The sequence below is a fragment of the Vicugna pacos genome, chromosome 16 (genome assembly GCF_048564905.1).
Source record: "Vicugna pacos chromosome 16, VicPac4, whole genome shotgun sequence".
Taxonomy (NCBI): domain Eukaryota; kingdom Metazoa; phylum Chordata; class Mammalia; order Artiodactyla; family Camelidae; genus Vicugna; species Vicugna pacos.
The window spans coordinates 41,328,528-41,616,885 of NC_133002.1; the positions used below are offsets into that span (position 1 = coordinate 41,328,528).

The 288,358-nt window shown below is 40.6% G+C and overlaps 10 protein-coding genes and 1 pseudogene across 16 annotated transcripts; 5 read left to right on the plus strand and 6 right to left on the minus strand.

Moving 5' to 3' along the window:
• The first annotated feature begins 43,123 nt into the window (after positions 1-43,123).
• On the plus strand, positions 43,124-174,484 carry NLK (nemo like kinase). 5 transcript variants are annotated; one of them, XR_012059678.1, is made up of 12 exons: positions 43,125-44,594; positions 114,586-114,715; positions 122,992-123,047; positions 149,046-149,152; positions 150,671-150,756; positions 154,493-154,702; positions 157,717-157,818; positions 163,586-163,672; positions 169,354-169,552; positions 170,501-170,594; positions 172,691-172,817; positions 174,284-174,484. XR_012059678.1 is itself a non-coding variant. In XM_015245851.3 (11 exons), the coding sequence occupies exons 1-11, from the start codon at positions 44,137-44,139 to the stop codon at positions 172,743-172,745; spliced, it is 1,584 nt and encodes a 527-aa protein (XP_015101337.2). In that variant the 5' UTR covers positions 43,125-44,136; the 3' UTR covers positions 172,746-172,870. The 5 variants fall into 5 exon arrangements, 2 of the variants coding, with proteins under 2 accessions (XP_031541169.1, XP_015101337.2); XR_012059679.1 differs by lacking the exon at positions 169,354-169,552 and having other exon boundaries at positions 43,124-44,594; positions 173,928-174,484; XR_012059680.1 differs by lacking the exon at positions 169,354-169,552 and having other exon boundaries at positions 43,124-44,594.
• Positions 174,485-196,236: 21,752 nt separating this feature from the next.
• Positions 196,237-204,176, plus strand: TMEM97 (transmembrane protein 97). The gene is made up of 3 exons (XM_006211968.4): positions 196,237-196,454; positions 201,113-201,257; positions 202,142-204,176. The coding sequence occupies exons 1-3, from the start codon at positions 196,329-196,331 to the stop codon at positions 202,393-202,395; spliced, it is 525 nt and encodes a 174-aa protein (XP_006212030.3). The 5' UTR covers positions 196,237-196,328; the 3' UTR covers positions 202,396-204,176.
• On the minus strand, positions 202,980-203,687 carry LOC116283667 (barrier-to-autointegration factor pseudogene; annotated as a pseudogene).
• On the minus strand, positions 203,049-211,058 carry IFT20 (intraflagellar transport 20). Of its 2 annotated transcripts, XM_006211966.4 has the most exons (6): positions 210,917-211,058; positions 207,969-208,198; positions 207,681-207,809; positions 206,403-206,488; positions 205,128-205,231; positions 203,049-204,690 (listed from the first exon to the last, which is right to left on the minus strand). In XM_006211966.4, the coding sequence occupies exons 3-6, from the start codon at positions 207,805-207,807 to the stop codon at positions 204,609-204,611; spliced, it is 399 nt and encodes a 132-aa protein (XP_006212028.1). In that variant the 5' UTR covers positions 207,808-207,809; positions 207,969-208,198; positions 210,917-211,058; the 3' UTR covers positions 203,049-204,608. The 2 variants fall into 2 exon arrangements, with proteins under 2 accessions (XP_006212028.1, XP_015101335.1); XM_015245849.3 differs by lacking the exon at positions 207,969-208,198.
• A 137-nt stretch (positions 211,059-211,195) lies between these two features.
• Positions 211,196-220,939, plus strand: TNFAIP1 (TNF alpha induced protein 1). The gene is made up of 7 exons (XM_006211965.4): positions 211,196-211,409; positions 214,373-214,690; positions 215,265-215,434; positions 215,865-215,954; positions 216,047-216,099; positions 216,879-217,074; positions 218,217-220,939. The coding sequence occupies exons 2-7, from the start codon at positions 214,486-214,488 to the stop codon at positions 218,451-218,453; spliced, it is 951 nt and encodes a 316-aa protein (XP_006212027.1). The 5' UTR covers positions 211,196-211,409; positions 214,373-214,485; the 3' UTR covers positions 218,454-220,939.
• Positions 220,940-221,118: 179 nt separating this feature from the next.
• Positions 221,119-229,590, minus strand: POLDIP2 (DNA polymerase delta interacting protein 2). The gene is made up of 11 exons (XM_006220486.4): positions 229,340-229,590; positions 227,869-227,950; positions 226,957-227,054; positions 226,161-226,257; positions 225,909-225,984; positions 225,572-225,679; positions 224,997-225,133; positions 224,165-224,191; positions 223,862-223,987; positions 222,754-222,833; positions 221,119-222,171 (listed from the first exon to the last, which is right to left on the minus strand). The coding sequence occupies exons 1-11, from the start codon at positions 229,498-229,500 to the stop codon at positions 222,057-222,059; spliced, it is 1,107 nt and encodes a 368-aa protein (XP_006220548.3). The 5' UTR covers positions 229,501-229,590; the 3' UTR covers positions 221,119-222,056.
• Positions 229,591-229,630: 40 nt separating this feature from the next.
• On the plus strand, positions 229,631-233,018 carry VMA12 (vacuolar ATPase assembly factor VMA12). 2 transcript variants are annotated; one of them, XM_015245815.3, is made up of 6 exons: positions 229,631-229,907; positions 230,013-230,086; positions 230,391-230,480; positions 230,993-231,035; positions 231,233-231,345; positions 232,096-233,018. In XM_015245815.3, the coding sequence occupies exons 1-6, from the start codon at positions 229,700-229,702 to the stop codon at positions 232,144-232,146; spliced, it is 579 nt and encodes a 192-aa protein (XP_015101301.1). In that variant the 5' UTR covers positions 229,631-229,699; the 3' UTR covers positions 232,147-233,018. The 2 variants fall into 2 exon arrangements, with proteins under 2 accessions (XP_015101301.1, XP_015101300.1); XM_015245814.3 differs by having other exon boundaries at positions 229,634-229,907; positions 231,645-233,018.
• Positions 233,019-235,507: 2,489 nt separating this feature from the next.
• Positions 235,508-236,849, minus strand: SEBOX (SEBOX homeobox; the record flags this gene model as incomplete). Its single annotated transcript, XM_031685312.2, has 2 exons — positions 235,508-236,499; positions 236,679-236,849. Coding segments are annotated over 2 exons (552 nt in total), but the record flags the coding sequence as incomplete, so codon positions are not given.
• Positions 236,850-237,022: 173 nt separating this feature from the next.
• VTN (vitronectin) lies at positions 237,023-250,824 on the minus strand. The gene is made up of 11 exons (XM_015245813.3): positions 250,640-250,824; positions 241,965-242,046; positions 241,072-241,195; positions 240,859-240,978; positions 240,468-240,782; positions 240,254-240,393; positions 239,839-239,995; positions 239,520-239,672; positions 238,778-239,125; positions 238,310-238,562; positions 237,023-237,501 (listed from the first exon to the last, which is right to left on the minus strand). The coding sequence occupies exons 2-10, from the start codon at positions 241,998-242,000 to the stop codon at positions 238,450-238,452; spliced, it is 1,506 nt and encodes a 501-aa protein (XP_015101299.2). The 5' UTR covers positions 242,001-242,046; positions 250,640-250,824; the 3' UTR covers positions 237,023-237,501; positions 238,310-238,449.
• Positions 242,094-260,689, plus strand: SARM1 (sterile alpha and TIR motif containing 1). Its single transcript, XM_015245811.3, has 9 exons — positions 242,094-243,293; positions 248,179-248,797; positions 250,819-251,031; positions 251,338-251,429; positions 251,542-251,777; positions 253,656-253,758; positions 253,840-254,029; positions 258,598-258,719; positions 258,807-260,689. Exons 1-9 carry the CDS (start codon positions 242,824-242,826, stop codon positions 258,934-258,936), a joined length of 2,175 nt encoding a protein of 724 aa, XP_015101297.2. The 5' UTR covers positions 242,094-242,823; the 3' UTR covers positions 258,937-260,689.
• On the minus strand, positions 255,962-268,096 carry SLC46A1 (solute carrier family 46 member 1). The gene is made up of 6 exons (XM_006211962.4): positions 267,821-268,096; positions 266,052-266,904; positions 264,840-264,923; positions 263,392-263,548; positions 258,486-262,839; positions 255,962-256,305 (listed from the first exon to the last, which is right to left on the minus strand). The coding sequence occupies exons 1-5, from the start codon at positions 268,046-268,048 to the stop codon at positions 262,782-262,784; spliced, it is 1,380 nt and encodes a 459-aa protein (XP_006212024.2). The 5' UTR covers positions 268,049-268,096; the 3' UTR covers positions 255,962-256,305; positions 258,486-262,781.
• Between the last annotated feature and the right edge of the window lie 20,262 nt (positions 268,097-288,358).

Genomic DNA, 288,358 nt, shown 5'->3' on the forward strand with positions numbered 1-288,358 from the left:
AAACCCATCTCAGAAGGGAGATGACTCAGCCAAAGAGGTCACATGGTGAGTCGCAGTCCAGTGCTAAGGATATATCTCTGACTGTTTCATCCAGCCCCTGCTCTAGGCAAGATTTCTTCTTTAAATAAGCAGAGAAAGCATCAGCTCCTGCCATAGAAATACACAGAGCCAGCTGGCGTGTCTGTGAATCAGCATTCATGCTTCTCCCAAACCATTTACAAATTCTGGGGAGGAGAGTGTAGCGTGAGAATGCTCCGGAAAGACCTGCCCCCAGTTTTAACACCACAGCCAAGCTGTCCCCTGTTGGCTCATCATCCACCTGTTTCTTTGCCTCTGTCTAGCACCCCAACTACAGTGCAAGTTCCTGGAGCAGGGAACATGATATACATGGATCTGGGGCCAGAACTGGGTTCAAATATTGATGTTGCCACCTACTACTAGCTGTGACATTGGGCAAGTCCATTAAATGGAAGAAGGAAAGGAACAAAAATTTATCAAGTGCCTTGATAAATTAGTATATTTTTAGTTGTAAGTGACTGAAATATAACTCAAACAGGATTTAACAAAAAGGGAATTTATTAGCTCAGTAAGCAAATTGTCCTGGAACAGATCATGTTGGCTTCAGGTGTGGCTTGACTCAGGGGAATGATAACTTCAGGACCCATTTTCATTCTCGCCATCTGTAGACTCCACATTCTCTTGTTGGCTCCATTATCAACATTTTTTTTTAACTTATTTTGTTGGCTCCATTGTCAAATGGGCTCTCTATTTAGAGAAGAAGGATGGCTACCCAAACTCCAGCCATACATGTGGTCAAACTCAAGCCTTAGAAGTAAGGAGAACAAGTCTCATTTTAATAATGCCTACACAAATCCTAGGATTCACTTTGATTGGACCAATCTGAGTCACATGGTGTACCCCTAAACCAATTACTGTGGTTAGGTAAATTCAGAGCACTGATTGGCCACACTTGAGTCACATGCTCCTCCCCTGGAGTGGGAGATCCAGCCTGACCTAGAGCACGTGAACTACAAATGTAGTAGGGAGTAGAATTTCCCAAAAAGAAATAAAAGGACAACTGCTGAAAGAAAGGAAAATGGATTCCAGGTACTGAAAAGACATCAAATGCCTGCTGTACCTACTATCTGCCAGGCTCTTGGTTCATTATTTTCATTAAACTCTCACAACAACGTAATTTAACCTTTCAGAACTACAGTGTCCTCTTTTAAAATGAAAATAATGATGCCTAATAAGAAGAATAGCTACCATTTATTTAGTACTTACTGTACCAGGCACTGGGCTAAGTGCTTTGTGTATTCCAACTCATTTAATTATTTCTGTCATAAGATTGCTGTTGGACATAAATTAAAACAGATGACATAAAAGGTCCCAGGCATAGTACCTGGTATATAATGAGTGATAAATGTTTAAATGTATTTTATTTGTATCAGCCATTCATCTACTACAATATTAAGCATCTAACAGGTGTGTATTTTAAAAGTTGAATTAATGAGTGAGAGTGTGAATTATTTCCACTTTCTAAAAAAAATTATTTTACTTTATTATTATTATTTTAATGAAATTACTGAGGGGTGAACCCAGGACCTCATTCATGTTAAGCATGTGCTCTACCTCTGAGCTATAGCCACCCCCTCTACTTTTAATTATTTATACTCTACCTAGTTGTACAAAGGATTTGATATAACATACAGGATATACATTCAACAATATAGTACAATATAAACAGAAAAACAAAATCAAGGTAAAGGAAATATGTAAATTAGAATAGAATGACAAGATAGGTGGAAAAACAAAAGGCATTCATGGAGACCGTGAAATTAGTTTGTGATTTGACTCCGAGCTTCCTGGCAAACAAAAAGAAAAAGGAAACCCCTTTAATTGCAATCCTACAGTTCAAGAGTGCAGGGGGAAAAACATTCCTCAGGGAAAAGAATTTAATGCATTGGCTTTTGAGATAAAGGAAGGATTGCTGGGGGTGGGGCAGGGAACAGGGACAGATACCTATAGATTTGTTTGGGGAAAGAACTATAGCATCTCTAGCACAGAAAGTAATTGGCAAGGCAGCACTCCATCTTTTGTGGGGCAAGTGCTTGACGGACTTTTGATAACAGGATGAGGCACCACTTTTGGCTTCAGATTAGAACTCAATCTCTTGGGGCACAAAGCCTCCCACAGCCTTGGGAGGGACTTCCTCTGACAGAGTCCATCTTCAGAGGAGAAGTAGGAGCCTTGTCTCTAGGAAGAGGCTGACCCTGAGGGCTACAAGATGACCTACAAGATGATCTCCATGAGAACTAGGAAGAAGAAACCCAGGAGTTTTCACCTAGCATCTCCCCTGGGCAGGACACCTCCTCTTGGCTCCAAATCTCCAGCCTCCAGCCCTGAAAGAGTTAATTGTGGTGACCTAAATCTGCAGTCCCATTTTCAGCATGCTGAAAATTACTTTTTAATCCTGGCTTTCAAGGCTTGCCTGGGGAGCCATCTGCTGTGCCCTCCCCCACCTCGGGCACATGGGATTACTCCCACCTGCCCTGCCTAACTTGCTTTTGTGGGGCTTCATTCTGTTCCTGCCTATCCAGATAACAATGATTTGGAGGGTGACAGTTTTATTTGTGGGGTGGGAACAGAGCCTAGATTTTAAAAGCAACAAAACTCAAGGTCTTCCACCTCAGATTAAATAGGAAACAATTTGAAAGCTCAGAATCCATAAACAATTTGTAGGTCTAGGATAATCAGATCTCCTAGCCTCAGTGATGCAATGCCATCTGTTACAGATTCCTGGGGCTGGGCAATGTGGACTTTGGGGTTTTTGGGGGGCTTCAATACTTGGATGCCAGAGGGTTTACAAAAGTGGATGATGCACCCATGACTCTGGGTTTGCTCCACCCAAGGACACAGCAGAAGTCCCTGAACTCCCACTGGAATAAGACCCAGTGATGATACTCTGACCTCTCAGTCATTCAGCAGCTCTGTGGACCGATTCACATAGGCCACCTACTGCATGCTTTGGTCTACACCCTTAAGAACCTCACTAACGAATGGAGGAGAAGATGAGTCAACAAAGAGGATACAGTATGAAGTACGGTGTGTGCTGTGAAAAAGGGGTCTCCAGGAGCACTGAGGGAGCACAAACCCAAAACCCGGGTGGGGGGCTTAGCTGAGCCTTAAAGAATGGGAGCTTTGGACAGATGGACAGAGTGAGACAGAACATTCCAGGGAGAGCAAACCACACAGACGGAGGCCTGAGAGGGAATGGTGCTTCTGAGGAGGAGGCAGAGGAAGTGTTCTCACCCACACGACTGGTGGAAGCTTCCACTGCTTGGGCACCACCTCTGTGAAGGACAATCTAACAATAATCTTTGAAATTACAAATACATCTAACTACTATATAAAAAATAGATAAACAAGTTTATACTGTGTAGCACAGGGAACTGTATTTGATATCTTGCAGTAACCTATAATGAAAAAGAATATGAAAAGGAATATATGTATGTATAAATATGACTGAACTATTATGCTGTACACCAGAAATTGACACAACAATGTAAACTGACTATTCTTCAGTTAAAAAAAAAAAACATATCTCCTTTCACCCAGAAATTCCACTTCCAAGAATTTATCTTGCCAACACACTCCCACATGTGCAAAGTGACGTACTTAGAAGGTTATTCAATGAAGCATTGTTTATAATAGCGAAAGGTTTGGAATGCCGTAAATGTCCACCAACAGGAGACTGGTTAAATGAATTGTAGTACAGCCCTACAAAGAAGGCTCAGCAATGGAAAAAAGAATGAAGCGGTTCTTTATGTTCTGGTATGAAATGATCTCCAAGATTGTTCGGTGATAAAAAAAAAAAGCAAGGCATCAACCAAATACAATGTGTGGACCCTGTTTGAATTTCGATTTGAACAAAACAGCATCTGTTAACCAGAAAGAGAGAGAAAGAAAGAGAGACCATCAAGAAAATCTGAATGCAGACTGGATAGTTTATGATATATATATATATTTTTTACATATAGATGTTGTAGTTATAGATGTTGTAGTGATAGATGTTGTAGTTACGTCTTTTTAAGTTATTTTCTTTTAGTGATCTATGCTGAAGGATTTATAGATGAAATTAGATGACGTCTAAGATTAATTTTAAAATAATCGGGGGAGGAGGGAGGGCTGAGGGTACAGATAAAACAAGACTGCCCATGTGTGATCATTGTTGAAGTGAGCTGATGGCTATATGGGGGTTCATACTATTTTCTCTACTTTTGTATGTGTGTGAAATTTTTCTATAAGAAAAAGTTTTTAGAAAGCAAGAAACAGAACAGTGTATTCAATATGCTGCCATTTAAAGTAAAAAGAGCAGAACCTCATCCCCTCAAAATGTATGTATACAGATAGATAGATGAATATTCTCCCAGGACATATTAGGCTATTTGGGAATACAACTAATTTAATATAATTATAATATAGTGCAGAAAATGGGAGGGTAAAAGGAAATGAATAAACGTAAGTGGAGAGAGGGGTTAGTTAAGGAAGGTTTCCCACCAGATCACACCTGTGCTGCATCCTGAAAGATGCCCAGGAGCTTCCCCGGTGAGGAGTGTGAGTGAGGAATCATATATTTTGAATTGAGAGGAAAAGCAGGAACAGAAGCAGGGAAATGGAAAGAATAAAATGTGTTTAACTAAAAATACTACTTTGTATTAATATGACCAAAATCAATACTCTACTGTTGTCTTACACATGTAGAACTTTAACAATAGCTCTTCAGTTAAAAAAAAAAAAAAAGAACAGAAACACATGAAGCTGGTAAATTTGGCTGCCTCCAGGAAGGTGGACCTACTTGCTGGAGGAAAGGGCAGGAAAGAGACTTTTTAAGTTTTGGGGGGGGGGGGGTTCGTATCTTTTGAAATTTTGAGCCCAGTGAAAGCATTATCTATTTTTTAAAGTTAAATTAAAATACATATACACAAGTTTGGAATCAGAGAGCAAGTCTGTGTAGCTTGGGTAAGTTATTTAGCCTCTGCCTCTATAAATCTATTTTCCTATCATTGGGATGGGGACAATAATGTTAGAATCTGCCTCATGGCAGTGTTGTGAGATTAGTAAAAGAATGTATCAAATGAAATAATGTAATAAATTAAGTTCCACTGAGAGGGCACCTTTATGAACGCCGGCTGATACTGATGGCAAGCCTAGGATTCAACCCATGACTGTTTGAGTCCATGGTCCCTCTTCTTTCCACTACAAAAGTTAATCACCATGTCAAGTTGAAGAGGGGCTGGCCATAGAGGAGACTGGTCTCCAGGCTGAAGGATGGAATGCTGTCAGTGGGATCTCTCTGAAGCTTAGATGCTAGGGCCTCTTGGGTCTTTGTTATCCGAGATCAGCTCTGCCAGGAAGCATACACAAATGCTTACCATCTGCCCTTGGATATTTTCACTGCCCTCGTCTCCTCCATGAAGGGTCACCGAAGGTCAAATGGATGAAAGATGTAGTCTTGTCTGTATGACCGGGAGCAAGTCTTCCCCTGTGAAAGAAGTGGCTCTTCTCAGAGCTGCTTACAGAAAGCTGGGAACAACAGCAGAGATCCCTGGGCAGGAAGTCCAGGAGATTTGAGGTCCAGAGCTGGGAGTCAAGGGTCTGGTACGCTATTGACAAAGCCTGTAAGCTAAATCATGTTCCTTAACCTCACTGAGCCTCTGTTTCCTCATCTGTAAAATGGGGATAAAAACACTTGCCCTAGCCAAGTCTCGGGGTTGCTGTGAATAGTTAATGAAAAGAGATATGAGAAATCACATCTTCTAACTCAGATTCTGGACTGTTAGAATCTTCTTCAATCCACTTTCCCCAGGCTTATTCTTTGGCTCCACAGATATGTCCAATATAAGTTAAAAATATGATAAAAGGAAAGTTGAAAAAGCTGACCCTTCATTAACAAGCCAGAGCTGTCACCTTGAAGTTCCCCAAACTGTCCTCCCCTCCTCTGTCAGAGAGATTACAACATGCACACAGGTGGGTGGGATGGATACTATTCCCCATAAATATACATAGGCAATATTCATCTATTTGAAATATTTGTCCTTGGTGAGAGCTGCAGCTGTCTTAATGTGGCTAAATGGTGTCAGGGAAAATCAGAAAATGCAAATGAGATTCTTATTTTAGGCAAATCAATCTCAGCAATGCTCATATCTGATCAAGTTTATCTTTAAGACGATCATTAGGATAATAGATTAATGCAAAAGTTTATTTTTGCCCTGTCTACTCTCACCCCTTCAAAAGCCTTCAAAGCACATATTGATTCTGCCAGACACCCACAGACCCCAGATGAGTCAGTTTGGGAACAGTATCTCCAGCATTAGTGCTGGAGGGGACCCTGGCAATCAAGGTTCCAGCTTACCACAAGATCACCAGTACCACACTGCACCCCGCCTCTTATCACATGACACAAGCCACCTGCAGCCATCCTTGCACTGCAGGCGTTTCCCTTAGGAATCCCCAGAAAGGGATGAGGAAGATACTTGGGACATTTTTTGAGAGACAGTGCCGTGAGGAGGTTAAAAGCATGAACTCTGAAGTCAGGCAGTCCTAGTTGAACCCGAGCTCTCTCACTTGCATACTTTGTGACCCTAACTTCCACAAGCCTCAGTTTCCTCAACTGTAAAGTGAGGATTTAGCAGGATCTAAGTAGCTGGCTCAAGGATTCAAGGCTAATCCAACATCCTTCCTATCCTTTTCTTAACCTTTCTGACAATTTGCATCCTTCCTCCTCCTCCCACACAAACTCTCTGTCAAACTAAAGGACTATGGATTCCCCCCAGACAAAACCTGATTATAGGAAGGAGATGTCGGAGAAGAGATGAGTGGAAAAAGAAAGGAGAGGAGGAAGATGGGGGGGTGAGATGAAGGCACGTGAGCTCTCTTTGTTACTGAGACCAGAGTTGCCTCATCAAGGCTAGGAGCTTGCACCTGCCCACTCTGCCTGCCCCGCCCCCAGCCTTGTCTCTGCCCACGCTTTCCTGTCTGGTCTCCCAAGGGCTGCAGTGCTGCCCCAAATGTTCCCCCTACTGCGAGGTCCCTGGGCTCCTGGGTTCTGGCCCCCTGGCCCCCTGAAGTGCCTCTGTCCCATCCTGTTGCTGGCTCCCTGTGCACCTGCCTGCTTCAGTGGTCCAGGAGGGGAGGAGCCTGCTAGACGGCTCACCTTGGCGGGCTCTGGCAGCACCTCCCTCTGCTGTATCCGCAGAACTTTTGGCACTCAGTGTCGTCTGTTCATCAAGGCGCCACTGATGGGTTTGATTTTCTACCTGAGGGAATGGGTAGAAACTGCACTCTGACAGTGAAAGCAAAAGTGAAGACACTGGAAAGGAAGGGTCAGTGGGAGGATTCTCTGAAATTGGGCCGCAAAGGGCCCAGCACAGCGCCTGGCACACTGTAGGACCTGGCAGGAGAGGACTGTCCTCCCTGACCCCAGGAGCTCTCGGAGGGCCCCCCTGCCCGCCAAAGCTGCATTTCAATTCGGCTCCTCCACTCATGCTTCACACCATTATGCATGGAAATTTGGCTTCATTGATATGAAAGGGCTAATAACTACCTGAGACGTATTTACAAGGCAGGAAATGGATTTATAGACACTGTCAGTGGGAGGGGAAGCTTTTGCAGCTCTTCTGGGCTCCTCCAGGGAGAAGCTGCCTTGAGCAAATTCGGCGTCTTGCCCTGGGAGTACTGGCTTTCCTGAGAAATGTACTCCTAGAGATTTCTGGAAATCAAATCCAGTTTTCCCTCAGAATTTATTCCACAATTGGCGTAGGCTCCCACGGGATCCCTTGACATAATAAAAATCAAACTTAAAATGTAGTTAGTCTTAAAGGAAATGTGTAAAGGGAAAAATGACAGGAAATGATAGATCTTAAAACCAGCAAAAAAGAGAGAAGCTGTATAGAAGCCATCAGGGGACTAATGCCTGCTTTTCTTTGGGGTTGGACGAATCCTGAGAAACAGCTATATGTCTAGTGGGCTGCCTGATAAATATGCCCTTTTAGAGTCCCTTATGGCTTAGTTTCTTCCAATCTAAAATAATATATCTTAATTCATAAACATGCACATATATACACAAACACAGAAATATAAACAGATAATAAGCATAAGTGGAAAGGTCCACCCTTGTTGATAATCAAAGGTAAACAAATTAATTGTAGCTGATTTATGGAGCACACGCTATGCCAAGTACTGGGCTTTCCATGTATTACTTGTTCATCTTCACAATAGCCCATGAATAGGATACGATCGTCCCTAATTTACAGCTGAGAAATCGAGACTTTGGTGCCCAAGTTCACACCGGTAAATGCCAGAGCAAGGATTTGCGCTCAGCCTGTCTGAATCCAGAGACTGGATTCTCAAAAACACTGAGAAAATCCTCCAAATTAGCGATGATATAGATTCAAGAATCTCAAGAGTCTCAAGAATCTCTCCGGTATCTAGCATTCAACTCCTGATGGCCTAGCTTTAGGAAATAATCTTAAATATGGAATAAGTTTAATGCACAAAGACCTTTTTTGCAGAATCACTTATAATGGGAAAAATTGGAAATGAAATGATCAACAATAGAGCAAAGTTGCATAAATCCTGGTACATCCATTAAATGGAGTATTATTCAACCACTAAAACTGACATTTATAGAGTTTATAACAGTACCAGGAAATGCTTGCGTTACATAGAATAAAAAATAGCAAGATTCAAAAAATAAATATGCATTACAATCTCTCCAAGAAAGAAATATGCAAAGAAAGATAACAGGGAGGAAACACACCAAAATGTTAGTTGGGTTTTTTTTAATTATAATTATGACTATAAGAAACAATTTTCTGTTTTTTGTGACAGTCCTGCATTGTTTGTATTCTTAACAGCCTTTCCCAGGCTCTGCCCATAATTGTAAGGCCTTTATGTGAGATCTTGCTTATCTTTCCTCACAGATGTCTGTTTAAAAGACCCACCAGCATCATAATTTATTATCCCCATAACTGTAAGTTTTCACACAATGGGCTTCCCTTAAGCAGAAGACATCTGTGCCAAAGTTGCCTCTTTCGTCCTGGCTGATGACATCAGGTGCAGAGTAAGGGGATTTTTTAGGACCAGAGAGGGGGATGCTTAAGGGAGCAGAACTGCGGGTACCTTTAAGTCTCCTCCACACCCAGACAGTCCTTGGTTCATTCATTTACACAATCAACAAACTTTTGCTGGATGCCCATTGTGTGTCAGGCACTACACTGGGTTCTGGGAACATGGAAATAAAACATGAGTCCAAAAGTTTATGTCATGTTGGCTTGATGGGTATCCCTGCTGATCACACAAGAAAATGGGAGGAAGCTAAGGCCAAAACAAGTAACAGAATATAGCAAGTCGCTGTCTGGAGAAAGAACTAGAAATCAAGTCACCCAGCACTTTGCATTTACTTCTTTCTTAGTAGAAGGAGAAGGCAGAGCTGTGGAATATGAATTCTCCTTGCTGACCTGGGACAGCAGCTTCTTTGTAATATAATCAGTTCAGTTGGTAGTTTCTTGTGCTTGCTGGAATGAATGACTTGTCTTCTACAGGCCAGACGTGTGGCTGGGTGCTCACAGACTGGGACAACTTATGCCCTGGTCTTCCTAAGATAGATGCCTGTTGTCCATCCAAGGTGGTTGATAAGCTTGGTCTCACTAGAAGCACCACGCTGCTCTTGTACTTTCAATTCAGTAAGACACTTCATACCTGATCTATGCAAGGGTTTTCATGCTAAAGTGAGGACCAGACAGACCTGGGTACTGCTCCCTGCTGCATCACTTACTAGATGTGTGACCTTGAGCAAGTTGCCTTTTTTGCAATTCAGCATATTTAAGATTAGATTGGAGGAAAGTTCAGCCTGCCTATGGGTTCTAGGGCTTTTGCCTAGGCCTAGTGAATCAGATCTCCAGGGAGGGGCTGAGAATCTGTATATTTAATGAGCATCCCAGGTGGTTCTTACGACCTCATGGTAAGTATTCAATAAATGGTAGCTTTATAGAGCTGTAATTTACATTATCAATCTCTACAGTCAGTTTAACAATGATGTCTCCATTGCCTTCAAGAGTAATGATTAAGTACAACATTTTACATCTGGATAATTAAAGGGCTATTCTGAGATTTTTCTTAAAGCAGCAGTCTTCCCCAAAGGTGAATTAAGGTTTCCAAATCGAGATACATAAAATGATGATCTGTAAATTTTAAATGATTTAAAATGAATGAGCACTTTCTCTGCTTCTACCTACTAATGTTACAAAAACTTTAGAGCCTAATCATATATGAGCAACTTTATCATGTCATGTGCTCTGTAGAGGGCCTCCTATATAATATTTCTTCTTCAGAATTATGCTAAATTCACATATGCAACTTCAATGCATGTATAATTTTCTAAATGTAGCAGACTCAGGAACATAACCCTTGCAGATCTTGGGAAGTGGTAATATATGTTCTTATTACTCAATTTATTCATCCTTTTAAATCTTTATATTCAATTGTGATCAATCGCATTTATTTTATAATTATGGATTTTCTGTAATCTTTTTTACAAACACTTTGGTGTCATTTCTGAAGTATCGCTTCTCTTCTAATATTATCTGGTTTTCCAACTCGTTAGATTGATTCTTTCTCCTTAGTGTAAAATCACTGACATCAGTGAGGTGTGAATACATCCTCCTGAGTTTCGCTGCTGTATGAATTCTATGGAGAACCATGAGTCATGACTTCTAGATGAGAAACTTTGCCTATTTTTGTTCATTGATGTCTTAGAACAAGCTGTCCATAAGATTCCTCTCTGTCAAATGAGGGTTGAGCACTATCTGAAGGCTTATCCCATGTTCAGTAGACTACTGGGCTTTTCCATATGAATTGTCTAATTTACTTTTTTTTACATTTTTTATTGAGTTATAGTCATTTTACAACGTTGTGTCAATTTCCAGTGTAGAGCACAATTTTTCAGTTATACATGAACATGCATATATTCATTGTCACATTTTTTTTTTTGCTGTGAGCTACCACACGATCTTGTATGTATTTCCCTGTGCTATTCAGTATAATCTTGTTTATCTATTCTACATATGCCTATCAGTAGCTACAAATTTCGAACTCCCAGTCTGTCCCTTCCTACCCCCTGAATTGTCTTATGTTTTGATTCCTTTTGACGTGGACTCTTGGTCTCTTCATTGGCCTTTTACTCGTGCATCAATTTTTCAGTTAGAGACTCATCAAATTGCCCTCCACAACCCTGCTTTGGAAGACCCTGCTCATCCCTACCACCTGCCCAGACTCCAGCAGAGACAATCTAGGCAGGACTCCTAAACTGGGCTCCTTCCAAAGGAATAATGGTAATATCAACTATTTACCTGCATTCTGCTAAAAGCTGTACAGTATCCTATTTAATCTTCAAGATAATCCATCAAAGTGGATATTATTATAATTTCTATTTTAAACATTTGGTTCAGAGAGGTTAAGCAATTTGTTCAAGGTCACACAGCTGGTAAGCAGGAGATCCTGGTCCTTTGGACTCTAAGGACAGTTCTTCCAATCTCTGTACTGCTGCCTCAGTTCCCTCTCACTTTTCATCTTGTTCCTTGTGACCTGGTGGGAACCCCAACCTTGCCACAGGGAAGTCCACAGTCTTTAACACTTTCAAGCCCAGGCCAGCTGGACTTGTTCCAGCTTTATTCTCTAGCTTCTGGGTTCCACCACAACCATTCTCTGAAGGATGAGATCATCATGAAATTACTTTTCTGCTGCTCCAGGCACTCTTCTGCAACTCCAGTGCCCTCAACACACTTCAGTCTCCCAGTTCTAATTATCTGTATGCTTGGGCCCTTGGAGAAGCCCCAAGGCAGAAGATAACTAAATTAAAAGCCCAAGATGCTGTATTATGTCTCTGTATAATAAATTATGCCCCAAACTTAGCAGTTTAAAACAAAAACATTTATTATACCACAATTTCTGTGGGTCAGGAATCTGAATGTGGATTATCTGAGGGCCTGTAATTTAAGTCCACTTGTGAGGTTGCAGTCAAGCTGTTGGCCAGGGATGTGGTCTCATCTGATAGCTTAACTAAGACTGAAATGTTCATAAGAGGCTCCTTCCAAGTCTTTCACTCATGTGGTTGTTTGACTAGGGATCTTAGTTTTTTGTTCTGCCACCTGGGTCCCTCCATAGGGCTGCTAACATACCATGACAATTTGCATCCCCCAGCACAAGTGATCGAAGCAAAATAACAATAGACAGCACACCCAATGTGCAAGCCACAGTCTTTTTATAACCTGATCTTAGAAGGGCCACCCCATCATTTCTGTGAATTTTATTTACTAGATGTGAGTCACTAGTCACTCAAAGGGAGGCGATTACACAAGGGCATGAATATCAGGAGATAGAGGTCAATGGGGGCCATCTTAGAGGTGTATGAGACAGAATCAGTGGGACTAATTCTTTACTTCCATCAGCCTCCATAGAACGATACACACTAACTTTGTTCTTCTCTTCCTGAGGTTTAATTTCTTTTCTGGACAATAGCTTTCACTAAATCTCCTGCTTGATTTTTAGAGTCCCCTACCAATAGAATGGTATAATTGTTGACACTTGTCATTTTCTTAACCTCTTGTAAATGCTGAGTCATTCTAGTTTCTCTTCATATTGAATAAATCTTTTGTCTTTTACTAAATGCTGAGTCAGACACTTCATAAAACTTGAAAGATACAGAAACTGAGGCTTAAAGAGGTGAGGTAACTTGCCCAAAATCACATAACTAGTAACAAGCAGGGATATAATTTAAGCCAGAATTATCTGACTCCAGAACCTTGTTTTCTTTATCATGCTGGCCCTTGCACACCCCTTATTGTTGTCTCTGCTGGGTCCCATTTTGCAGTGACTGTGATTCCTATGATTTTGGAGAAGTGGGTAATGCTTTAGACAGAAGGAAGATATGTTTCATTTTAGGGATCCTCTCAACCTGCCTGTGAAAGGCAGAGGAGAGACACTATTTGGGGACTAGATAAATCGGTGCTTAGATTGGCATGAAGTCCCACAGCAATCCTAAATATAACCACAAGCTGAAGATGGAAAAGAAAATAGTCTTACTGGAATCCCTTGCTTCCTCACTCCATTCCTAGCCAGATGTGGTCAGGCTCACTTACCTTCCAGGCTCCGGAGCTATGATTCCGCAAGCTAGATCCACCTTGATCCCAGGCAATGCTGAATGAATTGCTGATTGATTGCTCCCTGTATCTCAGACGCCATGCAAAAACTTTACCTACACTGAGTTATTTAATTCCTACAAAGATTTCTGCCAATGTGCGCACATCATCTCAAGGTGGCTCAGCTGGAAATGATCACTATAACAAGGGCAATGTGGCTCCAGGAGTGACCCTGGTATAAGGTAGAGGATCCCATCCTGCTCTCCCAGGAAACACACACACACTTGATCACAGGCAAAATAGGATAAATGGGTCAGGGAACCTTATTCAAGTGGGCTCAGCCATACAGTGAGCTGGGACCACATTCATGTGACTGGCGAGGAGCTGATGGAAGTGTGAAGAGGCAGGGACCAAACTGGGGAAGCTGAATCCCTGGAGCATCTCCCATGACAATCACATGGCTGGATGCAAACTGATCAACTCATGCTCACCTGTGGTTTATTTAGCTGTCATAGACACTAAGACTTTCCAGTCTGTTGATTAGGGTATGGCAGAAGGAATTCAAGTGGGCTCAGGCTTCAGATAACCTGACTTTTCACAGCAAAACTCAGGCCAGAAAGACTTAATATCCCTTTCACCAACCCAGAAGAAGAGCTAAATAGCTGCTAAGAATTAAGAAGGGTGTTAGGACCCCAATCACATAAGCTGGATTTAGGGCAGGGCTTGTATTCATGCAGAGAGCTAGAGTCCTCTGCAGATCCCCCAGGCAGAATCCTAGTCATCAGAACAGTGCCAGCCTAGTGGGGTTGATGGCGGGAGGATGGAACAGGAAGGAAGAGAAAAGAAAGAACGGGAAAGAAAAAGAAGAGAAGGAAAGGGAATTGAAAACTTGTCTTGCTGAGAATCCCATTTCACCCCAAGTACACTATATCCAGGTATAGAGAAGTGAGACTAATTCCAGACTCCACTGGTCAGTGGACTGAGATCATAGATGGAGGAAACCGTCGACCAGAAGGTTTGGTTTGAAAGTTTGGAGGAAATAGGATTCCACATAGAAAGCATCAGTGAGTCTAATTCAGAGGAGCAAGGGTGGAGAGGAGTGGTCAGGATCTCCTGGTGACTCCACTGCAGGAAAAGCCCTTGCTCCTGTATTTGTATCTCAAGATACCAAGATAAGAGATCATGATCTCAGTAACCAATTCCTGTAGAGAAAAAAAAAAGAATGTAGATCTTGGTTTCCAGTTATGGTTTTGTCATTACTTGCTTTAGAACTCTTGACAGGTCACCTGGCTTCTCTGATTCTTGGTTCCTCTGTGAGGAACAAGCCCCTAGACTGTAGGCTCCATGGGGACAAGGATCTTGTCTGATGTACTCACTTCTGTATATGGCAAAGACCTAGCAGAGCACTTGGCACACAGTTAAGAGCTTAAAGAGTATTTGCTGAATTAATTAATTAATTACACTATGTGGAAAGGTTGTGAGAATCAAACATGAGAATGTGTTGTAGGTCACAGAGACCTTGAGAATGCTACAAAAGCTTAACCACATGGAGGTCTGATCTGCAAACAGAAATGGACTAGAGCATGCCAGCAGCAGAAAGCTACCATCCTCTCTTCTCTCTGTGCCTGAAGCAAAGATCTCATCTTCCTTCCTCAAGATGCGAATGGCCCTGAACTGGCCCTGTTGTTTCCACATTGGCTTTCTAATTTCTTTTGTTTCATACTAAGTCTACTACAACTTAATTTTTCTTTACCTCAGTTGCTTTGTGGCCCCTGACAGAACCTAAGTTGTCCTGTCTGATACTTAGAATGTAAGTAACTTGAGGGTCTTCAAAGCATAGTGGTGGGCTTAAGGACTGTGAAAACCTCTGGAATTGAGGGCAAGATGAATGGTGCTATCCATTGTGGTGAAGCTAAAGAAACATAAGGGCCAGAAAGGCAACCACTGGATGTCTTTTCTCTTACTCTTTATCATGAAATAGGGATTTCTGTGGGGCAGAAAAGACTGAAAGGGAAGAGGTGGGAAAGATAATAGTAGCAAAATCTTATCTATAGTATCTTTGTAAAATCTCTTTACCAATGAACCTGAGGTATCATATCTCTTGCTCTTGTGGGGCTTCTTGGCTTCCTGAGGATAATAAATTTCCCAAGCCTCTACAAACTGAGTTAATTCCCCTATATGACCTAAAAGTCCATGTCTAAAGAGAAAAGGATCCTTGTACAAGTAATGGAGGTAAAGAAGAGTCCGTTCATGGAAGCTGCAAAGTAGTTGCGTCTGAATGCTGGATCCATAGACCACATGCACCAGATCACCTAAGGAACTCATTAAAATTTAGATGCTCAGACTTCACTCCAGCCATACTGAATCAGACTTTCTGAGAAGAGGAAGAAGGAAGAGTAGGAAAGCTGTTCAGTGCCCCCTTAGTAGGAAGGTGGGAAAAGTGTCAGGAAAGACCTGTGCATAATGAAGTTCCAGCCAGGTAGAGTGTTATCCAAAGCAGACTAACTGGAGATGCAAGACACTCTTGAGCCCTTAAAGATCAAGTAGTGATGCTGAAGGTCATCTTTAATTCCAATGAAAGAGCAGGGCTGAAAGCAAGAGACAAAATTAATGGGTCAGAAACTCAAAAGAGTCATCAGTCAAGAGCAGGAGCAGGTAGAAGGTCTGGACGAACGCTGATAACAGAAAAGGGCTTCTTACTTACCATGTTGATGTGGTCCATGGGTGGATCTGCCTAGACTAAAGGTTTTTCTTCAATCGCTATAAATCCAACAAGAGTGCTGCTCTGGGCCGCCTTTTCCCCTGCTGTCACCTTCCGTGACTCTACTCAGATTTTCTGAGATTGACAGAGCTGCCAGAGGAGCCAGCCCAGCTGTCTGGTATGTGCAGTTAAAAATAATCTTTAGAGTTTTCTAAGCTGGATTCTGAATATCTATGGCTCTAATTGATGGGTGATCTTCATGTTGTTATATGAATTTGAAAATTACTGCTTCCAGAATGCATTATTGCCCTGGCTGCTGTCTGCTAAGCCTCCTCAGATTGTCTCTGTCACCTGCTGGCCCCAGCCCACCCTATCTGTCACCTCCAGGGGCCATAGCCTACCTGTACTTTGAGCCACTGGGTCCCAAGTCTTCACCTGCTTCCCAAAGGATACCCTGAAAAACAACTTGAACCTGGAGGATAAGGAAGGAGCTTCGTCACAGTTTATTATTTTATTTATTCCTTTTTCTCGGGGATTTCTCTGCTTCAGCCACTTCAGGGGGCAGATACAACAAAATGACAGAAATGAAAACATTGAGCCACATTAAAATACTCTACCAGCAACTGCCAAATCCTAAGCCTTTGGAGAATAAACTGACAGAAAGTACAGCTGTCCCTCTGCTAGTGACAGGGAATGCAGGCTCAGATTGATGGTTTTGGGCTTAAGCCCAGGAGTTTAATGATAATGATAATGGTGATGATAATTATTATAATAATATCTAACTTTTATTGAGGGATTTCTGTGTCCAAGGAACAGTACTATGCACGGTGCGTGTATATCTATACCTAAAAAAATATCATTTAATTCTTACCAAAGTCCTATGAAGTGGGTAATATTATTACTCTTGCTTTACAGAGGAAACTGAGGAACAGAGGGTTTCAATAACTTGAACAGAAACCCATCTCAAACTAGCTTAATCCAAGGAGATTTGTTGGCTCCTGTAACTCAGAAGGATGGAGTTGGGTGGCATTAGAGATAGTTTCAAGCACATCTGGAATCAGGGGCTCAGATGATGTCTCTGAGGGATTTTTTTGTCACTCCCTCTGTCTCTCAGCTCTGCTTCCCTGTCTGTATTTGACCTCATTCTTTGTTGCTACAGTTGGGCTTCCAGATAACTATACGCAACTCCAAGCTTACCTACATCTAGCACCCGTGAGGCTATGATTATCAGTAGGCAAGAAACTGACAGACTTAGGAGGTCTTGCCCCTTTAATCCTTCCTCTCATGGCAGCCAGACCCACAAGTCCAACCATGTCACTCCCTTCCTTAAAACTCATCCTGCCTCTCCATCGTCACCTACAGGATAGTCGAATCTCTTTAGCAAGGCCCTCAAGGCCCCCATGATCTGGCCTTGGGGATTGGTCCGTCTCTGACTTCATCTCTTCATCTCCTATGATCCTCCTGAAGATGCTCTGTGCTCCCCTCAGGCCGCAGTACTGACGCCTCCTAGATGTTCTTTCTCCCCTCCGTGCCTTTGCTCCTGTTGTTTCCTTGGCCTTCGATACCTTATCCTTACTTCTAATTCCTCCTGGAAAATGTTTATTCATCCTTCAAGATTCAAATCAAGTCTTTCTTCCTCAATAAACCCTTTCCTGGAGCCTGAGGTGTAGATGACCCCTTCCTTCAAAGCTCCCCCATTGCCCCCTGTTACCACCACTTTATAGCTGGACTTAACCTAATTGTGTTGAAATTGGTCTCTTGTTTCTTTGCCAGACTAAAGCCTCTTCAAGGCAGGAAGAGAGAGAGGAATGGGATTAGGGGTGCAGAGGGAAAGAAGCAAAGGGGAAGCAGAAAAGAGGAGAGAGAGCACGGCTCCAACTGTGCTGTGTGAGTCTCTCCCGTTGAGTCTCTCTCCATCGCACACTATAACCGTGTAAATGTTGACGTGAGAAGTTGTAGCTGTGAAAATGGAAGAAGTATCTTGAATTTCAGGCCTGGAATGATCTGGTACAAAAGGAAGGCCAAACAGGAGGACAGAGGAGCCTGAAGGCAGTTTGACCTTGGGAGCACAATCTCCAGACACAGAAATCTTCCTGAGTGCAGACTTCCATAGGCTGCAGAGTAGGCCGGGTGGGGAGCAGACAATTTTATTTAATCTTGAGGAGCAGGAAGGCCCTGGGTTGGCATCTGTCTGATATACAGTAGTGCTAAAAACACTCATTATTAATATTATTAGGCTAATGCTCAGATCCCTTCTTAAGGAGTGCTGCTTCTTAGCTATCAGCCCAACCTGAAAAAGCAGATTCTGTGATTAGTTAGGGACTCCACTTCTGAGTCAGGATCCTCCTCTTAACATCACCCACTGGAGACTTCATGCAGAACACAATGGATTCCCTAACAAGAGAGCCCACTCCATGGATTGAACCATGCCCAGGTTACTGACAGTGACAATCAGGGTAACTTGTGGGTCCCGAGGGCCCAGCAACAGCAGGGAGGATGAGCAAGTGATGGGGCCAGGGTAACAAGAAGCATGAAAAGGACCACAAAACCTGTGGTTCTGAACTCCCACAGTAAAATCCTGGGTTCCCCTGCCTTCTCTCTCCTCCCAAAAGCCTTCCTCTTCCTCCCTGTCCCCTCCCCTGCCCCAGGCCCATCCCCAGGAGAGTCCCTGAAAGACTCCCTGGCTCTTTTCACTACAGAGATGTGAGGACTGATGCAGAGGACCCTGCCTGCGAGACCAGCATCAGAGATGCTATTCCAAGAACAGGAACTAAGACAACCAGCTCGAGGTCAGTCATTCTTTTTCTTTCAATGAACTGAACAGTATTTTGAGCACCATGTAGACCTTTGCATGTCTAAAGTGCTTTGCATCCACCATTCCAAGAGATGTGTAGGGTGTGCCCATTTTACAGATGAAAAAGCTGTGCCTCAGAAGGGTAAGGGATTGCCTGGAGGTTGCCCAACTAACTGTGAAGAATTCAGGACCAGAAGCTGGTCTCCCTCTTGTGGACCTGGGTGCCTCTGTTAGCTGCCATCACCCATGGTTCCCCAGCAACAGTGATTCCCAGTATTGTGGTGGAGGGCAGAGGAGCTCAGAATCAGAATATAGAGAGTTTCCCAAATGTCAACATTTTAGCTTTAACAAATTTATTTGAAAACATCTCTTCAAAATAATTTATTCCTAAACAGTTAAAGCAAAGGAGGGGTTGGGGGAGACAGTTGTCAAAGTATGAATTGAACAGATGGGATAACAGACAGGTTAACGGGAATAATTAGAGGCTTTTTTTCTTGTTATTCAACAGCTTCTTTTTCACGCCTGTCAGTCACTGCTTATCACACTTGAACCAAAACAATGACTTTTTTTCCCCCTCTCTGAGGCCAGGAGGACCTACTGGGGAGATAGTCACTAACACTGAGGCAAGACCAGCATGATATACAGGCTGGAGCCAGGGCAGTTTAAAAGTGTTCACAGCAGTATGGAAACCAGGAGACCTATGCCAGTGGAAATGGCCCATGCCGGTTGCTAATAATACACCTGGCAGAAGGGGAAGCAGACATTTTCCAAGCTCTTACTATGGGCTGGTATTCTTTATTTAAACTTCTCAACAACCCTGCCAGATAGACACTCTTATTCCCATTTCACAGGTGAAGATGCTGAGGCTCAGAGATGTTAAGGAGCACACATGTAAAATAAAATGCACAAAGTGAAGTGCAAGAAAATGCAATGCCAAATGGAACTGCATCATGGATCCAAAAGAAATGACCATCTCTGCAACTGAGATGAGTGTCAGAATCCCAGTAGGAGGCTATGGGTTCAAGCATGTTCCTGTCCTACAGGGACCCTGGGGACTAAGGCAGAGCAATCAACCTGGCTCCAGATAAGGCATGAGGCAGAGGAAGAGCAACTACACAAAGCAGTGGCCAAGGGGCTGGAAAGAGGGCTTACTCTTGGCAAAATATGTACTTAAACTGGTTGGCAACACAGCCACATCCAAACCCTGCCAAATGAAGCCCTGGACCTTTGGATGGAGTTCAGTCATTGACACACCATGGAAGAGCTGAGCCTGATAGAGGAAGAGAATGGCGAGTATTAAAGGAGCACAGAGGGGAGAATGTGACCCAGGGCAAGCAGAGAAGACTCCCTAGAGGAAAGGATCACTGAGTTGAGCACTTGCCATGCATGTGAAAGTGGAGGAGAAGAAAAGAGAATTCCCAGCAGAGAAGACACTAAGCACACGTGCTAGAACCATCATGAGGTGGAGAGAAAACTATAGCTGGGTATAATTTGAGTGTTAAACTTGAAGAAATAAGTCACCTCTAATAAGGCAATAGCTGATAATGGCGAACATCTATTGAATGCTTACCACATGCCAGGTACTTCTAAAAGCTTTACTTATATTATTCATTCATTCATTCTACAAACATTTATTGAACACTACAGGGCTGACTATATGGTGTTTGGGGCTCAGTATAGTATGAACATGTTGGGGCCCTTGTTCAAAAGCAAGAAAAAGCTCTTTACTTTCTTCTGTAGTCGCTCTCCTCACCAGTTGTGGTATTTTTTATTTGCTACTTAATGTTGCATTCCTGGAGCACAGAGAGACTGACAGGGCAGATACAGATCATTATAGGTGCCCAGTGCCCCACCCTGCAACTTGGACCATAGATATACATATACCTGACTCTGACCTTCCCCATGTCCACACTGAAAGCTCCTCTTTGGTATAGGATGGCAGTGGTTGCTGGGTAGGGACAGAGGTGAGAATTCATCCCAACAGCAGGATCACATGTCACACAACTAGGGTTCCAAACTCCCAGAACATGCTCCATTGTCCCATCAGACTTCACTTATAAAATGTAGGTTCAAAGATAAAATTACGAAACATTTCAAGATGGTGACCACAGAGCATTAAACTCCAAGCGTAGGCTTCCCTTCTGAGTGGGGCCTGTGCAACCATATCGGTTTTTGCACATGAAGCCATCTTTGGAATACTACCATATGTTACTTCTGTTCTTGACTCTGGGGCATAGCAGTGGACAGAATAAAACAGATAAAAATCCCACTGTCTTGCAGCTCACACTCAAGATTGGGGGTGGGGGTTAGCAAACCAACAAAATAAAAGACGCAAATAGATTGTATGTTCAGTGGTGATAAGTACAACGGAGGAAAATGATGCAGGAAGAGGGCGTAATGGTACTGGGGAAGGTGCAGTTTTTAAAAGGGAAGTCAGGAATAGACTAATTATGAAGGTGACTTTTGAGCAAAGATTTGAAGGAAGTAAGAGAATAAAGCAAGAGCATAGGAAGCAGATCATTCCAAGTAGACAAAACTGCAAATACAGATACCTTGAAGCAAGAGTTTTCTTGGCTTGTTCAGGGAGGCCAGTGTGGTTAGAATGGGGCAAATGAGGGGAATCTGGTAGGAGATGAGATCAGAGAAGCAAGTGGTGCAGATTGTACAGGGTCTTGTAGACTATTGTATGGAATTTGGCTTTTGCTTTGAGTATAATGGAAGCCTTTGGAGGATTTCAAGGAGAGAAGAGGTATGATCTAATGCATTTTAAAACAATCACTCTGGCTGCTATATGAAGAAGGGATGACTGTGTTGACTGAGTTGAGCCTCATATTTTGAGTGGTAACAATGCAAGGGGAAGAGAAAGATAAGGACTAGAAAGACAGCATGAACCAGAGACTATTGCAAGAATTCAGGCGAAAGATGATGGTATCTTGGATCACAGTGGTAGCAGTGAAGGACATGAGATATTATATGATCCTGGATATATTTTGAAAGTAAAATCAACATATTTCCTCACAAATTAGAGATAGAATATCAGAGAAACTAGGACTCAAAAACTACTCCAAGAATTTTGACCAGAGCAGTTAAAAGAATGTTGCCATTAACTGAGATGGGGAAGAATGTGGGTAAAGCTGGTTTTAGGAGAAAATTGGGAGTTCAGTTTCAGACAGGCTAAGTTGGAGATACCTATTTGACTTCTATGTAGAGATATCAAGTAGACAATTGTATGTGAATCTGGAGTTTGGGGGTGAAGTATGAATTGGAGATATAAATATAGGAGGAGTTAGCATATAAATGGTATCTTAAAATAATGAAACTGGATGAGATCTCCAAGGGAGTTGAGTATACACAGAGATATGAGGTTTAAAGACAGATGTGAGGTACAGCAACATAAAAGTTTAGGAGACTGAGGAGAGATGGCCAATGAGATGAGAAGAAAACTAGGTGAGTGTGATGTCCTCAAAACCAAGTGAAGACAGTGCTTCAAGAAAGAGAGGTTAATCCTCAGTGTTAAATGCTGCTAATGGATCAATATGAGGAATGAGACCTGACCACTGAATTTATCAACATAAAGTTCATTGGTGACTTCAGCAAGAGTAGATTTAACAGTGTGGTGGGGGTGAAATCCTGATTAGAGTGTGTCCCAAAGAAAATGGAAATGAACCAATTCATTATTTGAAAATTAGTAAATTAAGGAGAAAATTAAATATTTATCCTCTTTTCCCTCTGGGTAACCAAATAGTTGATGAGGAGAAGTTTCTTCTCATAGAAATATTCAGCTAGCAAATAAGGAAGAAATGACAGAATATCATCATTTTGCAGCCCCTGATGAATGACTGGATCTCAACAATGGTCACCATTGGCATTATGAAAAGATGTGCTCTTGAATAAAAAGGAACTTGAATCTGATTAAGCCTCTAGATCTAACTATCAATTTACAAAAACCACAGGGAGAGAGGAACACATTTTGCAACACCACAGGGAGGCAATCAGGAAAATCCAGTCTATGGGAAACTCTGCAGGAAAAATGGCTGGTTTCATGAACAAAAATGTTGCAAAAATGAAAAAAAAAAGGATGAAGGATGAAAATTATAGATTAGAAGAGAGTTAAAGGTAAATCAAAAAATTACAATGAATGATCCTTATTTAGATCTTAATTCAAACAAACTGGGGGAGAAAGCATGACATTTGAAATAATTGAAAAATTGAACCCTGGTTAGATATATGAATATATTTTTAAATTATTGTTAACTTTTTTGGATTTGATATAGTATTGAAGTTTTTGGTAAAGAGTACCTCTTTTAGAGGTACATGTTGAAATCTTTACAGGTGAAGTAATATGTCTGGGATTTGCTGCAAAATAATCCAGGAGAATGAGTGGGAGAGAAAGTAAGATTGGCCATAAATTGATAATTATTGAAAATTAGGTGATAGGCACATGAGAATATATTAAACCACTTTCTATTCTGTGTATTTTAGAAATTTTCTATTACAAAAACTTTTTTAAAAAACCCAGAAAGATAAAAATGAAAGAAAGAAATTGGTGACAGTGAGTAAAGTTAATTCTTTCAAGAAGCTTTGCTGTAAAGGGGATCAGAAAAATAAGGCAATGGTCAGAACCATTTGATGTAATCCTCAAGATAACTTTTTGAAGTTGAAGTAACAACTTTGGTTTACTTTGCATTACTTTACCAGGTTAGTGGGAGACAAAATTAGAGGCAAGGAAAAAAGTTCAGAAGCTACTGCAATAGCCTAGGCAGGAGATAATGGTGACCTGAACTAGGGCAGTGGCAGTAGAAATGAGAGAAATGGAAGAATGGCAAAGATACATGGAGGCAACAACAACCAATAGATTTCGATGAGGTCAGGAGAACAAGTGTGAGGTTGGCATGAATATGGATCTCAGAATTGCAGCTTTGTTCAGTGAAATACCTGAGACAGAGAAGACAAGAGGAAAAGTAGCATGTGAGGAATTAGTTCATTTGGAACATATTAAATGCCCCAGTGCTTTCTATAGGGGGAAGGATATCAGAATTGAGATCATCTCCATTTATTGGCAGAGTTGTTCTTACCAATAAACCACTTGTTAGTAACTGCAAGTGATGGGTTTCTAGTTGACGGAGAAAATGAACATCATTTTCACCAGATGTTCCTATCAGACAAGAAAGAGGCAATGGAGTTAACATGGTGCCTTCAGATTCTGGCCTGAATGCCTGCCTCCTAATTTTGATTTCCCAGGGTCACCTTCCTTTCCAACCAATAGGCATGATTCCACTCAGTCTTGACTTCAGCCATAGGTAAATTTCATGTGATAAAAGGATACAAGCTTGGAAGTTAGACAAATCTCATATATTGGGCTGAATTTTGAGGAGAGGGACATACCACTTGCTAGCTATGTGACATTGGGTAAATTTATGTAGCCTTTCTGAATCTTGGTTTCCCTAGTTGAAAATGAGGGTAATGATACTTGTCTCTTAAAATTAAAATGAGTAATTGGAAATAAAGAAGAGAGGCAGTTAGGTTCTCAATAAATGTCAGTTTCATTACTATTTCCCTTTATGAGATTCTTGGGATATGATATCCCCATGGCCTTGGTGATATTTATCAGTCATTTTCTGTCTAGGAAGAGCAATGGCATCAGGCTTTGACAGCTTTACCTGATTCAAGTGCACCTCATCCTGATTTAGGAATACTCCCACCCCAATTTGAGGTGCATAAATTCACCAGGTAAGGCTCTCCTAGGACTGCAGGATTGACTCATACACTGCTTCTGCCTGTAGGTTCACAATGGGTTCTCTGCAGGGGGTATCAGCACCAAGTACGTGGACAGCTCCTTCCCAGGACTTCTTTAATTCTAGAACCTGGCCTCTGCCCATGGTTCTGATCAGGATTACCCTGCCTTTTTGCTCTTTTGGCCACAGCTTTGAGCACTTGAGTTAGAATCTGTAGATTTGGCATTCAGTAAACCAGGAAGTACCTGATTCCAAAATAAACCAGATTAGACAATATCTTTAAAAACTTGCTCATATAAATAAACTTTCTGTACCTGTATCACTGTCTCCAACTTTTTTTTAATGGAGATCCTGGGGATTGAACTGAGGACCTTGTTCATGCTAAGCATGTGCCCTACCAGTGACTACAACCCCATCCACACCACTGCCTCTAATTTTTTAGAAAATGTTGCATAGTTATCTATGGAGGCTAATTCTAACATAAAGTTTATGCTTTGAAAACAGTGCAACTTTTAAAAGATTTTTGATGATCTCCTACCAGGTTGAAATTAATGTCTTTTATAGTTTCATTCTCTCTAGCTTTGTTTTCCATGTCTCAGGAAAGTGCTTGTGTAGCTGTCTTAGCTTTCCATTAATTATCAAGGGATTAAGGGCATATTTGGGGGAGTTGGTCTCCTAGATTTACATTGAGAATATATAGCTTAAATAATTATCTCTCTTTTCCTCTAGAAAGGGGCATGGACTATAGAAGGAAAAGAATAGTAACTGTTGCCATAGGGAATAGTTTGTTTTATTTAAGAGAACTGAACTGAACCATACATATATTAACAAAGAGAATAGATTCTTAAATGTTGACATATAAAGCCAAAATGTTAAAAGCTGCATGTTACCTTCAGGCTTCCTTAAGTTGGGGGCTTTCATCTCTTTACCTGGATCTTAGGCTGACATCAGCACATTAGGATGCCTGGAGGAAGAGTCCAGATTAAGACTTCCAAAAAGTATTGAGCTGACCCTATTTCTGGAAAGTGGGCCCATGTTTACTTTATATATACCATATACCTAGGTTTCAGTAAGATATTTTACACATGTTATCTCAATAAATCCTTATAGTAACCCTGGGAGATAGGTGTTAGTATCCACTTCACAGATGCAAATGGAAGCTAAAACTTGAGGGATCATAACTTACTCAAGACCACTCAAGGAGAGCAAGTCTTAACAACAGACTATGCCATCTATCTGTGGCTTCAGATACGCCAATAAGACAAAAGGCTCTGATGGTATAACAGGGGCTGAGTGTGGGGCACAGGGTTGCTGGTTCTAGGATGAAGTTGGGAGGTTCAGGCGCATTCTCTGCCTCTGTACACCACTGCCTCTCAAAGTTTGTCTTAGAAGCATAAGCTGGTGCTAGAATGGCTGGATCAGAATTACCTAGTGGACATGTTAAAAATGCAAATACATAGACCCCTATTCCCAAAGATTCTGATTCATTACCTGTAGAATCTGAAAATTTTTAAAGATTTCTAGAGGATTCTGATGTACAAATTTGGGAACCACCACTCTTGGCAACCTTTATAAGCCTCAGGCTTCCCTCTTCTGCATTTAGTTATAAAACAATTCTCAGGAATTCAGAGCCAAGACACAATTCTGAAGAAGAAACTATGATGCCCATAGAGGTGATCACATAACAATTAGAGACTGGTTAAGACAGTGGTTCTCAATCAGAAGGCATGTGTCAATACCAGGAACACTTTCTCAACCCCAACACACTCACTTCAGTTGAGAACTACTGCATAGCCAGTGAGCCTAGAATGAATTCATTGGAGGTAAGAGATTATTGTTTGCTTGAGGATTAACGCTAACCTCCTCAGCATTATTACAGAGCAGCCACTACATTCTCCACCATCTGATATGTCTTCCAGGAGGACTTCTAATTTATCTCCAGAGAACTTCCCATGTGTTTCCCCCATTACAACTTGAGAGGATTTGCACTTACTTGGAGATTCTTTTTGGGTTTTTCTAGATAGAAGACTGACGCTTCTTCCTTTTGGTTTTAAGTGTTCTGGAACATGTTGGCTGCTACCCACCCACATACTGAAAGAGGTCTAAGATCAAATGGGTAAAATAGCATATCCATGTGCTGCAAGAGTAGCAGGTGCTAAGGTAAACTGTTCAAATGAAGGTGCTTCTTCTTAGTTCCAGTCAATCCTAGTCATGCAAAAATGCAGTATTACCAGAGTTTCTGATTTTTAAAAAGCCAGAAATCAATATTTCTAAATATTGGTTCAAATTAAATATTTCTGTAGGCCACACCTGGCCAGTTTACAAACCAAACTCAGCAGAAAACAACCCCTTCCTGATTTTTGGTTGTCTTGAGAGCAGACTCCCACACCTCGCCACGACTGCCAAAGGAATCGGTTCCATTTTGGAAGCTGAACTTCTAAAGCACTTCTAAAGTCAGCTCATGCTGTGTTGATTTGGCCACCTGTCAAGGTGAAGTTCTTAGTGTGTACTCTTAGTTTTAGGGAGAGAAATTGAGGGAGAAGGGCTGGGACAGAGCCAGTTTTTGCTATCACTAAACATGTTCTGGTAGACTGTGACTTAGCATCTTACTGATATGCTGATAGACAAAATACCACTGCTAAAAACCACTGGCATATTACTGTTGTCCAGATCCAAAAAATCAAATGGGCAATTCAGTGCTATTATAATTCCAGCAGTCATACTGGTTTCCTTTCCTCTTGCATATACTCCAAAACTCTCATGGAAAAGAACCATCTCCACCGACAAGCACAATCCTCTGCAATTGGAACAGCTTGGAGCTGGCATTGCACTCTCCTTATCTCACCAACCCAGATTCCAAGTGAGTTGGGGTATTTAACCACTTGTAAAGAAGATTCAACTTGCATCTTTAATCTCCACCATCACAAAAGTGATTGTGAACTCATTCACTTTCCTTCACTTTCTAAAATCATTTAGTCAGTCTTACCAGTTGCAAAGAAGTATTTGCAGGGGCTGGGGGGTGGGGGGAGGAATCAGTCATAGGGGAACAAATATTCTTTTTGCCTTGCATCTCCCACTTCCACCAGTCCTCATCTTTCCCACTTTCTTGTGGGTGAGAACTCGGCTGGGTAAATGCCTTTCCTGAGAAAGAAAGCCTCAACTAGGTGGGTGGTTCTGAAACAAAAATAATGACAAAGACCTGGCTGATGGAGAAGTATCCAAAGAAGTCTTGTGGGATTGTCCTGTCTCTTCAAAAGCAGCTGGGCTCCAGATTTACAGATTAAAGGCACAGTTCCTTTGATACAAGGGTCTTTGTGTCTCAAGTTCCCAGCCACAATCAGTGGCTCTCTTGAGGTGTATGAAAGTTCTCACAAGGATAGGGGAGGAGGAGAAAGATTTTCAGGATCCCCTGAGGAGCTTATCCAAAATGCTCATGCTTGTCCTCTCCACCACTCCAAACCTCTGGTCTATTAGAGTTGGCAGTGTGGTACAGTGGCATGGAGTCAACCATGTACAGTTCAGAAAAGCTCCCTAGGTGATTTCGATTCACTGCCCTTTCCACTCCCCTAGTACCCTCACTTCTAGTCCTGATTGAGAATTACCTAGCCACTTGGGTTACTTTGAAAGTATTGTGGCTACATAGACTCTTTAAATGTAGTGCCACACATTAACACACACACACACTCAATTTGGACCTTAAATAAGATAATGGATTGGATTATACATATGCATAATCATCTGAAGGATACAGGGGGTGGCTCCTTTGCGTAATTGAAGATATTAACAATCCTAAAGAATAGGTCAAATTGAATGAGTGTGTAGTGCAGAAGAAAGGGTTAACTGGTCAGTCAAGAGAACACAGACCAAAAAAAGCTGCTGAAGTAAGCATTGATAGTGCCCATCCGCAGGGGAGTCTCAGCAGTCAGACCTGGAGCATCATGGGCCATTGGCAAAACCATCTCTGTCATGAATATAAATCAGACCATCGAAGGCTGGTGTCAGTAGTAACCCATCAGTCTTTTATCACCAAGGCTAATTCCTTGTTCTTCAAGCAACTTTCTGACTTCCTCTTTTATAGGGAGAGAAAGGTCCCCAAGACAGTGGTCTTTCATGGTAAATAGCTTTTGATTGATCATGATTTGGCATCCATGAAGCTTGACTGTACATTGCACATACACACCACAATTTGTTTACCCATTCATCCACTCATGGACATTTGTATTGTTTCCACCTTTGGCTATTGTGAATAGTGCTGCTAAGAACATGCTTGTGAGTGTATTTATTTGAGTACTAGTTTTCAATTGATTTGGGTATATACTTAGGGGTGGAATTATTGGGTCTTATAATAGTTCTATGTTTAACTTTTTGAGGAACTGCCAAACTATTTTCCAAAGCAGCTGAGACATTTTACATTCCTATTAGCAATGTAAGAGGGTTCTAATTTCTCCACATCCTTGTCAACACTTGTTATATGTCTTTTTTTTTTAATTATAGCTATCCTAGTAAGTGTAAAGTGATACCTCATTGTGGTTTTGATTTGCACTTCCCTAATGCCTAATGATGTTGAGCATATTTTCATGTGCTTCTTGGCCACTTGTGTATCTTCATTCAAGTCTTTTGCCCATGTTTAAATTGGGTTGTCTTTCTGTTGTTGAGTTGTAAAAGTTCTTTATATATTGTGGATATCACACCCTTATCAGAGATGTAATTTGCAAATAATTTCACCTGTTCTATAGATTGTCTTTCACTTTTTAATAATGTTTTTTGATGCACAAGTTTTTAATTTTGATGATGTTTTATCTAGTTTTCTTTTTGTTGCTAATGCTTGTGGTATTATATCTAAGAATCCATTGCCAAATCCATGATCATAAAGATTTATCCCTGTTTTCTTTTAAGAGTTTTATGACTTTAACACCTATATTTAGGTCATTTATTCATTTTGAGTTAATTTTTATTTGTGGTGTGAGGTGGGGGTCCAACTTCATTTTTTTGCATGTAATTATCTAGTTTTTCCAGCACCATAGATGAAACTCTTTTTTCCCTGTTGGATGGACTTGGCACCCTTGTCAAATAATCAATTGACCCTAAATCTATTTCTGGACTCTCAATTGTCTTTCATTGGTCTGTATGTCTATCCTTATGCCAGCACCAAACAATTTTGATGACTGTACATTCGTAGTAAGTTTTGAGATTAGGAAGTATAAGCTTTCTTAATTTTTTCTTCTTTTTCAATATTGTTTTAGCTATTCAGAGCCCTTTCAATTTCATATGAATTCAAGGATTGGAATTTCTGCAAAAAAATTTATTAGAATTATGATAGAGATTGCATTGAATGCGTAGATGACTTTGGATAGGATTGGCATCTTAACAATATTATCTCTAATCCATGAACATGGGATGTCATTCATTTAAGTCTTCTTTAATTTTTTTCAGCAGTGTGCTATAGTTTTCAGTGTGCACCTCTTTCACCTCCCTGGCTACTGTTTATTCCTGGATATTATATTTTTGTGGAGGGATGCTAAGATGAGCATTTTAAGTCCTAAGATGACTATTGTTACTGCTGTGTGGAGAAGACACCTTACAGAAGAAAGGGTAGAAGCAGGGAGATGTATTGGATATTCCTGATAAGAGATGATGGTGGAATGGACAATGGGTAGTCTTGGGAATGGCAAGGAGAGATTGGTTTCAAGATACATTTTGAAGGTAAAGATAAAAGACAAATTGGCTAGGATATAAGAAAGAGCTAAGTCAAGGATCATGTTAAGGTTTTTGATCTGAATAACTGGTGAAAGATGGTGCCATTTACAGAGGTGGAGAACACTAGACAAGGTGCAAAGGGAAAACAAACAATTCAGTTTGGATATGTTGAGTTTGAGTTGTCTATTAGACATGAGTAGCAATTATCACAATTTTTAATTACATGTTTATCTCTTTACTTCTTTATTAACTGGTGTCTCAGTTAAGAGTAAACAGTGGACAGTAAACTCCATGAGGGCAAGAACCAAATCTTTCTCATCCAATGTTGTATTCCCAACACCTAACACAGTGCTTGGCACTTAGTAGATTATCATTAAGTGTTTCTTCATAAATAAATAAAAATGCAAGGTCAAAAAAATGCAAGGTCAGGTCCACCTGATCTTTCCTATATACCCAGCTTGTAACACTGCTTTTTTATACTTATTGCTGCATTTTAAGCACTTTTTCTATTTCTGTAAGAAGCGAGGTTCTTGTATTCATAATTTAATAAATCATGAAATGCCTCTCACCCCATCTCCTTCCTCTCTTTTTACCTTTCCATTCATGAAATCTCTGGCACAGTAGAATAACTTAACAAATGCCAAGAAAAATAAGAAGAAGAAAGATCTGGTACTTTCAATATCAGTAGTAATATTTATTGAGTGCAAACTATGTGCCAGGTACTGTGTAAAATGCTTTACATCATCTCGTTTAATGCTCACAACATATGTATCAGCATATAGCCTGGAGGGTTTTTGTTGTTGTTGTTGTTTCAGAATTAGAGTCACATGTTTTGAATGTAAGTTTGTCCATGTATACAAAAAAAAGTTGAGATGGATACATTAATTTATTTAAGTGAATATATATCAATGTCTTTTTTTTTTTAAGGGTGCTGACTTGTGCCAGCATAAATAAAGCCTTGGAAAACCTTACAGTTGGGCAAATGAGCAGCTTAAGTTAAAAAATCCATCAAGCAACAAACATTTACTGACCCCTACTATATAGATATTGGTGGAAAGAAAACACAAGATAGAGGACATGAGCTTTGCTGGGAGAACTGGATCTAAAATGGTAACAAGCCATCAGCAAGCTCTGGAAATCTGCCCATTGGTAGCCTCTCTCCCCAACTATTAATCTCGGGATGGGGGTCAGGGGAGTCAAAAAAGACCCTCTACATCTGAATATGGTTTTTAAAGGCTTCTAAATAGCACCTTCATAAAAAATTCCATTAGCCAACTCACAGTGACCTGTCTTAGAATGGAGGCTACAAAAGTGAATGCTGTTCTGAGGTGAGGAACCTTGCTAGGGAAGGCAGGAGGCTGTGTCAAAAGGACACAGATAATCCTCTTCCATCCTGAGTGTGTGCTGTGCTTAATGACTTGCTCCCAAATGGAAGAAGATGGATGGGGAGTCCCTTTACCATAGAGAAATCTGGAAAGCATGACCTCAGCCAGGTGACCAAGGTTAATATCATATGTCATCTTATAGCATGTGCCCTTGATATGATGTGATGAGAATGACATTTCATCTCTGTGGCCTTCCTACCAAAAATCCATAGCCCCAGTCTAACCCTGAGAAAAACAGCAGACAAACACAAGTGAGGGACATTCTGCAAAATACTTACCACTACTCCTCAAAATCTTCAAGGTGACCAAGAACAAGAAAAGTCTGAGAAAATGTCACAGACCAGAGGGGGCTAAGGAGTCACAACACCTAAATATTTCCTCAGAGAGTTAATTCTTCTCTGTGGTTCAAGTGTTTACACTTCCTTAGTGGGAGGTTCTATATTATAGTGGTTAAGAGTAAGAGATATAGCGTTAGCTGGTCCTGGGTTTGAATACCAGCTCTCCATGCTTATTAACTGACAATTTGATCAACGTAAACTCTTCGAGCCTTAAGGGATTATTCATCTGAAAACAGAAATAAAATGAATGGTACTAATCTCATAGCATTGTCATGACGCTCAAATTAGTTAATGCTTATGACATGCTTGGTATCAGATCTGACACGTAGTAAACAATAATGTGAGTTATTATTGAATTCATCTTTATTTATTTTAGTAAATGTTATAGAAATTTGTCTTCTTTACACCCCAGATCTTTAACCACCTTGTTTCAGCACTTTCTAAATGATCCATCATTTCCTAATTAATTGGAAAATGCCACCGTCACAAAATAATACCTATACATACTTCTATTTGTTAGGGGCTTTCTGTTCTGTTTCGTTGATTTGCCTGTTTATTCTTGCACAATTGGCACACTACTTTACTTTGTAGCTTTGTATATGTTTGTAACATGTTTTATAACTACAAGTAGTCTAAGTACTCCCATAGCATTATGCTTTATATTTTTATGGTTATTTTTATTCAAAATGTATTGAGCAACTTCCATGTGGCGAACTTTTGTAAGTTTGGTGAAAGAGGTACTGGAACCAGAGGACATTGTCCCTGCACAAGGCTGTGTGTGTGTGTGTGTGGAGAGAAAGAGAGACAAAGACACTGGTTCTTCCGTTAGCCATTCAAAAACATTTCATGAGTCTTATTCTCATGCCAGGCACAGTGTTTGGTTCTGGAAATACAGACTGAGTAAGACATGGACCAAGCTCTCAAGGAGCCTTCAGTGTAGGGCCAGAGACAAGTAAAACCATTACTCTAAAACTGAGCTATTTTAGAGGGTGATATGGGAGCACAGAGGTGGGTCATCTCAATGAGGAAGTGACAGCTGATACGAGTTTTGAAGGATAAGACTGAGGTGGAAAAGAAGAGGCGAAGTGAGGGCAGGAGAGGGTACAGTGGGAGGGCCCTGTAGGATAGGGAACAGAATGTATGAAAGTATGCCAATTTATGGAAAAGGACAATCCACTCAGTATGACTGCAGGGGATTAGGGAGGTTGGGAGGTGGACTGGAGTGTATATGTACATACACATAAAAAACTCCAGGATATTTAGAGGGCAACTTCACTGCCTAAGTTCTAACTGATACCCTTTCTTCTCCCTGAAGATTTATAGCACACCCCATGCCACAAAGATCTTAGCAGTCCAGATCACCAAGGAAGAATCATGTGACATTGTGTAACACCTCTTACTCATTTTTACTTAATTTTTACTCCTATGCCTTGAAGGTAGTTTCTAAGTATATTTACTTGCCAGGCAATTCCTCTAGATACTGGGATACAGCAGTGAACAAGACAAAACCCCTACCCTCATGGAGTTTATAGTTTTAGTAGAGGGAGACAGATAATAAATAGACAGGTAAATATGTCATTTGTTAGACGGCAGTAAGGAATGCTTTGGAGGGAAATAAATCAGGGGAGAGGGATAAGTATGTCTATTGCAGTACTTACTACCTTGTGTTAAATTATTCATACCTCCTTCTTTTCCACTAGGTTGAGTGTTTTTGAGGGCACGGATTTGGTTTTTTAATCCCTGTAGCTTACTGGTCCAGTGTCTGGAATAGAGCACATGTTTAATAAAAATAGAGGAGTAGTGTATGTTAAATCTGGGGAGAGATTGCCTTGTCCAAATCCAATTTCCCTTCACAAAGCATGACCTTGGGTAAGGTACTTAGTTCTCTATGTCTAAGTTTCCTCATCTCGAAAATGGAGATAATGATAGTACCTTCCTCATAAGGTTGTTGGGAGAATTAGATGAAAATATATTAAAGAATTTAAAAGAGCCCCCTCCCACATAGGTAGCACTTAATAAATGATAACTGTTATTATTAAAGAACTAACTATGATCTGAATATATTCCAATAGCATGGGCTTTAGCACAATTAAAATAATTTATTGTTGTTTGAAAAATCTGCGCATGCTAGGTTAGGTCTTTGAAATGTCTTCTGAATTTACATCATCATATCATTGTAGCCCAAATGTGGGTCTGAGAAATTTACCCAGAATATGGAGGCATGAGCAGCTGACACAGACCCTGGCTGTCCTTTTGTGAACCTCAGACCCCGGGTTGCATCCAGCATCTCAGCAGAGCCAAGCCTCTCTGCCTAGTTACTAGGTTTGGGAGCATGGCATTAAAAATACAATTGTCCAGATTTATTTGGTGATAACATGTTCTGACAGTATTTAGCCCACAGGCCATGTACATTTCCATCATCTCTTCTCAGTAAAGAGATTGCCTAGAGCTATGTCATATGTCTAGAAATATTGCCTTCTCAATTGTCAACAAAGCAAAAGAGAGTCATTTCTTAAATTTGTCTGGGATGTTGTAGTTTGCAAAGCACTCTCCCATCCATTATCATTCAATCCCCAAGCAAACACTCCAGAGAGACAAGGCAGGGTGATCATTTCCACTTAGCGGCTATGGAAACGGAGGCTTACAAGGTTAAGCTTCAGCCAAGTTGGCTGAGCTTCTTCTCACTCGTGATTCTGTCTCCTCTGCCCTACAGCAGTCTTCCCACAAACCCTGGGTTCCCGCGAAATATTCAACACGTTGATGTGGGCCCTTTCTCTTGGCATTTGTTTATCTTTATATATATTTTTTCAACTTGTCCAAATATAGGCCCCTGTTTAGAGCCACAGAATTGATAGTTACATTTCTTTCAGGTCAGGTGAGGCTGATTTCAATCCACTAGAACATCACAGGTCCTCTGCATCCACATTTTCACACCAAAAAGGTAGGAGAGATAGAATCTCAGAATAAGGGACAGTACATTTAGCTTTATGAAGCACTCACAAATCATCCTTATATTTCTTGTCTTACCGAGGTCTGTGTGAAACACTTCATCAGGCACTTGCTCTGGGACTGGCATTTGGAATCACTGCTCTGGGAGTTATAACACTTTGCCCTAGTCTCCTTGACTCCTGCTGTGTTTAGAGCAGAAGAATTCCAGAACTAAGAAGACATATGTATGGACTAACAATAAAGTTTCTCTGTACATCTGAATTGGAGCCAAGACTTGTGAATCATCCTTTTTGGATATACTATTAAAAGAAGTGAATGTGATATAATTAGGTATCATTTGGAACAGTGTATTTGTTTTTGTAGTGGTTGGGACAACATGTTAATCCCAGAAACTCTTAGCTTGGGAATAATTATGGAATCCATAGTCAGCAGAGGGAAGCACCCAATTCGACGTCACATGTTACAGTGAACCATGGGGTTGTCATCCACTGATGAGATCTTGACCTTCCTATGTGACCAATACTCATTTTAAAAAATCCTACTATGAAATTTAGGCAGACATCATAAATGTCATTATAAAGTTAAAAGCATATTACTAAGAGAAGATAACAATATTTTGAGTGTCTACTTTGTGTCAGATACATACAAAGAAACTAAGTATTATTCCCAATAAACTTTAAAAACTAGTCATTTTTATTTTACAAGCGAGGAAATTGAGGTGGAAGATAGAGAACTTGAATAAGGTCGTATAACTGGAAAGTGGCAGAGTTCAAGTCTATTTGATGCCAAAACCATGCTTTCTACATAATATTACCAGAGCAGACAGAACCAAGACCTAGAGTTCCAACATCTTTTAGCATGGTGAGATGTAAACAATGAAACTGAAAATACTTGCAGGTTAAAACTGGAGGGAAACTCCTTGAGCATGACAAAGAGCATTTATGAAAAACCTACTGATAACATCATACTTAATGCTGAAAGACTGAATGTTAGAAGATTGTTTCCTGAGACTGGGAACAAGGAAAGACCATATGTTTCTTTTTTTTTTTTAATTAATTAATTTTATTTTTTGGTGGGGAGAAGGAAGCAATTAGGTTGATTTATTTACTTATTTTTAGAGACGGTACCAGAGACTGAACCCAGGACCTTGTGCATGCTAAACACGCGCTCTACCACTTGAGCTACACCCTCCCCCTAAGCCATATATTTCTAATTGTGCATGTGTACGTGTGTGTATGTGTATGTGTATGTAAAGGTGCATAAAATAGTCCAGTTGGGAGGCATACTTAACTGAGAATAGCGGTTATCTCTGAGGAGAGTAGGACTGGATGAGAGGGTCAAGGAAAATTTTTGCTTAAATAGAAAACCTTAAAAATTTTGAAACAAGAATCTGTGAATTATTTGTGTTTTTTGAAGTAAGTTAAAAATACTTTGTAATGTGTTGGATGGACTCATTTTACATCAGCTTAAGAACCAACCCTGGGGATGCAGAGAAAAATGGGAACACGGTCTCCGCCCTTAGGGAGTTCTCAGAGCATCAGAAAAGTAAACATCTGTAATGCTGTGTTATAAGCACCATGACAGAAATAAGCAGCAGGGGCTATGGGAACCTAGAGGTGAGGCCCAGTCGGCCATCTATAGAAAAAAATGCCATTCCTCCCGCACCTCCCCTGTGGAGAGTTAGGTGCACTTCAACCAAAATGACTAGGGTTCGATCACCACAGCTGAAGGTGTAACAATTAAGAATTAAGCAAATCAAGTGCTTGCCACACAGTTGGAATAAAGATAGTTTTAATAGAAGACTCGTGACATCCCTGGAGGGGTGTCATGGAGTGGGAATTTATCAGTGTTTCCAAACAGACAATTACATTGGTAAAATGACCCTGGCTCTTCAGATGTCCCACCAGCCTCCCCTCCGTGCCTCCCCTCCACCCACCCTGTGCCCTGAGACCATGCCCACTGAGCGACCTTCTGCCGATGATTTAGTTTCCCATGGAGGCTTGCCTAGCGGGAGAAAATGTCCTGACACAAGGAGGCAAATATTACAATCTAGTTATCAGTTATATTTTTCAGTGAAAGACAATCAAGTGGCCTATTTCTTGTTTCTGGGCCTTTGTTATGAGGCCCCTTAGCACAGTGGTTCCAAGCTTGCTATAGACATTAGGATCTCCTGGGAAGCTTTTAAAAATACTGATGGCCAGGTCAGACCCCGTACCATTTAAATAGGATGGATGCCAGGCAGTGGTCAGTTGCCCTTGCCTTGGGAGACCCTATTGTGTCTATCTCTTCCCAGTTCCACCTTCAGTCAAGTCATACTTATAGCTTGAAATCAACTATGGTGGAAGTTTTTATACCACAGAAGTGGGCTACAAATCAGGATTTTTTTTCCCTTCCTTTCTAAAGAGCTGATTGTTAAACATTTACCAGCACCCCACTGAAGCCAGGCATCAGCAATTTTGGAAGACCCCCAGGTGATTCCAGTTTGCAGCAAGGCATGGGAACCAGTCTTAGACTTTGCCTACACAGTGCTCAGTGTGGTCTTGGAGAACTCAGTTTCACCTACTAATCTAGGAATAGCTATTTAAAGCCATAGCTCTCTTTCTAACCTGGGACCCCTGTCTTTGATGGCTTTTAGGGAGGGTAAACTTTATTCTTTTCTAGAGGCTGAGCTCCACAACTTCATGTATTAGAAGTGGGGAGGTGGAAGTTTTGTAGGAGGCTCATTATTACCCTTTTAATGAAAAGTATCTTGTCACATTTGAAGTCCATGCTGAAGATGCATCCACAGGACATTTCCACTATAACATTATGAAACATGCCTTATTTTATTGTGTGTCCAATGCATATATTTCATTTATTGACTTAAGTAGTTAAAATAACAAATGTTATTTTATTATATTTTATACATTTTATAACATTATTATAAATGTTAATTTCATTACACAGTTTAAAACTTAAAAAAAAATAAAACTAACTTTAAGATAAAATGTTCATCACTGATTCACCTGGGAAGTGGGAAAATGTTGGATGTTGTCTGGCTCTCCGGACCAAGGACATGGGTCAGGGCTAATGTTTGGTACTGGGGTTTGAAGTTGAGACAAATATTCCACCCAGGGGCTGAAAAATGGAGAAGGGTAAGGTGAGAAAAAAGTCCTCAGATACGTATAAAGGGAATTCTTGTGGAGCTTAAGCTGTGTTGTTGAGTGGAGTAGAGTAGAGGCCCAGCTCTGGGGAAAGAAGGTCCAGGGCTTCAGAAGAACACATGAACCTGGATTTGTCTGGACTTACCCAGTCCCAGCCTCTCACCATGTCCTGTCTGTCTTAACGGCTACTGACTCCTGACCTTGCATTGCCCCCAGACCCATTCTTCCATTGTTTTCTCTGGCTTCCGCCGTTATGCACGCCTGTAGCTGATCATGGACATGTCCTTCATCCCAAAGTACTACCAAATCCCCAAAGGTTTGCAGCTTTGCTCACACTCTCTTTTATCAAGCCTCCAGCTTTACTTTGGCACTGACAGCTTTATACCCTGGCACAAGGTTAACAGAGGGCCTGAAGGGGCACAGGGAAATACATGGGGGCAAAGGGGAGAACCAGTTTACAACTTATCAAGAATTTAGTATCACATCTTATCCCCCAACTCCTCAAACTGAAAAGCGTTGGAAATGGAGACACCAGGGAAAAAACTGATCAGTAACCAGTACATAGAAGTGGGAAGGAAGCCACCTGAATTGAGTGGCTGATCTGAGTCAGGCACTGCGCTTTATCTTTCATATATTAACATATGACTTTACTTAATCCTCTCAAATGCCCTTCAAATTAGCTATTACTTTCTACTTCAAAACAGGCAGAGAAACTAAAGCTCAGAAGTGTTAAGTGCCCAAAGTCACGTAGCTAGAAAGTTTTTCACAGCATCACCTGTTTCAAATAAAAGTTACAGCCATTGAGTGTCTAAGTCCTCCGGGGAAGGGAGACATTCAGAGAGCCTAGTATCAGAGAAAGGCTTCACAAAAGATCTGAGGTTCCAAGAGCAGAGCCTTCAAAAGTGAGTAGACCTCAGTTAGAATAAGATGTCAAAGAATAGTCCAGGCCTGCAGGGAGGAGTCAGGCATGGAGGAAGCATGACCCAGTAGAGTGGGTATGCTAAAGGGCCAGAGGTGGTCCTACCTGCCTGCCACTGAGGGTTTGGATAAAAAATCTTGAAAAGGTATCATGGACCAGTGAGAACAGCTTTTGGCTGCCAGACATAAAGATGGAAGAATTCTCTGCCCAGTCTTTCCTGCACTCCATAGCATCACTTCCTTGGCCATTCCCTCCAGATATGTAGTGCAGTAGGAAAACTGTGCCAGCCACTCCCTAGCTTTGTGGGGTTCCATAAGTTACTTTGCTTTTCTTCATTTACAAAATGGAATGTAGTGATGATTTATCACATGAGATAACATGCGTGGAGCACCCAGCACTGTTGAATGTGAGTTGCTCCCTTTGTGGTCCTTTAATCCCCCCTGGCTTGACCCAAGTTCTAGAAAGTCTTCGCAGACAATTCATGGAGGGGAGCCAGTTCTTGGAAGAAAGGGAGATCACCTCCCACTTCCTGCACATTCTATTCCTGCTTATGCATTCTGATGTCCTGCTTGCTTTTTTAGGCTTTAAGTGCTATCCTGCTGAGTCACTTCCGACTTCTCGTTCATCATGCTCAGCTTCTGAAAATGGAACGGAATGGAAAGGGCCGGATATTGTACTGTCTGGTGATGTGTTTAAGGGGAACTGAGTGTCTATCAAGCCAGGCCCACGTGGATGCGATGCTGGGGACAAGAACTGAGCAGTGCCCAAAGTGTAGTTCTCATCTGGCAGGTAGGACACTTTGCCTTGGATTGTAATACTAATAATAACCATTCCACTTACTGCCGCTGATGAGGAGCTGGGCAGGCCCTGGGCTATGTGCTTTTCATGACTGTCTATTTGAATTATCACAACAACTGAAGAAGTCAAGGATCCTCTCTATTTTGTGGACAAGGAAATTCAGACTAAGACAGGTTAAGGAAATTGCCCAAGATCATACAGCTAATAAGGGACAGAGTAGGGATTCAAACCCATAATCTAGATCTGTGCTATCTAATATAAGAGCAACTAGCCAGATGAGACTATGGAGCACTTGAAATGTCACTGCTATGATGGAGGAAATTTAATTTTTAATTCAATTGAGATGTGCTGTAAAGGCAAAATATACACCAGATTTCAAAGACTTAGTATCAAAATGTATATACATATATATATAATCTTTTTTTCATTGATAATATGTTTAAAATGACAAATTTTGTATATATTGGGTTAGAGAAAATATATTAAAAATAATGCTACTTGTTTCTTTTACTTTTTAACATTACTATTAGAACATTTAAAAATTCTTTTATTACTCTCTTCATATTTCTATCAGATAGAGCTAATTTAAACCATGGACATTAAATTGTCACTAGACCAGTGATTTCCCAATATTTTTGATAAATTTTTTGGAGCATAAATCCCCAATTTACATATTTTATTTATTTATAAATAATATACATGTATACTACTCTGTATTAGGTAGGTTATAAAACACTGACAAAATGGACGTTTTAAAACAATGAAATAAAAAACAAGCAGAATTAGAAGTTGTACTAATTTCTCTCTGGAGCCCAGTAGCTGACTTTGTGCACCACTTGGAGTGTGCAGACACCATTTTAGAAACTCTTGCACCAGACAGAGCTGCTGAAGGGGAGAAACTGTTAATTTGTATCTCTCCTCCCCTATTGTTGAAATTAGCACCATGCTGAGATGTAGTTGGTTCTCAATAAATGTTTATGGCAGGAATAAATGCTCTTAATAAGCAATGATTTTCTGATGGGTTGCATGTGTTTTTTCACATGTATTGAGCACTTTCTAGGTGCTAGGTGCTTTGCTAGATACTGAAAAGTAAACAAAGTTTAAGAAGACTCAGCCCCTTTCTCGTAGGTATGCTTCTCAAACGTTAGTGTGTATAAGAATCACCTGGAGCTTATTAAACAGGGTCTTGCCCACCACCCCCAAGATTCTGATTCAGTGGATTTCATTTCTAAGAAGCTTCCAGGAAACCACACTTTGGAGGAGACTGATATGCACTGGGAAATTATAATGGCATCCCAAATATTTTGTGAGGGTGAGGTAAGGGAAAGAGAATGAATATATATTGAACTTTTACTATTTGCCAGGAACTTCAAAATACGTATTATACCTTATTTAATCCCCAATTACACTTGATGAGGCATATATTATTACCTTCATTTTCAGCTGAGGCAACCGAGGCTCAGAAAATTTAGTTGAATTGCCTAAGTCATACAGCTGGTGAACTGCAGAGATTGAATGGGTACCCACTTCTCCTGCTGTCAATAGTGCATGCAAATCTTTATTGCCTTCACCTTTTAGATGCTGCCCTAGAAACCAGGCATGCAATGTTTTGTGGGACAGACAAGCTTTCTGTCCTGGCCAAACTAATAAACAATTAAAATATAGAGTTCTCAGTGCTATGAAGGAGGCAAGGCCATGGAGATATATAAGAGACATGCACTTTACAACAGGATTAGGGAAAGCTTTCCAGAAAAAAAAGTGAAGATATGACCTATAAGTTAGAGGAGTGGAGTGGAGAGTATTTGGAACCAAAGATATGCATGAAGGCTGGGGGCAACAAACTATGTGAGGAACTGAAAGAAATTCAGAATGTCTGAAGTATGGTGGGTGGAGGTAAGCAATAAGGCAGCTGAGGAAGGTGGGAACCAGATCTAGCTGGACTATTCAGACATTGACTTTTTTCAAGGAGAGAGGCATGGTCAGACATGTATTTTTAAAAGATTGCAATGCTCTCAATGGAGGACAGATTAGAGGAGAGCTAGCCTGTAGGCAGTGAAATGTGTTAATTAAAGAAGCTAGTGGCAAACATTTGGGTAATACCGTGGTGAATAGGGAGAATAGTGTGCGTGTGTTTAGAAGTGTTCAAAAGCATTTGACTTGCTTGATTAAAAAGGGAGGAGTGGGCAGGCAAAAGATGAATAAAGATGATCTCCAGAGTTCTGTGTGCACAATTTTACTCAGGGTAAGGTTCTGTAAGCTTATTCTTTCATATTTTAAAGGAAAAATAAATTCAGATAAACGAGGTTATGTGAAAGTGAAAAATGTTATTTTAGTAAGATTTCAATAACTAAAACTTATTGACTTAGAAAATATGGGAGAAAATTACAATCTTATGGTCAAGTTTATTATTTTTGTTGTTTTAATTTGTATCAATGGCCTTACCACCCAATGAGTGTGTAGTTGTGAAAACTGGAAATAACTCGTCTTTTTGCCACTATGAGGATTAGGCGTAGAGGACCAGCCATAGGCTACGAATTATCAGTCTACTGAGCTGCTTTTGTGACTGTCTTGCTGCATAACCATGGACCTTGAGTTTCTGAAGCTCCTCATCCCTTTTTACTGTCTCTATTACTCCATCCTGAAGTCTTTGAAGGGATGGTGGATGGCTCCCATCAAGGGACCATCGATGATTTGGACTCCGCCTTCTTCCTCTCGGTCCCGCCCCTTTCCCTTAGACCACACCCCTTTCACTTGGCCCCGCCTTTTGAGAATCTCTGGTATGACAGCAAATTCTCCACAATCCTGACCTATAGGAGACCTGAAGGGTGGGACCGAGATCAATCTTTTTTTCCATTTGTTAAATCAAGTGTCTATCTGGCCCCAGTTTCATCCCACTCCCTCTTCAAGCTAAGGATTGGTTGCTCTGTTCTCGGTCCCCAGCTCATGATTGGTTCTCTCATTCCACCCCTCTCTTCCAGTTTTTGCAGGCGGGATTAGCACGCAGCTTCCTGCTCCTGCCAAAAAAAAAAAAAATAAAAGAAGAAAAAGAAAAGAGGAGAGAGGCGAAAGAAAATGTCACGGAGATCTTTGGTGTTCAATTCGCTTTTGGCCCTGTCGGTCAGGTCAAACTCTGTCTTTTGATTGGTCTTTCGATCTGCCCATCCTGGGTTGGGGGCGGGATTTCCCCAGGAGTCCCACACCTTGTCGCCACTGGCCGAACAGTGCGCCTGTCTGAAGCTCCCGGCCAAGGATTGGAGGCGGACGCGGACAGGTGGGCGTGGATTGGCTAGGGTAGCCGGTCAGTGTGAGGCGGGGGCGGGGCCTCGGCGGCTGGTTGCGCGTGTCCGCCGCTGGCTCCGCTCTATCCGGCTTTGCTAGGGGAGGTGAGTCCGGCCGCGGCGGCACCAGCGGCTGAGGAGGCGGCGGCTGAGGAGAAAGCGGCCGCAGCGGCTGAGGAGAAAGCGGCCGCGGGGACGGAAGCCGGGTGGGGGGGAGGGGGGGAGACGGAGCAGCCTTGAGCCCTGCGGGGGCCGTCGCGCGGGGGGACCCACCCGCTCTCCCCCCCAACCCTCCTCAGCAGAAGCAGCCGGCGGCGGGGGCAGGAGTCAGCTCGCTTCCGACTGCACCCCGCCCGCCTCCCGGGGCTCCCATTCTTTGGCCCCGGGACCCTAACCTCCTCCCGGGGCGGATCCCTGTCTGGGCGTCCGAGCGCTGCCCACCTCTCTTTCATTCCTCCCTGCACCTCCTTACCTTCACTTTGCCCCGGTTCTCTTTCTCCTCTCTGTCCTGCCCTGTCGCCTCCTCTGTGCTCACTCTATTCCTCCTGCCTCCTTCCCTGGCTCTTTTCTGTTCTGCAAAGTTTGGTACCCCCCCTCCAATCAGGTCAACCTGAGGGGAAGGCGGGGGAGATGTAGGAAGGCCTGAGAGTTCGAGGGGGGAAGCAGGTTTCCCCGAGAATTTCCCCCTATCTTTTTAATTTGGGGTGGTTGGAATTTTTTTCAGTTGTATTTTTGAGGAGGTGGTAGGTGTTTAGAAAAGGATGTGGGAATGGAAGGGGTAGATGAGTCAAGCCTCTTACAAGATTCCAAGGGTGGCGTGTTACCTGATCCTTTTCGTGTGTGGAGTTCAGGGGGTCGGGAGGTTTGGCCTTTATTCCCACATTCAAAGTTGGAACCTCCCCCGAATTAAGGATGGAGTTTTAGTACCCACTTGTGGCAGGAAACCTGGGGGGAAGGGGTCCCTTTTTCCTTTTCCTTTTTCTTTTCTTTAATTTTTTTGGGCAACCCACACCCTTCCACACACGCTCACCCCCAAATTCAACACCAAGATCCACTAAGTTGTCTGGATTGACTGATGAAGACATAAAGCCAGTTCCGCTCCATGTTTTTAGAGGTGGAGTGAGTGGTTTTTCTTCATTTTTAAATGGCCAAATGACAGCTTGACCCAGTTTGCTTTCCAATCAAAGGGCATTTTTTTGAATGTCTCTTTGTGGCGCAAGAGCCAACGCAAAAATGATGGCGGCTTACAATGGCGGTACATCTGCAGCAGCAGCAGGTCACCACCACCACCATCACCACCACCTTCCACACCTCCCTCCTCCTCACCTGCACCACCACCACCACCCTCAGCACCATCTTCATCCCGGGTCGGCTGCTGCCGTACACCCCGTACAGCAGCATACCTCTTCGGCAGCTGCGGCAGCCGCAGCAGCGGCCGCAGCTGCAGCCATGCTAAACCCTGGGCAACAACAGCCATATTTCCCATCACCGGCACCGGGTCAGGCTCCTGGACCAGCTGCGGCAGCCCCAGCTCAGGTACAGGCTGCCGCAGCTGCCACAGTTAAGGCGCACCATCATCAGCACTCGCATCATCCGCAACAGCAGCTGGATATTGAGCCGGATAGACCTATTGGATATGGAGCCTTTGGTGTTGTCTGGTGAGTATCAAAAGGAAAACACAACTTCACCTGGTATCTTCTCATGGTTGTGGTTGGGCGAGTTTCATTTCTCACCGTTTTCTCCATGTTGACCTAGTGGAACAAGCTTCTCAACTCAACTGTAGGAAGCCACCCTGCCTTACCTGGTAAAGAGGCCTAATGCATTGGCCGTCTAGGCTTATGCTTTAGAGTCATGGCCAGTTTTGGTGGGGCACCCTCTGTTGAGTAATGCACATAAGTTTGTTGTCTACCAAACTTACTGGGTAGAACCTAGGCAAGCCACTGAACAGAGGATCAATAAATAGATGAATGCGTGAAAAGCTTATTCCTACACAGAGCTTGGCCATCACTCATGTTTGATTTAGTTTGAATCAGTTGCCCAAATTGTAGCAAATGTCACAACTGACCCAAACTCGATTCCTTATAACAGTCTTGTCATTGGGATATACTTTGTTATTCTTTTGGTCTTTTCTTTCCTTAATTTGTGATCTTGATCCCCAGAAGGAAGATAGGGTTCATAGTTGAACCAGTTAAGTTGTTGCATGAGTGATTTATTTTAAACCGTAAAGCTACAGTTGGAAAGTATGTAGCTTTAGCCTTTTGATAAGAATGCATTAAATATAGCATCACACATGAGTACCACAATTGAGGTCAGTAGACTGTAACTATGCAGTGGCCCACATTCAGTGTGATGTTTTAGTGTCATTTTGTGGCTTGTAAGTTGCTGTTACCCCTTGGTTGGTTGCTGTAGTAGGAAGTATACTTTTTAAACATGAAACTGCTCTACTTTTGCTAGTGCTAGGACATTTTTAAAAGTCCAAGGGCTTCTTAAATGCAACATTTTGTGTACTTGTCCTTCTTAGGAAGATTAGTAGTTTATAATAAAATACGTTTATCATTGTAGGGTCCTATTCCTATCAAAACTAGAGTGAACTGAGGTCCCCGCCCCCGCCAAGGATTAAGCATTCTGGTGTGGATAGATGAATTGATGTTTTCAGTGCTTCAAAAATAGATTCCTTCAACTATATCTCAATTAAAAAACAATTCTTGTTAATGTCTAGAAAAACCCCTATCACCACAGGAAAATGAACTGTTTGGAACTAGCCTGGTAAATGTCTCCTTTCGTCATTGCTTTTCAGGCTGTAATTGATTTGAGTTTTATTTTTGCATTATATCTGGCCATCTTTATTTATGTTTCGGATTTTATAAAGTAAGCTACTAAGTGATCTGTTCTGGTTTTTGTTTGTTTTTAAAAAGAGTCCAATTTTGTCCCAGCTAGCTCTCCAAGGAGCTTGCTGCTGCTGCAGTGCTGCCTTCTCCAAGGTGTGTGAGATTCCTGGTGGGAAAGCGTGTAGCCGCTAATGGTGCCTCTTGTCTCTGCTCAGGGACCTGCCTGTTCTTGCCTTCCTCTCTTCCCTTCCATAGCCTATCCTCAGGGATTGCACCATGAACTGTCGTTCCTTGCCTAACCCTTGAGGATTTAATAGCTGGGGGGTGAGGGCAAAGGGGTGGGGCCGGAAAAAGATTGTTCCTTGCTTTAAATTGTGACAGTGACTTACTGAGAATTTGGATTTTCTTAGACCTGGATGCTTGCTTTCATTTTAGTGCTTTGCATACAATGCTAAGAACTAGAGATACTGAAAGGGTAATGGGTTGCAGCATTCTTGACTCTGTTCTAAAGGTATTATTGGCTTACATTTCTATCAGATGGTGATGTGACTTGTAGAAGTTTTAACTTCAAGTTGGTGCTAAGGGAAAAAAAAATTTTTTTTTTTAAAGAGGGAGGTGAGAAACTGGAGTGCTGAAAATACCCCAGAGCAAACATTCTGGTAGTGGGTGTCCTGAATTAGTGATATATGAAAATTTGAATGTGTTTGATTTGAATTCATTCCAAATTCTTTCATTGATTGACACCTTCTACCACCTATGGAATTCTTTGCATGCACTTGAAGTACCTCCATCTGTATGTAGCATCGTCTACAACTGTAGACCAGTTGTTTGGGGTTTGCTGTCTCACTGACTGCTTTTGTAAGTCCCTTGAGGATAATGACTATGTCTGCTAGAGTACTTCTTTTCCTTCCCATCACCTAGCACAGTACTCTGGCATCTTTGCTGCTTGGTTACTTGATATCCTGGTCAGGTCCTTCTTTGTTCTTTAACCAAGTTTTTCTACTTAGCTGCATTGACTATTTTTGTCAGCTGTTACAGGTGAAATACAATTTGGCATGAAAAAAGGGAAGAGTTCCAGGTGTGTGTTTTAGTATGCAAATACTTTTCTATTTTTATATTTACATATGATGACTTGCTGTCTGAATTTCCTATTATATTTGGAATTTAACTGCTATCTGTCCTGAGTCAGATTGTTAAAACTGGAGATTTGAACATGAAACCAGTGTGAATTGCACTAGTATTCTGAAACCCAAGCTAAAGATATTAGAGAGGTTTTTTTACTTTTTCACTAAATGAGAATTTTTCTTTTTAATTTAGAAGGCGCCTAATGAATGTGAAACAACAATCTAAAGTGATTAAAATGGAATGTAGAAATATTCTACCAATGATACATCATTTAATTCAAAGCGCCATATAGCTACTTGGGCATTATAAGAGTCACTTAGACCCAAATATGTTTAATGCATTGTGCTAGTATTTTTCTTCTGGTGTAGCATATGAAAGGAAACTATATCTGCTCTCGTTTCTTTTTCTGGACATGTACCCAGTAGTACTAACTGATGGCTAAAAATGTTGCATATAATTTTGGGGGATATTGTTGTTCCTCCATGTAGACAGGGAGAGATATTTGTAGAAGTGATGCAGCGTTTTACCATTCAGATTTATCACTGAACAATTTAGTCTACTAGGCTTGATTTATCTTTCTGCTGAGTTTAAGTATTGGAATAACTTATCAGTATTGGACAGTTGTGTAAAAGTAGTGAATTACCTATTAGCTTGCTGGTAAAGGTGGTGCTTTGACAGTTCAATTAAGGTTTCATTAACAACTGTCTGCTGTGTTTTATCTCAAAGTAAAGGTTCCAGCTTACCTGGTAATATGATCATAGGGTAGCTGGAGATACATTCATTGCCAATGATAGAATGTTGTTCATGGGTTACCAAAGCATCATATATAATTTGACCTTTATCAGATGTCAAGGCTTCCAGATGCCCATATGGACATTTTCATAATGCAAAACCAAAACACAAAACAACACACAAACAGAAACCTCAGTCCTTTGGTGAGGATAATATAAATACCTTTTCGCCTGTAGTTCATACCTGCCAAAGGAAAGTTAAGTTTTGCTGTTCTTAAAGATATGACAACATTGGGATGAAAAGTATTGGAACATAAGGCTTCAGGGGCTCATGAAGCCTGTACCTTTGAACACTGAAGGAAGTTGACTACATGAGAGAGGTTTGAGGACTGCTAAACCCAGGCAATTTTGATATTGGCATTCTGAAATATCAGACTGAATTAATGGTACATATTGCCACCTTGATAGAAGTGAGTCTGGGAGAAGCTTCCACTTTATAAAATCAGTGTTTTTGGTTTTTTTACTTACCTGATTAATTGGAAGAGCAAAGATCCTGGGATTCATTCAGTCTGTTGCCTTTGTTCTCCAAGTAAAGTTGGAGAACTTTGAATTTTATTATTCTAATACCTTCAGCAGGTTACTTTAAGTAGTTTGAAACTTAAGCATCACTGTAGTGATACTTAGTTATTTACTAGCTGTGTGATCTTGATATATTGTTTAACCTCTCTGTTTCTCATCCATAAAATGAGGATAATAATAGTACCTATCTTATAGGATTGGTAAAAGGATTAAATGAGGTAATCCTTGTAAACCAATGAGTATACTGTCTAGCACACCGTAAGGACTCAATAAATGTTAGTTGTTTTTATTGTAGTTATTATTGATAGGAAATTCAAACTTATGTAAATGTGTGTAGAAGTGGCTTCACATATGGTCAGATTTATCAGGTGAAATCAACATGCAGACTGTTTTTGGAGGCATGACTTTAAATACCATAAAGTGTCCCTGTAGTTGTGCTGTGATGCCAGGGAGGTAAGGAGGGCTGAATTATGAGTTGGGGTAAAATATTCTGTTCTATTTTATTAGAAACAAACATATGAAAAGTAAAAAATACTCATGTTTGTATGGACTTGGTAGATGTTCTAGTCAGATCATCTGCACTATTTTAGAAAGTATTATGGATTTACATACCTGAAAGGAAATTAAAAATTTTTTTCTTCTTAGAATGTAACAAATGAAGGACATCCTTATTTTGAAAGTTCAGTGTTAGTGGAAATTCATTTTACTTGTGTTTGGATGAAAAGGTGTGAATTGTTAAAGAAAATCCCAGTGAGGTGAGGGAAATGTGTGATTTAATGAAAAATTATTCAGTGTAAATCCTTATGCATGGCAGAGATGTCTAGCTTGCTCATCTTGTGAAGATTAGAGGCATCATTTTTTTTCCCACGGATGTTTCCTCTGGTCCATCTTACTCCTCAAATAGCAAACCATAATTTGGAAAAATGGGGAATGCTTTTGGGATAATTTTGGGAAAATGCTGGAGTTAGCTGCATCAGAAAGAGTAGTATCCTAAAGTGTATTTTGTTATTAATTGTGGTTTACAAGTTAAGAATATGTAGTATTGAGAAGTTTCTGTATCAGCCAAGATTAACAGCCACAGCTGGATTCTTTGGGGGGTCTGCTTTGTGAAAAGAGCTTTGAAGAAGCAGAGCCTGCACCATAAAAAGGAAACGGTTACTCTTCTAGACATAACAAAGCATCCGTGTGAAACTAGAAATGTGGAAATCTATATTGTTTGCTTTAACTACAAACAAACTCACTTTTAGAAACTGCAGGTTCATAGTCCTAAAGTAGAGAGGCAAAGAGAGAGAATAAAAGTAACACAGTCTAATGACACTGAACTGGTTTCTTGGTGATAGAAATTCCATCGCCTGTAACATTGGAAGTCATTTTGTACTTAGACTTCTGGACAAGATTATGCAAATTTTATTCAAAAACTAAAAATAAAACAAAACCACAACACAACAAAAGAAACTTGTTTTATTCTTGGGGAGAAATTTCATGTAATGTTATTGAATATCAGCTCAGAAGGAAAAAGGATGATTTTTCTTTTTTACTAAAAACATAAATTTCAGAAAGAATTGCCTTTTCGAACAAGCTAAAGCCACTGTATCACTTAAAATTGCACGCAACTTTTTAAGCTGTCAGTTAGCACCACTGGTGCATGTCCTGAAAAAGAAATAGAGGCAGATATAGTTCCCTTTCATATGTTATGCTAGAAGAATATTTGCAAAATACTGAATATTTATTTGAATCTAAGTTCTGGGATTTATCCCTCAAAGCATAGGCAACTGTAGAGTTGTTGTTCCTTCATATAAAAGACCATCTTCTATTGGAGCACTGGAATATTTCATTATCTTCACAACTTGGAGCAGTGTAGTTTTATTGTGTAGAATTGTGTATCTATTCTTGGTGGTTTTTCTTACGTTTGTTGATGTCCTAGCAGTTAAGAATCAACTGTTTGTGTACTGTATGTTTCCTTAATATGCTGATTTGATTTCTTTGGTGGAAATTGTCAAGGCCAAAGAAACTTTTGTCATCAAAAACTATCATTTGTCATCCAACCAAATAGAAAGAAAAGTCATTGGGTGAAAACTCTTTCATTATAAGATTATATTAGGGTTTTACTTATGATTCCCTGTGCTTCCATAATACTCTAGTGAATTATTTCTTGATCAGGCCATCTAATGCAGATCAACAATGATTTCCTAACTAAAATAGCTTGTCAGTTTGATCTTTTTGTTGCTTGGGGGTAACACAGAGAGTGCCTTAGGCAGGAGTTGTAATAGTGTCAATAAGCACGTGGTAAGTCATCGTAGACTTAGTTCGTAGTTCTAAGGTACTTAGCCAAAAGAGATTAGAAAAAATTCTGGCACTCTGGCATTATGAAAAGATGACTTCTAAGGAAACTATGTTGAGTTCAACTTTAATAGTTAATTGTAATGGTGTTAGTATAGGGAGTGTGTATAGGCTGTATGCCTTTGATGATGATTAGTGCTCTTTACTTAAACCCAGCTTCACATCGGTGTTTTGAATTAGTTTGGCTAATTGAATCATATCTGCTATCAGACAGTAGGTTTTGACATTGTTGGAACTCACTAATCAATGTATTTTTATTGTCTACCCACCACAGCCCAGCACTATTGTACACACTAATGAGGATTCTTAGCTCTATAAATGATTTAGCAAACCTCTTTCAAGTTTCTATTATCTGTACTGTGCTTGGTACTGGGATATAAAGATGTTTAAGTCATGTTATTGCCCTGAAGGAGCTTACAGTTAAATAAACAGTATGAAAAGTGATACATCCTTGCTCTCAGGGAGCCTTGATGGAGAGTTGAAACTAATTTTGAAACTGTTAAATAAAAAACATAAGGACCTACTATTTTCACTTGTTCTTGTAATACTCATGTACTCTGTGTCGACTGTTTGCCAGGCACTGTGCTGGCTGATAAGGATTTAAAGGAGATTATGATCTAGTGGGGAGAGAGATTCGTAAATGCCATAAATGCAGCAGTAGAGATACTCCCTGGGAATACAGAGAAGGATTTCTGTGGGAGGTGTGGATGCTTCCAAGAAGAGGTAGTACCTCAACTGAGTTTTAAGAGTGAAAGAGTCAACTAATTGGGAAGGGCATTATAGGTGGACAGGCCCATACCCAGAGACTTACAGGGCTGGAGTTTTTTAACGTAAAGTGTATTTGAAGATGATAGGATAAGGGTGGAGATGCAAGCTTGAGCTAGATCCTCAGGAGGCTGGTGTGTCCTACTGAAGAGTAGAGACACCATTGGTACTTGGGAGAGGGACAAAAAAACCTTACTCTTTTTATGAATAAAGCACACATATACATATAGTACATAAACAGATATACAGCATATCTATGGTATTAAAATTTCATGAGGGGGTGTTTGGGGGGAAAATGTCTAAAAATGCTACTGGGAGGGCAATAATGAAAAAGGTTGAAACATTGGGAATGGCAGCCATTGGAAGTTTTTAAGAGAGTGACTTATTCAGAATATTGTTTTTTCAAGATATGTAAATGGAAAAGTAGAGGTAGCTGAGGTCTAGGCCTTAGGGAATGTTCTCAGTTGTAGATGGAAGAAATTATCGGAAGTGGAACTAAAGGGCAGTCAGATAGGAAAATATGTTCGTGGTGATTGCCTATGAATGACAGAAGATTGTTAAAAAGGTGGGAGATCTTTGGTGCAGATAATGTCAAAGAAAATTATGGTGGAGAAAAGGCTATTGAATTTAGCAAGTAAATAATTGATCGCACATGAGAGAATGATTCTGTGTGTGATTTTTTTCCCCCTCTGAGATACATGTTTGGTTCTGAAGAATGTCTTCAGTATTAGTAGCACTTTGTTTTATTATTAATACAATTCTCTCAAACCCCAAGTTATTATTCGTTTAATAAACTAGAGAACTTGATGTTTATCATGTTCAAGGTGCCATTTCCTTGGGAAGAATTCTTTTTTTAATGACAGGGTAATAAAGTACTAAATTATACTTGTTACGAGACCAGGTTCTGGCCCCTGCCTTGCTACCAACAACTCTGACCTTGATAAAGTTATTTGAGTTTTCTGAGTCTTGGTTTCCTCATTGATAGAATCCTGTGTTTCCTAAGTTTGCATTATAAAATTGAATTAATATTTGTGAACCATTGTGGCATTACTTTGGGCAAGTAGATTCTGCTAGTGACCACAAGACAACTTTCTTCAGGACTACAGATGTTGAATAGCTTCTAAAATTGCTTAAAGGTAGAATGAGATAAATGTAACCTTTTTCTGGTGGGTAACCCTTTTCCAGAAAACTTTTTATATAGTTTTCAAATTTGGGATCAGATTTTAAATGTGAAGTTGTCCAGAGACTTACCTTCTCCTATTACTGACTTACTGGTAATAATCACTGTATACATGTTGCAGTGTAGTGGTGAAGAGCCTGCCATTTGCAAATGGGCAGTCAGTTTTTTCCTAAATATGAATTTGATATTATTTTCCTGATAGTACTTTACCTTTTTAGTAGTTTAGGCTTTATTTGCTTGCTTTCTTAAATATTTGAAGTGATTTTTAAGTAAAGTCTAATATTAGGTATTTTGTCTTTTTTTTGTGTGAGTAATCAGGTATGATGATTTGTGTACCAGTGCTTACATTAACTAGCAAGTTGATTTAAAATGTTTTGTGTTTAGGAATCTTTGAAATTTTGAATTTGCATAGGGAATTTGCTGGTTTGCAGATGGACCTCTCAGAAAATGAGCTGTGTCACAGCTTTAAGGCAGTAGCAGTTTAGGGCACACAATGCCCAGATTGTAGAGGGACCGTGACTTCCTGAAGCTCTTCCACAGCAGGAAGGGAGCACTTTCATAGAAATAAGTCTTCAGCAAACCAGCAGATACACAGTTGACCCTTGAGCAACCCGGGTTTGAACTGTGTGGATCAACTTATATGCAGATTTTTAAAAATAAATTTATTGGAAAATTTTTTGGATATCTGTGACAATTTGAAAAAATTTACAGACGAACCCCATCACCTAAAAAATCAAAAAATTAAGTAAAAGGTATGTCATGAATGCATAAAATATATGTAGATACCAGTCTATCCTTACATAGGCATAAGGTGAATGATATTTAATATGAAATTAATTGTGTGTTAGTTTGGTGGTTTTTTTTTTTAACTGTTTTATAACTTTGCTTTCCAAGAATTACATTACCAAATAGTATGTTCCCCCCTCACTCACTCATAGCTGGACAAACTGTGTATCAGCATATTATTACAGATAAGTGGCTTTTTAAAAAAATGTAGCAATGTTTCCAATACTCTTGGTTAAACTGGGCTACCATGAAGCTACCATATTGCTATTTCTTTGTTATCAATGCATGAGTAGTTACACCTGTAAATAAATATGTATTTCTTTTTCACATTGTATTTTCATCTTTGATGTCTAGTGTTAGTGATACATATACTATCTAGTGTTTTGTATCATATAAGACAATATTGTTAGGTATTAATAGATGATTCATCTTGTAAACAGCACTGTAAATACATCTTCTCTCTATGGTTTTCTTAACATTTTTTTTCTCTAGCTTACTTTGTTGTAAGAACACAGTACTTAATACGTATAACATTCAAAATATGTGTTAATTGATTGTGTTATTGCTAAGGCTTCCTTCCAGTCAACCATAGGCTATTAGTAATTAAGTTTGGGGGGAGTCAAAAGTTATACATAGATTTTTGACTGCACTAGGGTGTCAGCAACTCTAACCTCCGTGTTGTTGAAGGGTCAACTGTATAATTAAAGCCATATAATATGATTTTAAATTTCTAGTGGCCACATTAAAAAATGTGAAAGGAAACAGGTGAATTAATTTTAGTAATATAGTTTATTTAACTCAAAATATCAAAAATATTATCATGTCGACATGTTATTACTATGAAAATCATTAATTAGATATTTTACATTCTTTTTTTCCCATACAAAATGTCCAAAATCCAGTGTGTATCTTAGTGCCTACCACATGTCTCAATTTGGACTAACCAAATTTCAAGTGTTCAATAGCTATGTGGCTCCTGGCTACCTTATTGACCAGCCCAGTTCCAGAATCTCTCTGGCCTTTATTGGGTTGTATACTCATTTCTGAACCAGTCAGTGTCAGTGAAGATGAGGTTACTTTTGGGGCAATCAGGTCCATCCCTGGACCTGGAGATGGAGTCAGTGATAAGTAGGAGGGATGAATTCCAGCAGCGAATGCTGGGAAGGCAGTCATTAAATGACCAAGAACACACACATCTAACTTATGTCAGACTCATAAGAACTTGACCTGGTCTGTTTATAAAACAAACTGGAATGATGTTCTTTGTAGAGAAGTTGTCCTGCCTGCCCTGAATTATTTGGAGTATTTCCCTTTTCTTTTCTGAAGCCCTGTTTGCCTAAAGTAGTAGCAGAAGGTAAAATTGGTACCTGATCCTTGCCATGTTTGCTTTTCTTTTCAGCTAGATCAGATATCCTCCACTGATTTCTTTCCTCTCTCAGTGTTGTGGTTTTGTTATCTAGATAAAGTTCTCAGTCTTGTTTTCAGTTTAAGTAATGTAGAGCTCAGTAGTGTCAGACAGCAAACTTCTTACAGAGAAATGGGCAACACAGAAACTTTTTGTTTATCTGTTCCTTGACCTAAAATTCTTGCTCTGAGTTACAGAGAAAAGGTGAAGAGAGACATTTGAACAAATAGATAAATTTAGTCGTTTGACCCAGATTGCAGCTATTTTTTTTTTCTGTCTGCATGGATAAAAATCATCCTCATTTACATAAGCAGGTGATTTTTCTTACATGCTAATTTTCTTAATGCACCATAGCAGAGAGCTACAGATTTGCAAATTGTGTAAGTAAATTGAAATAAACCAGGTGACTATTTCACTTTATTATCTTACCAGTACAGAAGTACCCAAAGGGTGCAATTATCAGGTGATTGTCTCATTGCACTTAGAAGTTAACAGGCGCCCGATGCAAAGTTTTTTTTTCTCACTTCTCCACTTCCTTCTCTTTTTAATTTTTTAAAATAGGAAACTATTGATTCTATATTTACTCTGATGGGGCTAGATGTGGGTAATTTTGAGCTATATTAAAAGTAATCCAGAAGCCATAAAAATTGATAGGTAATGGTAATATGCAGAAAAAGGCACGCAGTATACTTGGTTTGGTTTTGAATTGCCTAAGAATTAGATGAGAACCTTCAACCATGTTTAATTGGTTGGCTTCCTCTGTGTTCCTTTTCCCAAGTTCTGCATGTTATAGTATTTGAGGTTATTGTAAAGATAATTGGGTGTGTACTGAAGCCAGTGTTCAAAATAAATACTGATGCATTCTTTCAAAAACCAAAATGGTTAATTGCAACATGGTTTAAAAATGTCATTTCAATAAAATAGAAATTTTAGAAAGGTACAACCCGGTTGGTTTTAGGGACTCTTTTCACAGAAGGTCATGAGGACAAATAATGTCAATCAATAAAGCATCCTCCCTTATTAAAACATTCCAATTTTAACTTAGTAATTAATGCTATTTATTTAATTCCTCAGATGTTATAATGTTGTTTACTTAGTGATATGTATGGAGATTAAAGTATACTTTCTGTATCTTTGAAGTAATGACTCAGAAATGAATTAAACTTTTAAGCTAGCAAGTTAAAAGGTTGGCCAGTCTTTTTATATCAGTACTTAAATATTATTTCTTTTCAGGTAAAAGAAAAGTAGTTTAGAAGAACTTTGAGAGCAAAAGCAGTTAAGTTAAAGAATGACCTGAGGAGGACAGCACTTAAGTACAAAGGGACAGGGTAATTTAATAGTTAAGAGCCTGTACTCTGATAGCAGACTGCCTGGATTTAAATCTTGCCCTTATTAGCTGTGGGTGAATTATTTAACCTCTATGTGCCTCATGGTTGTCGTGTGTAAAGTGGGGATAGTAAATACTGGTATATCTACCTCATAGGGTATTGTGAGGATTCTGTGAATCAATATATACGTAAAGTCTTAGAATTGTGCTTGGCACTATGTATTTGTCAGCTGTCAGACTTATTACCAATTTCAGGACATGTGAGAAAATAGAGTATCTCCTTAAAGCTTACTAACCTAGGGCAGATAACTAGCTTTTGTGTGATTGTTGTCAGGTATCAAGTACGTGATAATACCAGAGATTTTTTTTTTTTTCTGATTAACGCCCAACTGTTTTTGAAAAATTCAAAGTCTAGACTGCCTTCCAAAGGTAAAATTTCCCTTAGCGCATAAAAGGAGGGTTTTCCTTACTCTTTAACTCCCTCCTCCCACCCTATTATCAAAGTAATAATATGTTCATCATAAGAAACTCTGAAAATCAGAAAAGCTGTTTTTAACCTACAACTCAGAAATAGCCACTAATAGTATTTTGGTATAACTTTTTTTACCTGGAATGTGTGTGTTTGTAATAATATTAGAGTTGGGATCATGATTATTACATTGTACATTTATGGTTTTGTATCCTGTTTGTTTCACTAACATTGCAAAGGTAGATTTTGGCCTTTTTTCTGGAGGGCTAATTTTTTCATTCTCACAAGCCTAGAGCTCTATCTAAAAGGAATTATGGAGTTGCAAGATACTTTAGAATGCATCTAGTGTAACTGCCTCATTTTATAAGTGGGAAAATTGAGACGCAGAGAAGCTGAGAGATTTGTTCAAGGTTACACAGCTGGTAAGAGGCCGAGCCAGAACCTTTGCTCCTTTGCTTCTTTACCAGTAATACCTGTCCAACTTAATGCCCATTGAAAATGGAGGAAGTGTTCTTCTAAAAGCAAAACAAAACAAATAAAAAACAAAAACTCTATAGGAATGAAACCGGGAACAATGCTTCTGAAAAAAAAATAGAGTATTTAGAATACTCTTTTTTTGTGTGTGTCAGTGATTCTAAGGTTTCTGGTAAAAGTTTAATGTCATGAGCTACAAGGCTTTTGGTGGAAAATAACTCACTCTTTTCATGTTGTATATAATCGTGTTGTGTATCTGCTTTGAGGATATCTTGCCCCTCCCGCTTTTACTTTTTTGAAAAATTTTAAACCTGAAAATTTGAAAGAACTGTACAACGATATACCCATAAACCATTCTTCTAGATTAACATTCTGTGACTTTTGCTTTATCTGCTTTGAGGCTATTTTTACAGAACTTGCTGAGATTGGATCTTGATTAAATTTAGACTTACAATGTTAAGAAATTTATGGTCACTGCATCAACTCACTGTTCCATGTAATAAGTTTTGTAAGCTCTCCAACAAGAGAAGAAACTGGAAGTTTTCAAGCTTGTGACTTTCTGGAATGCTATTTATTCTCTTAATACTTAAAACAAAATTCAGTGTGAATCAAATGTGCAACTGAAACATACCAGTCAAAACTAGGCTTCAGGCAGAATAGAAATATTCCATTCTGCAGAGTTTTTCTTTTTTGTGGCATTTATCTCAGATTGGGGAGTTAAGGGACATTTTCAAAATAAGAACCTAAGATCTAGTTTCACAATTTTGTGACATAAGACATGATTAAGGTATTACATTGTTGAAGCTAAACTTTAAGTTACTATAGTTTTTGTTTTGTTTTGTTTTGTTTTTTTGAAGAAAATTACCCTAATACAGTCACATGAGCTGATGATGTTGTGATTTGTGTCACCCAATTCACGGCTCTGTATTTTTCAGTACCAAATAATTCCTTTGTTAAACTCGTTTTCAGTAAATGAACCATTGTTTCCCAAAGGATAATGATTATTTCTATATATAGCACAAATCCCTAAGAAACAGATTTTAAAGTTTAAAATATTAGTTAGTGACTAGAGGTGGTTGAAATCATCGCTCTGTGTATATTAAGCCACAAATGTGTGTATGAAAAAGGGCGGCTGCTGTGTTTGCCCCTTGGGCTACAGTGAGATATTTTGTTTACTGGAAACCCTAACTGAACAGCAAGTCTTTAAAAGTCAAGTCTTTCGGTTTATGTGCAAAAGTGGATTGTTTTATTGAGTTCACCCAGCTATTACATTACATAGTTTAATAACATAAACACCTAGAATGAGGCAGCTGGAGTTCAAATCTAAATGGCTTGTGACAGGTAAGAAATATATATGCAGCAGATACTGGTTTACTTGATGGCAGCTGATAGTGTTGTCTGCAAATAGATCACTAACTTCTTAAAGTACTCAGCAGGAAAGACATGAAAATAGGTATGGATGCTCAAGATCTAGTTATCAACATGTGTCAGCTTGTCTCTGTAGGTGGGCAGACTTTTTTTTTTTTAATACTTTGATTTTTTTTTCTTAAGGTAAATGCTTATCCTTAGAAGACAAATGGAAATCAATGTTTCTGTCTCTCTTTCCCTCTCAGTGCTAATCAGAGCAAATGCTTGTAATCAATTATGACACATTCTCTACCTACTGATCCACTAAAAATGATGAGCACTTCAAAGGCTTAGGGCCATGTCTCATTTGCGTCTCCAGAGCCTAATATGGTCCTTGGTGGGTACTTAATAAGTGTTTGTTGTTGAATTGAAAGTTGCTAATACTAAGTCTTTACAAGATGGTGACTGTCAAAGAAGAGTACTATCACTGGCTCTTTCCATTACGTAGATCCCTACTTCCTCATGCAATGAGGAATTTTTATGAGAAAACAGAGTGGTATTTAGACGACTCCATGGTAGTGATTTTGTTTTCTTGTGTTTGGATTTTTTTTCTTAAGAGTAAAGAGCTCTCATCTAAAAATAATATACTATAACCAGCTATTCCCCAAAAGAGTCCTTTATTTTGCTACTACTTTCTATAGTCTACATTAAGAATGCTGTTGAATAGTTTAGGAAAAATACATTCTTAATGTAGTATTGTGATCTCATGTTAGAAAAATAGAAACTGTGTATAAAGTGCCACCTAATTCATCAAAGCATACCAAAGCAGTCTATGATGCAAGCGCAGAAAAAAAAAAGTTAATTTAATATTAAGCTCCTTATTCTGTTCTATGAATTTATGAAATAAATGGTAGGTAAGTGTGTAGTAGAGATCCTCTTTAAAAGTGAGAAAGAATGGCTTATTTCTATGGTGTGTTGATATATATTTAATAACAGAGCCTCTGAAAAATTTAAAAAAAAAGCCCTGGTTCGTAGGGCTTGCCAATTTCTGTGGTAAATACTAATACTCCTATAATGATCAATTTCAAGCTACCAACCTGACATCACTAAATGCTGAATTGGAAAAAGAAACACAGTAGCACATCATCATAAAGTATTTTTCCCATACAAGCAAAGAAGATGTTAATTTAAAAGCATAAATCATAATAAAATAATTAGGAATGATGATTTGAGTATTTATTACCTTTATTTTAAATATGATTTATTTCATTGTAAGTTTATATAATTTAGTTTTTCACAATGGCAATGTTTCAGTCAGCTTTACAAAATTTCAGAAAATGTAACAGTCTCTCAGGAGCCAGTATGAACCTGCTCCCAACACACCACTAGTTTGTTTTGTATCTTTGTTGAGGTGTTTAGCTAGTGCTGGGGAGGGATGAAGTTAGATCCCTATTCATCATGTACAAAAAGTCCAGGTGGATTAAAGATTTAAATGTAAAAAACAAAGCCAAAAAATAAGAAGAAAATATAGATAACCATTTTTATCATCTTGGAAGGAGAGTATGTATTTCCTTGACCTCAAAGCAAGACAGCAACATCAGATTTGCCTGTGTAGAAATTTAAGATATGTATTTGGTAAAATATACCATAAAAATGTCTAAAAGAAAAAAATGAAAAAATTGGGGGAACCCCCTCAGACTGAAAGCAATCTAAATGTCTATGAATAGTGAAGTGGTTTTATTTGAAAGATGCTCACAGTTTATTACGTGAAAATCAATGTGAAAGATTGTCCCTTTAAAATATAAGAAAAATTACTCTCATGTTCTGGAAAAATTTGGAAAGATATTTACCAACAATGGTTATTATAGTGAACTGAGAGTATAGAGGATTTTCACTTTGGATTTTAAAGAAACCCTAAGAATTTATTATAAAGAATAACCCTAAGGAGGTACATGATGGTGTCCCTATTTTTAGAGGAGGAATCTACAGCTCAGAAAGGTCTGAGTGACTTGCCTCAGGCTTCATAGCTGACAAGTGGTAGATTGGGGTTTTCACACAGGCCTGTGCTCTTTAAACAAACAAGTAAACATAATTTGATACATTTATGAGATACGATGGAAGTTATGAAGAATAATTTTTAAAAGTATCTGTGAACCCATAACCCAGCCTAAGAAATAAACATAAAATAACTTTGTTGAAGCTGCTCTTAAAGCACATACTACCCTATCTCTCTGCCTTACCTCCCCCACTAAGAGGAAGCCACTATCATGAGAACTGTGGAATTCCTTGCTTTTTAAAAAATGTCTTTCTTGAGATATAATTCACATCATGCAGTTTGTCCACTTAGAGTGTACAATATAATGTTCTTTTTGTATATGAACAAAGTAAATTTTCATTTTAAGTTTAGAGCATTTTCATCACCACCAAAAGAAACCTCATTCCTATTAGCAAATCATTCCCCATTCCCCTGGCAACTATTAATCTTTCAGTGTCTCTAGATTTGCCTATTCTGTACATTTCATATAAATAGAATCATACACCATGTAATCTTTTGTTACTGACTTCTTTCACTTAGCATGTTTTCAAAGTTGAATTATCCATGCTGTAGCATATATCAGTACTTCATCACTTTTTATGCTGAAATGATATTCTTTTGTATGGATATATGCCACATTTTGTTTATCCATTCATCAGTTGTTGGATATTAGAATTGTTTCTACTTTTTGGCTATTTTGAATACTATTTATGAACTTTCTTGTTAAAGTTTTATGTAAACATATATTTTCATTTCTCTTGGGTATATACTTAGGAATAGAATCGCCAGGTCATTTAGCATCTGCTAACTCTGTGTTTAACTTTTTGAGGAACCACCAAACTGTTTTCCACAGTAGCTGAATGATTTTACATCCCCACCAGCAATGTAAGAGGGTTCTAATTTCTCTACATCCATGTAAACACTTACTGTTGTCTTCTTGATTGTAGTTATATTACAGTCATTTTAGTAGGTGTGAACTGGTACTTCATTGTGGTTTTGATTTCCCTAATAACGAATGATGTTGAGCATTTTTTCATGCGCTTGTTGATTATTGATTATTTGTATATCTTTGGAGAAATGTCTGTTCAAGTCCTTTTTAAATTGGGTTATATTTTTATTGAGTTGTTAATAAGTTATTTATGTATTTCAGTTACCAGTCCATGATCAAATATAGGTTTGCAAATATATTCTCCCATTCTGTGGCTTGTCTTTTCACTTTCTTGATGGTGTCCATTGAAGCCTAAAAGTTTTTAATTTTGATGAAGTCCAGTTTATTTGTTTTTTTATTACTTGTTCTTTTGGTGTCATATCTAAGAAAGTTTTGCCTAATTCAGAATCATGAAGATTTACATCTGTGTTTTCTTCTAAGAGTTTTATAGTTTTAGCTGTTATATTTAGGTCTGTGATCCATTTTGAGTTAATTTTTGTATCATGTGAGGTCAGAGGTCTAACTTCATTCTCTTGCATGTGGATTCCTACTTGTCCCATTACCAGACTGTTATTATTTCCCCACTGAATGGCCTTGGCACTCTTGTTGAAAATCTGTTGACCATAAATATAAGGGTTTATTTCTGGATTCTCAATTCTATTCCATTGATTTATAAATCTCTCCCTGTGCCAGTATCACACTGTTGATTACTATAACTTTTGTAGTAAGTTGTAAAATAGGGAAATTTGTGTCTTCCAACTTTGTTTTTTTTTTTTTTTAAGATTGTCTTGGCTAGTCTCAGTCCCTTGCATTTTTATATGAATTTTAGTATTGGCTTGCCAATTTCTGCAAAAAAGCCAGATGGGATTTTGATAGGGATTGCACTGAATCTGTAAATCAATTTGAGAAATTTTATTATCTTAACAATATGAAGTCTTCTCATTGTAAATCAATTATACTTCAATTAAAAAAGACAATATTAAATCTTCTAATCCATGAACATGGGATATTTTCCCATTTTTTTAGATCTTTAATTTCTTGGACAGTTTTCTTTTCAGAGTATGTTTTACACTTCTTGTTAAATTTATCCCTAAGTTTTTAAAAAAATTGTTTTTGATGATATTGTAATTGGTATTGCTTTCTTAATTTTATTTTGGTATTGCCCATTACTTGTGTGTACAACTGATTTTTGTATATTAATCTTGCCCTGCATCCTGGCTGAACATGTTTTATTAGTTCTAATAGTTTTAAAAAATATGTTCCTTATAATTTTCTATATACAAAATCATGCCATCTGCAAAGAGTTTTTCTTTACAATCTTGTTGCCTTAGTTTTCTTGTCTAATTTCTGGGGCAAGAGAAGACATACTTGTTTGTTTCTTGTCTTTAGAAGTCATTCAATCTTGCTCTGCTAAGTGTGTTAGCTGTGGGTTTTTCCAGATGCCGCATATCAGATTGAGAATGTTCTCTTTTATTCTTAGTTTGTTGAGTATTTTAATTATGAAAGGGTGTTGAACATTAATTGATTTTTAAATGTTGATCCAACTTGCATTCCTGAGATAAATCCCACTTAATCATGGTGTATAATCTGCTTTATTTTATTTTATTTTATTTTGCTTTTGTTCTAAATAGACTTTATTTTTCAGGTTTTAGTTTTAAGTTCACAGCAAAATTGAGCAGAAAGTACAGAGAGTTCCCATAAACCCACTGATCCTGCACATGCACAGCCTCCTCCACTATGAACATCCTGAACTAGAGTGATACATTTGTTACAATTGATGAACCTACATTGACACATCATTATCTCCCAAAGTATGCGTTTACATTAGGGTTTACTCTTGGTGTTGTACATTCTATGGATTTTAACAAATGTATAATGACAAGTATCACCATTGTAGTATCATACAGAATAGCTTCACTGCCCTGAAAATCTTCAGTGCTCAGTTTCTTCGTTTATCCATCCCCCTAAACCTCTGGCAACTACTGATCTTTTTACTGCCTCCATAGTTTTCTCTTTTCATGTCATGTAATTGGAATCATATAGCATGATGCCTTTTCAGGTTGGCTTCTTTCACTTAGTAATATGCATTTAAGGTTCCTCTATGTCTATTTATGGATTGATAGCTCATTGCTTTCTAGTGCTGAATAATATTCCATTGTCTGGATGTACCACAGGTTATTTATCCATTTACCTACTGAAGGACATTTTGGTTACTTTGGTAATTATGAATAAAGCAGCTGTACACATTCATGTGCAGGCTTTTGTGTGGACATAAATTCTCACAGCTTTGAGTAAGTACCAAGGAGCTTGATTGCTGGATTGTATGGTAAGAGTATGTTTAGTTTTGTAAGAAATTGCCAATCTGCCATCCAGAATGGTTCAACCAGCAATGAATGAGAGTTCCTGTTGTTCCATGTACTTGATAGCAGTTGGTGGTGGTGATGGTCTGAATTTTGGCCATTCTAAGCAATGTGTAGTGGTATCTCCTACTTGGATTTCCCTAATAGCATGCGATGTGGATCATCTCCTCATATACTTATATGCCATCTGTATTTTTCCTTTGGTAAGGTTTTGGTTAAGGTCTTTGGCCGATTTTTTAATTGGGTGATTTTTGTTTTCTTATTATTGAGTTTTAATTGTTCTTTGTATATTTTGGATAAAATTATTTATTAAATATGTCTTTTGCAAATATTTCTCCTAGTCTGTGGCTTATCTTCTCATTCTCTTGATGTTTTATTTTAAAAAGAGTTGTATTGAGGTATAGTTTACATGCTATGAAATTCTCCCATTTAAAGTATATAGTTTATATACAGTTGTGCATCCATTACCATAATCCAGCTTTAGAATAGTTCTATCACCCCTCAAAATTCCCTAAACAATTTGTTGTTTAGTTTTGCTTATAGTTTATATTTGCTTTATACAAATGGTTAAGTTTAAATGAACTTTATAAGTACTTTGAGCCCCATAAAGAAAAATGTAAATAGAGAATGCAGTAACTTAACAAATTTGATCTCTAATTAAAAAATATGATTAAAAATTGAGATGAGTTTGTTTTATTGTCAACATTTCAATGAATCTTTGAGGGAAGAGATGAGTAAGGGTTTATACAGAATCTTTATGCTTTAGAGCATGGTTGCCCCATTTATTCAAACTCCTAAAACCAGAGGAAACATTGAACTAGGTTAAATATAAAAATGGTTCTTTGTGGCACACTTAAAAATTTCTTCTCTAGCTAACTTTTTATGGTGTCCATGATAGCTTCAAAGATATTTGCATAAGTGTCACCACTTTGTTTATCTTACCAAATAAAAATAATTCTTTTCTATTAAACTCATTGTTTTTCTCTTTACTTAAACTGTAATTATTCTGTTGTATTTTTGAATCTGAGTTCTGGGGAATTTCGTTTTAGGGAATAACCCCTGAATTTTAATACTAACACCTGCTGTTCTTTAAAAGCTGCGTTCTCAGATAACTAATTCTTAGTCAACATGGTCTATAAGAGATGGTAGTAGGAATAGTTAGTTTTACATAGACTTCTTCAATGATTCAAGTTGTTGAGAATTGGAAGGTTGAAGTACTAGTTTTTCCAGTTTTAGTATTCTGTAATTCTGTGAGATATTTTTTAAAAGGGCCCATAATCTTATAGTTCAAAGAAAACTTTAAAAAAAAGTTTTAAAAATGATTTTGAGCTATCTCAGAGATGATTTTTCTGATGCCTTAGTTACAATTTAACAGTGCTAGTGACAAAAGTAGCACCAGCTAATTTGTGTGATATTTCTATGTCATATGAGTTCCTAACTTGAATGAGAGTAATAAAAGTTATCATATAGCTTTTGGGGTCTCTGTACTTCATGTATCTAATGAGGATCTATTCTACCTCAAAACTAGAAATGCAGCTTATGTCCTGAGAAACTTTATTTTTTGGCGGTAGGTGCAGAAGAGACATAAAGATCACTTATCCAGTTCACTCAGTTAGTGCTCTAGTGATGGATGATACCTTCCTTCAATTTTTCTATATAGGGGATATACTGGATTTCTCAAATTATTATAAAATTATAATTTTAGAAAGTCATGCCATATAATTTAGTGGGGAAAATTTGAGAGGTGATGCCAGTTGAAACTGCATAAATAATAATTGTATTGAACCTCCAGAGAGAGAAAACAATTATAGATTGGGCAAGTTGTTGGATTTTTTTCTTAGAACCCCTGCAGTAGTGACTCCATTATCTTCATTTAGTGGCTTAATTCTGAGTTTTATTGTCCTCTTGCCCGTCTGGTTAAGAGTTCTGTATCTGATACTAACTTTATGCACATTTTCTTTCATTTAGTTCTCTTTCACTGAATGTAAATACCATTATTAAGCTACTTAAAGTCTCCAAGAGTGACTGAATATTCGTGAAGTAAATTTATAGGTTTAAAAAAAAATCCTTACTTATTAAAAATTAAACCTGGAATTGTATGTTTTAGGTAAATATTTTATATTTTACTAAAATGCACTGTGGTGTCTTTGGATAATGATGAAAAATTTAATATTAAAGTCATGGGTGTTGATTAACAAATTATTATTTTCTTTTTTGATTAACATAATAAATTATGAGATAAATACTTCTAGCAAAAATTTAAAATTATGATAAGTTGACAACTGTTTTATCTTTAAGACAGTGATCAAATCACCTCTTACCTTTTTTCTGTTTGTTACGTTATAATACAACTGAAACACTTTACCCCCAAACTTCATGAGTGAGTAATGTTAATGTCTGATGCTAGCATACTTCAACTATAAAGCTTAATATAGCTTCCAAGAGGAAAAATAATCCAAACTTGAAGACTTGTATATACACCATTTTTTCCTCAGTATGCTCATTTTCTTTTGTTTCTCAGTGTTCCGGTTTTAAAAACAAATAATTTCGTTGTATGTTTCTTATTGAACTTTATTCTTGAAAAATATTCCCTGAAATGCTTTCCTGAAAAGGCAGATAGTTATACAGTCTGAATGTGCTTTTGTGTTTTGTCTGTATAAAGAAAATTCCTAATTTCTTTCTCCAGAGATGTTTGTAGAGTCAAACTCATGGAAGGTTTATCCCCTCACCCTCATAAGGTTCAGTTAGTGATATGGAACATCTTCTTCCCTACTTTTTCTTCTGGAGCTTTTATGACAAATAAGGGTTTAGCAGAAAGAAATCGTGACAAAATGAGAAACCTTGAGAAGTGCATTTGAAAGCTAATATATAATTAAAACTGAATGAAATGAGAAAGGAGTGTTTATCTACCTGTTGAAAAACTGCATGCCTTGAGAAAAGTTAAGGCAAAATAATGTTTTATGGAAAATCCTACCAAAGTAATAGGTCTATTCTTTAACCTTTTAAATAGTTTAAATAGCTGTGATTTCAGTTTAGTTGAGTAAATGTCCAAAATTTAAGATGTCAGAAATAATTTTCTGAACCTAAATATAGGACTTGTGACATTTTTATTAATAACTTGGACAATAACATAGCAGGCTTATCAAATTTCAAATCAATAGGAGCTAGGAGAGATGGCCAGTATAGTAGATGACAAGTATTTAGAGAAAAGTGCTATAAGAATGATGGGCAGATATTGACAAGCGGAAATTTAGTAGGGCTAAATGTAAAGGTCTGGCTGAATTTAGAACCATCTTTAAGTTAGCAGACATATTTATTGAAGACCTGTGTACCATGCTTTGAGCACTGAGGGCATAGTGGGAACAAAATTAATATGATGTTAGGTAGGGAAGGCAGACATTACAAACAAATCTGAGATAATTTACCCAAATTCGCATTCTGTTAAATATTGGCCAGCTGACTTCAGGCAAATTGCTTTAGCTCTTTGTTCCTCAGTTTCCTGTTATATAAAATAGGAATTATAATTGTGTCTATCTCAGGTTCTTGTGAGAATTGAATGAGATAATATATATAAAATGCTTAGTATAGTGCCTTGCCCATATAAATACTCAATAAACGTTAGCTGATTTTGTTGTTACCTGTTTGTACTTACTATCTTTGTTTTATGAAGGAAAACAGTGATTATGATACCTATTCTAATTTATGAGGCCAAGGAATCTTCCCTGACACAATCCCTACCTTGAAGAAGCTTGTACTTTAATTTTTGTAAATAAATTACAGTTAAGGTATATATGTAGATAGGCCCAGGATGGTTACCTTGGGAACACAGAAGTGAGATACCCAGCCCTCAGTTTGTACGATTCCAAGGGGACATTTTTTATAGAATTATGTTGTGAATGGTAGCCTGTGTAGTTAGACAGTGCATTTTTTGTAATACACCTAATTAAGGAAGTGACATCTTAGTTAAATTTTGATGGTGAAAGGTCAAGGAATGAGGGGGAAGGACAGCTCTGACAGAGAATTTCATGTACAAAGTCACAGGGACATGAGAGAGACCATGTTACATTCGTGGACCTGGGATTAGTTTATATAACTGAAAGATGAGATGGATGACAGAGTTATTGTTAAGAGATGTTTCAGAAGGACCTTGTTTGTATTTTAATACCTTCATATTTTATTTGAATCCGAGAGGCTATTGAATGAGTTAAATGATTAAAATGATCAGATTTCTTTTTATAAGATGCGCAAGCATTACTGAGGAGAATGGTTTGCAGTAGGAACAGGTCTAGAAGCTAGGAGAAGGCAATTGTAGGACTAGGTCAGTGCTACTCCCAGTGTAGACCACAATCTTTATTACAAGCCATCAGTGATGAAAAGTTTCTTTCTCCTTACTTGCTTGAGGCTTATCCCTAGACATTCAGAAACTTTTACAGCAGTTTGATGTAATTCGTGGTTTGTAAACTTTGCTGGACTTTAAATTTTCTCCAGCCTTATACTTGTCTCAAGTTAGTTTTTTTCTCCACTTCCCACAACAGCTATTTCAAATCTCTTTCACCCTCCTGAAGTTCCTACTCCACCTCTTCTTCACTTTCCACAGATGACTTCATCTTCTATTTCACAGAGAAAATGAAAAGCCAAAGGATGCAGAAACTGAGTAACTTCCTGTTCCACCCACAGACAAATGTGTGTCAACATTATTCAGCTTTCCTCTACTTTTTTTGTCTCTGAATCTTGTTCTCTTCCTGTTTTCCAGGGTTTTTTTTTTCCATCTGTTATAGTCTCTCAAGTTTTCAATCTCTGTCTCTCTACAGTACCTTTCCCTACAGCCTATAAATTTGTTCAAGGCATACCCCTAATTTCAATCTTTATCATACTCTAGATTACCAACCTAATCTCTCTTTCCCTTCACAGCAAAGCTCCTTGAAAGATTAGTCTTCAATTACTGTCTCTATTTCTTCACTTCTCATTTACTCCCAATCCACTGTATGCTCCTTTCTTACACATACCATACAGTTCAAACAACTCTGACAGATAAATGACCAGTGACCTATTATGAACTATTAGCTAGGTACCAAATCCAGTGGGCACATTTAAATCCTTATGATTTATTTTGCATGTATCAATAGTTTGCTCCTTTTTTCTGTTGAATAGAATTCCACTGTCTTTATATATCACAATTTTTTACTCATTCACCTGTTAATTTGGTTTCCAGTTTTTGACTGTTACAAATAAAACCACAGCATTCATATGCAAATTTGTGTGGACATATACTTTCATTTCTCTTCAGTAAATACCTAGGAGAAAATACTGAGTCAGATGGTAAGTACATCTTCAACTTAATAGGAAACTGTCAAACTGTTTTCCAAAGTAATGGCAGTTTTGCATTCCCATAAGCAGTGTACAAGAGCTCCAATTGCTCCACATGCTCTTGAGCATTTGGTATTGTCCATCCCCTTCCCCTCACCCTCAGTTTTAGCCATTTGAGTGGGTATGTAGTGCTGTCTCATTGTGGTTTTGAATTTCCCTAATTGCTAATGATATTGAGCTTTTATCTTTTCGTATACCTATTTACCATCTCTTTATCCTTTTTGGTTAAGTATCTGTTCAAGCCTTTGCCCACTTCTAAATTGGGTTATTTTCTTAATAGTGGGTTTTGAGCAATCTTTATATCTTCTGGATATAGATCTTCCTTCAGATATATGATTTGCAAATAACTCCCATTCTATTGTTCTTTAAAAAATTTTTTTTTCAATGGTGTCTTTTGTGCTAATAATACCTAATTTTGAGGAGGCCCTGTTGATCAGTTTTTTTCTTTTATGAATCATGCTTTTGGTGGCATATTTAGAAGGTCTTTGCATGTGAGATCATGAAGATTTCTCCTATGTTTTCTTTTAAAAGTTGTGTAGTTTTATGGTTTATGTTGAGATCTGTAGTCCATGTTTGAGTTAATTTTTGTATAAGGTGTAGTGTTTAGGCTAAGCTTCCTTTTTTTATATATAGATGTCTAGTTTTTCCAGCATCATTTTTTAAAAGCCTATCCTTTCTCCATTGATTTGATTTTGCACCTTTCCCAAAAATCAATTGACTATATATGTGTATGTCTTATTTCTTCTTTAACCTATAGATTACTTAGAAGTGTGCTTTTAATTTTCAGAACTGCTACTTATTTTCAAGTTTCTACTTTGTAACATTATTTTGTTATGATTTGAATAGGTGGTCTGTGTTATACTATTTTCTTTGACTTTGTCAAGATTTACCTTATGTCCTAGTGTATGATCACTTTTTATAAATATTCTATTGTGCTTGAAATTTAGATAGTTTGCTAGTTGTGTTATTTAAATATACATAGTTCATACAATTAAATATTTATGCAGTTAAATGTACTTTATAGGCATAACCTTTCAGTTGATAAATATATTGCTAAAATCTTATGAATTTGTATTATTTTTCCTCTTAGTTCTCTCAATATTTGCTTTTATATATTTTGAAGCTCTTATTACATACAAGTTTAGAATTTGTATCCTTCTGTTATATTGAACTTTCTAAATATGTACTCTCATCTCTAAAAACCCCTTTTCCATAGTTTATCTTGTAGTAATGCAGCTGCCACTTTTTCTTAAAATTTTTTTTATTGCTATTGTAATTTATGTGCACAGAATATGCAGAACTTAAGTGTAGCATTTGATGAGTTTGACAATAGCAATCACCACCCCTGCACCTCCGGATGCAGGTTTCTGGGTAGATATAAGCATTTCACTCATTTTGGTCCATTGATACCAAGGAGCTGGAGGGCCAGATCATATGATAAGACTATGTTGTTCCATTTTGCAAGACCCAGCCCATGTGCACAGTTTCTGAAGGTGATAGCTGAGAGCATGTTGACATACTAAAGAATCAAGCCAAGGAAGGAGGTAGAATCAAAGTTGCCAGCAAGAAAGATGTCGCCGAGACAAAACCATACATTCACCCTCTTAGAGTTGACAGCAGGTCCTGTAAAAGCTCATGTGGTTTGGGCTGTTGGAGGTCTTCTGCAAGTTATACAGAACATTTCATCACCAAGAAGTTCACCCTGGTGAATTCCACCATCCACTCTTGTTCTTCTGCCCTAGGCAGCCACATTTTTGATTCTATCATCTTTGATTATTTTTACTTGCTCTTAGATTTTATGTAGATGGAATCATACATTATGTATTCTTTTGTGCCAATCTTGCTTTACTCTGCATGTTTTTGCAATTCATTAATGTTTCTTGTATGACCCCGAAGGCATGAAAATATTCTCCCTTTTTTCCCTAGAATTTTTATTGTTTTAGTTTTTATGTTTAGGTCACTTTTCTATCTCAATTTAGTTTTTGTATATGGAGTAAGATAAAGGTTTGAGGGGATTTTTGTTGTTACTGTTTTTTAATACTGATAACCTGTTTTTACAACTGTTTTGGTTAAAAGACTCTTTTTCTTACTGAATTGCATTGCTCTGCTGTGGAAAATCAGTTGATTTGTGCCAGTCTGGACTTTAATTCTGTTGGTCTTTTTCTCTGTTCTTGTATTGTCTTGATTATTGTAGCTTTAGAGCAGAATTTCTCAACCTCAGCACTGTTGACATTTTGGGCCTCATACTTAGTTGTCATGGGAGGCTATCCCATGTATTAACGGGATGTTTAGCAGCACCCCTAGTCTCTACCCACCAGGTGCTATTAACATCCCCCCAGTTGTGGCAACCAAAAATGTCTCAACAATACTAAATGTCCTCTAGGGGACAAAATCACTTACAATTGAGAACTGCTTCTTTAAAGTAACTCTTGAAAGCAGGTAATGAGAGTCCTCCAAATTTCATGGTCTCATTCAGGATTATTTTGGCTGTTCTTAAACTTTACATTTCCATATCGTGGAATTAATTTGTTAACTTCTATTTTAGAATTTGTTGAGATTTTGATTTAGGTGATGCTTAATTTATAGATTAAATATAAGAGAATTGACATCTTAACAAAATTGTCTTCCAATCCATGAACATGGTATATCTCTCCATTTATTTTTGTCTTTAATTTCTTTTGTCAGTAGCAACTTAGCAAGGGTTTATCCCTTTTTGGAATTTCCTTTGCATTTCTTTGAATTCTCAAATTTTATGTGTATAATTAACCAACCAACCAATGAACCAGCCAACAAACTCTTTGGATAAGAGTTCCTTATCCAAACTCTTTTCTTTGTTATGAAGAAGTATCTTGTTTATCTCTACACCATAATTGGAAATGATTAGCTTGCTACCAGTTCTCTTTCTTTAATGTTTTGGTATATCTTTAATTTCTCTTGTATTATCCTTTTACTTTCAACATTTCTATGTCCCTATATTTTATGTCTCTAGTAAACAATATGTACTTAAATTTTTTATCTAGTCTAGTCTTTTAAGTGACACACTTAATCCATTTACGTCAACCATGAGTGCTGATCTTTATTTCCGCTATCTTATTTTAATATTTTCCATGTCTTGCTTTTCATACTTCTTCTCTTTGCTTTTGAATTGCTTGAGCTTTCCCATACCCTTACCCTAATTTTTAAGTTCCATACCTTAGTTGTCCTAGAAATTTTAACATGCATATACAAAGTCCATAGTTAATATAAATTATTTTCAAATCTGCCTGGTCAATTTTAATAGTCTCCTATTCCTGTATCATACTTTTCTCCCTATTTTATTTCTTCAAGCATATTAAAAATACTTATTTCATATTGTACATCTGATAATTATATTATCTGCAGTCTTTGTTGGTCTAATTATATAGTTTGCTATTCATTGGCTCTGACTCATAGATGCTTGTTTCTTGTAATTTTTTTAAACTGTGAGCCCATAGTCTTTGGAACTTCATTGTAATTTTTTTGAGGCTAGAAATCAGAATTTTTTTTCTTCAGAGATAATTTGAGTGTCTAGGGGTACCACCTATTTTTAAGTCAGTTTTTTACCTTGGTTTTTCAGGTCACACAACTAGTTTGAATTCTGGCCCCACAGTGGTGCAGATTATGGTTAAGAATGGTAGCTGAAATATATTTTGGTTTAACTGTTCTACCGTGAACCAAAGCAAGTAAAGACCCTTATTCCTATCCTCTCCCTCTGCAGAATGAGTTTTTTCCTACTTCATCCATTAAGGATACAGCCTTTTAGGAAGTTTTGGTGTATTTATAGATGTGTTGTTAATCCAGTTTGTCTCCATGGTAGGGCCCAAGGTGGCCTCCAGTCATCTCAGCAAGTATCCCATTAAAACCTTGACTTTTGTCCCCCAAGGAATAGCCAGTAACTCTGGGGAAAACTGGCTATAGTATTCCTAACTCTTATGAATTTATGCTTTCTTGTTATTTCTGCCCTCAGAAATTCCTTTGTTTTCCCCTCGAGGTTAGTCATATATTTTATACAGTATTTTTAGGTATATTAACCTAACTTCCTTTTACCTATACTCAATGTATCTTTGTAAGTTACCTCTAGATGTTTTTGAAAGTGTGACAAGGGATAATACAGGGGAAAAATAAAGTCCACATCCAGTCCTATCTCCAAGCTTAGAATGTTCTTCCCTCATTTCCATTGTGATAAAAACATTCTACTCTTCACTCACTTCAGACGTTGTTCTCTCTAGGTATCTCCCCTTCTGGTTCAACTCCCACCCCTATCTGTATCCCTAGATGGATTGAATTAATATCAGTTTTGTTTCTATACTGCTTTATGTACATATCTTTCTTAAAGGGGAGATATTCCTGTAGATACAAAGATAGAGACTGGATTTTATTTATTTCTATATTCCTAGCATTTAAGAGGTATTCACTAAAGTTTGTTGAATTTGAGTTCTCAAAATCTTTATAACAAACCTTGAAATTTTAAGCTTTTAGCCAAGACTGTTACAACTTAATTTGCTGTTTATTTTTAGAAAATAATTTTTTTTGCATTTTTAAAAAATTAAAATTTTAAAAGTGGATGTTTCCTAAATGACGTTGATTACTTTGGGCAGGTAGTGGGTGGAGTGGGGGCATGGATGGTATTGTTTCCTGTTGCCTAAATTTAAGTCTCCCTTTCTGTGGTGAATTACGTAGTCACTTTGTAGCTGTTACATACTTCACCTACAATAAGAAAAAATAGTGGTGTCTATTGCAGAAGCTCATTTTTTGAACACATATCCCTTCTGCCTAGGATTCCTTCTCATATTTAAAGATGTATGATGATTAAAAGAATAAAGTTAGTAGTGTGAAAAAGAGACGGAAAGAGTACCTGGTAGAGTGTAGAGATTACAGACCGGTTGGCGAGAGGACCAACTAAGGCGGAAGATGGGGTGACTTTACAATAGAAAGAGGCCTGGGTCAGAGAAGAAAGAGGATTTATTAATACTAGCAGCTGAGGGATGGACGGCAAACTGACTCATGTTGCTCAAGAAACATGTCTCACATGTAAATGTTTTCCTAATACCCACTTATTGCAGTGTTCTCATAATTGGTCTCCTTATTGCCAGTTTCCCCCACTTTCCCCCACTTGTTTTATACTCATTTGCAGACTTATTGGAAGAGTAAATGAGATGATGTGGGTAATGTCAGACTCAGAGTAGTCATTAAATATTTGATTTGTAGTACCCTCTATACCTGATTCTCTCAATTCTTTGTTTAAAAAGTTCATTCATAGCCCTAGAATGGCATTAAAGAACCTCTAAAAACCAACCTCAGCTTCTCTTCCTAGATTTATTATATTCTCACGGATTCTTTTCTTTTTATCTTTCTTTTTGCTTAATTTAAAAAATACATAAAATCTACCATCTTAGCCATTTTTAAATGTATAATGCAGTAGTGTTAACTATATGCACCCTGTTGTGTAATAGATCCCTTGAACTCTTCATCTTGCAAAACTACAGGTCAGCGGCTTCAGAAAGTCTGTGAATCCCTGAAGTTGTGTGCAGCATTTTGTGCATGTGTGTCACTTTTTAAGAAGAGGATCCATTAACTTTCATCTGATTCTGAAAGTGATCCATAATACTCACCCTCCCCACTCCACAAGGCTAGGACTGTGACAGTCTAAGAGGTCATCATTTACATTTTAAATTATCATTAAACCTGTCTAGGAAAAATTGTAATTATTATTGGAACACAGCACACCGATGAATGCAGGGTAAGTTCATGCTGCTAATGAAATGGGGAGCCCAGAGAAGCTGGATGGGACAGTATCAGGTGTAGCATCTGCAGGCACTTTAGTTCTCCTGTTGGTTTGCAGTATCTCATGAGCCAGATTGACAGATCAGCGTAGTATTTATCTTGTCATATATTTTGAAAGTTTGTTGAAAATGGAAAAGCAAACATCCAGATGTTAGTTGCTTTTTATTTTATCTTACTTATTTTGTATTTTATTTGTGTTTTTAATGGTATGCTTTTTATTCAAGGAACTTGATTCCTTGAGGTAATCAGTTTTGTTTTTAGATCTGGATTTTTAAAGAATTAGTGATAATGGTTATTATACATTCTTCGCCGGGGTAATTATAATACAACATTAAATGAATTTTAAAAATTAGATTGTCCACCCTCCCCCATCGCCGTACCCCAAAGTAACAAGTATAAACCACAAAGAACTGGAGGAATGGGTGAGACTGAATAAAGCATACCTTTGAGCTTTATCCTGAAGCTTCTCTTGTTAACCCTTCACATAGACCGATGATGTATATACTGCAGACACAAAGATAGTCAGCTTTTATGTTGATTTGAAAGTTTCCTGTTAACAGGTTTGAATTCGATATTGACATCTCCAAATAAATTCTGTGTCCCTAATAAGCAAATCACCCTGCAGAAGTATGTGTTAAGAATGCTTTTATACCCCTTATCACTGAAAGCTTGTCAACCACATAAGAAGTCTTCCTCCCTTGAAATTCATGCTGTTTTTAAAGTATGGCTTTAAATAGAAATGTTGCATCTGCAACATACTACGATTGGCTTTTTCTGAGAGGCTCAGTCAAAGAAAATAGTTTTCTATGTAATCTGGTATTTCTTAAACATTATTAGCTATTAAAAAAAAATACAGGGTGTTAGCATAGCAGATAAAATTCATTTGGATAACCTGGATTGTAAGAAAATATTTTGGCAGAATGCGTCTTTACAAGTCCCGGATGACTAATTATGAATTTCTGCTAATTTGTTCATCCAACTTCTATCAGTTCCTTTTGTCTGAAACCAGGATGCCTCCCTGTCCTCGTGAGTAGGAAGCTGGGGAAAAGGGTAAGTGGGATTAAAAAGGAAGCACAGTCCCCTGTGTTTCCTGCAGCTCTTATTGCAGGATCAGTTTGGATTGTGAGATGAAATTGAAGAGCAGAATTTAATGTTGACCTCTAAAGTTGATGGTCCAAAAGGGTTTATTTGTCTTCACTAAAGCCTGTCAATTTTTGAATTGAGTAGAGTGCTTTTGGCTGTAAAAGCTTTAAAATGTAAACATTGAGGAAATAGCCTGTTTGTCATGACTAAGAAACGTAACATATGCAGGTGCACATCTCAGAGTTCTCTCATTTATCCTAAAAGTTACACCTAAATAGTCTTTTAGAAGGGAATTTTTAACCATTAAAGTGGGCTATACTGTGAAGTTAAATGCTCAGGTTTCTATTGTAGCCCTTTCTGAAAAGTATGTTGGTTGATCCTGAAAATTGTGTGCAGAGAACTATTTGAAATAATGGTTACGTGGTTTAGAAATAAGCAGAGGAAAAGAGCATCTTTATATCGTATATTAAATCTGCCTTAACCAAATTTGTTTTTGGAATAGAGAAAAATATGATTTTATGTGATATTGACAGGAAGTTACCTTCATAATGCATTCACAAAGGAAAAAATTGCTGTACTAGATTATTACATAAATTTGAACTATAGCGAATGTTTTGAACTTTGTAGCGAATGTTAACCAGATGTCTAGTTCCCAGCCCAGACCTGCTAAATCCTAATTTTTGGAAGTAGTGACATACACTTTTTAAAAGCTCTACCAGTAATTCTAATGTATATAATTGTTTGAGGGTACATTTTATGATAGTTTTGTAGTAATTAATCATTGCTTTGTGTGGCATAGATTTTTAAATATTTGGAGCTTGAATACAAGCATGAGCACATTAATTGTTTTAAATTTCACTAGCCATTTAATAGATACTATCTTTCTTTTAGAAGTGGGGTTTCATATTACCAAATAACCATGAAAATTCTCCATATGTCCTTTAAGTAATATACAGATATGAAGAGAATATACAGAAGTAGCAACAGCGAGGAGGTTTAAGGTGTGTTGGATGGTCTCCAGATTCCATCCCCCCCCACACACACTTGATAGTGAGCTTCCCTGAGAAATGCTTATTGCACAATGCAAAGCACAAAACAGTTGTAGAAGGAATGAACTATATCATGATACAGTTAGTAGGACTATATTAGAAGATTCATTAGCCAGTATTTGAGAAGACTAAGGCCCATTGGTGTGTTAAGTGTAGTGGATTTCACGCTGGATTCAGAGGCAGCAACCTGGCTTGTATCGAAGTTCTGCAATTAGCAGTTGTGTGACTATGAGCACCTTCTTTAACACCTCATAGTATGTTTTCTCATCTGTAAAGTGAAAGTAAAAGAGCCTACCTTGCGTGGTTATTTTAAGGATTAAATGAGACACTGTATGTTAAAAAGTTTAACAAATTGTAGTCAGTAAATGTTGCAGTATGCCTTTACTAGCTTGTAACGATGAAATAGTTTTGAGTTAGAAAATACTATTTTGTTAAGTGTCTAACTCAAAATCTGAAAGCTGATTGAGTAATAGAGCTGGGAAGAGAAAGAACTCAACCACCTAACTGCTAATCCAAAAAGGGGCAGTGATGGAGTTAAAGTCCTTTCAGGCTTCTGAATTGTCCAGGCTATGACTTGTCCACAGGACAAAAGGTTCTGTATCATTGCTTTTTCTATGTTTTGCAGTATTGTGAGTGTTACACAAATCAATTTCAGATTATAGTTCAGTATATGACTGATCAGAAAAAGTGTTGCTAGGAAAATTGCTTTATTTCAGCTGCTCAAAAATTTTAGTTTATCTGAATTAAAGGAAGTATCATATATGATTTATGTTTTTTTTTTTTCCACTGATACTATCCTCTTAGCAAGGTTTCTGACTGATACTCATGGAGTAAATAAAGTTTACCTCAACCTTCAAAAAGAGAGTTTTCAATACTCCTTCCCCTCCACTGAAAAGGGGCATGTTTCACAGCATCATTCACAAATAAGTAAATACATTTAAACTTAAACAATGGGGGAAGTATACATTTCCATTTGTTAGGTTTCTTCTGGGAAAATAACTAGAGTTTATTTTTTATCTTGTTGTGAACTCAAATGTATTAATTTGGAATATATTTTTATAACATAAGATTCAGAGTACTAGAATGTTTACCTGGCTACTGTGTTGCCTTAAAAAAATCACTGCTGCTTTCTTGTGGAGTGGGTGTATTAATTGGTAATGGAGATAGTTTACTTGGCATCCACAGCAAATATCTCTTCTGGTATTCCATACATCTTAGAATCTCCCCAGTTACCCCTCTTGAAAGCAAAGGAAAACATATTAATAGTTTCCTTTTAAGGATACTTCCTGGAAATCACACAATTCAGACTATATTTTATTAGGCAAAATTGAATCACCTGGCCACAATAGCTGCAGAAGAGAAGGGAAAGATAGACTTTTAGGTGAATGCATTGCTGCCTTGAAAAAAAAAGTGCAACTCTATTTCTTAGGGAAAGGAAAACATGCTTTTGGATGGCAACTAGAAGTTTTTGTCTAAGATTGTTCTGATTTACACTCACCAACAATGTATGAAAATATAATTTTATAGTATTGTTGTTTTGTTACTTTTTACTAAGATGTATAATTGAATTTGTGTAAGTTAAAGAACTTATGTTTTTTGCCTTAACTTTAGAATCTAATTCTAGCATTAAATGTGACTCTAGTGAAGTTAGAAAGATGTTAATTATACATATATCGCATTTAAAAATAAGAGTTAAAATGATAATGAGTATAACTGCAAGCCAGATACTTTTTATAGGGATTATAAGTGAGTGTTTTGCTCTTAGGCAGACAAAATAAGTGAATTTTCACAGAGATAGAAAAGTTAACCACCTTACACATTTATGTGACAGTTCCTGCCTCATTTTTAATGTGCCTAGAGTTTATGACTTTGAAAATTATCTTATTTGATTTTTTAACCTTTATATAAGGCTGTAGATATCTCTCATATGTGCCAGTGAGAGATACTTTGGGGAATATGGGTCAGAGATTAATTAGAGTGTTAACATTTAGTATTTGAATTGAACTTGGAAAGAAAGATTTAGTTATATCTTGGTCCTTTGTGTGTTTTATACTCTATCCTCGGTATGAAAGATAACACGGAAATGCTAATTATCCACCATTTATTGCTGTATAGAGGAATGTAAATCAGAAAAGAAAATCATTCATGATCCTGTCAATGGGAATATTTCAGATAATGAAAGTAGTAGATGGGGCTGTGATAGGGAAATAGATGAGGTAAGAGCATGTGGGCATATTTGGGGAATAGCTATTGCCTAGTATGGCACTGGAATAGGATATATGCAGAAGAGAAGGGAAATAAAACTAGAAACAGAGATTGGACTTTGAATTTGGATTTTTTTCTTTTTTGTTCTATTTATTCAAGGTTTTTGATGAAGAAAGTGACCTTGTTTACATTTAATGAATATATTAGTTCGATGGTTAGACTGGATGATATCTAAGATTTTTTTTTAGTACTATGAACTTATAACCCATGATGAGGTTGGGCATTAGATATGTCACCTCTGTCGTGTCAGCTAGAAGAGATTTAGTCATCAGTTCTCAGGTTTATAGCTTAATACAGTGGAAGAGGTCATCAAGGGGGAAAGGTTAGAGTACCCTGAGAATGCCCACATTAGGGGAGTGGTTCCCTCTCTGTGTTTCTTCCTTTTTCCCCCCCTTATAATTTAATTTTAAGGAATCTGGGTGGTTTTGAGAGTTTACTGTGATTCAGTGGTTGCACCCATGTAGTTTAGTATGTTATCCTGTTCTGTTTTCTGTTCATTGTAGCTGGATCTAGAGGCTTAATCACACTCATGTTTGATTTTTTTTTCTTTCTTTTTTTTTTTTTTTTTGTGGGTAGGCATGACTACTAGGTAGTGGTGTGTGCTTAATCAGGAGACACGTAATATTGGGTTGTATCTCCTTTTGTGATATTAGTAGACCACGGATTAAAACCTAGAGCCATCAATTTGTTAAGGTTTGCAAAATGGTGATATTCTATCATTCCTCTTCATTTATTAACTGAAATATTTCTGTAAAGTGAAACTTTGATTACCTTTTGATAGGTATAGTTTATATAGGTAGGATTTATAAGAACAGGATGAATGCATGATTTGTTCCTTCCATCTGTTTTCAAAATAATGCATTGGTCTAGCAGCTTCCAACAGGGATTAATTAATATTAACTTATGGATTTAAAAATACTTGATATTTTAATTTTGTTGCAGTTATTATCTTTATTGATGTACATATTATACTAGCTTGGCACTGGGCTTCTGAGTCCTTTTGGCATAATCCTAGTAGTCTGTATATGGCAAAATGTTCCAGGCTTATCCTGTACATTTCCTACCCCAGACCTGGAATCAGCCATTTTTCCAACATCCCATGGGCATTAGAGGTACTGATTCTTTCTGGCTTGGTCATTGTTTCTAAGGTTTTTTTTAGTGGACAGTTCTTTTTAAAATAAAATGACATCAGGAGTTTATCCTGATACTTCAAATCAAATTAATTATTAAAACTCAATCTTAGACTTTTATCTCCTCTCTCACATATTGAGAATCCCGGTTTTCAATGGCAGCAGAAATGATACAAGTAAGACATCACATAAGTTTGCATTTGTTTCATTCTGCAGTACATACACAGCGCTCAGCATACTAACACCAACAGTGTCATTAATGAAAATGGGTGAAGCTTTTTTTCAGCTTTATTGATGTCTAATGGACAAATAAAATTGTAATATATTTAAAGTGTACAACTTGATGATAAATGTATATATTGTGAAAGTATTGCCACAATTGAATTAACACATCTATCACCTCATATATTTACTTTTTGTGTGTGTGAAAACACTGAAGTTCTTTCTTAGCAAATTCAATTATACAGTACACTATTATCAGCTATAGTCAGCATGTTATATATTAGACCCTCAGAACTACTCATATTGTAACAAAAAGCATGTGCCCTTTTGGAAAACAGGTTAAGATGACTTAAGCAGCTTTATTAAAGTATAATTGACATACAACAAACTGTACATATTTAGACTGTATGATATAAGTTTGATATATGTATATAGCCATGAAACTATCACCTCAATCAAGATTCAGAACATCTTCATCACCAGAAAAAGATTTCTTTGTTTGTAATCTTTCCTTTCCACACCTCCTTGCCTCACCAACCCCACCTCCACGCGTTTTGTCACTAAATGCTTTTTGCATTTAGAAAATAAAATGTATTTATATAAAATTCAGAGTTTTATATAAAAGGAATCGTATAGAATATGCTCTTTTTCATCTTATTTCACTCAACATTTTTACTTTGAGTCATTGATGTTGTTGCACAAATCAATAGTTAATTACTTTTTATTGCTTAGTAGTAATCTATTGTAGAGATATACCATAGTTTTGGGTTATTTCTAGTTTAGGGCTATTACAAATAAAGCTGCTATGGATATTCCTAAATCATTGCATGGGCTTATGTTTTCATTTCACCTAGGAGTGAAATGGCTAGATAATATGGTAAGTGTATGTATAACTTTTTAAGTTGAACAGTTTCCCAGAGTGATTTTTACCATTCTACATCTCAAGTAGTGTGTGAGTTCCAGTTTCTCCACATCCTTACTGATACTTCATAGGGTCAGTCTTTTAAGTTTTAGATCCTTTAATGGGTGTGTATTGGTGACTTACTGTAGTTTTAATTTGTTTTGCTAATGACTAGTGATTTGCCATTTGTATGTCTTTTTTGAAGTGTCTGTTCAACTCTCTCCCTATGTTTTAAAAAATTGTTTGTTTTTATTGTTTTGAGAGTTTTTAATTCTCAATACAAATCAGCTATATGATTTTCAAGTAAGTTCTCCCAGTTGGTGACTTCTTTTACTTTCTTAACAGTGTCTTTTGAAGAGCAGTTCTTAATTTTGATGACTTCCAGTTTATCAATTTTTTATATGGAGCATGAATATTTTTTATGACTCCATTTTATCTTTTGGCTTTTCAGCTATAACTCTTTGCTTTGTCATTTTAGTAGTTGCTTTAGGATTCGTAGTATACATCTTTAACTCATCACAGAGTACCTTCAGTTGATATTATACTTCTTTACATACAGCGTAAGAACCTTACAGTAGTCTACTTCCTTCTAGCCTTTGTGCTATTGGTGTCATACATTTTAAGTCTGTGTATGTTTTAAATCACACTCTACATTGTTGTTATTTTGCTTTAAGTGTAGAATATCTTTTAAGGAGATTTAAATAATACTAAAAAGTCTCTGTATTTACCTGTGTTATTCTCATGCTCTTCATCCCTTTGCATAAATCCAGGTTTTCATCTGGTATCATTTTCCTTCTGCTGAAGGACTTCCTTTATTTACTATTTCTTATAGTACAAGTCTCCTTGATGAATTCTTTCATCTTACACATATTGTGAAATGATTACCACAGAAGTTTAGTTAATATCCATTATCTTACATAGATACAAAAAAAAGTTTTTCCCTATGATGAGAACTTTTAGGATCTATTCTTCTAGCAGCTTTCAGATATATCATACAGCAGTGTTAACTGGAGTCATTATAATGTGCATTACATTCCTAGTATTTATTTATCATATAACTGAAAGTTTGTACCTTTCACTCATACCTTCATCCAGTTTCCCTATGCCCCACTTGGTTTCAAGCAATTTATTTATGATGTGTCTTGGTATGATTTTCTTCATGTTTCTTTTGCTTGGGGTTCAGTGAATTTCTTGGATCTGTGGCCTTATAGTTTATTCATATGGTGGAATACTATGCTACACATAAAATGAGTGAACTCGATCTAGAAGGGTCAACATGGATAAATTTTAAAAACAAGGCTTTTTGTGGGGGAAGGCAAGTTATATATCAAAGCTTAGGCCAATGTGATACCATTCATATAAAATTTTAAGACAATAATTATATGTTTCTATGGAGATAGTCTTATGTATCAAAAATTTTAAAATATGAATATCAAAGATTCACATCAGTGTCAGGATATGGTTAACTCTGGGGAGGGAGAGCGTGAGAGACAGGCAGTCTTTTCATGCATCTGTAGCATTTAATATTTTAACAAAAGGTATCTGAAGCAGATGTGGCAAACATTTTATCTGGGCAATGAGTACGTGAGTGTCTAATTTCTATGTTTACATTTGTACCTGAAATATATTATCACTGATTTGAACAAAGGTCAGTATAGTTCTTACAGCTTCTATGGCTTCATTTTATAAACATAAAATAAGTGCTCCCACATAAATCTCATCCACATAGTGCATTTTGGTAATCTACCAAATACAAGTTATTCTCATAGAGTTTGAGATTTGTACAGGTTAACCACTATATATAAAAACAGATAAAAACCAGATTTCTTCTGTATAGCACAGGGAACTATATTCAATATCTTGTAATAACCTTTAATGAAAAATATGAAGATGAATGTATGTATATATATGCATGACTGGGGCATTATGTTGTACACCAGAAACTGACACATTGTAATTGACTACACTTCAATTTAAAAACAAAAGGTAATTTGGAAACTTCAAAGAAATTTATAGGACCACTTCATATGCTATGAAATTGAACTATGTGTCACGAATCAAAAAACTAATTAAATAAACTGGGAATGTCATGAAAACAACAATAACAATAAATGTTCGGTAACCTCTTCTTGTTCATATTCAGTTGCTTCATTCATTCCATTTCTTTCTCACCTGAAACTATTTAGTACTGTTGGCCCCAGTATTTACTTTTTGAGGAGTGATAAATTAGTTTGCTGAACTGACAGTTTAATGACTATATGTATGCATGTATGCCTATGTATGGATACATTTGTATATGTTTATATACATACATACATATATAACAATTAAAATCTGTAGATTTATATTAAAAAGTTATTCCTATAGATATAAGGTCTATTTCCAGTTAAGTCTCCTTTAAAAAGTAATGACCAAAATTTTCATAGTACTCTGTGAAGTGAGATTGTCTGTTCTGTGGGATCCCATGCCTTTTCCTGTGAGGAGATCCTTGTTGATTTCACTTTGAGGTATCCCAGAAGACACATTGCAAGTTTTATGGCATTTAATCCAGGCAGAAGAGGTCCCTTTCTCCTCCTCCTCCTCCTTCTCCTCCTCCATTTTTTATTTTTTAAATTTTTGTTTTTTACTTTTGGAGGGGAAGGTGATTAGGTTTATTTATCGATTTAACTTTAGAGGCGGTACTGGGGATTGAACCCAGGACCTCGTGCATGCTAAGCATGTGCTCTAGCACTTGAGCTATATCCTCCCCCCTTCTTTTCATTTTTTTAAAGTAATGGGCTTGTTACATATCTTTCAAAATAAAAAGTCTTTGTCATGCTGGCATCAGATTATTTTTTTTTCATTTGACAACTAGCCTGTCTTCTATGTCCTGAATGTCATTTTATCATCTTTTGAAATGTTAACAGGTAGGCACCCCTTGTTGAACAATAAAGGGCTAGAAATCATTATAACTAACAATATACAAGTTTTTCTTAAATGTTCTGCCAAAGAGCAAAACCTCTTTGGACTGGCAACATGTAGCACCTGCATCATGGCTTTTTCTTCCCATTTCTAAAGTAAAATGCACCTCTGTCAGAACCAACTTGGTCTTCCGCTCTGGTCTTCATGCATTAAGATTGGTATGCTGTTTGTAGCTTAAAAAAAAAAAATGGAAGAGGGGAGAATGAAAGGAAAGGGAAGGCTTGTCAGCATTTTGTTTTGGAAAAAGAATTTGAGTAATTAAATGTAACATTTAATACGTTAGCAGTTTCAGAAAACTTGTGGATACACGTTTCTTTACAACAAATAAAAACAGATCTAGAACATTTACTCAGTATGTGGTAATTCTTCTATTTTGGTGATATTTATTTTTCTCTTTGGAGGAAGCCATAGTTTGCAAAGGAATTTTCTTGTTCCCATTAACTGCAGAAGTATTTTGGAGCAGTATTTTAGGATTTCTCTTTCCCTTATTAAGATTTTTCTATCTTCAAGTTCAGTGACAGTATTTTATAAAATTTTTTAAATTTTCATTTTCTAACCAGGTTTACAATAGTAAAACCCTCCCTTTCAACAAATACCTAGTATGTAACAAGTGGTAGGGAGATAAAGGTGAAACAAAACATTGTCCTTGTGTAGAAACAGCTAAGAAACTAGATGGCTTGATTTTTGTTGTATTTTTAAGTTTTCATAATTCAGATTTCTGAGAAATGCTGTCCCCCAACTAATGAATAATAACTGGTCAGGAAGGGAGTTGAAGGGGGGAGGGGACATATTATTAGTGAAACAAAGAACTTCAGTTTCTTTGAAACATTCTTGTGACCAGATGCTGGAAAAATATACAATGGGTATATAGTTCTTAAATATAGTTCTGGCTCTGAAATACATACATACTTAATGAAACCAAAATCGAGCACTCTTAAAGTAGGCTGATCTATATATAATAGCATTTCCAAAAGTAGAACTTTTGTGGGCGGTCCCCATTAACTCTCCCTCCATGTTCTTACTGCATATTCTCCTCAGTCTACTCCATATGCATATCAAGAGGAGCGATTTATAATAAAAAGGAGATTTCTGTGAAATGTAATTGTGGTCAAAGGGGTCCTTAGAAGGTGTAGAGGGACAGCTTTATAATTGCTGCTTCATAGAACTTAAGAGTTCAGGGAAAGCAGCCTAGTGTAGAAAAAAGACCTCATACTGTCTGAATCCAACAGACTCTAATCCAGTCCCAGTACTGCCATTTATTCTCTGTGACCCAAGGCAAATTTGTTAACTTCTCTGTGCATCAGTTTTCCCTTTTGAAAAATGAAGGTAACAATATTTCCCATGAAAATTGTACATCAAAGGCTCTCACTATTCATTTATTTCATTTATTCGGCTAACTTATTGGTGTTGTATTAGACTCTTTAATGGTTTCTGCTAGTGTTAATAATTGATGAACGTTGTGTCAGGCCTTATTCAGCTGTCAGACTGCCTAAGTCTGGACATGGTCTGCATTAGAACACATTAGGATTTCCACTCGACATCTCTAAAGAGAGAATGGCAAGAAAGATGACAAAAAATGACTATTGCTCAGTAGCAAGGGTAGCAGAAAGAAGCTGTAATATTTTTACTAGAATATGATAGATTCACAAGTCTTGCCTGTAGCAGTTACATTCTCATCCGATGATACTTAATAACCACTGAACAAGTAAAATGATTTGTTTTTATTTATGTGAAGTGAAATTAAGCTCTCTGAAAAGGCTGTAATTTTCCACAAGTTTCCAGGCTTTGCTATACAGGGAATGGTTAGATTCTTCAGATTTCTGAGCAAATACACCACCAGAACAATCCAAAAGGAGTTGCAAACCCAAGTAGTTTGAAAGTTGATGTCAAATTGTTTCTGTCCTAGGAACCTAAACCAAGAACACATTTCAGTAAGGCTGCCTTTTTCTTTTACACCTTCAAAGTGACTATCATGGATATATTTATAAATAGTGCATTATTAACCCAGCTATAGCCGCTTGTCCTTTGCTTACTGAGTCCAAGGCTTACATACTAGAAAGGAAAGTAGTGTAGGAAGAGATTTGGGGAGTTGACAAAGGAGCTATGGATTTGTATCCATGATAGTATATAATGTAAGGTCAGTCATGAGGAGATTAAATATCTGAAAAAGATTATTTTAGACAGTGCTGTCTCCTAGGAAGTTGCTGGAGAGGCAAATTACAGTGTTTATGATCTGTGAGGGGATGGAAAGGAGAAACAAAAGGTGGTATTTTTATACAGGTAAAAATGAGCATCTAGTAAAAGTTGGTGTAAGAGTTGAGTCTTTGGGATTACAAAACTTCAACTCAAACTAGCAAAAAAGATTTGTTGGCTCATATAGCCAGACCTCAAGTTGGATAGAAGTAGAACTAGCCTTAGATAAATCTGAAATGTAAGACTTGATATTATCAGGATTCTTATCTCCTCTCTTTTCTCTGCAAATTGTGATTATTTTCTTGACTTAGTTCCTCCACATGGCAGAGGCAGCTCTCAGTACACAGAGCTGTAAGCTCTTCTTCAGTGAAAGAGGAAAGGGGACCTCTCTCTCCTAGCTCAAATTTTTAAATTTCCTAAGAAATCTTGTTGGATGGTGGGGAATGTGATCTGTTTATCAGAATAAGAAGAGAAAGAACATTGGGAAAGCACAAATAATAGCAAGAAGCCACCTCGAGTGGAAATTGTTGCTCCATGTGCTAGGAGAGGATTGTATTCATGGGAGAAAAGACTGAGTTATATGTGGTGCTGTTAAATGTCACACCATACTATTGCTGCCTCTTGGTTCTAGTCCTCCTGTTTTATCTTCTCTCCCCTAAGCAAACTGGGAGGGTAGTCAAGTTGGACAGTCACCTGGACCCTAGGGAAGAGGTTGCTGACTATTCTGCGTGGCAGTGTGTCCAGTGCATTCCATTCCTAATTCAGATTAGTAGCTTCTACATGTGATGGAATTATTTTCCTTTTTTTCCCCAGACTGTAACTCAAATAGTTGTAGAAGAAATTTAGAGTTCTTTGGAAAAGATGCATCTCTCTATCCAAAGCTCACTTCTAGAGTTAAATATCCCACTGCTATTGTGTAATTCTTATCTTCATGGGCTTTATTAAAAAGCAAGATGCCAGTTACCAAAAGGGAAGGGAGAGAGGGGTTAATTAGGAGTTTGGGATTAATAGATACACACTATTATATATAAAATAGATAATAAGAAGTTTCTACTGTATAGCACAGGGAACTGTATTCAATATTTTGTATTAACCTAGTCATGGAAAAGAATCTGAAAAAGTATATGTATATATAACTGAATCACTTTGCTATACCCCAGAAACTAACACAACATTGTAAATCAACTTTACTTCAATAAAAAGTATACACATTTATATAAATAAAAGTAAAGCAAGTTATCAGTAAAATTCACTTTTTGATCAGGGTGTTAAGTATCTTATGATTCCAAATTTGCTGCAGTTAAAATAAATATAGTTGAAGTGATTATTCCATTAGGCTTCCCCTCTCCTTTATCCCCCCTGGATTGCTCAATCCTTAAAGTTACATTTAAAAATTACATCAATAGTGCAACCAGATGGCATTCTGACACTCACTGTAAGAATTCTAGGATTTTCTAAAATAACTGGCTCAAATAGAAAAGTCATCTTCCACCAAGTATGTTCCTGTCCTTTTCTCTTGGTTGTGTGTTCTAACTATTGCTCTTTTTTTAAAATCATAAAACCAGAATGGAGAGTTTACTTTTCCAGAATTTCCCATGTTTCTACACCAAGTCTCTCTCATAAATGAAGTAGAGTTGCACATGCATGATGGTGGCTTACTTATTCATTAAACAGTGATATTCAAGAAATGGTCAGCACAAGCATTCTTTTATAGGTCAAGAATATACTTCTTTGGACAAGGTTGAGAAAGAATGGTAGCTACTTAACTGATTTCAGACGAATCTAGAATCTAGACGTGAACATGCTAACCACTACAGAAACAAGGCTTAAATAGCATTCTGAACTTCATACTGACTCAATGAAAATAGGAGTTGTTTTTGAAGAAGATGACAAAATGTATAACTCCTTGATTCTACCATGTAAAATTATAACTTCACACATAAGAAAAAGTATAATTTACTTTTACCCTAGTTTACATAATTACGTCTAAAAATAGAGATTTTGATCAAAACCTTACTGTGTTATTATTGTTTTTATTGTGGCTCAGTTGTATAGACGAGTTTTTGGAAATGAAATGTTCTTAAATTTAAAAAAAGTCCTCCTACATTGTAGCCTCAGATCTTTACACATAAGGGGATATAAATCAAAGGAGTACTGAAGGAGGAGGAAATGTCAACCATTGCAGTTGAACTAAGAGGTTACCTGAACTTTTAATATTGGAATCCTGACACCTGGGCATCAAAAGAGAAACTTTTAGTGGGCCACTGATGTAAGTCAGTTAACAGCACGTGTAAATCTTGAAGACACTTCTCTAGTTTATTCCCACCTTTATTTCCAGATAGCAGAGAGAAAAGGAAAAGGATATTGAAACATCTGCATTTTCCTCAATAAAGAGATGAGGCGCTAATAAAAATTTAATTTTACAAATCACTGATGTCACGGGAACAGTTTAAGAAATCCCTTACTGTTGGCAGGTAGAGAATCATTTCCTTTTCTGTTAGACAATAAGAGTTGCATTCTTCTCCCAGCAGTTGCCTTGTAGATTACATAAGTGAGACACTGTGGGGTCTAAACAGTGATAGGATGGAGCCTGTTTCTTGTTTCATGCTTTGTTTTGGTCTGGCTGTGTCTTATATGTTGCAGCATTACATCCTATCACCACCATCTCCAGCCACACTTAATGATAGTTTTATTCTTCTTCCATCTGATGGAACTTTGCTTGAGCCAGTTGGTTATATTTCACTTTGGGTTAGGATATAATTTAACTTGAAAATGAGGTACCAAGGTAAAAGGGCTGTACTAGAAGTTATTTTTATCAAGTAACTTATGAAGGCAACTGCACAAAAAAAGTTTCATACAGCAAAGATAATTCAGATAGTTGATTGATTATGGAAAATTTTAATTTAATGTATAATATTTATAGTTGGCTATTTCTCCCAAATATAATAATTTCCTTTATTAAGATTTGATAAATGAGTTTCATTTCTTGTCTATTTGATGTTTAACTTGTTTTGTTTGATTTGGCATTAAATGAATGAAATTCAAATCTTTCTTTATAGTCAAATTTACAAACATTTTACATAGGTTATTTACTGGTCTTTGAATTAAGTTATTTTGAGTTGTAGGTAAAATTTATTAGATATGATACTTTTGGTTAGGTTGAAACCCAAGTTGTATTTCATTTATAAAATGAATTATCCATACTTTATTTGAATATATGAACCTAGTTAGGTTGGGAAACATTATTATTTTAAAGCAGGCACAGTAAATTATTAACCTTAGATAACTAGTATATTGTTCTTTTCTGTTTGAAATTACCTGTAGTTGTGGGACTATTAAACATCTTATTACCCGATGCTGATGTGGTTATAATGACAGATGCTATACATTTTCATTGTCATCAAGAGAGATATTGACTTTAAATTTTAGCAAATAAGAAACCATTGAGGATATATCATTTTTCAGTTGTGATTCCTGCCTTTGTTAGTCTTGACAGATTAAATTTCCATTTTATGTTATAGTGAATGTTTCCTGGGTTTAAATTCACCAGGATTTAATAAGGATCTTAGTTCTTTTTAAAAAAATTTTTTTCTTTAAGTGCATGTTTACAAGACATGCCAGACTAGTTAAGTAATTATTTCTTGGCATTTTGCATTTGCCAGTTTATAATTCTTGAAAGCATTGACTGATTTTTAATAGATTTCCTTAGAACTAGAAATGACCTAATCCCACACCTTGCCATTTTTCTTTTATAGATAAGGAACTGAGGCCCAAATGTCACAAACCTAAAAAGTATATACTAGAACTTTCTGTTACTCCTTTATCTATTACAGGACAAACTGTAAGTAAATTATTAAAATAACTAATTAAATTTCTGGGTCAGAGCTCTTGTAAATGAAATAGTTGCTCCTATCAGATCTTTTGTGGTAATTCTGAGTAAAGTCCAAAGGTTCTTTTTTTTTCCTTTCCGTTAATCATCCTAAGAATCAGGCAGAAATTTTAGCTTCATCTGCCCAAGCTGAGGTCAAAGAAGGCAGGAATGATTAATTAGTTTTCTTCTGATGTTAGAAATCTGACTGTTACGATAATTATTAGTCACCTATTTGTACCATAACTCCCACAGGTAGAGGGTAAACATTTTTGTGAAAGGTACCAACATAGATGCAATAAAGAGGAAGAAAATCAACATTGAGTACATTTTCATACATCAGAAAGGGCACTGTATTATTGGGCACATCATTTTAATTGAATGGATGTTTTATTATTTATCTGATCACCTATTGTTGGACATACGGGGCTTTTTCCCAGTTATTTTTCACCATTATGAAAAGCTTTCCAATACCGTGCTTATATATAGTTTTATTTAATTTTTCTGATTATTTCTGTAGTAAAAATTCCTAGAAATAGAGTTGCTGAGTCAAAAGGTCCACTCAGTTTTCCAAAATTTAGGTATATAGTGCCAAACTACTCTTCAAGAAATGTACTAATTAACACCTTTCATCACTAGTGTAATTTTTTCCAAGTCTATTGGAGAAAAAAACAATAGCTTATGGTTTCAGTGTCATTTCTTTTACTGGTGAAGTGGAGCGCCATTTCTTTTGTTTTCTGATTGTGTGTTCTTTTTCTTAAATTGAAGTTTTATTTATATATGATAAAATTCATTCATTTTAATTGTACAGTTTGATGAATTTTGGTAACTATATACATTTGTATAACCACCTTCACAGTCAAGACATTGAATCTCTAACCCTAAAATGTTTCTTCTCATTCCTTTGCAGTTGGTCCCTCTTTCCATGTGCAACACCAGGCAACCACTGATCCTACAGTCTGTCACTATAGTTTTGTCTTTTGTAGAGTTTCAGACAAGTAGAATCATATATTACATAGTCGTTTGTGTTTGACTTCTTTTTCTTAGCATTATGTTTTGAGATTCATCCATGTTGTTTATTAGTATTTCATTTGAGAGATTTATGTATGTGTGTGTGTGTATACACACACACACACACACACACACACACACACACTATGGATGTACTAAAATTTACCATTCATCACTTGATGAGCATTAGGAGTGCACTGAATTTTTGGCTATTATGAATCATACTGTTATGAACTTTTGTACAAGTCCTTATGTAGGATAGATATTCTCATTGCTCTTGGGTAAATACCTAAAAGTAGAATTGTTAGGTCACATGTTAAACATATGCTTAAGTTTATAAGATATTGCCATACTAATTTCCAAAGTGTCTGTACACTTTACATTCTCACCAGCAATGTATGAGAGTTCAAGTTGCTCTAAATCCTCACTACTACTCTTTATTGTCAGTCTTTTTCTCTTTCTCTAATTCTCACAAGCTTACATTTTATTAGAATAGAGAAACATGTCCATAATCACAGTGTAGTGTGATTAGGGCTAAAAATGTTAGTCTTCTTGAGCTTTAGCCATTCTAGTGGGTGTGTAGTAGAATCTCACTGTGGTTTTAATTTGCATTTCTTTGACTACTGATCTTGAATATTTTTTCATGTGCTTATCCTCCATCTGCATATCTTCTTTTATAAAATGTGCAAGTCTTTTGCCCATTTTTCTCTCTTTAATTGAAGTATAGTTGATTTACAATGTTTCAGGTGTACAGCAAAGTGATTCAGTTACACACACACACACACATATATATATACACACATATACTTTTTCAGATTCTTTTCCATAATAGGTTAATACCAGATATTGACTATAGTTCCTGTACTATATAGTAGGTCTTTGTTGTTTATCTATTTTATATATAGTAATGTGTATCTGTTAATTCCAAATTTCTAAATTTATCCCCCTCTCTTCCCCTTTAGTAGTAACCATAAGTTTGTTTTCTGTGTCTGTGAGTCTATTTCTATTTCGTAAATAAGTTCTTTTGTATTACTTTTTTTAGATTCAACATATAAGTGATATGATATTTGTCTTTGTCTAACTTAACTTCACTTAGTATGATAATCTCTAGGTTCATCCATGTTGCTGCAAAAGGCATTATTTCATTCCTTTTTATGGCTGAGTAATATTCAACACATCTTCTTTATCCATTCATCTGTCTATGGACATTTAGGTTTCTTCCATGTTTTAGCTGTTGTAAATAGTGCCACTATGAACATTGGAGTGCATGTATCTTTTTGAATTAGAGTTTTCATCTTTTCCGGTTATATGCCTAGGAGTGGGATTGCTGGTTCATATGATAGTTCTTTTTAGTTTAGTTTAGTTTTTTTTTAAAGGAACCTCCATACTGTTCTCATAAAGGCTATACTAATTTATGTTCCCACCAATAGTGTAGAAGAATTCCCTTTTCTCCACATCCTCTCCAGCATTTATTATTTCTACATTTTTGATGATGACCATTCTGATTGGTGTAAGGTGATACCTCATTGTGATTTTGATTCGCATTTCTCTAATTATTGCTTTTGAGCATCTTTTCATGTGCCTGTTGGCCATCTATATGTCTTCTTTAGATAAATGTCTACTTAGGTCTTCTGCTCATTTTTTGATTGGGTTTTTTTTTTTAATATTGAGCTGTATGAACTGTTTGTATATTTGGAAATTAATTCCTTGTTGGTTGCATCATTTGCAAATATTTTCTTCCATTCTGTAGGTTGTCTTTTCATTTTGCTTATGGTTTCCTTTGCTGTGCTTTTGCCCATTTTTAATTAGATTGTGTCTTTTTACTATTGACTTGAAAGATATATAGTGGATGCAGGGCTTTTTTCAGATATTTTTAATTTTTTTCTTCCATTTAGTGGCTTGCCTTTTCAGTTTCTCAGCAGTTTCTTTAGAAGAGTAAAAGTTTTAATCTCGAATGACTTTTTTCATCTTTTCCTCCTTTTAATAGCTTGTTATGATTCTTTGTGTCCTATCGTAGAAATTTTTGTCTAACCCAAAGTCACAAAAATTTTCTCCTATATAGTTTTAGCTCTTACATTTAGGTCTGTGATCAACTTTGAATTAATTTTGTATGTAGTGTGAGGAAAAGGTCATGATCATTGTTCTCCCTATGGTTATACCATTGTTCCAGCACTGTTGGTTGAAAAACTCCTTTGCTACATTGAATTTACCTTGGCCCCTTTCTCGAAAATCAGTTGATATGTAAGTGTGGGTCTTTTTTTGGACCTTACTCTGTTTTATGTCTATGTGTCTATCATTATGACAACATCATACCATCTTGATTTCTGTAGCTTTAAAATAAACCTTGAAATTAGGTAGTGTATGTCCTTCAACTTTGTTCTTCAAAGTTGCATATTCGAGGTCCTTCATCTTTGCATATACATTTTAAATCACCTGTTGATTTCTTCAAAAAAGCCTGCAGGGATTTGATTGGAATAGCACTGAATCTAAAGATCAATTTTGGAAGTTTTCCTATTTGAACAATATCATGTCTTTGAAGCCAGTGAATATGAATCCATGAACATGGTATGTTTCTTTTTATTTAGGTTGTCTATAGTTTCCCTTTGCAATGTTTTATAGTTCTTGGTGTATAAATCTCACATAAAATATAAGGTGAAGATATAACTCTACCCCAAAGTAATTAGTTGTCCCATTACTGTTTGTTGCATAATACATCCCATTTCTTTCTATTGATTTGAAATACATTTATCATTCTCTAAAATACTATTTCTAATTGGATCTCTTTCAGAATTTTCTATTTTAAAAAGTTAGTATGTATTTATGTTCTAATACCATGCCATAATATGTAACTTTTGTAGCTTATTACATTTTATATCTGGACAGCAAAGCATCTTATCATTTTCCTAGCTATTTGTCAGTATTTATTGTTTTAGATAAATCTTAGAACCTGTTCCAGTTATCTGTTGCTGCATAACAAACTACCCCAAACTTAGTGGCTTAAAACACAGTCATTTTATTTGTTCACAATTGGTGGGTCAGGTATTCAGGCAAGGTTGGCTGGGAATTTTTCTGCTCCACATGACATTGACTAGGTAGTATTCACCTGTGAGTTGGTCTAATCTGAAGGGTTAGTGGGTTGGTGCCCAAAAATTTATGGCCATCATTAACCTGCCACAAAATCATTTTATCAGATTTTCTCCAAAATCTTTTTGAAGTTTTAATTATAATTTTGTTAAATTTATAAATCAGTCTGTAATTTTCATCCTAGTACTATTTTCCCACTTAAATGTGGCTATGTAGCAGCACCTGAAAACTTAGAGCTAAAAATGTCATGCTCCTGAATCTGCAGTCCAATGAGGTTCAGTGGGGGTGGCTAGTTTCTGCTGTATTTGGTGTCAGCATGGACAGTTCCAAGGCAGAAGCCTGGAATCATCAGAAGTCTTACTCCATAAATGGTGCCTAGATTGGGAAGAATCAGACAGCTAGGGCTGGAACAATTATGGCTTCTGAAACATCTTTATCACTACGTGGTCATTTCAGCATGGTGGCTGCAGGATAGCCAGACTTCTTACATGGTAGCTCAGCTCCAGAGATCAAGAGAGAACTTTTGTTTTATTGATTTATATTTGGGAGAATTTCATCATTTGAATAACACTATTAGTCACAAGCCTTCCCCCAGACTCAAGAGAAGGAAAGAAAATAGGCCCATCTCTGTGAGAGGAATGGTGATATTTGAAGGACATATGAAACTGGTAATATTATTGTGGCCATTTTTGGAAAATACAGTCTGCCACACTCTTCTCTTTCAAGAACGTGGTTCATTCTGTTTATTCAAGTTATCTCTTGTGTTTTTCAGTAAAATTTTACATTTTTATGTATCTATATCCATTTGTTACCTATCTATCCTCATTCTTTATTAGATTTATTCCTGTGTATCTTCGATCCTTGAGGATCTGTTTTCCATATTATAATTTTTTCATTTTTGATATGATTTTGACATTGAAAAGGGCTTTGTCTTTGCAAAGCAGATTAGTAGAACATTTCCAATGTTATATACATTTATTCTGCCTTCATTATGTACTACAGTAACTCTTTAGAGGACTTTTAAGTTACTTGCTTAAGAATAGTCGTCAAAAAGGGAAGAGCACTTCTGGTTTCTGGTCTAGCATAATGGAGTGTAGAAATCCCCATTCTGTCCTAAACAACAATGGTGACATGGAAGGAAGTCTTATTTTGTACTACTTTGTGATTCGTTCCCTGTTTCTTGCATCTTTATATATAGTGTTAAAAATGTTGTGAGGTTGATAAGGATGAGTCCTGTAGATTGCTCTCTGGAAGTTTAGAAATTAAGTAAGGCAGCCACCATTGAGATTATGCATTGCATGCCTTTTTTATTATGAGTTACAATCTTTTTGCACTCACTTTCTAAGGCTATGTTTTACTTTTTTTCTGAACTTTAAAACTTTATAATGCGAAAATTTTTGTTTGAAAGTTATTTGTATTCAGCCATATATTGAAAACAGTTCAAGACGAGCTGCTTCAGATAGTCACTATATATTTAAAGTCCCAGAGACTTAACTAAGGGAATTTATGTGTATTTATAGATGATATGATCATGGATTTGGAAATATGCTTAGAATTTAAATTTTATCTGTTTATTGATGAATTTTTGAAACCAAATTCTGAATAAGTACTTTTGAAAATAGGCAAAAATCTAAAATCTTCCTAAACTTAGCAGGTTTGTAGGTTAGACTAATGTTCCAAGGGAAATATTCCAAGTTTTAAGATTGATAAGCTCTTTGAAGAATTTAGTCTGACCACTTTACCTGCTACTTTTTGACTCATACCTTTATAACATTCTGTATACTCTGATTCTATTCCTATTATTGGTTGTAGTTGCTACTTAATAAGTGAAACACTTCAGAATTCCTTTTCAACTTCAAAGAAATTCTCCATTGACCCTTTGTCTAGTGATGAATGTGTTTCTTGACTAATGTTCACTCTTTCTCTAAGAGCAGGCAGGGATTTTAAGATATATCTTAGAATAGATGTAAAGCTGCTTTTCTAGCCTCTTTCAGAGGTAGACCTTGGCAGTACTTATTTCTCTGGTTTGTTTCTCCTGGGGATTTGTGTAACCCGATAACAAATTGCTACATATAAACAATCATTTTTGCTTTATCAAAGAGGGCCAGTCACTGGAAGACAGGGGCTAGGTTTTAGTTATCTTTATTAGATGTTATATAAGTGGTAGTTTTCAGATAGACTTTTTTTTGGCAAACAGACTTGACATTTCTCATCCTCGTGATTTTGATGGTTAGTTTCATCTTTCTTTAAGTGAAACTGACAAGCAGAGCAAGGCTCTCAAGGAGAGATTCAGGATTCATGTGGAAGTAATTTGCAGTTTTTTGATAGGAGGTGGTAGAAATAGTCCTGAAATCTTTTTACATGGAACTCTGTAGGTTCAGGAAAGGCTTCTTTTCCCCTAGGTTGGTATTTTGGCTATAAGTAGCAAAAGAAACTATTTCAGAATAAACTGATGCTGCCCTAGTTCTAAATCCATTTTATGATTTTCTCATGGCCACCTTCTCCAACCTCCCCACTACTCAAACTGTTGCATCATTGAATCCTGGTTTAGTTCTGCTTGACCTGGTAGCCTTCCACTCTTCAGGTGGTTTTGTTAGGTGTTCTCAGTAAAATGCCAGGCAGCAGATCATTTTCCTGCATTCTACGTGACTATCTTTTGATTGCTACACTGAATCTTCACCTTGGTTCAAGGTTTTCTGTCTTAGCTGAAGGGGAAGGAAACAGGCACCTCCTTTCATCCAACACTGTCTTTCAAATTCATATCCCAAAGGAGGATTGAAAATCTTTCTACCATGTAATAATATACACCTGAAATTCTAGCTGTGGTATAACAGGTGGCTTCTCTGACATGACTGATGAGCTGTGGCTGAAGCAAATGCATTTCTCTTTACTTGAGATTTTATAGTTTGTAAATATATAATCTACTATATTAATAGAGTTTTAAACTGGTCATATAAAATATTTTAAATTATTGTTTGGTTCAAAGGCTGATATGCTTCATATCTAATCCTGGGATGGTGTTTTCATCACTTTCCCACCAGCTAACTGTCTTTTCAAGTGGTAGAAAACGTGGATTACTCTTCAAAGGGTTCCAGGTGTCACTTGCTGGTGAAAAATGAATTTGGGGAAAAGTGAGGACTCAGTCATCAGTTATACCCCTGCCAGGTGTTTGGGTAACCAAATCCTCCCTCTACCCTTTATTAAATGAGCTATGAAGAAGACTTGGTGGTTTTTGGCCATAGAAGAAAGCCCTTGTTATCTGTTACTAGCAACATTTGAACCCACCCTCATTTCGCCAGGTGGGTTTCGAGTAGACACTGTTAGCTAATTATCATCACTGTGCTCATTTAGAGCCAGTTTGCTTTCTGCATCATACCAGCAGGCTTCACTGCTCAGAGCCAAGGCTGAATTTAACCCTATGTTAATACACCAAGATATGAAAAAAATTATTGTTTGCAATGTTTGCTGTTCCTGTTGTGGGTGGTTTATTTCATTTCCTTTTATTGCTCTATTTACCATAATTAAAAACGAAGACTAGAGTTAAAATTACATTTGCCTTTGCATTTTTTTCAAATATGTTTTCCAAAATTTATTCTGCATCTGAAGCATTCATATTATGGTTGAAGAATCTTGCATAAAATACGTAGAATTATGACTTTTGTACTTCACTGTAACTATTTCATTGAAAATGTACTTCAAATAAGATTGATGTCTTAAATTTTCTTAGTTTTTATAATATTTTTACTTATTCAGAACATTATCCTCAACTAAATTGTTTATTATACAGTGTGCTTTATTTATGTGAACAAAATAGTTTTCCTGTACATTACCATTTTAAAATTATTTTCAATTCATATATAATGAAAATACATAAAATTTATCTCATTTATCTCAAATTTTCCTTTGTAAAATTGGGATATGTCTTAACACACCATTCTTATATGCCAGCATATGCATTCCAGGTTATGTAACAAGAAAATTTGGGAAACAAAAACTCATAAATCCAAGAGCTATATACCAGAACACTGAAGTAGAAGATGATATCTCACCAACAGAATTTCAATTCAAATGAATTAAAAATTAATTGTTCTCTATATAAAATAAGATAAATTTTTGAGGGAATGAAATGGAAATAGTAAGCATATGTGCTTTAGTGCACACAGATCTGAATACACACAATTTCTTAGTAAATATTTTCAGCATAAATTTAAAATTTTTCAGCATCTTCAGATTACAGTGTAATAAGATTAGAAATGAGAATTAAGTAGCCAAACATAGCAGGTTTTCAACCAGATAAAAAAGAGAAATACATACCTGAAAAGGCTATATACTACTTGAAAAACATAAAAACCTCCATCACCAATTATTCAGCTCATAAGACTGGCAAAATTTTGTTCAAGTCTACTCGCCTATTCCAACAAGAAAAAAATCTGTATATAATGGACTAGTTAATCTCAAAAGGATCTAAGAATAATAAGGTAGATAAAGATAACTTCTGAAATGGGTAGCTTTTATAAAAATTTAGAAACTGGACTTTAACATTTTAGAACACTACTCAACTAGATATTTTGAATAAATTAATTGTAATAGGAAACAGAAGAAAATTTGCTGGGATCAGTGATGACCATCTTTCAACATGTCATACCTGTATCATATAAATAGCTGCTAAACACTGAAGGCTACTGATTTATTTTGTGAGGCAGACAGATAGGGTGCCTGATAAGTCCAGAACATAAAAATGAAGGCCAAGATTGTTGATGAATACAAATGAAAAAATTCAAATATATAGTATATTAAACGGTATTCAATGTTTCTAAAAAATACCACAATCAAGTGAGATTTAGTATGGAAATTCAAGATTACTTTGGTATAAGGAAAGCTATTAATGTAAATCATTTCATTACTAGGAGAAATAGTAAAAGATCAATGCAACCAATGTTTATTGACCCAGGATAGAGAAGATAGTGTTCTAGGCACTGGGCAGATACTATAATGCAATAGAAGAATCCTTGCTCTCAAGGATTTATAACCTGGTAAATTAAAACAGAAAATGAAAATTAGTGAACATCATAATGCCCCCAAAATATTTTTTAAATATTCTAAAAATATTTTATAAAAATCAAACTCATTTCTGACAACTCTAAATGTATAAAGGAAATAAGTTTTCTCTATAAAAGGTTTTCCCTATATATTTATAACTGAAAGTCAGCATTAGCCCAAATGGAAAAATAGAGCCACCTTTCATTAAAAAATAAACAAAACACTGCTGTCTGTTATCAAATATCAGCCAGTGTATAAATGTAAAAATAATAATAATAAAAAAGTGAGTAGGGATATATGCAGGAAGGAAATTAACTTATCACAATACAAATAATAGTTATATAACTAGAAGATCTAAAGGGTTCAACAGCATAATGATTGAATTTAGGAAAGTTGCAAATTTTAAATTAAAAGTAAAGTGTATTACTATATTTTAACAATAGATTGTGTAATAGTAAATACGCTTATTTACAGTGCTACACATTACATGCTTTTTTGGCGATGCATTTCTAGTGTTTTGAAAAAATAGCATTTATGTGGATACTAATTGAGCTTGTTTTTTTAAATATATATATTCTACATATAGGAAGGATCATATAATATTTGTCTTTCTCTGTCTGACTTATTTCACTTAGCATAATGCCTGTGAAGTCCATCCATGTTGTTGCAAAGATTTCACTCATTTTTAAGGCCAAATAATAGTCTTTTGTGTATGTGTGTATGTGTACACCATAGTGTCTTTATCCATTCATCCATTGATAGACATTTAGGTTGTTTGTTGGCCAATATCTTGGCTATTGTAAATAATGCTGCAGTGAACTCTTTTCAAGTGAGTGTTTTCCTTTTCTTCAGATAAATACCCAGAATTGGAATTACTGGATCGTATGGTAGTTGTATTTTTAATTTTTTGAGGAATCTTGATACTGTTTTCCATGGTGACTGTACCAAATGTACATTTCCACTAACAGTCCACCAGAGTTCCTTTTTTTCCACATCCTCAGCAACATGTTATTTCTTATCTTCTTGTTAATAACCATTCTCACAAGTGTGAGGTAATATTTCTTTGTGGTTTGGATTTGCATTTCCCTGATGATTAGTGATGCTGAGCATCTTTTGATGTACCTGTTGGCTGTCTTTATGTCTTCTTTGGAAAAATGTCTATACAGATCTTCAGCCCATATATTAAACAGGTGTTGTTGGGTTTTGTTTTTTTTTCCTGAGCTGTATATTTTGGATATTGGCCCCTTGTCAGATATATGATTTGCAAATGTTTTCTCCCATTCAGCAGGTTTCCTTTTCATTTTGTTAATGGTTTCCTTTACTGTGCAGAAGCTTTTTAGTTTGATATAATCCCATTTGCTTATTTTGGTTTTGTTGCTTTTGCTCTTGTCAGATTAAAAGAATCACCACCAAGACCTGTGTCAAGGAGCTTATCACCTGTATTTTCCTCTAGGAGTTTTATGGTTTCAGGTCTTAGGTTTAAGTATTTAATCCATTTTGAGTTAATTTTTGTGTGTGGTTTAAAGTGTGGTTTCATTCTTTTACATGAAGCTGTCCAATTTTCCTAACACTATTTATTGAAGAGATTCCTTTCCTCATTGTATGTATTCTTGGCTCCTTCATTGTAAATTAATTGACCATATATGCATGAGTTTATTCCTGGGCTCTATATTCTGTTGCATTGAGCTATTAATCTGTTTTTCTGCCAATACCATACTGTTTTAATCACTACAGCTTTGTAACATAGTTTGAAACCAGGGAGCATGATGCCTCCAGCTTTGTTCTTGTTTCTCAAGATTGCTTTGGCTATTTGAAGTTTTTCATGGTTCCATACAAATTTTAGGATTGTTTGTTGTATTTCTGTGAAAAATGCCATTGGAGTCTTAATGGGGATCACATTAAGACTGCATATAGCTTTGGGTAGTATGGATGTTCAGACAATATTAATTCTTCCAATCTATGAGCATGGAATATCTCTTTCCATTTATTTGTATCATCCTCAGTTTCTTTAATGTCCTGTAGATGTTCAGACAATATTAATTCTTCCAATCTATGAGCATGGAATATCTCTTTCCATTTATTTGTATCATCCTCAGTTTCTTTAATGTCCTGTAGTTTTCAGTGTGCTGGCCTTTCACCTCCTTGTTTAAATTTGTTCTAGACATTTTATTCTTTTTGATGCAGCTGTAAATAGGATTTTTTTTTAACTTTCTCTTTCTGATAGTTCATGATGAGTAAATAGGAATGCAACAGATTTTTCATATTGACTTTATTTCCTGCAATTTTAGTGAATTTGTTTATTCTAACAGTTTTTTGATGGAGTCTTTAGAGTTTTCTATATATAATATCATGTCATCTGCAGATAGTGACAGTTTTGCTTCTTTCTTTCCAATTTGGATGCCCTTTATTTCTTTTCTCTTCTCTACTTGCTGTGGCTAGGACTTCCAACACTATTTTGAATAAAAGTGGTAAGAGTGAGCATCCCTGTCTTGTTCCTGATCTTAAGAGGAAAAGCATTCAGCTTTTCACCAAAGATTATGATGTTAGGTGTGGGCTTGTCATATATGGCTTCTATTATGTTGCGGTATGTTCCCTCTATATGTAGACTTTGTTGAGAGTTTTTAATCATAAATGCTTGTTGAATTCTGTCAAGTGCTTTCTTACATCTTTTGAGATGGCTGTATGATTTTTATTCTTCATTTTGTTAATGTTGTATGTCACATTGATTAGTGGATATTGAACCATCCTTGCATCCCTGGAATAGATCCCGTGATGTATGATACTTTTAATGTATTGTTGAATTTGATTTCCTAATATTCTGTTGAGGAGTTTTGCATCTATGTTTATCAGGAATATAGACTTGTAATTTTCTTGTGGCATCCTTATCTGGTTTTGGTATCAGGGTAATGCTGGCCTCGTAAAATGAGTTTGGAAGAGTTCTTTCCTCTTCTGTTTTTTTGGAAGAGTTTGAGAAGGATATTGGTATTAATTTTTTGAATGTTTGGTCAAATTCATGAGTGAAGCTGTCTGGTCCTGAACTTTTGTTTGTTGGCATATTTTTGATTATTGACTCAATCTCCTTACTAGTAATCAATCTGTTCAAATTTTCTATTTCCTTATGATTCAGTTTTGGTACATTGTGTATTTCTAAGAATTTATTCATTTCTCCTAGGTTGTCCAATTTGTTGGCATATAATTGTTCATAGTAGTTTCTTTGATCTTTTGTAATTCTGTGGTATCAGTTTGTGACATCTTTTTCATTTCTGATTTTATTTGAGTCCTCTCTTTTTTCTTGGTGAGTCTAGATAAAGTTTTGTCAATATTATTTATCTTTTCAAAGAACCAGCACTTAATCTTTTCTGTTGTCTTTTTTGTCTGTATTTCATTTATTTCTGCTGTAATCTTTCCTTTTTCTTTCTTTCTGTTAACTTTGGGCTTTATTTGTTCTTCTCTTTCTAATTCCTTGAGTTATAGTTAGGTTGTTTATTTGAGGCTTTGTTTCTTAAAGTAGGCATTTACCACTATGAACTTCCCTCTTAGAATTGCTTTTGTGGCATCCTGTAAATTTGGGTATATTACATTTCCATTTTCATTTGTCTCAGGTATATTTTGATTTCTCTTTTGATTTCTTCTTTGAACCATTAGTTGTTCAGTAGCATGTTTAATCTCCACACACTAGTGAACTTCCCAGTTTTCTTTTTATAATTAACGTGTAGTTTCATACTGTTGTGGTTGGGGGGAAAAATGCTTGATGTAATTTCAGTCCTCTTAAATTTATTAACATGTTCATGTTCTAATATATGATGTATCTTAGAAAATGTTCCATGTGTACTTGAAAAGAATGTGTATTATGTTGCTTTTGAATGGAATATTCTATAAATACCTGTTAAGCCCATCTGGTCTAATGTGTCTTTAAGGCCTATGTTTTCTTATTGATTTTCTGTCTGGGTAGTCTATCCACTGATGTAAGTGGAGTATTGAAGTCCCCTACTATTATTGTATTGATGTCTATTTCTTCTTTTAGGTCTGTTGATATTTGCTTTATATATTTAGGTGCTCCTATATTGGATGCATAAATATTTACAAATGTTATATCTTCTAGTTAGATTGACCCTTTTATCATTATGTAACACCCTTCTTTGTCTCTTATTATGGTCATTTTTGTTTTAAACTCATATTGTCTGATGTAAGTATAGCTTCTCCAGCTTTCTTGAAGGAGATGAACCTTATCATTTAACCCTACCTCAGCTCTTGGTTGTCCCTCAAACCTTTCTACTTGTGCTAGCAGCTTACTATATTTTTAATAGCTCCTGGTAGTTGAGGATGTGCCAAGACTTGTTGGTATCCCAGAGAGGAGGATCTCAGCACCTAGATTCAGGCTAACTAGAAGCCAGATTATTAAAAGTATGCAAATATATACCATCTTTAGGAATTGCAAGTGTAAGCCTTGCTGACCACCATAGCCAGTGACCTGGAAGTATCCTCTGGGTGGCAGTTGCAAAACTCAGGGCTCCAGATGAGTGTATTAGCTCTTTTCTGGATGATACCCATTAACTAGAGCAAATCAACACCCTGCATTCCTAGGCCACTAAATATGTGCTAAACTTGAAGCCTGCCCCTCAGAACAATGGCCCAGGACAAGCAAAGAGGCCTCCTTCATAGAGAGACTGGAAGGCATGCCTAATTCTTGTCTGTGCAGTGCCCTGTGGGAGGCAGCCAGCCTAGAACTCTCTGATTGCCACAGTCTCAAGGGACCCAGGAATGCAGGAATCCCTGGTCACTGTAGCCAAGCAATCAAGGGGTACTATATTGATATATTTAATATTTAACCAAATAAAATACTGACATATCTTAAAACCTTGCCACCAGCAATATCAGAAACACCTGGAAGCTTGTTATAAATGCAGATCTCAATTCCCCACCCTAGACATAGTGAATCAATCTACATTTTAAAACTAGGAATTCTGGGTGATTCTTACGTACCTTAGAGTTACAAAAGCCTGTCTTTAAAGCAACGGTTCTTGAATCTGGGTAAAAGAGTCAACTGGGAGCTTTTAAAAATACAAATTCTTAGTCCCTGCTACAAGTAATGAAATAAGGTTGTTTTGGTTTTGTGTTTTTTTCTAAAGCCCAAGAGTTGATTCTGATGTGCTAAATTTGATAGTAGCTGCTTTATATGCAAAAGTTGTAAGACATATCAAGTGATAATGATCAAATAGTATTGGCTGAAAAATAAACAAGTAAACCATAGAACAAAGTAGCAGTTCCAAAAATTGATTTATGGTTTATATTGTTAATAAACTAATAAATTCTTCATTGCATACATTATAGGAATTTATAAATGAATTAGCAATAAACAAAACACTGATTAAAATAAAAGAAAAAAGAGAGAAATGATAATTTTTCCGTATTTCTTTGAATAAATGATTAATATATGATCCATCCATGTGGATAAATGGAAAAACTATATAAATATCAAAGGGGAAATTATATAGCATAAAGTAAGAATAGGGCCTAGAATATTGTAAACAGTCAGTCTTCCGAGGTGATTGGTTTTTGTTAACAGCTTTAGTGAAGCATAATTTATATACCATAATATTCACCTAACATGAGTATATAATTCAGTAATTTTTAATAAATTTCCACTGTTGTGTAATCATCACCACAAACCAATTTTAGAACATTTTCATCACTCCCAAAACTTAGTACTTAATTGATTTGTAGTCAATCACCCATTCCAATTCCCAACCCTGAGCAACCACTGATATACTTCTATCTCTCTAAATTTGTCTCTTCCAAAAATTTCTTATAAATTATATCATATATTATGGGGTCTTTTGTGTTTGGCTTTTCTCTCACTTCTGAGGTTTATCTGTGTTAGTAAGTAATAATTTGTTCCTTTTTATTCTGTTGTATAGATGTAACACAGTTTGTTTATCCATTCACTATTTGATAGATATGACTCTTCCCAGTTTTTTGGCTATAATACTGCTATGAATATTCACACAGAAGTCTTTGTGTGAACATATGTTTTCATTTCTCTTGTGTAAATACATAGAGTGGATTTGCTGGGTCATATGGTAAATTTATTTTTAACTTTTACAGAAACAGCCAAACTGTTTTCCAAAGTGGCTATACCATTTTACATTCCCACCAGTAATAGATGAGGGTTCTAGTTTTGATTGGAATTGCACTGAATCTTTAGGTCCCTACGGGGAGATTGCCATCTTAACATTGACTTTTCCAATTCATGAATGTAAAGTGTTCTATTTAAATCTTCTCTGACTTATTTCATCAATGTTTTATAGTTTGCAGTATATACATCTTACACTTCTTCTGTTAAATTTATTCCCTAAGTATTTTATTATATTTGATTGTGTTGTAAATGGAATTGTTTAATTTCATTTTCAGATTGTTCATTGCTGGTATACAGAAGAACAATCAGCTTTTGTATGATAATCTTGTATCCTGCAACCATGGTAAACCTGTTTCTTGGTTCAAGTAGTGTTTTTGTGTATTCCTTGGGATTTTCTCTATAGAGGATCATGTCATCTGCAAATAAAATCAGTTTATTTAATTTAATTTTTTTTCTTTAATGTAGATACTGGAGATTTAACCAGGACCTCATGCGTGCTAAGCATGCGCTCCACTATTTGAACTATACCATCCTCCCCAGCTCTGTTTTTCATATGCCCTTTATCAGGTTGAAAAAGTTTTCCATTTCTAGTTTGTTTTTATCACAAGGCTAGAAGAGTTGTAGGCTTTATCTGTTCTTTTCCAGTAGTTTAATACTTTTATTTTCAGTGCCACTGGGTATGGGGTTTTTGCCTTCCATTTCAGATTACACCAGCAACCTCAGACAGTGAAGCTGCTGGTTTCCGTGGCCAGCCCTGCCCAGTACCGCTACTGCATGGACTGTGTTTGCGGTAGGGGGTGGATAAGGAGCAACCCCAAGCAATGATACCACTGACTCCCACTGTTCTTACCCAGAGTTCCACATTTTTCATAAATAACACTTTTAAATTTGTCATTTGACTTAGTTGTCTTCTGGAGCCCTGAGATGGTTGTTTTTGACACTTAAGTCCAGTTTTGTAGTAGTTTTGTGGGGCGAGGATTTGCTGATTTCTTCAGTTTGCCACAGCTGGAAGTCTTGCCTCCTGTTTTGTATTTGCAATATTTTTGGGTTTGGTTATTTTTAAAAGGCTAACTAATTAAAAACCTGAAGCACATCTATATATTGTAGCCGCTTCAGCATTTTGCTTCACAATAGAAGAAGTTGGGAGATTGTGATTAGATTAGGGGTGGGACTGCAATTCTGCTGACAGCACTCTCCTGTGGAATGCTCCTTAATAGCATATTCTTGTGTAATGATGAAGAAAATGTTTATTTTTTTTAAGCAAGCAAATTCTTTTGGAATTCTCTGAAAACATGGGAAATATACAGAATGAACCCGTGGCACAAGGAAAGATACGACAAAATCCATTAGGCTAGTTAGATGTGTATCTATGTGAAAAAAAAATTGGAAAGAATCATCTCCTTTAAAAATTACTCATTATGTAGATAGCAGTCTGAAATGCTTTTTTTATGCTCAAATTTAACTGGGAATTTTGTCTTTACCTTTTTTAGTTATATAATAACACACATACAAAAACAGTACACAAAATAAAATATACAGTTCAGTGATTTATAGGAAAAATAGGACATACAGCACCCAGAAATCCCCTTGGCTTCTTCCCCCACATCATGCTATACCCCACCCCAAGATAACCATTGTCTTACTTTTATGGTAACTGCTTCCTTTCTTAATAGTTTCTATATCCTAAGTATCCCTAAACATTAGAGTTTAACTTTGCTTATATTTTTAACAGTATAAAAATCTTACTGTAGATGTTCATTTGGGACTGTTTTCTTTGGCTCAGAATTATGTTTGTGAGACTTATCTATGTCATCACACGTAGCAGTAGTTCATTTTAATTGCTGTGGAGTATTCATTATGTGAATATACACCAATTTGTTATTTATTTTACTGTTCATGGATATTTGATGGATATCGGCTTTAACGGTATTATAAATATGGTTGCCATGAATGTTTTAGTAAAGTTTTAGTGTATAGATATGCACATTCCTTTTGGATGTATACCAAAGAGTCAAATTGCTGGGTTCCAGTGTGTACTTATCTTCATTTTAGTATATAAAGCCAACATTTTTCCCAAAGTGATTGTATGAACTTATACTTCTACTAGCAGTGTATTAGAATTGACATGGTAATTGACATGGTACATCTGCACCAGACATTTGGTATTGTCAGACTTTTAAATATAAGCCATTTTGTTGGTTATATAGTACTTTTCTCATTTGGTTTTAATTTATATTTCTCAAATGACTAATGACATTAAATTCCTTTTCATGTGTTAATTGGTCGTTTGGATTATCCTTTTTTGTAAAATGCCTATTTAGGCCTTTTTAAAAAATTGATTTGTAGGAGTTCTGTATGTATTTAGATAAGAGCCCTTTGTGCCTTTTTCATCTTCCAGCCTTGCAATCTCTCCAAAAGCTGCCTATTAGCAGAGCATAACAAGGAGCAAGTTGGCAAAACCAAAACATAGTGTGCAGCCTTAGTCCCAGTGTTGGAGAGAAATGTTTAGACAGTGGTTTGAAGCTGAGAAATACTAGCTTACAGCATAACCTTCCTGTCTGTAGGGCCACCTTTATGATAAGCCAAGAATCTATAATATTGGAGAATGTGTTTCTGGGCCATATTTGTATTTCATTGGTCTATTGCACCAAAATTACACTAACTAAATTGCTGTGGCTTTATAATAAATTTTTATATTTGGTAGAGGAATTTTCCACCTTATTCTTCTTCAATAGTGTCTTAGCTATCCTTGGCATATTTGCATTAACACAAAAGCTTTAAAACTAATGTGTCTAGTTCCACAAAAAGAAAACTGTTTCATGTTTTGAATTTCACTGAGTCTATAAATCAGTTTGGGGAGAATTAAAATTTTTACTATATTGAGTAGTTTTCCTTTTTTTTTTTTTCCTTTTTTCAGTAGTTTTCTAATCCATGAATATAGTATGTCTCTCCATTTATTTATGTCTTAATTTCTCTTATAATGTTTTTTAGTCTTTTTGTGTAGAAGTCTTACATAGATTTTGTTAGCTTTAATTCCAATATTGGATATTTTTAATATTATAAATAACATTAATTTTTATTTTGCAAATTTTGAAACATTTATTTCCTTTACTTTTGAATGGTTAGGCCCCATTAAACCACCACTCAGATTCAGTAATTTCAAAATTTGCTTCATTTGTTTCAACAATCTTATTACTGAAGTATATTAAAAGAAGTCTTAGACTCATGTCATTTCACCTATGTATACTTAAGTATATACACTTCTAGAAAATATGGATATTTATAATCATAATTCTAAGCCATATTCAAATTTTCACTTTTATTTCAAAAATGACTATTTACTGTTGGTACTTTTAGTTTGCTTTTAACTAACAGCATACTGAGACATATTTTATGTTAAGTAATAATTAAAATATTAGCTTAACCACTAAAATATCCAATAGCATTCTCTATTAAATTAAGTTATAAACAGTTAAAGGCAGTTAAAAAACAAACATTTTTTCCTGATGATGTGAACTTTCTGTTTCTAAATTCATTACAGTTTTTGACATCAGCAGAGCCATAATCTTATAAAGCTACTGTATGAATAAAGCTGTTCTTTTCTTTCATTTGGTCTCTCCTACATTTATAAACCAAATGTACAACAAAAATTACCATTCTTTAGTATTTAAAAAAATCTTTATATCCCTCAGTGTTCCTGTTACTGAACACATCTCCCTCAGGAAATCATCAATGAGATTAAAAGCATGCACATTTTTGTGTGACATAGTATTGGTTACCCTTTGTAATTTCCTTTAGCCGAAAGTTGTTAAAATGCAAGGAGATGCTGTTGTGAATTATTTTCCTCTGTGGCTTTGTACAGAAGCTTTTCCCTCATTGCAACTGGTTTTCCTCCCCATACAATATTCATAGGTCTTTTTCTAGGAGAGGACTGTGCCTAGTGCGCCATGAAAACTTCCTAGACTTGGCAGACTAGGCTGTATCATGTTTACCCTCTAACATGAGAAAATCCCCATTGAAAAGGCAGTATGGCAACTTTCGTGTAGTCAGGTCAGACTCTTACAGAGATATTTGACAGTGACTGAGGAGGATCTCTCTGCCTTCCCAGCATCTGCAGTAAGGATGGAACTAATTAATTAATGATATAAAGATCCATGAAAAATTCCCAAGACAACAATAATTAACAGAAAATAATTTCTTTACCTATATTTTTACTTAATGATTGTTGGTGTTGGGAGTTGAGGAGGTCTTAAAAGTTAGATCTTATTCACTAGTTACAAGTGTTTGAAAATAAATATGACAGCTTGATATTGAATGGGTTTCTTGTTCCTTATTCTTCCTCCCTTATCAGCACCTCTGGGTGTCTCACTACAGATCAGAGTGACTCAGTGGCTGCTGGGTCATTGCTATTTATGCTTATTTAAACACAGAGGTAGAAGATGTTTAAGTTCATATTTAACTCTTTCAGTTAAATGTAGATATTTTGCATCTTCTGATCAATAGTATTATGTTAGGATATGAGAAAAAGAATAAATGATCTGACTGCTGTGGTTTGGCTATCGTGTAAGACCTTTTTTCCTTGTCATAATCAGATTAACAAATTTGGGGATCATTTTGTAAGTATCTTGGATAAAAGGAAAAGGGTCTCTTATGTATAGAGCTAAGTCAGCAAATACCAGGTTTTTTAAAAAAAAAGAACCAAACATCAGAAAACCCCAACTAATGGAACAAATTACCTAAATATGAAAGATGAGAATCCTTTTTTATGTGTTTTTGGGTGGGGACAGGGAGACCCAGAAGGTTTGTTCTTCTAGTGTGCAACTTTGTAAATTATGTCAGAGTGCACACAAACTATATAGCCTGTTGAAGTTCAGGATAGAAAAACCATTGTCATACAAATAAATTCCTTATTCTTTAACCTATAGTGCCCATGAACATATAAGAGGTACTAAGGACAAATAAACATTTTCTAGACTGACTTCTCAAAAATTTTGTCTCATAGTTTACTATTGTTTTCTCAAGCAGATTTAATCTAAATACAAATAAAAATAACTTTTAAGGAAATAAATTTCAAAATGAATGTAAAGGCAATAATTAAATACTCAGAGTCTAGTTAGGAGGAGGTTCTGTTACTGAGATGTGTACTATATTGGTACAGTTGAAGTAGTAATTGTAATATGTCTAGCAAAAAATAGAGGATTGCTGATTATAAATTAATGTGACGAATTAGAAGAACCTGATTTTCTTACTCCAAGTTGAAGCATTCTCATTATAAATTATTTTTTTGCTTTAGATAGTTAAAAACCCATATCAGAACTATGAACTTTAAAACTGCTAAAATACATGGGGAAAAGTTTCTTCACATAAAATGAATGAGGAGCATATAATTTCTTGGAGATTCTTTCTGATTAGTTATACTAATTTAAAGATATTGTAAAGTAACATTCTAGAGCCTGGGAAAGTATCCCCAATAATAAATTTCACTCTTGTTTAATTCCAGCCCTTCTGCTTGTCAGTAATTTAAGCAGATTTGTGGCAATGGTCACAGTTCCCTGGGATAAGAAAACTCCACAACAAAACGACCACACCAGGTCTAAAAAGCTTCCTGTTTTGGTATTGTACTCTTTTGACTGACTCTGTATCTCTCTGAAGAATGGTTTGTGGGTTCTTCTAGCTGTTTAAAAAACAGTTGAACTTATATTCTAAGTGCAGAAAAGGATTGATGCACCCCAAGCAGATGTAAGAAAGGATTCTTTCTCACAACCCTTAAAACTTTATTTTTAATATAATATAGAATTAACCATGAATTTAAAACTTAGCAAGTAAATGCCTGTTAGTAAAACTTGAAGGCTTATGAAGGTAATCAGATGGAATGACAGATGCAATGTTTTATTTAGAGCATTCAGTATTTTAGAGAAAGTAACTGACCAATAAGTGAGTTGTAGGTCGAAGGATGGCTTTTTTCTGAAATGAAGAAAGTTGCCCTAAATGTTGTTCATTATCTCTACAGCTGTAGCGTCATTAACAAGTGCAGTTGGAATAACCAGGGTATTGCAGCAGCAGAGAAACTAAACACAGCAAGTCTTTCAGTAACAAAGAAAATAAAAGAATTCCTGTGTAACAGGCTTCCACACTTATCTGTGTTCTGTGGCACTGTTTGTGCTGAACTAAAGCATCTGCTACCTCAAGTTAAGAGAGAACAAACTCAACATGGCGTGAAATTACTGCACTGCCATTCACATTCATTAGAGTTATATTGTTACCAGCCACAGGCATGACTGGCTTTTGCATGAATAATAAAATAAAATGCTGCTTTGTGAATTTTACCTTAAAACATTACAAGGCAGAGCACTAACCTTGAGCCAGGAGGGGATTTATCTTAGAGCAGCTTATCTCACCACAGTGGGTTCAAGACCAGTGTGAAGAAGTATTGCTGCATGAGGACTTGGAAAGGGTATTGTGTTAAATCAATTTACTCATAATTTAAAACCAATATTTATTGTGCAGGCTAGCTATTAAAGATATTAAAAATTACTAATGTACAATTTGGCAACATCATAGTAATAATTGATTTAAGCAAAAACCATCAAGGGATACTAATGGTGGTGGGTCAGTTTGATGAGGAATAGCATTATTTACAGTTACAAAGCAAAAAAATAATAACTTTACAATGAAAGAACCTGACAGACACCTTATCCAGGTGATCAAAGTTACCACCAGTAATGGAAAAAATTGACATCATGTGCCCCTTATGTGTTGCACTGAGAAGACACCACTTCTGTGTTGTTCCTGTTGAAAATGCATAACGTGAATCTAATCATGAAAAAACACTAGACAAACTCAAATTGAGGAACAGTCTACAAAATAACTGGCCTGTACTCTTCCAAAATGGCAATATCATGAAAGACAAAGAAACGCTAAGTAACTGTTGTAGATTAAAGAAGACTCAAGAGACAATGACAGGGGGAAGGCTATAGCTCAAGTGGTAGGGTGCATGCTCAGCACCCGAGAGGTCCCCGGGTTCAGTCCCCGGTACCAAGCAAAAATCAGTGAAGAAACCTAATTACCTCCCCCTCAGAAAACAAACAATACAAGAGACAATGACAACTAAATCCAGAGTGTGATCCAAAATTTCCCTTCCTTGTATTTCACTGACATTTTCATCTTCTGGTGTCTAGCTACAGAAGTGGTATATTTAAACCAAAAAAGTATTTTATTTTTAATAGTCTTAACTATAATACTATATTTGGTTTCTTTCCTATTTTACTTTCTTAGTTTATGTAGATTTTAAGCAGTGTTGTGGATTTTGGTTGGTATTTTTTAGACAACAGTCAAAAATGTTAGGTCTCTTAGCCTGGTTGAATTACACTTCAAGCTATTGAAGACTTAATGATATTTTGTTCTTATCAAATTTTCAATCAGTAGGAGAAAGTAAAGACCTCCTGCTGTTTAAAAATACTAGAATGCAGCATTTAAGAGTTTTATGAGCACTTAGGAAAGGAAGTAGTGATCATTAGGATGAATTTATAAAGAAGTGGTGATATTCATAAAAGTTTGGTATGATTTTTAGGCTCATAGGTGAATAATGGGAATGCTTTATTTTTGGGAAAGTGATTTGATAATATCTGATTTGATGAAATATGAAGATGAAGAAATAAACTGAGTGATTGTAGTTAATTAATTAATTGATTGAATAACCATACCCAAAATTAATGATTAGATGCCAGCCTCTTAGATGGTTTCTAGTGTTGTATCTGTTGCATAGTACAATCTTCAGTCCTGTTCTAAATTTTAATTAGTAACTTGGATAAAGGCCCTGATGACATATAGGTCAGATTTTTAAATGATACGAATCTGGTAGGGATAGCCAAAGCGTTGAACGGCTGAAACAGGAACTGAAAGAATGATAGGAATCTAGCAAAATAAATTTGACAGGAATAAATTCTACAATGATAGCCAGTCATAGATGGTGGATGGAAGGAAAAAAATCTTTAGGTTAATTTATGGAAAATCAAGTTGCCAAACAGCCACTTGGCCTTCTTTACCAAAATTGTTTGATTTAATGTGTATCAATTGAGTCCAGTCAGAAAAATGGAAAACACACTAGTATTTCAAACATAGGGAAATGTAATACAAGGAATTGGTTATACACGTGTTAAGAGGTTAAAAGAGAGAAAAGGTGGACACTGAGCTGTTAAAGAGAGAGTAGCCACAGGAGGCAGCTGTCATACCAAGAACTGAGAAACGAAAGAGCAGACGTTATCACAACCTAGAAGCTGCAGTCCTAAGCTGCTGCTCAGAGTTATAAGGGGACATGGTTATGTCCTGAAGTGTGCTGAAATCCGTATTACTTACAGATGTTCATTTATATAAGAAACCAAAATATTCAAATTGTGTTTTCTATGTTGAACTAAATGGGACAACATCTGAATGAACATCTCTTCCATCCTGAATTGGGTTCTGGAAATAAAGCATGCAATTAATTTGATCTCAGTTGTGTTAATGACCTGTACTTCCTACCCCTCCCCCACCATCTTTAAAATGGCTTTACCATTAAGAGCCCTTCTACCTCAGATGTATTGTTAAGTGACCTCTCAGGAAGATTAAATGCTTAAAGAAACTTAGACAGGGGTTTAATAAGGGAAAAGTCATGGCAAGTGAGTTGGGTGGGCTAAACATTCTCTTTGATTATACTTTTTTAAAATCTTCCTCACTGATACCTTAAGCATTATTGAGTGGATTTAATACTGAGTGTTTTAACATGAAGGTATTTGTCATACTCTGAAACACTGAAGAACAAAGATTAGAATTGATTTCTCTGTCTTTTTCTCCTCTCCCCCTAAATATTGTGTCTTTAGGTCAGTAACAGATCCAAGAGATGGAAAGAGAGTAGCACTCAAAAAGATGCCCAACGTCTTCCAGAATCTGGTCTCTTGCAAAAGGGTCTTCCGGGAATTGAAGATGTTGTGTTTTTTTAAACATGATAATGTAAGTGAAATTGGTGTTTGGGATAAACTATTTGCTAAACGTGTTTAATTGTACTAGTAAAGAGCTAAAGTGTTAAAAGAGTACATGAACCTTATTAAGAGATTTGGAAACCTGGGACAAATTAGAATAATAAGCAAGTTTAAGTGAATTCTAAGATTTATTATTTGACAGATAAATATTGATATAAAGCAAATGCTAATATTTAGCTGAGGAACAATACTAATATTCAACATAAAAATAGAATGTAATATGTGGTCTAAGTGATTTAAATAAAAATAATTGGCCCCTGATTTTAAATGCTTTATTTTAATCTTTTAATATTTGAAACCAGAAACTAAGTTAAAGGTATGGGGAAACATTTCTTCTTTTGAAAAACAGTACAGTTCTTAAAGTAACAGGTTATCTTACTTAATAGCTGTTTTTAGAGATGTCGAGACTCATGGGCAAAAAAAAAAAGAAGAAGACTCATGGGCAAATAGAATCATAGTGGTTTGAGAGATAGCTTTTCCTCAACTAATCCTAAATTAAAAGTTTGATACATGTAAAATTTACCTGGGGCATGTCAGCAACTAAACCTGTGCTACTTTAATTCCTGAAATAAAAATCAGGGAAATAATAATTTCTTATGAATCTGACTGCTTGTTTACACAGGAACCTTAAGAACTTTGGCCAAAGTGTAAATTTGTAAAAGTTTTAAGTGTTTGATAAAACTAGGAATATCAAACTTATAATAAGTTTACTTGAAGCTCCTTGGTTTGACATATTTCATTTTATTGATTACCTCTCTTGAAATCCGTTTCCCTTAAACTTTTTTAAAAAGTTATTGCTTGTCTTTCATCCAGTTGGAACTACCTAGCAATGTGTTTGTTTCAGTAACTATCAAAGTATCTTTCCAGTTGCTATTTTACACCAGGTTCCTCACATTTTGGAAGTGATTTTAGAGTGATGTCTAGTGCTTGCTTTGTTATTTATTTCTCAGATTTGCTTAAATGCCACCCCAGCATCAAAGAGTACAAGCCTTATGTACATTGTCAGAGACTCAAGTAAAGTGATCCATGGTGAAGAAATATTTTGAAGGTGGCATCAGAAACTCACTAAGGGTTTCAATGGTTTATTACGTTCAAACATATCTTGGTTTCTTTTGTAAGGGAGGGCTGGTGTAATAGGCTGCTATCTGTATATATTGCTATCTTTGCTCATAACTCATTCCTATAGAGTAATAAATTAAGTTATAAAGATAGTGTCAGAATGAGTAGTATAAGAAAAGAAACAAACTGCATTCATGAAAATCACACATATTAAAACACAGCACCTATTGTTTGGAGCTCCTGAGCTCTGTCATGAGAGAGTGCTTATGACTTCTATGGGAATGCTCAGAAGTGAGGCAGATAGTTGGAGATGAAGACATCATGACACCACTATTTTATACATAATGAATTTATCTGTGCTCTGAGATCTAAAAAAGCATCTCAGGGTCAGCATACCTGGTATGTGTGGAATGCCAATGTAAGTGGCAACTGGTGTTTGATGTAGTTAAGGCAACAAATGTTTTTGAATTGTGTCCTGGGTGCAGAGTGCAGTACCAGGTCATATGGAGGACACACAAAAAAGTTTAAAACATGGTCCTTTTTCAGGGAAGTGGACCAGATGTTTAACATTTGTTACTGTGTGTCAGGAGGTGTGTAGATGCTTTACATATATTAATTAATTAATACTTAAAAATCTTGTCAGATAGGGCTTGTTATCCCTACTTTAGAGAGGAAGAAACCAAAGCTTGGAGTTAAGTAACTTGCCCAAGGTCAAGGTGGCACAAGACCGGAGTCTAAATCTGTCTTGCTTGTGAGCCCATGTTCATTAATCAGTAAACATTTATTGTGCACATCCTATATCTCAAAACTACATTAGCTTCTAAGAGTTTCTACCCTCAAGGAGTTTAGTAATGTGATCAATACTGTGATAAGTGCTGTGGGAGGACTGCCTGCATGGTTAAACATTAATATAGGATATTCTGTGTTCTGTGCATAGTGAAAAGCTGGACAGCCAAACCTAAAAGTATATTAGAATCACCAAGTAAGCCTTAAAAATGCAGATTCATGGGTTTCATCCCAGACCTACTAAATTGTAATGTCTGGGGTTGAGTAGCTGTATTTTTTTAAGCTTCCCAGGTGACTGATGGTAGACAAGTATCAGACTGTTAAGAAAAAGAGAGAAATTGTCGTGGACTTAGAATCTCAAAGATGCTTTAAACATGGAAAAGGTAAACTTTAAGATGAACCTTTTGAGATTTGATTGAATAGAATTGATTGAATAGAAGGAGAAGAAAGGAATGTCATGCTGAAAATGGCATTTAGAAAGATTACCTGGCTATTGTTGGATTTTAATTTGGATGGCTTTTTATGTGTCAGAGAATAGCTACAAAGCCCTGGGAAGCTTCGGATTTTCTTTTGAACAGAACCTTCAAAGTCGTAGTAACATATTCTTTGATTTCGGGTGATCTGACTGAGCACACACATACATACACATATATTTGTACATAAGTGAACATATATATATACACTTTCTTTTTCTTAAAGGTTGTTCATCTTAAAGGATGGGTTCACCTTGATGTAATAACTTAGGGAGACAGAAATGGGTTTAACTTTCTAAAGATTGATGTTGTTTAGGCCTCTCAATAATGTCTAGTCAGAATCTGAGCTATCATAAAATCTGACAAAATATTCTCTACTTCACCCAGCTATGCACTTGCACATGCATATACATAGACATAGCTGTCATTTTATCAGCATGGAAAAGGGATGATTGAGGGTTTTTTTCAGTCTTTGAGAATCTGATGAAAGCTATGAACCTTCTTTTGGAAAAATACACATACACACAATTTTTATGTCACTTTAGGCTTTCACTAGTCTTCTGAAGCCCATTCAGAGCCTCCATAGGGTCCATTTATTCCTGCTAAGAGTCCCTGTAATCCAATTTTTGGGGTTTTCTTGTCCATAGGCATAGCAGGCATAGCACTAAGCACATGGTAAGTGGTCAGTATTGAGTAAGTGAACGAATGAAAGTGACGAAAGAAAGAAAGAAAGAAGGAAAGAAGGAAAGAAAGAAAAGAAAAAGAAAAGAAAGAAAGAAAGAAGAAAGAAAGAAAGAAAGAAAGAGAAGAAAAGAGAAGAAAAGAGAAGAGAAGAGAAGAGAAGAGAAGAGAAAAGAAAAGAAAAGAAAAGAAAAGAAAAGAAAAGAAAAGAAAAGAAAAGAAAGAAAAAGAAAGAAATCGCCGAGTCTGGAATGATAGCCTCAGTGATCTTTCCTGGAGTTACTTTTTCCCAACTTTTAGTTCTGGAGTACTTGAGAAAGAAGTAGAGGAGGCAAAGAAGAGGTAGTGAAGGCAAAAAAGATCATTTGTTTTCCTTTGTATAGTCTGACCGAATTCAAACCAGGCATCTCTGGGTTCATAAGTAGGCTAAAGAATATACCAGTATGGGACCAGTAGGATCCTTGTTTGAATGCAGACAGGCTGTTTAGCTGCAGACATTGTTCATGCTAATGATTCTGCTGCTATGGAGTGTGAAAAGGCAAAGGATGATTAGAGTAGTTTACTTTTCAGTGGATTTGGTTTGCTCTCTGCCTAAAATTTGTGGTACTGGGCATATTCTTGATACATTTAAAATAATAGAGTCTCAAAAAAAAATACAATCTCTTGTGTTCCTGGATTGGAATATATTCACTGTGGTGAATATGCACGTTCTCCTCAGGTTGAACTATGCATTCAGTGTAACCCCAGTGAGAATTCCAGCAGGGTTTTGTATATGTGTATGGAAACTGACAAACATTCTAAAGTTTACAGGAATGCAAAAGACCTGAAATACTCAAGACAACCTAGAAGTTTATCAGAGAGATTTACACTTCCAGATATAGAAACATATGAAGCAACTATAATCGAGATGGCACAAGGATAAACAAACAGATTAATGGAACAGACTAGAGAGTCTTTAAAATGACGTATTCGTATGTATTTACCTGATTTACAAGAGAGGTGCCGCTGCAGTCCAGAGGGAAATGGTGGCCATTTCAATAAACAGGAATCAATTAGCTATCCATATGGAAAAAAAAAATCTACTTCATGACTCATACATAAATTATTTCAAAATGGATCATAGACTTAAATATGAAAGGTAAAATAATAAAGCTTCTGGAATAACACATAGGAAAATATCTTCATGACTTTGAGATAAGCAAAGATTTCTTAACTAGACAAGTAAAAAGCATTGACTGTTTTTTAAAAATGTATTAAACTGGGCACCATTAACATTAAGAGTTAATGCTCATCCATAGTTTGAGAGAATGAAAAGACAAAGACAATAAACTTGTTTCCAGAATGGATTATGTGATAAAACAATTTTAAAATAAATGGTTAGCATTTGAGGAAGACCATTAAAAATAACTATTTTACTTGACATTTTTCAAACTGTAAATTCTATACCTGAACATCATATATCTTATAAAGAGCTTCTATGAATCAAGAATTTTTGTCCATCAGTAAAGAGTTACTCAAGAGTTTCACAAAAGGGGATAACCAAATGGCTAATAAGCATATGACAAATTGCTCAGAGTTGTTAGTTATCAAGACTAGTGAGATACTACTATATACCCACCAGAATGGCTGAAGTGAAAGACTGACAATACCCACTGTTGACAAGGATGTGAATCAACTAAAACTCTTACTGCTGGTGAGAATGTAAATTTGTAAAACCATTTAGGAAAACTGGCAGTTTCTACTAAAGCTAAATATACACCAGCCTAATGGCCCAGCAGTTCAACTCTTTGGTATACGCAAGATGGATGACTGTGTGTCTCTACCAAAGGTACGAGAATGTTCATAGCAGCTCTGTTCTTGATACCATTTAGAAACAGCCCAAAAAGTTTGCCATGAGTACTCTGAATAAATACACTGTGTTACAGTCCATTCATATAATGGTACACTACACATCAATAAAAAGGATGAGCCAACATGGATGAATTTCAAAGGTATAACATTAAATGAAAGAAGCCATATAGAAAAGAGTTCACTCTTTATGATTCAATTTGTATAAAATTCAAGGACAGGCAAAATGAACCTTTGGTAATGGACATGAGAATAGTGCTAATCTCTGAGTGGGGATGGGTTTTGACTTGAAAGAGGCAAGGGGGCTTTATAGGATATTGAAATGCTTAATTTCTTGATCTAGATTTTAACCATGGAGTAAAAATTTATCATGTTATATACTTTGTGTAAAAATTAATCCAAGTATATACTTAGGATTTGTATACTTTATGTTACCACTCCATACAAAATAATAGTAATAAAGGTAGTCTCTACCTTAAAGAACTTAAAATCTTTTGGGAGCTGATGAGAGAACAGGGAGGGGTAGCTTCATTGCTTAAATATGGGATTAAAATGAATTCTGTGAACAGTTGTATTTTTAGTCTTTTACAGTTCAGATTGAGATTATTCATAGCAATTGTTTTATTGATAAAGGGCTATCTAAAAAGAAAAAAACTAAGCCATTCACTCTTCATGTAACCAATTTATAATGAATCTTCTAACATCACAGAGGTTAAAATTCTAAAAAGCAGCTACCACAATGAGCTTTTTGTCCAGTTCTTAGAAGATTTGAGAAATATGCTGAGACACTGATAATGACCATTATTTAAGGATATAGCTTTAGTTCATTTTTTAATTAGACAAGTCTGCTTGCTTTTTTTGCATTTGAGTCTATGGTATTTTGGGATATTTTGACTCTTTGCCTGTGTCCTATTTACATCATGAGGATAATCTCACACACTTTATTCCCACAAATAATAGTAGGGTTGTAGAGGATTTGGGCTATTTAAACAGGGCGTCAGGCTTGAAGTCTGGAGTTTGAAACTTCACTACTATTCCTTCTCACTTCTGAGATTCCTGGATCATTTCTCCTGGTCTAAGCACTGTTTTTGCCACCTAAAAACGCTGTGGAATGCTATCATCTGATAAACATTTTGAGGTAGAAAGGACAGGAGCATAGGAAAACAGGCATTTAAAATTTTTCAGGCAGAGTTTAAAATATTGTACCTTTGAAGCTAACAATCACAGCTAAATGCTTTAGTGCAAATGTCTAACCCTGTTTTATATGGCTTTTCTACAAAAAGCCTCATCAAATTTGGAGTAAGAAAGGCTCATTCTTCTCTATCAAGGTTTAAAATGTATGGTTGTCACTTTCCTCTAGATAACCTCTAATTATAGCAGATAGATTTGAAGTGTAAAATAGCTTTGTCTAATGGACGCTGTCATTCATTGTATTATGTTTTCCCCCAAGACAGGATGTATGTTGTTCAGATACAGAGTTTAGAGTCCGAAAGATGTCAAGTAAAACACTAATTTCTAACTGCCTTCCTCAAGCATCAAATATTCATGTTAAAAATTGTTCTATCACGTAATGAGAAGTGAATTTATGTGAATTTGTGACACCAGCTAATTATAGGTTTTTAAAAATAAAGAAATGAAATAATTTATCTTTCATATGATAAAAATTATTCTTTGAAGGAACTGGAAAATCTGTTATTTTCTATTTATACCAAGATTCTAAATATAAACATTTTAATTCAGAAAGGAAATATAGATATTCTTCATAAAACATCTAAACTATTTTTAAAACCTTTAATTGGTTTTAAAGTGGGCAAAGGCTTCTTCAATACAGGAAGTTTTAGTTTAATTAAAAAATTTAAAGTGACACATGCTTGGCTGAACAAAGAATAACCTTTAAAATGAACAAGGTGTCTTCCATACTAAGTTGCAAGGGGAAAAGAGAATGAAATGGAGAAGTAGTCTATAGGTTCAAACTTAAAAGACATAAATCAATATATATGTAACATGTAAATGTAAATCTTATTTAGCTCTGATTTAGACTAACAGACTTTAAAAAAGAAAATTAGAAATTTGGGCACTGAATATTTGATGGTATTGAAAACTATCTTTTAGAGTTATTTACTGATGTATAGCTGAAGTAAGTCTGGTATTTTCTTCAAAATTAAATAGGAAGAGTGGAGGGTAAAGATGAAACAAGAATGGTTATATGTAGATAACTAATAAAACTAGTTCTATATGACAAGAGTATTCTTTATACTATTCTGCTCACATTTATATGTTTGATGTTCTCCATAATAAAATTTTTTTCTTAAGAAACTAAAGATCAGAAGATTTGAACTTGTCCTACACAGTTTACTTCCTATTAAATAATTTCTTCTGTGTCCTTTAATCCTGGTATTTCTCATTAGCAAGATAGGGGTGACATCATAGATGGAGCTTAAAAGATTAGATAGATAGCTGGTAGGGGAAGAAGGCCTATTTGTTATGTTTCAGTGGCAGAAGTTACATTGGTAGTTTCCTGCTTTTATAAAGGACTTAAATTTCAGATACCTTAAAGTCTTTTTTTTTTTTTCCCCTCCCTAGTGACTTCTTTTTTTGTACTTGGAATGAAATCCAAAACACTTAACATAATTTAAAGAGATTTTGTGTGGTATATCCCCTGCCTTTCTCATTTGTTTTATTCCAGTCTATTTTCCTCCCACTCACTATGTTCCATAAGCACTGGCATTTCTGTTTCTAGAATCTGCCTGGTTCTTTCTTGCCTCCATGCCTTTACATCACCTGACCAACTCCTATTCAGGCTTCAACTCTTAGAGTTCTGTTACTCCAGGGAAACTTTTTCTCCCCATTCCTCTTTACTTCTTCCCTGCATAATAATAAATATCATAATCTTATATTTGTGTGCCTATTTATTATGCCTCCCTCTCCCCTAGTCATGAGACATGGGATGATAATCAGTTTTGTTCATCAGTTTTACCCAAGCGCCTACCACAGTGCCTGCCAGATAGAATGCACTTAGTAAACACTTACTGAATTGAGGAATGAACGAATGAATGGTAGATATGGCTCCTCATGTTCTTAGAACAACACTGATTGTTAAAAATAGGAAATTTCTTTCCAACACTCTCTCCTGGGCAGGGATTCTGGTAGCTTGTGGTATAACTCAGTTGCCTCTCTCATTTTGGTTTAGGTAGAATTGTCCTTTAGATAGTAAGTTTACAAGCCCATCTTAATGTTTAGGACCATGTTTCTTGACTGATAAATATAGTTAATCTCAGTGGGCAATTGAAACTAAGCCTTTAATCATTAAAGAGTTAATAGTATTTACTTGCATTTATGTCATTTTTTGTTTCCTTTTTAGTTCTCTAAATTTGGCTTTTTTTTTTTTTCCTTTTCCCAGGTACTCTCTGCCCTTGACATACTCCAACCTCCACACATTGACTATTTTGAAGAAATGTATCCTAACCAGGGAATGTGAAAGAAGGGAGCAATTTTTTATTAATTTGTTCTTCTAGCACCTTTTGGGGTTCATGCCTTGAAGTGTATTAAATCTCATCCTTGCAGAAGTGGTTGAGTACCTGGAACCAGGTAACTTTGAAATTCCCCAGTATCCGACAGAGCACAACATTATCAATATATTCTGAGTGGCGATATCACAAAACAAGACTTCTGAGCAGATATTTATATGAGATACGTTATTGCCACCCCCATTTTGCTGATGCAACCAGTGAGGCGGCGTGTGTTGTAGTAGAACTCAGGAAAGTGCTCTTGTCATTATGTAACAACTGCCGATCAGTCAAGAGGACAATACTGCCCTTTTTTCTACTACTTGGGGTAAGGTGAAAATTAAAGAAAGAATGTAAGTTAAATGTCCCAAGTTCCTTGGAAAAATGATGTTGGTGGTGATGATGATAATAGCCATAACTTATGTAAGTTTTTAGCAGATACCAGGCACAATTCTAAGTTCTCTATGCATTTAAGTTTATAACAACCATCTGGGAAAAGTATTGTGATTATTCCCATTTTACAGAAGAGGAAGTTGAGGCACAAAAGATAAAAAATTTGACCAAGATCACAGAGCAAGTAAGTGTTGGTATTGAGGTTCAGTTCCAGGCAATCTGACTCTGTGGTCTTGATTTCAGTCCCTACCTATATGATTCTCTCAAGATAGAGGCTTTAATTTTCTCCAGTTACTACTGTTAATGTGTGAAAATAGTATGTTGGGTATCATGGATAATAAGAAGTTGTAAAATAATGCCTGGTAATAACTCCTGAGACTATGCATGCAAAAAGTTGGGACATAGGTTAGCCCATCTGACATTCCCAGGCAAAACACCACCATTTACCATTATGCATTTAACTTGGTAAAACTTTAAGTGAAAGCAGGGAACCCTAAACAGTGCAGTTTATTTACTCTAGGTTTTTATTAAAATTAGCCCAGCACTCTGAATGGGAACCAGTACAGTCATCCCTTATTATCTGTGGGGAATTGGTTCCAGGACTTCTGTGGGTACCAGAATCTACAGATGCAGAACCCATGGTTATGGGGGGCCGACTATATAATAGCAAAGATACTTTTTTAGATTTAGCAGTAAGGTAAACGAAAATCTCATTTTTACACAGGTGGTAGGTACTTCCACATAAGACAGTTATTGTTTATAATTTCCTTAGTAAGTAGGAACAATTAAGAGCTTCCCAAAGGGAAAGAGAATGGCTAAGTCACTTAGGTGATAGAATTGTCACTTATCAACACTGCAGGGATGTTTTGATCTGATCAACCGAAAGTTCTTGAATACTATAATTCTTATTGATGTTTTAACCCACCAATCCTTTGTGGAACTAACTAACCCCTTTGTACAGTAAAGGGTTAACTCAGTGGACCTGGGGTGCTCCACATTCCGAAGAAAAGACTGGCCCTTGACCAGCTCCTGGCTGATAAGAGTATCTTTGTATACTTCTTGGTATACAAAAATGAGATCTTGGGCCAGACCAGATGGTTCTGACACTCCCTTTAAGTACAAAATTAACCCAAGGATAGGAGAACTGAGAAAGTTCTTTTCTCCTCAGCTAGTAAGTCAGAGGTAGCAACTGAGGTGAGAGCATTAATTACTCCATTTCATAGACTTCCTGAAGATTACCTGGGTCCTCATAGAAGAAAAGAGGGAAGCTGGTAAGAGGGGAGAAGTACTTGTTTCCATCAGCAGAAGTAACTTTCTATACTGGCCAGGAGCCACCTTCTTTATTTTAGTTGGTGGGAAGGGAATCCACATACTGAAGGGCATTCCTATGAATGTGTAATACAATTTCTGCCACTTTGGAAATAAAATTGCTGGCTTTGGAAATGAAAAAATCTTTCTTAAAATAAGAATTTTACTGTATTTATAGGTGTGTCACAAGTGTCCAAGATCACCTTCAGGTTTGATGATGCACTGAAAATACTCAAGGACCCAGGAAAGCTGTTCTACTCAAGTTTACAGTTTATTATAGCAAAAGGGTACAGATTAAAATCAGCAAAGGAAAAAGGTGCCTAAGGCAGAGTTCAAGAGAAACCAGGCACAAAGTTCCAGTTGTCCTCTCGCAGTGGAATTGCACAGATAGTGCTTAATTCTCCCATCTACAGTGTATGACAACACAGGGAAGCTCACCTGAGCCTTGGTGTCCAGGGTTTTTACGGGGGCTCAGGGAGCCTTCGGGACTGACCTCAGCTACTCAGTCTCCATCCCTCCTCTCTTCTCACGGAGAGGTTGAACTAATACAGCTGGCCCAGGGCACCAGGCGAACAAAAACAGGTGTTCACCATAAATCACATTGTTAGTTTAAACTATCTGGAATGGCCAAAGCCCCAGGTATACTGACATTTTTATGAGTCAGGATATTGCAAGGGTTCAAAGGTTATTTCCCAAGAGCCACTCATGGGCCAGTCCTAAAGACTTTTGGAATGTATAGGGTTTGGCCAACCTAGATCTGCTGAGTGAATCCTTTAATCCATCTGTGGGGAAAGAATGCTTTCATATAAGATATCTGGTGAATATGAATATTTTTAACAAATGTCAAATATGTTTAGATCCTCTTCACTGAATTTAGATCACTCTTCACTGAATACTTAGCTAACTCATATGCATTTCTGTCTTACAGTTCAAGCATAAATTGTTTACATTAGGCATTAATTTTTTGTACTTGGGTCTGTCATTCCTTTTAAAACCCTATATGTTCTTTTATAAGCTAGGACTTTTCAGTCACTTGTTATTATTGGCCATAATTTGAGTCTGGGAGATCCTGGATTCATTATTACTTCAAAAATTTGCAGAGCAGAGGAAAATTTAGCATAGTTATGGTTTAAAAACATGAGTAGCATAGGTGGTATAGTAGCTGTTGGGAGCTGACTTCAGCCCATTTCATTAGCTAGCAGAATGTTTCTATGAAATTCCTCTCCCCAGAATTGTTCATGAATGTTTAAATAAAAAGCCTTTGTCATAAAATATTTGTGGAATCCCTTAGTATACCATTTACTTAAATGTTTTGCTTTTTTATTTAACTCTTTACTTCTAGGTTAGAAAAGCCTGTGCTTTCACAGTAATTAGCTGGCTACAGATGGGAAAAAAATCCTCAGACCTAAACCTCAATATTGTTGTTTTCTGTTGTATAATTTTTATCTATATGTAGAATGATACACAGAAAAAAAGGTATTTTACAGTGGTGGTGCCATTTGAAAAGCGCCAGAGCCTTTAATCATAAAAAGGAATTAAACCTGTACCTGCCACAGGATTGTAAAGACTTTTTTAGGAAGGCATGAGTACATAATACTAAAAAATTTGTGGAAACAAGAAATACCTTAGTTACATATATGTCTGCTTTTGCTGATTCTTTTAATACCCTAAATAGAAAGTTTTCTGTGTCCTGTGCTTTTTAATACAACTAAATATGTTGTAGCCAAAGCAAAAAGAAATTCTTTTCTCTCTGAAAAATAAGAAAACTTACTACCTAAAGCACAAAAATATTGAGGATTAATAGGATCTCAAGTTACTATTTGATTTCAACTTAATGTATCATCCATCTGTGTCAGCAGCTCCCTCTGTAGTATCTTTGAAAAATGGCATATGCATTACATGTGGTTTTAGATAGTGCTTTCTCTTTAAGTTGGAGGATTGTTGTATCTTTGCAGATTTTAGAGGGGATAATTTTTGAGTTTTAGATATATGATCTTGGAATTGTGCTTTGAAGAAGATATTTTTGAGGTCTGTTTGAGGCGGGGTTTTTTTGTTTTTTTTTTTTAGGTAAGTTCTAAGTACATATATTGCTGTGCATCTAATGAATGTTCTAATATTTAGTCGATAAAGGAGTCAGTTTATAGAGTCAAAAATATGTATTTATCATATTTAAGTTGTAATGGGAAAGAAATAATCTTTAGTAATCTTTCATTGAACATGTAGTACCATATTGTTACATTTTTTTCTAAGTTTAGAAAGTTGGGATATTATATTGCATATGTAAGTTTTAGCAGACAGTATTTTAAACCAGATCTTTTTAAAACTAATTGAATAGTTAATATCATTTTAGAAGATCTGAGGTCTATGAGCATTTTGATGTAATCAAGTGTAGAATAAGTGTCAACATGTGTATCATGTAGTTGGTCATGTTTTCCCCTGAAACTGTAATAAAATGATTACATCAGTGCCCACCAAAAATTTGGCTTGGGTTTTGAAAGACCGTGCATCTTTTGATAAATCCTCAAGTAACTTTTTAAAAGATAATGTCTAGATTATAACTGTTTATAAATTTCCCTACAGGATTCAACAGATTTAGCATGAGCCAGGTTTGGAAGGAACAATAAATTCTATCATAACCTCTATATCTTTTTATATTTTGTATTTTCATAGTTTTAAAATCTAATATATCCATCTAGAAAATATATTCTTTAACAATTAAGAAAGATTATATATTTCTCTGAACTGAACTTCTAGCCTGAAAGGATTACATTATTCATTTTGCACTTTGAGTTCCTATTTGGAAAGCTGTATGAAAGCAGTTTGGCACTTAATTACTTTGAGCCTACTGAAATTTAATCCAAGAGAAACCAGTTTCTAATTGTTTGATTGGAAAACATTATTTATCATGCTTCCATCAGGATTCTGGACTCTGTACATAAACAGACCCCTTCCCAGAAAGTACTAGGTTAGAAATTAAAATTTGGTTTGCTTTGGGGAAAGCTTATTTTTAACTTGAAACATAATCTTAGCATTTTATAGAGAATATGGATGGTACAGGTCTTCTGTGCTAGAAACAATCACAACCTAAAACCAATGGAGATGAGAAGTTTAATGGGAAGACTATGTGTCCCAGTTTGCCAGGACTCCTGGATTTTACCTGTTGTCCTGGTATAATTAAGTTTTTTCTTTCACTTTCAGAAGTGGCCCTGTTTGAATAGGTTTGGCTTGTACAGGCAGTGTTTAAACAGAAATCTCTTGTCATAAAGGCATCAAGAGAACCTACATGTCCATTTTGGCCAGTTTAAGTCCTTGGTAGGCAATAGTATAATTTTTGGCTCCCCACATGCAGTAGTTTAATTGATAGTATTAGTGTATTATGTTTTATAATTTAAAGAATATACAGTATGTGATTCCCTAGTGCTGTGAAACAGCTCTGTAACCCTCAGCGATTCCTAGGAGTCAGTGAAAAGTTAAGGACAAACAAACTGAAATGTGTATATGCATATACAAGTGCACTCTTCCTGCAATAACAGTACCAGCAAGGACCAGAAATCTATATCTTAGGAGTTTTGAAGATTCCTATATTGTTAGAATTTCCTCCTCATTTCTGACATAAATATAAATATCAACTATGTTCCTAGAACCAAGATTTTTTTTCTGTTTTGCTCATTGTTGTATTCCCAGCATTTAGAACAATGCCTAACATTATAATAGATACTAAATAAATATTTATTAAATGACTGAATAAGATAGTCTGTGCCTTTCAGGTTTGTAATCTAGTGAGAGATACAATTATATATATAATAATTGCAATATAAGTTGGAAAGTATAGTGATGGAAAAAAAAAAATCAGTGTGTCCAGAGAGCACTGGGGATCTGATTTTCACTCTTTCCCATTTTAGTTTACAAGCTGGATTACTTGAAAGCATTTGAAGATTTTAAACAAAAATTAAAACTTTCACTTACCCATTGTCACCAATTCTGGCTCCTTAGCCCTGAGCCTAGGACAGAGACATAGAAAGGCAAAACAAAGGAAAAGTTAGAACAGTCCAAGAACAGCAAAATTCCTGACTTTAACCAAAACTTTGCATCTACTCAGCCTAACTGATCATTTAGCCAAACATTGAGTGCAGCTGTGTATTTAACATGGTACTACTCTGTGTGGAGGTTATAGAGATGAATTGTTCACTTGTTTAATTTTTTTTAATTTAATGTGTCTGGCACTATTGTAAATACTTCATTCTTATCTCCATTTTAAAGATGAAGAAACTGGAGCTCAGAGAGGTAGATTAACTTAATCAAGGTCACTTTAAAATGACATAGCTGGGATTTGAACCCATGTAGGCTGGTCCAGTGGGCCAAGGGTGCCCATAACCCACTGCTGCCTCTTAATGTTTCCCTCAAGAAGAATGAAGTCTGTGGGGTAAAATAAGATGTAAAGAAATAACTATCATATGTGGTAGAATGTACCAAAAGAATATAGACAGGTGGTGTGCGACTTTAAAAGAAGGAGTCATTGCTTCACTCAGAAAAAACAGTAAGAAGACTTCATGGAGGAAAAGATATTTCAGTTGAATATTGAAGGAAGAGAAGGATTTGGATGAGTAGCATTGAGGAGGATGGATATTCCAAATGGAGGGAGTAAGTATTAGCATCTTTTAGGGAATGTCTAGAGTTTAGAATGCATGAATAATGAGAAATTAAGCTAGTTAGGGCCAAGTCATAGAGGGCCTTGAATGTTGATCTAAGGAATTTCATCCTTCTTCGTTACACATTTTAGGGTTCAGTGAAAGATTTTTGTGGTGAGGAATGACAGAATCAGAAGCATACTTTATAAACAATGAAGAGTTTCAGTTTGGGTGATAAGAAAGTTCTAGAATTGGATAGTCGTGGTAGTTGCATAACATTGTGAGTGTGCTTAATGCTACTGAATTGTGCACATAAAAATGGTTAAAATGGTAAATTTATTATGTACATTTTCCACAGTTTTGTTTTTGTTTTTGTTTTTTTTAAATACCTTAACAGGGACCTGACTATTGTGGGTTGAGAGGCAATGACTTGTGAAGGACTGTTGTGAAAGGACGGAAGGATTCTTGGCAGTTGACTGGGACTTTTTTAGCCTGGGTTGTTGAGTTGATGACTGGTTGGTATTTACTGAGGCAGGACAAGGAAATGAAGAAATCTGAGGGGCTACTGAGAACATTACAGAATGGCTGGCCATATTGGTAGAGAAGCAGCTGAAATCAGAAGAGGACTTGGTATACTCTGAGAAAAGGGAGAGGCAATAACCGAAGACAGGTGTTGGGATGACGGCAAACAGCAGGCTCACCGATAGCAGTAGCAGTAGTAGTAGTAGTATGGTTCGAATATGGCAATTGTTCCAAGAAAGGATTTGTAGTTACAATAAGTTGTAGTAGCTTCAGGATCTAAAGTAGAGCCATGCTTTGAGGTGGTTAAAGTAGAATAATAATGAAAGTCTTTAGAGTTAAAATGGTTGAGGATCTGAGGGCTAGAGATTATCCACCCTGGCTGCACACTATACTTACCTAGGGAACTTTTTAAAAAGTGAACATCCCAGAGATTCTGATTTAATTGGGAGTTGGATCCTGGGCATCAGTCAGTTCAGTTTTTTGTTGTTGTTTGTTGGTTTTTTTAAGTTCCCTCCAGTGAACTCAATGTGCCCTCATGGTTGGGATCCACTAGACTGAAGCACTGGAATGACTGATTGTCATGTGAATGTTGAAGTTACCAGTGACCACCTGAGAAGCTTTGTGTATGCAAATATAAACCAGCTGTTTGCATCCTCTAGCTAAGATCAGGATTTTGTAAAGGCTCCTAGAAAAGATAAGAGAATGTGGAATTAGCTTCCGTTTTACACACACACACACACACACACACACACATTTTTTTTAAGAGGTTTTTGAGCATAGCGATGGAACCAACCATAACCTGGAAAGGGTAGGAGAGGAGGCAGGTTACTCCTTGATGCTCCTTGTATAAATCCATTATGAATGTTTTTTGACAGCTAAGTTAACTGTGACTTAACTACACATCTTAATGAAGGTCAACACTTAATTCATTGCTGTTAAGCTTTAAGAAAATCAGAATATATCATTTTTTCTTAGGGCAAATGTTCTAACTTTATTTTTATTTGGACACATCAACAGTGGAAAGGTCAGGATGCAAAGTCAGGTGTCGAAAGTTTAAAGCTGTATGCCTTTGACTCTGGGCCTTGAGCTAATCACCCAAAATCTCTGCTTCATTCATTCTTTGAACAGTCAGCTTTTGATCTTATAGTAGAGTCAGTGTCCTGCATTGAAACCAAAGCATATGCAACCATGTTGGTTTTTTTTAACATGGTTTAAAGAGAGAGAGAATTTAATTAGTTTATGCCCAGTTCCATTCATTTAACTTCTTTTCCAGAGTGAGCATGAGATAGGAATCAAGAATGTGCTGTTCCCTCAGGTACTTTCAGCTCCCGTAGGCTTCCCATAGTGAGACCATTTCACCAAGCTAGGAGTAATGCTGGTGTTGAGAGAGGTCCTTTTATGTGGCATGACCCCTTAACACAAGCCAGCTGTTTCATATGAAGCTCAATCAAAGAAAAACAGCACTGTGTTCCAATACCAGAGAATACAGTACTGTTGAATTTAATAAGAGTTTGGTATATTGGTCCCCAACATGGCATCTTCCCAGGTGATTTTTTGTGAAACTCAATGTTCGTTTTATGCCTTAACTTTAGAACTTTACTCTCAGGAAAGAAGTACCAGCAGGTAGTGTAACGTATAATGGCCATTGTTGTTATCCTTAAGGAGTTCATGGTTCAAGAGAGATGATTGACAATTGTCAAATAATTATAATACCAGACTAATCAGGTTTACAATAGAGATATTAACCACATTTTCTTATATATGAAAACTGCCCTGCCCTCCTCCCCTCCCCCACAAAAGAGTTTGGAAGACTTACCTGGAACTTATAATTTTCATAGAATAGAACATTTTCACTAGTCCTTCCTGTATCAATTCATATGAGATCAATTACATATTAGTAGGGTAAATATATTTTCAATATTTCAGGTCATATTCTTACTTTTCCAAAAAATTTTAGGCAGTATCTGGTTTCTGTTCGTGGGCTCATACAACTTTTTGCATAGCTGTTCTAATGAAATAGCAATGTGGAACAATGCTAATAGGTGATGCATCTATACATTCTATGCATAATAGAATATTTGTTTAAAATGTTAGAAAGTGGTTACTGTGAACAAAAGAATAAGGCACTGTGTTGGGTCTCATATCTTTTCCCCCCAGCTTTATTGAGGTATAATTTGATATATGACAGATCTTGTATCTTGACAGAGGAGGCTGATCCCTTTAAATGGACCACCGTTTTAAGTTTCACATCTTCCCAACTGCCATAGAAAGTACTCAGAAACAGACTTCGGATATACCTCTTTTAGATCTTTCTTCTAGATTTTTCTTCTCTGTATTTTGAATCCTCTCTGCCCTTCATAACTATTCCTTTTAATAACTTTGCTTTTTAAAAATGTCAACCAAAAATGAACTTCACTGGTGATGGGTTGCGCTGGGTAGGTGTATTGAGGAAGGAAGCATCTGTAGCTTGGCATATTGAAGGAGGCTTGTGCTCCCTTCAGAGTGCTGTTTGTGGTTGTTTATACCGCTGATAGCAATCTGCTCTCAGGTTTTAATGACATCATTCTTGCAGCTTTACAATAGATCAGACTCGAATAAGTTGCTCTCAAGTTCCACTGGGCAGAAAGACATTTGAAACTAGACTGTCTGGATGTAGAAGTGAGTTTTCAGACCCATTAAGAAAGGACGGCTAGGTCTTATTCGAGGACTTATTGTCTTTTGGAGAAAGTGTTAGGATTTGTTGTATTGGCAGTAGGAAACATGGTGCAGTTTATATGACTGATACGTGCGTCTTTATCCTCTGAATGGATTAAGTGGTGATTGAAGAATTTGCCCCTTCTCTTCATTAATTTAAAAAAAATTGGAGAAGTAAAATGTTTCTCATCTAGATAGAGGCTCTTCTTTCAAATACTTTTTTTTTTATATTCAGAGAAAATAGTGACTATTTCAGTCATTTAATTCAGCTTCTGTTCTTGGCTCTTAATGCCTGGGTTTGTATATATGTGCATTTGTTTTGGACGGTTATGATGATGGAAGATTGGTAATCCCAGGCTCTACCATCTACATTTGAAGGGCACAGAGCTTGTCTTGGGCACTTCGGGAAGAAGAGAGCTGAGGTTTGAAATAACATCATATTTTCTAGGATGCTTTTTCTGTTTTATTGCATATGTGGTTATAGCCTTAGTGACAAGGACTCAGCCAACAGAATCTTCTGGGCCATGGCAGAGGATGTAGAATGACAGCTTTCCAGGGGTTTTTTTTCTTTTTTTTTTTTTCTCCGGTGGTGGAATGTGACTTTTTTTAAGTCAGTTTTAAATTGCAAATTAAAGGTATTTTCAATTTTTTTTATTTTTGACATTCTATGCAACAAATTAGTTACCTTAAAAAAGAAGAGGAATTTGCCTTTGTCTGAGAAAGAGATTGTTATATTCAAACATTTTAACACCGTGACCTTTTATTCCATTGATTTCTATAGAGAAGCACAAGCATGCTTCAGAAAAGGTCAGTGATTCTAATTGAAGCACACACAGATTTTTTTTCTAGTTGCAAAGGCACCCATGCTTTTTGTTGCAAAGAAGATGATAAGATTTAGGGCAGACCATTTGTTACAAGAGAAAGCAATTTTCTCTGTGATACATTGCTGTTTTTCTTTCATGTGGAAAACATTGTTTGAAATCAACAATATCCATAAACCAGATTTTCATTACCCATGCTATTTAATGTCCTCATTTTGATTTGAGGCAGTTACATATCTGAGCTCTAGGTTGAAATCTCTCTCCTATGTGGACTTGATTTTGGAAGAAAAAAATGTGAGGAAAAAGATACTATCAAATCTCACATATCCATGGTTGTGACATTTTCCTTCCAACAGGAATAGCAAGATTTTAGAATTAGTGCTTAATGTGGGTTTAAGCTTGTTTTAACTGTCATTCTTGGACTTTTCATATAAGAGAATCCATGGCTTCAGAAACCAGACTTGAGTGCACACTATAGTTTATTAAACCAGAAATTCACTGTATCCTTTTGAGAAAATTACCTGATTTTCATAATTTTTCCAACTCATGTTCATGAAGATGAAGACTTTAAAAAAAAATGGTTGTAGAACTGTTGACCCAACATGGCTCCTACTTGATAAATATTTAATATTGCAAGATTTCTTTTTTATAATCTGGCTTAGAATTGGTCTCTGTCCCGTATGAAGTGGAAGAAAGAATTGTCTAGTTTTCATTATCTTAAGTCAGTAAAGACTGTTTAGGGATTAAAATTGTGGTTTCAAAGCTTTCTGTCTATTCATTCTGTAGAAAATAATTTGATACAGCAGGTTCTCCATTTTCTTCTCCCAATCCAGCTAGACCAGATAATACCCTTATTTGGCTGTGAAAGCTTTTAACACATCATTAACAGTTTTTCATACAACATCAGTTGCTCACTGCACATAGAGCAATAAATGTGTTCTCAGGCTTCAGTTCCACTGAGCAGGCAGATCAGCCCACTATAGTTCTGAACTCTAGACGGCGAGTTTTTGAACCTGATAGGTAGTTGTTTTACATAAGACCGCATCACAGATTTTCACACATATACACAACTTGAGCTGTCCAGAATAACTAGCTCTCTATACTTAAAGTGCTTATGTAGCAGTGCTTTCTTATGACATATTTGCATAACCCTTATCAACAGCAAGCATTTATTTGTAATAGTTTGTAAATTCCCCTGGTTCTTACTGTCTCTATAAGCTGAGAAATGAGTCAGCTTTATTCTTTTTTGTCTGAGAGGTGGGAACAATCTAAGTCATGGACTGATTGGCAAGGCCAAACATGGGAATGTGAAGAGTTGATCTTCATTACATATTCTTAGAGGATTGTTATATTGGGAAATTGACTAGTACGTGTCTCCCTTTCTTCTTACAGAGCCTTTATGGCTTCTCCTATACGTGTTCTTGGTATTGGAGCCTAAACAGCACTCTAAAATCAGTCCCCTTCTCCATCATACTCTAATTATCCGTTAGTTCTGCTACCTGACAAGAGCAGTATTGAGTTTAGTGACGTATTATCACATCAAATGAAATCATGTGAAATGGGAACAAGATCCTCATCCTCCGTTTATTTCAAAATTCTTACAGTCAGTTCAGGGCCTATCTAGTCAGCATTCTGTTAGCTTGAGGTAATAGAAAATCTATTGTAGTGGCAAAGAGCAAGGAGCTGGAGTCAGACTACCTAGATTTGAATCCCAGCTTTTCTTACCATCTGTGTGATCTTGGGCAAGTTACTGAAGCTCTCTGTGCCTCAATTTATGGTTAATGAAATGACAATAATAATGGTACCTCACAGAGTTATTTTGAGGAATAAATTGAGATTATTAAGTAGACTTAGAACAGTGCCTGGCACTTAATAAGTGCTATAAAAGTAGTAAGAGAAAGCCTCATAGAGGAGGTAGAGTTTAGTGAAGCTGGAAGACAGTAAGAACTCCTATGAACTTTGTGATGCAAATAAAGTATGTCAAGCCCACTACCAACAGATGCCAGTAGCAAACAAATGGACTTTCATAATGGCCCGGCAGTAACAAAGCTAGCCTGTTTATAGAGAGGATTTTTTTTTTAATAAGATGTGAACTGTTCATGAAGAATAGGTTGTCAACCTTAGTACCTCATATTCCCTCACCTGGTCTCCTCTTCCCAGAAAGTATATTCTGTGTACAACTTGCTAGCACCTCCAAGCCTTCCATCCAGACTGCATCCACATTATGTCTTTCTTACTGCTTTTTCTATTACATTAACCAAACCTTTCTTATTAATTAGAGAGATAGGACATAATTTCCTCCTTTAACCTGCCATCCCAAGAACCGCTTCCCTTCTTATGCCCTAAAATAGTAGTCACATCTCTTAGTAGTAGTCCCTTCCTGGCTGCATAAAGATTACCTTGGCTTCAGTGTATTAGCAAATCCTGAGGCTGTTTTAAAGGCTTGTTTAAAGTTCGAACTCTCAGTTGGAATTTTTTCCCTCTGCTTTGAAGAGAGTTGCTATAGTTAGAGGAACTTATTCATACCAGCTCTTTGAAACACCTGTGTTTCAGGTGAAGCCAAAAAAATCTAAAGAAGAATCTAGTCTTTTCACCTCTATTACAAAATAAATATACCTCTAAAACTTCCCAGCTGGTGGGAATGGAACGCTGCCAGGCCTCCCAACTATTAGAGTGTAATAGTGAATAACAACAAAGCCATACCTAATTTGAGCTCCTGAAAAGCCTCATAACCCCATTATCATTCTCTTGAACTGCTTAGCCTTCTGGTTAACCTTCTGATGATTAGCCTCGTGACATATTTAATTCAGGTGTGAGAGTTTAGGGACACTCATAGGACTATTTATTTGATCTTTTTGTCCTATCCCACTGTTCTGACTTTATTTCTATTTTTTAAGGTTGGTAGATACCAGAGAGAATACTTTGTTACACAGAGACCCGGAGGTTTCAAAAGCCACTAAATACATCAGACCTCCCTTAATTGGAGGATATGGGGAAGCAGTTCATAGACCCGCTGAGTCTCCTGCTACTAACTCAATTTATTCGAGGGCAGTACTTCAGGGAACTTAATAGACCCACAGTACACTAGCACAAATCAGTATTTTAGCCAGAGTACAGTTTACTTATATACTACTTATTATTATCAGCTTGCTCTCTATAATGTATAAATATCATTATTAAATATCAGGAGCACTGAATTGTTGGTGATGGGTTTAATAATTACGTATTTGACAGTTTTCCACTTACTGATATATCACTTGGAGGTGACATGAGAACCAGATGGCAGGTAATAGGATTAGGTTGAAGCAGCATTTTTCCAAAGAAAATATGATACGCATGAACCAAGCAAAGTTGTTTCATGTGTGTGTTGTTTGGGATATATGAAATACTAATCAGTTAGGGGATACCAATCTGATAGCTAATTTTTACCACCCTGAGCTCAAGACTGAAGAAAACTTTCAGGTTACCAGAAGCCCTTTACCAAACCCAGGAGTGCCCTGTGTGGAGATCTCATGGAGATTAGCACTTTTAATTGTCCCCCCTAGTTTCCATTCTGTCTAAAACCAACCGTAGTTCTCTCTCAAAAATAATATGCTTTATGCCCTGTAGAAAACTTTTCTTAGTCTAAAAGAAGAGTTTTTTGTCCTCATATGAAGGAATGTGACTAGCATGGATGAACATACTCTTTTTTGGCACCGAAAAACAACAACAACAAAAAAACACATGAGACCCCATTAATAAGAAGTGGGTATAATTTTCCTCTTAAGCAGTCACATCCTTTTAAGACTGCCTGATCTTTCTTTTGAAGATCAGTACATAGAAGGAGCCTTTTTAATTGGTTGCCTGTTTTGTGTGTGTTTTACTTCAATCCCTTTGGCTTTTTCCTGGGGGAAAGTGTTGGAAATAAGAATACAGTCCACATGTATTCCTCCTGTAACAGTGATGATGATGGTAGCAGAAGCTACCACGTAATCTGTGCTCCCTACGTGCCAGGCATTTGTATGTGATTCACATACAATATCTAAACCCTGGCAGTAACTCTGCATAGTAGATATCATTGTGCCTATTGTATAAATGCAAAAACAAACTCAGAGAAGTTATTTAACTTGCCTAATGTCAAGCTAGTATGTGACAGAGTCAAGATTTTAACTGGGTCTTTGATTCCAAAGCCTACCCTACACTGCCTCCCACTGCCTAAATCCATTTAACTCCTCATTTAAAAAATCTGCTCTCTTTTCAAGTAGAATGATTTCGTTTACCTTTTTTGAGGCTTACTTCATCTTTTGAAAGACAGAGCACAGGATAACAGCAAAAGCTGGCATCTAGCTCCAACTCTGCCGTGTATGAGCTGTGACCTTTGGCTTGTTCCTTCACCTCTCTAAACCTCTCCACCTGTTTGTATAATGGGAGTCTTAATGGGACTTACTCCTTAGAGTAATTAGAGGTAGATAAGGCAAAATGAGTTTAAGCTGGATGCCTGACACAAAATTCTCAACAAATATTAGCTATTTTCTTTTTTGATCAGGTTTCTGTGGGCATATACATTAAAATATTTCTGCCCTCTTCTTGTTTTTTCCTCCTTTTTTTACATATCAATCTCAGTCTTTTTCTAACCTCTCAAATGTTGCCTTGCATTCATCCATCTTTTTTCTCTATTTTGTCATTGAGTTAGCATGCTCTCTACACCCTCTTGGTACCCAGTCAGTATTTATTGATGCTAATGATGCTGGTTAAACAAAGATGCTGTTGGCAGCAGTCCTGCAGCCTCTGAGACTGCCTGAATAATCATGACTTCCTAAAAACAGAAAAGGACTCAATCATCTTACTCATAATTGAAGGTCAGAATTTGGTGTCAGCATTTGTTTCTGTGGTGATTATGTAGCTTTTTCTACAGAATTACCTTTGACAGTTGGAGTAGTCAGGCTTTCTGCCATGAGTCTGATTATCATGCATTCTTAAATTACTTCCTAAAATAGACACAGCAGCATCAAGGTGGGTTAAACAAATATTGATCATCGTACAGATTTGTTTAATTGGAGCAAGAAGTCAGGGGAGGTTTAGCATTAAGGGGTAGTTGGCTGCCAGGCTCTATCTACATTAGTTTCCTAGTCTTCTTGCCCATAATCCCTTTTTGCATCAAAGAAAATTGTACAAAACTGTTTTTAATCCTAAACATGCCTTTCTGGTATCTCTAGTATAGTCCCACCTCACTTCTTTGATCCTCAGAAGATTTTTTCTTTTTGTTTTTTCCTGCTTTTTCCTCTGTCCTCCATGAACACATTTTATTCCTCAGCAACCTTTGCAGGAGTCTAGCATGGTGTCTTGCATAGTATATTTGGGCACTGTGCACTGACAGCTCAGCTGTTGACAACTGATGTACATTATTCTAAAGAGCATCACATCATTAAGGTTGACATTATAACTCGTTAATGGTGACATGCTTCCATAATTTCAATATCTAGATTTTTTTAATTAAAAGAAGGAAAGAAATGGGAAAAAAATTAATAAAAAAAGAAACTTTTTAATTAAAAAAAGAAGATTGTAACCAAAAGCAAATTAATACCCCATCTGTGGCAGATTTCATTTAGTAGAAGATAGAGATTGTGATTTCTTACCAGACCTAATGATTCCCAAACTTATATTTTCAATTTAGACCTCCCCACCAAAGGCCTTTCCTATATTTCCAGCAATCTCTAGTTCAGACTCTTCCCCCATCTTGTCAAGGGCTTCTACCCCAACCCTCTAGCCAGCCACACACAAAAGGTTAGTCAGGGCTTCTATTTATGTATACACACACACATGCTGACTTTTAAACTTCTTATCCATTAAAGGATATATAAGGAATATAATAAGGCTATTCAAGTTAAGCATATATGATTCACAGGTACAGGAAAATTTTTATTGAATTGGCAATTTTAGTTTCATAATTTGACTAAAGGAGGATGAATGAAAGGAATAAGAATTGAAGGAAGTGAATACTCAGGAGGTAGAAAGAGAAAGAGGCAAGTGCGAGATAGGACGACTTGCTGCTATGATTTTTTAACCTTTGTATATTATTTTTCAGGTGGTTGCGAAAGGAGTATTATTATTTAGCCTGTCAACCTGACATGCCTTTACCCCCAGCCTAGGTCTGTTATATAGGAATAGTCCCAGGATGTTAAGAGGATTCAATGAGGTGACTGTTAAAAGTGACACATAGTAGGCTCAAAAATAATTTTCAGCAAACTGACACAGTCTCTCAGCAAACTGTAGGACTATCTTTTATTTGAGGTTGTTGCAGTTCAAGTGCTAGAAGAAATGACCAAGGGTACTTGCGTGGATTTGGGCAATCACTTCAGACATCCTCAGACTCAGTTCCTTCCAAAAGGAAAGACTAAAACTCAAAAAGAGAACAATTAGTTCTCTAGAATAATCTACTACTTGTGCTGTGAGAATTCATAGAGATAATTCATATAAAGTGCTTAGAAAATGCCTGGCATGTAGAGAGAACTCGATAAATGTTAATTGCTTTGATTTTTATCATTTCTCATGTGTTGTTTTTTTTTTAAAAAAAGGTGAACTGTTTTAGGAAACCTAATGTTAGCATGTATGTGGTTTTATAGATAGAGGTAAACTGCCAATTATAATGTGTATCTGATTAGTTATTCAGTAGGAACTGAAAGAATCTTGATGGTTTCTCACATGTTTAAAGGTTTAAAGCTGTTGGAATTGAGCAATTCTAATAATTTTGAGATTTATTTTTTTAGAAGAATATCTCTTGGTTGTGCTACTTTTTCTTATTCCTGTTGGCTGTGTGATGGCAAGTCTGGCATATTCAATCCCAAAGCAGTGCCTCAGGGGCTTTATGAGATTAACAGCTGTAACAGTGTTGTGATCTTTGAGCGAATCTGTTGTAATTGCTTGTTTAATTGTCCATCTCCCTTGGTGTGCTATAAACTCGGTGAGGGCAGCGATGCTCTTGTACACCGTTGTATTTCCCGTGCCTAGAACAGTGTCTGGCATATGCTACTATTCAGACTATTTGTTGAAGAAGGAAGAGAGTGACTGCCCACTTGAAGACACATGGCAAGGGAGGGATGCTAAAAAGCCACATCATGTAGTACAGTATTGAATTTCTGATTTTTGTTTGGAACCTAGTTTTTGCAACATGCAAGTAATGTCACTTTCATGAGTTTCATTTTCTCTCTCGATGTTAAAGTGAGGCAAAAACTTCATGGAAAGGGTCAGACTTCAGAATCATTACAATCTGGGTTTGAATCCGAGCTCTGTGCCAGCAGCTTAACCTCTCCCAGCCTCGATGTGCTCATCTCTTAATAGGAATAGTTACAAATTAGTGAGTATCAAATGAGGTGACATCAAGTGGCACTTAAGTACCTTCCACAAAAAGTCTCCTTTCTCCATTTCTTCTCCTTATAGCACATGATTCAAAGTATTTCAGCTTTTCTTTATTTCAAAGTAATCTGCATACCGTGGTGGCACTTGGTTAAGAAATGGGAAGAGTAGGCAAGCTTTTATGGGAAGCAGCTTGGGGTAGAGAGAGCACTGGAGTAAGAATCAGGAAACCTAAGGTAATTCTGGCTTTTTGCAAACTAGAAATGTGACCTTGAGTAAGTCATATAACCTCTCTAGCCTAAGTCTGTGTTTCTGCTAAGTAATATTCCCTATTGACTAATAATATTTGAAGAAGCAGCAAAAGGACTATTTTTCACCCAATTATATATAAAGAAGCTTCTGAAGTGTGAATATTGCAAACACACACACACAATTAACTCTTTAAAACGACACAGAAACATTTGTGTCTCTTGGGCACCTGAGGCATCAAGAGCTGCCACCCCCCACCCCCTGCATTTATAATTGTTAATTTGCATCTTTCGTTTTTCTGAAGCAAATCAGTACATTTTGAAATCCATATTTCATGGAACTACTTAACTAATTGCTGCAATCAGCAGCAATTTATTTTATAGCAGGGTTGTTCAGATCGCTCTGAGGTTGGCATACTGTACACAGTATGTTTTTTACAATCATATTTTTAACGATGAGTTTTAATAGGGGAAAATGGTTAATCTGCTACTATTCTCCAGAAAGTCCAACTTTGGTCCTGTATTTTACCTTTACCCAATGGCAACTTAAAAGGCCACAGCAAAGTCATTGACCCAGTGGGTGCACCAGCTGTTGGAGAGGCTGTCCCATTTAGAAGGACCGGGAGAGGGAAAGAGCACCCTGTTTTTCCTCTTGTTTGGAGACCCTCATTAAATTACTCAGAAACAATAATCAGATAGCTGCTGTTCAAGTTAATGGCACCTCTGAGTCCCTGTCAAGAGAGCTTTATTTAATGCGCAACAGACCTGGAGTGATGCAGGTGCCTTTTCAGGCCCTCATTTAATTTAAGCTGCTTTAGTTGGCATGGCAACTAGTTGAGACATCTGGGAGACATTATGCCGGGGATTGAGACATCAGAGGATTTCTGCTAGAGCAAAACAGAAACCTTACCATAAGGTGGTGTGTGTTGCTTCTAAATTTCTGCGGCTATGTTGTTAAACCTCCAGATTCAGGAATTACATTTTCCAGAAAAATAAAAATTAAAAAGGTTGGCCTGGTCGCTGGCTTATTTTCTGTAAAGAAAGAAACTGCTATATTCACTGGAGTGAAAAATACTTATTTCAGCCCTAAAGAATTTACGTTGCTAACCTAAAGCTTGACAAAAGTTACTCTCTGCACAGTAGCTGTTTTAATCACTTTGTAGAAATCATACATTTAAAATTTCTTGGTCTTTTATGTTTAAAAGATATTAGATGAAGGGAAAGCCTCTCTACACAAGGTAAACAAAATGGTGAAGGTAGACAGGGTTCTATGTAGTTTTGCCCTTTATTTTCCGGTTAAAATTAAGAGTTTATTAACCTGCCCTCATTCTTTTTTAATGCAGCCTGTCATCTTCTCAAGAAGCAGAGATATGAAAGTATGCTTCTTTGAAACTCTCCTTTCTTAAATATTATAACAGGAGGTTGAATGAAATTTTTTTTTAAGTTCACAGATTCTGAGGACAGTAACACAGTAATCTTACCATTTGTGTTTAGCAGAGGGAATACCTGCTGGTTTATATTTTATGAGAAATATGCATATATATATGTGCTCTTAGTATGGAAGAATTGACTTACCGTTTGAACTCATGCTTTGTGTTCATTTTCAATGCCTTGCTTTTCAGCTTTTTGATATCTGGTAATACTTTGCCCTGTATTAGGTTGAACCATATGAAATTATTATTTTTGTTGGTCAAAATGGTCCAATATTGTCAGTTCAAATCCAGTAGGTCTAGGGTAAGCAACAGCCCAATCTGTAATGCTAAGTGAAACATAAGAATTTTTTCTGAAATGAATAATTATAAGATATCTGGTTAGAACAGTACCCATTCCAGCCAGACAATGTTTTCCTTTCCCCTTTTCTTTGAAAATGTAATCACTGTTAGAAGAAAGCATATGACATTATTTCATACTTATTCTCTGTTTTTGGCTTTTGTATCAGTTTGTTCCTTTTATAAGTCAAAGCAAGTTTTTCAAGTGCCAGCACTATGAATTCAACCTGATAACTGGAAAATTAAGATGTTTTCTCTCTGCTGCTTGCATGCATACCAACTGTCACTACTAACAGTAAAGAGTCTAGCATTGCATCTTGGCTGCCTGCTTTGTAGATGTGTGAGACAGACTAGGATATAACCTGCTCTTTACTTCCATGCAAGAACTTTACAGTCCTGGCAGGAACAAAAAAATTGTCAATAAACTCAGAAGTCATGACTGACATCCCATATAGAAAAGTGCTTCATAGGCTCTTGAGGAGTTTTTTTCTCCTGAGTAAAACCTCAGGTTGACAATACTTAATACAGGGATGGCAGTTATCAAGTTTTTCTGGTTTTGTTCTGTTGTTGTTTTCCTGTGTAATGTTGCTTTGTTTTCATCCCTTGCAATTTCTGGAACCAACTCAAGAATATTAAGACTTCTGATTATGGCTTAATGGTGCAAATAGAAGTTTTCTCCTGTCTCTACCCTATGATTAAGATTTCCTGGTGGGAAAACATTTTTCAGTGTATACAAGAGGGTTGATTTCCTTAATATGGAAAGCACTCTTACAGATAAAATTATCACTCCAGTGGAAAACTGAGTAAAGAACAGAAACAATTCTCTCTCTATCTCTCTCTCTCTGTCTCTCACTCACTCTTCCTCTTTTTTTCTCTCTCAAACTCATGCATACATATGGTCAATAAACATGTAAACAGTTTTTAACATGAAAACACAATTGGTAGAACACAAATCTTTACTGCCAGTCCTTCCTGCAGTCCTTCTAAAATATCAGTGAAGGGTTAAAAACTTAAACTAGAAGAGGCAGAAACAGGTTGGTTCTTGCTGTGGAACATCAGAGCCACTCAGGAATTAGAGGTATCAAGTATCTCAGAAAGTAGGAATGCAGGTAGGCCTGGACACAGAATTGGTTGCAAGCCTGGGTAAGAAGCAGTAAGATGTTCAGATGTTCAGATCTTCTCCTGTTCCACAGACGACTAAATAAAGCTTTATTCCCTGGAGACAGCATGAGCTGAACTATGGTGTCTTTGGCCCCTTCTCTCACTCATATAGAACCCTGGCAGCCTAACCTGTGCCTTCTAACATAGAAGTTTGGAGGGCTCTTCTCTAGAGAAATGGATTAATCCAAGAGAGAGGATCTATACATAATCAAGGATCCTTTATGAAACAAAACCATAAAGCTCTTTGCCCTCCCACAGAACTATATTATGGTAAAAAGAAAAAATAGTAATAACCTAAATGTTCATGGATAGGGGACTGCTTAAGTTGTGACATATATAAAATGGAATACTGTTTAAGCACTTTAAATGATATAAAAGAATTGTATACCATGGAAAGATGTCCATAAGATATTTTAAATTAAAAAAAAAGTATGATATGATATTCTTTGACACAATAATTCCACTTCAAGGAATATATCATTAGGAAATTATCAGGTTCCTAGAAGGCTGTATATAGAGGATATTTATCTCAGGGTATGTGAAGTAGAAAAAAATTTTTTTTAGAAATAACTTGGATTTTTACCAGTGATAGATTGGTGAAGTGAATTATACATGTATCTGTATACTAGAACACTATACAGACATAAAAATTCTGCTTTTGAATATTTAATAACAGGGGAGTGCTTATATTTTATTAAGTTAAGAAAACAGGCTGCAAAGCCATATGTATACTATAATCTCAATTTTAAATATACATACATCTATGAACACACATTTTCATGAAGATGTTATAGGTTAGTTCAAAGAGGTAGGATTCTAGGTAGTTTTTATACTCTGGCTTCATTGTATTTCCCTAGTTTTCTGTGATAAAGTTTTGGGGGTTTTTGTTTTTTGGGGTTTTTTTGGAAAATGTTTAAATCCTTAAAGTAGAGACAATAGTATATCTATGATATACACAATACCCAACTTCAACAATTACCACTTATTTCCTCTATCCTTTCTTATTAAGAGGGTGGGGGAAAGGAAAGTGGGAATATTTTAAAGTAGATCCCAGACATCACATTGTTTTACCTAAGAATACTTAAATATGCATTTCTAACTGATAAGGGCCTTAAAAACATAACCATCACATTATTATCACACCTAATAAAAATAGGTAATATCTTAGTATCTGTTCCCTGGTTGCCACAAAGATCTCTTTTTTAATCAGGTTTGTTTGAATCAAGATCTAAACAAAATCCATACATTGCATTTGGTTATATCTCTTGAGACTCTTTATCCCAAGCATTCCTCCCTTCCCTTCCCCTCACAACCCTCCTCCTTTTTCCTTTCCTTTTCTTTTTTTCTTGGTCACTGATTTATTGGAGATATTTTTCCTGGAGAATAATCCATATTGTGTGTTTGGCTGATTGCTTCCTCATGGTGTCTTTTGGTTTTTTATTCCCCATATTTCTAGTAAACTGATCATTAGAGCTAGAGGATTGATTATATGGTTTTTTTAGACATGAATACTTTATAGGCACTGGTGTGCAAATCATAGGGACATAATATCTTGTCCCACAGTAAGTGCTGCTAAGATTGAGTTGTGGATTTAAGTGATATTCTCATCTCTTTCAAGTGGTTTTAGCAGCCGTTGATAATTGGTACCTTAAGAGATTGCAAAACGGTTGTTGTTTCTCCCTATTCTATCATTGCTTCTGCATTTATTAGCTGAAATTCTTTTATAAAGAGTGCAGTGAACATTTAGTATATTTCATTAGGTTTTAAAAGTACAACTCAAAAAAAGAGAAGATAAAATCCTTAATTGTGTGGGGCCATTGAAACAATTTTAAACGTAGTCAATTCCAGGTTTCACTATTATGTAACCTTAGGCAGGTTACTGCCTTCTGTTAGCCTCAATTTCCTCATCTGTAATTGGGGATACCACTACCTGTCTTGTAGGATTGCCATGAAAATTAGATGAGATATTTGAAATATTTAGTCAAGTGGCTGGTACCCAGTAGATGTTCTATACATATTCATCCATTCATCAGATATTTATAGGAGACTTAGTAGGCATTTTTCCTGAGAGTTTTGGATAGATTTGTGAACAACACAGACAAAAACCTTCAGCCTCACGGAGCAGGATTAGAGAGACAGATAAACATAATAAGAAAATTATGTAGGATAAGTACGAAAGGGAAAAAGAAAAAGTAGAGCTGTGCAAAGGGGTAGGAATTAGATGAGGAGTGCAGGATGCACTGTTAGAGTGGTCAAGGTGGGCCTTGATCGAAAGATAGGATTCAAGCAAAAACACAAAGGAGGTGAAAGAGTTAGCCAACTAGATGTCTGGGAAAGCACAGTCCAGGCAGAGAGAACAGCCAAAGCAAAGGCCTAAGGTCAGTGTGTGTCTAGCGTGTTTAGAGAATAGCAAGGAGGAGAGAGATAGGAGGTCCAAGAAGAAAGAAAGCCACATCATTTATGGCCCTGTCAGGACATTTTAAGGACTTTGACTCTAAAAATGAGAAGCTTTTGCAGAAGAGTGACATAATCTGGCTTTCATTCTAAAGGATGATTATGTGAAATGCACCCAAAAAATAAGATGAATTGATGAATGGAAAGAGCCATGGATAAGTGTGCACTAAAGCAAATAGGACAGAATGTGAAGTATAGAATCTAGGTGGTAGGCATACATATGGTGATCACTGTTTAATTCTTTCAAGTTTTCTGTGTGTTTGAAAAATTTTATAAGAAAATAAGTTTTAATTATTAGGATGAAAACTAATTCTAATCTTGATAATAATATTATAATTTAGCTGATGTGTATCATTTTATAAAATGATTCTAACTTGTTGCTGAAACTGTCCTATAAGGAAATGCTACGTGCCAAATCTTATTTCCCAACTAACTTTCATTATGAAGTAGAATGTGTTTCTTTGGAAAGAGCCTGGTTAATAAAGCCTAATATAAAAACTATACCTAAGAGTATAAAAACCTTAAAAATTATATTTTCTATATATAATAAAGCTAATGTCAATATGTAGGCAAAAATACTGTGGCTTCTGTGCTTTAGAAATCTAGGGGTCTTGGGCCAAAGTGGTAATAGTGGACATGATAAGAAGTGGTCTGATTCTGTGGCTAAGTTTTGAAGAACCAACAGTATTTTCTGATAAATTGGAGGCAGACAGAGAGAAAGAGAGGAATCAAGGATGGCACTCCAAGGTTTGTGGTTTGTGGTGTGAGCAACTTGCTAGAATAATAGGTTTGTTGTGGGAAAGCCTGTAGCTAGAAAGTATGTGGTGTGGGAAGGGTAGAGAATACATCTTGGAAATGTTAGTTTGAGATGTCAGTTTGGAGATGATGAGTAAACTGTTTGATATACAAGGCTGGACTTAAGGCAAGAAGATTAACTAAAATATGGAGTTGGGAGTCATTAGCGTGGATGTTATTTAAAGTCAAAGGATGGGATCCAATTACCTAGAAAGTGAGTTATCAACAGAGAAGAGGACCAAGCCCTGGGGTGTTTCAACATTGAGTGTTGGGAAAGAAAACCAACGAAGGAGTATTGAGAAGAAACAGCCAGAGGGAGAAAGAAAGCCAACAGCTGGGTGTCCTGCTAGCCATTTGAAGAAAATGCCTCAAGGATGAGGGCGTTTTCAACTCCATGTTATGTGTGTCGGGGTTATCAAATTATTCATTCTCCCTTTTTCTACTTGTTTTTGCTAAACATTAAATTAAGTGTTTTTAAACCCTTCTCCCCAAATCATGATCACTTGCTGTAGTGAGATCTTGTAAGAACCTTTTCAAAGCTAAGTTCCAAAGCCTGACATCACTTTTATTAAAAAAGTTTTGAAGGCAGACTCCTTCTTATCTTTATATGCCCAGCATTTACCCTTAAAATGAGCATGTAAGTGCTGAAACAAGAGGCCCAGGACCCTCTTAGCTCATTTATAGCTAATGCTAAGCATCCCAAGACTGCAGCCTCTTCTTGAGATGACCTGTCTTCTAGGACTAGCTATGGGACAGGACTAGTACAAGAGGTGTTTCACAGGGTATCAGATGGTTTGTCCTTTCCAAAGCTTCCATAGGCTCTCTCTGGAAGAAGTTTAGGACCTGAGGAACTATGGTAAGAAAGCAGAATAACTCGGCCACTTTTTGTCTGCTTTTCCCTGCTTTCAGTTGCACAGGGCCAAGGAAGCCTTAGCGTTTCACTCAGAATGTGAAACTAACTTTTACAAGGTGTCAAAAGAATTTGAAATCTAGCAGGAGCCTCTGAAAGTCAAAGGCCCTCACCCCTTGTCTTAAGGAAGGTTATATTACTTAAATCATAAAACTCACTCAAGCTTTTTAGGACTTCTTAACTGAAGGCAGGGTAAGACATGAATCTGTCTTTTTCTAGGTAGAGCCAAAGACAGTGCCTCCCACATCTCTTGCTCCCTGGACCCTAGCCTTTGATCATCTGCCTAGTGTTGACTGAGCAAAACCCTGAGGATATAACAGAGTACAAAGTCTAAGAAGCTTAAAATTTAGTGAGGAAGGTATAAATGTAGAAAAATTTAAGTAAAAGAATTCAGTTGTGAAGACTGTAGAGAGATGTGGATTTGAACTAAGCATTTTACACATTTTTAGGAGTACCATACTTTATAAAGTAAGTTAAGCCACAGCTGATGGGTAGGCTGACATTTTTTCCATTGGTGCCATGGTGGCTAGGGTGAGGCCAACAGCCCTCTCTTGTTTGGATTCAGAGGATGCTCCAGGAACATGTCTGAATAGATCCTGAGATTGTTTGGCCTCCATACTCTTCCTGGCCTGGCTGTCATTTAAAATATTTACCTTTATTTTTCTCTTTCATAATACTAATTATAAGAAAGTCACTTGGTTGTTTGCTCCTGCTAACTTTTAAAAATTCTTTAATTTTGGCAATGTTTTATCTTGTGAGGGCTGGAATTCTCACCTCTGTCACACTGTCTAGAAGTTTTCATTCCCTAAGCTTTTTCCAGCCTTAAGAACAGAAGTTATTCTTTAGACATGGCACCTACTATGAGGGGTTGGGGGCTGAATTCTCTGAACTCTCCTTAACTTAAAATCTCAAGATACGTTGTCACAGAATTGATGCAGAGTGACCTACATAAAATTATCGTCTCTCCTCAGCCACTCAGCTCAGATCATGTCAAAGTTTTTCTTTATCAGATTTTGCGAGGTAAGATTTACTTTGAAGAAAAAAAGGTAGTGTCACTGAATAAATGAAATGTTTTGTTTGAATTTTAACTAATTTGACCTCTCAAGGTTTACTTCTTCCCTAACGACTTTTTTTCTTTTGACCAAGGTAATATTTAATAATCTCTATAGTTGATGTTAAATAAGAGGCTTTTAAGGGTAGCCAAATGGTTCTTATTTTCAACGATGGAAAAGGCCTTGTCTAGTTCATTAGGCAGCCAAGTGGGTTAATCTGGGGAGGTAAATAAGCGGGATGGTTTGTCAAGCAGGGATGCTTTGTCACAAAGTTTCCACTAAACCGCCTTTAGTAGGAGTACGCGGCTGGCATCAGATGACAAAACTGAAAAGTAATAGTGTTCCCTATGAATGATATACATTCTTCAAACCACCGATAGGTGAGCCTGGGCAGAGTGTTGGCTGGCATGCCTGAGTCCACCTCTAGAAAAGCAAAATGACTCTTAAAGCCAAAAAAGCATGAAGGAGACTGGTACAAACAATCAGCTAATTCTCCAGGCTGGCTCATTGAAGAACACCGATTTGATAGAGAAGCAATTTGGGCCAATGTTGTTGGAGCTGCTTCTGGCCAAAGGGTGTATCCTTCAGAATTTTGCCATTACAAATGGAGAGTTATTTAAAGCTGAAACAATTTTCTTACCTAGTAAAATATTCCCCCCTCCCCCCGCCAAAGGATTCAAAGAATTAAGACATTCTCTATAAAAGAATTAAGACATTCTTTATAGAAATTGAAAAGCATCTGCCAAAAAGGTTAAAACCCTTACAAAATATTAAAACTAAAAAGTTCACCTTCTGGGGATGTGGCAGAGGGAAGATATTGGATATCAGACTTCTTTTACACTTGTAAAAAAAAAATGTGATTTGCTATATTTTATTCAAAAGACTCAGCCTTTAAGTTGTGACCTTTATCTAGCAATGCTGAAGCCCACAGTCTTTTATGATTTCAAAAATATTATTAAAGTAATTAGTTGCCAATTAATTAACCTCTTGATTCTCAGTGGTAGAGAATACTACCAACAAACCTGGGAAAGTTTCTGAATTTTTGTGCCATCAGTGAAAATACGTCCTGGGAAAGGCTCCCTGTTGGTTAATGGGCACTGTTTTGTTGGAGCAGGCTCGGAATCACAGACTGAAAGGATCAATAGCTGAGCTCCAATAGCCACACTTATGAGCAATTCAAGGTTATTGGTCTGGTCAGCCTTAACTCCAGTGCTGGGAAGGCTTATTTATACTTAAACCTAAATAATCTTTTGAATTATAGACATTATCTCGAGACTGTGCAAACCTTTAATGACACTTTATTTACAGTAGCAAAATTACAGTTTTTTTTTGAGGTAGGACTAAGTCAGTCTTTTAATAGTGTTCATTATGCTGTTATTTAAGGAACAATTTAAAATCCTGTATACTGTTTCTGTGGTTTTCCCCCAAATCATTGGTTGAGTAAAGGAAATTAAACGTCTGCAATTAAATCTGTTTGTTGTTTCAGGTTTGAAATATCTCCATTCAGCTGGCATTTTACATCGAGACATTAAGCCAGGGAATCTCCTTGTGAACAGCAACTGTGTTCTAAAGGTAGCTTTTCAGTTTTTTCAAACATCTGAGAAAAAAATCAGAATATCAAGGCAGGTTTAAGAACAACATGTTTTTGTGAAAGAAATGGTTAAATTTATATTCATCACTTTACTAAAAATTGAAGAACCCAGTTTTCTCTAGCAATGCCAATGGTCGTGGCCATAGTAACTAATTTGTAGTCTTGGCTTATGGTTTCTTCATGATATTTTGCACATGTTTTGGAAACCGTGGAATTGAAATTGCAATGTGACTAGAAAGAAGAGCAGAGAAGGTGATTTCTTTTCAGACTGTCCCATTATAAAGGAAGTGTGTATCAAAAGAAATATTGGAAGACCAGTAAGCTTCTACTTACATGAGAATTAAATATGGCTTTTAAGAAGACTGTCTATTTTTGCACTGCTAACGTTTTTTATACGATATTTGACTGAGGTAGCAAAGTAGGGACATAGAAACATTTAAAAGTGAAAATACTAAGCCAGAAAAGGGTCAGATGTATTTCCACAATATATAGTAGCCAACCCTCAGTTATTCCTCTGAAAGGGAATCGATTACAGGATGTATTATGGTTAGTAGCCCCAAAATCTCAAGTTGTCAATTTCAGTTTTTACTCCTATCCCAGCACCACCCCCACCCCATTGTCTTTTGTTACAATGGCTCACAAATAGCAAAATCCACGTGTGTACATTTCCCTACCTCTAACAGAGATGTGTATTAGCAGAACTCCTATGTGGTGAGGGGTCCATCACATTTTTCTCCATCACAGAAATTAGAGATGAGCGCTTTCCTAGACCTGAGTCATCTCTCTGTAAGCAAACTAGAATTCCACTTACTTTCTGAGTGGCTACGATATTACATGGTGCTTCATTATATTATAAATATTCTTAACATTTCAACTGATAGATTTGAAAATGAAAAGAACTATTTATAAATGTTGCCTACTTTAAACGTAATCAAGACTGTCATTAGTACTTAGCTTGTTGGCAGTTAAACTAAACCTTAAAACCAAATATCTAAATGAATTTCATTTTTTATTTTAAATGCTTTCTTTTAACTCTGGGCCAATTTTCTTTAAAAGCTGATGTGTTATACTGCTTTTGAATAAAAATTCTCCCTTCACTATAGCCTTGAAAATTCTGTTCCTGTATTAACTCTAGAAAGATTAATAACACCTATTCTTCATATTTTCCCTGAAAACAGCTAATAGTATAATTCAGTCTTTTGTTTGCACAGAGAAATTAATTTTCCCAAAAACCATTAAAGTAAATATTTCTTCTGTAGGTCATTGAGTTCATTCCCCTACCCCCTTTTCACTTTTTAAAAAGAGCTGCAGTCTATCCCCATAGCCTATTTTAATTCTAAAAATAAAATAAAATAAAATAATAAAAACATTATAGTCAGGAATTCTTTGTCCTACTTAGACCCAATCAGTTTTATGATCATTTAAGCTAGTTTCTTCTTATTTCAGTTTCTGGTTGCAGAACTTCACAAGGCATTTGTTTAGAACTTGTCGTGCTTAATACCATTAACTACTTGCAGTCCATTTTCCAAATCGTCTGTTATGGTATTGTAACCTCTGGCTACATGAATGAGTAACTAAAAGAAAATGTCATTTGTAAATAAACAACATGCAGATCAGAACAAATTGAAATTTTTCTCTGCTCCTTTAACTTGTCTTAGCAGCCTACTTTTGGAAGCCAGAGTGCCAGTCTACTGATGCTAATTCTCTTCTTCAGTATAAAAATTCATTGAAAATAATTATGATAAAGCATTTTTTAAAATTAGCATCCTTTAATATTGTGAATATATTTTGTTTCTTATTAAACACAAAACATAACGTTGCTGGAAACTGCAATATCTTTTTTGGTTATCTGATCATATAAGCTTCTTACTTTGGGTTTAGCTTGTGTTGTCCAGATAAATTGCCAAAAATAATTCTAGATCCTTTTTTCCTACAAAAGATTTCCTTTGTAAGAGGAAAAACATTTTCTGTTGGATGGGGGGGTTAGGTTTTTTAAAAATATAAATACAAAAAAGATAAAGTGGATTTAAGTTCTTTCCTTTGGGTTTTGTTTAGTTTCAAGAGATATCCTGGGGGAGAGGGTATAGCTCAAGCAGTAGAGTGCATGCTTATCTTGTACAAGGTCCTGAGTTCAATCCCCAGTACCTCCTCTAAAAATAAATTTAAAAAAAATAAATAAATCTAATTACCTCCCCTTCTCCCCCCCAAAAAAAATTTTTTTAAGAGAGATCCTAAAAATTCATGCCGAAGTAATAACGTTTTTAAATATTATGCGTTATTTGAACACTGGTCTTTGGGAGAATTTGATAAACAACATACCCTTTTTTCCCTTTTTGGTATGGTTTTTCTGTGTGGTCCGGAAATTTACCTTCATTTCTAAAGATGTTGGCTTCATACTAATTCATCCCCACATACAAACATAAATTCATTTGATGTGACCATAGTAGATTCAAGATAAAAAGAGAGAATTGCCAAAAATTAGGGGTAAAAAAAATTATTTTTAAAGCAGTGGTTTTCAAATGTTTTTTAAGCTTCTAGACCCCCTTTTCAAATAAAATATTATGCTGGGACCTCAACTTAGAAAACAGGTAAGAAGTGTTGCTTCATCACTAACAATGTTGACTCAAAGTTAATCAGTGAGAACACTGAAGCTTACTAGATGGTCATTTCTCTCTTACCTCATCCTCAGTGCTCCCAGTTTTTGTTTTGGTTGCTCAGTATCAAGAAAATCTTAATTCCTGAAAATAAGCAGAAGTTGCTGGTGGTGGCACTGCTACTGTTTACTAACAGCTTACTTTGCAACCTCTACGTATTTTTCACTTAAACAGAAATAGCAAGAAAAGATTTATTCCTAGGTCTGCGTGAAAGAACCAGTCTTTCTCATTTACTGTTATGTCTCCACGTTCTAGCATACTGCCTACAACATAACAGGTCCTCAATTAACTGTTTATGATATGAAGAAATGAATGAATCTACTAGCACTGGTATTCTACAGTGTGCTACATTTTGACATAGCCACACAGTTGAGTGTGAATTAGTATTTTAAATAGATCTATGTGAAGTTTAGGTAAAATATTTGTGGAACTCCTGAAGTACCTCCTCAAAACTGGATTCAGCAGGACTCCGTTTGAAATCTATAGCTTTAAAGAAATTTTTTTCTAATCGGGGAGGTAATTAGCTTTGCTAGTTAATTTGTTTGTTTGTTTATTTAACAAGGGAATTGAACCCAGGACCTCGTGCATGCTAGACATGCACTCTACCACTGACTTATATCCTCCCCACTAGAGAAATTTTACTATATATATTTCATTAAGACAGTGAGTATAGTTAGCTCAGAAGGTCTTCAAGATATACCTCTTTTTCCTTCTAATATCTTCCTTTATAAGCCAGCCTTGAAAATAAATTAGCTTGGTTTCTTCATTAAACCTAGAACTATGCATTCAGCTGCTTTTTGTTTGTTTGTTTAAGTATCAGTTGAAAACAGATTGAAGGTGAGAAGCAGATCTCATTTTATATAGAAATAAGGAATTTTGATATTTTCTTCCCTCTCTTCCAAATAAAATTATATATTTATACAAATATACTCTACCTGTATCATTGAAAACTTTTCAAAGTTTAAAAGGTCTGTCAAGAGTTTAGTTTTTTTGTTGTTTTGTTTAACTTTTCCATTTTCCATATTGTCTGTTTGACAATATTTTGGTAAACTCTCCTATTTAGATTTGTGATTTTGGATTGGCCAGAGTGGAAGAATTAGATGAATCCCGTCATATGACTCAGGAAGTTGTTACTCAGTATTATCGAGCTCCGGAAATCCTGATGGGCAGCCGTCACTACAGCAATGCTATTGACATCTGGTCTGTCGGATGTATCTTTGCAGAACTACTAGGACGAAGAATACTGTTTCAGGCACAGAGTCCCATTCAGCAGGTATGATTTCACTTCAGGCTTTAGTAGCTTTCAATTCTAGTACAGATTTAAAGGAAAAACTGTCTTGCACACATGTCTTGGGCTTATTCATTGTACCGTCTAAATTGCTTTTAGCAAATTCAAGTTCACTTAAAATTCAGAAAGTTATGAAGTTGAAGATTACAGAGGGATTGATTTTTGCAACTTACTTGCCTCTTAGAGTGAGTGTTGACTTTATTACATGCACTGATGCGTGGTAGCAGACTCGGCTGTAACAGTTTGCACAGGTGTAATCTCCAGTTGTTAAAGGGCCTCTGTTCTTTCTAACTGAGTGGATCTGACTGGAAAATGTATTTGGTGACTTAATGTACTTACACTTTGTACTCAGAATATAAATTTTGAGTGTTGATTTCTTTAAATAGGAACATTTAGAAACATTTCTAACCTTCGTTGCACTAAAATATTTAAACATGTCAGAGAACATCAGAAGCTGATTAAAATGTAGTTTTAGGAAACCATTCATGATACTTTAACTGTCTGCCTTGATAGCTGATTAATTACTACCCATTTTTCTTTGGGATAATTCCTAAGTATGTTTAATTCATTTAACAATATTGTTAGCATGAGAATAATGTAACAATGATGAGTCAGGCTGTAGACTCAAAATCGGTGGGTTCAAATCTTAGCTCTACAACCTATTAAATCTTGGGCAAGTTAAACTGTTCTGAGGGTTGTTAAGATTTAATGAAGTAGTAAAGCTAAAAATAAGGCCTAGCGTATAGTGAGCACTCAGTAAATGGTAGCAGTTATGATGGTGGTGGTGTGAGGGATACAACAGTAAGACAAAGTCAGTTCCAGGCTTTGTGAAACTTTCACATGAGACAGAAAATATGTAAGTATACAAATAAATATAATCCCAAGTAATGATAAATTCTATGAAGAAAGATAATCCAGGTTAGGAGCAGAGCAGTGCTAAGGGACTGTCTGAGGGGATAACATTTGAGGAGTGACCCAAGTGAAATGAGGAAGCAAGATAGTGGGAAAAGTGTTCCAGGAAAAGGGACCATCAGACAGCAAGGCCCTCTGAGGCAGGAACAAGGGTGGCGTGTTGGAGGGATGGCGTGATCAAGGAAGAGCATGTAGGAGATGAGGTCAGAGAGAAACAGCCCTGACCATGGTGGCCTGATAAAAACTTTGGATTTCATTCTATCCAAGTATGATGGAAAGCTCTGTGAAGGTTTTGAACAAGGGAGTGTTAAGATTTGATGGATCACATTTTAAAAGAGCACCCTGATTACTGTGTATCTTTGTAAATTATTCATGCACCTGACCAAAATTGGAATCATTTCCTTTACATTCTATCTACCAGAATTGTTAACTGATACATCAGAAACTATATATGCTCTGATCAGTATTTAAATGTATTTCTCCACTATACATTGAAAGCCTTTTTTTTTAAGTTTACATCTTTGAAATTGATCTCAGTGATAAAAAAAATTATCATGTAGAATCTAATGTCAGATACTGTCAACAATAGCCACTTTACTGTTTGATTTCTTTAGAAAGTACAGGTTAACAGATTTGTCTATAAGACTGTCATATCTATTCGTAAGAAGGTGTCATACAGAAAAGCTTAAGTGAAAATGAAGGGGTTAAAAAAAATGAAGATGTTGTTCAGATCCTATATACTGAACAATGATCTTGGGTTGCTACTGAAAAGAATATATAAAGGAAAGTGCAAAACCGTTGAAATGAGATTCAGATATCTCATTTTCTAGAGAAATACACAGGTCTTGAGTTTGCCAGTCTTACGTAGCCCCTGAAGGAGAATGCACATCTGTCTGTCATCAGTGTATTTTGGGGTGAGAAATAAAGATCCAAAAGGGAAAATGAGTCTAAATTCTAAGTAGAAGTAGATATTTTCTATAGCATTTTCTCTTTTATTTTTGAGAAATAAATACCCTAGGAAAAATAGTACCAGCAGACTTCATAAAAATGCTTCTCTTCCAAGGATCTGACCCATTTTAGACAGCTTTCTCAGTATTTCCATTCATTTTCATGAGCTAGTCATTTCCTTCTGCCTTTAGTGTAGTTGTTAGAGGTCCAGAAGTATCACCAACACACTTTTCCCAAAAACCTACGTATAGAAATCTTTAATTCTGTGGAAAACAAGCTGCTTGAGTAACTCCATTATCTTGGAGGGCAGTGATACTGATGGCTACCCCATGGTTTAGTTAAGTGCAGAAAATAGTGGTTTATATTTGGCAACCCCAGAACCAAGGAAAAGAAGTATTCTGTAGGTAAGAATTTTCCATCCTAAAAGAGTCTGAATGAAATGTTACTGCTAATTGGATTATGAAATTAGAACAATTACAGCTCTACAGAAAATTGTTAAGGTAGTCAGCTACCTACAAAGACTTGTTTGTGAGAAGGCCATTTTTATTGGTCTCTCTTACTGTGCCCAGCTAACTAGATGTGGACCTATGTGGTGTCATAGTTTTCTAAGTACCACAGTTTTTCACCAGTGCATAACTATAATGTAAATGGTGCGTACTGGCCCCAACTTTACTTTTGTTTCAGGTGTGAATGTTTTCAATATTTACTAAATCACAGCTGCCTGGTTTGTGGATTAGCTCCTTGGTGAGCCTGAGTCCTTCTGAAGCATCAGATTTCATTCATTAACTGGACAGAATAGTCATTAGCCATCACTAAAAAAGCAGTTCACTTCTGCAAGGATCATAGATGCTATGGTGTCAAAGCAAAACACAGGGCAGGTAGATGTAGACTCCTAAATTATTTCTGCCAGGCTTGCTAGAAGTATTTTCTATATTTCTATCCTATGGATACCTAATAAACATTTTTCTGTTTTTTCTTAATAGTCTAAAAAGTGAAAGTAGGGGTTCCAATCAGTTAACCTGGAACTTGCCTTAAGGTTTTTCCCCCCAGAATTTGGTCCTCATCTCTAAGGCTGTGACTTAAGAGTAATGTTGTTTCCATGAGCTTACTATCCATCTGTATTTCATGTTTCCTCATAGTTGGATTTGATCACAGATCTCTTGGGCACACCATCACTGGAAGCAATGAGGACGGCTTGTGAAGGCGCTAAGGCACACATACTCAGGGGTCCTCATAAACAGGTAAAAGGAGAGGAAGGGGCTCTGTATTTGGTAACCATCTGTTTGGGCAGAGTTTCCCTCCAACAGAATAATGAAATGAGAATTTTTAAACAAAAACATTACTGGTAGGTTTTTTTTTTTTTTAATGTCATGGCCATAAGTAAGGAAGTATTAGATATTTGTCAGACCAAATAAAATACGGTAATTCCCAATGCTGTAGGATAAAGTAAATATTTTTATAGCACCTTTGCTAATAAATGACCCCTGGCTTTTGTCTCCTGGTGTCTGGGAAAAGTTACCAGGGGTGGAGCATTGACCTCAGTGCCATAACCTAAAGTACGTATATCAAGATACCCTCTTCACATACTGAGCCTAAATACCTGGTGTCTCTTATTCCAGCCAGGAATGTGAAGCTGTTTCTATTGCATTCTTACCACTAACACAGAATCAGATGTGAATGTTGTTAGAAAAGAAGTATGAAGAAAGATTGCCAGATTTGCACTGACCAGTTTTACTTGCAACCAGCCAAGTCACTGCTGAGAAAGACAAGATGGTTATTATCTCCTCCACCGTGTTGATTTAGCAGCATTTTTTAGAAGCACTTTTCTAATCTCCTTTGGACAAAACAAGCTTAATGATGTAAAGAGTGAGTAAAGGGAATACTTTTCCTAAGAACAACAAACCAAAACAGAAGAGAGAAGATTTGAACAGGAAGACTCGGCAACTAACTTTCCTGAGCTTTGCCTTGGTTTCTTTTAAATTGGGCATTTATATGATTTGATTGATCATTAGAAGATCTGATTGACCTAGCTGATAGACCAAATGACAGACCTTTGGTTTGACACTCCTTTCAAATGACCTGTCAGACATTTTATCAAGGCCTTGCCTTTTCCTTGTAGTTCCTTCTATGATTCTAGTGTGACTGCCGTGATTCCATTTTCACAGGCAAAAAGGGCAATGGGTAACCTGTGTTAGCTTCTAAAACCAGCCTGAACTAGTAAATGTAGATTTACTACTAGAGATGTAGGTGCTGGTATTTTAAACAGCTCCCTGCTGGTTGCATCCTTCTGTTGCATTTAGTTTAGAAGCATGAAATAATTTGGGCCCTAACTCCTCACTTAGAAGAGCACAGTGAGTCTTCTTAACCTAGAGGAAGGTTCTGTATTCAAAGAAAGAACTAACAAGATCTATTATGTTCCATTTACTGGCCAGTATCAGGAATATTAAACTAATTTATCAATACCTGACACATATACCTTCACAGCAGATTTTTAAAAATTCATTTATATATATGCAAATAATACGTGAATACATGTAAAGTAAAAATTTTACAGAATTAGTCATCCTTCACTGCTCCCCACGCCATCCTAGTCTCCTTTTGATTAATTTGAGACTGTCCTTCCAGACATATTTTTCTATGGATTTATTTACATGTATTTTTACAAACAGAAATATGTACTATTGTTTGTTGAGACTTTTTAAAAAATATAAATATGCATATACAGAAGAAGAACCTAATTAGCTATCTTCTTAAAGTCATGGATTACTGCCTCAAATTAATAAACTTGTGTTAGTTGGTTACTATACATACTTCCATGCAGTATACTAGTCAGGACTCCAGTGAAATTCAGTTAAAACAGACTTGAGCGAAATAGGAAATTTACTGGCTCATATAACTGAAAAGTCTTTAGCTACTGCTGACTTCAGGCTCTCTGGATTCAGGTAGTCAAGTGATGTTCGATGGCAGGAATCTGATTCTTCTCATTCCTTTTTCCTGTGTGTTGGCTTCATTTTCAGACAGGCTTTCCCCCATGTGTTTGCAAAAGTGGAACCAGCAGTCCAGGCTTACATTCTGTTAGCATATCAGTCCTTCAGGAAAGAGCTTTCCCAAATAGATCCAGGAAATATTTGGAAGGTCTCTGATTCAGTTAGGAATGTATTTGGTTATGAGTAATAGAAAACCTTACTTACAGTGGTTTAAATAAATAGAAGTTCCTTTTTCCCTCATACCATGAAGTCCAGAGGTAGGCAATCTGGTGATGGCATAGCAGCTCAATTACGTCATTGAGGATCCAGTTTTTTTCTTTCTGCTCTGTTATCTTTAGAATGTTGACTTCATACTGTCTTGCTTATTGCCTCATGGTCACAAAATGGCTGTAGCTTGTCCTGAAATCATATCCATATTCACAGCAAGAAAAGGGAGGAAAGAGGGAACACTAGCAGTATCTGTTCATTTTATCAGGAAAGGAAGTTCTCCCAGAAGCCTGCCCAGCGAACCTTTGCTTATATGTCATTGTCCAGAACTGTGTGATAATGTGGCCTCCTGGATGCAAGACAGGCTGAAAAATGAGTCTTTTCTATCCCATATAATAAAGGGACAAGCGGATTGGGGGTATGTGTTAGGTTAGCCATTCCATTGGTTGGTCCCATCCTGTTTTAGACTGTGTGCCCATCCTGGAACCAGTCATGTTGCTCAGGGGAATATGTCATTTGACTGGCCAGGCCGAGGTCAGGTACCCATCCTTGGAGCTGGGAGACTGAAATCAAGCTCAGCCAAACCACTTGATCTGAGAGTGAGAAAGGGAGCGTGGTTCTTGAAAAGTCAGGAATTGCTGGGCAGACAAAAACACCGTGTGACATTTATTTGTCTCTTTTCTACAACTCAGTCTTGGATGAAGGGAATCTTAGCTGCCATGGCTCAAGTGTCTGTTAAGGCAAATACTTGTTGGGGCATTGCCCTGTTGATAGGATTGAAAAGTCTATTATCAGCCCTCAGTCCGTTTGTTCTTCTCTTATAAGGTTTAGATCTTCATTTTCCCTCAGATTATCCTCAGCTAATTGTGTCAGAAATAGGTAAAATATTTTCACTGAGGCGAAAATAGTCCTGTCTCCTGGCAGGGACCTTATCTTACAGTTAAGAGAATCAAGGTATGCTAGAGGATTCATTCAATTTAAACTTCTTATTTTTCAGGTGGGGGTTTCTTTTATACAACCCCAGAGCACTTAGTGTAGTGCACTGAGCCTTGTGCATTGCAGTTAACATTGCAGACTGATGACTACAGCCTCTCTGCTGCCAGGTGAAAACTAACAGGAACATCCGACAGGGCTTACGCAGCCTGGCTGACTCCACTGCGGTGACCAGTGCCCTGCAGTTGGCTTATGATGACTGTGGCATACCATTTAGGGCCTCTCACCCAAGTCCAGAAGCTCATCCTTGCTTCATTTCCCTGGCAATCATAGTCACTCATAGAGCACTCTTTATAACCCTTCCTGTCCTCGTGATTCAGCACTGGCACCCACTCACGCCTACACTGTCTAAGTGACTTATAAACTTGCAGAACAAACAGAAAATGGACCAGTATACTTTAAAGGGAGAAGAGTAATGTGTGTGAGTGTTGGGGGAATTGGCAAAGACTTTTTTCCAAATGAGATATTTAGGACATACTTTTAAGCATTGTTTTTCCCTCTTATTCAAATTGATTCTATTGCACTTGATGAGAAATATAAACTTCTCTAGTTCTGATACCCTGGGCCCAACTGGTTCCAAACATAATGGCTGGTAAATTAGAGGGGAAGAAGGTGGAATTAGAAACGCAGCATTTCTAGTATTGCATCTTTCCTGTGGAGCCAATGCTGAATTATTAATGGCTATCATTCTGGAGAGCTATTGGCGTGACTCAAACTGACTCTTCTTTTTCTCTGTGCCTCTTTTTAACATGCATATAAAAACACAGAAAAGGAGAAAGCATATCAAATGACCATTTAAGCTGAAATGAAACAGCCTTAGTTTTAGCATATTTGTTCGATGTGCTTCTATAAAGAAAGATAAATTAGGGGGGATGGATTTTTTAAATTTCTGGTACACTTAAACATCCACTCTTGATTTTCACAAGCTCCCCGTCCCATATCCAGTTGTCCTAAAGTCATAAATTTTGCCTTCGAATTTGTTTTCTGTCCTCTATTCATTGGCCTCTGGAATGCCTTGTTCACGTTTTCCTTGCTCACCAGAGAGGTGTTCTTCGTCTTTGTTGTCTCAACACCTAGCCCAGGGCCTGGCATTTGGTGGATTTAGATGATTAGCAATGATGGTGGGCAGGCAGGTCTGTACTGGTGCAGTCAAATAGAGAGAAAGTCAAGGTTCAAGTGACTTACCCAGATCTAGTGATGGCAAAGTCAGAATTTGAGGCCACATCTTCTAGTGCTCATCCCAGTATTCCCTTCCCTAAACTATAACTTGCCTCTACCACAAAAAAAAAAGGATGACGGGTAGATTCACTTTGAGAGTGGACAGAGAAGAATGGCTTATGGAGAGACATTTTGGTCAGTAAAAATTGGCAGTAATTTGGCTGCACAAGCCAGTGAAAAAGAGGACAGCTATTCACAGTCAAACCAAAAATCAGAAACTTTCAAGAGTATCAAATTACTTTATTTTACACAGTAGGAAAATCCTTAGGGAAAATATATGTAAATTAAGTTGTAAATTAAAACCTCTCCCCTACACTCTCCACAATCCACTCCCGACCCCATTATCTTGACTAATACAAATAATTTCAGAGCTGTCATACACTTACATATTTTTAACAAGAAATAGTTCCCTATCTGTAAGCATGTAAATGCACCAAGGAATGGTAATATTTAAGTGCCAGCTATACATGGGTTCTGTGCATGGAATGCTTTTTATATGTGGTAATCATATCAAGTATCATACAATTTTAAAACTAAAGTAAACCAGAGATCATTTAGTCCAACCTCCTCATTTTGTATGTAAGGTTACTGAGATTCAGGCCTGTTGATTTATCTAATTAGCTAGTAAACTAGAACCCCCAACTCTTATGTCCCATTACTCCTGATCCTGAAGAAAACATCTGTAAGGTGAATAATGACCTCCCGATGATGCTGAGGAGTTTTGTTGCTGTTCTTTTTGGATTTTCCTATATGACTTAACTGTTGGGAGGAGGCAGATATGTAAAGTACTTGATGTTAGTAGTTATCTTAGCAGAATGAGGCTGTGATCGAGATCCAAGGAGACCTTTTAGTGTTACTTGTGTCGGAGACAGAGAAGTGGTGCCATTCACCTGCTCTGTTGCCTGCCTCACCAGGCAGTGAAATAGATACTTTGTAAGCTCTGTGGCTTCTCAAGTCATGAGAGCCATCTCCCTGCCTCGGTGCAAGAGGGTTAGATATGGGCGTGTGGATATGCCTGCCACTTAGAAAAGACAATTACTGGGTGAGAAATCAGTGCTAAAGGCAACGCAGGTGGAACCACCACAAGCAGTGTCATACTTTCTTAGAAGAGTCTGTGAATTCCTGAGTGTCCTACAGCTCCTTTAGGGCTAGTGTTTTTGCAACTTTATGGTAACATTGCCATAAGACATAGTTCACATGCTTACTTTGCACAGTGGAAATGCTTAACCTTGCATATGGCCAAGGTTTTAAATCTTTTCTTATCCCCACATCCCTGGGCATGTTTGGTCTTCCCTTCTTGCCAAAGCAGGTACAATATAAGACAGGAGCTCCATATTTACAGGATTAGCTTTCATTTTTTTGTAGGTTCTCTGGTGCTCTGATCTACAATGGGTAGTCATGCAATATAAAATATGCCACTGAAAGTCAGTGACTTTTTGCTTTTGAAGACTGGTTAATGAGGGGAACATGCATTCCCTTTGAGTGGAGACTTATGTATACACATCTTTTGAGCTGGGTACTTACCTTGTCATAAATTGGCTGTATTCCGTATCTATTTACACAAAGACTCACCTGCATATTTGAATTCTTTATTTTTTCACAGCCATCTCTTCCTGTACTTTATACCCTGTCTAGCCAGGCTACACATGAAGCTGTTCATCTCCTTTGCAGGATGTTGGTCTTTGATCCAGTAAGTAGTATTTGTTTTTATATTTTTTTAATGAATTAAAAATAAATGTGTTCTAAGAAAAACATTCTAGCTTTGAATATATGGGCAATGTAAATACTGACTTTTCAAAAGATAAACTTAAGCACCCCGGTTCCCTGTGTATCATGCTCAATTATCGCATATAAATTTGATTATTAACACATAACAGTCTAGGTGAAGAGAGATAAGGAACTGTACCATCTTTATTCATCTCAATATTTATAAAAGGAGTTTGATACCAAGCTAAATCAGAAGAAAAAATTTTAACATTATTTGAAAAATTCTGCCCAGTGTATTGCATAAGGAAATATTTACTCTGGGTTTGTTAAGACGGTAGCTTTTCCAAACGCCATTTCCAGACTTGACTCGTCTGGGACCAAGTTCAGTTCTTCATTTATTCATTCATCCAAAGAATATTTATTATCCACATCTGTGCCAATAACTATTGTCATAGAAGACTAAAAATTGGAAGCATTTGAAAAAGAAAAATTTACTTGCCAAGAGTACAAGGAAGTTAACCAATAACAAAACACAACAGGTATTTAAAGAGGGAAAATAACCCTCCCCACCAAATGCCCAGTTATTAAGTTTACATTGGTTTATTCATGAGAAAAGAGCAAATTTCTCACATGATTATTAAATCCACAAAGGTCAAAACTATCTTCAGATGTCAGTGTAACAAGATTAGGATAAAAATGTTTTCTTAAAGAGCCCAGGTTTGTGGAAAACAGTCAAGGTTCTGTTATTTGAGGGACCAGAACCAACCAGTGACCAAGTTATTTTTGTTACATCTCAGGGTACAAAGTGGATTTTTTGTTTGTTTGGTTGGTTGGTGTTTGTTTTTGTTTTCCTCGTGTTTGTTTATGTTGGCACGTGAGGTGCTTAGTGATACGGGAAGCAAGACAAAGTGGCAGTTCTCGTTTGCACAGTCCCTCCTTGTGGTCAAGTTCCTGCCATTAGGGAGTTTCAGCCACATAACTTGCTGAATGAGCTAGTGATTTAGTGTCATTAGTTTGATATTTTGTTTTATTTGGCAAGTTTACCCAGAGAGCTAACAGGAGATGTTGATTAATGCATAAAGACCTTTCATATGGTTGACGAAACTGGAGCCACGTGAGCTTCAGGTTTCAGAGGTCATGTCTGTCTACCCAGAGAGGATTTTGTAAAGGCCCTGAGGTTAAAATTTACTTTTATGTATCAGAAATTCTCTTTATTCTGTTTAGATTAGGAACCTACAACGGTGTCATTCACCTGTACCAGGTATTACCTGCCGTACTTACAGCCATAAGGTACCGTCTTGTTCTGAGATCCCATGTTCATTAACAACCCTGCCCTGCTGGGAGCTCATAGTCTTCACTACTCTGAGCCCGGAATTTCCTGTGCCATAGAGCAGATGCCAAGCACATTTCCTGGAAAGTCTTTAAGATACCAGTTCTATGTGGAAGGGCAGTCCTTATTCCTTTACAGTGGGATTGTCACACCTTGTTAAATGAAACTTTGGGTGTACTCATAGTTACAAATGAGATTTATCTATAAGAAGGAGGACGGATTCCTACTGAACTTAGTTTATGATTGATATTAAGGATTTTTCCCTTTCTGGTTCTGACAGTTCAATTAGAAATACCATTTTTAAAGAGTGTTTCATTCTAGTTTTAACCTGTTAAGTGGGGGGGTTAGTGATACATTAAGAAGCAAGAAATGAGGGGTTTTTTTAATGTCCATTAAAAATAAAACCTTAACCATAATGAAATCAGTTTATTTAGTCCATTTAGTCTGAAGTAATTATTACTTGTTTTGTTGATCTTGGGTTAAGCGGTCTGTTGCCATGTGTCTGCTCCTGGACTGAAACATTCTTGGAAATCCTGACCCAGTTACTTGGTTCAGTCTAAGAGGTGGCCGTCTGTGGTAATATCAGCTATATCCATGGGTTTGTACCCTAAAGACAACAGCCAGGAGCATCTGAACAATCCTTTACTGAGGTCTGTGTGATGTTTTGTATGGAAGATTCAATTCCTGACCTCTAGCTTGTAGCAAGAGCCTTTAAGCAAATATAAGGAAAAACGAGAAACCATCAGAGAATAATAAGATGAATTATAATATCATCAGTAATATTGAAAAGAATGGGGTATAATAAATAACTCATTTTAAAAGATGTAACTATTACCTCAAAATAGTGAAGACATTAAACAAATTTCCAGAGACTTCAGTTTATATAAAGGAAATAAACAGTTACAAGCAATATTTTTAAAGTACAACAATAATTATTAGGAATTTAGACAAAATTACTCACTTTTTCTCTTTGAAAACAAAAACACATCTGTTATCTTGCATATACATCTTCCTACCATCACACATTCTTTTACATTCTTTAAAAATACATATATACACATTAACCCAAAGGTGTTTACACATCTTTTTTAACTCTTTTTTTTAATTAAGAATTTTATTTTTCCCTTTTTTCTTAGATTCATAAAATACTTTCATTTATAACATTCTATTTGGCTTAATTTTTGAAACTGTTTATATGAGCAAAATTATTTGCTTTCTCCGGTTTTTTTTCCTATATATGTATTTTTTATTGAATTATAGTCAGTTAACAATGTTGTGTCAATTTCTGGTATAGCACATAATACTTCATATAGGAACATACATATATTTGTTTTCAGATTCTTTTTTACCATAAATTACTACAAGATATTGAATATAGCTCCCTGTGCTATACAGTATAAACTTGTTTTAACTGTGTTTTGATGGCTGCTCTATACTGTATTAATGAAGAACCTAGGTATATTAAAATTATGTTGTCCAGGTATCCAAATGCTATTTATTAACTCAAATTAATATTAGTAAGGCCTTAACTAAGACCTTAAAGGTGTTAACTAAGAATTAAGAGATTAAAATTTAACACATTAAGTCTTTACAGTTTGTAGCATTCTAAAAACCAATTTCTTTTTAGAAACATACTACCTATCATTCATCTAATTTAGTTGAACACATAATTTTGCAATTCCATTATCTTAGACAAAGTGACAGTAGTTTATCTGACCAGCAAAACCAGGGGAAAAAAAATCAAATTCAAAGTGATTAGGCTTTTTATGAGAAAACAAACTCAAAACTTACATAAACTAGAGCATTGTACTAATATTATTTGCATGTGGCAGTAAAATCAGAAAGAAAACAGTTTTTTTTTAAATTTTATAACTATTAACTCAGACTGATTTATCCAGAGTCATCTTGCATAGGAATATCACATGACCTCTTTGTTTTATACAATTACATACCAGATATTAAAACTTTAAAGTTTTTTAATAGAAATACTTTGCTTACTTTGTAATTTAGTAACTAAGAGTATTACTTTAACTCACAATGAAAGCTTTTTTAAAATCTGAGTTAAAAAATTTTTAAGAGCCAATATATTTCATTCATAAGGAAGAATAATGTTTTTAAATCTTTCCATTTCTTTTTATATGTCTTGTATGTGTTAATATTATTTTTAAAAGCCAGTTGGGAGTTTGCTCTATTTGATTTTAAGAAATCTCATAATATGATATATTAACTCCCCTCAAAAATATACAAAGTACATCAATTTATATTTGTAAAACAGAAAATTTTATCACTCTTATTCAAAACTAGAAGAGCCAATTTGATAAAGCAACAAAATCTAAGATAGTAACAAGTCTCCGTATCTATTACAAATATTGATCTGTTAAAGAAACAAGTTGTAATTAAGATATATAGGACATCATTAAGCACCATTAGGTCCTTCAAAAGAAGATCATTATTAAAAATGTGAGTAACTTTGAGATTTCTTTTTTTCAATTTAGCAGGACAGTTTTTCTTTTCGGTGTTAATATCCCTTACGAAACAAGTCTCTTTCTTTAGCCTTGTTTCAGAAGTCCCAAAGAGACCTTAATTTGTTTAGAGAAATCAAAGTTGATCATTGCACACTAGGGATTTGATTTACTTTTGGTCCACAGGCTTCTCTTACGTAAGATACTTTAGAGGACCCCGTATCGGTGCACACAGAGCATACAGTCAATGGTTAGGAGAACACCAAAAATCCCTTCACCTCTGCATCTGAAGTTTCAAGAAATATCAGAATCCACAGATAAACAAAAAAGACTAGCAGGGAACCAGATTCCAGCTGCTGATGGCAGCTGACTGGGTTCCAATTTCTGATATCTGCCACCTGATAGAAATGACTTAATGGTCCTATGATAAAATTTAAACCCAGATTCAATCACGACTGCCACCAGTGTGGACACATGCTCAGTCAGAAACAGAAATAGACTTGGCCAGTAACCAGATTCAGTGGGCAAAAGCCAAAGAGCTCAATCCTGCACGTGAGGCTGGCCAGAGACACTGAGGACTCAGGGGGGCCCAGACCCGTGCAAGGTGTACTGCCCTGTTTCTTTTCGTTCTGACAGTTGATCTTTTTCCAAGTGGAACCTCTAGGAATAGTTGGATTCATTTAGGGAAAAAAAGAAAAAGTTTAGTTGCTAAGCATGCTAGTGAGTCAGACTTCAGAAGGGCTCCATCACCAAATACAAAACACGACAGGTGGCAAAAGGAACAAAACCAAGGTCGTCAAGTTTACATTTGCCTCTTCCTGGTAGATGAACAGCAGCTTTCTGATCACATCCCAAAATGTCATGACATGCCTCTTAACATCAGCATATCAAAAAATCAGATAAAGCTTTTTTAGGGAATCCAGGTTTATGGGAAATAGTTAACATTTTGTTATTTGGAGGACCAGAACCAGTCATAGTGATCCAGTTATTTTTGTTTTATTTGAGTGCAGATGGTTTTCTTTTCTTTTTCAGTTGTGTTATGTGAAGTGCTCACTAGGATTGGAAGCAAGGCAGAGTGTCAGTTTTTGTTCTACTCTTTACTATCAAGTCATCCCTAAATCCTTTAAAACCCACTTTCTCTCAGTAGTATTTATATGTCCACTGATGAAAAGGAGGGACAGTTTTTTTCTTTCTTAATAGAGAAATGAGTTTAAAAGTTTCTGGCTTAGGTAACCTGACACTGTGTACTAAGTATTCTGATCTGAAGTCCCAGAAAACCCCAGGTTGCCTATATTCACACTGAGCTGGATATCAAAACATGGCATTCCGGCCATTATCTGCTGCCTAACTCCAGCGGCTTTCAGACAGGCTCTTGCCCTAAGTTGATTTGGTATTCCAAGAGGATAAAAGTCTCAAGCAGCTTTGTGAAAGTGCCACCATGATCACATCTCTTCTAAATGCTGAGACATATTTAGAAAATACGTTATTTAAAATGTAAATGTATCCCTTCCAAAGCATTACATATTTAAATGTCGTGATATTTGTCATTTTTGACCCTGCATACATCTATTTAAAGGTAGGAACTTTTCAGGATCTTAGCAGAAAGTCATTTCTAAGTGCTTTATGGTGGTGTACAGTGGTTTATAACAGTAGTTTGTTGTCTTATGTCATATACTTCTACTGTTACCTTACCCACTTCTCAATTCAATTATCCCTCTTGTCCTCACCATTTGCAATTATCCCTTTACACAGGATGCACCATAAATTAAGTATAAGCTGTGTAAAGCAGTTACTGTGGCTTGTGAAAGATCCTGTGCGGACAGTCATGTTTATCTGTAGTGTTGATGTGCTGGTCTCTAAATTTGATTTCAGTCCAAAAGAATATCCGCTAAGGATGCCTTAGCCCACCCCTACCTAGATGAAGGGCGACTACGATATCACACGTGTATGTGTAAATGTTGCTTTTCCACCTCTACTGGAAGAGTTTATACCAGTGACTTTGAGCCTGTCACCAATCCCAAATTTGATGACACTTTTGAGAAGAACCTCAGTTCTGTTCGACAGGTTAAAGGTGAGTATCTTTTTTGGCGTTCGGCCAGGCAGGATGACTAGTAACATTTTCTCCCATGTGGCCGGGAAAGGCTGAGACCTTAATGGAGATCCAAGTTCCTTGATATGTTTATTTTACAAACTTGCATATGACTGTTTTCCCAGGGCATATATGCCAAGAAAGCTCTGTGTGTTATAAAAACACTGATTTAAAATTATATCTAAGGGAAGGTCAGGCAGAGGAATGAACATTTTGTTCGTTTTCAAAGCTGACTTATTTAGTGAGTGTGACTCAGCGTATTTAATATGGATTCACTCAGTGTGATTTCATAGAATGAAACATATTGGACTTTTTTATATAGCATGTAAAGTTCTAAAAAGGATAAACATCCACTGAGGGAATCATTCCTTGGATGAGGACAAGAAAAGGAAGTTTCTGATAGTCCACTCATAAAATTTCCTGACATGATCTCCAATTGGGGTGGGGGTGGGGGTTAATGACATCCAAAATCCTGAGTGGTTTTTAAGTGTCTGCTCTAGGACATTTTAGAAGAGAGAGTAGTCCCCAAAGTAACCAGTCTGAAACTATGTACCTAAATACCAACTGAGGTTTTTAAAGTGATTTTCAAAAAGGCAGTAATTACCAGCAATTTAGAAGAGTTCATTTGTAATGCCAACCCGGTGGAGTCACTCTCAAATTTATAGACCATTTTACTCCTCCCACTGACGGGGTTTCCAGCCCATGTAATGCCATTTTGGTGGTGGTGTTTTTTTTCCTATGTTTAGCAGCAGCTGTCATTTTGGTTTCAGGGAAGTTCCACTGGATTCTGCCTGATAGATGACGTGTGTGTTTGATTTAACTAAACCACTAGGAAATGCTGTTCACATGCTGGTTAGAGTTAACCTAAGAATCCAATGCTCCCAGGCCTGCAAATTGGCATGGGTTGTATGATGTTTGTTTTCTCCACAGAAATTATTCACCAGTTCATTTTGGAACAGCAGAAAGGAAACAGAGTGCCTCTCTGCATCAACCCTCAGTCTGCTGCTTTTAAGAGCTTTATTAGGTAACTATATGTATGTAATTCTAACTTTGTTGTTACAATTAAAAGGATGCCATTGTGGTTTTGTTATTCAGCATATTTCTGGTTTTATTTAGATTAGATAACATACATAAAAGGGCCAACAGAAAGTTTCTGTTATGAGTTTTGGCTTTAGTCAAAAGCATATTAAAAATGTAAGCATGCATTTTCCTACCAGCTCCAATGCACTGTGGCTGCTGTGGCAGTTTTTTCCCCAGATGAACAATTTGCCGCTTGACCATGTACATGGGGATCCTCCTTCCACAGTGAGGCAGCCACTGTCCTGGAGTTGGACAGGGTCATCTCAGCTCCCACTACATCCCCACCACCTTAATAATAATTGCAAGAAAATTATATTTTATAGGTGGACAGCTGGTGTATCCTATTTAGAAGAGAAGCCAACAGTCTTTCTGGTTAAAGAGCTATAAACTTCCTTCAGGACTTAACAAGCCTCATTCTCTTTATCCTTTCCTTCTCCATATCTTTTTCCCTAACTCCTTGTATCAGTCAAGGCCCAGTCAGTAGAAGTAGAAAGCCAGTAATACGAACAGGAGAAATTTAATAACAAGAAGCATTAACTAGGAAAAAGATGGTTAACTACTAAAAGGCATGAAAGAGGATTCTGAAGAGTCCTGGAATAGCACATGCAGAAAGCAGGTCCTCCTTCTGCACTGCGGGAGCGTGAACAAGGAAGAGTGAGAACTTACAGGAAGCCCCTCCACCCAAGGCTAATAAGATTTGGGCCTCTTTGGAGAAGATCTGGCTGCCACAGGAACACAGCATGAGGGTGGTGAAGAAACTTTCCAAAAGGTGTGGGCAGAGCTGGTTCATCAAAGAGGCTGCTGGGCCTGGGTTGCAAAGAAACTTGCCAGAAAGTTTGGGTAGATCAAAGCTGGACCTTCCACATCAAAAAAAAGAAAAGAAAAAAAAAGAAAACACAGGCCAGAATCTGGAAGGGAAGTGCCTTCCTAATGCTGTGGACTTGCAGTGCCCTTCCAGCGCCCTCTGTTGACAAAGGCTAACATCAAGCCAGGTGGTGAAGAAGGGTGAACAGGGTCTGGCTCAGGTATCACACAGCAGAATGAAGGGTGGCTTCGGATCTGAGAGCCCACACTCTTCCTGCCTTTCTCCCTCACCCCTTTCCCTCTGTTCCCTGCTTCTCTTTCCCTTCCCCTCACTTTCAGTTGGCCTTGAGCCAGCATTGAAGTTGATTAAATTTACTGAGCCAAAGTCAACAATTTTTGTTTAGAATTTTTAAATCAGGTGACTTTCATTCCTTCCATGTATTTTTCTGTAGAAATTAAGTTGGTTTTCACTTCTCTGTGGTTTAAAATTGCTTTAATATTTTCCCCTAAGAGTCAGTGATCTAGTCAGTCAGGTGTTTTAATACCTTCCAGGTGCAAGTTATTCATTATCCTGGGCCCCGAAGAAGTAAAGTGATTACACACAACCCCCTCAAGTTTATAGTCTGGTTGGCAACATTAGACAGACATGTGAAATAACTGGTAAAAACAGATCTGTGGATAACAAGTGATAAATGATTATCAATTAAAACTTGATAAAAGAATGCTTATGAGGCTCATTCAAAATAGGTCCCCACTTAAAGTCACCTTATTTTGAGAAGCTACTTTTAAATGGCTAATTCTGTATCCTTTGAAGTTATTTTCCTGATTGAGTATAGGGATTATTGTTTATAATAGCTATCATTTATATTATGAAGTAGGCACTGTGGAAAGCACTTTACATATATTCTCCTATCACAATATCCTGTGAGGTGGATAGAGGAGAGGAAAGGTGAAGGGATTTGCTCAGTGTCACACAGCTAGTAACTGACATGTTGCTTTCAAGCCCATGTATTAGCCACTACACCGTATACCACTGTATCATACTCCTGTGGATACAGAGCCTTAAACAATTTGAAACAAATGCAGCTTTGCAGAAGTGAAAAGAAACAAATAAAAATCCAGAATGGACTTTATAATTTTTCTTTAAAGGAAGAGGGGAGAACAGGCAGCAGCGAATTGCCCTGTTGCCTTTTGTGATGCTACAACTGATTTCACTGTGTCTCTGATTTCTTCCAGTTCCACTGTTGCTCAGCCGTCTGAGATGCCCCCCTCTCCTCTGGTGTGGGAGTGACGGTGGAAGATAATGTACTACTGAAGATGTAATGTAGCTTTCCACTGGAGTCTGGGATTTGCAATTCTGGAGGTTAATCATGCTTGTACTGTAATTTTACTAATGAAGTTTTAAATTAACAACCACTACTTGTATGATATGAATAATATTTAGAAATGTTACTAGACTTTTAATCCTGTAAAGTGGTTGTGCTTTTAGAAGAAAAAATATTTTACCCAGAGTTGCACATGTTTTATGAATTTAGTGCAGCTGTTATGGCTCACCTCAGAACAAAAGAGAATTGAACCAAATTTGGGAGTTTGGGATTTTGTGTTTTTTGTTTTGTTTTGTTTTTCCTCTTTAAAATGAAGTGAGATTATTCACACACACACACACACACACACACAGTCATACATTTAGATATTTGAGCCATTCCTGAAAATTTGGGGTTTTCTAAAACTAAAGAATCTAGAAACCTTGCCTGCGACCAATCATGGAGCCACATGAGCTGATGGTGGCTGCACCGGGGCGGGGGGGAGGGACCGGGGAAGGGGCATGCCACCTAATGATCAAGCCCTTATAATTAGCTTCTCATTAGAGCCGTGACGGTGACGTGTGCTGTCTAAAATCCAATGTTGTGGGTAGAGAGAATGAGTTTGTGACTAGGAGAGACTAAACTTTTGTTTTCCTTACCCAGTATAAATATATATATATATATTTAATCTATTTTTATTAGAAGTTTTTCTGCTCTTTCTTACATAAAAGAACCTCCAAGCATGCATCTTTCATGTGTGTAAATAATTCATTTCTGGGCTAATTTCAAAAGAATCCCAACATTGCTGTATAGAGAGAGAACTAGCTTGCACATTTTAGGTCTGTGAAATTTTGTGAGACTTTTCCTGCACTGGACAGTAAAAAATAAAAAGACAAAAACAAATTTTAAAAAATTTAAGCCACAAAAAAAGGCACATAGGGAATTATGTCAAATGTGTTTGTGTCCTTAGGCAAAGCTGTGGGAGTCTTGAAATGTCACAGTAGTAAATAACTTATTACTTTTTGACAAATTCTTTTTTCTGTTGGAACACTGAATTCTTCTGTGCATATGTATATATGAATACAAATTGAAGGCCTCTACCTCCTGGAGTTATACAACTTGGCTTGTTTACCTCCACATGCTGATGATGACTATTTTTTTTTTTTAAGTTCAATGTGGAGACTTGAAACTTGAATGTCCCTTCCAACTTTTATATTAAAAATAAAAAGACAAGAAAATTGAAGATCGTTTTTCACCTGTACAAGGAATACTAATGGATCGTCTTAAAATTGGTCTAGGAAAAAACCTTGGTGTGTGTTATGGACAATTAACTATTAAAGTTATTGTAAGTTATCTGTATTTAGCAGAGTATTTTCATCTTGAGTGATCTGAGCTGAATTTGAAGACTATTAATAAGTTATGTTTGGAAGTTTTAACTTCAATGAAGTAATTATTTGCTGTGAAAGAAACAAACATTGAATTACTAAACAAAGATGGTGCAATATCTTTGTTTTTTTTTTATGAGGCTCCTGAGAATCAACCCAACTGAAGCATTTCAATTCACTTGAATGAGAAACGTGTTTAGTATCAAAAGAGCCCAAGAAGACACTGGTGTGAAAGGTACAATCTCAGAGGTTGGTCAATTACCGTGCACACTTACTGGTCACTTTGTACAATGTAGATTTGAAGTACAGTGGTGAAAACATTAAATGTGACATTTGAAAAAGTTGTGTCATATGTGTTATTTTCCTTTGTTTTCTCTTCAGTACAGTTTGTTTCCTGAATTTGCAAAGTTTTGGGACATTTCCTACTTATATTTACATTTTGATCTTTGAGGAAATTAGTTGTAGGATTTTTTTTTTAATCTTCCCAGAAACTTTAGATTACCAAAAACATATTAGAAACTACGTTAACCAATGTCAAAGATATTGTGATTTAAATATATATATGCAATTTGAACGTCTTTCCAGACCTTAGAGTGTAATCCAGTGGTTTTCAAACTTTTAAGAATCCTATCTATTCTCATGTGAAATCAAACTCCAGCGTAGTGGAGTCCATTGTATTAAATAAAGTGGACTGCTCTGGATGCAGCAGACTGCTAAGGGGGCTTGACCCCCTCCGTTCTCTTCCTTCCTGCCTCCTGACCCTGGCAGCCCAAAGGGACTTTCAGCTAAGGAAGAAGTCCCAGCTGGGTGGTGGCATAATTAAGACCTGATGCCAGACTGCCTAACTTCAGAATACTTTCCCTGAGGCTGGATAAAGCAACGTTACTCTTGGGTTTTTAGATGGCATGTGTACTTCTCCCTGTGTTTTCCTGATGTAGCAAAATGAATGCATTTTTTTCCCCTGACATAGGCGGAGTTGACTGTTCTAACTTATATAAACTAATAGTAGTTTTTTTATCCAACAAATTTTTGAATAGCTACTATGTGCAAGAATTACTTATAAGGAAGCCTTGTTAATAATGCTTAAATAAGAAAACTAGTTTATCACTTTCAAGAGTATTATGAATTAATTGCACATGTAACACTTTGAAACTGAAGTTCTTTACACATTAAGTATTAGAGAAAAATATATTAGCCTGTTCTCACTGGAACCTGCTCATCTAACCAAGGGATTTGTGCCTTATTTTATTTAAAATTGTTGATAATTGCAAAAATGTGGAATTTCCACAGCCAGTAGAGTCAGTATGGACAGGTACATTAGGGCTGTAGTCAGCTGCAATATAAGTATAAGGACCCAGAAGATGGAGATAATCTCTTATGGTGGCTCGTAAGGTTTGGAATTTTTACTTTGTTTTTCCTCTGTGGTATGTCATTTTTAATATTACTTTTATATTAAACTAAAATTATATTAAAGAATAGAATGCAAAATTTACATAGATTTTTAAGGCAGCTCTGGGGGTCTGTTCTCCTGTGCCTTAGTAAAATGTCCAGACAGCACGGTAGTAAGTGGACACTTTCAGGGTCTTCTCTGCAGTATCTGACTCTCCACCTGTCCTTCCCTAAATGGTCTTTCTCTCTTTTAGAGGCCACAGCTCTCCCTTACAGGCTCCTTCCCCTGCTGAATCCTCACATGTTCTCTGGGCTAGGGATCAGTCCTGGGTTTTCATCCTACTTTAAAGCCAAGGGTTCTTGGCTTGGCTACTGATTAGAATCACCTGAAGAACGTTTAGGAATTCCAGTGCCAAGCCTGCACCTCAGAATCTCTGGAGGCAAGATCAGGCATCAGTTTTGTGTTGTAAGTTTCTGTCTTTGTTTTCTTAAGTTCTCCAGTTGATTCCAATGTGCAGCCAAAATCCACTGCTAAGGGTCTATTAGAAATTTCCACTTGGGTATCATACAAGCATCTCAGACATGTCAAAAATGAAATTAATGTTTCCTCCTCCCTACCCACATTTTATTGTTAAATCATTCTCACTTCCCCACTAGCTTTTTTTTTTTCCCCTTCCTAGACTAGCAAAATGGTTGAGGCTTAATCTGCTAAAGCCACTCTCAACATTTCATGAAGAACTGTGGAAGGGAAAGGACTCGTGAGTATGCTTGGGGTGTGGCGGACAGAGTTGTGTGCTGAGCTGGGCTGTAGCCCCCCTCTTCATATTAGGTTAGGACCGGTGCCAGGGTGGTGCTCCTGGCAGCACAGCACCAGCTTTTCTTTTTTGGCAGGTGAGATGGAACAGAAGGACTCAGGTTACAGTGCTCCATCTGCTCCCTGCCCCCAGCCCTGGGCCTGGGCTTCACCGTCCACCCGTAAGTTACATAAGCCCGAAATCAGAGACTTCACTCCCGTCTCAACTCCAGAATTCATGCACATTTGGCCTTCCATTCTTTAATGTACTTTTATCTCAATGTTTAAAAATGTAAAAATGTTTTTATCTCAAGGTTAAAAAAATATGTCATATGGTGGTGACACACCATAAAGGAAAAAACAAAAATGTTCCAGTTAAAAAGTCAGATGCTATTGAATCTTGTTTTCCATTTTGGAAATCAGGGCTGAACTGAAGTGACTGATACTGCTCACCGAATTTAACATCCAGTTTCTACTCTCTCAGGTTTAAAATATTTTGAGAATCAAATACATAAGTGATAACATTTTTCCCTGAACTTTTAAGTGACTTTTATCAGTGAGTGAACAATGCCCACACACTTGGAAAGAAGTGGTAAGTTACAATTTCGGGGGGGGGGGGTTGCTGTTGGTAGAATTTTTAACAAGTGGACCTTCTTGCTAAAAGGTCACTGTTTATGCTGGGTAACCGACTTCAGGGGTCTCTGATACAGTGGTCAGTCGCCTGCTGTCTCAGGGAGCTACCCATCAAAGATCTCTAAGTAAAGAAAGATTTTTTTTAACTTATGTTTTAATAGTAATACTAATTTTCACAGCTTATCATCCTTACAGCCAACTATTATAAAAATGTCTTAATATATCATGGTTTTCTTTAAATGAGTGGCTTTACCTTAAAGTTTTTGAGAATGCTTATCCTTGAGAAGAGTAATCCTGTGAAGACAATATTGTGAGTTCCTTTTAAAAACTATATTGTTTGTGTGTGTATTAGTCATACATTCACAAGGTACAGCCTACAAAAGGATGGTGAAAAGGAAATCATTCTCCCTAGAGGCACAAACCACTGTTTACAATTTCTACGGATCATTCCAGAGATAGCGCTGCATAGTCAAGCTTATATATTTTTATAGGAGTGACTACAATATGTACACTGTCCTGCATCTTGCCCTTTCCATCTGATATATGTGGAAGGTTGTTCCACATGAACACACGTAAAGCTAAAGCTTTTGAGCCATTTTCTTTTTATAAAGGGAAACAACGAATAACTTGAATTTATGACCTCTTATCTATGTTTTCTCCTTTGTCATGACATGTTTCTCCATGAAGAAAAATAATTCAAGATAGAACCAATTTAACCAATTTCCCCCCCAGGTAAGCCATTGCTCGTCTGTGTAGTACATGTTTTCTAAGTCATTTTTTATTCTACTACAAATTTCCTTAAAAGACAAGTATTCAAACCACATTTTGAAAAAAAACTAACCATTTTTTCCATCCCACTAGACACATTGAAAAAATCAAGAGGCATTTAGCTGTACAAACTTTCTCACTTTTGCCAGATTCAGATGTGGCCCTCTTTACTCATTTGTGCACCTTTTCTCATTTCGTACTACTTGCCAAAATTTATTATTCAATAGTTCTTCAGTTGTCTTACCAACAAGGGCCTTAAAAATTAATGTCTTAATATACATCATCATACAAATGGCAAATAAAGACCAACAGAATAACCAAATCAGGCTTTCATCTAACTACGAAGAATCAGCTTAAGCTGAGTTTTGCAACCAGTTGGGTTCATATATTTTTGAGTACAGCAGAAATTTTTGAACTTGTATTTCCAGTAATATAAATGATTAGGTATTCTAAAAAAAAAAAAAGACTCTGAGGGAAATAGTATGGAGGTTCCTTAAAAACATATAGAGTTATTATATGATCCAGCAAACCCACTCCTGGGCATGTATCCAGAAAAGACAAAAGCTCTAATTTGAAAAGATATGTGTACCCCAATGTTCATAGTGGCACTATTTACAGTTTACTTTTTAGCCAAGATACAGAAGCAACCTAAATGTCCATCAACAGATGATCAGATAAAGAAATTGTGGTAAGTATATACAATGGAATACTACTCAGCCATAAAAAACGATTGAAATAATGCCGTTTGCAGCAACATGGATGGACCTGGAGATGATCATACTTAGTGAAGTAAGTCAGACAGACACACATCAATATGATATCACTTATATGTGGAATCTAAAATATGACAGAAGTGAATTTACTTACAAAAATAGGAAACAAACTTATGGTTACCAAAGGTGAAAGAGAGAAGGAATAAATTAGTAGGAGTTTGGAATGAGCAGATACAAGAGTGATCAGATACACACACACTACTATATATAAAATAAACAACAAGGTTCTATTGTATACCATAGGGAACTATATTTAATACCTTATAATAACCTATAATGAAAAAGAATATGAATATATATATTCTTTATATATATATATGTATAAAACAAATCACTATGTAGTACACCAGAAACCAATACAACATTGTAAATTACTTATACTACAATAAAAAATGAAAGCTAAAACTTGTGAAAACTTACCCAATATACATTACCTTGTATACAGTAAAAATACACAAATGCACAGAAAGTAATAAAAGATACCTGAGACTCAGGGATACAGTGAAGAAGGTTGAATCTGCATAAAATTGAAATTCCAAAGATAAAAGGTTAGAAGATAAATAAATAATAGCTGAAATTTTCTTAGACTTGAAAACAGGAATCATTGAATTTAGGAAGCACAACAAATCATAAGTGGGATAGACAGCTTAGTGAAACTGCAGAGTGACAAAGAGGTGGTCCTAAATGTACAAAGAAAAAAATTACCAAAAATAACATATTGAAACTTCTCAAGAGCAACAGCTGAAGCTAGAAGACAACCAAAGGATATAGTCAAAGTTTCAAGAGAAAATAACTGTTCACCTAGAATTATAAACCAACATGTAGTGTAAAAACATAAAGATCTCTTCAGAAAACAAATTGTTTATTATCAACAGATACTCATCAAAGGCAATTCTAAAGGACGTACTTCAAGAAGAAAGAATAACTACAAGCAGATCAAAGCAAGAATGAACAAGGAAACTGGTGAAGAAAATTAAGCAAACAGACTGCATACAGCAAAAATAATGTCTAGTTGGAAGGGGGATAAAATTAATTAGCATTCTTTAAACTAGGATACAGATATCCCTGCAGATAAATGAAGACTCTCCAGGAGGTGCATAGGTACATATTGTTAAGAATTAATTTCAATATGTTTTCTACCCATCCCCAGTCTCCTTCCAGCTATCCTTTCCACCTCCACGCTTCATAATCACCTTTATCACACTTTACAAAAGACATACTTCTCACGTGTCCTAAATGTTACTGTGACACAATGTCCCTTTGTGTAAAAACTTTTTGGGCTGCCAAATAAAGCGACAACTTGGGGGTTGGGTTGGTTTTGGGGGGAGTAAATTAAGTATATTCTAGGAAGAGTAACTCATTGAGAGAGAAAACCATTTAAAAATTTACATATAAGGCTTTTCTGGTCAAGATAGCTGAGTAATAGGACCACAAGCTCACTCTCCTCACAGCTACAACAAAACTACTACCGACTGCTAAACAACCCCCCCCCCAAAAAAACAGGCTGGAACCCAGCAAAAAAAGATCTTCAACTGGAAACAAAGAGGGAACCATAGCAGGACGGTAGGAGGGGTGTGCTCGCAATATAATCTGGCCCCATACCCCCGAGGTGGGTGACCCACAAGCTGAAGAGTAAGTCTGAGTTCTAAGCCCCACATCAGGCTTCCAAGCCAAGGTTTCCAACATTGGGAGGAGGAGACCCCAGGACATCAGATTTTGAGGGCCAGTAGGGCTTAACTCTGGGAGCCCCATGGATCTGGGGGAAACAGAGACTTCATTCTCTTGGGAAGTGTACACAGAATCTTGCATGTGCCAGGTCCAAGGGCAGAGGCAGTGATTTCATAGGAACCTGGGTTTTGGACCTGCCTGCTGGTTTTGGAAGGTCTTCTGGGGAGATAGGGGACAGATGCAGCTCAGCCAAGGGACATAAAAGCTGGCAGTGGACATCCCAGCAGCGTTCATGTACGTGAGCTTTCCTGGAGGCTGACATCTTGATTGAATCATTAGAATCAAGACCTAGCCCCACCCAACAGCCTGTAGGCTTAAGGGCTGGGAAGTCTCAGGCCAAACAACAAACTGGGTGGGAATACAGCCCCACCCAACAGTAGACTTCCTAAGCCACAAATGCCTCTAGATACCGCCCTACCCACTAGAGGTCAAGCTTTACCCAGCAGTGGGCAGGCACTAACTCCTCCTGCCAGGAAACCTGCATAAGCCTCTCATCCAGCCTCATCCACCAGGGAGCAGATACCAGAAATAAGAAAACAACAATCCCAAAGCCTGTGGAATGAATCTACAAACACAGGCCAGACTCTGCACTGGGAACACCTAGACCATGGCCCTTGGGTGATAAGAGGTGTGTACTGCTGGGACACACAGGATGTCTCCCACAGAGGGCCACTTCTCCAAGGTGAAGAAATGTAACTAACCTACCTAAAAACAAATAGAAAGATAGACAATATGAGGCGGCAGAGGAATATCTTCCAGGCCAAGGCACAAGATGAAATCCCAGAAGAAATAAGTGATGAGGAGATAGGCAATTTATCTGAGTTTAAAGTAATGATGGCAAAGATGTTCAGAGAACTTGAGAGGAGTATAGATGCACAGAGCAAAGTTTTTAGCAAAGAGTTGGAAAATAGAAAGAATACCCAGAGTTGAATAACAAAATCACTGAAATGAATAACAGAGAAGGAACCAAGAATAGACTAAGGAAGACAGAAGAATGGATCAGTCAGCTAGAAGACAGATTCATGGAAATCACTACTGCAGAACAGAAAAAAGAATGAAAAGAAATTAGGACAGTTTAAGAGAATGCTGGGACAACATGTATCGCAATAATATTCGCATTATAGGGATCCCAGAAAGAGAAGAGAGAAAGGACCTGAGAAAATTTTTGAAGAGATAGTAAGTGAAAACTTTCCAACCTGGGAAAAGAAACGGTCACCCAAGTCCAGGAAGCACAGAGAGTTCCACACAGGATCAACCCAAAGAGGAACAAACCAAGGCACATAGTAATCAAATTGAGAACAATTAAGGGTAAGGAGAAAATATTAAAATTAGCAAAGAGAAAAGCAACAAATAACATACAAGGGAACTCCCATAAGGTTACTAGCTGATTTTTCAGCAGAAATTCTAAAGGCCAGAAGGGAGTGGCAAGATATATTTAAAGTGATGAAAAGGGAAAACTTACAACCAAGAATACTCTATCCAGCAAGGCTCGCATTCAGATTTGATGGAGACATCAAAAGCTTCACAGATAAACAAAACCTAAAAGAATTCAGCACCACCAAACCAGCTTTACAACAAATGTTAAAGTAATTTCTCTAGTCATCAAACCATAAGAAAAGAGAACAAAAATAAGAGGGAAAAAAAAAAGACCTACAAAAGATTGCTTTGGCAATTCAAGGTCTTTTATGGTTCCATATAAATTTTGGAATTGTTTGTTCCAGTTCTGTGAATAATGTCATGAGTATTTTGACGGGTTGCATTGGATCTCTAGATTCCTTTGTGTATCGTGTCCATTTTGATAATGTTGATTCTTCAAATCCAAGAGCACAAGATATCTTTCCATTTCTTTGTATTGTCTTCAGTTTCCTTCATTAGTATTTTACAGTTTTCAGAGTATAGGTAACCTCTAGGTATTTTGTTGTTTTGGATGCAATGGAAATGTTTATGCCAGTTATAAAATTATGGTTTTTGAAGTGAAAAAAAAAAGTGAATGAAGGGCCACAAATGGCAAAATACTCTTTTTTGTGGGTGAGTTGTACTCCATTGCATGTATGTGCTACATTGTGTTCATCCATTCATCTATTGATGTGCATTTAGGATGCTCCCATATCTTGGCAATTATAAATAATGTTGCTGTCAATAACAGGGTGTATGTATCTTTTTGAGTTAATGTTTTTGTTGCTCTTGGATATATGCCCACGAGTGGAACTGCTGGGCCATATCGTGGTTCTATTTTTAGGTTTTTGAGAAACCTCCATATTATTTTCCATAGTGGCTGCACCAATTTACTTTCCCACCAACAGTGTTCAAGGGTTCCCTTTTCTCCACATCCTTGCCAACATTTGTTATTTGTGGTTTTTTTATTTTTATTTTGGCCATTCTGACAGATGTGAGGTGATACCTCATTGTGATTTTGATTTGCATTTCCCTGATCTTAGTGATGTTGAGCAACTTTCCATGTGCCTGTTGGCCACCTGCATTTCCTCTTTTGGAAAAGTGTCTGTTCAGTTCTTCTGCCCATATTTCAAATGGGTTGGTTGGTTGCTTTTTAATTGAAGTACAGTGGATTTAAAATGTTGTATTAGTTTCCGGTGTACAGCGTGGATGGAGTTGGAGGGCATTATGCTAAGTGAAATAAGTGAGAGAAAGACAAATGGTGTAAGATATCACTTACATATGGATTCTAAAAAAATACAACAAACAAGTGAATATAACAAAAAAGAAACAGACTCACAGATGTGGAGAAGGAAGTAGTGGTTACCAGTGGGGAGAGGGAAGGAAGAGGGGCAAGATGGAGGAGGAGGATTAAGAGGTACAAACTATCAGGTACAAAATAAGCCACAAGGATGTACTGTACAGCATGGGGACTATAGCTAATATTTTATAATAACTATAAATGGAGTATAACCTTTAAAAGTTTGTGAATCACTATACTGTATACCTGTAAGAAGTAATATTGTATACCAACTATACTTTGATTTTTTAAAAGCTATAAAGTAAATGCATAAATAAAATTTTTAAAAAAGAAGTGCTATGTAAGACCATATTGCATATTGGATAAGTAACAATACATATAAATTAACCAGCAGGAATTATTTTTGCTCTTAGATATGTATGGATGTCAAAAACTATTTTAATAAAATATAAGTAGCATTTTAAAGGCCTATATACTGAAACTATGTTTTAGGAAGTTGTTGAGGATTTTTATGTCAAAGATAACATTTAAAAAACTCCTGGAGTTTGAGATTTACAAATGTTAGCCACTATATATAAAAATAGATTTTTTTTTACATTTCTTCTCTATAGCACAAGGAACTATATTCAATATCTTGTAGTAACCTTTAATGAAAAAGAATATGAAAACTAATATATGTATGTATATGCATGATATTGTACTGTACAGTGGAAATTGACACATTGTAACTGACTATACTTAAATTTAAAAAACAAAAACAAAATACTCCCAAACAGGTAGCATCTACTAATTGTCAATACACCATACTAAAAAACTATTGTATTAACTGATTAGGCAAATATTGGGGAGAAATCAATTTGCTTTATCTACTACTTTAAATACTGTATGTACTATTATAGGTTGCAACTAATTAAGTAAGACTTCAACTGACAAAAAAAATAAAGTAAAATTTACATATATATACTGTTCATTGTTTCTAAGAACAGTTTAGAGCTTCAGCTTTTTAAGTTTACATAGTTATCAAAGGAATAAAGGCAACCACAAAATAAGAATCAACAGAATGTAGTAATCCAATCAAAAAGGACAAATGTACTTACCTATGCTCAAGAAATCAGTCTTCTAAGTTATAAATGTAAAGAGACAATTTAAAACAGTTTTTGTTTCTAAAGACCTCACTCACTCCTGTCAAGTAACACATCAATCCCAAAAAAGAACTCCTGGAAAGTATAGCAAAGAGAGCATTAGAAAGAAATATTGAAACTGGAAGTACTTTACTTCACTCAGACAACAAATTCATGGCACAGCTCTGTCTTGAAATTTAGAACTGAGATTTTTTTTTAATGGAAACATGTATAAAATGAAGTCAGACTTTTTCCAACAGAAGGTAAATCTATTTTGACCGCTTGGTTTGCTAATAAGGACTTTCCAATCAGTTTATACAGTAGTCATTTTTCCACAATTAGAATTAGGTGGAATCTGCAGCTACTAAGTTCTGATAAAAATTAAATAAGCAAAATATTTAAATATCAAAATTAAATATAAGTAAAAGATAAAAATATCAAAAAATGTCATACAGATGTTGGAGAGAATATAAGAACATGGAACCCTTGTGCACTGCTGATAGGAATGTTAAATAGTGCAGATACCATGTAAAAGTGTGACAATTTCTCAAGAAAAATTAGAATTGGCCTTTGATCCAGCAATCCCACTTCTGAGTATATACACAAAATAATTCAAAGCAGGGACTCAAACAGGTATTTGTGCACCCATGTCCTCAGCAGCATTATTCACAATAGCCAAAAGGGAGAAACAACCCAATGTCCATCAGTGGATGAATGGATAAACAAAATACCGTATACATGTACAATGGAATATTATTCAGGCTTAAAAAAAAGAAAGAAATGAGGGACTTTGGCACAATGGCAAAATAGAAGGACATGGAGCTCACCTCCTCCCACAAATATATCAAAAATACATCTACGTGTGGAACAATTCTCACAGAATACCTGCTGAATGTTGGCAGATCTCATACAACCAAAGCTGCGAAAAAGATCACCACATAACCAAGTAGGATAACGGGGGGTAGGGGGAAGGAATCAGGATGGGACCTGCACCCCTGGGAGAGAGCTGTGGAAGAGAAAAGATTCCCTCACCCTGGGAACCTCCTTCAGCGGCTAGGAGATCAGCTGGGACAGATAAAGAGCTTAGAGGCTCAGAGTGCAGCAGGCAGAACAGAGAAAGAGAGACCAGCACAGACAGTCCTAGCCACCTTGCTGCACTTCCCAGCCCAGAATGTGTGTCTGCTGGTACGTGGGGGATGCTGGGTGCTATCTACCCCCTAAAAGAATTAGAAAAAGAAGAACAAACAAAACCTAAAGTCAGCACAAGGAAAGAAATAATAAAGATCAGGGAGGAAATAAATAAAATAGAAATTTAAAAAATAATAGAAAAAAATCAACAAAACCAATAACTAGTTTTTTGAAAGGGTAAATAAAATCAACAAACCTCTGGCCAGGCTCACCAAGAAAAAAAGAGAGAGGACTCAAGTAAAACAAGAAATGATAGGGAAGAAATAGCAAATAACACCACAGAAATATTAAAAACCATAAGAGAATACTATGAACAACTGTATGCCAATAAAATGGACAACTGAGAAGAAATGGACATGTTTCTAGAGACATACAGCCCAACAAAACTGAATCAAGAAGAAATCGATAATTTGAACAGACTGATCACTAGAAATTAAACAGAATCTGTAATTTAAAAACTCCCTGCAAATAGAAGTCCAGGACTGGATGGCTTCACTGGGGAATTCTACAAAACACACAAAGAAGAACTTACACCGATCCTTCTCAAACTCTTCCAAAAGATTGAAGAGGAGAGAATACACCCAAGTTCATTCTATGAAGCCACAATCACCCCAATACCAAAACCAGACAAAGACACAAAAAAGGAAATTACAGACCAATATCTTTAATGAGTATAAACGCAAAAATTCTCCACAAAATATTAGCAAACTGAATCCCACAACATAAAAAAGATCATACACTACAAACAAGTTGGATTCATCCCCAGGGTCACAAGCTTCAATAAATCAATCAATGTGATACACCACATCAACCAAAGAAAGGACAAAAACTGCACAATCTTCTCAATAGATGCGGAAAAGGCATCTGGTAAAATTCAAATCTATTCATGATAAAAACTCTTACTAAAGTGGGCATAGAGGGAACATATCTCAACATTACAAATGCTATTTATGACAAACCCACATCCAACATAATATTCAACAGTGAAAAACTGCAAGCCTTCCTGATAAAATCTGGAACAAAACAAGGATGCCCACTCTCACCACTTCTATTCAACACAGGATTGGAAGTCCTAGCCACAGCAATCAGACAAGAAAAAAGGGATCCAAATTGGGAGGGAAGAGGTAAAACAGTCATTATATGCTGATGGCATGATACTATATACAGAAAACCCTAAAGACTCCACATAAAAACTACTAGAGCTAATCAATGGATTCAGCAAGGTAGCAGGATACAAGGTTAACGTACAGAAATCTGTTGTATTTATTTACAATAACAATGAAATACCAAAAAAGGAAAGTAAAAAAAATCCCTTTTAAAATTGCATAAGGAGGAAGGGTATGGTTCAGTGGTACAGTACATGCTTAGCATGCATGAGGTCCTGGGTTCAATCCCCACTACCTCCATTAAATAAGTAAATAGATCTAATTAACCCCACCCAAATAAATAAATAAATATCACATTAAGAAAAAACTTAGGAATAAACCTGACCAAGGAGGTGAAAAACTTACACACTGAGAACTATAAAACATTAATGAAGGAAGTTGAAGATGATTCAAAGAAATGGAAAGATATCCCATCCTCTTGGATTGGAACAATTAATATTGTTAAAATGGCCATATCCCAGATGGCCAGTGGGCTCATATCAATATCAATTATCAGAGAAATGCAAATCAAAACTAAAATGAAGTATCATCTCACACTAGTCAGAATGGCCATCATTAAAAAGTCTGGGTTTGGGAGGAGGGAAATAGCTCAGTGGTAGGGCACATGCTTAGCATGCACAAGGTCCTGGGTTCAATCCCCAGTGCTTGCATCAAAATAAATAAATAAATAAGAAAAAATATAAAGCTTTTATTAAAAAAAGAAGTCTGGGTTCAATCCCTAGTACCTCCATTTAAAAAAAAATTTTTTAAGCCTATGGATAATGCTAGAGAGGGCGTGGAGAAAAAAGAACCCTCCTACACTGTTGATGGGAATATAAATTGGTGCAGCCACTATGGAGAACAGGACAGAGGTTCCTTAAAAAACTAAAAAGAGAGTTACCATATGATTCAGTAATCCCACTCTTAGGCATATATCCAAAGAGAGAAGACTATAATTTGAAAAGACACATGCACCCCAATGTTCATAGCAACACTGTTTACAATAGCCAAGACATGGAAACAACCTAAACATCCACTGATAGATGAATGGATAAAGATGATGTGATGTATATATACAATGGAATATTACTCATAATGTCATTAAAAAAAATGAAATAATGCCATTTGCAGCAATGTGGATGGTCCTAGAGATTATCATATTAAGTGAAGTAAGTCAGATAGAGAAAGACAGATATCTTAGGATATCACTTATGTGTAAAATCTAAAAAAAGATACAAATTTTATTTACAAACCAGAAATAGACTTATGGGCATAGAAAACAAACTGGTTGCCAAAAGGGAAGGTGGGGGGAGGGATAAATTAGGAGTTTAGGATTAACAGATACGCACCGCTGTATATAAAATAAATAAGCAACAAGGACCTGCTGTATAGCATGGGGAAATATATTCAATTTCTTGTAATAAGCTACAATGAAAAAGAATCTGAAAATATATGTGTGTATATATGTATGTGTATAAATGAATCACTTTTGTGTACACCTGAAACTAATATTGTAAATCAAACACACTTCAATAAAAAATAAAATTTTTAAAAATTAAAAAAACATTTTTTATTTAATGGCCATATTACTCAAAGCAATCTACAGATTTAATGTGACCCCTATAAAATTACCCAGGACATTTTCCATAAAAGGAGAATAATTCTAAAATTTATATGGAACCATAAAAGACTCAGAATGGCCAAAGCAATCCTGAGGAAAAAGAACAAAGTTGGAGGCATAACCCTCCCAGACTTCAGACAATACCACAAAGCTACAGTAATCAAAACAGCAAGATATTGGCACAAAAAGACATGGATCAATGGAACATTACAGAGAGGCCAGAAATGAACCCACACACCTACAGTCAATTAATCTTCAACAAAGGAGGCAAGAATACACAATGGAGAAAAGACAGTCTCTTCAGCAAGTAGTGTTGGGAAAGCTGGACAGCCACGTGTAAATCAATGAAATGAGAACACTCCCTCACACCACACATAAAAATAAACTCAAAATGGCTTAGACTTAAATACAAGACATGACACCGTAAAACTCCTAGAAGAGAACACAGTCAAAACATTCTCTGACATAAATCATAGCAAAGTTTTCTTAGGTCAGTCTACCCAGGCAATAGAAATAAAAGCAAAAATAAACAAATGGAACCTAATCAAACTTAAAAGCTTTTGCACAGCAAAGGAAACCATAAACAAAATGAAAAGACAACCTACAGACTGGGAAAAAATTTTGCAAATGATGCAACCAACAAGGGCTTAATTTCCTGAATATACAAACAGCTCATACAACTCAATAACAAAAAAAAAACCCACCTGAAAAATGGGCAGAAGACTTAAATAGATATTTCTCCAAAGAACACATACAGATGGCAAACAGGCACATGAAAAGATGCTCAACATCACTAATTACTAGAGAAATGCAAATCAAAACTACAATGAGCTATAATCTCACATTAGTCAGAATGGCCATCATCAAAACGTTTCCAAAAATAAGTGCTGGAGAGAGTGCAGAGAAAAGGGAACCCTCCTGCACTGTTGGTGGGAATGTAATTTGGTGCAGCCACTACGGAAAAATACGGAGATTCCTTAAAAAACTAAAAATAGAGTTACCATATGATCCAGCAATCCCACTCCTGGGCATGTATTTGGAGAAAACTAATTTGAAAAGATACATGTTCTTAGCAGCACTATTTACAATAGTGAATATATGGAAGCAACCTAAATATTCATCAACAGGTGAATACATAAAGAAGATGTGGTATATATACACAACAGAATACTACTCAGCCATAAAAATGAAATAATGCCATTTGCAGCAACGTGGATTGATTTAGAGATTATCATATTAAATGAAGTAAGTTAGAAAGACACATATCATGATATCATTCATAAGTGGAGTCGAAAATATGATACAAATGAACTTATTTACAAAACAGGCTCACAGACATAGAAAACTTACGGTTCCCAGAGGGGAAAGGGTGGGGAAGGATAAATTAGGAGTTTGAGATTAGCAGATACAAACTACTATATATATAAAGTAGATAAACAAGGTCCTACTGTGTAGCACAGGGAACTATATTCAGTATCTTGTAACAAACCATAATGAAAAAGAATATACTATTCTTGATAGATCTGTATATATTAATATATAATAACGAATATATATGTATATCTCAATCACTTTGCTGTAGACCAGAAACTAAACAGCATTGTAAATCAACTATACTTCAGTTAAAAAGAAAAATGCTGAACCATGACGCATGGATGACCCTTCAAGACCTCATGCTAAGTGAAATAAGCCAGACATAAAAGGACAAATACTGACTAATTCTACTTATACGAGGTACCTAGAAAAGGGACAGAAAATAGATTAGTAGTTTCCAGGGGCGAGGAGGGAGGGGGATGGGGAGTTATGTTTAACGGGTACAGAATTTGGGAATCTGAAAAAGTTCTGGAGATGGGTAGTAACAATGGTTGCAGAACAATGTGAATGTACTTAATGCCACTGAATTGTATACCTAAAGTGGTTTAAATGGTAAATTTTATGTTTATTTTACAATTAAAGAATATAAAGCTGTGCTGTCCCAGAAATGGAAAGATATTTAATCATTATATAATCAATTCACTTTCAGTCTTTCTTTTCTAAGTAATAAAAAACATTTAGAGGACATCAAATCCATTGTAAACGTAATGGTTTATTTCTGGACTATCCCACTGATCTACGTCTGTTTGCCAGTTACCACACTGCTTTATTACTGCACCTCTGAAGTTTTGAAATCAGGAAGTGTGCATCCTCCAACTTTGTTCTTTCTTAAGATTATTTTGGCTCTTGAGTCCCTTGCATTTCAATATGACTTTTAGAATCAACTTGTTAATTTCTGCAAAAGGGCTAGCTGAGATTTTGATAGGGGTTGCATTTCTGTAAATCAGTTTGGGGAATATTGCCACTTTAATAATATTAAACCTACTCATTTAATATTAAATATTAAATATTAAATGAACATGTAATGTCTGTCCATTTATTTAGCTCTTCTTTCATCTCTTTCAATGTTTTGTAGTTTTCAAATGTACAAGTCTTGTATTTCCTTTGTCCAATTTCTTCCCATGTATTTTTTTATGGAATTTTTTCCTTAATTTTGTTTTCAAATTGTTCATTGCTAATACAGAAATTACAAGTGATTTTTGTATATTGTTATGTATCCTGCAACCTGGCTGAACACAGTGATTACTTCTAACAGTTTTAAAATGTACTCCCCTTAGGATTTTACAATAAACTTTAACAGCCTCTGAAAAAAAACACTGTAATCTAAAAATTTTATATAAAGCTCTTCTGAATTTCATTATTCCTGAGGGAATAATAAAAAGTTTCCAGTTGTGCTTTTTTAAAAAAAAAATTGATGCCATTTATTAAAGGAAAGCGTTTTTGTTTTGTTTTGAGGGTAATTAGGCTTGGCTGTCTCTGTCCTGCCAAAACTTTTGAAAGATGTCAAACCTATTGAAAAGTAGAAACAGTATAACAAAACCCATATACCCTTCACCTAGATTCACCTGTTTTAAACATTTGCCACATTTGCTTTATTAGTCTATTAGTATATGCATGTATACACACATATGTTTATTAATACTTCCTTATTTTTGCTGAAACGTAAAACTTCACCCCTAATATATCTCTTAAAACAAGGACATTACCCTACATAACTACAATTCCATGATCATACCACGGACATTTAACAATTAGTATATTATCTAATATACAGGATATATTCAAATTTCTCCAGTTGTCCCCAAAATTTCATTTATAGCTTTTTTTTTCCTTCCAATTCAAGACTGAGCCAAGGATCATGCCTTTTCAGCATCTTTTAATATAGGAGAGTCCTTCTGCCTTCTTTTTCATGGCATTTGGCATTTATGAAGATGCAAGGCCAACTGTCACGGAGAATATCCTACAAAATGTGGATACTTCTGATCGGGTCCTCTTAATTAGATTCAGGTTAAACATTTTTGGAAAGGCTTATTACAGAGGTGACATGGTATGCTTCCCATCCATTAAATCAGGAGACACAAATGTTTGTCCCATTTTTGGTGATACTTAGTTTGATCACTTGGTCAGGGTTGTGACAGCAAGACCTCTCCATTGTAGAGGTACCTTTTTCTTTTGTAATTAATAAGTAATCTATGGAGAGAGATTCTGAGACCACATCTCATTCCTCAACAAACTTCATCCGGCACCATTTACTACTGAGCCCATAAAAACTAGCAACACCGCACCTCGTGGCCTCTCACTCCCTCACCTTCCAAGATGGCCTGCACTCTGTCTATGAGATGTGCATCTCTCTGAATAAATCTACTTTTACACTACTATGGCTTGCTCTTGAATTCTTTCCTGCACGAAGCCAAGGACCCACACTTGGCGGGGGACATCCCAGAGACTCAACTGAGACCTGGGACACAGCCCATCCCCTTGCCCCACATTTTTCCTGTATTACTTTCACACAACAAATGGCAGAGCTGAGTAGCTGGGACAGAAAAGCCTAAAGTACCATCCGACCTGTTTACTGTTTACAGTAAAAGTTTGCCAACCCCTGCTTTAGAATACAGTAGGAACTCCACGAGAAATATTAACTTCCATTAAATGGGCCCCTTTACTTCCACCATCAAATGTATCTGAAACACATCTATCTTGGAAAAAGCCTGACCCTAATAATCCCAACTCTTTCCTTTGATAACTACAAAACTTCTGGAAACACACTATCTAGTATACAAACGCCAGTATGTTGCTTCCAGCCTCCCCACCCCCACCAGACCACCTTGCACACTGGAGCCAGACAAACCTTCCTAGGACACTGTTGTAATCCCCAACCACCTTGCTCAAGATCCCCCACTGTCCCCCTATTGCCCTGATACCAAATCTACTGGCGCTTTGCTTTCCAGCCCCAGTAACCTGACCCTTCTTCCCCAAATCAAACTTAGCTCCACTCCTCCCTGACAGCCAGGGTTGGGACCAGTAAGACATCTCAGGTGCAAAAACTTAGCCGGACACCAAAAGTTAGTAATCAGGATAAATAATATTTAATGCAATAACTAAAATTAATGCAAAAAGATCTACAAACAACAAAATATCCAAATTTTACGGTCTTTCAGAATTAATCCCCACCTGTTCTGTCCCAAGTTCACAGTTTCTTTGACATGAAAAGGAGGTAATCACTGAAGCCTAGGGGCCAGCTGCCTTCCGCCTCCGTGAAACCCACAGATCTCCAGGCAGAACATTCTGAATCTACCCCGAGCCCCAGCCTCCTTGCTAGGCCTCCAGCACTAACAGAATCTTAGCTCTTGTTAATGAACATGTTTTGGCTTTGAGGTGTGGAGCCATCTGCTGATCCTAAAGCCACAGGGGCTTTCCAGGTCTTACTATTTCCCATTAGCTGCAGAACCTCCTGAAATCTGATAGGTCTACATCTCGCCATCGGTTGGCTGTTCTTACACCCAGTTTTCCCTTTAGGATTACACCGGGTGACCGTCTCTGCCTCAGTGTGCAGAGGGGCCTAACTTTCATATTTAGTTCACTCGACAATGACCCCAGCTTTGTATTTGTAAAATAAAGATGCCAAAGACACAGTCTTCATTGTCAAAGTCCAGCAGAAAAGCTGTGCAGACACGTACTCAGATCATTGTTGCTCAGAGTGAAAGGAATGATCGGGTCAGAGACGACGTGGGCTCAGAGACGCCAGCAAACCACGAGACAGAGGCAATCAGGGCAGGAGGCCTCTGACTGGGCCTTAAAACACGGAGGGATCGGGGAGGCGGGCAGGGGTGGGGTGAGGAGGATGGGTGCATTTTAAGGAGAGAGAAAAGTCAAACAAAAGCAGAGAGGAGAAGAAAGCGCTTGGACATTTGCTGCCAAAGAAGAAGGTAGCAGGTCTAGCTCAGGCTAGGGTCACGAGACTAGAATTCTGTTTCCACCACTGTGGGGTCCATTGTTGGGCTAGTGGGATTTGTCTCATCACAATACACATAATTTTCAAAAGGTGCTAAACATAACCTCTTCTCACTCAGGACAGAGAAGCTGCTTAGGACTTTTTTTTTTTTTAAGTCATTCTTTCACTCAACACTTGCTTTGGGTGAAAATCTGCTGGTTAGCCATGTCCTCCTCCCCAAGGCCATTTACTTTTACCCTTACCTGACCTCGTCAAGCTGCAGTTCCCCCACTAAAGGAATTTCAAACATAAGACAGCAGCTGGACAGAGATTTTGTTGGATGGAGGGCCTTCCAAAAGTGCTTGGCCTTGAAAATCTTTACCTACAGATAACAAACTTGGCTGGGCAAGATGCCTTTGGAAGCACAGTCACTTCCGCAGCTGTATACTTACCACGTTCCTGGCAAATCCCAGCTGAGGGGCCCCACACTCCTTCTCCCCAGCAGGCAGTTACAATCAGCATGGAGCACAGCTTCAAAGGTGCTGCCTTGTCCCGAAAGCCATGCTTGGGGAGGAGGGAGGCCCCTCCTGAGTACAGGGGTGTCCCCCAGCAACCCCGGGATGCCAGAACTGTGTGTTCTGACAAAGGTCATCCCTTATTCATCAACCCAGAAAGAACTTCCCCCTCCCTCTCCTGCTGTGTGCTCCCTCCACCCTGCTCTGATTGTCCTCCCACCTCCTCTCCAGAGCCCAAGTACCTCTACTGTGGGGCTCACAAACCCCTCCACAGCCCCTGCCCTCACCTCCCACCGTGACTGACACCTGACTCCCCTGCCCCTAAGGTCTCGGCTTCCCCATAGCCCTCCCCATGGCAAGCTGTTCATTTTCTCACGATCCACAAGCTCAGGGGCAGGAGGTGGGGTCACCAGCCTCCCCGCTCCCCAAGGCCACATCCACACCATTTCCCCTCCACTCTCCAAGGGGTAAGCCAGACCTCAGCCCATGCCCACCTCCCTCCCGGTCACTCCCCTTACATACCAGAGACACTGGCAACGGCCTCACCACCTTCTCTCCACATAACTGCCACCACCATCCGAGGTGGCCTCTGAGGTTGATCCATCCCACACACTGGGCTCTCTGCCCCTTGACCTCATCTCCAAGTACCTCCCCCTCCACTCTGCTTCTGCCACAGCTCCCCCTGGGCAGAACCTCTTCTGATCCCAGAAGCCCAGACATCGCACCCCCTTTGTCATCCTCTCCCAACCTTCTGGCCCATCCATCCAGTTACTCCCATCACATTCATGCTTATTCCTCAGCCAGGCCTCACACCCATTCCCTTTCCCACTTTCTCCCAGTCCCCTCTGGCCTCATGTTACTCACTCCCTTTCCTGCTTGAACCGCATGCTCGCCCTCTTCAATCACTCTCTTGTTCACCTCCTTAGAATCACCCTGACCCTGGGTGACTCCAACAGCATTTCTGTGAGAAGACCTCACAATGGGAGAAAAGCACACAGCCTAGAGAGTGAGGCCTCCAGATCAATGGCCACACATCTCAGCTGGGTCCCCCACACTGACAACAATTTTTCTGTCTTAGCCCCCTGGGGCCCACTCTGGGGAGCACAGCTCTCCTCTGACCAACCCTAATCCATTCTCTCCAGGTCCTCGGCGGCCTTGAGCCACATTTCCTGCTCTCTTCCTCCTGTATGGACTACCTCTCCTCCTTGAAGGTGAAACTTCAAGCAGCATTTAAAGAGAAGTGTTCCAGTCTCTCTCTTCTGAAAAGTAAATAAGCCCTCCAGCTACTGCCTCGTCTCTCTCTCCTGCTTCATAACCAGATGTCTTCACTCACTACCTCGATTTCCCCACCTCCTTACCCCCTGCCCTGCTCTCATCTGGCTTCTGCCTCTATCAGCCACAGCTGCTCTCACAAGACCACAGGTGGGTACCATTCAGTGCTGCTTTGACACAGCTGACCCTCCCTCCGCCTGTGTTTCTGAGATATCACACTCCTGTTGTCCACCTGTATCTCAACGCCCTCTTCCCATGACCTCTGAGTTTAGGGCTCCTCTAAGATATCTTACAGACTTCCTGCTCTCAAAACTTCAACTACCATCAAATGCCAAGGCCTCACAAATCTACATCTTCTGACATGTTTATCCAACTATCTGCTAGACTTTCCCACTCAGAGGCTGCAGAGACTGCTCAATGAAACATGGCCGGAACCAAATTACCTTCTTTCAGTCACTTCTCCTCTATGTCCCTCTTCTCAGTGAATGGAAGCCCCATCTTGTCCCAGGCAGACCTGGGCCCAGCATATAGTTGAAATATTTGCAGAATGAAAATGAACCCTTGGTCCTCCCTCATCCTCCAATCACCAAGACTAGCCAATTTATCTCCTACTATATCCCTGTGCTTCTTTCTTAACTGAGGCTGGCTGCCTCCTTCAAAAGGCTTCCGGGACCCTCAACTACGGCGGGACTGAGCTCCTGCCCGCTGGTCCCACGGCACGGATCACCACGCACTGTCCTCCCGGCCCTGGAGGGTGACACCCCACTGCATTGGGAGCTCCATCCACAAAAGCGTCCAAGGCCGGGCATACAAGAGGCGCTTCGCAAGCGCTAAATGGATGGAATGAAGGAACGGAGGAGTGACGAGCGAAAGCGCCAAGGAGAGCAGCCGCTGCGGAGCCCAGCGCGCACGCGGTCCCGGCGAGGAGGCGGGCGGTCCTGGCGGAGGGCAGAGCGGCTCAGCGTGCACGCCCACCGCCCGGAGTGGTCCCACGCGGCGGCCGAGCAGCCCCGCCCACGCTCACGCGGCACTCTCCACAGCCAATTGAAACGGCCCGCGGGCCGCCTCTGCAGCCCCTCCCGGGACGCGCGCCGCTTCTCAGCCAATGGGAGCCGGCGGCGTCACCCTCAGGTCGGGTGGGGCGGGAGGAGGGTCTCAGACGGCGCGAGCCGGGGCCTGTTCCCACGTCGCGTTCCGGGAAACGTCGCCTCGAGTCCTGCCCGACCTAACCAACCGATAATGGGGCGTCTCGGCGCCCGGCGCGGCCTGGAGTGGCTGCTGGGCTTCTACTTCCTCACCCACATCCCCATCACCCTCCTCATGGACCTGCAGGCGTTGCTGCCGCGCGATCTCTACCCCGTCGAGGTGAGGGCTCCGTCGGTCCTGGCCGCCGGTCGCCGAGATTGGGGCCCCTCGGCCAGCGGTTCGCCCGGCGGCGCCGTGACCTCCCCTCCTCAGGCCTCGCCCCCCGCCTCGCCCAGTCAGGGTTCCCTTCCGCTTTCCTGGGGTCCTGCCGGCGCTGCGGCCCCTCCTTACCGGTCAATTCGACTTAGTTCCTCGAGGTTTTCTTCGTTTCTCCCAGCAGCTTCCCCTGGGCTTCTGTGGGCACTTTGCGTCTTTTAAAGACAGCTCTTCCCTGGGTTAGTTTAAGGCTCTCATACCCCAGCTCTGATCAGTTGTCGGTATTTGAGGGAAGTAATCTGGATGAACCAGTGCCCCAGTCATATGTTGGATTTGCTTTAAAATTGTGTTTTTTGGGAGAGCTTTAAAATACCGACTAATCCCAGAGAAATAATGCAAGTAGAATTAGACCGGCTAAAAGACACCCGCTGGGCGTCCTTACTTCACGATTAGGATCCAGCAAATTCCAAAGCTCAGAAATAAATTGACGACACCTTTTCAAATCAGCATGTTTAATTGGGTTTGAGTAAGAATGATCACCTGGGTAGAAACAGGCGAAAAGCCCCATTTCTTGGTTTTTGGAGAGTATTGTCTACCCCAAACTTTGCTTTAATGCTTTTTATTTCTTACGGTTTATTTTCATGTCTGGACCCTATAACCTTCTATCCCAGGATTCCAGTCTGCAGTTCTGCGCTTCTAGACTGTAGAAGGGTGGGCACGGCTGACTTGTCTACCTAAAGATTTGGTTTTGCCTTTGTTTTTCCTTAAATGCTTTTTCTCTGCAGAGCAGGTGTTCTTTGCCTGAGGTCTGTGAACCCCTAATGGGATATTCCAAAATTGTGTGTGTCTTGTGTTTTCTGTAGCTTCCATCAACTTTTCCAGGGCTCCGACCCTCCCAAAAAGGTTAAGAGCCACTGCAGACTCCATAGTCTGGTTTGTTTCTAGCTCCAAGCATAACTGGGAAGACCTTTGACCTACCTTTTCCTGGGTTGTGTGTGGCAACAGCACTGGCCCACAGTCTGGAAACTGTTCTTCCATGAACTGCTTGAGTCTTGGGCAAGACAAGGCTCTGTAGCTTCGATTGTCAAGTAGAAGAGAGTTGGGTTAAATTACAAGCTCAAACAGATACAGGGGGTATTAGTTTCCTATTTGTTACAGAACAAATTACAAAAATACAGTGGTTTAAAACAACACAACCTTAAGCTCTTTCAGTTCTGGAGGTCAGAAGTTTGAAATGAGTCTTGCAGGCTGGTTCCTTCTGAAGGTCTTACGGGAGGATCTGTTCTTGCCTTTCTCAGTTTCTGGTGGCTGCAGGTGTTCTTGGCTGGTGGTGACATCACATCAATTATCTGTTTCTGTTGTCACTTTTCTGCCTTTTCTTCATTAGTCCAATCTCCCTCTGCCCTGCTTTTATAAGGACACTTGTGATTACATTTAGGACCCACCAGATAACCAGGATAGTCTTCCCATCTCAAGATCCTTAACCCAATCACACCTGCAAAGTCTCTTTTGCCAGACAGGGTTACATTCATAGGTTCTAGGGATTAAGATGTGGATATCTTTGGGGGCCATTATTCAGCCTACCACATAGGCCCAGGTGGTACATGATCTTTCTGAACAGGTTGTCACAGCTCTGCAGTGGCTATTAGCTGCCTTGAAGAAAGGAGAGCCATGTCTGTGCAGTCTGCTGGCCAGCAGAACTCAGGCACACTACCTGTTTAGTCTCTGACATTATGAGTTCCTTTCATACTAGGCAGTTACGTTACTCCAGGCAGCCAGCCAGTCCAGACTTAACAGCTGTTGGTTTCCCTATCTTTTCTGAATGTGCCATTACCACAAGTTCCTTGCTGATCACTCACAAAATACAATTAAATGTGTCCAGCATCATAAAGACCCATTTAAACTCACATATTTGATTAGGTAAAGTTTTCTCAGCTTTATTTTTTTTAAATTGACTTACTGTAAAAGATCAAGAGCCAATGTAGGCAGGTTCTTACCAGAAACTGTGTGTGTGTGTGTGTGTGTGTGTGTGTGTTTTCATGTGTCTGCCTGATGCTGTTTGAAGGCCTTAGCAACACAGGGGCATCCCGGCTTGGGATGCCTGTGTCTTTATTCACTCCTGGTGCTTTGGGTGGGCAAAGATGGTTTTGTTGCTTCTGTATGGGGAAATATCGCGAATAAAAGCCTTGAGTTATCTTCAGATTCTCTTTGAAAAAGTGCTGAAATTTAACATCTGTTGTGTTTTTCCTCCCTAAACAGAAGGAGTTTTCCCCTAGAACTAAAAAGATTGTGGAGATCACATAATGATTGAGCTAAAATTTACAAATATCTGTCTTGGTTTGAACCAGATCAATACTTGTAAAAACCCTTAGTATGAAACAGTAAAACCAGTTTGGATTAGAACACAGAGGGGATGGGAAGCATTTGTAGTGCCGCGTGCAGCTGGGTAGCACTGCTTCTGTTAAAATAAGGAAAAACAGGTGAGCATCTAGGCCTGAAACCAGTCTGCACTCATTCTAAGGTAGAGGAGTGCAAGATTGTTCAGTAGCAACTCTGGTTTAGAAATCCTTGTGCATAGGGCTGGTGACTTGAATGGATGATAGTGGTAAATTGAATCAAATGTGAGTCACATATACACAGAAAGAGTTTTATTACCTTTTTGGGGGTCTTACCTAATAAGAATAATTCTTATGAAAGATCACTCACGTGCTGAGATTTTAATAGGATTAAATTTGAACTCCTCCAAATAAATATTAATTACATTCGATTAAGTAATCTTAACATTTGCTATGTGCTAGCTAGAACATTTACATTGTTCTAAAGACTAAGCATTAACTCCTTTCATCTGACCAACAGGGAAGTAAGTGCTATAAATCAGGAAACAAGCTTAGTGAGGTGAAGTGTTTAGCCCAGAGCTAGGCACCCTATCCCCAGGTCCCAATGCTCTTCATTCAGCTCAGGGGTTAAGGGCGTCGACCCTCTGCACAGTCGAAAATCCATGTATAATTTATAGTCAGCCCCCATATACCCACAGTTCCTCCCGATCCTCAAATTTTAGCCAGCCACAGTACTGTACTGTAAAGTACTGTAGTATTTACTGTTGAAAAAAATCTGCATGTAAGTGGAACTGTGCAGTTCAAACCCGTGTTGTTCAAGGGTCACTTGGATCGTAAATTTTGCTAATATCATCCTGCAGCCCTTAGAAATTACACTGTTGTACAAATCTGCCTAGATTTATGAAATGGGTGGATCAGAGAGAATGTATACAAATTAAATAGAAAATGAAGTTCAAATGAACCAGAATGCCTTTTTAATTCTGCAGTATATCTTTTAAAATAGTTCCTTCCTTCCAGGATTTTTTACAGTAAATTTTAAGTAATTGTTTTAAGTAAATCTAGAAAGCAAAAAGGATCTTAAGAAACATTTAGTCCAAGTCACTTGTTTTACAGGTATGGAACTAGAGCCCAGGAGAGGTGCCATGACTTAACCTTTGTGAATATTTTCACATTACCATCCTGAAAAGTGCTTAGGAAGAAGCTAAGGATATTGCTGTGAATTTAAATTTCAAGTCAAATACAAATTAAAGATCATTTGGTCAATAAATTGGTTATCTAGCTAAGGCCTTTTTGTAATTAATATTATGCTAACAGAATGTTGGTTTCTGGATATTTGCTTAAAGCTCACTCACAGCAAAGAGGCTTGTATTTCACAACTGTGAGCCTTTATCTTTAGATGAAAAATTAGCAGGAAAAATATTTTTGAATTTTCCATTGCAAGCCAAATTCTTATCTTGGGAGTTATCTTGATTTATCATAATAACAAGACATATATTTGGCTTTGAAGGCAGGTGTGTTAAGATGCTGTCTCCAGGAGGTTAACAGTAGTCTACATGGTATGGAGGCTTTGGGCTCATAAAAGAGCACAAACTAGGCAGCCTCAAATTCTCCCGCTTCCTTCCCCTGCCTGTAGCCACATCGACATGGATCTGTATCTTTTGATATGACAGTGTAATTATGAAAGTGGGGCCCAAGCTAGAACTGAGACCACTAACTCTCCAGCCTTGACATAACCTAGAAGCTACATAGTTTATGGTATAGGGGAGAGTTTGTTCTTCTACAAATATCCTACTGGTCTCCTAAAAGGAGAAAATAAATTAGAACTAGGGGGGTTAAGAATGATGAGGAACTTGAGATTTGGGGATTATTCAAATTGCCTAAAATTGCATCTTCACAGAGGTTTTCACAGAGATTTACCTCCCTCCCATCCCATCCCCAAAAAAGATGAGGAAATTCATTTCTGTATTTGAGGCAATCTGGCCCTTGGAGTTTGCTGTGCAGTTGCTATTGTGAAAGAACAAATATCAGGATGGTTTTCACATGTCATTTCTTTATGAAGAATGATGTTGGCAGATAAGTCACATCCATGTATTTGTTCAGCAAACTAAGAGCCTACTAAGTGCCAGATACTGTTGCTCTTGACAAACGCTGGGTAGCACAAAAGCCAGCTGGGTGTGCTGTCTGCTGCCAAGGGGCCTGGGTAATGAATGACTCTTCCAGTGGGTTGGAGCTGGTGACGCCTGTACTGCCCGGTGGCCATATTCATCGTGCGTGCTCTTTTCCCAGCTGAGAAACCTGCGGCAGTGGTACACTGAGGAGTTCAAAGACCCTCTGCTGCAGAACCCGCCAATGTGGTTTAAGTCTTTCCTGTTCTGCGAGCTGGTGTTTCAGCTGCCTTTCTTCCCCATTGCAACATATGCTTTCTTCAAAGGTTGGTAAATGGTGGGGAGATCCCATTTTTGCCCTGAAACCAGGTGCCAGAAATCTTTTGGGAGTGGGGAGTGGTCCCTGGAAGGAGACAGACAATCTGCTGGGAATGGCCAGGGTAGATCTTGTTAAGAGACGTTAATGTGGCTCAGGCTAGTGTCTGGTCAGCTGGGCTGCAGGGCTGCCTCAGTCGACTAGAAACCTCTTACACATGAAACCTGAGGCTACTTTAAAGATTGAACTTGTTTCTTTTTATTGTTTTTCCCCCTACAAAATTTATTATTATTATTATTATTGGCTTTTATTTTTCTGCTTTGGGAGTATCATACTGGATTGTAAGCAGTAGCATTAAGCTAATCCCTAAATGGTTCAACATCTCATTTAAAAATTATCCTTAAGTGTCCCATAAGACTAATGCTTTTATAAAGAAGGCAGCTATACCAGTGTTCATGGTAACCAAGCTTGTACAGCTTATGTCCCACTGGAGCCCCCCAGTCCTCTCTCAGCAGAATCTGTTGATCCCTCTCACCGCTATATAATTACTTAACAGATGATGCTGGCACGTCTGCCCCCAGCACCATTGCACTGTAGACCAACCAGGTTTAACTGGTAATGGCCATTTTACTGCCCCAGTTTTTCTGAATTAAATTCCAGCCCCCACCCTTAGTTCTTTGGCAGTCAGTGCGCTAGGCCTCCAGCTGTCATGTAAGTTTGCATGTTAGGCACTATTATAACGCATCCAGCTTTCCATTGGTTTCCACTTGGAAATGGAGGTAGAATGATTCAGCTGAAGGAGCAGGCAGAGATGGGGAAGGATGTTGTGGGCATCCCTGGAGTCACGAGCAGACCTGACGCTTCTCTCTCTCTCTCCCCCCACAACGACCTCAGGAGGCTGTAGGTGGATCCGCACCCCTGCAGTCATCTACTCGGTGCACACCATGACAGCTCTGATACCAATCCTCTCCACGTTTCTATTCGAGGACTTCTCCAAAGCCAGTTGTTTCAAAGGACTAGGACCTAAGACTTTCCACGAACGACTATTCCTTGTATCTGTCTACACTCCCTATTTTCTCATCCCTCTTATACTTCTGCTTTTCCTGTTGCGGAACCCCTACTACAAGGAGAAAATAAAGAAAAAATGAGAACCATGGGCCCCAGGAAGAGATGCCCACAGGGCAGTTTCCTGTTGACGCTGTACCAGGAAAACTGCTCAGAACCCAGGTTTTCAATAGTATTTGAAACACACCAGCAGCAACACACAGGAGCAAGACACCAGCAGGAGGCATATCAAACTGTCACCTTCCAAGGGCACTGGCACAAACAGACCCATCACCTGAGGACAGGCAGAGGGTGTGGGCCAGGTTATGGGGAAGTGGTGCCAAAGGACTTGCTGTGTGCCCAAGTTCCCTTGCAGGATTACTAAAGGCAGGACCAGACCAGAAACTAGATAAACTTCCAAGAAACATGGCCTACTTGGCATGTATCATGACTTTTCTGACCTACGTGTGACTAAACCTTGACTCCGGGGTCTACAGCATGTCGCGAATCAGCAAAATGAACAGTGGGATGTTTCAGGCCATTTTTAAGTTTGAAATTATGCCTCTTTACTATTCACTAAAAACTGTTTTCTTGCCCCCACTCCTAGGTGGTGGGGAGATAGTCTATAAGAGGTTTAAACTTAGTTTTCCTTAAGGTTCAACCCTAGTGAGACTCTAAGTCAGAAATGGGTCAGACTAGAAGGTGTATTATTTGTCTTAAAAAGGTCATCCCACAAGAAGAGATTTTTTTTTTGACAGCCACTGTCTTTATTGATTTAAAAAATTTTACAAGAACAGTAACTGTTCTGCCAAAAAGAGGACCAAATGGCATAAAACAGACCAGAGGTGAGGGTGAGTGTGAAGGAAGGAACCAGGCATCCACTCAGAAAAGCTGGTAATTGCTGACATGAAATTGGCAGGGAGAGAAGGGAAATGCAAGCAAGAGTGAGAACTCCAAAAAAGTTGAAATGGTGATGGGAGAGAACTCCCAAAGGACCCTGGAGTGCATTGGAGGTGTGGACCACAACAGCAATCTTTTCCTTTGTAGAAGACGGAGGAGTCCTCACTTGACTGCAAACTCTGGAGACTCAATACTGGGGCTAGGGATCGGGGTCTCCCCAGAGAGCATCACAAGAAGGCATCGCACCACTCTTGAAGGCACCCGAAGCAGTCCTGAGACTGCTTGGCGTTGGCGCCGCACGTGTCCTTCAGCCATTCCCAGAAGAGGTCTTCATCTTTCTTTAGAACCAGAACTGACCAAGGACCATATAGGCCTTTTCAAAGCCTCTTTTCTCCAGCTTCTTGCCCAGGACTTCACCAATCCCGGCCAGGTTTCCCACTGGTTTTTTCCCCATGAGCTCTGCCATGAAGTCTCAGTGCTTTGGGGAGGTTGTCATCTTGATCAGGCTTGATCCGCAGCTCCAGCTCTCGTAACCAAGAAGAGATTTTTTAGTCTCCTTGTTTATCCTCTTTCCAGACCTTAGTCTTCTGTTACTTTTTAGAGACCACCTAACATAAGTTGCTTTACTCTGAGGTCTGATGTCTCAAAACCTGATCTGGAGATGTGTTTCTTACTGAATAACTTCATCCACCCTAATAGTTTTAAGAATTCCTTCCTGTCTTGTTCCCAAAGGGGACGGGGCTGGGCATGACAGGTCCAATGTGTGCATATAGATTCTCTTCACATTAGTATTTGGTATTTTATTAGCTTTCTCTAAATTTGTACTCAAGGCCAACTCAAAAAATAAGACTGAACGCACGTGGAAAATGGTAGGCACTGGTCCTGGTTAGTTACCTCTCTTTGTTTGGTTTAGAAGCCCTAACGGTCTGATTGTTGGGAGTATCATCTGACTCGTGTGTCTGGTCCAAATAAAAGTAGCTGCTGACCACTGCCTGGTTTATTTTGTGGACTAGGGGCTAGGGAGGGCAGGGTTCTCTTATAAAGGGTTAACTGTACATTTCAAGGGTATCAGGAAAAGAGGTAGATCAAGCCATTTGAAAATAATAATTTATTGCTTCCAAAGCTTTGTAAATTTACCAAGAAAAAAAAAGTTCACATACTGCTCAGTTCAGACTGAGAATGCAAGAGGTGAGGACCTGGACCACCATGGCCACTGGGTATTCACCTGCAGATGCACTGACATCTGAAAAAAGCTCCCTCAGATTTGATTTATTATTGCTGCATTCTTCACACACCTTATACAACACACTGGGTCATAAGTCACTGGAATGGTACAGAGGGTTTTTTGATTTGGGGTTATGGGTTTTTTTTTTCTTTTTTCTTTTTTGCCCTCCTGCTACAAAATGAAGTTTTCAGTTCATTTCTGAAAAATAAATTGGTCAATAAATTCATTTTGTTCTGCTTCTACTTTACACAAAGCTTCATATTCAACCCGATACCTGAAAAACAAAATTGTTAGAAAAATGGATGAAATAAACCATGGACTTAATTCTTCTACAGAAGAATGGGTGATTTAGATGATTCCAAGAAATGGTGTGAGCTCAAAATGAAGTTAGTGAGGGCAAGAAAGAAAAAAGTAAGAGGCAATGCCCTACCTGGGGCCACCCTTGGAAAGCCTCTAGCCCTGAGAGTCTTCCTTTCAGAGAGCCAGCCAACTCTAGACACTACCTGTGCTTTCATGCCCTCAAACTAGAGGTTGTTTGAAATTAAATTTTCTTCCCATCAAATGTAATTTTATTTTTAAAATCTTCAAATCAGGATGACAAGACTATTCCCGGGAGAACGATGATGAAGAATACGGACAAGGTGACCGTTCAAGAAGGAAAAATAAAATCACAGTTGAGTCAAGAACTTGCTTTACATCAAAAATTCTTACCTTTCAAGCTGCATTTTCTTTTCTGCTATGAGTGCCTGCAGTTGCTGCTGTTGGGCTTCTCTCTGCTTTGCTATAGATTTGAGCAAGTTCCGAGCACCAATGGCCTAGAAGAACAGTGTTGCCAAAGAAGGCCATGGCTTCACTAAAAACATCTTCAGCATTAACTCCTCAACTGGGGAAGGGACACTTGGGGGCTATTTCAGTGCCCAGCAGGGGAAAGGTTGAGCCCCAGAGCTTTCAGTAAGTCAGAAGGAAGTTTAACCTCATGATCCCACAGCGCCCAGTGAGAACTAGACTGCAGCTCTGAGGCAGACCTAGGAGCACCCCCAGAGCCATTTAGCCTGTGTCCTTTGCCGAGTCACCCACACTGCACACCTTCATTTACAAAATGAGGATAAACCACTTATCTCAGTGATGATATGAAGATTAAAGGAAACTAGAGGGGAAGGCATAGCTCAGTGGTAGATTGTATGCTTAGCATGCACGAGGTCCTGGGTCCAGTCCCCAGCACCTCCATTTAAAAAACAAATAAAACCTAATAACCTAATTACCCCCCCACACCAAGGGAAAAAAAAAGATTAAAGGAAACAATGACTGAAAGTATCCTGGCATATGAGTTCAATAGTAGGTTAACTGATCAACCAGTGAATGGATAAACAAAATGTAATAAATTCATACAACGGAATATTAGTTCAGCAGTGAAAAAGAACAATCTACTGATAGATGCTACAACATGGATGAACTTCAAAAATTTAACACAACGGAATCCAGAAGCACAAAGACTATATATACTGTACAACTGCATTTATGTGAAAGGTTCAGAAACGGCAAATCTAGAGATGAACACTGATTAATGACCACCTGGAGCTGGGAATACAAGAAGGTACTGAATGCAAAGAGGCAGAAAGGAATGGTTTTGGGTGATGAAAATGTTCTAAAACTACTGTGGTAATGGTTGCACACCTCTATACTACTACTAAAAATCACTGCATTACACACTTAAAAATAGATGAGTCTTGTATAAAAATCAAGCCTCAATAAAACTATTTTTAAAAAATAGGTTAATTGGACCAAGAATTACTTACTTTTTAATTGAGGTACAGTTGACATGTTAGTTTCAGGTATACAGCATAATTCAATATTTGTACAGAACTTGGTATTTAAAATCTTATTTTAATTAAATAAAACAATCCCCACCCCAAAAAAATAAAAGGCAGAAGGATGAGAGGCTAGGGTTTCAGGCCAAGATTTGGACAAAACATATGCTGATCTTACCTTCATCTTCTCATTTTCTGCTTCTTTTGCAAGTTGGTCAACAAGCTCAATTAAACCACCAACTATTTTCTGAAACTGGCCAATTTCTTTTGGGGGAAGGACAAAAAAAAAGTTTTATTTTCTCAGCATCACCATTCTCCCTCAGCATTCCCTTACAGAGAAAAGACAGAGCAAAGTGCCCCTCCTAATTTGTGTCAAAAAAGCTTAGTGTCTACCAGCCTTGGTCCAAACCTAGAGAAGGGTGGCCAGGTGCCCAGAGCGGGACTGGGGCATAGGTGGACCCTGAGTCCCCACTGAGCCAGCCAGTAGCTGTTAGCTCAGACTAGGCTCCTGGTGGGCCAGTATTCTGGAGGGAACCCATCCTGCTTTCCCAGGAGTGACAGGAAGCACAAAGGGCCATGTTCATGAATGGACTGACTCAGGACAGGAATGCTGCCTCTAGACAGCCACAGATAAGACAACAGATTTCAGTTAATGTTGGGGTGGGAGCTTTCTGCCTGTATCCAGAGCTAACAAAAAGCTCAAAGCATTTAAGGACCTAATCTCCCATTTGCTTTTTTCAATTTCCTTGGGTACGGTGGAATTCCACATTACTGAAGAGTAAACTAAGGCCCAAATGGTAGAACAGCATGAACAGAGCAATCAGAAGACTGGTGGGAGCACCAACACCACCTTTTGCCAGTCAAGCTCTCTCCACAGCCTATAGAATGGAGCTCCCAGAAGGCCCAGAAATCCCTGCTCTAGCTCAATCTGCTCTATATTCACTGCCACTGGGCTTATTTGGCTGCTGGGACAGGAGGTATCCCGAGTATCCAGCTTAAAAAAAAAAAAAAAAAGACCTATTTGAGTCTTTTGAACTGCCTGTAGAAACTCCAGTCAATCAACTTTCATTCCAAACAATGGCAAGTCTGCTACTGAGAACAGTATTTCTCCCAAGAAATCAAATTATGAATATATAACTATTTCCCATCTGTAAGCCATGGTCCTGCCCGCATGAAGTTTAAGGTTCCTGAGATGGTATATCTAAATAAACACTCATCTCTCCCCATCACAGTATTTGTTTTGACTAGTGCTCTGGACCTACAAGAGAGCATAAGAAGAGAGTAGGCAAAGCAGGTAGCACATGAGAATTCACAAAGGCCAGGCTCAACCTCCTGGGAGCCAGCAGCTCCACTGTGGCAGGGCCAAGAGCTGCAGTCAGCTGGTGGGGTGAAGAGGAAGACACAGCCAGAACAGCTCAAAGCTGAGCGGTACCCTGTCTCCCCAAATGACACTCACTGTCCACAAAGTCCTTGCACTCTTCCTTGAGCTCTACGGTCTGCTGAGTAACCTCTGGGTCCAACACCCGCAGCTTGTTCAGCTCATCAAAGTGCAGCCGTGCTTCACCCAGGATGTCCTTGGCCATGGCTGTAAAGAAACCAGCCCCAATCCCAGATCACTTCCCAGCCACCCAAGGAAATGCATGCTTCCAGCCCAGCCCCACTCCTGGCCCCGGACACCAATGCCAAAAACCCAGGTGTTCCAAAGGCTCCCCCCACCCTCTGCCTCCGCCTCTCTGAGCCTCACCTGTTTCCCTCCAGCTTCCCTAGAGAAGAGAAGTTCTGCTTTGAAGGGGGAGCCAGGAGGAGGTGTGTCATAGGAGCAAGGGTCAGGAAAGAATAAAGTCCAGCTGCTTGTCACAGGCATCGTTCATTCAACACACATTTCTTGAGTGCCTACTACATGCCAACACTGCTAGATGCTGGGGGTAAAGATGAGTGCACGTGGTGCCCGCCCTGGAGGAGCACAGAGTTCAGCTGGAGGAAGACAGACATGTACACTGAAAAATTATACTGTTAAGTGCTTTACAGAAATATCACCAAAGCGCTGGAGGAGAACACAGCAGTTAACTTAGGGTGAGGGAGTTGACATGTCAACTAAGTTGTGAGCCATAAGCCTATTTATTTATCCCCATTAATGTATCCAAAGGACATGAAAAAGCTTTTCAGATACAGTACTGGAACAACACAAAAAGCAAGTAAAAGAGAAAATGTGAGTGAATTACAAATTAGATTTAAGAAAGTAAGAAGCCAAGTGTAAGAATACTACCCAAAATGTATGCCACAGGTACACGTGCCTGAACTGGGACCCAAAGCTTGGGTCAGTGTCTTTCTAGCAGAAAGCACAAAACAGAATGAAGTATCAGCAAGGACACACCAAGTAAAAAGGCCAGGGAAAGGCATTCCAAGCTGAGAAAACAGCCTGGACAAGAGTCTGAAGCCACTGGAAGGGCCTATCCTGCAAAGAAGACAGATGAAGCTGGAAAGGTCGGATGGAGCCGGATCAAAAAGACCCTGTGTGCTAAGCTAAAGAGTTTGGGTTTTTCTCTGTAGGCCAAAAGAACCAACAGAGATTTCTTTTCCCAGGTCACCTTGCATTCCTGGTCCAAAGAATGCCTCAATTCTGGGAAGGAAACACTGAAAAACTCATCCTCATCCTCATCCTCAAACCTCATTCATTCTCTCCCTCTCCCTCCCTCTCTCCCTCTCTCTCTCTAAGGGAGCACATGCTCTGTCTTGGCTGCTATACCAATTCCAAAACCCCAGGTGTTCCAAAGCCTACAGCAACCTGGCCCTGAGCCCTTCCCTCCCACCTCCCTCAGCCTCACCTGTTTCCCTTCCAGCTTCCTTAGAGAAGTTCTGTTATGAAAAGGGTGATTCTGAGAGTGACTGCCTAAGGTTGGTATACCATAGGAAGAGCAATGGTTTCAAAGAATTAAGTCCCACTGTTGCCAGAACTGATTTTCAAGAAGACTACAAATCCAGATTTATATATGTAATCTGATTTTTAAAGGAAAGTATCTAATTCAAAAATTTTAAGTAAGAAAAAAAAAACCCACTTTCAACACTGTGTGGGCCAACTAATGCATACCTGGCTGTGAATGACTGGCCCAGAGCCTTTGGCCTCACTAGAGTCCACACAAATAAATAGGCTTTTTGAAACATTTTAATCATCCAGAGGTTCCTTATAACTGGGCTTTTAAAAAAGATATGTCTTCCTATTTGTTCTATTTACACATATACTCAGAGCATTTAACACCTACCTGGTGATTAATCAGACCAGCTGGTCTAGAAAGCTTCAAATAACCTGAGGGCACAAAGATACAGTTCAACTACCACTGCTCTCCCTGAGGGTGTGCATTTATTCACCAACATCTACTGGGTCCCTGCTCTGGGGATAGAGTAGTGAAGAAAATGCTTTAATGCTTTAGTTTCTGACATCTGGACAGACAGTACACAAATAATCACAAATAGTGATAATAGTATGAGGAAAAGCACACGGTCCTATGTGAAGCCTTAGCAGGAGGAAGTAACTCACATGGAAACAAAATTACAAAAAATTTGTACATAAAAGCCTTCTGAAAGTGACGGTTAAGCTGAGGCCTAAAGGATGCCCAGAAGTTTGTCAAGTTGAAGGGAGAAGGAGGTATTCCAGGCAGAAGGAAAAGCATGTGTGAAGACGCTGAGGCTATAAAAAAAAATTTAACACATTCCAAGAACAAAAGTACAGTGTGGTTGAAACACTGAGCAAGGGAGAGAGCGGAAGAGGATGAGGAAGCTAGAGCTGGATGGTGGAGGTTCTGAAAGCAGCAGTAATGAGCCTGGATAAGTATAATTAATGGGCAGCCAGCAGATTCTCAGCAGAATGGCATAAACGAATATACCTTTTAGAAAAATCCCTCTGACCCAGGATGGAGAATGTGTTGGAGGGAACAAGAGGGTGAGGCCACACCTATCTTGTTCATCCCTGTAACTCTAGCATCTAGAATGGTGCCTGCACCAAACTGGCACTCAGCAAATGTTTGTGGAATGAATGACTGTGAAAACAGGGCAGGCTATTACAATGACCAAGGCTTGGAACTGAAGAAGTGTACTGATTTGAGATGTTTTGTAAGTCGAGTTGATAGGACTTAGTAAAGGATGACTGACTGGATTTGGGGAGAAATGAAGGAGAGTCAGGCAAGATTCCCGGGTACCTGGCTTGAGCCAGCTGTATGGTTGGAGGGGATGGTTGAAGGAGATGGGTCAGACGGGAAAAGTGGAGGGAGAGGGTTCACAGCCACCTACTGGATTCTCTGCCAACTCCCACCACACGCTCATCTGAGGAATATTAGACACAAGAGCCAGACTAAGCTCCCTGAAGATGAGGGCGGCTCCCCTGGATCCATGCTGGGTGCAACAAGCAGGCTCCACCAGCAGAATGTGGGGAAAGTTAAGGAGGCCTGGGTGACAGAGCTGGCTGTCTTCACTACATAAACTCCTTGAACTTATCTGAGCCGCAGTTTCCTCCTAAAACATTTGCGAGTATCGGCCCGTAAAGTTCCAGGCCCAAGCCTGGGGTAAAACCGCTTCCAGAGCCGGGCGGAATTCCCACGTTTCTCTCGCCCTGAGACTGTTTTTCCGCAGGGCGCGGGCCTGTCAGGCTCATTTCGCCCCGGCTCCGCCCAAGTCTCCCGACCCGGAGTCAAGGCCTACCTGTCCAGCCCGTAGCGGCAGCGTCTGTGGTCCAGGCTGACGTCAGCAGGCAGCTCCTCTCCCTGGTCCACGGCAACCAGCGCCCCGCTCGTCTGCCTCAGCCGCTGCCACGGATACAAGACCTGTTTATCCCTAACGTCACTTCCTGACGCCGGAAGCACTTACCACCGCCCAGCTCGCAGAGCCTGCTGGGAAACAGAGGCCTGAGAGGAGGGACGGTTGCCTACAAGACCCAGAAGCCTTTGCCCCGGAAAGGCTGACGGAAGTACCTGTGCGATCACCGCAACATACTCTCAGGGGCTCCTCCCTGCTGCCTGATTGGGTGCTAGGACTGCCCCGCCTTATAGTCTCAGGCTCCGGCCGGCTGCGGGCAGGGTCTGTGGGTGGAGGATGCGAGTTTACGCCTGGGATTGCTGGCAGGCAGGCGGCCACAGTCTAGGGGCGGCACGGTGTCGACTTGCAGCCCAGCTGAGACGAGGCGCCACCGGGGAGGGTGAGAGCTGAGCCTGCCCGTGCCCTAGGGGAAGGGATGGACGGGTCCCGGGCTGAGCAAAGAGCCCCATCCGGTCTCGGGGAAAAGGCGTGGGACGGCGAAGGGAGGTGGAGAGCTCAGATCCTCCCCTTGGGGTGGGTGTTAGAGCCGGTCTCGGTTTCTCGGTGGTGAGGTGGTGTAGGGGCTGGGGAAGACTCTACCCTGGCCACAGAAAGGTTGGGTCTCTAAATTTCCCCAGACCCTTTGGATGAAGCACAAGATTTACACCTTGGATTTCTGCTAGATCCGCCCTCTCTAGCCAAGATCGGCTCCTCCTCCTCGCTTCCCGCCCTCCCCATCCCCAGTGTGACGGATTCCTGGGACCTTTTTTCCCTAGGACCCCACCTTATAACACCGCCATGGTTGTTTGCCCTTTATTCGGCTTGGATTCCCATTAGCTTCGCCGAACGAGACAAGGATATGCCCCCTAGCATCCCCAAATATCCACACACAAAGTCCGGAAGGAAAAGCACTGAGGCTCTCAGTGGAAACTTCATTCTCACTGAAATTACTTTCTGGGGCGTCACCTGCCACAGGATTCCTGGAATCCATTGGCCTGGGCGGAATCTGAGCGGGCAGAATCTGAGCTGACGTCATCCAGGGGCTCAAAGCAATTGCTTTGTAGAAAAGGAATAGATTAGCTTGGACTTGCCTTCCTGTTAGTAGCCCACAGAGTCTTTGAGCTCCTTTGCTTTGGTGGAATACATATGTGTGCTTTCTTTGATCCTGGGGAAATTGGGGTCAAACACAAAATACATAGGGAACTTGTTAAAACCTCTTAAGGGGTGGATTTATTCCTTTGGGGTGGGCAAAGGAAGGTAAGATGATCTCATGCCATTCGAGTTTACTTACTGAATGGGCAGTCTGCTGGTGGGGGCTCATCTTACCCACATTGGACAACCACCAAAGGAATTCAGTATTTCATACAGCACCTGCCCTGGCCCTTCCTTGGACATTCTTCCCAAGGACCTACTTAAATCTTTGCAGGGATTTCAGTCTAACAGACTGACATATTAAATACTTTATTTTTAACATTAAATACTTGTAAATGTGCATAGCATTGTGCTGAGGACTGTTTGGAGAGTCGAGCAGTAAACGTGGGAAAACCAGTGCACTTAGAGATGATGTAAATGTCTGCGTGTGTGATGATGAAATGATGCCATTCCACTTTTTTTTCTGTATTAACCACCACTGTAGTCCAAGCCTTCATCATTTCTTGCCTAGACTACTGCTTCCTCTGGTCTTCCCACTTGCTCTCCTGCAACCTTACAATCCATTCTCTACAAAGCAGCCGGAGTAAACTCGGATCATATCACTCCACTGTTCAAACCCTACAATCCATTACTCTTACAATTAGTATAAAATCCAAAGTCTTCAATATGATTCAGCCCCTGCTTTCCCTGACTTTACATCCAGCCAACTTCCCCTTTCTTTCTATGCACCAGCCACCTTGGCCTTATTTCTGTTCCTAAAACTTGTGTCTGACTGAGGAACTTTGCACTTACTCTTCCGTCTATCTGGAATGCTCTTTCAGACCTCAGCTGGAATATCACCTTCCCAAAGAGGCTTTCCCCAGCTCCCCATCCAAATTAGTGCCTCTTATCTCTGTTTTATCATCTTTATTACATTTCTCACCTTCTGGAATTGCCTGCTTATTTGTTCATTTTCTTGTTGGCTGGCTGTCTTCCCACTAGAACATAAGCTCCTCGAGGCTGTGACTTGTTTGTTCTCTTCTGTATCCCCAGCACCTGGCACAAAGCAGGGGCCAAGTAAATGCTAACTGTTACTATTTTTATTCTTGTTAACATTATCATGCTTCTTTGAACTCCTTGAAGGCAAGGACAATATCTTTTCATATCTGTCCCTACTGCTTAACCTGCTAGGCACTCAATATTGTTTTATTGCCGAATGAATTAAATGAGCTGAGATGTTTTAAGTGCCTAGAATAGTACCTGGAACATAATAAACATGGAAAGAATGTTTGCTATTTTTTTCTTTCAATGAATGATTTTAGTGATTCTTAAGAAAACCAAAACATATGTAGAATCTAGATCACAAGAGGTGACCTGGCTTTGCCCTCTTTTGCTTTCCTCACGCCTCCCTTCTATGAACTCCTGTTAGTGTTTCAGTTTCCAAATCACTTAATTGTTTTTAGATTTATCATCTGGTCTTTTCTAATCCTATCTCCCCATTCTTGTTGGGCAGGAAGAAAGGAAGAGATAGGCTGGGCCCCCTCTCAGGAAAAAGGAGCAAAAATAGCCATCCTGTAGTTGTTCTATCCTGAAAATGGTGACAATTTCAGGATCTTGGGACAGGGATGATGCAAAAACAGGGTAAGGTCAGGAAACCCCGACTGGAGCCAAGGTAACCTCTGCCGGGCATGCTGGCTGGCTCCCTCCAGCCTGGCTCAGTCCATGCTCATCTGAGGCTGCTCTTACTTGCCTTCCTGAAGCCAGACTCTGGGTGGTGTTCAAAGGAAGCACTGGCGCAGGCTGCTCCTGAGCCTGGAATCATTAGAAAGGAAGTGCATCCTGTCCCTCGGACTCCTGGGAAACTCCTAGGCTGGCTGGATTCCCAGTAGGCTTTTTGGCTGGAAGCCTTGGATCCTGGGAACCTTGAGAAGAAAATAACTGGAAGCTGACTGGTGGCTCCCCGGGATAAGGACTTCTGCTCTGCCCAGTCTGTTCCTGGAGCTGTCTCTGACTAGTTCTAAGGGTTTGCTTGCCTTGCCACCCAGAGCTCAGCTGAGTCTCAGGAAGGCTGATGAGGTGACCAGCACCAGGTTCTGGGAGACTGTGCTCCCGGGCCTGGTTCCTGGTACCATGAAGAATATCATGGCAGGAATGTCTTTTTCTTCCTCCCCACTCCTGGCTGAGGGCTCTCCTCCACTGACTCCTATCTTCTCTCCCATCTCCCGCTCACAGCGCTGAGAGCATGAGGCTCTGGCCTCCACTGGCCGCTCGCTTGTGACCCTTCCACCACGGTGGAGCCTTCCAAGCCGACCTCCTGCCGTGTGGTGATCTACCTGCAGCGGGAGATGTCGGGGGATACCTGTCTGTGTCCAACCTCAGGGGCCAAGCCCAAGCTAAGCGGCTTCAAGGGAGGAGGCCTGGGCAACAAATACGTCCAGCTCAACGTGGGTGGTTCCCTGTACTACACCACCGTGCGGGCACTAACCCGGCACGACACCATGCTCAAGGCCATGTTCAGTGGGCGCATGGAGGTGCTGACTGACAAAGAAGGTGAGGCACTGGGACTTGTGAGGCGGGCTGGGGAGGGAAGGAGGGGCTCCTGAGGAAATGACTTCAGGGCAGGGCTTAAGCCTGGCAGGTCTAGGCCCATTTTTCCTGTTCACCTAGTGTAAGACTCCTTCCCCTGGAGTTCTTAGTAGAGCTTCAGAATTCTCTGAAATTGCGTATAGAATGTTGTGTGTTTACACGTTTTCCAGGGAGAAGATGCATACTTTAAAAATATTCACTAGAACCAATAGTGACCAGGCAGTGGGCAGAAGGCAAGCAGGGCCTGGTGGTTTCTGTTGCCAGGAAGCTGGCCTGTGGGCTCTTGAGCTTACATCTCTGTGGGCCTCCACAGAGCCTGGAGGGCCTGGGTCTCCCACAGTATGTTCTTGGTTTCAGGGAGGAGGGGTAAAAAGGGAGCTAGAGGTTCTGTTCCCACATCTGTTCCTATGCTGTGGGCCTTACGCTCCTGTGCTTCTTAGCACCTGCCACCAGGCTCGTCAGGTGGCCTTTGCCTGTGGCCTGCTCTGACATACCTGGAGGCAAACAGTAACCCTCTGGGGCCCGTCTGAATCCCTAGGCTGGATCCTCATAGACCGATGTGGAAAGCACTTCGGCACCATTTTGAATTACCTTCGAGATGACACCATCATCCTCCCTCAGAACCGGCAAGAAATCAAGGAACTGATGGCTGAAGCAAAATATTACCTCATTCAGGGGCTGGTGAACATGTGCCAGACTGCCCTGCAGGTATGGAGGCGGAGTTGGGGCAAGTTGATGAGGTCGGGATGGGCCCCCTCCTTCGAGGACAGAATGGTCCAGTCATGGAAGGGTGCGTGGCAGGGATGATTGATGAGTTCAGACGTAGTTAGACACACCAGGTGTCGCCCAGGCTGAGCAAGCTGGCAGCCAGTCAGTTTGTTCGGTGACAGACTCAGGCAGTGTGACTAGGCCCAGCTTCTTGTTTATATACCTAGGTATCTGGATTGTAGGTTTTCTGGAAATAGGGGTCTGCGTGCCAGCTGGAAGTGTCTGTTGCCAGGGGCCTCCTGATCTCTGATGCCTCCTCAACAAGCATGAGGTGGCCGTGCAGAGGGGCTCTGACAGCTTCTGGGGAAAGCCCAGCTAAGCCTGGCAAACAGAAGATTTCAAAAAAGCTTCTCGGCTGTGTGTGTCCCAGGACAAGAAGGACTCTTACCACCCTGTGTGCAACATCCCCATCATCACATCCCTGAAGGAAGAGGAGAGGCTCATTGAATCCTCCACCAAGGTATTGGGACCTCTGAGGGATCTCAGAGGGCTGTGGGCTGCGGGCTGCGGGTCTCAGGCCCCTGCCTGGCCCTCATGCTCTCTCCCTCACAGCCTGTGGTGAAGCTGCTGTACAACAGAAGCAACAACAAGTATTCTTACACCAGGTAGGGAGGTGTCCTGGCGATGGGGTGGGGTGCACTGCCTGGGGAAGGACTGCAGAAGCAGCCGAAAGGGGCGAGCAGACAGAAGGTGGGCAGCTGACCACAGTTAGCATGGGTCTGGGTCTCTGGAGGAGACAGAGATTTGAAGGGAAATCAGAGCCACGGCATTTGGAACTCGATTCAGGGCCCTGGCTGGGACATAGATGAGACTGAACATGTAATACTCTGTTAACATGTGTCATGTCGGGCAGCAGGCCAGGTGTTTTCCCAGCATTCTCTTACAGAGTGGAGGAAGGCTGGGAAGCCAAGGGGCTGGGACTCCTCCTAAGATGGCCTTTGTACTTCACTGCTGGGCCAGTGTCCCCCTGTCCCCCTGTATCCTCTCAACAGACCAGTTAGGTATATGCAGGAGGCTGCAGGCTTGGAGACCCAGACCCTCTCAGTGACTCCTCGTGGGTAGGCATGTTGCCAGTGCCACCCCCACAGCAAGGGCAGGGGTCCTTCTGCTGAGATGGCAGTGACCTCCTTCCTTCTGGGCCTGATGAGAGGAGACCTCCCTCCCCCAGTTTTCTCTACTTTAACTTAAAACCAACCACCTCCTTTTCCTTGCAGGCCCCCAAACCCAAAGGGTGCCCTGTGACTCTTTCTCTCCCTGTCCCTCTGGCATCTTGACTTTTCCTTATCTCATAAGCATGACAGGGGAGAGGTGGGGAGAGGAGGGCCTAGCTAGCACCTGCTCTTGTGCTGGGACCCAGGCCCGAGGGCCCTTACCGGTTTTTCAGCAACTCTGATGACCACCTGCTGAAAAACATCGAGCTGTTCGACAAGCTCTCCCTGCGCTTCAACGGCCGAGTGCTCTTCATCAAGGACGTCATCGGCGATGAGATCTGCTGCTGGTCCTTCTATGGCCAGGGTCGGAAGCTGGCAGAGGTGTGCTGCACCTCCATCGTGTACGCCACGGAGAAGAAGCAGACCAAGGTAAGGGGCTTCTGTCTGCATGGGTGGGGTGGCCCCAAGTGACATTTTGCCGTCTTTCCCAAACTCACTGTGAGGTACTGATCATGGACCAAAGCTAATAAAAGAGGTTTAGGGAATGGCACACAACTCTGCTCTGGTCAGCTGAGAGGTGGAGCTTTTGACCAGCAGGGAAGGACCAGGTCTTTGGAGTTGGCCCAATTCATGTTTGAATTCTGGCCCTGCCGTTTATCAGTTTTCTGACTTTAGATAAGCCCTTTAAACCGTCTGAGCTTCTATTTCCTCATTTGAAAACTCAGGAATGATAGTATGAATTTAAAAGAGCTGCTATGAAAATGAGACAGTTCTCAGGAGAGGCAGTGCACGGCAGGGCAGTAGAAATAGCTGTTCAGATCTCCTCTCTGGCCCCCGTTGGTTGAGCGTTTCGGGTCAGTCAGCTTAGCCTCTGCAGTAACCACACGGCGTCAGGCGCATGTGAGGGATTTGATAGGAGACAGTTAACACAAAACCAGCTAACTCCGTCCCTAGACTGCAAGCAGGTGGTACCTCCCTCGAGAATAGCTACCTCCCCACCCCCACCCCATGAACGTGTTTCAGAGACAGCAGAGCTTTGCTGGGGTGGGAGGGCAGCTCATCTGGGGGAGAAATGTGTGCATGTGAAGGGCTCAAAACAGCCAAGCTTTTATTTATGTATTTGCTGGTTTGTTTACTGTGTGTCAGGCTCTCTGCTAAGCATTTTATGTCTTTCATGTAATGTTCACAATAACTCTGAGGCAGATATTGACATGTGGAAACTGAGGCACAGCACGGTTAAGCCTAAAGCCCCACAGCTAGTAAGTGGTGGAGCTGAATTTATACCTAGGCCCAACCACAGAGCCAAGGCCATAACCTCTACACAATCCCACTGGCCTGGGATTGGGTGGGGCAAGGGAGGGATGCTAATCTTCTGCATCCTTCTGTCTGTAGAGTACATCTCCTCATACCTCCTTCAGAGGGAGATCCCTGTCCTCCCTCAAGAGACAGACAGCCGTGTCTCTTGAGAGAGTTCTGGAGGCCTTATGGAGTCCACCAGGGCTGAAGGCCATGACATGCTGCTCCCTCTTTGGGATGAAACCCCACTCGCTCCTCTCAATCCCCCTCCCCAGGTGGAATTCCCAGAGGCCCGTATCTATGAGGAAACACTCAACGTCCTACTCTATGAGACCCCCAGAGTCCCTGACAACTCCTTGTTGGAGGCCACAAGCCGGAGCCGCAGCCAGGCTTCGCCCAGTGAAGACGAGGAGACCTTTGAACTACGGGACCGGGTCCGCCGCATCCATGTCAAGCGCTACAGCACTTATGATGACCGGCAGCTCAGCCACCAGTCTGCCCATCGCGACTGACAAGACCCTCCGGGAGTCAGGGCACGGGATGCCCTGTCTCCCCTCCTGTGGAGCCCCGCCCGATTGGCCACCCCACGCTGCTGCTGGCTCGGTCTCTGCTCCAGCACCCAGAGGCATGACAGGCCCTGCCTGGGAGGTCAGAGGTTCTGAGCAGGGGAGGGATCATGCTTCTTTGCTCTGCTCCCCCAGCACTTCAGGAGGACTGAGCCCTGGCCCCTTTGCTCAGCATCTCCCTTCCTGCCACAGGGAGCCACTGCTGCCCTGGGCTGAGTGGACTGCCCTGCCCACCTCCCTGCCAAGAGCAATCCCCTTGGCCGTTTGCTGAGTGTCCCTTTGCTCTACTGAGGGGCTACTTCAGGCCTCAGTGGAGGCCCATGGGGAATGGGTTCACTCTGGGGAAGGTGGCTTCTGGTGCTGTGGGGGCCCAATTTAAGGAAAACGGAGCTCCTTTTTTCCTAAGGTGTTTAAGCATAGGCTTGATGAGTTTGGTTTTAAAAAAGTAATCTAGGAAGTGACTAGTTTTAAGTCTAATAATGAGGGGACTTGGTATTTCTGCTACCCCTCCAGGGTTCCAGGACCCTGAGTAAAGCAGAACCCTTGGCCCTTTTGATGCCTTTGGGATCTATTTCTTTAAAGCACTTTGTACTTTTATTCAGGAGATTTGTATTCTGCCCTGACCCATGTCATCTTTTTCTGATCCTAATCCCCTCTTCCCTGCAGAATCAATCTGAGGGAGGGGAAAGAAGCAATAATTGAAAAAAAAAAAAAACTAACCAGCTTTGGCTTTGCCAAACCGGCCAAGCAGCCAGCACAGAGAGCACAGAGGGGAAAGGATGTGTAAGTTAGGACCTGTGGTCCTAATAACACCCCTTTGAGAAAGGACATTTTACCCTCACATACTGATCTCTAAGGTCTAACATGATTGTTCTCTTTGATTCACTTGCCCTTGGCTCCGAGGCATGCTGTCTTCACTTACTGTAAAGCCAAAGAGCCATCACAGGGGCCAGGAGCTGCTTGCAGCCAGGAGCGAGAGCCGCAGCAGGGAGGCTGTGGAGCCCACAGGCACTGGGCCCTGCAGGCCTGTCAGGTAGCGGCAGCAAACGCAGAGTCCCGCATTACTGGCAGCCCTGTGTAGAGGCGGCTGTGCTTCACCACACACACACCCTGCCTCCCACCCATGCTACTGGTTTTGTGTCCTGGCTGGAGACGGTGGTTCTGTCCAGTGGTGAGTCCCTGAACACAGGATGATGTGAGTAGCCTCAGCACCTTGAAAGCTTGCTTGCTTTCTTTTGGAGATGCCAAGCACCAGCTCTTGGGCAAGGGTGCAAGATCCTCTTCAGGGCTTTGGTTTTCATTCCCTTCTGTTTGGCTTGGCCCTTGGGAGGCTGCTTATCCAAATTCTTTTCCAAAGGAATGCTGCTAGGGAAGCTGTTCAACCAGCCTAACAAAGCAGCATAGCCACTTAGCAGTACCCAGTCAGGAAGGGACATAGGTTATCAAGTTCATGTCTCTTGACTACTCTTACTATAGCTAAGTGGCTGCTCATGGCTGACCCCACAGAGCCTATGGGCAAATGCCAGGCCAGGGTTAGCAGACACTCACAAGGACCTGAAATGACATGATGGGGGGTGGGGAAGGAAGTGACTCTAATCAGGCATTTTACACTTGTCACAGTCTTGAATGTATAAAGACTTTCAGATGGGGCACCTTAGTGATCAGCTACAAACAGTTCTTCCAGCCCTCACTGGAGTAACAAAATGAAGACAAATCCATTTCTTCGGCCAGATTCCGGCTCTGGCTTTGTGGCTTTCCCACAGTGACTGGAATGCTTCTGCCTGAGGCCACTGGCCTGTTTCTTCAGCTGCCTTCCTGAAGCCTTTTAATACTCAAAAGTCCCAGCTCCCCACTGAGGTATTTTAATGCTTGTCCTCTGACCTCCCCAGCCCCGTGGCCTCTCTTTCCTGCTCTCACATTCAGATCCTCAGCTGTGTCAGTGGCAAGCAGTCTTTTCTTCCTGAGAAAGCACAAGAGTCTGGGACTTGGGCACTTATCTCCTCCAACTGAAAATATCTCCTTGGTCTTAAAATACTAACACTGAACTCACTGAAATAATCTTAGCTTTTTAAATCAGACTGTGGTGTAAAGGTTTGGGGATTTTCTTTGAGTTTCCCAGCCCCATTCAGAAAGCAGCTCTTGGCTGTTTTGAATTTTTCAACTCCGAGCAGCCAAAGGGAGTGTAAACAAAAGGTGTGGATAAAGGTCAAACATTCTTGTCAGTTTCTGAGAAAACTGGAAGCCTGCTGTTAACCACAGGGACCAGTATTAGGTTCTAATCAATCTGTTACCCCACCGAGGTCTGCCTGAAAGACAGCACAGGTCCCGGTATGAAAGAACTTCCTTCTTTATCATGTAACTACGATTCTTTGTTGCTCAGTATAGGTGATGAAAACAAACACTAATTTCTAATAAAATTGTGTTACACTGCAGTAGTACAGAGCCGTGCTTACAGTGAGTACATCTTTGTCAGCTTGCTGCCTTGGATGTAATTCTTGTATTTCAGTTCATCACCTGACTTCATTATGTTCTCGCTGGGTCCCATGTTCCATTGCAATCAGTTGCCCTGCATCCCAGGCTCCCCCTGGTGGAGGATTAAGGACAACATTAATAAGGACTGGAACTGAGATTTAATATTAATTCAAAATGACCTCTTTAACAATGACTACAGTAGTGTGCAGGGATCCTAAGAATCGGCAAAAATGCAACACATTTTATCTCTGGCTCTTGGAGATCTGTGAGAAGCTCAGAAAGTAGCTTGGCTTGGTCACCGTCCATACCAAAGCTCCTTGGCTGAGTTTCTGCATTTGTGATCTTGGAGGCTTGAGACTTGAGCCCACAGCTGGCAAGCCCATTGCTCCGGGAAACCCAACAGGCTTGCCTCACTCCTCTCCCAGGCCCAGGGAGGCCAGAGATGCCAACAGTTGGCCAGCACTAAGAGCTAAGCCACTCCTTTGACCTTGATGCTGGCCTCCTGCTCTGCACTTGGCAGAGGGTAAAGAAAAGAACAAGAATCCAGTCCAGCCCCCATTCCACTGGCTAAGAGGCACGGTGACCTGGGAGACGTCAGCCGACCCCCAATCTCAAGAAGGAAACAACCTAGTAGAAGGGGCAGCTTCCTGGGAGGGCAGTAAGGAAAGCAACAAAGGGCCCCTGCCGGGTCAAAAAGGGAGCCTGAGACCCCGGGGGCAGAAATGGCGAGGATGGCCAAGCGTGCACTGGTTTATTGACCAAACCTCACATTCTAAACAATTTGTGTGACAGGCTAGGAAACTCCTCCAGGCCTGGGCAGCTGAACACAGAGTTCCTGATGGAAGGGTTTACTGGAACACAGCACAGGCAGGGCTTATGGGGGAGGCCAGCCTTGGAGGAGTCCTACATGGGTCTTCTGGAGAGAACAGTTACACTCCACCCGCCAAAACAAGAACCCCACAATCAAATGGCGCAAAGGATTAAGAGACCCACTGTGGCCCACGATGGAGAGAGTTCTGCAGCAATCGTGGGGTGTTCTTCAGGGGCTGAGGCTGGGTACTCAGGACCTCAGCTGGCCTACCAGTGAAGGCCTGAAGGTGGTGTCTTTTCATCTTTATTGCTTTCGAGGGAGAAAGGCGGGATCCGGACATCAAAGTGGGAACCATCAGGCCTCTCGAAGCGGAACGTGCCCCTGTAGGTCAGAGAAAAGCTGGTTTAGAGGGAATGAGGGCTAAGGCCCTCCTGAGGTCTGGAGAGCCCATTCTGGCCCTATATGAAAATAAGAAACACAGCTGTCCTGATACTGGTCCTTAGATGCATAAGGCATAAGCTACCCAACTACACTTTCAGGTTAAGGAGTGAAACAGCAGGGCAAAAAACCAACTACATGGGCAACTCAGTACAGCATCAGAGTCACCAGACTTCAGGGGGTGGGGATATAGTGCAGTGGTAGAGTGTACACTTAGCATGCACAAGGTCCTGGGGTCAATCCCCAGTACCTCCATTAAAGTAAATAAATAAATAAAGTACATTCTTAAAAAAAAAAATAGTCACCAGACCTCTCTGATGTAAGTCCTTAGTCCACAAAACCACAGGGAAGTAGGAAACAGACAGTCATAAAAAATCAGATGACACCCACACAACAATGAACAGGAGATAAGGCTCCACCTCAGGACTTCAGAGTCCCAGAGTTAACTGTCAGCTATAACCTCTCACTTTGACCTGCAGTCTCCGTGAAGTTGAGCTGCCCCCGCCCCAACACATGCTCACTCACCACATGTGCCCACTGGAAGCTTGCAGGGAGACATGGCTGCTATACTGGAATGCAGGCTGCTCCTTTGATAACACTGGTTCCTGTGAGGGTTCAGGCAAAAGAGGTCAGGCCAGACAAGCTCCCTGTACCCTGGGGCCCCATGCTGACTGCCAGTCAGGACTGGATGCCCCCCCATGCCTCCCACCATAACTCGACCAGTACCTCCTCCCACAGCACAGCCATTGACCTGGTCCTTTTATTCTGACCTTGGGAAAGATAATCTCAGATTGAATGTCTGAGGTAACTAGGGCCTACTCTGTAAATACCTCTTCCAGCGTCTGTTCACTGAGTACCTGAGTGCCAGGCACCATGTGGTGTTCTGCAAACTCCTGCTGACTTAAGTCTTGTGATAATCATAAGATAATGGGTGTTATCCCCATTTTAGCGGTAAGAAACTGAGATTTTGGTTAAATAACTTGCCCAAAATTATGCAGCGAGTAAACAACATAGCTGGCATTTGAAACCAGACTAACTCCAAAGCCCTATTTTTACTATCCCACCCAGCTTCCCCAAGTCCCTGCAAACATCGATAAATGCTTGTTGAATGTGGCCCCTTCTCGTGACTTTATTTCTCAAGAGACGGTGGCGTAGCAAACGAATTGCAAAATCAGATCTCTTCAAGGACCAGCAAAGGATGTACGCATATAAAGAGGCAGAGGAAGGACAACCAGGAGTGGTGGGGAGTGCATGCGCCGCCTGAAGGCATTCCAATTCAGTTTTGTTTTTTCATTTTTTTTTTTAAGGATATGTGTTGCCAAAGCGAGCACCCAATTCAAATTTTTTAAAAAGCACTATGCCTACAACCACAAGCTTTGATGTCAGATTCACTTGGATTCAAATCCAGGCCCTGCCACTATTAGCTATAGGACCATGGGCTAGTTAAATTTAACAGTCTCAGTCTCTTCATCTGTGAATGGGTGGTTATGAGGCTTCTCACCCCAAACAGCCTGACGCTTTCACACACTGAGCCTCTGTCCCTAACCACAGAGGAGGAGGAAACCATGCACTAAGCTCCCAAGCCTGCTGTGCAGGACCAGAAACTGGGCATTATTGGCCCAAAGATGCTCACCCTGCCCACCACCCCTCGGCCTCGCACTGTCTCCAAGGTGCCGGATAGACTGAATATCCTCCAGTGCCGCTCCCGGAGCTGTACCACGTCACTGTCAAGGTTCTCCAAGCGGATACAGTAGCGCCACTGTGAGGGTAGGGAAAAGAGTTCACATCTGAGAAGGAATAGACCCTGGGCTAGCCCTCTCAGAATTCTAGGAGAGCAAAGGGCAACAAAGGCATCTGCATTGCACAAGCCCCACCTCCCAACCTGCCCAAGTAGGCACACCTCCTGAGCTCCCCTCCTCCCAAGGAAGACACTCACCCAGTAGACATGGGAATTCTGGGCCTCCTGGGGAAAAAACACAAAGAATTTCAGTGCCAGAGGGCAGGGACCAAGTCTCTTCCCATAAACATCTCTCCGAAGAAGTGATGTATTCTAGGAACGTTGCAAAGATAGAACAAAGCTCAACTATGTCTGAACTATGGCCAACAAGCCCACAGGGAGGCAGTCTCCCTTGGGTCCATCCCTGGCCTCCCTCCTCTTCATCCTATCGAGATCACCAACAGAGCTGGACGCCAACAGAAACCAGCCTGGAGCTCTTCCTTTACCACCCTCCCTGTCAGCTGCCACCTCCCATCACCGCTGGCCCAGGCCACTGTCCTCCTCCTTGGCCCTCCCATACTCCAGGCTAATTATAATATTTGACATGCTATATGTTGGTCTCCCCCGCTACCATGAGCTCCCAGAAGGCAGGAACGGTGTTCCACTTTTATTTGTATCTCCAGGACCCAGCTTACCACCAAGCAAGAAATAGCTAAATGAACGTTTGACTAACGCATAAAAAGTGTAAAGATGGGCCTACACTGATTTAAATAAGCATGTGTATATTCTTCATAAACATGGCCCCTTCGAGTCTGAAGAGAAAAAGGAAGGGTTAGCCAGGAGGACTCCTTCCTAGGACCAGGGTTTCCCTACTCTAGGTCTTGGTGTCAGCTGTCGCCAAGAGGCTGCTCAACCCCAACCATGTATGCAGCACTTGAAATCAGAACCACAGACATGGTTTAAATTTGGAACCCACGCCAGCAGTCACTGAGGATACCACACAGAACCTGGGGCCTAGCTCTGAGGGCAGGTATCCAAGCTGGGCACATACCCTCATGCCCATGTAGAAGGGGATGACAGTGACACGGATGTTCTCAGTGGTTTCCCGGTGGACATCAGAGAGCTCCAGCCAGGGGTGATTCTTCTCTTGCCAGGCCCGTAGCGTCTCTCGAGCCACAAAAGGGGGTGCTGGGACAAGAGATGACTAGTTAGTCCAGGCCAGAGTCCAGTCCACTCTCCAACTGCCCCTTCTAGAAAACTCTTCCCAGTGGTGGCCCAGGTAAACAAGACACCCAAACATGAGCCAAGCACAGGTTGGAAGAAGGCAGGGAGCTGCCTACCAAGAATAAGCCCTGAGGGGCTGACATCAGGGGAAGAGAAGCAGACTAGGAGTTAGGAGCCCTGATTTTCAGACCTCGCTCCGCACCACCTCGCAACCTTCAGTCCCTTCTCATCATCCCTGAGCCTGTTTCCGTATCTGTTAGGAGGAGATAATAGCCATCTATCTGACAAGTCTAATGGGAGTTTGAATAAGGTTGTGGAAACAGAGCTTTGAAAATGCTTCTGTGATACTCTCTTTGAAGAAAGGGCCCTCCTATTCCAGCTTCCCTTAATAAGAGAGGATACCTTTTGTCTGGTCATACAGAAGAAATCTTTCAAAGAGCTCATGCTGGATGGGAACCTGATCAGTGGAGGTGTAGGGGAGGATGTCTTCATGGCTGACATAGTCCAGGCCTGGCAGAGAAAGGCAAAGGGACAGTGAAACTCATGTAGGAGGAGACAGGACCAGGGCTGAGAAGAAACACAATTCCTGGCCTTGTCCCAGGTTGGGATGACCACCACTGCTCTCAGCATCTTTACTCCCTCCCAGCAGATTAAAGGACATCAGAAAGGCATCAAAATCCTCTCCCTAAGACACACTACACCGACCACCACAGGCACCATTCAGATGCTCACCACTTACCTGGGATGGCATAGAGGGCCCGGCTGTCATCATGGTTAGCCAAGAAAGTCACAGCTTCTGTCTGAGATCTCTGAGACTAAGGCAAGAAGTGAGTCAGAGACTTTCTTGGTCACTATCCAGTAGTGAGGGCTTGGGGCCCAGTGCTGACCCAGGCCTGTTTAACCCCTCTCCTTCCCTTAGCCCCCATCGGGGTTCAGGCCTTTCTCATGGAGAGGGTAAACAACCCCAGGCACAGCCATCTTGCTTACTTACTATATGTGGACAGTCTCGGGCATCAATCAGCACCTGATAGTAAGTGTGGGTTTTGCCTTTCACCTCCTTAGAGCCATGGCCAGCAGGGTTTTCTGCTCTATGGGGCAGGAGAAGCAGCCCAAGATCACCCCCAGAGAAAAGAGAAGCAGTGCTTGCCCCAGGTCCCTACCACCTCCTCACTAAACAGAGTGGTGCCTGAACTGAAGGGGCTTAGCACCTGCTGTGTACCTGTTCAGCAACACCCCAGCCAGGTGCTCCCCAGTCAGGGGTAAGCAATGGAGTATGGAGGACCTATGGCATAGGGTCATCATTTATCTTACTCTCTGGATGCCTTTTACAAGAAACAGGCCATGTTGAGAAAATCAAACTGCTGCCTCAGTCCCTGAAACCCAAAGCACCCCATTCTCCTCATGTCCCAGGGGCTGTCTGTGATTATTTAACAGAGCTGGGCCTTTTCTTTTTTAACGTACTCTAGTGATAATAAAAGATTAAGGGAAAGATTCTAACTGAACATCAAGAAATCAAGAAGCCTAGTCCCCCAAATGCCCTCTGGAGTACTTATAATGCAAATTGTGAATCCCTCGGGACAGTATCCTGGGGAGACCTAAAGGGATCCTCTGACTTAAGACTGTCCCTGGCATGCAACACTTCTGTCTCCATGGGTATTAGTGGCCTGGGACTGTTTCTAAGGCCCAGAAGGATGCTGTCTTCACCCCTGGGGCCCCAATTATGTATGTCTGCCATGAAGCAGGTCTCCTCCTGAGGATATGTGTGGCACAATGATGAGGAAACTTACTTTTCTGGAGCAGCAGAAGCCACATCCCGGTCGTATAGTCTGGCTTGCCAGGGAAACAGGACGACACCTCGGTAGCCAAAAACACTGTGAAGGAAAAGCTGGGAGGGAAGAGAGGCCTCAGTGAGTCTGCAGCCCAGCAGGTCCAGCTAGGTGGGGCCCACACCACTAAGTGGCACAGGTGTTAGCAACTCTAGCACGAGGTCTTGCTACTCTTTCCCTTGAATTCTGCGATCCACCTAGGCAAACTATGGAACACTCTTACCGCCTCTTCAACTAGGTGACTTCTACTCATCCTTTAGGCCATAGCTGAGGCCTCTAGGAAGCCTCCTTTACCTCCCCTCCACTTAGCACAGTGTACAGCTGTTGACCATTTGCATATTATAATTCCTTTCTAAACTGTCAACTCCGTGAAGGTATTGCTTTCTGATTTAACACCAATGCATAACGCTCAGTCCATTGCAGACATACAAAAAAAAAAAGTTAGGCCTAAATCTATCTCAGTGGAGCTCATACAGAAAAAAGTGCCTCACACCAGATCTTACTTCACTGCAACTATGATAAAGCATCAAAAAGCAGGTTTGCTTTTCTGAAAGCTCCCTCCACTAGCTTCCCACCAACCACTATGTTAGATGACTCTTCAGCAACTGGCCTCTCTCCTCATAACAATCCAAACCATCTCTGTCCACACTAATTTGGAAAGAGAACTGACTGACACATGGAAATACATTCAAATGCAGGAAAACAGAAACTCCATCTTAAAAACAAAAATAAAATAAACCCCACCCTTGTGATTCTGGTCTGGCACCAAACACCAAGGCAGAATACCATAACATTCAGGCCTGTGACCAAATCTGACCTTTTCAGAAGCAGAACAAACCATAAAAGTGAAAGATGACCCAGACCAGCACTCACTTGTCCAGTCTCATATTTTCCATTCTGTTTTGGCACCTCGAACACACCAACTGTCTCCAAAACTTTGCCCTCTGGTCGGTTTCTGATTAGGAAGGAAAAGAATAAGCAACTGAAAAGCTGAGAAGGGAATGGATTTACTAATGCATCTGAAAAAGCTTCCAGGATACTGAGGGGCCAGGGCAGTAGCAGAGAAGGGTCAGGGCAGTGAAGCCAGCTGAACCACGTAAGGGTCCTGCCAAACCACCACTCCAGAGATTCTGCCTTTCCTCCTTTGAAGTCCAGCTAGAGATGCCTCCTTGGTTTCCATGAGATCTGTCTGTTCACAGATCACTTTCTTCTGATTCTCAGCATTCCTCAAATCATGCCCTCAGACCCTGCTTAATTAATTGTATCCCTTGCCTCCCTTTCTTCCTTGACCCACCTTCCTGACTTACCACAGCATTTTAACTGCCCTTTCCACCTTGCATTTCAGTTATTCATGTCCCTGTCTTATCTCCACTAGAAACTGTAATGGTAGCAATGGGAGCAATGCCTGTGTCTGATTAGCCTGTGCTTCCTCTCAGAGCCTAGTGTATAAGGGGTACTCAAAATAAAAAATACTTGTTTTGTGTTATATGATTCCATGTCCATCTCCCCTCTAAACTGCAGTCCTCACCCTGCCCTTGAAGGGCTAATCATCCCTAGATTTCCTACTGTACTCCCTGCACTGCACCTAGTAGTATTCTCCCAAACTAGTTTTTGTTCAGATTTACATCAGTTTTCTCAGGGGTCTTAAACTGCAAATAGCTATCATTTCTCCCCAAGGTCCGTGTCTAATCTCAGCCATTAAAAGGTCAGTTATCTCAGAGACCTCGCTGGACAGAGCTGCTTTTTCGAGGGGGGCCTTCAAAGCAATGCTTTCTTACTGTTTTGGAGATGTGAACGTTATGCTTCCTCCCACTTGATCCACCAGCCCCAATCTGATCAGCCTGTCCTATCCCTAGAGGCACTACTCACAACATCCCCATGGCCTCAAACCCCCTTCCCCAAGTTACATAAATAAAAGGTGTATCCCCAAGGTCACACTGAAACTTGGGACCCACGCAGGGCCCAGACTCGAGTCCCGTTTCCCACTTCTAGCATCTTTCTGAGGGAGGCCTTGACCCAGTCATGGGCTGAGGGTTCAAGTCAAAAGCCCTGAGACTTAATTAAAAGGCTGCCCACTAACAGCGGCGCTCGGATTCCCCCATTCGGAGAGGCAGGGTTCTCCATGGGAGGGTTACCAGTGTCCCCTCAGAGCCAGCCCTGCACAACCCAGGGCTCCCTTCTCTGCTCTTGGCACGCGTCCCGGGCAACGCAGGTCGACTCTCGGCCGGGACCCTCTCCCGGGTCGAACTCCAATCACCCTCACGCAGCCCGGCCCCGTGGTCTACTCGCTGGCTGGGAACAACTTCCCAGGGCTCCCGCCCGGCCCCCGCGCTCCGTCCCTCACCGGGACGAGAGGTGCCTCCGCGTCATCGTGGTCGCCGCTGGTGGGAAGGCCCCAGCTCCACCCGCCGCACAGTACAGCCTCGGCCCCCGGGCCCCGGCCAGCGACCGGGACCACCAGCGACTGCCCACCGTCAGGGCCCGCCGGGCCACACAGCCCGCCATGTCCCGAGAGAGAGCCCGCCGGGCTGCTGACACACAGACGCACCCGCGGCCGGGCGGCCTTCCGCCCCCGCCCCACACTGCCCCGCGCCGTATCCCCGCCCCTTTGGCCCTCTGTCCCGCCCCGTGAGCTCAGAGCTCCTTCCGGCGGAGGCAGACGGAAGTCCAGGCTCGGGGTCACTGACCCTACGACTGGCTAGACATGGCGTCTTGCTTGTTAGCTGGTGAGCGACTGATACGCGCTTTGGGTCCCGGCGGGGAGCTCGAGCCAGAGCAGCTGCCGCGGAAGCTGAGGGCAGAGCTTGAGGCCGCACTAGGGAAGAAGCACAAGGAATGTCAGCCGGGTGGCACCGAACGCCTGATTTCCTTCCACCTGATCCGGGCTCTCCACCAGTACCTGAGAGAAAGGGGTGAGCCCCAGTCTTCAGTCCACAGTCGCCTCATTTTTCTCTGATCTTAATCCTTCGACCTCAGCTCTATGCATCATTATGTTTGTGGAAATATTTTCTTCCCAGATTCCACACTATACCTTCATGAGCTCCTAGAAGGCAGTGAAATCTATTTCCCAGAGGTTGTGAAGCCTCCTCGGGTATGTAAGGGATATATCTGTGCGAGTGGGTGTTGGCTGAGTTGGATTTGTGATACATCCAAATTTATGAATCGATCTTTGGGCTAAAATATTTGTCTTTTAAATCCCCCTGAGCTGGGGTGGGGGAAGAAGATATTGTCCACCCTGTTTGACAGCTTGGAAAACTGAGACCCAAAAAACTAGTTTCCAAAGCAATGGAGGCAGAACTGGTATATGGGTCGCCTGACACCTTTAGCATGCTTTGCGCCCGTACTTTCTAGCAAGTTGGGAATATCATTCTTCTCATTTGATTTTTATGCTTCAGAACCCAGAGCTAGTTGCCCGTCTGGAGAAGATTAAGATACAGCTCGCCAATGAGGAATATGAGCGGATCACCCGCAATGTCACCTGTCAGGTAAGGGCTCACTCTTCAATTCATATATTGTGTTGCCCCTGAAAGTAGGGCCCAGCACTGGGAAGAGGTACAGATAAAAGAAACAGCATAGAAACTTGGTTTGTATACTCTTCAGAGACCATAGGGACTCTGTGCTGGGTACAGGCCAAATACAATTCCCAACTTATTTACCAACACTCTGAGCTCAGATGTGACTGATTTTTTAAAAGTTGTAGAAGTGGAGATGAGCCTGGAGCCTTTCTTCTGACAGGGCTCCCTACTGTTCTCTGGTATGCTCCTGCCCTGGAGAAGGAGATGGGTAGATGGGTACTGGGAACCTACACGCCTTTTCTGAAATGCTTGATCTGTGGTCCAGAAAAGATTCCAATTGGTCCCAGACAAAAATCCATGGAGAACGCAGAGTTAATGTGTTGCAGAATAAAGAGGGCTGAGCTCATACTGACAAATGAATACTCTCTGGGCTGCCTCTGAGCTGTGTCTATTCTGAAATCATTTGCTTTTCTTTCTCTCAGGATTCAAGGCACGGTGGAACTCTCAGTGACCTGGGGAAGCAAGGTGAGGTACCAGGAAATCAGGCTGCTAAAACCTCTTCCTGTGACCGGTCGGTCATGGCACTCCTTCCAACTCTGTATTTAAGCCTGAGCTATTCAGGCTTGAGGGAAACCCATTTGATGGGGGAGGGAGCTGTGAGATAAGAGGGCCTCCTGGAGGATGGCAACCTAAAGGTTTCTTCCCTGGGCTCCTCCCCAAAGTGAGGTCAGTGAAGGCTCTGGTCATCACCATCTTCAACTTCATTGTCACGGTGGCAGCTGCCTTTGTCTGCACTTACCTTGGAAGCCAATATATCTTCACAGAAATGACCTCGGTGAGTAGTTACTGGGCAGGGCAGGCTGCTCCAGGTGGGAGTATTGGTGGGAAAGGGAGAATGTATGTGAAAATGCCTTGCACAGGTAAGGTATTTGTGTGATAAACAAGGGGCGCATTTGAGCTGTCCAGTAGTCATGGGGGGTAGATGATAACCTCAAGAGAATTCAGATCCTCTTTTCTTCCCTTTCCCCCAACTTGTGGGCTGGGTTGAGGTCCTCTCCATCCTTATTAGTTGCTAGAGTCTGCAGAGCTGGAAGCTGGCCTGCATCTGTTAAGCCTGGTTCTCTTTCTTCCCAGCGGATACTGGCTGCATTGATTGTGGCCTCTGTGGTGGGTCTGGCCGAGCTGTATGTCATGGTACGGGCAATGGAAGGCGAGTTGGGAGAGCTCTAACTGCACTTCATCATCAAAGTCTAAGGATTCCAGGCTTCCAGCTGCCAATCATTGATTCTCAGTCAACCCATCAGGCTCTCTGTACTCAGCTCTGGTTAGTCAGAGGGCTGAACCAAATCCACCTGCTGTTCCTGTGGGGCACCCCATCCTGTGTCAGTTTACAGAGGGGGCAGTAGAGGAGACTCAGACAACAACTGAAAAGACCTGGTCTCTCGATATGTTCTCCTCAACCTGGTGCCCATCTGCCTTCTCCAGTCCATTCTGAGCATTGCTGGGACAGGGGTCTTTTTCCATTGGGAGTACAGAGAATCCAGGCCTTTTCAAAAGTAGACCATACTGCCTTGAACTTGCCCAGGTTCACAAATCAGTGGTCATCCTTGCTGCACACATCTTGATGCAGACCTAAAATTGAGATCAGAAGACTCCAAGAAAGCAGAAGGGATTCCCTTTCTCCAGTTTGTGCTGGAAGAGGAACTGATCAGAGGACGTCAAATAGGAGAAAGATGGTTGGTACACAATGGTGGAATTGGAAGCAAGGCAGCTACCTTTTTTAATTAGTTTCTGTCTTCATCCTCTTCCTTCTGCTTGCCTTGTTCGTATTTTCTGTAGCTTCTGCCTGTCTCACCACTCACTACCCCTTCTGAAACTTTCCACCTTCCCGTCACCTTTTGCTTTCAAAAATGAAAATGATTCAGATGGCAAAACAGTGTGCCTGCTTTTAGTTGCGAAATCCCTTGTGCATGTTTGTGTTTGTGGGGAGAGTATGTCTTCTGTGGATTGTATCAACCAATAAAGGGAGACGTTCTCTGTAGACAAGGGACTGTTTTTAGATTTAACTATATGTGTAGCTATATATATACGAATGTGAATATACACATCACATATATATACATATTATATGTAAGCTTAATACAGGTTATTTTGTGTAGATTCTTCAACACGTTTGGGTGAGTATGAAAAATAGTGTGTAAAAGTTCTCAGTTGACTAACTGTTTTACGTGATTGCTTTTGGTGTTCACAGTAATCCCAGAGGTTGGAAAAGGAAATGGTTTTAGGCCCCTTTTCCAGAAGACAAAACTGAGGCTGAGAAAGATCAAATGACCAGCTGAGGTCCTTCCTCTGTTAAATAGAGCCAAAGACTTTTAGGTTGCCCTGAAGTCTCTGTGTAATGTTAAACTTATAAGAATTTAGATTAGTGGTGTGCTGATAGAATCTGTATAAGGCACTTAAAAATGATATCAGCATTATTTATCCAATAAATATTTGTTGTACCCAGCATATTCTTACTTCAAATCCTGTGAGAACACAAAAGCCTAGAGATTTCCATAGTTGGGAGAATTGGCCAGGGTTGTTCCTAATGGTGGACTGTTTTTGTTCAGTGTATGAGCTCCTGTCATCTTTTTCTTTTTCCAGAACACTCTTCTGTTCTTAGAAATTATACACTCATTGGCTCAGCAGATGTTTCCTCTATAGTATTGCCAGTTTCTTGAATTATAGCAAGTCAGCCTCTCAGGGCACTATCCTCCATGAGAGAGAGGATGGCTTAGGCCCTTCTGTCCCACCACAGATCACTGTGTTGAGAAATCGTAGGGTTTCTATTGTTGGTTGGAAGACATGTCAGCCACGAGAAAAAATGGAGGTGGACTTCTAGAGTGTTTCTAGCTACTCAGACAGTTTTAAGATTGAGTTAAAAAGCTACACCTTGGTACAGCTGTTATGGAAAACAGTATGGAGATTCCTCAAAAAACTAAAAATAGCCTTACCATATGATCCAGCAATCCCACTCCTGGGCATATATCCCAAGGGAACTCTAATTCAAAAAGATACATGCACCCCAATGTTCATAGTAGCACTATATACAATAGTCAAGACATGGAAGCAACACAAATGCCCATCAACAGATGACTGGATAAAGAAGTTGTGGTATATTTATACAATGGAATACTACTCAGACAAAAAAGAATAAAATAATGCCATTTGCAGCAGCAGTGATGGACCTAGAGATCATTCTAAGTGAAGTAAGCCAGAAAGAGAAAGAAAAATACCATATAATATTACTCATATGTGGAATCTGAAAAAAGAAAAAAGAGGACACTAATGAACTCATCTACAAAACAAATAGACTCCCAGACATAGATGGTTACCAGGGAAAAGGAAGTAGGAAGGGATAAATTTGGGAATTTGAAATTTGCAAATGTTAGCCATTACATATAAAAATAGATTTAAAAAAAAACAAATTTCTTCTGTATAGCACAGAGAACTATATTCAATATCTTGTAATAACCTTTAATGAAAAAGAATATGAAAATGAATATATGTATGTATATGCATGACTGGGACATTGTGCTGTACACCAGAAATTGACACATTGTAACTGTACTTCAATTTTTTAAAAACTAAAAAAAACCTCATAGGATTTCTATTGTTGATTGTGAGAAAAAATGCAGGTGGACTTTTACAGTGTTTCTAGTAACCCAGATGGTTTAAGATTGAGTTAAAAAGGTACACTGAAGCTTTGTGGAGATTCACAGCTGTATCTACCTGTGCTAAACTCCATGGGTCAGAGAGACAACGTACCCTTGAGCTTTCACAGCCTCCATGTACCTGGATTCAGGTTGGAAGACTTCCACATTTTAGATAAAGAGCAGACCTCCTTAAAAAGCTTCTGACCCAGGGCGTCTTCTCAGGATGCAATTGGAGTCATTCTCCACACACCCCTCTTTTTTGGAATGGGGTCTTTACCTGGTCCCAGCCCCCTACTCACAAGCCAGTAGGCTTCTGTGGCCTTGAGTACTTGTTGAGAGTTCCTTAATGGGCCAAGCACTGCCCTGGCTTCTCGGGCTAGAGGAGTCAAAGCCCTGGGGCCTGCCAAGGAAATGGCCACTGTGCAGGTGGCTCCCATCTGTAAGGGCACGAATTAGAATAGGAATGGAGATGGGGGAGGGCCTGTCATCCAGTTTTCGTCCCAGAGAAGGGAACTCTCTGCTCTCAGCCACTTCGTTTGTGTCACCATACCATGCTTTCTCTGGTGCAGCCTGTGTCCAGGGCGTCCCAGGGAGAAAGGGGAGTCCTTGGCAGCCAGCCTGCAGAACAAGAAGTTTGAGGCCTTCCCAGTTCCTCAAGACCTGTCGTATGGGGAGATGGTGGGAACTACCGTGTATTGAGCGCTTTTACTACATGTGCACCACGTGAAGCCCTTCATCTGTATTATTGCTTCTTGTTCCCCAGAGAGATGAGTGTTATCATCCCCATTTTTTAGGCTCATAGACTTGGTGAGTTACAAGATTACACGGCAGCCAGGATTTGAATCCAGCGCAGACCAGTTGTAAACTCCCAGCTTTTCTCTCTGAAGCAGAGCAGCTCCAGAAGTGGAGGCAGCTGGAGTGTCCGGGAACCAGTGGGAGCAGAAGTGGGTACAGCTGAGGCTCCCGTCTCTCCAGGGTTTGTCAGCCAGAGGCCTAAGCCCTTCAATTAACTATCCCTCTAACTAATCCCAACAGAAGCCTGAATAATACCTCCCACCCAGAGTCTATGTGGAACCTGGCCCTATTTAGAGATTAGGTGATGGAGATAAATTTCAAAAGCAAACAGCCCCCATCTCAATTCATTTGCAGCACACAACAATCCAGATTAAGGTACAGAGTTTGGGTTTTATTTGGAGATTAGTTGGCATTACAGATGACAGTGATACCAAAACCCAATGCTGCTGTGCAGACCACCCCCCACCCCCACCCCATCCTGAATCTGTCAGGTTGTCTGCAGCCCCAGGTCAGAGGGCAGCCAATCTGATTAACATAAGCCCAGACTCCTATTTCTACTTTATTACTTTAATATCATTCCCTCTTCAGATCTGTGGTTCTGATTAATTTGTCCAGGCAGTAGGAGGGCAGGAGAGGGGGCCCTGAACTATGAAAGGATTGGTCCCTGCAGTCTAGAATTAGGATCAGCACTCTCCTAGTTCACTTAACAGTCAGTTTATGGCTTGGAGGGCCCTTGGGTGAGGGGCAACTGGCCATTCTCCTTTAGTGGGAGGAGGTGTGGTCAGCTGGGGAGAGAATTGGGAACGAGGCCTGGAAGGAGAAGTGGGAAACATGAGCCCTGACCTCATCTCTTTGTAGGTACCGCCTGCCGAGATGATAGGCATAAGCCCCAGGAGGGGCAGGGTGCTAGGTAGCAGAGCCAGGCCTCTGTCACTCCATAGGACCCACATCTAGGCTGGCCTGGAGGACAGGGGAAGGGAGGGATCCCTGAGCTAACCCTTCTTCCTGTAAGAGAACTCCCTTGTTAAAAAGAGGGTCCACTTCTGATGTGTTCAGTCCTAAGGGGTAGAGTGGGTTACAGGAGTCACAGAAGGGGTCTTCCAAGTTCTAGACCTAGATTAGGAGTGGTCCAGGTTGGTGACAATGGCCGAGGCATAGATGAGGTCAGACAGGCTGCCCAGTGAGTTCTGGGGGGTAGCTCTCTCTGAAGTTAGGTGGACCCCTGCAGCCCCAGCCGGTCCCCATAGGGCAGTAGCTTTAGCCCCCACCCATCCCTGCCCTGGACCCAAGCCAGGAGCTGGGCAGGAGGTGTGTCGACACACAGAGGCATACTGAGCTGTGCTGTTGGAGGGTGGAGACTGGCCCAGGGTTCGGGCCTCCCCAGACTGCTTGATGGTGTCTGGAAGAGAACAGGATCTCTGGGGTGGCTCAGGCCTAGGGCTTAGGCCTCCTGGCTTTCTATTCTTGATTCTCTTGGCTCTGCGGTTCTGGAACCACACCTGATAAGGAAAGAAGGAGTCTCTTCTGGCTACAGCATCCTTTCCCACCCTCCCCTAGATACAGTGAAAGCAGAACCTGGGGGCAGGATACCCAGAGAGAAGGGACTGTGGGTCAAGCTTAGAAATTGTCTGTGCGAGAGCATTCCCAATGAGGGCAGGGGTAGGGGGTCACAGCTTACCTGAATTTTGGCCTCAGGAAGGCAGGTGACCTGGGCCAGGTGCTCACGGGTGCCAATGTCGGGGTAGGGCCGTGCTGCAAACACCCGCTCCATCTCCAGCAGCTGCCCTCTGCTGAAGGTAGTCCTCTTTCTCCGATGGGGACCCAACCCACTGGCAAGGCCTGTAGGCCAGGGTGGGGGTCAAGCCAGGTGTCCCTGCGAGAGCCTCTACCCCAGCCTCAAACCCCCAACAGACTTGGAAGCCCCTACTCCCCACCCCTCTCAAACTTCCCCATCACACCCTCCCCACATCCTCCCCCTGCCCACCCTTTCCCCACCAGATCACCTGCAGAAGATGCATCCACTGAGCTGGCCATGGAGCTGGCAGAGTGAGGAGCCAGATGGCCATGCCAAGGCTGTGCCCACACCAGTCCCCTCGGTTTGGGGTTTTATCCTGCTCCGAGGGCTGGCTCCGCCTCCAGGAGGGGGTAGGTTTAGCATCCAGCTCAGAGGAGGAGGGCGGAGAACTCCCAGAGAAAATAGGGGAGGGCAGGGGCAGTGTTGGGGCTTGTGGGGATGTGGGTTGGGCAACCCTATTCCTCTGGGCTTCATAAAAGAAGCCCACCCCCCTCTTCAAACCTCAAACTCTGGTAGTCTGTGTCTGAAATCCTGTACTTTGTGAAAATCCTCTCAGGGTTCTTCCAGGAAGCCAAGGCGATCCCTTTCTCCAATGCTGCCAGTGTTTCAGCTGCCTATCCCGCAGCCCTCAGTGCCCTGGTACTGGCTGCCATCCAGAGAGAGTGGGTGGAGTCCTATACCACAGTTAAGGACAGGGCTAGGAGATCTGAACAGAATAAGGAGGAAGACAGGGGGCAGCATTGAGCTGGAGCCACCCTCCTCTCAGCAGGGCTGGGAGCAGATGTCACCACCAGATCACCCTCAGGTCCACTTTAGAGCTTTGTCTGCATCTAGCCCGTTCTTTCTGGCCCCTTGAGAGCCCAAATGGGCTTTCTAGAGCCCAGGAATCTGGAACCAGAGAAGATTCCACAGTTACATTGAGGGGTTTTAAGAAAGATATTTGCTTTTACAGTGTACTCATCCTTGGAAGTCTTCTGGGCCACTTTTCTAAGAGAAATGGGTGCATTTGTATTTCCTTTTAGTTCCTGCCCTTCCCTATCTCTCCTGACTCAGTGCTCCGCATCTCAGATCCAAGACAGAGACCTCAAAGGTCCATCATCGTTGGGGTGGGTTTGGAGGAGCACAGTGACCATTTCCCCTGGAACTCAAATATCTAAGCTAACAGCGTTTCATGTCCAGTATAGGCAGAAAAGCTGAGCCAGAACCCATCACTTCCTGCCCCTTCTCTCTCCTCCAAGACCCTAGTCAGTGACAGGCAAAACAAACCCAGGGCTCAGAAGTGTCAGTTGGTGACTCCTGTCATCCTCAGAGGGGTTCGAGCTCCTGCTTAGGGGCTGGTAGGTTGTGGGGGGCTGCTCAGTGCAGGGGGAAGTCTTGCACTCATGGGGCCCTCCCAACCCAGACCTTTTCTGGCTCACAGAGTGGGCCTATCCCCAACATGAGCTGGACACAAGGAGGATCTGCTCTGTCCCCTCCCACTAGCCACCCTGACAGCCCAGCTTCCCCTCCTCTACCCAGGCAGATCCCTCCCTCCTGCCTGTCCAGCCCAGCCAGGACAGTAGTCTTTAACTCAAGACCAAGGGACCTTTATTGGGCTGGGAAGAGGAAGTTGGTGGAGGGGGCAGCAGAGGCCCAGCTGTGTGGACTCAGACTCCTACTCGTGGATAGGGACTGGGCAGCCCAGCCAGTACTGAGCGATGGAGCGTGGGTAGGGAGGGATCACAGCGTCCACTCGCCGTGTGCGAAGGTTCACTCGGTAGTACTTGTCTGGAAGAGAGGTTGGGAGAGGGTGTGTGAGACCCAGCATTGGCCTGCCCACTCCTGCCCAGAGAAGACCTGGATCTCTCCTAGAAGGATAAGTTAACATCCACAATGCACTTAAGGACTCCCATCTGGCTTTCTGGAATCATCACCCAAGAGCTGTGTTCAGCCCATGGGGAGCAGGGACAGCAGACCAGCTATAGGGCTGGCAGGGTTCCCACCTCCTGAGAAGAAGTAGACGCTCTGGATGGGCTCACAGGTGGCAGGCACTAGCCAGTCCATCTCATAGTCATAGTTGTAGGCTCCAGGACCACTCTCCTCACTGGAGAACAAGGGCAGCAAGACTGAACGAGATTTCCGATGGGGGTTCTGGCTGCGTCTACGGCTATGGCCACGGCCACGGTGTGAGCGGTAGCGCTTGCGGTTGCGACGCTTAAACTTGGTCATTTTGATCTGAGAGGAGCGGGGAGTTGAGCTTGAGATGTAGATATGGCCAGCCATGGCTGCATCCACTTGTCCAGGCAAACCAAGCCAGTCCCTGCTGATGAACCGGGGCTGTCCAACACCACCTGTGTCAGGGAAGGGGTTAATGGGGAGCCTTGGTAGCCAAGGATGGGCCCGAGGACACACAGCTAGCCAGAGGCAGAGCCTAGCATCCTGGCCTTCGAAATCCCTGTTCAATGCCCTTTCACCTGGACTCCCTCCACCATATCCCTCCCCAGTTGCCACAGCCCCTCCTTCTGCTGGCTGTGCTCTTGGCTGTGCTAGGCAAAGTCCAAGGTGTGGGGTCCAGCAGAAGGCAAACCTCCCCGACAAAGGTCAACAGAAGCAAAGTCTGACCTGAGCAAACAACTTTTGATCAATAGCTCCACAGTCACAGCCCCTCTGGCCAGCCCAGCCCTACCTCTACCAGCAGATCCCAGCCCTGTTGAGGGGGAAGAAAGACTTGCTCTTTCTCCATACCAGAGGAACTGCCCCAGAAGAGAATTTTGAAGATGTCCTCCCAGCTGTCCCGCTGCATCAGGGCAAAGTGTTCAAACACGGCCGACTGGGGGCTGCCTTCACACTCCTCTTGACTGGGCTGCTGCTGGAACTGGTACTCCCAGTACTGTTTGCCTGGGGAGGGGTGGCCATGAGCAAGACTGGAAAGCCCAGGGGCTGTAGAAGTTACAAGATCCCGGCAGGGGGTTGGCAATAATGTGAGGCCTGTCCCCAGTGGAGTGTGGAAGAAAACCAAGACTGCTCCACTGCCTGTTCATCCTCCCACCCACCCCCTGAGTACCTTTGAAGAAGTAGACCCGCTCCCGGCCACTGTAGCTATGAGCAGGAAGTGCAAAGGCTGCGTCCAGATTATCCGGAATGCCCCTGAAGCCTTCAGAGATGTTTCGGGGGTAATCAGGGTCCAGGACACCATCCTCAAAGCGCCAGTACTGACTACCCTAAGGGGTCAGGAAGAAGAGAGTGAGGAGGCAGCTGGCTGGGCACAGAGGCAGAGTCCCCTACCTAAGGCAGCAGCCCTAGTTCCAGGTTTGTAGCCCCAAGACCTGGAACCTGGGGCTTTCATGTCCATACAGAGACCCAGCCAGGGACCACAGGCTGGGATCTAGCCCTCTTTCCCACCCTGGTCCTGGACACAGCAGCCCTCAACCCCTACCTTGATACCCTTGACCCTAACCCACAGCCCCTGGACCTGGCACCTTGAAGAGGTAGGTCTTCCCCTGACAGTTGATGCGGGTAAAGGCGGCATCAATGGGACCCTCAATGCCCCAGACGTCTTGGATGAGCTTGGGGTACCCAGGCCTCACTGCCTTTTCATCCAGCTCATAGCAGTACAGCCCTAGAGGGAGGGAGGCTATGTGAGAGGATGCTCCTGGGGCAGGCCCCTTCCCCTGAGACCCCTCCTTGAGTCACCTCGGAAGGCAAAGAGGGAACCATTCTTGAGGTCGGTGAAGGCATCAAAGGGCTTCCCGCTGCACTTCTCCTCCTCTGCTGGGATCTCAGGCCTGAGGAGCTCCACCTCAGGTTCTGAGTTCCCCTGCCCAGATATTGGAACCACTTCTTCCTGAGGGTTCTGAGTAGGTGCCTGTTCAGGAGTCTCTTTAGTGTGGCCCTGCAGTCTGGGCCTCTCTGTCTGTGGTTGGGCACTCATACTAGGTCTGGTCTCCTCGCGGTAGTCGTACAACCTGTAGTCATCTTCTGGCTGAGTGAATACATCCCCTCGAGTCACTGCAGGCAGGATGGGCGGTGGTGAGTCTCCAACTGCAGAGGGGACCCCAAGCCCACCCAGCCACTCTGAACGCACCTTGGGGCTTGCACTCAGCCACGTAGTCGGCACAGCAGCTCTGGTAGTAAGAGCAGAGCTCGTCACACTGACACTTCCTGTCGGCGTTGAAGCCCTCAGTGCAGCGGTCCTTGCACGACTCTGTGGGGAAGGGGTATAAGTTAGCACAGCCAAGCCCAGGCCACCCTTGCCCACCCTACATTGACCCAAATGGCCACTGACACCCTCCCACACCTTGGTCAGCCAGAACAACCCATGCCAGCAGGGCCAGCATCAGAAGGGGCCTTGGAGGTGCCATGGCAGGGCCTCCAGCCTTGAGCCTGGTAAAGTAGAGAAACTGCAGTCTCTGCTCTGATGCCTGAGGAAGGGAGGGAAAGGTGAAACAGGGAGGGAGAAAACTGGAGAAGAGGAGCTGCCTTTTCTACTGCTCTGTTTGCTCAACCTCCAGCCCAGCCCCTAGAGCCCCAACCCCAGAGGCAGCAAAGGGTCAGGTTCCTGGAACTCCAGGCCCAGGAGAGCGGTGTATAGGATCCTTGCCAAGCTCAAGGTCATCTCAGAAGAGGGCTAACACAGTGGGTCTGGAGGGCAGAATGGAAGCCCACTCTGCTGCTCACAGGCTATGGGACCTTGGGCAAACTTCTTTACCTGCCTTAGTTCTGAACTAATCATGCTTGTCGCACAGGGTGGGAGCTAAAGCAGACAAAATGCCCAGTGCTTGGAGCACCCCCAACTTCATTCTCCATAAATGGTTATTGACCCATGATCTGTTTGATCAGACACATCCCTGGCTGGGTGGCTCCCCCTCCCCATTGTGTATTTAGGGCAGTGAAAGTGGGGTAGGAACTATGCTGGTAAGCACACTGGGGAAATTTGTTTTTCTTTTGGGTGCATTGATTTCCCCAAGCAGGTCTTCATAGCATGGTAAGTTGGGTGAATATTAACCCCTTAGACTGGATGTAATTCCTGAGTCTTCTGCTAATTTACTGCCCCTCAGCAGGCCACTCCCTATCGCCCGCCACCCTCATCCTCCCCATAGGCCAGTTCCCCACTTTCGGACTCTAGTGAGAACTAGGCTCCCTCTATCCAGAAAATGCTCACTGGCACAGAATGCTTGATTTTGTGCTCACTTTCAGGAGTCCAGAGACCTCTGGAAGTCCTCCCATCACCTGGAGGAAGTGATCCTCAGAGACTCCGCTGCCTTTTTCTGTTCTATAATCAGAAGACAGTGTGATTTCGGGCAATCTTTTCTCTATGGGCTTCAGTCCGTTCGGCTGTGAAATGGGAGCACTAATTCCTACCTCTTAGGAATGTTTTAAGGCCTGAGAAACAGGCATAAAGGGCCTCAAAAATTGTTATTATTACTGCATTAACCACTAGTAAGGCAGGGGCACCCAACCGTGTTGCCCTCACATGCCAGTGTCACCAGGGTAAAATGGAGGCAGTCCTTTCGCTCTCCACTCCTTCCCCCTGCATCCAGCGGAAGGGATGGGGGAATGCGACTGGAGGAAGAGGCCTGGCCGGGGTGTGGGCGTGCCTGGGAAAGGCTGGGTGTGGGGCTACGCAGGCGGCAACCGGGAGCCCTGCGAGACCAAGAGGCGGGGCGTCTGCTCCGGCCAGTGGCTTCTCAGGGGCGGGGCTGCTGCAGAGCGTTTCTGCGAACCCATCCCGAACTGGAGCCGCTTTGTTCTGGTTGCTGCCTCCTAGACCCTCCCGCGCCTGGGTCCATTCCTCTCCTCCCCGCTTCCTCCTATCGCCTAGCCCCTGCATCTGGGCCTGCATCCCCTTCCACAACCGCTTCGTCCCAGATCCTGCCCTCACCCCTCCCCCAAATTTCTGGTCAGTGCCCTTGCCTGGTACCCTTCTCTCCACCCTCCCTCCAGCATCTTCCCCCTGGTCCCCTCTTGGGTCCCCTTCTTCCCAAGTTCTGGGTCGCTTTTCCCGGCCCCGCCCCTTCAGGCTGGGCATGTCCCCAGCAACCCCGCGCCCATGGTCCTGACGCTGCTTCTCTCCGCCTACAAGCTGTGCCGCTATTTCGCCATGTCGGGCCCACGGCCCGGCGCTGAGCGGCTAGGGGTGCCGGGGCCGGACGGCGGTGGCGGCGCTGGCCCATGGTGGGCCGCGGGCGGTCGTGGTCCCCGCGAGGTGTCGCCCGGGGCGGGCACTGAGGTGCAGGGCGCCCTGGAGCGCACGCTGCCCGAACTGCAGCAGGCGCTGTCGGCGCTGAAGCAGGCGGGCAGCGTGCGGGCGGTGGGCGCCGGCCTGGCCGAGGTCTTCCAGCTGGTGGAGGAGGCCTGGCTGCTGCCGGCCATGGGCCGCGAGGTAGCCCAGGGTCTGTGCGACGCCATCCGCCTGGATGGAGGCCTAGACCTGCTGCTGCGGCTGCTCCAGGCGCCGGAGCTGGAGACGCGCGTGCAGGCCGCCCGCCTGCTGGAGCAGATCCTGGTGGCTGACAACAGGTGAGGGGGCCGGGCTAGGGGGAGAGCGCCGGGGTAGGGGGGTGGGGGCAGCAAGGGCCACCTAGTGCCTTGGTCTCCGTTTACCTCGCATCGGGCCTTTCCTGCTTCACCTCACAAATCCCTGCACCACATCCCTGTTGGGGACCATTGTGTCCATTTTACCAGAGGAAACTGAGGTTGGGAAAGTTTAGTGACTTGCCCAGCGTCACACAGTGAAATAATGATGCAGCCAAAATTCATTCCCAGGGCCAATGGGGCGAGGAATTTGACTGGGAGGGGAGGAATGGAGTAGTAGGACAGGACACTGTCTCTGATTCTGAGAATGAAGGTGGGACCCTAATGCCAATTCCCTCTAAACCCAGCCCTCCTCCCCGCATGCCTGGGTGTCCTTCTGTGCTGGCTTCTCTCTGCCATACCATCTCCCTCTCACCAAAAGAGGAAGAGAAACACTGCTCAGAAAACAGGAGGAGGACCCCTCCCCTCTCTCCCCAGGCTGAAATGAGTGCTGAACTAAGGGTTACTTGCTGCCTTCACACCACCCCCAATCCACTTCCTGCTTCTTCCTTTTTTGTTTTGGTACATGTAACAGACCAGATATGATCTCATTCTGTGGTTGCTAATGGGGAACGGAAGGTTTTCTGCTGGGATGGTGGGTGGGGAAGAGGAAACTCAGGTGTGGAACTAGGCAGGTGTCAGAGTATGTGTTCCCCAATCTTCCTCACACAGTGCCAAGATACAGTAGGTGGGGTCCAATTGAAGCCTGGTTGCCACTCTTTCCTGCCTCTTGGGATCTCCCCTGGAATGAGAGGACCCTGGCCCACCTTCTATCCCCTCTGAGGCCAGAGCAGACCAGGCTGTCACATTCCAGTCTCATGTTGAATTCTTGGGCCCCTCAGATTTAGAAGGGTTTTGAAAGGGTCACTTTCAGTTTATATAGCTCTCACAAGTGTGATGAGCATGAATTGGGGGTGTTTTCCTTGCCATTTTCAAAAAGTAAAAATAACCTTGTGGACAGTGGAAATGATACAACTGTCAAAAATACATCAATGAAGCAATTTAAGTTAGGAGACCAAGTTAGGGTTCTGCTTGTTCAGCAAGTCTTTAATCTCCCATCTAACATCAGATGTCCTGATAGGAATGGGCTGTAAATGTGGAGGGCTAGCAGATGGAGTGGGCACTCACTGGACGTGGTGGGCCTGGGTTGACGAGTCTGCCCTGTAGACATGATATGTGGGATGGGGCAGCTATAACTAGAACTCCTAGAGAATGGGTGCAGCCAACACCCTAAGACGAGGAAGGCTTTAAGATAGAAATAGCCCTGACATTTTTCAAGGTTGAAAAATAACAGTTTTCACCCGGCTTAGAATTACTGAGGAGTCACGTTAACCAGTGTCGCTGGCCCCAAGAGCAACGTGCTGGTGCTGGCATCACTTCAGGACCAAGGACAGAGCCTAGGGAGCCTGGTCGCCATCAAAATCCTCTCGGAGATCTCCCCACACCTCTAGACTGCACCGGAAGGAGGCTGGAAGGGCAAGAAAATGGGGTTTGGGGGGGTGACAGAGAGAATTTGTGTTTATGACATCTTTCCTTCCTCCACCAACCAACCTCCTCTTAAAGAAGGTTCTTCCATCACTCCTTTTGTCATTCCCTTTCCTGCAGCTCTCTTCTTCCCAGGGTGCTGCCACAACCACTACCCAGGAGCCTATATCACAGCTTCACTCACCCCTGAAATCCAGAAGAAGCCCAACAGGGTAGGGCCCTCTGAGCCTGGACCCACAACACCCAGTGAGGCCCTCGTTGGACTGCTAGCCCTCTAAATTTACAGTTGGCCCCCCATCAGGGGACCATAATGAGGTTAAACGGCTTTCCAAAGAATACATAGTGAGTAAGTGGAGGAGATGTGTTAAAAAACAAACAAAACACAACAAAAGCCAAAAAAACTATTGCACATAAATTCAAATGCCAAGGTACAAAAAACATATACCTTTAAAGTTTTTCTTCCCATCCCTAGAGGCAAACCAGTGAAACAAGTTTCTTGTATATCTTTCCATAAAGTCTATGCATATACAGATACATATATATATATATTATAATTATATATATATATTATATGTATATATACAGGCTTGTATGTGTGTGTATGTGCACAATTTACCCCTCCTTTGGAGCTGGGATTTGAACCCAGACCCACAGCTTCTCAGGCTGCAGAAGAATTGGGAATTAAGTGAATAAGTCTCATAATAAGCAGAGTTAACTCTATAAAGGTGCCAGGTGCATAGGGGAAGGTGAGGGCTGGGGCTCAAAAATGCAGAATAAAGTCCTCTCTCTAAACTGATGTTCCTGAACGTGCCCTTCCCCTCAATGGGCCTCAGGAAACGAAGGTGGTGTTGGATTAGATGATGTCTTAAGCACATCCTAGTTTCGATAGTGTCAGAGTTTATGTAGTCAGATAGTTCTGGAAGCAAACAGTGCCAACAAATGATCTTGAGCCCTGGGAATGGACTGATATGAATTCAAATCCTAGCTCTGTCTCTCACCAGCTGTGTAACCCTGGGCATGTCATGTAACCTCTCTTGAGCTTTGGCTTTCTCCTTGGGTAAAGGAACAACTGCAGTGCCAGCTGCCCAAGTGGATGGTTAGGATCCATCTGTTCCTTTGGGCTGGAGAGAAGCTCAGTGATCAGCTCAGCAAAGCTGTACTGGCCTCAGGCCATGTTCTGGGCTCAGATGGGCCCTGCAGTGGACACAGAGTCACAAGCACTGTGATGCTTACTGGGCGAGGACTCCATGACTGGCTGGGCCTGTAAGTCTTTGTGGGTAACATCATCTGTGGAGGACATCATTTGTGGAGGTCAGGAAGACAGGACAGTTTTACCTCTGCCAGGAATGTGGCAACTCCCCTGCCTGCTCTGCTGGTCTCCATCCTCTCTCCTGTGGATCTGTCCTCCCCACAGCAGCCGGCGCAAGTTTCCTAAAACCCACGTGTTACTAAGTCACTCTCCTTCCTGAAAATGGCTCCCCATTTGCCATCAAAATAAAGTACAAATGCTTTGAGATGGCTCAAAAGGCCCCCAGAACACTGTGCTCATTCTTCCTTTGAACCCTCCATCACAGCCACTTAGAGTAGCTTCACTTCAGCATGGCTGAGATGGGGACAGTCCCCAAGTACACCAGACACCTCCAAGTCTTTGCATACGTCTATGCCTAGAATGCAGTCTCTCTTTCTCCTCTTGACTGCTGTCCCACTATCTTTCTAACTTAATCCCATGGGCAACCATCCAATATGTTTAATGTGTATCTTTCTATCTGTGTTCTGGTAAAATCTCTACTCCTGTTTTATGTGCAGATTCTTATTGTACACAAATGGTGCTGTATTATATAGCACATTCTATTTCTTGCTTTAAAATAGTGTTGTTTTTAAGATCCTCCTTGTTGCTATGTTATCATCTGCTCAGTCACTTGTAAGTGCTCCAGAGTGGGCACCTGCCTGTGTTACCTCTCCACTCTCCCAGGCTTGACACTGGACTGCCCCAGCTTCCCCCAGCACAAATAACACTGCAATGAATGGACTTGTCCATGTCCTCTTGTGGAGCTGTGTGACAATCTCTTTGGGATATAAACCCAAGAGCCCTCATTTGTGGTTCATAGAGTTTCTGTCTCCTTAATTTCACCCACACGCCCCAGCCTACACCCCACCCACAGGGCTTCAGGGTGTTCATGGCCCCACACACCACCAACTTCCTGTATTACCCAGTTTCTGCTTTTTGCCCATCTACTAAGTGTAAAGTGATAGCTGTTTTAATTTTTATTTCTCTGATTACTAATGAATTAGAGCATCTCTTATTTGCTTGTTAGCATTGTGGTTTTCGTCTTTTATAAACTGCATTTATTGTGTCCGCTGCCCCTCTTCTATTAAATTTACTGCCTTTTTCTTGTTGAATTTTTTATATATATTCAATATATGAATCCCTTGTTGATTTTAGACACTGCAGATATCTTTGGCTTTCTTTCTCTTCCCCAAACATGCCAAGCTCATCAGCCCTCGGGGCGTTTGTCCTTTTTCTCTCTGCCTGTTGTGCTCTTTTTCCAGATACTTGCAGGCAGGGGTCTCTGGATGTTTAACTCTCAGACATCACCTCCTCAGACATATCCCTCCATCCAGGCTCTCTCCATTACATCACCTGGTTTTACTATCATTATGGTCATATAACTATTATCCTATCCATTCATCATTTACTTGCTCTATGTTAGCTGTGTATGAGCTCCAGTCACTCTTAGTCACTGTTTAACTTCAGCCTCTACCACAGTGCCTGGCACACAGTAGGCCCTCAATAAATGACCTCTTAAATGAATGGACAAATACACTCCAATAACACTACATGGAGTGAAGAGAAGTCTGAAGGCAAGGCCAAGAGTGGTGTACTTCAAGTGGCACTTCAGAGATGAAAAGCTGACATTTATTGAGTCTTTTTTATGTGCCAGGCACTGTGCCAAGCACTTTACATGGATTATAAACTTCATAATAACCCTATGGGGTAGGTATTCTTTTTATCCTATTTACGAGATGAGGAAACCAAGAAAGATAAAGGTATCCAAGATCTCACAGCTAGAAAATGGTAGAGAAGAAACCAGGACCCAGGGAATCTGCTCTAGAGGTAGAATTCTTAGCCACTACATATACTGCTCCTCCAGGGATGGGTGTCAAGAGTGGAAATGAGTGTGGCCAGGATGGAGTACCCTTATAAGCAGAGAAGTCTGGTTCTCCCAGGGCAGGAGGTGAGGGAGGAGGGGACCAGACTCATGACATTATATGACACTAGCAAGGCCCAGAGAGGATGAGTGATGAGGCCATTGCTCCTAGGAGGCTAAGATAAGCGTCTTGGCAGGGACCGCGTGGCGCGCATCGGGCTAGGCGTGATCCTGAACCTGGCAAAGGAGCGCGAGCCAGTGGAGCTGGCTCGGAGCGTGGCAGGCATCTTGGAGCACATGTTCAAGCACTCGGAGGAGACGTGCCAGCGGCTGGTGGCAGCCGGCGGCCTGGACGCGGTGCTCTACTGGTGCCGCCGCACGGACCCGGCGCTGCTCCGCCACTGTGCGCTGGCGCTAGCCAACTGTGCGCTGCACGGGGGCCAGGCGGTGCAGCGGCGCATGGTAGAGAAGCGCGCCGCCGAGTGGCTCTTCCCACTCGCCTTCTCCAAGGAGGACGAGCTGCTGCGACTGCACGCCTGCCTCGCCGTGGCGGTGCTGGCCACCAACAAGGAGGTGGAGCGCGAGGTGGAGCGCTCCGGCACGCTGGCCCTCGTGGAGCCGCTCGTGGCCTCGCTGGACCCCGGCCGCTTCGCCCGCTGCCTGGTGGATGCCAGCGACACCAGCCAGGGCCGCGGGCCAGACGACCTGCAGCGCCTCGTGCCACTGCTCGACTCGTCGCGCTTGGAGGCTCAGTGCATCGGGGCTTTCTATCTCTGTGCCGAGGCTGCCATCAAGAGTCTGCAGGGCAAGACCAAGGTGGGTGCAGGTGTGGGGCTTGTGTGGAGTAGGGTAGGGTGGGGGTTAGAGAGCATCTGGGAAGGCTTCCCAGAGAAAATGCCATTCACCTGAGACTTGAAGTATGCATGAGTTAGGTGAAGTGAGGAGGAAGGTGAGGGCCAGTCATTTTGGCCTTGAAGGCAAGATCAAGGTTTTACTCGGGGAACACCTGTGTTTTACAAAGTCACCCTGGCTGCTGCATGGAGATGAGGTTGGCAAGGGTGTGTCTGGAGGCAAAGGGACCAGACAGAAGGCCATGGCAGGGGGCAGTTGGGATAGTGAAGGTTGGGACCTGGGCATGACAGCAGAAGCACAGAGAAGCAGACACATTCCAGAGGTGCTGAAGAGGCAGAATTAGGACTTGGTGGGTGACTGGATGAAGGGGAGGGAGGAGCCGAGGATGGCATCTGGCTTTGAACATAGGAACCCAGTGGGTGGTGGCACCTGGTACTGAACTAAGGTGAACTGTGTGAAATGGGTGGGGCACAGAGTGAGTTCATGGGGACAGATGGAGTTTGAAGTGCCTGAGAGATGACCAGTTGGGGCCCTCCAGTGGACCTTTTTGTCATTTGGGTCTGGATTCCAGGAAGGAGATGGAGTAAACAGAGGCAGGACATCTGTTTGTCAGTCAGATAACTCCCACCCAAGTCCCAAGAGGTCCCCAGTCTCAGAGCCTGATCTGCAGCCTTTCCCCTCTGCTTTAACTTGCTATGTGACCTTAGGTACCTGGCTTCCCCTCTCTGGGCCTTTATATGCCTCATTTTTGTCCTCTGGAAAATTGAAGAAGTGGACCATAATTGAAGGAGTGGACTGTAGCAGTGATTCTTATCCTGGATGTGGGAATAGTAATAGTTAAATTGTCAAAAGTTTTCAGGTTTTGTTTTTAAAATATTACAGAATTAATTATCCTATAATGTCACTCTCCCTCCTTTGCATCCCTCTAGGGGTTTGGGAGGTTAGTGACCACTGGTGCACAGGGAATGGGGCATGCTGCATGGACCACCCTGTCTGTATGACAGTGGTCATCTGGGGCTGCTCAGAGGAGTGTGTCTCACAGGTGACTGTCACCCATCATGTGTATCCCCATAGATCAAGAAGAGACTGTTTGCGCCAGGGAGATCTCTGAGGCCTCTTCTGAGGTCCAATGCTTTAGGAGCTTCTGATTTTCCTTTCTGCACCCCAGAATTGGGCCATGAGAGGACTGACTTTGCAAAGCAGGTCATTCTGTTTTGGGAGAAGGACTTAAAGGGAAGTAGGGAGTAAGGACCCTAAGGAGTGGGTCTGGGCAGCAGCCATGACCACCAGCTCTGGCACTCCTTTCCCAGCAAGGCCAAGTGAGTGCAGTTAAGAAAAGACAAATGGAGCCCTGACTCTGTGCCCTGCAGTGTGCCTGTTATGGAACTCCAGGGGTGACTAAGACATGACTTCAGCTTTCAGTCTAGTGGAAGCTGCATTGTCAATTAATGACAGTGGCATTGAGAGTGCGGTACAAGGCATAATTGGAGGTATGGGCCAAACTGTGGATAAATCAAAGCAGGCTGTGTGGAGGAGGTTCCAATCAATTTGGATTCAAAAGATGAGTAGGATTCCCACAAGCAGGCTGGAAGAACTAAGTGTCTGGAAACACCACAGGCTGAAGCCCAGAGGTGGGAGAGCCTCTGTGGGTGGGTGTCAGAGGAGTGTGGCTTGGTGAAAGAGGTGGAGAGCTGAGAGTGGTGGGAGGGACTGCACTGTGCCAGGCCTGGCAGCCATACTGAGAACTAGACTTTATCCCACAGCAGATGGAAGCTGTAGAGGGGAGGAGATATGGGAGGGACTTACCTGGTCAAGAGTTGAGGGAAGTCAGGAGGAGGAATCCACAGGACTTGGTGATTTAGGTGATGAAGGGAGACCTAGGGTAGGTGGTAGGGCTCTCAGCGGTGAAAAGAGGCGCGGGGAGGGACCAGGCACGTCTAGGGCAACTGGTGGATCCAAGACACCCTCTTCCCATACTTCGCCAGGTATTCAGCGACATAGGTGCCATCCAAAGCCTGAAACGCCTCGTCTCCTACTCCACTAATGGCACGACGTCGGCGCTGGCCAAGCGCGCGCTGCGCCTTTTGGGCGAGGAGGTGCCGCGGCCCATCCTGCCCTGCGTGGCCAGCTGGAAGGAGGCCGAGGTCCAGACGTGGCTGCAGCAGATCGGCTTCTCCCAGTACTGCGAGAGCTTCCGGGTAGAGCCGCGCAGAATCGCGGGACAGCGGTCGGGAAGCGGGTGCTTGCCTGAGTGCCGCGCGGCCGCTAGGGGCGCCCTGTACACAGGCGACCAATCTCCATCCGGGACCTCACGCCTGCGGCACTAGGGTGGCCTTTTAGGGGTGGGGAGCTTGTACTCGGCCACTTTCCGAGTCAGTTGGTTCTCATCTGGGTCCCATTCTCCTCCCCACCGCCATCTCTAGGTCCCTGCCCTTGACATTGTGTTGGGTGGGGTCCAAATGATGAGGAGGGGAGCCTTTCCTTACATCTGACCCCTCCTCCAGGAGCAGCAGGTAGATGGAGACCTGCTTCTGCGGCTTACGGAGGAGGAACTCCAGACCGACTTGGGCATGAAGTCGGGCATCACCCGAAAGAGGTATAGAGCCTCTAGCCAGCACATCCCCCTTGGCAGGTCTAACTAAACGCCCCCTCTGCCTCTAGCCAGTCTCCAATCAAGACCTCAGCTTCCTCTCCTCCCTCCGGTGCAGATTCTTCAGGGAGCTCACGGAGCTTAAGACCTTCGCCAACTACGCTACGTGCGACCGCAGCAACCTGGCTGACTGGCTGGGCAGCCTGGACCCGCGCTTCCGCCAGTACACATACGGCCTGGTCAGCTGTGGCCTAGACCGCTCCCTGCTGCACCGCGTGTCTGAGCAGCAGCTCCTGGAGGACTGTGGCATCCGCCTGGGCGTGCACCGCGCCCGCATCCTCACGGCTGCCAGAGGTCAGCTGCTCCCACCCATGCCCCGGCCCCAGCCCCAGCCCTGGAGGGGTGAGGGGAGCCTCCGAGCCCCACTGCGGATTGATTGAGCACGTTGGCTGTGCCAGACTGGGCTCTGAGAATGGGAAGACGAATATTTTGCACTTTGCCCTCAAGGAGTTCCCAGTCTGAGGTGGGTAGGAGGGTGGGAGAATACACAGGCAGGTGACCCCAGCAGGTAGCATGCCCAGGACTCCAGTGGGAGTCCAGAGGAAGCACCACCTATCTCGTCTGCCCAGACCTAGGTTTTGGAGAGGAGAGGATACCTGACTAGGTCTGGAAGGATGTATTTCGGGGTGGGGGAAAGAGTGGTGGCAGAAGGAAAGGGCAACCCAGGCAGAAGGAGCAATATATACAAGTAAGGAGGTAAGACAGCATGGGGGGTGCACAGAGTGAATGTGGGTGGGAAGACTAGGGGCTTATCCTGTTAATCAACAGCCTACAAAGTGTGGGTGCTTTAGGGAGGTCGTGAGAGCAGAGTGGATTCTCAGGTTCTAGCAGCCCTCTTTATTAATTTATTTTAATTTACTATGTAGCTAATATTTATCATTAATTACTCTAGGCCAGGTCCTGTGTACATTTTTTTAACAGATATTACCTCATTAATCTCTACATACATCCTATGCAATGGGCATTAATTTTTTTTAACTTTTTAAAGAATAAAAGAGATATAATTTAACTTAAAAGTGTCCAGTATGGACAGTTTTGAATGTATACCCCTGTGTAACCACCCTCATAATCAAAGATAAAGAACACTTCCATCATGGGTGTTCATTTTAAAAATGATGAAACTCAAATTTAAATACTTTAAATACATTTCCCAAGGTTATGAGTTATTAAATGACACAACTCTGACTTGAACTTCTGCCTTTCTTTGTAAACAGACAGAAGTTTTCTGTGTTAAATCTGAATATTATAAGATGTTGGGTTCTTTTCATTCATCTCACTCAGTAAGTATGTATTAAGCTCCCATAAGGGGCAGGGGACTGGGCTTTGGCCCCATTCTTTTTGCTTCAGCCAAAGCAGACCAGCTTCTATCATTTTTCCAGTGTGGTTCCCAGTAAACCCCTAAGATTTATTTTTTTAGAATGAGAGGGTCTACAGCAAAAAATAGCTTATAACTCCCTTTTGTAGGGAGACATGCAGAGGTTTTTAAGTGGGGGCAATGACACGCTCAGATTTGGATTTTAGGAAGATCTCCCTGGTGGCTATGGCAAACAGATTAGACTAGGCAAGTGTGGATTTAGGGAGACCACTGAAGAGGCTGGATTTGGGGGCCTGGACACAGGGAGGGCCCTGGGGCTGGAGTCCAGGATGTTAGAAGGCAGAAGCCACAAAGCATGATGCCTGGCTCTGAACACTGAGTGCCAGCTCCATGAGGGCAGGGTTTGTTTTGTTCATTGCTGTATCCCAAGCACTAAGAATAGTGCCTCATACACACAAAGCGCTTGGTAAATATTTGTTGAAGGAATGAATGAGAGGCAGGAGTTGAGGCTGATAGCCAGGTTTCTGGGTTTGGTAGGAGACTAGGAAGAAGAGGGTCAGAGGAGGATTCGGGATGTGTTGGATTTGGAGTGCCTGCAGGCTGCTGACAGCTCTAGACAGAGGGCAGAGCCGGAGGTGCATATCAATGTCCCTAAAACATGATGTCTGCTTTCTGAGAGAGCCTCACCCCTGGTTAGCATCCTGCCTTCCAGTAGGTGTCATCTCACCGCCTCCACCTTTTTGGAGCAAGCCGCCCGGGCTGAGCCGGGCTTAGGGGGCTGAGTGTGTAGGGGATGATGTACCTCGTGGTGAATGATGGGGAGCCACCCTCACCAGGCTGTCTTTTATCTGCTTCAGAAATGCTACACTCCCCACTGCCCTGCACGGGCTGCAAGCCCAGCGGGGACACTCCAGATGTCTTCATCAGCTACCGCCGTAACTCGGGCTCCCAGCTGGCCAGGTGAGGAGAGGCAGGCAGGCAGGCAGGCAGCCTGGGACCTTGGGGCGTAGGCCATGGCAGTGACATAAGACCTTTTTGCAGCCTCCTGAAGGTGCACCTGCAGCTACACGGCTTCAGTGTCTTCATTGATGTGGAGAAGCTGGAAGCGGGCAAGTTTGAAGACAAGCTCATCAAGAGTGTCACGGATGCCCGCAACTTTGTGCTGGTTTTGTCAGCTGGGGCCCTGGACAAGTGCATGCAGGACCATGACTGCAAGGACTGGGTGCATAAGGTAAGTGCTGGCCTCTGTGGTCCCAGCATTGGCCTGTGGCCCAGGGGACAAGGTCCTCGTCCCATTCTTTCTCATCTGAACACCAGCAACCTCCATGGCTCCACTGGAAGTTAGGAGCCACAGCTCTGACTGTAACAGGACTTTAGCCACTTACTTAGGCTCTCTGAGCCTTAGTTTTCTCATCTACAAAATGGGGATAACTTGCCTGGCTTTTATTTTGTAGGATTGTTGTCAGGGTCCAGAGAGGGATGAAAATGCTTTGAAAAATAACTTCTGTGAGGGAAGGGGGCAGGAGAGCATAGTGACAGGCACAATGGCATTGTTAAGAGCACAAAGCTAAGAGTTTGAATCCTGGCTCTGGCTTTGGGCAAGTTATTTAACCCTAATGAGCTTCATGTTTATCACTGGAAAGTAGAATAATTATAGTACCTAACTCCCTAGGATATTGTTATAAGGATTAAAAGAGCTAAAATTTGTAAAGTGCTTAGCAGAATGCCTGGCATATAACTGCTCTATAATGGCTGTAATTAGTAGTAGTAGTACAATTATTATGAGTACTAGCATTGTTTAATTCCCCATTGTATCCTCAGTGCCTAACACATAGTAGAAACTAATTGAATACTTGTAGGATGGATGGATAGATGGATGGATCCATGTCACATCTGCTGGTTATTAGTCATTAATCATTAATCAGCGAGCAGGACCTGGGGCCAGGGCTAAAGGAAGCAGTAGTCATATGTATAGGGCCCTTGTCCTAAAGACAAGAATATGCCCAGAGTGACCAGATCATATGGAAATTAATGTCAATGTAAAGCCAGGTAGGCCAACCTCTTACTTGCCGTAAGAATATGGAGAAAGGAGAAAGCATCGAGGGCTGGAATAATCAGGGGAGGCTTCATGGAGGAAGCAGGACCTAAGAAGAGTCTCAAGAATTTAGATCAGTGGAAGAGAAGGTATCCCAGGCAGGGGAACAGCGTGAGCAAAGAACAAAAGTAGGGATGAGAAAGATACAAAAACCTACATTATTACTGGTATTGGCCTCTCCATTTTACAGATGAAGAAACTGACACTCAGAGAAGTAGAATACTTTTTCCCATGGCCACACTGCTGGTATAGAAATCGGAGCCGGGCTTTGAACTCTTGTCTATCTGACTTCAAAGCCCGTGCTCTTTCTTAGGATCCAACTTTGTCCTATGGCTCAAATCTGAGGGGTGGGGGGGTGGGGTAGGTGGTGGGATAGGACTGGATTCAGCTGACACCAGAGTAATCATCTCTCTTTCCAACTCCAAGTTCAGTGACATCATGTCAGTAGCCTGAAGTCAGCCATGCTGGGAGTAGTTACACTAAGGAAATTGGTAAAAACTACAAATTAGGGTTTTATTTGTTTGTTTGGTTTTTTTTTTCCCCCTCTGGAGAGTTACTTGTTAAACATGTATCAGCACACCACTGGCTAGATAAGAACTAAGGAACCAGGTTATGGGGTTCCTAAAGGCAGAGAGAAGACCTGTGCTTAAAGCACTGGAGAAAGGGATCCCATGAGGGCAGTGATGCCAGGCCAGTGGGTTTTAAGGAGTAGGCTCTGACAAAGGATGCAGCCCATATTGACAGTGGGGAAGAGGATCAGGCCCCAGAGGCCATGTAGGAGAGGCTGAGTTTTGGGTTTGGTTTGGGGAGGAGGTGCTGGGTCAGAGAGACATCCTGGAGGATCATGACTGATGGCCTAGAGCAGATGGCTGGTGACCTTCTGAGAAAAAGAGAGGAATGTCTGTGAGCTCCATAAGATCTCAGACCTTGCCTTATTCATGCTGGATCCCTGATGCCTAAAACCATGCATAGTACAAAGTAGGCTCTTGAAGAGTTTATAGAATAATTAAATCAATGATTAACCAGATGAGTGATACTGATGAAGCTGAGATGACTAGGAGAACCATACACATCTTCTAACTTTACTGTGTAATTCTGGATAAAACAAATGTCTAAAGGTTCCCAAATAAATTGCTGCAAGGTCAGAATTCATTCAAGTGCTCAGAAGAGAGGCAGAGGGCTTGGTTGAAACAGCCTGAAACTTGGAATCTGAATGCTTGAGTCAGAGGCCTGGCCCCTCCTGGGCTGGGCATGTATGTGTCTTGGGAGCAAGTCCCTTCCCTTCGCTGGGCTTCCTTCTTCTCAGTCATAAAATGGAGAGGAAATCAATCAGGATTGAAGTTATGCAGGTTCCTTCCCCAGGAAGGCTCTGCTCCACAAGGGTGTGTGGCATCCATCACTGGCCCAGCAGACTGCAAGGAGGGAGGAGCATGAGGGGTGGTGAGAGCCTTTGCCTTGGACCAGTCCCAAAGGCTCCATTATCCCTCCTTGGTTGTTTTTAGTGCTTAATTGCCTCTGGTTTTAAAACTGCTTTCCCCAAAGCCACATTTAGTGGGTAATCAATATGGAAAACCACAAGTGAACTGCACTCAAAAAGCCTAATCCCTGTGGCTCCCCCTTGAAAGGAAAAAAAAATATTCAATAAGCACTTACCAGAGCACCCATTAATAGTCGTAGCCTCACAACAACCTGATGAGGTAAGCTTTATTGTCCCCACTTTACAAAGGAGGAAATAATTACTTGTTACTTATTAAACATACACTACTTGCTAGGTGCTATTCTAATCACTTGCAATGGGTTATCACAGTTATGCCTCCCAACAATCCTACCAGATAGGGACTATCATTAACCCTATTTTTAGAAATTAGAGATGTTGTTTTTGCCTCACGTGACAGAGCCTGTGTCAGAGACTCAATATGAACCCAAATCTGATGATTCCAGAGTACAACCCTTAACTGCTATGCAATGTTGTCTCATTCTTTCATTCAGCCAGTTAGCCATCAAGTATTTAGCAAAGGCTGGCTATGGGCAGGGCTTTGTGCAAGATCCTGAGACACAAGGTGAGTGAAAACCAGACATGGACCCGTCCTTATGTCTTATGTACGGAAGACAGGTATTAAGTAAATTACTCATTAGTTAATTTAAATTTGCAACTGTAGGTGCTGCGAAGTCTATGAAAGCCTAAAATAGGGGATCTGAACTGGTCAGAGAAGTGAAGGAAGACTTCCCTGGGAAGGCTGATTGAGTTCAGATGAGAAAAATGAGTTGGCATTAGCTATGTGAAAGGGCAGGGAAAAGTATTCTAGACATAGGAGACAGCATGTGCAAATGCCCTGTGCCGGGGGGGGGGATGGCAAATCTAGGGCTGGGGGAACTTGATGGGGTAGAGTTTGAGAAGTGAGCTGTGGCCAACCACATAAAGCTTTGAATATTATTCTAAGAGCCATATAAAGTCATGAAGAGTTTTAAGTAGGGGATGACATGATCAGATTTGCATTTTGCAAAGAGTAGCTAGGTGAAAGGGCAATGTGAAGAATGAATTCCACGGGGCAAGAATGGATGAGAAGAGACTGGATGGGGAGTAATGGTAATACAGGGTTGGAGCAGGGCAGTGGTAGCAGGTGGAGGAGAGAAAAATGGGTGGATTTGAGAAATAAGTAAGGATGACAACTGGCAGGGCTCCTCATGGATCAATTTGGATGCAGGAGGTGTGATGTTTTCCTTCTGACACCAATTTGTGTGGAGTTTTTCACACACCAACAATCAATTCTCCATTTCACCAGCACCAACTGGCTGGCCCACAATTCAGTTCAGTTCTGACACTAACTACTACCTGGAGCGGATGTCAGACTCTACAGTTTAAGGGCTCAGTCCCAGAAGTCAGCCCTCACCACAGACCCAGCCATAAGTCCCAGGCCACGTGCACTTCTGACTGCCTTGGCTACAAATTCATGAGTCCCCATGACCTCCCCCCTCAGGTTCAATAATTTGCTAGAATGACGTGCAGAATTCAGGAAAGCACTTAACTATTCTTGGGCTTATTATAAAGGATACAACTCAGGAACATCCAAGTGGAAGAGATGCATAGGGTAAGGTATGGGGAGTGGGAGCATGGGCAGGGGGGCACAGAGCTTCCATGCCTCTCTGGGCCACCCTCCCAGCATCTAGATGTGTTCACCAACCCACCCAATCCTTAGGGGTTTTATGGAAGTTTCATCATGTAGGCTGATTAAGTCTACGTGATGATTAACATCGGCCACTGGTGACTGGACTCAATCTCCAGCCCCTCTCCCCTCCCTGGAAGTGTCGGGGGCAGGGGGGCCAGGAGTGCTGAAAGTTCCAACCCTCTAAGCATAGCTTAGTCTTTCTGGCCACCAGCCCCCATCCTGAAGCTACCTAAGCAGAGCCTCCTACCTCCCAGGTCATCTGAGATTCTGAGGGTTTTAGGAGCTTGGTGCCAAGAACCTGGAACAAAGACCAAAGATAGATAGATAGATAGATAGATAGATAGATAGATAGATAGATAGATAGATAGATAAAACCACAGCAGGTGAGGGAGACATCAAGGTGGACTTCAAGGCCAGTATCTCACCTTGGGCTCTTGGGCTCAGCCTTGGGCTACTGGCTCTCCCAGTGCCTGCCTGGCCCCAGGTCCCTGGATGGGACCCGGGGTCTCTTCCTCTTCCCTTCTCTTCTCTCTCCAGGAGATTGTGACTGCTTTGAGCTGTGGCAAGAACATCGTGCCTGTCATTGATGGCTTCGAGTGGCCAGAGCCCCAGGCCCTGCCTGAGGACATGCAGGCTGTGCTCAGCTTCAACGGCATCAAGTGAGGAGGGGTGGGGTGGGTTACGCATGCCCCCAGTGGCAGTTCCCTCTGCCCAGCCTGCTGACCCACCGCCCTCTGTGCCCACAGGTGGTCCCATGAGTACCAGGAGGCCACCATTGAGAAGATCATCCGCTTCCTGCAGGGCCGCTCCTCCCGGGACTCGTCTGCAGGCTCCGACACCAGTCTGGAGGGTGCTGTACCCCTGGGCCCAACTTAACCAGTCCCTAGTTCCCAAGCCCTGCCATGACCCCCATTTCCATCATCCTCCCCACCCCCCAATGGAACAACTCAGACTGTCCTCCCTGGGCTGAGACAGCCTGGGCTTTTCTCAGGAAATGGCTCTCTATCTCCTCACCCTCATGGTCCACCTCAAACCCAGCTTCCTCTGGAAAGGGAAGGGAAGCCAGGCATTGGGGGTGCTAAGACCTCCCTAGGCCCTGCCACCAGGTCCTGTCTCTGTTATGGATCACTGCTCAGTTCTGGAGACCCTGGAGACTGAGGGTTTGCTGCACACTACGCTTCTCCTGCCCTGACAGCAGCCAGCTTGAGTAGAGTGAAGGTAGGCAGCCTCAGACAGGCATTAATACAGTGCCCAACGCTCTCCGCCCCGCAAGGGCCTGGGCCTGGGAGCCAGCCAGGGATGAGTCCAGCCATGGCTCTCCACCCAGACAGCTCCTGGCCCCTGGGCTCACCACTTCTTTGCACCCCGTGGCCTTGCCCTATAACCACTCAGTGTCCTTAGCTGGCCTGGCCCCTCTCCCAGCCTTCCTGACGTGTGGCCTCCTTCGCCACACCTGGGTCAGGGCCAGGCTGAGCCAGCCTGTACTGGTCTCACTGGTCTGCAGCTGCGGCCTACACTCACTGGTACATGGGAGTCCCCTGTTTGGGTCTGAGCAGGGGAGGCCATGTCTCAAAGGGCAGCTAGCCCCCTTACCTATGCCTTGGTGCTGTGCCCTGGGCCTCTGCCTGGTCCAGCTGCCTTCCCCAGCCCCTCACCCACCCAAGGCTGCCCACCCACTTGCTCAGGGGGAGGTGGGGCAAGGCAGCGCCCTGTGGCATCAGCAGTAGCCTGGGCAGAACTGTAGCTCCCTGGGAAGAGGCAAGACCCTGCAGCAGGGCAAGGGGGTGCATTCAGATCATCTGGGAATTTTGTTAAAATTCCATTCAGGAGACTGGGGTGGGGCCTGAGCTTATGCAGTTCTCACCAACTCTCAGGTGGGTAGCAAGGCTGTAAAACACAAATGTCACACAAATCTTTGCCATTTCCCTGACACTCCATGGTCTCTAATCATCAGAGCAACCTTACCTGGTATCATCTCCATTTTAGAGAAGGAAATGAATGATGTGCCCAGTTTCCCAAGTCATGAGTGTCAGCCCCAGGATGCAGACCTGGCCTCCTGCTGCTCAGCCCACTGCTGTTGGGACTGCTCTCCTAAGAATCATCCTGGGCAGGACTGTTGAGCCACAGACGGCTGGTTTCTCCCTTGCCCCAAAGAATCTAGCTGTGGGGGACAGGTTTTTATAACAGAAGGCTGACCCAGAGGCTATACAGAAATAACCGAGCAGGAGTCCCTTGGGTGCTTCCTCCCCCAGGGTTGTATCCTCCCTCCAATAAATCCAGATTCCAGCTAGTGGGATCAGCTGGGACCTGCCCTGCCTATCCCCTCCTGAGGGCAGTGGGTTCACACCTAAAGGCTGGCTCAGCTCCCAAGCCACCTCCTGAAGGTACTGGCCAGGCCACAGGCCACTCTGAGTTCTTGAGCCACATCGTCAGGCTTCGGATTCCTTCCTTCCAGTCCCCTCCCTGCCAAAAATACTGTCTTCAGCTGGTCCTTTGCATTTGACTCTCCCTCCTTGCCACATGAATGCCCACCAATGCCAGGCCCTGAATAGCATGGTAACTGAGGCAGACTGAATGTTGCCCTCAAGAAGCAGAACCAGTAATAATACAGTTTGATGAGTCTCCTCCAGGAGAAGCTTCCTGTCTTTTTTGTCCCCAGTCCCACTCCCTTCTGAGCTCTCTTGAGCAGTACTCAGAGAAGTTTCCCAGCACTGTTTTTCTGTTCGGTACAGCCCCCATTGCTGCCTGTCTCCTGCCTCTCTGAGGAACGACTGCCCAGACTCCAGGCCCCACCAGAGCTGCTGAAGTGATGACCCTCCCCCAGCCAGGCCAGCGTGTTCAGGGGCCGGCATCCCCCACCGTGACAAACACTGCCCAGATTGAGGCCCAGGCGGGCACCTTGGCCCTCACCTTTCATCTAGACTTGACCCCACAGGGTTAGTCCTGAGATTTTGAGAAATAGCCTTTTCCCCTGCAGCCTGCTCTGACACGGGTCTTCAGGGGCAGAGTTTTCTGCTTGGCTGGGCCCTAGCTACTGCCCCCAGGTCAGGGCTGAGTCAGCCTCACCCCACCCCTCTCTGGACGAAGAACTGCTCAGGAGCATTCAAAAGTCAAAAGTCCAGCTCCAACTCATTCATCCTCCCCCAAGGTCCATGAATAGAGGCCTCTCATTCTAGAATGTATGAGGGAGGAAGGATCTTAGAACATTATTCAATCTAGTGTTTCCTAACTTGTCCAACCATGATTAATTAGGGGATGTCACTGAACTACCACCTTGCTTAATGCCAAATATGAATGAGCTAGAGGCCTTGCCCAGAGTACAGCCCAGACCCTCTTCTTGCTTTGATCTCCCAATGACAGGGGACAGTGAGATAGGAATCTGGACACAGGCCCAGGCTACAGAAGGCCACAACTGACCCTGGTTTGCTCTGGGCCTCCCCCATTTTACCTGCGTGATTTCTAGCCAGGAAACCGGCTGGTAAGGCAGGTGAGAGAGAATGAGGGTAGAAATACTGGCAGGGGGTCATGCCCTGTGGCCAATTCTGTTTTGAAGTGCCAAGTACCATCTGATTTGCTTAGGGGCTTATGGCCTTCATCAAAGTCAGTGCCTTAATACTGAATCCTATTCTGCCTTTCAGCTTTAGGTCCAGGCTTTCCTAATGCCCTAGAAATGGGCCCCTCATTTTCTGGAGGGTCAGGCCCATTTCCGGGTTCCTGCTGACCTACAGATAAACAAGGGAGAGTGTCAGCACATGGCCCTGCTGAAATGCCCAGCAATGGGGGAGGTGCTGGAGGGCTGAGTGGTAACAAAAATTGATTCTGCTTGGGCTGGTGTAGCCAGGAAGACCAGTACAGGTGCCTTCAGGGAGTGGATCTCTGACACTGAGGAACAAGTGGTCAGGTCTCTGCCCGGAGTCTCTCTGCTGGCCTGATGCAAGCCTGGCAGCCCTCCACCTCCCAGCAGCTCAGAAGAGAATGGTCAGTCAGGAGGAGGTCTGGGCTGGCCATGTCCAGTACCAATCCCATGGCTGCTCAGGGGCTCCTGTCCATTCCAGCAGCTACTGCTGTCTGACCTCTGGTGGGCAAACTGTGAACAGGAAAACAGAGGGCCCCACAGCCCAATGCCTTGGGGCCCAGAAGGTTCACTTCAGGGTGATTATAATTATTGTTTGGCACTGCTAAGCCCAAGAGATTGATTCCCACCCTCAGACAGTGCACTCTCCCTCCAGGGGGCAGCAAGCCACTCCCACAACCCTCCCTCCCTACAAAGCCAGCACTGACCGAGCACCATATTCATCACTAAGGAGTGACTGGTGGCTGCTCGTGGTAAACTGAGCACTGTGAGCTGTGCAGTTTCGGTTGGAAGCAGAGGGGCCAGCCCTCATGCTTCAACTGGTCCCTGAAGTGTCACCTCCATCAGGACCTTTCCTCTCCCCTGGAGGGTTCTATGTGCCTGATGGCCTACAGGGTAAACAGATCCCTGTTCCAAATGGCTCCCACACTGCCTGCCCTGGAGTGGGTCTGTCTGGGTTACAATTCCAGATCCTAGAGTCATAGGCTGGCATAGCTGTGGATGAGGTGGGGGCCTTGGTCGAGCTTGACCACACTGCCCTTTGCAGGGTGCTGCTGGTGCTGCTGAAGGCTGGGATCCAGAGGCAATACTTCCAGTTGGTTAGTGCTCACGTTGCTCCTCTTGCCCTTTGTCCTCTGGTCCAGGCAGATCAGGGACTCTGGGGAAACTGCTGGAATTCAGGGCAATGATTAGTCTTTTCCAGTATCCTGTGAGAGACCAGAGAGAAGGTTCAGATTTGACAGGTGGGGACCTTCAAATCCTGGAGAAGTGACGCAGGCTTTATTCAGTGGGCGGGTCCAGGTATACCCCTCCCCAGGCTGAGAGGTGGGAGACCATGTCCAGAAACAGAGGGCTCTGGCAAATGATTCTTGAGGCTATCATCAGGGGAAGAACTAGGTCAGGTGAGCCTGTGGCCCAGCCACGCCTGGCCAAGGAAGCTCTCCAGGCTTCCATTTAGCACATTTCTGCGAGCCACAGTTCCATCTGTAAAATGGGGGAAACTGGGTGCAAGAATGTAGCTTTTCCAGGAGGCACTGTGAGCCTGACCCTTCCCCTACCAGCCCTCTGCCTTGTCCCTGGGGAATGGCTCCCAGAGGATTAGGTGACCATCTGCTAAGGGAGAGTCAGGCTGAGACTGACATACCCACAGGGGAAGAGCTCCAGGAATGAGGATGCTATTTCTGGTTGGGAGGAGGCGGAGGAGGACACCTTTAGGATAAAGAGCTCCACTCTGAACACAGGTCAGAGCCCTGCATTACCCAATCAGAATGGCCGGGATGAAGAGGAGGCCAGCTCCCAGGAGGAAGGGGAACCCTTTCATGAAGTTCAGGGTGGCTGGGTAGAGCGAGTTGAAGATGCTGGAGGCCATCAGCATGGCCAAGCCATTCACACAGGCCAGAGCAGAAAAGAGAGCACCTGTGAAGAAATAAATATCACTCTGGAATCGGAAAGACCTAAGTGCAAACCTCGGCACCACCACCACGCAGCTGTGTGACCTGGGGCAAGTCATTTAACCTCTCTGAGTCTCACCTTCCTCACCTATAAATCCTGCATCATGATAAGACTCCAATGAAGGCATGCATAGGAAGCACCTGGCACACAGGGGCTACTAAACAAATGGCTGTTATTATACATATAAAAGTACATGTGATGTCTTCTAGCAAAAGCCTGATAAAAATGCTTTTGGATCTGTTGGTAACATTAAATTTGCATGTAAAGCGCCCATCATGGGGCCTAGCCCCCTGGAGGCAGCCAGTTAGTAAGGGCTGTTCTTTTCTCCTGTTCCCCTTGGCATGCATCTCTGGGCACAGTGAAGGTGCTAGAAAAAAACTTAATGAGTGAATAAACGAAGTCACATGGGTTCTGGGGACAACAGAACCCATGGTGGGCTATATATGGCACCAGAGTTTCTGCCATCACCAGATCCTCCTTCCAGGGCAGGCGGGGAAAAGTGGATGAGCCAGATGTTTCAGACTGAGACCTAAAGACCTAGAAGCCTGAGAAGCTATTCTTTATAGATATGCCAGCAGAACCCGAATTTTGCAAAGTGAGCAACAACCCAACAGAAGTTGAGATTAAACTGCCAGATGCCAGAGCTGGAAGGGCCTGTAGATGTCATCAAGAGCAATCCACACGTATTACATATGAGGAAACAGGCCCAGAGAGGGAAAGGGACCTGTCCAAGATCACATAGCCAGGAGGGTGATGGGGCCAGAACTAAAACCCAGATCCCAAGACCTGCTGCTCTTGAAAACAGACCCAGGTGTGCATCCCAGCTCCACCACTGACTGATGACCTTGGGTGAGTCAGTTTAATCCTCTGCTTCATCTGCCATGCAGAGACAATGAAATCTACATCACAAAGTTGTTCGCCTCCTCTGAGCTTGTATGCTCTGACCCCAGGGAAGCAGGGAACTCTGGCATTGTGACATTTATTTTACAGATGGAAAAGCTGGGGTCTGGAAAGAGTAAATCCTCTGCTTGGCTGATCCAAAAGGACATAATCGTGCACGTGACTGCAAATTCCAAGGCACTGTGGTCCTCTGCCAGCCCTAGGCACTGTGACAGCAACGTAGTTGCCTTGGCTACTTACTTCTCTAGGGTGGAAGGGAGGAAGGAGAGCTGCCTCCCGGCCCACAGCTGCCCTCTGCCCAGTTCGGGCAATACTGGGCATGAGGAACTAGACAAGGGCTAACCCTGAAACTCACCCTGCTCTGACTTGCTCACCAGCTTGGAGAGCTTGGCCCGGATGACAGGTGTGATAACCAATGACAGGAAGAGGAGCCCATACCCTGTGGAGAAAGAAACAATCATCAAGAAAATGGGGTTGTGAAGATGGATGCCCAAGTGAGAGGTAGCAGAGCTCTGGTACCTATCCCATGAGGGACTCGGGTTAGACACAGGAAGAACTTCCTCAGCAGGGTAAAGAGACAATGACGGGACAGTAAGCACACAGTAAATGCAAGTTCCCTTCCCCTTGACATTTAGTTACTCACAGGCTACACTGTTTCCTTCATAACCATTTCTCTCCCTTGTGCAACTGTTGCCTCCTCAGGAAAACTGCAAACTGCTGGAGGACAGTGGAGCCTCCAAAGTGGGTTAGACAATGAGGGCCCTTAGGTGACAGCCCCCAAATCCCACTCTGCTGAGGCTCCCCAGAGCAATGACAGCATCTTCATCATCCCTGCACCCTCAAGGGCACTGAGCCCAGCACCTAGTCCATGGGAGATACCGTGGGCAGGAGAGAAAAGTACCTGGGTCCCCGCCAGTCACACCGTCTAGGCGAGCAGAAATCTCTTGATTACTGACTGGCTGACTGTAAACAAAATATTTTAGGGCTCTATTAAAATAAATCTGTTCCTTCAGAAAAGTTAACTTCCTCATTCCCAGCTGCCCTCTTCCACCAAAAAAAAAAAAAAAAGGAAGAGGGGAGGGGAGAAGAAGAACTAACCCAAGCAGGAGTCTGTTATCTGTGACCTGAGAAGACTGGCTTTTTTAAAAACCCAGAGAAGCTGACGAAGGATATTTGAGACAGGTCCTGTAATTCTTATCGGAGAAGCAAGTGTGAAGGCAATAATGGCGTGGACTTTGCTTAAGAACACCATGAATGCAGGCTGTGGGAGGCCAAGGAGCAAAGCAATTAGTGTATGAGCCATATTCTTGTCTTTGCTCTATCTTACCACCAACATTTATGGTTGATAATGTGAGTGAATGACCTTGGCTACTGAAGGTCTATATTTTCTATATGACAAAGATAGTATTTTTGTGAGGTTTCTTAGTTGTCTGTCCTCCAGTGCAGCCTAGGGACACAATGATGTTAAGACATAGGCATGAACTACGTTTGGGGGCAGCAGGTGGCTAGCCCCCATTTTTCACCCAGTAATTCTGAGACAAACTGTCCCTGAGCCCATACACTTTACCTGTGAACATGAGGGGTGTGATGGTAGCGAATGCAAAGACAACCATCCCCAGGATGTTGAAGGCCAGACCGATCTCAGCCACCCAGGTGTCATCCAGGCAGTACTGCAGAAGCCACAGGCCCAGCAGGCTGCTGAGGTATGGGAGTTGCTGAGCTGCAGAACCATAGCCGATCAGCCTAGAGTCCCAGCAGAGGGGTGTGCTCATCTCGTAGAGGGTCAGGATGTCCTGGGCCCCAATGTGCACAGTGATCACCACGAAGATGGCCAGTGAGTACAGGGCTAAATGCTTCCTGGACTTCTCTGGGGCCTGGGCCACGTAGAGCTGGACAATGGATCGGTGGTGACGGAGTGTGAAGAGCCGAGCAGGTGTTGGCTCCTTCACGGTCTCACCAAAGCAGAATGCTGCATAGAGGGTCATGGTTATCAGCAAGGCCAAGGCCAGCCAGAAGGGGTTGGCATATCCCTGCTCCTGGAGCCAGTGACCTCCAACAAGGCTCGCCAGCATCCCTGCCACCCCAATGCATGCTTCCAGCAGGGCCATTCGGATGGTACGGGTGCGGCTGCAGCTGACATCTGCCACGGAGGCAAAGCCAGCTGCCAGGAGGCCACTGAAATCTCCAAGGAGGGCACAAAGGATGCGGCCCAGAACAAAGTAGCCAACATGGAGCTGCAGGTGTACCACGAAGATGGACACCAGGTTATTGAGCAGCAGGCCAAACGAGGCCAGCACTAGCAGCGGACGGCGGCCCACACAGTCACTCCAGGCGCCCAACAGAGTGGATGAGAACAGTCCCACCAGGAAGCCGCCCACGTTCATGTAGAGGGTCCAGTGAGAGGTAAGAGTCTCCACTTCCTGTGGGGACAAAAGTCTTATTACTGGGGTGCTGTTCCTCACTCTAGGCTGCTCACTCCCCATACCATCACCATCCTGGGAGATGCAGGTATGAGGACTTTCTTGGGAGCCTAAATTGCAGAGACAATTTTAGTAGAACTCTTAAAAACTGACACTGGAGGTGGGTATGGGAAATGGACAAGATCCCGTCCCTTACTTTTACCACTGTGAATGAAAAATGTTACCTGCCATACCAGCAAAGGATGCTGTGGCCATCAAGCCATCAGCCATTACCACCGCCCCTGAGGTGAGCCCCGAGGGAACTCAGGATGGAGACAAAAGGACTGCTCACTGCCAAGCCCTCAGCCACTGCAGCCACCCCCAACAATGCACCCTGGGAGAGGGCTCAGGATGGGAAAGAACAGGATACTGGCCCAAGAGAGCTAAGGTGTATATCAAAGGAATGTTTTCAATGAGCCCAGCCTCTTGCATCACCCCATACAGAGAAAAGGGCTGTTCATTAACTTGAGATGTGTGGTTTTCTTTAATTAACAGTAATCATTCCACGTTCCCACTACCTGGTTTTTGTTGCAAAACTCATATATCCTAGGTTCTCCCTTATCTCTTGGGAACACAGTCCCTCAGAGCTATTCTGAAAGGCTGCCTCTCCTGCTTGAGTCCTCAGAAAGTCAGCCAAATAAAACGCAGTTCTCAACTTTTAGGCTGTACTTTTTTTTTTTTCCTTCAGTCAATACTCCCTTTGGTTAACCCTGCTTCCTCAGGCTCCAGCTTTGCTCCGGCCCCGCCCACCACCCAATATCCAGAACCCCCTGGTCTGCCCCCGACCTTCATGCAGGCCCCACCACCTCAGCTGCCCCCACGCTGTAGCCCAGGGCCCGCCGCCGCCACGTCGCCCCCTTCTCCAGGCCGCCGCTACCTGCGCGGTGGGATCCACTGTGTGGTTGCTGCAGCTGCCCCTCTCGCGGGTGCCGTTGTAGCCAAGGTCGGCACTGAAGCGGTGCCGCAGGTACTGCGTGGTGACCGGGTCCTGCAGGACTAAGGCGAAGTTGGCAAAGAAGACGAGCGGCTCCACGCAGCAGCGGCCCAGCACGGACCCAGAGAGCCAAGCGCGGGGCTCGCCGCGGGAGTCCGCGCGTCCCTCCATGCTTGTGCACTTCTGGGCTGGCGCAAGGCGACGGCTTGGCTTTCTGCGCCTGCGCCCAGCGTCTCCCTTTTTTTTTTTTTTTTAAGTCTGGTGGGGCGGGGCCAGAGGCTCTGGGCGCCCCTCACTCTTGGGCTCGCAGTCTCCGGGCTGGGGAGAGACTATGAGGGGCCCTGTGCCGCTGGCTCACAAAGTGATCTCACCTGCAAACCGTGCAAGGCTATCGCCCTGCACTCTTTCCCAGGCCCAGAAACGCCCATAACCGTAATATCAATAATTAACATTCATCGATCGCTTATTATGTGCTGGGCACTGTATTCTCTAGATATGTTAATCTCCCTACAACTCTATAGGCTAGCAAATATTAATGTTCCCAATTTATCCAAGAAGAAACAAGGAGCTCGAGAACTCAAGGCTATGACTTCTGTTGTCTGTGTTAATGTTTTGCTCCATTAAGAGGGCGACTCAGTGGATACCGGTGCAGCCTCCAGCTCTACTGCCTCAGTTCGATTGCCAAGGCTCTGCTACTGTCTTGGACATGCCACTTACCTCTTTGTACCTCAGTTTCTTCATCTTTAAAATGGTGGTGCTAATAGAACCTGCCTCAAAGAGTTACTGTGGGAGAACAGTATCTGGCATATTTTAAGTGCTATTATTGTTACTAATAGGCTGTCACTAGCTCCACTCCTGCTCTAGGATCTTTTTCTGGGAGGCTAGACTTGTTTCTGGGGCTGGGGCCTGGCTCTGCAGTGCCCTTGGAGGAGCAGAGGAGGAAGAGGAGATGATGGAGGGCCTGGGAGGCCCTTGGTTGTGACCCTATGCTCCTGGGTGCTCCTACGGTAGAAATCGGGGCAGAAGTCAATCAGATCTCCTTTCTGGTTTTATTGCCTGTAAAAGGGAATAGTATTACTTGCCTTTCTCCTTTATCAGTGCATTTATCGAGTGTCACTTGCATGTCAGGGACCATGCCTAGGGGAGTCTCTGGGAACAAGCAGTGTGAAAAATAATGTTGCCTGCCATTCCAGTTCTACAAGAATCAGAGGGTCAAGCCATTAGCCCCTGCAGTCGCCCGCCACCCACCTACCAACAGTGCGCCTGAGGGAAATTCTGTGCTTTGGACACTGCCCTTAGATAGATAAGATACACATCTAAGGAAAAGTTTCAGTGACCGCAGATTCTTGTATCTTCCCATACATAGAAAAGTACTCAAATCATTAAATTCTGATGTCTGTTCTTTGTGATTAGCAGTAATCTTTTTATGTTCGACTGAGTGTTTTTTTCCCAATGGGTGGGCAAATTAGGTGGGTAATGGCTTAATCCTTGTAGAACTGGAGTGGCAGGAAGCTTTTTTTTTTTCTTTACACTGCTGTGTTTCTAGAGCTCTCCACCCCCCACCCCCCAGCATGTCCCGGACATACAAATAAATTCATATATATCTTGGCTACACTCAGGTCACTGTTCTGCTCAAAACCATCCAGTTTACTGTGCCTTCCATTTCATTCAGTGAAACCCAAGTTATTACGAGGGCCCTAAGGCCACTTTCCCTCTCTGTATCGAGATGTTCTCTATAAGATCATTGACAATTGGGGGAAAAAAACTGTAGACAACCTGCTTGTCCAACAGCAGGGAAATGCTTGCATAAATTACAACAGATCCACTCAATGGATATTAGCCATTAAAATGATATATTCAAAGAGATCACGATAATATAGAAAACTGCTTGTGTCATCATTTTTATGTGATTAAAAACCGGAGGACTTTTTGTTTCTATGGTGTCATAGGTGTAGAAGAGAACTGCATTGAAAAAGTCTGGAAGACGCTGCACCAAAATATTAACAGAGATTCTCTCTGGGTTGGGATGGGGCTGGGGGGAGGTAAGATTTTCTTTTCTTTTTTCTCTTTTTAAAATATTTTCAACTCTTCTAACATAAGCATGTATTTTAGTTGTGGAAACTACAATATTTTTTAAAAATCTGGTGATGTTCCTTTACTTTAAACCTACTCCAGCTCAGTTGCCAGAGATCAAGTTCATGCCCCATGGTTTTCTGGAGACATCAGGAGGAGCTGACTTTCACTGAACCAGGCACTGTGTGAGGGCATTACACATTATCTTATTCAATCCTCACCACAACCTTATGAGGTAGGTACTTTTTTTTTTTTAACAGATGGCATATCTATGGCTTAGAGAGATGCAGGAAAAAATCCTTCCCACTCTGGGAATAGATTTTCTTTTCCTTATACCCATTCCAGTGTTTTCTGGATCCCAAGCCTTAGCATATTTTAAGCCTTTTGCTATGAATATCCTTCCCACCTTGCTTGGTCCATTCTACTCCTATTCATCATTCAAGATCTACCTCTGCACCACACTTCTAGGCAGAATTAGTCATTGCCTTGTATGTGCTTCCATAATACTGTATTCATAAGTTTAATCCTGGTTTTATACTTCACCTGGTTATAAATATGTGTTCACAAGTTTGTCAGCTCTCAATCTCTACCTACATCCTGCTTCCAGACTTGAAGGCACAGATATTGTTTAATTCATTTCTGCAGCTCCTAGCAATGGGCCTGGCAGGCAGTAAGATGAAATGTTAAATAGGTTTGGTGGCATGCACCAACTCCAGTCAATTGATTGCAGCTGCCGGGATTGCTACGTGGAGATGGGCTGTTTCTCTGGCTCGGTGAGAAGTCCTGTGATCCATTAGTTACACCTGTCATGGCCTCAGGAATGAGAAGTATCAGCACTAATGATGGTGCTGTCCAGCCCTGGACTAAGTGCTCAGTAAGCCGGTGCTTCCTTCCTACAAGTGGCCAAGCACAGCGTCTGGAGAGCTGTTCCTGTTTTTAGATATCATAGGGAAGGGAGGAAAGAGGATGAGGGTAAAGACGTTTCCCTCTTCGAGTGGTTGCTTCTCACGTGTCAGTTCTGAGTGTGACTGTGCCCAGGTGCCATATTGGTGGCTGCCGTTGAACTAAGCTTGAAGATGGGGAGGGAGTTTAACCAGAAAGAGTGAGGCTGTCCCAGGTGAGGGGATCAACTGAGCCTTGGACGAAAATGCTCTTCAGAAACCAGAGAAGTGCAGGGCTAGAGGCACAGCCCCCAGCCACTTACCCCACGTGGGGAGCTTCCCCAAACCACTTCCTGTCTTGGGGCTCCTGCCCTTGGTCTCATTATAAACACATCGTTCTTGACAGAGCCTTGTCATCTTTGCATCCCATCACCCATTCACTTAGCATCTACTACTTGCCAGGCTCATTGTCAGGTGCTGGGGTTACTGACAAGTCTTTACACAATCCCTTCCCTCAGGGAGCTCCCAGGCCAGTGGGAGACAGAACCACAGATTCCAAATTACAATAATAAAAGGATGTGGTTGTACCAACCAGTTCAAAGAGTGTTCTCACAAGGAAGTCAAAAAAGGATTCACAGCAGAGGAGCTGAATTTTGAAGCATGGGATGGTGAAAAAGAGTCACCAGGCAAGCAGAGGAAATAGAGAAGGGCTTTCTGTGCTGTGGAAAGGCAGGTCCATGGAATTACCCTGTGAATAGCACGGTTAAACAGCATTATGTTGTGTGTGTTAAAATGTGTTAATTTGTTCAAAGTAAATGTTTTAAATATACTATAAAAACCTGTCTTGGCAAGGGTTCATTTTTATTTTCCCTGTATTCTCAGATAACGTAAGTGACTCAGGCCTCTTGACCTCTGGGACGCCCTGCAGGAGTTCCTCATGGCTGACACAGTTTGGGGGTGACCATGAGGGTAATGTCTAGGGGTTCTAAAGGAAGGACACCCCCCATCAGTTCCAGTGTCCTGGAGCACATAGCTTTTCTCAGTGCATCAGAAAACGAACTCAAGCAAGACTAGGGTACCAACCAGGAGGCTGTTCACAATGTCTGGCCACATCGCTCTCCTAGGGCTGCCCATTCCCAGGACCACAGAAACGGGCGATGGAAGGACTGATCAGAATGGTGCTGCTGAGCCAGGATTCAGAGCCAAAGAAAGGAGGATGGTTGCAGGGGCAGGGGTTGGTGGGAGGGTGTTTCCTCTGTGAACAAGGGAAGCCACCTCTGAGAACTGCTCTCTAAGGACGAAAGTGCCTGTGGACTGTCAGCCAGGCTCCCTCTCCCTGTCCTCCATGGTGTTCATATACCCTCTTTTCCTAGGATGACCATGGAAACACGTGGTTTTTTTTTAGATGTGTCAATAGCGCTGATTAAGCAATCATTGGCTTCCGTTTAGGGAACTGCTATGCTGGCCATTAACCAGACATGATCTCTTGTCCTCATTACAACTCAGAGAGAAATAGTGTTGTTCTTGTTTCATAAATGAGGACGTTGGGAGGTTGTGTGATTTGCCCAAAGACACACAGAGTAGCAGAGCCGATATTTGACTTGGTGTCTGTCTGACTCCAAAGTCTCCAGTATTCTGCTCCCTCTAGTTCACAGACACAAAGCCTGTGGGCTGGATGTGGCCCACAGTTGTGCTTTGTTTGATTCACATGGTGTTGTCAAAAAAATTATTTGATTCAAATAGTATATTGTAAATTTTGAATTAGTTGCCAACATTTAACAACTGGAAGATTCACATGAAAGTCCAGATTTTTGGATTCTCTTAAAAATTCATAATTGTGGCAACATTCACACAAGCCTATTAGGCTGGGCTTGTAGGCCGGCAAGTTTGCAGCCCCTTAACTGGGCTTGGCCGTGGTACAGGAATAGGATCCCAAAGTTTCTTCCTTCCTTCCTTCTTCTTTTAGACTTTTTTTTTTAATGGAGGTACTGTGGATTGAACCCAGGACCTCATGCATGCTAAGCATGCATTCTACCACTGAGCTATACCCTCCCCCCAGGATCCCAAAGTTTCTGTAAGTCCCATATTGATGCTTTCTGAACACAAAGCAGATGGAATCACTGGGACACCATGCCAAGCTGCTATTCCAGGGGTCTGAAAAACATTCTGTTTCCTCCCATACTTTGTTGATTTAATTAGCTGTAAGGCCACCTTAGCATCTAGCCCACCACAATCTGGTGTTGCTCTACCCCATAGCAAGGGGGAGAGAGTGTGAGGCCGGAGAAGTTGGCAGGAGCCAGGTGATACCTCTGAGAAGTTCAATTTGGATCTTACTGAGTTCGAGGTGTCCCTGTGACATCCTGGTGTGGGAGTGGTGTGCCTAGAGCAGTGTACCCAGAGCTCCAGAGGAAGGACAGGGCTGGACGTCATCTGCCTATGTGTGATAGAGCCTTGGGGGTGGACAGACCATCCTGAGAGGATGGGGCAAGTGACAAGGAGCCTGGGCAGGAGTCAGTGAGGAACACAACCGGTTCAGATGGACAGAGGAAGGAGTGGGCAGAGAAGAAGGAAGAGGGGAAGCAGAATAGAGCGTTGAAGCCAAGAGAAGAGAATTTCTGGCAAGATGGGTAACATGCTGGATACTAAAGAGAGGTCAAGGCAATCAGGGGTCAGTGCTGGGCACCCCAGAAGTTCCAGCAGGTGAGACAAGGGAAGGGAAGGGTAGTAATCAGACCACAATGGGTTAAGAAGGGATCAGCTGGATGTTTAATACCAAGGAATGAAGCAAAGGTGCCTCATGATAAGCTCATCCTTAGAGAATGTAATTAGCAAGATGTAACACATTCTGGGGGTGATTTTTGGCTCCTCTCTCAAAGGTGGGACTGAAGCATAGGAACAGACAGGCCTGAACTCAGAGACCAATGTAATCCCTGGAAGCAAATATGAAGCTGAAACCCAGTCAGGGAGAGGGCGAAAGCAGCCATCCCTACCCAGTAAGGTGATGACAGCATCAGACGCGTTCTCCCATTCTTCACAGCACAACTTGTCAAGGCAGCCAGCTGCACCCCACGGTCCAAGCGCTGACCCTTCATACTTACACTCCAGCACTGCTAGGCCCCCTGTCAGAGGCTAAGCTGGGACACGTTTGTAGCTCTACTGAACCAACACTTCAGGCTGTCCCACTGGCCTCCCTCATTTTTAGCTTTCTGATGCACTTATTTTGACATTTGATTTGTATGTGCCCTTGTTTTGTAAGACTGAGTGGGAAAAGGGAAAACACTGAGCTAACCCCAGTATGGTGTACTTCAGATAAAGATGGAGCGTCAGCAGGCACCTGAAAGCAATGGGTTTGGGCCATAGGTGAGTGCTCATTGCCCTGAGAGTGGGTGGCAGGTGTTCAGCACTGAAGGAAAAGGGCAAATTTAAAGAACACTTGTGACTCATACAATTCAACATTAAAAAACAAACAACCTGATTAAAAAATAGGCAGAAGCTCTGAATAGACATGTCCCCAAAGTAGACATACGAACAGCCAACATAAAAAGATACTCAGCATCATTAATCACCAGGGGAATGCAAATCAGCACCACAATGAGCTATCAGCTCACACCTGTCGGAATGGCTATTCTCGAAAAGACAAGCTGCTGCCACTAGCTGAGCCTCCTTTCCTCACCTCTCACCGTGTCCCTCTCCCTCTAGGGTCTCTCATAGTGTCTTTAGAGCATAATGAACAGACAGGTATAAACATGGAGTTTGTACATCCTCAGAGCGAATATGATGACCCCCCTCCTTTTTTTTTGAATGTGTTTCTAATCTCCTTTCAGATAAATATTTTATCTGTGGATTATGATTTCTCTTGTTTTCAAAACATACATTTGAATCTCTTTTTAAGTGTATATTTTCTTTCCTTTATTTCCATTTCCTCTGTTTTCAAAGTGTGGACTTGAATCACTTTCCATATATACTCTAAGTCTGTTCATTGAAAGGATGTCCCTCCACTGTGGATCCTAAAACAATTTCTGGAAAGGTGACAGGTGCAGAGAGATCCTGGGTATTCCCCATGAATGAAAGAAAACCTGTAAAAATTGATGTGAGCAGTGGTCCAGCTTCTGGAGAGTGGGATCTTCCCCACTCTTTACTATATGCATGTTTTTTTGGAAATTGAAAAAAATCATATCACAAAAAAAATTAATAAGGACAAAGAAATGCCGGTGACCCAAATGCAGCAAGAATAATAATAGTAGTTAATGGTTAATGAGTATTTACCATATGCCAAACACGGGAAGTAATCCTAATAAAACCTTACAAGGTGGTTATTAGGGTACTTGTTGATAGAAAGGGAGACTGAGGCTTTTAGGGACTGAGAAATTTATCAAAAGTCTTGTATAATTAAGGATCCAAGGCATTACTGGAACCCTATCTGTCTGCTTCCAAAGCTAGACTGCTCACTCCTGCCCTCTGCTGCCTCCTGAGTCTGCAGAACTGTTGGTGGGCAGCCAGCTCTTCAGAATCCTTTCTCAAGCAAAGAAGCGAGTTTTCAATTTCCTCCAGAAAATTTTCCAAAAGAGTCACGAAAACCCATCCACACCACAATCTCCTACGCAATCATCTACAGAAATCCCTGTTGAAAAATCAGCCTCATCAAGCTCTTGTTCCCAACCTTAAAATGAATTTCCCATCTCCTAGGTTAAGATGAGAGAATGAGAACTGGGTGATAAGAAATTAGCCTAGAAACTTTATTTTTATTGCTGCAACTGTTTAATTCATCTTTAACTTTTTATGACTATGAAAATGTTCAAATGCACACAAAATAGAGGAACGCAATATACTTATCACTTAGATTCAACAATTATCACAGTCTTGCTACAGACTTATCCATTTTTGCCCTTTGCCAAGGTATTTTAAAATATAAATTCTAGACATTATAGTTTCTCACTTCATCCCATATTTTACATCTCTAAAATATATAGACATCTCACATAAGCACAATGTTATTATCATACCTTAAAATATAACAATAATTCTGTGACATGATCTAGTACTGGGTATTCAATAACAGGTTTCCAAAAATACCTTTTAATGACTGATGTGTTTAAATTAGACTTCAAACAAGCCCACACAATGCATTTTAAGGGTTTGTTCTATCACTTATATCTCTTTTGTTCTAGAACAGCCTCTCCATTCTCCCATCGTCCCTCACATCTGCTTTCTTCCCCCATGCCACTGACTTGTTGCAAAAACAATGATTCAATGATTCCTCCCAAAATTATGAATAAAATACTGTATAAATTGAATAAAACTGAGTTGTATAAAATACTCATAAACATTTATTGAATAAATAGAAATTCTACAGCATTTCTGAGCTCTAGGGATGAACTCCACCATACAACATGCAAATCAATTTCTCAACTTTTGTATCTTTAACTTCAGCAGTATATAAGAAATAAGGCACTGCTTGTAGTGGGAAAATGCATCATATGAAGAGTCACCTGAAATAGGATAGGGGAGACATCCAGAAAATGGAGATCAAAGGGAAAGATGAAATTTGGTAATTTACTCACTCCAGGGTGAGAAGTATTGAATTGGGCAGACATGAGCATTCACTTCGCAGGCAGCATGAAAACATCAGTGGACAGCAGTCCTTGCCAGCAATTTGCTCACAGTCTTCATAAATAGCCTTACAGTCTCTACACATACACACACCCTTCATTCTCTTCCTCCCTTGGTGACCTCTGATGACACTTCCAGCCTCCAGAACCCTTAATGAATGGAATAGAAGTGCCGGCTGACTGGCACATGGACTCTGGTGCCTCTGGGAAGGTCTCTTTAAATTTTTCAAAGTTTGATTCCCTACTAGAAATGAACACATTGGTATTTAGAACTATGAGACAGTCCCTAATGGGTTTGGTTACTGTGGTATGTCTCTGAAAACCACACACAGTCTTGACAAAGTGGCATTTGGCTGCCCAAGGTTCTGCTGCCATGGCCAGGAGGGCTCTTTTTGAAGTCAAGATACCACCCTCACCACTAAATGACTTACCTGGTGGACAGGCCTTCCGTGCCCCACTTTTCCTCTCCTCCCCCTGATTCTAGCACCGCAAGAACCCTTCCCTGTCCCTACTGCCGCTCCGCCAGCCCAGGACCCTTCCCTCCTCAGGCTATTCCAAGTAACTCCTAACTTGTTTCATATATCCTAATTTTCATCTCCTTCCAAATCTTTGTCCACAGCAATATTCTGAAAATGCAAATCTTATTATGCTGCTTCCCTACTTAAAAAGCTTCCATGGTTCCCTTGGCCTGACATCTGAGGCTCTTTCTGATCCAGTGCCAGCCCCCTCACACTCAGCGCCCATTCCACACAAGACACTATGCTCACTTCCCATAAAGCCCTGGCACCTGCTACTGCCCTTGCCTAGAAAGCCCCTCTCCCATGCCCACCAGCCACCCCTACCTATTTCCTGGAGTAACTCCTTCCTACACATCCTTCTAAACTCACCTTGTATACCCCCTCCTCCAGGAAGCCCACTCTCCATCTGAAGCAGGCACTGCCACAGAGCCCTGTACTTGCCCCGACAGGGTATAAACTCTAAGTCATGTGTATTTCTGTATATAGCAGTGTCTGACATGCCAGGAATAATTGTTGGATGATTGAATAAGTGATATTTTAAGATAACATGACTTCTCTGCTCCAGGCTGAACAACCCTGCTTCTTCAATTACCCCTCCTTTGATAGGGTTTCCAGATTCCTCCCCATAGTGATCTTTCTTGTAGGAACAGATCACTCTGCAGGACGCCATGTGAGCATCACCTGGCTTGTCCCCACTACCTGGCCCCATTAATTAAACCATAACTGGCGGGGAAAGGGCACTCTTTCTGCCTTGCTGGCTCCTGCTGTGTTGTTCCTGGGAATCCCCAAGCTTTTGCCTCACACTCTGCTCCTGGGTCCACCATCTGGCCCTCGTGCAGGTGATTTTGGACCCATTTTTCAGGCCCATACAAGTATCCCTTACATGTGATGTCACCCTGTTAGATTCAACCAATCTGTGTCGCTTAGCATTCTCTAGTTGCAAGAGAAAGAAACAAATCCTGGCTGTCTTTTTGAAAAGGATTTGTTTAAAAGCTCTGGAAGGGTAACTGTCAGAATGCAAAGAATGCTGAACAGCCAGGTCACAATTAGGACAAGAAGCAGGGCAGTTCTGGGAATCCAGGCAGCAGGAACCATCAGACACACTTTATAGGACACTGATACCAGGATAAAGCAGCTGCAACCCTATTCTATCACTTTCAAGATTCTGGTTCCCAAGAAACAGAGAAGCTGGCTGGCCTGGCTAGGTCACACGCCCACCCCTTGGTGTGGGGAAGGCATCTTGATTCTCCCAAGGCTGCACACAGTGGGGTATACAGGGCAATATGCTCTTATCAGAAGGTGAGTTGATTGTTAATCAGGAGAAAGCACTTATCTCCATGAAGTTGTAACTTGGACAGATTCTAGAGATATAGGAAGCCACATGGAGAAGATTAAGAGCAGTTTGAAAAGGTTAATCTTGGGTCCAGCTCCAGCAGGGTCCACTCAAGGCTCTCTTCTGAACAGTACAGCGCTGTGCAGGTGGTCCTGAAAGCAACCAGGCAGCCAGTGTGGCTCCAGGGCGCATGTCTGTCCAGAGCAGACCCCACCACATGACAGGCTAGGACTTCTGAAATGTGCAGGGGCTCAGTGACCACCACCCCACAGGTAACATCAGGGTCGGGCTTCAGCAGCAAGACTAGTTCCAATGGCCTGGGAGGTTCCCTGCTTTCTGGTGATTGGGAGCCTTAACTGCCTCCTTCTTCCTTTTCTCCTTGGGTCTTGCTCTTAATTGGCTTACTCTCTAGACCTGACCCTTGCTTGCTTCCTGGTGGCCATGTGCTATATGACAAGCCCTCTTGGTTCCATGGGGCTTTACACTGGCAAGAAAAGTACACACTGTTGAAATGTTAGCCTGGCAACACCTCACATGCCCTTCTACCAGGAACTTTCTTCTTAGCCACACATCCCATTTCCTGGGCTTCCTTGATCACAAGACAGCTCATCTCTCCTAGACTTGACTGCCAGCATTTTCTCTCCAGATCCCAGCAGCCTTTAGTCCACCACCTGCCATTTTCAACCCCCCTGTAATTGGCATTCCTATTCTCAAAGAGAAGAAGGAAGAGGAAGGGGGAAGGAGGAGGAAAAGGAGAGGATTATTGAGAGGACCTGACCACCAGTTGACATACGGAGCTCGACCAGGGCAATCAGAAGCTCCTCACCCCTCCCCTGTGCCTGGAATGTGAGTTCAGCTTGTCTTCCCCTGTAGAAATTTCCCTCCTCCTCTCCCCCTCCCAATCTTCCCTAAGGACATAGCCTTAAAACAGGCCGGTATTTTTGAGACCATCTGGATGGTGACTGAACCCAGATAAGGCCTCTAGATAAGTTTTAAAGATTCTGGCTAGTCAATGTGGAGATCTGCTCACCTTGCAGCTACCTAAAACAAGCCTGGGATGGAAGTTCCTGTGATTTTAAACCTGCCCCTGACCAATGTGGAGCGGCTGCCTCTTTGTTCAGTCTCTCCTTGCCCTCCATCTACAGGGGCCAGTTTGAAAACCAATGGAAGGAGAAGTTATGCATTAAACACTTAACAATATTATCACTTTGAGACCTGTGGACATTCCCATTTTACAGATGGGGCAGACTAAAGACCCTACAGTTAGTAGGAGGCAGGGACTTTAACAAGTGCGGGTTAGGGGCTGTGGGAGGCTCCTGGAAACATGGCTGCATCTGCTGAACTTGTCTTGGGCTGGAAATCCTACCATTCCTCTGAGACTGTAAAGCTGGGAATTTTCATTGAAACAGTCATTAATTATTCATTGACTAGACTGTTTTATCAATGTGTGTCTGTAGAAGAATATTTACAATAATGTCCCTAAATAAATGATTTTTACTTCCCTCCATCATGCAAACACTTGCGATCTGTAGGGAAGGATTTAATTTTTTAATTAAAGTTTTTCATTTAAGATCATTGTAGATTCACACACAGTTGTGAGAAATTTTCTATTTGTACATTCTCTTCAATTAGATTTTTCTTTTTATCTTTTGCCTACCTTCTAATTAGATTTTTTAATGTAGAGTTTTGAACATTCTTTTATATTAGTCCTTTGTTGGCTATTTGGTTTGCAAGTGATTTTTTTTTCTTAATCTTTTGCTTATCTTTCATCCTCTTAACAGGGTCTTTCACAGACCAAAGGTTTTTCATTTTGGCAAAGTCCAACTTAGCAATTTTTGCTTATATGGACTGTGTTTTTGGTGTCAGGTCAAAGAACTCTGCCTAGCCCTATATCCTGAAGATTTTGTCCTACTTTTTTCCTATAAATTGCATAGTTTTCATTTTCTTTTTTAGTCTATGATCCATTTTGAATTAATTTTTGTACAAGATGTGAGGTTTACTTTTTTTTGTCTGTTTGTTTTGTTTTTTCAGCTTGTGGATATCCAATTACTCCAGGACCATTTGTTGAAAGGATATCCTTCCTCTGTTGAATTACTTTTGATGTCAAAAATCATGCAGCTGCAATGACCTAGTACTTTTCAAGCATAGGTACTTACAGCAGAGCAACGTGAGCTATAGACCACAGGCTGGGAGTCTGGAAATTCTGTAAACACAATAGTGCTGTTATCCTGTTCTTTGAAGGGTTAGACAGGGATAACTTCCCAGGGTTCAAATTTTAGTGTTATAGGGATTAGGCAGTGAATTGTGACAATAGTAGTGTTTCTACTGGAAAATCCTGTGGCATGGTTAGGCATTTTCCTGCTTGTGTTATTCCTGGCTGCTTTGAGCTAATAATTTATCTCCTGTGCTCAGTTTTCTGGTCCTCCCAGAGATTCTTTGGCCACTTGATATCCATTAATACACCACTTTATGATTAAATCAGCTAGAGTGGATGCTGTGGATGGCAATTAAGAAACTTAATTAACTACAGATGATCCCACAGATGCTAATAGACTGTACTTAATCCACATGGAAGAATTTTATATATTATATATTATATATATATATATATATATATATATATATATATGGAATTGAATATGGGGTGGGAGTAAAATTTAAAATAAAGAGGATTGGGTGAAAGCTGAAAAGTAGTTAGATGCTAAATCCCCTCTGCTACTCTATACCATGGAATGACTATCCCTCATACACCCCAGCAGATGAGTGGGGGGTAATTCTTAAAAGAAGGAACAAAATTTCTTCACATGGGGGAAGGTCGGCTGGCATGGTTGAAGGCTACACTGAAAGGTAGAACTATGTATTATATGTGCTAATTATTCATACTCCCATCCCTTTCCTCCTACTGGGCTCCCAGAATGCTAGAAGTGAAACCTATATCCTCTAGTCAGAAGATTTGAAGAGTCTTTTGTAAGTAATGTGAATGGCTAAAGAGGAAAGATCTAAAGATAGAGACACTTGGGGTTTCCAAACAAATGACCAATCCAGGTCATGATGATGAAACTCATAGTTGACTCAGAGCATCCAATTTGCTTTTATTTCCCCACAATTAATCATAACCAAATGCATGAATTACTAGCATCTGAGAAAAGCCTGTAACACCGATGACAGAGACTAAAGCAAACAAACAGAAAAAAAAGCTCAGGAGAAATAAAAACTATGCAGGAAAAAGAAAATTTCAAAAAATCCCTATCATCATATCATCAGAGAGATAAGATATTGTGTCCTTAAAACAAGAATAGGATGCTCTCAGAAAAAAAAAGAGCATTAAGAGGACAGAAAACATGACAACAGAAATGATACTAAAGCAAAAAGAAAAAGAAACAGAAAATAAAATAATAAATTTAGAGAGACTGCCTTGCAACCTGAAAAACCAAATAATCCAAAAAGAGAAAAAAAAATAGAGGAGAAGAAAACATCATTGATATTGTTCAAGAAAATGTCTCAGAATTGGAGGATGTGTGCCTGTAGGTTGACAGAGCCCACTAAATGTCCAGCCAGTTGTTAAAAATAGACTCACTCCAGGCACATTATTGTCACATTTTAAATTCTTAGAGACAGAGATAACCTACTAGTTTCCAAGAGAAAAAAACAGCTTTCATAAAAAGATCAGGAATCAAAAGAACTTTAGATTTCACTTGAAGCAAGAAAACAGTGGAGAAAAAAAAAAAAGAAAACAATGGAGGAATGACTTCAAACTTCTGAAGAACAATTATTTGCGATCTAGAATTCTATTACCAGCCAAACTGTCATTCCAGTGTGAAGGTAGAATCAGGCATTTTCAGATATGCAAGTTCTCAAAAAGTTCACTTCATAGTTCCTTTCCAAACAAGCTATTAGAAGTTGTGCTCTACCTAAATGAGGGTGTAAATTAAAAGGCAAGAAATGGATAGAAGGAATAGGAGATCCAACCCAGAAGAGAAATGAAGGGAATCTTCAGAATGATGATGAAGGTAGATGTCATGATGACAATTGTGCTTCAGATATAAAGGGAAGTCCATCCACATTGGGGCAGTATGACTCATAAGGCAATCATACCGAGTGTTGTCATATCTAGCCCTCTGCTGATAAACGTGCTCCACCAAAAGAAAGCAAGTAAATTTAGGAGGATGGCATGAGACTCAACTCAGAGAAGGACAAAGGGAATACTAAGGGGACAAGAAGGGAGTCCGAGGATGACAGCTGTGCAGCAGGCCTGGAGAGCAACTAACCTAGATTAAAGGAGAATGGAGGTCTCCAAGATAGGGGAAAAAGAAGGTCTCAAGGAATGATGTAGAAGTGACAGGGCACCTGATGGGAATAACCTTTGGGAACACTGTACTCTAGGCCTTAAGATGGTGTGAGAAGAGTTAATAATGTATACAAGGAAAACTAAGTTAACAAGGCAATTATTAACTTCTATAAAAATAATGATAAAGAAAGGCATCATCATCATCATACACTACAATAACCAACTATAAATATTTGCATAAGCATTTCTAATGTACACACTGAATATTGATTTAATTTTAAATTACAATCATATTTGACTTGAGAGACCTAAGATTTCCCAGTACAGTTATATTATAGCTAAACATAATAGGAAGCTGATAAATAATGTCTGAAATTGATGAATAAAATGACTGTGTGTATTCCATTTAGAAACAGAGATGATATACATGCCAAAAGAAATGGCTAAAAACAAAGGTAACAAAAATTTGAAACTCATCACTGCTTACTAACATTATAATTTTTGCTACAATCTATGTACTTGAGATTATTTACATCTATTATGTCTGTATCACAGAACTATGATATAATGGTGCATTATTTTAACAATATTTTTATTGAGCTATAGTTGATGTGTATGTTTCAGATGTACAACCCAGTGATTCACAGTTTTTAAAGGTTATACTCCATTTGTAGTTATTATAAAATATTGGGTGTATTCCCTGTGCTGTACAATAATACATTCTTGTAGCTTACTTATTTTGTACATAGTAGTTTATAATCGTGCACGATTGGTCATCTCTTCCCAATTGTGTGTTCAATGGTGTCACATTGATGGCTTGAAATCAGATATGATGGGAATATTTACCCAACGGAAACTGGTAAATACTACAAATTAGGACCTTTTCCTCCCCCCTAGAGATCCAGTTCTTAAACATTTACCATCACAATACTGGATGAAGTATTTTGATATCTACAATTTACTTTGAATTTCACCAAAAGAGTAAGAGATTGACTGATGGATAGAGTACTAAGGATATATTCAACTAACCCAAAAGAAGACGAGGAAGGAGGACTTGAGAAACAATAGAAAACAAATAGCAGGATGGCAGACTGAAATTGACCATATCAATAATTACGTTAAATGTAAATAGATTAAGCACTTCAGTTAAAAAGCAAGAGATGGCCAGACTGCGCAAAATAAAATAGACCCAACTATTTGCTGTATACAAGGGGTATACTTTAAAGAAACAAGGATATACTTAATACTTTAAAGAAAAAAAGATATACTTTATACTAAAAAGACACAGACAGGTTGAAAGTGAAAGGGTGTTAAAGGATATGACAAGCTAACAGTAAGCATAAGAAAGTTGATGTGACTCTATTAAATTAGATAAAGTAGATTTCAAGATAAGGAGTTTTGCCAGACACATAAAGGGACTTTTCATAATGACAAAATGGTCAATCTATCAGGGAGACATAATAATGTTAAATATGCTTGCACCTAATAATGGATTCAAAATATAAGAAGAAAATATATTAAGAAAAAAATATGAAGAAGTAAAAATAGAAATAAACAAATCCACAACCACAGTTGGAATTTTTTACACCCCTCTCTCAGTAATTGATTAGAACAAATAGATAATAAATCAGAAACCATATGGGTGATTTTAATAATACTAATAACCAACTTAAGCTCATTACAAATACATATGCACTATACTCACTATTGATATATTTGTGTGTGTGTGTTTAAATCCCACAAGCACATAAATGTATCTAAACACACATACAAACATATACACACCCAAACACAAGTATATACATTTAGGCCATTGGAGAGGTGGGGAAAACATAAAAGGCACAAGTGAGTGGGCCTGTGTGGATGAAGCTGGGATTGGAGTTGAGGCAGGCTATCAAGGTAGGACTTTGAAGAGCAAATAACAAGTGTTGTGATATCTTGGAAAGAGCCCTGAATTTGGAATTGGATGATCCTGAGAGTAAATCCCAGCTCTGCCATTTACCAGCTGTGTGACCTAGAGCAACTGACTTAACTTCTCTGTGCTTCAGTTTTCCTATCTGTAAAATGGGACATTGTAAAGATATAACTAAGTTCCAGAATACTGCAGGTGCTTAATAACAAGACACATGGTTGTTATTAGGAGGTATATGTAGAGACTAAAGGTATTTGAATGGAACCTTGACCTCCACAAAGTGGTATTTTAGGGAAAAACAAAAACAAAAAACAAAAAAAACCCTTCCTATAGACCATTACTATCATCCTCCCATTTGAGACCAAGAAATTGAGACACAAAGGAGGTAAATGTACTAATCCTAGGGCTGAGTGTCGATGACGTGTGCATCGTAAGAGGCTTCCAGCAGGATACATGAGCCAGGCCGGGGCTGTGGGGGGACCCAGCTGCTGCCCAGAAGCCTTGCTTGTTGGGGACTCTGCCCGCTTTCAGCTCTACTGAGCCATGTACTGAGCTGTCCCGCAGTATTCCTGAGGCTGTCAAGCCTGATTTGCATGTTGTGTCAAGCAGGGCCGTGTTCTCCAGAAGGCCACTCTTCTGGCCACTTACCACCCTCCAAGCCACAAAATGTCTCCAATGGGCCTTCACCCGTACCCTCTCCTGTCAGCTGGGCACGGGTGCCGGCCCCCCATCAACCTTCCAGAATTGCCAAGGAGAGACAGCAGGCTTGGTGGGAAGGTGCTGAGCTGACACTTGAGGATCTGAGTTCAAGTCCTAATTTGGCCACTTACTAGCCATGAGGTCTTGGGCCAGTCATTTCTCTTTTCTGAGACTTGAGTTTGGCACTCTGTTCACTGATGATGATCATGGGGCAACCTCCAGCGGTGTGGTGAGAATTAAATGTCAGGATGACTATGAAAATGCCTACTAGGGCTTGGCCCACAGTGGGGACTCATTCGTGTTGACTGAATACTTGGAGTAAAATTAATGCAGGAAGAGACTTGCGTTCTAGTGCAGGGTGTTCCAGTTGTGTGTGAGCTTTGGGAAGTCTCTGCATTTCTTTGGGCCTCAGTTTCCTCAGCATGAAATGAGAAAATTGGCCCTGGATAATCTCCAGCCTCCTTTCCAGCACTGTTATTCCAGAACTCGGTGATCTGAATGGTCAGGGTGTCTTCCTCAGATCCCTTAAGGGCACATATCTAGAGAGGGAAGGGTGTCAAGTTTGGGGACAGACACAGAGCAAGGACCCCCTCCACCCTAGAGACTGGTATGCCTTGTGAATTAAATGGTAAGGGCTCTGTTTTGACATTTTAAGGGAAGTGGGTCAGTGTGTAAATGTGTGTAGGTCAGCATATGTGGGGAGGGGTGGGAGAGATCCGGATGCTCCACAGGGGAATCCAAGGGGTACACCTGTCATTCATGTATCATCTGTCTGTCAGCCATCACCGTCTTTCAGGCCTCTGTTCCCAGAAGAGCACTGGGCTACACATTGAATTAACAACCAAACGCAGGCAAATCAGATCCCCACTCTGCTCCCTAGGCTCTCAAGTTCTAGCGAGGACACGGCGGGGACAATTGTGACCACCAAAAGCATAGTTTGTGCCTGGAAACCAGAGCAGCCAGCATGTCCTGAAAAGGGTTCTCGGGTCAGTGTGGTGGAGATGGGCCACAACACCAAGCCCAGGTGGCAGGTGTGATCCGCTCTTGGGGGCCGGGGAGAGTTTTCAGGGAGTGGAAGTGGAAGTGGGCAGCGAACTCCAGACGTCATGGTTCTATTCAGCCAGGGGGTGGGAGAGCATGTGGTGCCTGCAGATGTTTAGCCAGGGAAGGGTGCCCACCTGCCAAGTGGAGGTCTGCATAGGACGCTGAGGCTTAAAAGAGGAAAAGGAAAAGGAAGAAACCATCCTTTGCCTCGAGACCTCCTGTGCACCCTGTACCCGCTCCCGTAAACTCCACAGCAAGCCTTGCAGGTAGGTTCTTCTCATGCTCATGTTACAGATGAGGCAACAGAGACTCAGAAAGCCCAAGAGCTGGTCACGTGGCCACTGAGGGACTGAGCTCAGGTTGGAAGGTGCGTCCCTTCCACTCCTCTTCCTCTTTGAGGAGCAGAGGATGCTTCAATGGGAGGAGAAGGACCCATTTCCCCCCAGAAGGCCTGAGGAGCCTTCCCTCCTCTTCCGGGCAGACTGCCAGTTGCTCTCCTAGGCAGAGAGTTCCATGATCCAAACAAACTCTGTTCTGTTAGCCTTATCACCACTCCACCACCAAGGACAATCTGATTAAATCCTGCTGTCCTCAGTGAAAGGCCTTTTATAAAAGGCTCCACTCTCCACAGACAAGGGCCTCCTTGCTTCCTTGCCAGGTAGGGTCCACTCCCTGCCTCCCAGCTTTCAAAGTCAGGGCATATGACCAGAGGGAAACTTTATCACTGTCGCAGTTGATAGAGGTGTGGTCAGAGTCCTGCTTAGATCTGTCAACAAATAATGATCTCTTGGGCAAATAAACTGCATCTGAACCGCTACTGATTTATTGATCCTGAGATTCAAGGGACCCTGGAGAAGGGCTGCAACCACCTGGTGCTGGACACCAAGAAATAACAATGGGGATGAGTCATGAATGGATAGAATCAGGTTCAAGGACTCAAAGACTGGGAGCCAGAACTAATCTTACCATCTCTTCTCATCTTTGTGGCCTCCGCACAACACTGAGATAGGTGAAATCAGATTAAAATAAACATAAAAGAAAATTTAAATGAGAAAGCAGAGAGCCCCGGGCCCCAGGAGCTGGGCATATGTATCTAAGGAAAATCAACAGAGTGAAAAGGCAACATGTGGAATGGGAGAAAAATATTTGTACATCACATATCTGATAAAGGGTTAATATCCAGAATATGTAAGGGACCCCTGCAACTCAACAACAACAACAAACAAATATATAATTTGATTTAACAATGGGCAAAGGTGGGGAGGGAAATAGCTCAGGGGTAGAGCCCATGCTTAGTATGCATGAGGTCCTGGGTTCAATCTCCAGTACCTCCATTTAAAAATAATAATAATAATAATAATAATAAATAAAATTAAATTTTAAAAAAAGAAAGTTTAAAAATTAAATTAACTAATTAATTAAGATGGGCAAAGGACTTTAATCGATATGCAAATGACCAACAAGCATATGAAATGTTGCTTAACACCACTAATCATTAGGGAAATGCAAATCAAAACTGCAATGAGATGTCACTTCACACTCATAAAAAAAAAAAGAGAGAGAGAGAGAGAGAGAAAAGAAAATAACAACCATTGGTGAGGATGTGGGGAAACGAATCCTTGTGCACTGTTGGTGGGCGCGTAAAATGGTGCAGCCCCTGTGGAAAACAGTATGCAGTTTCCTCAAAACTGAAAATAGAATTACCGTATGATGCAGCAATACCACTTCTGGGTATGTCGCTGGAAATAATCAATAGCCAATCTAAAATAAGAATAGAAGAGCGTTTCAATCAAGCCAACTGAGTACTAAAAAATTAATTAATTTAGGAGACAGTCTCTCAAATAGCTCTGAGGAATTGTTCCAAAGAAGCATTGTTTTCAGCATAGTTTTATATCGTGTCAGAACTAAGGACATCAACTGTGATGGTGGTACGTTCCTTCAAGGTTTCAAAACAGACAGATCAGCACACCACCGCAAGTCAGTATGGCCTGGATGCCTGGGAAGGGAGTCTTATCATAAAAGAAATATTAGCATTGGTGTCCCAGGAAGGGAGGCGCTTATCTCTGTCTTTGAAACAGACATTCTTTACTTCTGGACAATGCCCACTTTTTTAAATGGTTAAAA

What these genes read in the sequence shown, in the direction of transcription:
- SARM1 (XM_015245811.3), top strand. Translation starts at nt 242,824, where the DNA reads ATGGTCCTGACGCTGCTTCTCTCCGCCTACAAGCTGTGCCGCTATTTC. An exon ending in AGTACTGCGAGAGCTTCCGG is followed by an intron (nt 251,032 to 251,337) that starts GTAGAGCCGCGC and finishes CCCCTCCTCCAG; the next exon opens with GAGCAGCAGGTAGATGGAGA. An exon ending in TCGGGCATCACCCGAAAGAG is followed by an intron (nt 251,430 to 251,541) that starts GTATAGAGCCTC and finishes CCTCCGGTGCAG; the next exon opens with ATTCTTCAGGGAGCTCACGG.
- NLK (XM_015245851.3), top strand. Translation starts at nt 44,137, where the DNA reads ATGTCTCTTTGTGGCGCAAGAGCCAACGCAAAAATGATGGCGGCTTAC. An exon ending in TCTTTATCAGATTTTGCGAG is followed by an intron (nt 149,153 to 150,670) that starts GTAAGATTTACT and finishes TTGTTGTTTCAG; the next exon opens with GTTTGAAATATCTCCATTCA. An exon ending in CACAGAGTCCCATTCAGCAG is followed by an intron (nt 154,703 to 157,716) that starts GTATGATTTCAC and finishes GTTTCCTCATAG; the next exon opens with TTGGATTTGATCACAGATCT.
- IFT20 (XM_015245849.3), bottom strand. Translation starts at nt 207,807, where the DNA reads ATGGCCAAGGACATCCTGGGTGAAGCACGGCTGCACTTTGATGAGCTG. An exon ending in GTGCAAGGACTTTGTGGACA is followed by an intron (nt 206,489 to 207,680) that starts GTGAGTGTCATT and finishes TTCCCCCAAAAG; the next exon opens with AAATTGGCCAGTTTCAGAAA. An exon ending in CAGAAAATGAGAAGATGAAG is followed by an intron (nt 205,232 to 206,402) that starts GTAAGATCAGCA and finishes CTGTTCTTCTAG; the next exon opens with GCCATTGGTGCTCGGAACTT.
- TMEM97 (XM_006211968.4), top strand. Translation starts at nt 196,329, where the DNA reads ATGGGGCGTCTCGGCGCCCGGCGCGGCCTGGAGTGGCTGCTGGGCTTC. An exon ending in GCGATCTCTACCCCGTCGAG is followed by an intron (nt 196,455 to 201,112) that starts GTGAGGGCTCCG and finishes CTCTTTTCCCAG; the next exon opens with CTGAGAAACCTGCGGCAGTG. An exon ending in AACATATGCTTTCTTCAAAG is followed by an intron (nt 201,258 to 202,141) that starts GTTGGTAAATGG and finishes CAACGACCTCAG; the next exon opens with GAGGCTGTAGGTGGATCCGC.
- SLC46A1 (XM_006211962.4), bottom strand. Translation starts at nt 268,048, where the DNA reads ATGGAGGGACGCGCGGACTCCCGCGGCGAGCCCCGCGCTTGGCTCTCT. An exon ending in GGTGAGCAAGTCAGAGCAGG is followed by an intron (nt 263,549 to 264,839) that starts GTGAGTTTCAGG and finishes ATTTCTTCACAG; the next exon opens with GTGCTCTCTTTTCTGCTCTG. An exon ending in ATCCCGGCCATTCTGATTGG is followed by an intron (nt 262,840 to 263,391) that starts GTAATGCAGGGC and finishes GGTCTCTCACAG; the next exon opens with GATACTGGAAAAGACTAATC.
- VMA12 (XM_015245814.3), top strand. Translation starts at nt 229,700, where the DNA reads ATGGCGTCTTGCTTGTTAGCTGGTGAGCGACTGATACGCGCTTTGGGT. An exon ending in AGGTTGTGAAGCCTCCTCGG is followed by an intron (nt 230,087 to 230,390) that starts GTATGTAAGGGA and finishes TTTATGCTTCAG; the next exon opens with AACCCAGAGCTAGTTGCCCG. An exon ending in CCCGCAATGTCACCTGTCAG is followed by an intron (nt 230,481 to 230,992) that starts GTAAGGGCTCAC and finishes TCTTTCTCTCAG; the next exon opens with GATTCAAGGCACGGTGGAAC.
- VTN (XM_015245813.3), bottom strand. Translation starts at nt 242,000, where the DNA reads ATGGGAGGACTTCCAGAGGTCTCTGGACTCCTGAAA. An exon ending in CTTCTGGGGCAGTTCCTCTG is followed by an intron (nt 239,126 to 239,519) that starts GTATGGAGAAAG and finishes TCCCTGACACAG; the next exon opens with GTGGTGTTGGACAGCCCCGG. An exon ending in CGTCTACTTCTTCTCAGGAG is followed by an intron (nt 238,563 to 238,777) that starts GTGGGAACCCTG and finishes CCTCTCTTCCAG; the next exon opens with ACAAGTACTACCGAGTGAAC.
- TNFAIP1 (XM_006211965.4), top strand. Translation starts at nt 214,486, where the DNA reads ATGTCGGGGGATACCTGTCTGTGTCCAACCTCAGGGGCCAAGCCCAAG. An exon ending in AACAAGTATTCTTACACCAG is followed by an intron (nt 216,100 to 216,878) that starts GTAGGGAGGTGT and finishes CCGGTTTTTCAG; the next exon opens with CAACTCTGATGACCACCTGC. An exon ending in CGGAGAAGAAGCAGACCAAG is followed by an intron (nt 217,075 to 218,216) that starts GTAAGGGGCTTC and finishes CCCCCTCCCCAG; the next exon opens with GTGGAATTCCCAGAGGCCCG.
- POLDIP2 (XM_006220486.4), bottom strand. Translation starts at nt 229,500, where the DNA reads ATGGCGGGCTGTGTGGCCCGGCGGGCCCTGACGGTGGGCAGTCGCTGG. An exon ending in GAAAATATGAGACTGGACAA is followed by an intron (nt 227,055 to 227,868) that starts GTGAGTGCTGGT and finishes CTTCCCTCCCAG; the next exon opens with CTTTTCCTTCACAGTGTTTT. An exon ending in CCCGAGACTGTCCACATATA is followed by an intron (nt 225,985 to 226,160) that starts GTAAGTAAGCAA and finishes TTCTTGCCTTAG; the next exon opens with TCTCAGAGATCTCAGACAGA.